The sequence below is a fragment of the Lissotriton helveticus genome, chromosome 12 (assembly GCF_964261635.1).
Source record: "Lissotriton helveticus chromosome 12, aLisHel1.1, whole genome shotgun sequence".
NCBI classification, from domain to species: domain Eukaryota; kingdom Metazoa; phylum Chordata; class Amphibia; order Caudata; family Salamandridae; genus Lissotriton; species Lissotriton helveticus.
The window spans coordinates 119,899,006-120,187,363 of record NC_136073.1 but is presented as its reverse complement, the minus strand read 5'-3'; the positions used below and the strand labels follow the sequence as shown (position 1 = coordinate 120,187,363).

Below are 288,358 nucleotides of genomic sequence, written 5' to 3'. Positions count from 1 at the left end.
CCGCCAGCATGGTTTCTCCGTCTATGTGTTATTTAGAATGCTTTTTTGTGGCTACGGAAGCCGGTTGAACCGCTTCCGCTGTGGCTCTGTTAGCCAATGAATTCCCTGCAACGTGAATGCCATCACGTTGATGACTCAGTGAATGTATCACGTGAGTCTTTTGTAGTTCTTTCTGCAAAAGAACTACCTGTTCCCAAAGCTTTTTATGCTTTATTGTGGCACCTGTGTCATCTTTGTAATCGTTTTGAACCCAGTTCTGCAAGTCATTATTGTAAGACCTGACGCAGAAATGCGAATCGCACACTATTTTACAGCTAGCTCCCTGATCCATTGTGGTCATAGGTACCCGTAACGGTGGATTGGTAAGTCGGGTACACTAGAAATAAATAGGAAGGAATCAGGGTTTCTGGTAGTAGAGAGTAAGGTCACCTGATTAATGTATATGATAAAGTGAAACTTATGGGCCCGATACGTATATGGTAAAATTGTTGGTCGGGTGACCTGCGATCTCTATCAGTAATTTTCTGGTAGCAGAGCTATGGTTAGGGACTAGTTAAAGTTAGGTAGGACTAGTTAAGCTAGATAAGTTGGATGCTGCTAAAATTTATTGCTGCTAATCAAGAAAATTATTGCTGCTAAAAAAGTAAACATTTTTGTGAATTGATCACTCACGTGAAATGCTTTGCTTTGAAAAATTATGAAATGTTTTAAACTGTTTTTCTTATTGATATACTGATATATGTATTAACCCACTCGTTAGTAAAGTGTTTTATGTTTGTTGGGAATCCCCGGGGAATTGAATAGCGAGTGGTGAAGAGAATCCACTGCGCTTTAAGGTCACTTACTTTAGGAAAATTAGTGCAGGTTAGGCAGAACTGGAAGCACTAATTAGGGTTTTCTGAATGAATAATTGAATAAATGATAGCAACGAGTTCGCTGGCAAAACTTCTATTGTGATATAAACCTAGTGAGGGTCACACCGGAAGGAGTAGCAGGTTCGTCGGAGCTTGGGTGATAGCAAAGGGGTTCGCTGGTGAAACTTTGGGCTCTGTATATATATCCCGAAAAGAAGTGGATGAGTCAAAGAAGTAGCAGGTTCCCTAATGCTTGAGTGAAGGGTAGGCAGAAGAGATCTATCCGTAGTGTGTGAAAGGTAAATGGAAGAAGTTTACTTGCAGTGAAACAAATCTTTACTGTCTAGACACTTGAGTACAGTGGCGAATGTGTTTATGTTGTTAAATAACCAAAGCACTTGCACTTTAAAAGAGAAATCAAGTTTCCGTTACCTTGTGAAGGAGGGAGTCAGTTGCGGAGCTGCTCTGACGTCACTCTGTGCCGCGCTGGGATTGGTCGAGACAGCGGGTGTGTAGCGGAGCTGAAATTGTAAAGGAGGGGTGAGTGCCGAAGCGTGAGAACCGTCTCGCGAAAAGGCCGCGCACCCATTGGTCGAGATTATTTGAAACCGTGCACTTTATTGGTTGCACGAAAATAAAAGACGCACTTAGATTGGAAGTGATTTTGTAAACAAAGTCGCTCGCAGTAATCGTATGTGGCACACGTATAGACCGCATACTAGACCTGATCCAAGACAGTTAGGGTTCGAGAAAGATCAGTTTAAAGGTCATAACACTAGCATAATGTACGGAAATAAGAGAAAATTGTCTCTTGTAAACAAAGTGAAGAATTATTTCAAGAAAGACAAGCCTATTAGAACTCGAGAAGGTGTTGTCATTCCGCCACCGAATACTCCCGCATCTTTCGTGATGTTTGATAAAGGGTACCACTCGTGTGTGTGGTTGGAAAACTGGGCGGAATACACAAAGGATGATGGAATTTTGGCTTTTCCGTTAGAAGGTACATTTAATGGCAGGATTCTATTTAATTTGAGATCCCGGATGAATGATTTACATCCAAGACCTAGATTAACGCAGTACGAAGCACTAGAGGAATGGGAGATTGAGGCTTTTGAGAGAGACAAGCCCCGCATGGATAAAGGTTTAACAAAATGGTATCCGAAACTGAAACAAGAGACCCGAGAAAAAAAAATGAAACAGTGGAGACAGAATATGATTGTAGAAGGACTGTTTCCAATGATGCCAATGGGTGGTCCTCCGGCAGGGGAGAAGAAGACAGAAAAGTGCAAACATTGGGTGCCCATTGGGGAGTCGGATGATGAATTATTAGATGACCTGTTTATGAGAAGTCCGCCTCCTTATAATGAAAGAAATAGACCCTCTAGTGTAGGGAATACTTCCCAACAACCTCCGTGTCAGGAAGGGAATAGATCTGTAAACCAAAGAGACAGTTGCCAAATGCCTGCTTATAATGAGGGCCTAGGACCCATAGGTGCTAGAGATACCTGTTCAAGACTACCATTTAGTGGGGAGTCAAGATACTCAGGTGAGAGAGATTTCAGTCCCAGACCACCCTATGAAGGTGAGGCAAGACCCTCAAATACAGGGAATCCGTTCTCAAGACCTCCATATACGGAAGAACCAAGATCCTTAAGCGCAGGAAGCTTGTTCCCGAAACCCAATTATGGTGAAGGGCCTAGTATGACGCACCCAACTGCCCCAACATTGACTCCGCAAATAGTACCTGAAATAAGCCTGGATAGACTACTGCAGGAAAGAGAGCGGGAAACTCTAGCTCAACAAAGAACTGAGATAATTCAGAAAATCTCCCAGTTGAATACAAGCCCTGAAGCATTGACAATCCCGGTAACCATTGGGACAGTGGTTCCGTTGTATGGGGACCGACAAGGGAGTCCAAAAACTCCAGTTATTACACCAGTTATAGCACAGCCGAGACCAGAGCCCTTGATAGTGGATGACCAGACAAGTGAATGCGAGTCTGAGGTCTCGCTAATGGATCTGCCCATTAGGGATGCAGGGAAAAGATTACAGAAAAGGCATAATCCTTTCAATACGAGAGAGATTCAAATGGAATCGACTTCGGGTACTAAGAGTGTCACGTTAGTGACTCCTGAAGAAATTGAAAGATGGAGTCGCAAATTAGAAAAACAAGCTCCTCAGACGAAACCTTTAGATATCTACAATCTGAGAGTAGAAATAGAAGAACTGATGGCAGGAAACGTAGGTTTGGATAGATTAAATACCTATTCTGAAGAAGAGCTGCTGTTTATCGTCAAGAGTCTTACCCGGAATGCCAGAGTGCTCCATGAGAAACTAACAGACACTGCAGCTAGTATGGGAATAGATATTTCAAAATCAAAACCATTGCAAAAACTGTACAGAGCAGATTTCTCAGACAAAGATTTGGAAAACCTGAATGTGTCAGGGAAAAAGGCACAGGTCAAAGAATTATTGACAGTATTGCAAAAATGGGGAGATGTAGAAAGATGGAAAGCCAGATGGGCCAAGAAGAAAGATGAGGCTAGATCCAAACAGGCGACTCCTGAATTCGTTCTAAAGGAAGCTGACAAACCAGAGCAGTTATACCCTATGCGCGAAGTGCCAGGTGGAAAATATGTGCACGTTCCCTGGTCCAGACAGGATATTGTGTCCTTTACCAATGACTTTCCAAAATTACGAGAAAAGCCTGTGGACTGGTACAGGCAGGTGGAAAGGTTTGTAAAGGTGCAAAAATGCCTATGGAAAGACCTGGATGGTTTTTTCGATATAGTGGTTCCTGTGGATTTATGGACCGAATGCAAGGTTGCCATTGGTTGGCCTAGTGAGGAATACCCGAGGGACTCTAAAACAGGAGCTCCTTCTGATGAGGTGATGAAAAAATATGAACAAGTAATGTTACACCTGAAGCAAAAGGTGCCTGCGAAGGAAACTGATTGGACCAAGATAGATAGAACCACGCAAGAAAGGGACGAAACTGTGCACTCCTTTTATGAGAGACTGTTACAAGTGTTTAAAACCTACAGTGGTATAGATAACATCGAGATGAAGGACATGACCCACTTCATTTACAGGTTTGTAAATGGTTTAAGACCCGAAATTTGTCAGTGGATAAAAGACAATAAAATTTGTTGGCAGTCTAAGAAAATGGATGAGGTCTTGCGATATGCAAAGTATTGCGAGGATGAGATGGCAGACCAGCGAAAGGCGCTAAAAGAGAAAGTTATTTGGGCACAGGTGAAGTTGGCAGAACAACAGGAAAAGCAATTGAATAAAATGAATGAGAATACCCAAAATCAAGGCTCTGGGGGTGGAGGGAAGCCCAAAGTAAAAATGAGCAGAGAAGAAGCTAAAAAGAAATTTCCCTGCCACCAGTGCGGAGAAATTGGGCACTGGAGAGACAAGTGTCCATATTTACAGCATGATAATACCCAAACCCCTGATTTAACTCCACAGACGCAGAATGAAAAACCAAGAAAGACCCAGCATCAGGTAAAGGCAAGTCAATTGCCCCGAGCGCCAAAACCAAATTATAAGGGAAAATCACCACAGGGTGATGACATAGAGATCTGGGGAGGCAATGAGAATAGAAATGCAGCAACTTCGCAGTTTCTGTTGAATGATACTTTTCTCTGTGACGACCAATACTGACGGGGCCTGAGAGGGGAGGACGAGGAGTGCGTGCTTGGCGCCTCCTTGCCGGTAGACCAGTCAGGGCCATACATTGAAGGAAAGGTTGACGGAAATGATGTCACCTTTCTATTGGACACTGGTGCTACCCGTTCTACTGTGAGAACAGCGGACGTTCCAAACCTACCCCTCTCGGGAGAAGCAATCCAAGTAGTGGGTGTGTCTAATCAATTGATTAGTACCCCAGTTACTGAGCCCATGGAGATCACCATAGGGAATTTCAAAGAAATGCATAGATTTGTAGTTTGTGATACCAGTCCAGTAAACTTACTGGGACGTGATTTGTTGTGCAAAATGAACTGTACCATCTTTTGCACACCAAAGGGCGTCGAAATTCAAACCCCAGACGAGGATGGCATATACAAATTAATGTTAATTAGACCAGACTCAGAAATTAAACAAATGACTATACAAGACTTACCCGAAGAACTCCAAAAGACAGTGAAACCAGAAGTATGGGACTTTACCGGAAAAGATGTAGGTTTAATGGCAAATGTAGACCCAATCAAAATAGCTATGAAAGAAAATGCAGTTTACCCCAATACCAAGCCTTACAAAATGAGTGCAGAAGTGAGAGCAGGAGTTGCCATTGAAATAAAAAGATTGCTTGAAGCAAACATCATATAAGAAGGGATGAGTAGCCCATGTAACTCACCCATAATTGGAATCTAGAAACCTAGTGGCAAGTACAGGGTAGTGCAGGACCTGAGAAAGGTAAACAAGATTGTAGTTCCTTGCTGTCCTATTGTCCCGAACCCAGCAGTAATCCTGTATCAGATCCCCTGGGAAGCTGAGTGGTTCACCGTGATTGACTTGTGTCACGCATTCTTTTCGATCCCATTGCATCCAGACAGCAAATTTCTTTTCTCATTTGCTTTCGACAGTCACGTGTTCGTTTGGAATTGCGTCCCTCAAGGGTATACAGAGAGCCCTTCTATCTTTAATCAGATTCTGAAAAAGTGCCTTGAATCTTTAGTCTTACCCGGAAAATCTGTTTTGGTGCAATATATAGACGACCTCTTGATAAAAGTCAGAGCGATTGTGTTGTTGACACCATTGCCTTACTGAATCACCTAGGTGAAAGAGGACATAAAGTATCCCCTGACAAATTGCAGTTCTGTACAAAGTCAGTGAACTATCTGGGGCACCAGATAGAGAAGGGCATCAGAAAGGTTACCTCAGAGAGAGTCAGAATAATTCGGAACATGCAATTACCCCGAACTCAGAAAGAAGTCAGAATGTTCCTTGGGGTGGTAGGTTACTGCAGGCAATGGATTGTGGGATTTGCAGTCCTGGCAAAGCCTTTAATAAAGATGACAAAGAAAGGGGCAAAGGACCCAGTGGAATGGGATGATGAAAGTTTGACCGCATTTACTAAATTACGAGAATGTCTGTGTACAGCCCCGGCTCTAGGAATGCCTGACTATTCCAAGGAGTTTGCATTATTCTGTGACACACGAGATAATTGTGCACTGTCAGTCTTAACTCAGGAGCATGGTTTGACTAGACGTCCAGTGGCATATTTTTCTGCCACTTTGGATCCAGTGGCTGCTGGATTACCTGGATGTCTGAAAGCAGTAGCTGCAACTTGCACGAGTCTAGAACAGAGTGAATCCATTGTTATGGGACATCCTGTAACTGTGTATGTTCCACATGCCGTTGTAATTTTACTGACCAGAACTAAAACCCAGTATCTCACCCCTAGTCGGCTGACTAAATACGAGAGGATTCTCGTGGGTGCTGCAAATGTAGTCATTACTCGGTGCAATATTCTGAATCCAGCTACCCTGCTCCCTGACTCAATGATTGCAGAAGCCAAGGGAGAGGACGAGCATGACTGCATTGACCTGACAGAGTTCAGTACTAAACCACGCCCAGACATTAAGGAAGTGCCTTTGCCTGTGGAAGATGAGGAGCTGTTCGTGGATGGCTCATGTATGAGACACGAACTTGTAGGCCTAAGTGCTGCTTATGCTGTAGTGTCACTAAACCGTATTGAAGAGGCATCCTGTCTATTTGGAGTAAAGTCTGCACAAGTAACCGAATTGATTGCATTGACAAGGGCCTGTAAAATTGGGAAGAACAAAAGAATAACCGTATATACTGACAGTCAATACTGTTATGGGGTTGTGCATGACTTCGGCCAATTGTGGCTACAGAGGGAGTTTCTTACTTCTTCAGGTACTCCCATTAGAAATGGAAAACTTGTACAAGATTTACTGGAGGCAATCCAATTACCAAAAGAATTGGCAGTGGTCAAATGTGCTGCTCACAAATCTGGCACTGATCCTGTGACCTTAGGAAATCGATTTGCTGATGAAGTGGCCCAACATTGTGCCAGAAATCGCATGTCTGTAAATATCAAATTGGGGGGACCTGGAAACAGCTGCCAACTTATGGTGTTTGAGGAAGTGCCTACCTGGGAAGAGTTGAGAGATTGGCAGCATGCTGTGCCATCAAAGGAAAAGGAAAAATGGAGGAAACTTGGTTGTCGACAGAGAAGTGAGGATGGTGTCATTGTGGGCCCAAATGGTATGCCTGTGTTGCCTAGACATCTGCTTGCTTCTACGGCCAGACTGATACATGGAGATTCACACACTGGTAGGGATGCCATGGTTCTGGTTTTCCAACAAACATGGTACAATCCGAAGTTCAGGAAGGTAGCAGAGTCACTCTGCCAGAGGTGCTTAACATGTCAGCAGTTCAACGCTGGGAAAAGAACAGTAGTCGAATTGGGAAAAATTGGAAAATCAGGAGGTCCCTTTGTAAGAGTACAGATTGACTTCATCACAATGCCTCGTTGTGAGGGAATGAGATATGTCCTTGTCATTGTCTGCCTGTTTTCAAAATGGGTGGAAGCCTACCCTGCCAAAAAGAATGACGCTATAACTGTAGCCAAATTGTTACTACGAGAATTAATACCTAGGTTCGGGGTCCCAGTCACAATTGAATCAGATAGAGGAAAACATTTTCAGAATGAAGTAATCGATCAGCTCTGTAAAGCATTCAAGATCACACAAAAACTGCACTGTGCGTATCGTCCAGAGGCTTCTGGAGTGGTGGAACAAATAAATGGCACTATAAAATCGAGATTAGGAAAGATGTGTGAATCTACCGGCATGAACTGGATAAATGCTTTACCTCTTCTGATGGGACTCAGAAGTATTCCAGACCGAAAAACAGGCCTGAGCCCTCATGAAATCCTGATGGGAAGAGTAATGAGACAGGCATGGGTACCAGGATACAAACTGTTCAGCATTTCTGATGATTTGGTACTTGAGTACTGCAAGCAACTGGGTGACCAAGTTCGTTCTATCTCTCGCCAGATTGGGAAAGACGCCGTCGCCAATCCAACAACCCCAGTCCACAAATTGGTTCCTGGCGACTGGGTTGTACTCAAGAAACATACTCGTTCAAGTTGCCTTGCACCGAGGGGGGAAAGCAACGCCAAGTGATACTGGTGACCACGACAGCGGTGAAGTGTGCCGGCGTTCCAAAGTGGATCCATGCCAGCCATACACAGAAGGTGATTCCAGACGAGAAAACTGACGCTGAAGGTTGTCCAGCTGAGGGGTCTCCAGATGATGGTCCTGAAGTAGCTGACGACGAACAACCGAGCACCAGTCGAGATGCGTGGATACCCATAATCGACCTGACTGATGACCCCATCAGAACAAGAAGTCGAACACAAGCAGATAGAGAGTGGGATAGAGAGGAAGAGACAGGCACAGGCGAAGACTATCAGATTATCGAAATCAATGTAAAATCTGAAGACGAAGAAGGTCAGACAGGGACAGAGCAAGTGATTGACACACCTCCACAAACTCCTGAAGTTGAAAAGGGACAGTCCAGAACTAGTGAAAGGGTTCAAGCAGAAGAAAAACAAGGGTCCGAAGTGCTTGAACAGGAACAGATAGAACTAGAAGAACGTGTTCAGGACACAGAAACTGAAACACCCAAAAGCCAAATCCAGTATACACCTAAACAAGGCCAGCTTAGCGACCAGGCAGAAGACACTGAAGTAAGACCTGGAACTAGTCAGACAGGAAGGGAAGAAACAGAAGCAGAAGTGCCACAAACAAGTGAAAATAAAAGAGCATTAGAAGAAAGCCCAATCGCAGTGCCAGCTAAAAGACTCAAGAAAAAGAAACATATCGAACCAAGATATATTAAGAGACTGAGACTGAGACTAAAAACAGTAGAAGAAAAACTTGAGGAAAGAAGGAAAAGTTCTCGTATAGCAGAGCAGGCTGGAGAAAGCTCCAAAAGAAGAAGTGATCGAATAAAAAGACTGAACGAAAAATACCAAGATCCTGAATGGACTTATCTGATATTGGAGGAGTTTGAGGATCTTGATATAACTGACCAAAGTGACGAAGAACAGATTGCTGATCAGTCTGCTGAAGAAGAAGAACCAACCTGAAGGTGCTCAGTGTAAGCTACCTGTGCAAAGTTACAAAGAGGGGTTGAAAACTTCTTCTGAGCGAAAATGTCTGATTCAAGTGTGAATGGAAGACCTAGACGTAGTTGTTGTAAAACATGCTGCCAAGTATGTTTATGTAGTGTAGCAATAGTACTGATCTTTTGGATAGGACTAACTGTAACCCTTCCTTCCCTGATGAGTAAAAACCCAAGTTTGTACCCGAATAATAACTTACCTGACGACACTGTAGAAACACATACTAAGAATGCACCACGAAGAATAGACACCTTGGACAAACCCCTGAGCCTGAAACGGAGACAGTTAAATTTAGAAGCACCAGATGAGGAAGCATTACACTTTAATAAGATTAAGAACAAGACTCATTTAAACGTTTTCGCAAACCTATTATTGCATTATGTAGAGACCATGGAAATAGACGACTGTTATGTCTGCATGAAGCTACCTACTTCTGTAGCTGAAGGCGTGACCTATCATCACTTGCCCTTAACATATGGAATTTCCTGTAGTATACTGACTAGCTTATTTTACAAAAATGGACCCCTACAGTATCTCTATTCAAATCATGACGTGACTTTTTCTGAACTTCCTGTTCAAAGAACTCTAAACCCTGTAAAGACAACCAGAAACGTAGCTAAGTTCATGAGTGATTATTTTATAATGGTAGGGAAGATTAACATAGATGATGCACATAAAAATAACCTGACCTGTTCTTTACATGAAAAGGAAAAGGAGTTTATGGACATGGTAGAGAAAAGAAGAGAGAGTTTCCAAAAGAAAGCCAAAGACAGGAACCATAAAGTTCCTAAATGGGCCGAAAATATAGGGAGTACCTCAAATGGTGGAGCTACTGCTGCTATGCTCCTTGACTTCGAGAAAAAGGGGAAACTCTGTCTTAAAAGGGAAATGACTAGTTATTATAACAATGTTTTGATCGGTTCCAGTGAATGCGAACATAATTACAAGGTAATTGGGGGGTGGGGTTTCAAAGATGGGACAGAGCCTGTGTTTCCTGGAATCTATTTTATTTGTGGGAACAAGGCTTACTTCAAATTGCCCGACCATTGGTACGGAAGTTGCTACTTTGGTATTGTCTTCCCAAAGATATACCATGTGGGAAAAATCACTGGAAGCAATGAAGAAACTAACCCATTAGTACGCAATAGAAGAGAAAGTGCTGGAGAGATTGTAGGAGATATTTTTAGCGCAATAATACCTGCAGTGGGAGTGGTTCTAAACTCGAACAAACTTTGCAAATTGTCTACAGTAGTAGATCGGTTATCTACCGACACTGCTGGGGGTTTCCTGATGGTCAATACCGAAATGGTTGCGATCAGTTCAATGGTTTTACAGAACAGACTTGCGCTTGACACCTTATTAGCAAAAGAGGGCGGAGTCTGCAGAATATTGAAAGCGCAACATTGTTGCACTTACATACCTGATAAAAGCGTAGGAATTCAAAGGTATGTGAGGAACATTACAAATTTGGAAAAATAACTTAAACCACTGGAGGTTGACAGTGCCTGGAAAAGGCTCACTGATGGTCTCTCTGCTGTAGGACATTGGTTTGCCCAATTAGGTAGAGGTTTGTTGTTTAAAGTACTGATGCCAATTGCCATAATAGGTTTCATCATATTCCTTATATTTGTCTGTTGCAAATGTCGCAAACACACCAAAAGATACATTGTAAATAAGAGAGGTGTGAAAAGGAGTGTGGATGAACTAGAATTGGAAGAACTGAATAATCAGATTTACAAAAGGGTGAAAAATTCTCACCCTAACAAAGATGTGAAGGAGAAATTGAATCGAATGCTGGAAGAGATTGAGATGAACAAAGTGTGAGAAAAAGTTGGCATCTGATTCCATTAGTTTGTGATGATAGTAAATATCATCAAAGAGGGGATTGATGAAGCAAGATTTCGCATATTACGCGACTTGCTTGAATTCATGAACCTCGAATAACATATAATAATGTAACTCAACCTGTACGTCTTACTAATTTCCCTTTTATTTTACACTTGGGGTGTCCTAGCGACACTTGCCTATGTGTTTTACTAACTCCATAACCCTTGTTCCTAAAAATGGCCGCTGCTTGGAGGGTTTTCTTCTGCGCATGCGTTAGTCACACTCACGTGACGTGATGTAGTTGCAGTTCTGGTGGGAATCCTTGCGCCTGCGTACTTGCTTCTAAGATGGCTGTCTGTGTCCTAACGTGGTGAAGCTTGCGCAGATGCTTTTGTGTTATTTTCTGTTTGCACTAATCATACACGCAATAGTATATTATAAAGTAAGGGGTATAGGGTAGCTAATCACGGTATACAGTGAATCATTTATTTCTATGTTTTAATTTGTTTTCGCTTACTTTTCATGTACCGCGATATTGGGGGTCTGAAGGAGACGTGAACCATCTTGAAAGTCCCTTCTGCGCATGTCCTCATGGCAGAGAGAAGGCAACCTTGAGCAATGGAACTCAGCCAGCTGGCAGCCACAGTCAAGATGCTCCTGTGAACGCGACCTGCGACCCAGCAGGATGGAGCTGCACTGTGCCTCAATCGATACAAATGTTATTTTTCCATTGTATTCAATAGAAGTTCTCATGAGAACCCCAAATTCAAATAGGCGGTTCCTAAGTATGTAAATAGGGGCTTGTAGACGTAAATTGTGATTGGTGTGTAGACCTAGCCTACTTGGGGACCAATCGAAATTGGGGATTCTGACACTTGCAACATTTGGGGGGTGGTACACTGACCCGAAAACAGTATAACTAGCCTAGGTTTAGCTAGAGAAATTGTCCGACTTGTCTGAATAGCTGACCTGTCACTGACCCAACGCACTCAATAGGTGACTGATACAGAGGTGCTGCGGAGCACTCTGTCCGAAATATACCATAGACTCTGGAGGTTTTACTAAACCTTAAGTGCTGGCGGAGCACTTTGCTGGGGAATTCGCTAACCCAATCGGGGTTCTGACTGATAGCTGCAGAGAGGGTGGAGCGCAGGCGTTGCTTCCAAACTGCGGGTGCTGGTCATTCCTTGGTGGTCCTGTCCTGATCCTAATCTGGTTTTCCTGTCCTGTCCTGGGGTGTCCATTGTGCACCTGCTGTCCCATTGATGACTGTCCTTCCTTGGGGTATTTCCTGTCCTTGACTGATCCGTGGCCAGGGTTGGTCTTCACACCCTTCTAGGTAAATATATATATAGTGCTGAGAACTCTATACTGCACCTTTCTATCTTCCTGTCTTTGCTTTAATAAAGACATACCTTTGCGCATAATTGATTTTCCATGCTTTCGCAAAGCTACTGCATGAAGGCTCACATTTCATTGCTATTATTCTAGCATGTTCCTATGTTACCCTTCCTTTATGCACCTTTCTCCATACTGTTCATGACATATAGATGTGGTTTATAATTTTCTCTTTTTCAAGCTGATTGAAGTAAAGTTGCTAGAACTTAGCGTGTTCCATTTTTTCCCCTACCTATAGATGCATAGGATTTTCCAAACTTTATTCAACCTTTGTAGTATTTCCCAGTAGTAAATTTCTAGTACATGCATTAATTTGCCCTTTATAGTTATCCATTCTCGAATTCCATTCCTGAAATCTGCTTTGCATATTTCTCATGTCCTTACCCTCCTTAGACTCATAAATGGTTGCCTTGATTTACTTTTTGTATGGTTATGTGATCTTCGTTATCTTGATTATTGATTGTCTCTTGGTCGTGAACTGTTTACTTTCTGAATCTGAAATCTAGATAAAACTTTTAAAACTTCCCAGTAGTCTGTGGTTATTTGATGAATACAGAAGAAATAAAGTCGGTATTGTATTTTGCCTGCCTTTCTTTTACAGCTAGCTCCCTGATCCATTGTGGACATAGGTACCCGTAACGGATTTTGGTAAGTCGGGTACACTAGAAATAAATAGGAAGGAATCAGGGTTACTGGTAGTAGAGAGTAAGGTCACCTGATTAATGTATATGATAAAGTGAAACTTATGGGCCCGATACGTATATGGTAAAATTGTTGGTCGGGTGACCTGCGATCTCTATCATTTCCACTACCGCATTTCCCTCAGGATGGAATGGAGAAGAGTACCGCAATGCAATGCCCATGCTGGCCATGGCCTCCTTGTAAGCCCGAGAGCTAAACGCAGGACCCTGGTCAGAATGTAGCATGCCAATTGCGTTTGTGCCGATAAAGACTTGCAAATCTTTGTATAACAGTTCTGGCGTCAGCCGAGCGCTGGTGTCTACATTTTAAGTGAATCTAGTCTTAAATATTATGGGGACGCATTTCTCCCACTGGATTTCTGCGTATAGATAGCCTAATGCTTTCTAATAAAGGTGTCTTGGCAGTGGTCTGGTCCGGTTCACGACTGCCATCTCTGTTGCAGTCCGTAAAATCCTTTGCAAATTTGTAATGTTGCTGGCTCATCCCCGGCCACCAGTATTCTGATTGTAATTCTTCTAGAGATTTCACGGTCTCTTGGTGCCTAAGACCCTCACCCATGTGTGCATTTGCTATCAATAAGACTCCCCGGTTTCGTGTTTGGAATTACTCTGTCCCCCACTCCAGGGATTTGAGCAAAAGGAACGGAGTTTGCATCAATTATGTATGTATTACTGAGTGGATAGTTCAGAGGTAATGCTGCATAGTCGCCTTTTAAAGACGCTTTTACCGCCAGCATGGTTTCTCCGTCTATGTGTTTTTTAGAATGCTTTTTTGTGGCTACGGAAGCCGGTTGAATCGCTTCCGCTGTGGCTCTGTTAGCCAATGAATTCCCTGCAACGTGAACGCCATCACGTTGATGACTCAGTGAATGTATCATGTGAGTCTTTTGTAGTTCTTTCTGCAAAAGAACTACCTGTTCCCAAAGCTTTTTATGCTTTATTGTGGCACCTGTGTCATCTTTGTAATCGTTTTGAACCCAGTTCTGCAAGTCATTATTGTAAGACCTGACGCAGAAATGCGAATCGCACACTATTAGTGTGGGGAATGCGCGATCGGTATTTTCAAGCGCCATCTTTAAAGATCCTATTTCAGCTCGCTGAGCTGAACAGTTTCTGAGTGATTCAGTTTTGGTGACTATTGGTCTGAATTTACCAAAGCGCCAGCGACCTTTAACAATCGCGCACGCTGCATTGTAGGATTTTTTCTCTACATCGTAATGTTGTGCAAATCTGTCCATGTAGATTACACATGTGTACTGTTCGAGAGGCAGAATTTTGATTGGCAGAGGATATTCTTCTTCATATTCTAGATTTTCTAGTTTTTTCATTTTCGGGTCAAAATAGTATTTCACGTCTTCTGTAGCAAGATCATTTTCCCATTGTATCCATTTTGGATCTAATGCCACAGCAGTCAAATTGCGTGGACTTGTTAATGCCTCAAGGGCTGATTCTGCTGTTAAAACAGTTATCTTCCTGCCTTGGGCTTGGGCTCTTTCTTTTGCTACAGCAGTTTGAACCGCAGTTAGAATTTTTTCAGTTGAACTGAATTTTATTTCAGCTTGTGTGTACAAGTGAGATTTGTAAGCTATTGGTACCGTTTCTCCCTCATTAGAGGTCAGGTACGTGAATCCGCATCTTCCTGGGATGACTCGGATTACAAGGTTGCGTATGTTTTCGCGTGTTTGCAATTTTGTTTTGGCTAACATGTCTGTTTGCAATGATCTTAAACTTTCTGTGTGTTTCTGAGTCCAATTAATTTGTTTGAAATCAGGTTTTATTAATTCATAGAGAGGTTTAACCCTCTATGCATAATTTAGAATGTATGTTCTTCCGAAATTCAGGAAACCTAGTATTGATTGTAAGTTCTTCAGCGTTTTAGGTGCTTGGAGTACAGCGCACTTCTCTAAGAAGTTGTCTGCTAGGCTCTTACCTTTACTTGATAATTCATATCCTAAAAACAGGACCGTTAGATGGGCAATTCGTGACTTTTTAAAGTTGAATTTGTAACCCTCAGCTGCGAACCCAAGTATTATGGTGTTCACTCTTTTCAAGTGAGTCTCCAGGTCATCATCTGTGAGATAGATGTCGTCGACATAAGATAATGCCTCATCATCATATATTTGTAGTAACTCTGTTACCCTTGCTGAGAATAATCCTGGGCTATTCTTGAATTCCTGTGGGAGTCGACAGAAGTGTTTTTGCGACCCCATTATTGAGAAAGCGGTCAAATACCTGCTTTAAGGTGCAATGTTTTGACAAAAGAATCCATTAGAGATATCTAATGTCGTGTTATATTTTTTGCGCACAATGTTATTCATTAGTGCTGCACTGTGTGAGTTTTGTACTGCAAATGTTTTGCAACAGGAGTTTAAGTGTCTGTAGTCCAAAACTAGACGATATGAATCGTCTAGCTTGGAGACAGGAAACAAAGGATTGTTCAGGACACAGAGGCACAGAGGCACTGTGTCCTGGCACAGAGGCACAGGGGGGACACAGAGGCACAGCTACTCGCACGCCGTGAGGGCAACGGCACCAAACTCTCCTACCTGACCGCCGTGAGGGCAACGGCACTGGCGACATCAACTCCTGCGCCGTGAGGGAAACGGCTGGGGCTTCCACACGCGAGTGGCGGGAGAACTACACCTTCCAGCTGCCCCGGCGCACCGGTGACATCACAGAGGCGCCCGGAGGCGCTTGAAAAGAGCGGAGCGCCGAGCGCGCAGTGGGGGACACAGAGGCACAGCTACTCCCACGCCGTGAGGGCAATGGCTCCAAACTCTCCTACCTGACCGCCGTGAGGGCAACGGCACTGGCGACATCAACTCCTGCGCCGTGAGGGAAACGGCTGGGACTTCCACACGCGAGCGGCGGGAGAACTACACCTCCCAGCTGCCCCGGCGCACGGGTGACATCACAGACGCGCCCGGAGGTGCTTGAAAAGAGCAGAGCGCCGAGCGCGCAGTGGGGGACACAGAGGCACAGCTACTCGCACGCCGTGAGGGCAACGGCTCCAAACTCTCCTACCTGACCGCCGTGAGGGCAACGGCACTGGCGACATCAACTCCTGCGCTGTGAGGGAAACGGCTGGGACTGCCACACGCGAGCGGCGGGAGAACTACACCTCCCAGCTGCCCCGGCGCACCGGTGACATCACAGACGCGCCCGGAGGCGCTTGAAAAGAGCGGAGCACCGAGCGCGCAGTGGGGGACACAGAGGCACAGCTACTCGCATGCCGTGAGGGCAACGGCTCCAAACTCTCCTATCTGACCGCCGTGAGGGCAACGGCACTGGTGACATCAACTCCTGCGCCATGAGGGAAATGGCTGGGGCTTCCACACATGAGCGGCGGGAGAACTACACCTCCCAGCTGCCCCGGCGCACCGGTGACATTACAGACGCGCCCGGAGGCGCTTGAAAAGAGCGGAACGCCTCCCGCCCTGCGGGACGCGCGCGGGCGCATCCGGGCTAAGCCCGGGCAAAGGGCGGGCCCTCTGAGGCCCTCAGAGGTCGAGGAGGCCGGGCCGGGTGCACCCCCCTAACATTGACATTGCATGTCTCCTCAAGGTACGTCTCTTTTACACCCCTTGCTTTATTTGGAGTGACTGCCGGACTGCCACATAATTAATCTACCATTCGAGGGGAAAAATACAGTTCCATATACACCATCTTATACCTTGCAAACTTGTAAACTCCACTGCACGGTATATTGCTTTCTGCCTCTTGCCATCTGAGTGTCTTCAACAACTGCATATATCGTATTGTACCTGTGCTCTATACTGCGCCTAGTCCGATATTGGGTTTGTCCCGACTCACCCGCTTCTGTGCAATAGTTTCCCTATAGGGGATTTGTTTGTCATCACTACCACTTAGCGGGGAAAGTGGGAAGGTCCAAGCCCAGTATAACATCTTATGTCTTTTGTTTGGAATTGAGTAACATACTATTTGTGATAACAAACGCATCCAAACCTACACTATGACTACTAGGGGCACTAGAAGCAAAACAGCAGCTGGGGGGGTTCCAGTGATAGGCCCAATATATAACTATATAACAAGGGCCAATGACGCCATAAATCAGGGCATTTCACTCCTGGAGCGTAGGGTTTCACAAGATCTAGCTCTAGCAAGGCGATCATCTCTTGGCCTCATCGCATCGGCTACAACACCAGTTCAGGCCAGAAATATCGACACTGGACCTACAATTGATTTCCGTGCTGATATTCACAGTATACCAAATGAGGTCAATTTATCAGCATCAAACCCCCTAATAGACTCAGATTTAGAATCTACCATGGACCTGGAAAAGACCCCGGACCTGCTCATCGACCCTACACCAGATGAAGCAGTTGTAGATAGTACAAGGCAATTAAGGGGTAGGCGGGAGGGTGCCATACGGAAACAAATAAAACACACAACACAGCTTAGCATGTCTAAGGTTAGAAAGTATAGCGCGCCAAAGCAAAAGGCTAGGAAAGGCGTTAACTCATACCCAAATGCAGATGGAACAAATGTAGTCACTGAGATAGAAAGCGAAGAACCTCAGGGGATGCCGCAGGGCACAGGGGACAAATCTGACGCAAATACTGCAAATGACCAACTGTTGGAAAGAATGGGTGAAGCTTTTAGCATCTATTTGTCCCCGATAGAATCTAGACTTGTACGCATTGAAAAGCAATTAGCTGAATTAAGCGCTCCCATTAAAAACACTCCTAGCAATGGGGCGCCAACTTGTGTGGGACCCAAACCCAAGAACACCTCAGCTCCCATTACGACTACAAAGCTCAAAATCCCACAAGCCCCATGTAAAGGAACTGCTGCCAATCAATTGGCAGCAAATACTATCATTAATTCTACCGCTAATCCCCACACGACCAAGGTAGCCACACAGTCAGGGAAGGGGCAAAATACTGCCCAGAGCAAGGGAATTCCAACCAGTCAAATTAATAACTCTGCTCAAAATCCCCCAAGGACTCAGCCCGTCCAAAATATGGCAACTAACATGAGGCAGATTCCTCCCTGCATCAGCCGGCCGCCTGAATGCGGGGCGTAGGTGTTGGTCCTAGTTAATATTTCCAAACTTAGGAAGGACCAAGAAGAAACCCCCACATCCCTTAAGAATAAGACCCTACACTGGTTAATTACAAACTGTAACTTCCCAATGGAAGGGGCAAGGGAGATCATTCACACTCAGAGAGTGGGTTGGGTGGGCCCTCTGAGGAAAAAATTCGAGGCGGACTGCATAATTGTAAATTTTAAGAACCCCCAATGGGCCGAAAAAACTTTGGCTAGTGCTCCACTACCCTCACCATGGGAATTTAACACCACTCTGCTCCCATTGGGTTACTTTTCTAGACATTTGATTCCCCCAAAGGCAAATATGGCGAATAACCCTGTTGTGCCCTACCAGGACCCAAATTTCTGCATTAGGATTAAGTCTCCACTTTTTCACCAGAACCAAGACCTCAATCCCCTGAAGGGCCCTGCACAGTGCCATCAGGCCGCAATGCCAACATATCCGCTGAACTACCCCCACTTTCCCACAATGCCCCAGCATGATCACAGGGGAAGGTTATATCCAACAATCACTCCAAATCAGTTTATGCATCAGTATGAAGCAAGGCCACTATTCAACATTCCAACCTATAATCGGTTTGAATATGCCTTTTCAAATTTAGATAAGCAGGATTGACTGGATAATAGGGTAGGTAACAACATTGGAAGCATAGACATAAGTAATTACAAAAAGGGATATCTATTATTAGAAGAAGAAAGCATAATTCAGGAAAGATTACCTGGTGATATGGATGGCAATAATGGTTCTCCAGTAGTTGGCAACATTAACGAGGAACATCTAATGGCAACATCAGCTAATGTCACCCAGGGAACACAAATACATGACCATAGTGCTATATCCATAGCCACACATGAATATAACATCTTTACATGTGAACTTAGTGAGGAGTTCTGGGAATAAGCCTACCAGACATCCCAGCTATCGTGGTTTGTCAATCCTTAGCTGAAATGTAGCTGGGCTAGAATCAATACTCTCAGATCCTCAATGGGCAAGATAATTGATGGTATAGACATTGTTATGTTTTAGGAGACTTGGGCTGTCGGAAACCTATACATAGAGGGCTGCCACTGTTTCAGTGTAACAGCGCCCAAACCTAGTTTTGGCCGAGCAGTGGGCGGTTTGTTTATTGGGATTAAAATATTGGCTGGTGGCACAATCAGAGATTTGTCTAGAGGGAATCCGAATATACAAATTCTTGAATACAAGTCAAAGACTCGAATTTATTTAATTCATTTTTATAATAATGATTTTTACTGTGTACCTAATAAAAACTTTGAGGCACTTTCAAAGACCCTACACAATCTGGAATTCAGTCCACAGACTGATGCTGGGTCAGGGATCTTAATTGGGGGTGACTTTAACGCTAAGATACTAAAGAATTATGGGGCTGAGGATAAGACCCACTTAGACCAAGCGGAACGAAGGGGCATTGAATTAGCAAGCATACTAACTGAGTTCACACTTGGTGATGCCATGGAAACAGGCCACACCTCTAGCGCTTTTCATGCTCCTACGTTCAGAGGCAGGGACAGTAGCTCCACTAATGATTATATCTTCATGTCTCCCGATTTAATAGAATGTGTAGTCAAGTCTACAGTGATGGAGACATCGTTTGGCGATCATAATCCACTTACAGTAGCTCTGGATTTAGCCCCGGTTGATGGCTTGCGATTAAAATGGAGGGGGGTTGACAGCGGGGTAATTTTGGATAGTGTACAAACTAAATACCCGCACCTGATTAACTCCTGCCTATCCATGGGCGGTAATTATCACAGAATAATTGCTGACTTTAGTAATTTGTGTTCAACTATAAAAACTCTCCTGTCAGTACCCTTACCAAAGGTAGGGAAAGAACCTAGGTGGTTCGATTCGGCATGTTCACTGGCAAATAGGAAATTACGAAGGACACTTATCACTAATCCCAGGTGTACAACGGCTGTTCAGACAGCTAGGAAACAGTACAAACTTACAATAACTGGAAGAAAGGCCGCACTACTCTCGGAACAGTGGGATTCGCTGGTCGCCAGTGCAAATCTGGGGGGCAGCGGGCCCTTCTGGTCTGCAGTTAGGAAAACAAGAGAAATGGGTAAAAAGCTAACACCAATTATCTGTAACATAACTAGTAGTGTATGGGAGGCCAACTTCTCTAAAATCGATGCTGCTCCACCTGAGGAGTCATTGACTTTCAGCCCAGGACAGTTGTGTGGCCTACAGATTGATGCCCACGAAGTAGAAATAGCCATAAAAGAGAGCCTTGGAAACAAGGCACCAGGCCCAGATGGTTTGCCCATCGATATTATTAAGCATAGTCCAGACTTATGGGCACCAATTCTTCTTAATGTCTTTAATAGTTTGCCAACAGTGCCTATGCCTACCACCTGGGCAACCAGCACCATCGGGTATGTAAGGTTTACAACGAAATTTTTACAACGCACTACCATTACAACGCAGGCATTACCACGCATACCATTACAACGCATTGCGCTGGGGGGCGCTCTAGGATAGGGGATAAGTTTAATTTTCTATCCAACACCTTCCCTAGTGTCCACAGGGACTGGAGTTGGAATAGAAAATTATACTTACCACTATCCAGCACCTCAAAGCGCTATGCGTTGTAACGGTATTCGTTGTAAATACCGCGTTGTAAAGGTATGCGTGGTAAAAGTATGCGTTGTAACGTCATACATCCCCCTCATCGTCCCAATCTTTAAAACGGGTGACAGGTCGGACCCAGTCAATTATCGTCCGATCTCCCTTTTGGATAACACCCTAAAAATTTTGGGACGAGTAATCTATAACAGGGTGCTTAAATGGACTGAAGACATTGAATTACTGGACCCGTGTCAGATGGGATTCAGGAGCGGGGTGGGGACAGTGGAGCAATGCTTGAACCTAAAATTGATAATTGATAAGTATAGCATTGCTCGATCATCTCCTATTTACCTTGCTTTTATGGATCTTTCATCCGCCTTCGATCTAGTAAATAGATCTAAACTCTGGACCACCTTACTGAACTACGGGCTAGACGAGGCTCTTGTTAACTTCCTGGCCTACCTCCATACTGATATAAAAGCACAGGTCAGGATTGGGATGGGTGGAGAGGTCTCCGGAGCTATTGACATCAGCAGGGGGGTGAGACAGGGGTGCCTTTTAGCACCCCTGTTGTTTATTATTTCAATTCAAAATTCTTTATTTCGGCTATGCTGCCATAAAAGAAACATGCATATACATTACAGTTAAGAAAACATCTCACATAGAATTTTAAAAATACATTCCATATTAAAAAACAGTCGAAGTACAAACGACATTAATTCTAGGAGGGACCACCCACTATTTACTAGAAACTAAGCCAATTCTGTCTCTAAGGATAGTCTCAATTACAGTTGTTGCCCCATTTTTTTCCTTAGGAAAAAAATAGAATGTAAAAATCTGCTGACACTAAATGTTATTGGTTGCGTTGTATTAGTTATGAGAATTCTCAGCGCCTGTGTGCATGACCTCACGCCTAACAGTAGGCATATTGGTTTAATCCATCTTTTTCTAGCCTGAACATACGCAGGGCAGAAAAAGAGGATATGGGCCTCGTTTTCTATCTGATGGCATTCGCACGTAGTGCAAATTTCATCTGTCGCTGTAGATGAAGTGTTTGAGCTCCTAATCCAACGTGCCAGGGTTGTCTTTATTAAAAGGTTCCCATATCTAAGTTTTAGAAATAAAGTTTTGGCAAGAGGGGGCTCTATTTCGTCCATAAAAGTCTCAAATGATGGCTCATCCTTAAAAGTAAGGAATTTTGTTACTAAAGTCCCACCAGTTGAGGCTCCTGTAGTCATATTAACGATAAAGGTCCAAAAAGCCCTTTTTAGAATTAATTTCGAGTTGGATGGAAGTTGGTCAGGATTCTCCCAAAAATGTTTCAAACCTATTTTACTGAGCCAATTTTTAACGTGCTTAAACCATGGGATAGTTTTTAGATTATCAAGCTCCATAATTTCTTTTAGCCCGTCTCTATAATCTTGCAGTATAGGGACCCGTCATAATCTAACCCACAGCATCAATGGGCGAATTATAATGTGGTGATCAGTTCTTTTAATGTTTAGGTCGAACTGGAGTGGCACTAAAGGAGTGCCTCTCGGGACCCTTACCAAACTTCTCATGAAATTATTGTCCAGGACGCTAAAAGTGTCCTTGGACCCAGGACCCCAGATCTCTGCGCCATATAGCACTGCTGGTTGGACCTTAAATTTATAAAGTTCAATCGCCGGTGACACAGCTTTGCTTGTGCTAAGACTTTGTTCCCTAAGGATAGGTTTAGCATTCTGGGAAAATGTCAACTTACTTTTTTCCATTTGAGCTCTCCATGAAAAATTGGAGTCTAACGTCACCCCTAAGTATGAAAAATGGGGGACCGATTCCAATTTTACTCCTTTCAAAGTTAGACAGCCTTTATTGGCTTTGGTGGGATTCAGGGCCATACATTTGGTCTTTTTCTCATTTATCTCCAGTCCCTTTTTACTGCAATATTCGCTAAAGGAATTCAATAATGCCTGGAGACCTTTTTTTGTTTGGGAAATCAGAATAGTGTCATCAGCAAATAATAGGGATGTTACCTTTTCACCGTTCAGTTTTGGGGAATCATTTTTACATCCCTCTAGATATGAGGGGATGTCGTTCACAAAAAGGGAAAAAAGCGTGGGGGCCAGTACGCAACCTTGGCGAACGCCACGCTCGATAGGGATTTTTTGGGTAAGTTCACCATTAGGGCCCCATCGAATTTTTGCAAAATTCCCTTCATGTAGCTCTTTAATCTGAACTAATAGATTTTTTGGCAGCCCTACTGCATTTAGCGTTTTCCATAAGAGATTGCGTGGCACTAAATCAAATGCTGCCCTTAAATCAACAAAGGCAACATATACAGACCCCCCAGGATATAGCGGCATGGATTAGCAAATTTAGCGGCACAAAAATGGAAATTTAGCGGCACAAAAATGGAAATTTAGCGGCAATTTTGCGGCATTTTATTTGGCCCTGGACCTTGATAAAGCGGCCTCCAGTGACCCCATGCGTCACCCGTCCTTCCCTACACTCTTTCTGCCTCCCAATTCTCCCTCTCTTAGTTGTGTTTTGCCGCTTTTAGCTCCTCTATCTTCCTTCCTGTTACACTCTTTCCACTGTCCCATTCAGCTTTCTGTTTCTCATGCCCCTTCCTTTCTGTGCCTCATTCACTCATCCTCTCACACACATATCTCTCTCATCAGCCCAGTCTCTTATCCCCTGTCCCTCTCTCTTTCCATCTTCGGATCTCTCTAGCACCCTGCCTCTCTAGTTCTCTCTTGTCTCCCTCTCTCCCTTCCTCGCCCTCTCTTCTCTCTCTAACTCTCATACTTTCGTTCTTCCAGACACTGTCTTTCTTCCCCTTCCTCTCTCGCCCTCTTTCTCGCGCATTCACCCTCCCTCTTTCTCTCCTGCTCACTCCTCTCTACTTTTCTCCACCTTTCAGTTTCATTCGCCCAGTTTCTCTCACCCCCTACTACCCTTTCCTTCTTTCCCACCTCTATGACTTCTTTGCTCACCCCCCCTCTCTTTCACCCCTTCTTTCTCGTCTCACCTGCCCCATACCCTCAGTTTTCATTCTTGCTCCCCCTCTTTACCTTTGCGCTCCACCTTTCACCTTTATCCTCCATGTAAAAGCTGTCAACCCTACTTACCTGTGGATACTATGCTACTTAGGCTTCCACAGTACGGAAGGCTGGGACACTATCGGAGGCGGTCTCTCACTGTCTTGGAGCACAGAACAGGTCTAACTCGCTGCAAATCATGCCTCAAAGCAGTTCACAGCTTGCTGGCCTTAGGCATTGCTGCTGGTGAGCTGCTACAGGCTGAGGGTCTCTGGGCCGAGGCAGAGCAGCCCGTGTGCTGTCAGAGTGGAGTCCAGTCACTGGCTCGGTGAACCTGGCAGGACCAGGCAAGTGTGCCTCGGCCCCTCGCACCCTTACAAGTGGGCAGATTGTTTTCTAGGTCAGGTGGGGGAGCTGAGAACTGCCCTCCCTCCAACAAGTGGAGAGCTGGGCATATGAAATTTGCTTCCATCCATTAGGTTCAGGCCTCCTACCGGACAGTGGCGATTGCCAGTACCTCAGCATGGGAGGCCGGGTTTCACTCAGCATTTAGGACATTTTACAATAAACATCCTCGTTATCGTGTCCAATGCTGGCGAGTCTGAGTCATAAAATTTGAGCGGCAGGCAGCTGATGGCGCTGTAAGCAATAATAAGCACATTTGTAGGTAACACGTGGCTGCAACTTTCTCACTGACATTTTTGTCATAAAGTCTGCGCATTATTTTGATTACTAAAAAGCCACACTATCTACAGACACGTGGCTGGAACTGGCATCAGACACAGGCGGTACTTTGAACAAAGGTTTTGTTTGACTTTCTAATTTACTCTCACTGCTACTACCTCCGCTCCTTTCATCATGCGCGGCAGGCAGAGAATACATAGTACAGATTATGCACATCCTGTACTGCCCGGAGAGTTCGACGGTGTTGACAGTCTGTGTAAGAATTAGTAGATAGTACAGCACTGCAGTCTGTACATATTAGGCTAAATGTGTACATCAAGTGGGGGTCGTGTGTCGTGCAGCCGAACTTTACACATTTGCTGCTTGTTCTGTATTTGTACTGTCTGATGAAAGCTTGCACCACCGCAAGCCCCTGACACCTGCCAGAGCCGAGGAAAACAGGCGGGGCGTGAAAAACTAAGCCTCATTAACAAGTGAAAGGTCTTTAAATGACCTGTGAAGTACTCGGGTGCGGCTGGCAGTTTTGAACTGCCAGCCGCACCCGAGTACTTCACAGGTCATTTAAAGACCTTTCACTTGTTAATGAGGCTTAGTCTGACTGTCTGTGTGTGTCCCGGGAAGCTGCTGACACACACGAGTGGGGGGGGGAGGGCGGCGCGCACAGCCAGGCATTGTTTGTTTTGAAATATCGCGGCCAATATCATTATTATCGCGGCCATCGCGGTAATCTGCCGATTTCGCGATTTTTTTCGTGAATCGCGAAATCGCGATAAACTGGAGGGTCTGCATATAGATGACCCCTTTTAATCTTTACGTATTTCCAGTAAAGGCAGCAAAATCTAAAGATCTGATCTATTGTACTAACTTTGGATCTGAACCCAGCTTGATATTTTGTTAAGATTGCATTGTCCTCCAACCAATCACTAACACGCAATAAAATGTGTCGTGAATAGATTTTCTGGAGTATATCCATCAGGCTAATTGGCCGATAATTAGAGGGGTCCATCCTATCCCCTTTTTTAAAAATTAAAACAATTTCGGCTCCCTTCCAACTTTCGGGGAAGTCTAATGTAAGTGAAAGCTTATTGCACAAATAATTAATATAAGGTGCCCATACTTATAAGTCGTGCTTGTATAAGTCCCCCGGAATCTTGTCTAAACCTGGGGCTTTGCCAGACTTTATTTGGCTAATTGCCAGCTCAGTTTCACCTAATGTGAAGTCCAGACAATCTGTTGAAAGTTCATCACTTGTGACATTCATATCCATATGGGGCTCATCATATTTTTTGTAGAGATTAGTAAAGTGGTTAATCCAGGTTTGTTCGTCCAGATAGACATCCTTAACCACTCTCCCTACGTGGTTCCCATTGGCTACTAGCCTCCAAAAAGCTGTGTTATCACATGATTTGGCAGCCAGCAGCATATCGGCCCATTTTTCTTCCTCCCAAGCAATTTTAGAAGCCTTTTGTACAGACTTGTAATTGTTCCTAGCTGTTTTAATGTCAAAGGGTGACTTGGATTTAATCGCTAATAAAAGTGCCCTTTTAGACTCTCTACAAGTTCTGCCATACCAAGGTTTGCTATGGGGGAGATTCTGTGTCTTTTTCTGGTTCTTCTTAGGCATTTTGGTGACTAACAATTTTAAATCAATAATTTTTTTTGATGTAATGACATAAAATGGGTTTTATTTTCCTCGCCTAACATTGGACCTGTATATGAGTCAAAAGTCCCTGCAAAGAGTGTATATATTTCTATGAGAATGTCGCCATGATCCAATATAAATGGCCATTTAAGTGATCTCCTGTTATTACTAATATGAATCTCAGTATTGCCTCCATTGCTTTCTTCTGCTGGGTGGAGAAGGATTGTTTCCTCAAACAGGGAAGCTTCCATTGCAAGATTTAGGGGAAAGTGGTCGCTTTCTAATCTCTCCTTTACCTCAAAATCAAAGAGATACGACCAAGTTGGTATGGAAGCAATCACAAAATCTATATTACTTTTACAGTTTCTTCTAGTAAAGGTTGGCTTTTTCATGCTGTCAGACGGTAACCGTCCATTGCAGGCCCTAAGACAGTATTCCGTACATATTTTGATCATTTGAAGAGCCAGTACTGAACATTTTACTGATTTGGCATTCTCCAAGGCGGGGATTTTATTAGCCTGATCTTCCTCTTCAAAAATATCACTAAGGCCCAAGACTGGCTCATAATTACAATTTAAATCGCCAGCCAGGATAATATAATCCTCCCTACCATCCAGTCTACTTAGGAAGCAATCTAGTTTGGACAATATTAGTGATTCACTTGATGAGTGTGATGGCCTATTGTAGATATTTATTAGGAAAAGGTTTTTCCCTTTACGTATATTGATTTTTAATGCTAATATATCTTGGGAATTTGTATCCACCACCTCAATTTGCGCCCTTAGATTTACTTTCACCCAGATTAGTAATCCACCCGAGGGCCTTCCACTTCTAGATGGAATCGCTCCAATTCCATAAGTCTTATACCCTAGTCTGTGAGGTGTTACAACTGCCCAAGTTTCCTGTAACATACAGAAGTCAAAGGAATCAATATAACTGGCCCATTCTGGGTCCCTCAAGTTTTTTGAGACTCCAGCTATATTCCAGGAGACTAATTTTACTAGCTCCCTAGATACAGCTGTAGTCTCAGGAACTACCCTTGGTGACTCCCTACATCTGGGGGAGACCTCAGATTGTACTACCAAGGGGGTTTCCTCAGATGTTGACATTCTGTTCGATTTATTTTGTGATACTACCACTGCATTTGGTGGATTACAACTCTCGCCAAGGGTAATTGTATCCCCAACTACCGATTTGACCAGAGGTGATAACCTGGAGTTCAACAACACTTCCATTTCATTAACAGCACCCTCAGCACTAGAAATTCTTATTCGTCTTTCCTCCTCCTCCCGTCTCAAAAAACATCAATCACAATCATCTAGGCCACTAAATATGTCAAATCTATTAGTGGTCTCTAGAGGTGTGAATGGTTTTAGATGGTCCATTCTTCTATTGTTAGCATTATAAGATCTGGCTGGCACATAATTCCATCCACAGGGTTCTGGCGCTGGCATAGGGTAAGGCACGTATTGTAGGTTCCTAACATTCTGTATGGTCGGCGGGTAGGGTGCATGTTGAGTATTCCCAACACTCTGTGTGGTCGGAGGATAGATGGTTGGGTGATTTTGTGTTAATATATGCTCTGATGGTTGATGCTGGGATGGAAACACCACTGATCTTGGATAGAAGTATGTCAGTGGTCTGGGGATTATGCAGTTGTTTGTGCTTCCTGGCGGCCAATTTAATATGAATTGGACGGCATTAGGATCCCTAAAGTTCACTACCACCACATCCCCCTTAGTGTCTTTAGGTCTACCCCCCAACCATTGCAGACGGCGGACGTGAATAATTTCGCCACTGATGTGATTTGCAATTGGCCTGAATAAACTTAGCCAGTGTGTAACCTTGTTCTTCAATTGGGCAAAACCCTCACGTTTAACCGGTTCTAGCACAGGCACCCCTGTTAGCACTACCACATAGGGTACTGCCTCTGGCGGGAGTTCGGGTAGTGGTGTCTGTTTGGTTCTCCCCCAGGTGTTCCTAGTGCCACCCACCTCCCTTGATGGTCTCTCCAATAAAGTATTTGCCATGCTATTAAAGGGTTTACTGGCTAAAATAGCCGGTGTCTGATCAAGTTTATCTTGTAACAATTTAGGGGGTGGGTTTTGTTGTGTGGTCGTTTTATTTCCCAGATGCTTTGAAGTTGATGGGGTTATAGTCGGAGTAGAAATTGGGACAGTTAAAGTAGGTTGAGTAGATTGCCTTGGCAGTGTAGTGGTTTGAATTGCATTGCTTGGAGCTAAGGTGATGGCAGCTTCCTTGCTTCCCAATGCCTACTCAATTTTCTCTAATCTACCTTCCACTTCGATCAGCCTCTCTAGAATTGCTGCCGAATAGTTTTTAATTAAGCTCTCTATGCTATGCAATGTGACAAGCGCCTGGGCTGCTTGGGGCATGTTATCAGCCACGCTAATGTCCGTGCTAACCTCTTTGTCTGTAGGCATATTGGATAAGGGTGATGATGTAATATTAGTTCCTTCTGAAGCTACTAATAAATTAATAGGGTTATTAACAATCATCTTCGCCTTTTTTCCAAAATCTGCATGGCTCAGTTTTGGTTGATGTGGATCCCTCCTTTTGCGCCGTTTTTTGGTAGGGGGTGGGCCATATATTCTAGGCGGAGGCATTGTTTTATTTACCCTATTTCGTGTTGTTTTAGCTGGCATAGGGCGGGTGCCTTCATTAAACTAGGAGTGCTCGTGAGGTTTATTAATGGAGGACCAATAGTATCCGACTTAGGGAAGTTCTAGATATAGGCATGGTATCACTCGATACCAGAGGCTGGCTGTCCAATATGTATACAATATCATCGGTTTTCTGGCTAATATCATTAATAGAAGTAACAGGTAAGGGTAATAGGGTCACTGACCTGTTTTTCATGCTTTCCACGGAACGGCGGCGTTCTGCTCGTCGCTCCGCCAAAGCAGTTTCCTTAGGGATGTCGGGAATAGATTTTGTAAAATAATTGTCAAGTGTTCTATTTAGCGGGCCCCCCTGCTTATCTGACATAATCGGGTCAGGGCTTAGCGATACCGAAGACATTTATGGCAAACAATCCAAAGGTTGTCAGTGAAAAACCTGCGTAGTCTAATTTACAATAACGATTAAAATAGCGATTAAATAGCCGGGGACCAAGGGGCTATGGCCAGTCCGGTCTCTTCGGTGCTCTGAGTGTCTCAGAGTGTCCACCCTTAGTCCAGGCTCTGTCCCAGGATTTGTCCCACACACGCGTCCCGCTTACGCGTTGCTAGACCAACCTATATACAGGAGGTAATTGGAAGGGGAGGGGACACGGGAAGAGGCGGCAGGTGTGCGGGATCTTCGAACGCACAGCCTGGTGGGCCTCGCAGTCCCGGTCCGGTGGCGGCAATCAATCTCCAGCACGGTTCTCCTCCTTCACGGCAACCTGGCAACAAAGTCCCAAAGCAAGGCAAGTCCTTATTCGACTGCGAGCGGCTCCCGCGGAGCGGGGGCCGCGAGTCGTTTTTAAAGGGCCAAGTGGTGGTTAGTTAAAGGGGAGGGGACACGGGAAGAGGCGGCAGGTGTGCGGGATCTTCGAACGCACAGCCTGGTGGGCCTCGCAGTCCCGGTCCGGTGGCGGCAATCAATCCCCAGCACGGTTCTCCTCCTTCACGGCAACCTGGCAACAAAGTCCCAAAACAAGGCTAGTCCTTATTCGACTGCGAGCGGCGCCCGCGGAGCGGGGGCCGCGAGTCGTTTTTAAAGGGCCAAGTGGTGGTTAGTTAAAGGGGAGGGGACACGGGAAGAGGCGGCAGGTGTGCGGGATCTTCGAACGCACAGCCTGGTGGGCCTCGCAGTCCCGGTCCGGTGGCGGCAATCAATCCCCAGCACGGTTCTCCTCCTTCACGGCAACCTGGCAACAAAGTCCCAAAGCAAGGCAAGTCCTTATTCGACTGCGAGCGGCACCATTAATGGCTTACCCGGAAGTCTCAAACAAGTTACCAGTGACGTACCAACAATCCTGGGGAAACCTCTTCCAGTGCTATTATACGCAGATGATGCGGTGCTTATGGCCCGCACACCAAATGCCCTCCGCTCACTCGTTCAAAGCTTTGTCCAATATATGGAGGGATTAGATCTGCGTACAAATTAAAAAAAATCTTTTATCATGTCTTGTGGCCCTGGGAAACGGAAGCTCAACACTATACACATAGGAACAGATAAACTCGAATCTGTTCCTATATTTCCTTACTTAGGGTTGGTTTTCGCTGCCAACGGCTCGTGGCGTGGGCACTTGGCCCACGCCACGAGCAAGTTCTCGAAAGCCACCAATTCTATTTTGAGCTTGCCCCGCCCGAAGAAAATAGGTGCCACAAGAGCTATCTTAAAATTTTTTAGATTACAGTGCCTACCAGTAGCCTCATATGGAGCTCAGGTTTGGGGGTCTGAAGGTAGCCCATGCATTCAGCGGGAAGAAAGCCGTTTGTGCAGAAAAATACTGGGCGCCCCAATCTCATCTTCTGATTTTATCTGTCATAATGAACTAAACCTCCCCTATGTTTGTGATTTTATCAGAGCCAGACCAGCCTTATTCTGGGTTAGGGTTTGGAGGAACAACTCAGCCACTCTTACACAAAATATTATAAAGGATTGTCTAAATTGTGACCGTGGCATGGAGATCCCATGGCTCTCAGGAGTATCTAAAACACTAAGTGCCGTGGACAGACTTTCACCGACCCCACCAAGATTGAGCTGAAGGACAATATTGAGGTCAAATACGCACTGTATGCACTTTACAAGTCTGAAAGGATGGGAAGAGAATTATCAAAATCAACTGTTGTAAAATATATGGGAAACGAACTGTGTAGGCAACCACTCCCGCCCTACCTTACTCTACCCATGACCAACTGGGAGAGATCACTTTTGTTTCGTCTAAGAGCGGGCTCAGTGAAATTTTTGTTGTCCTTCCCTTTGGGCTATCGACATAGCACTGACTATAATCCATGCCCGTGTGATGGTGTCAGTACACAGGATGATTTGCACTTCCTATTCTTTTATACATTTTATCTAAGATATATCAAATGGTTTTTAACCCCATATTTTAGGAAACACAGACCACTCTTGCTGGAGGAGTCTTATTTAATGTTGGTCTCCCTGGACTCAGATGAACTAATCTTTCGCACTAGCACTTTCCTGAGACTGATAATACGAGTGCGCAAAATGATGGAAAATCCTTGAAATTAGCCTAATCAGAACTGTATTACATTTTTAATCATGAATTTTCGTAATGATGTGTTATGCAAATGAATTGTTTTTATGTGGTACTTTTATGAATTTTATGAAATTCGAATAAAGGTCTTTTGAACTTGAACTTGGATTGTTCATTTGTGAGGTGCATGTTTCAATCACCCCCTGGTATTCAAGTTGATCTAAGATCTCCCTGACTTGCTTTTTAGCTTCTTGTTTAACTGGGTACTGCCTTTGTGCAGTGGGTTGACTTTTTAACTGGATTTTGTGGGGAGGAGAATCCTCATCCCATCCTACATGATTTTTATATAATGCAGGAGCTTGGGCTACTGCCCATTTTATTGCAAGTGTATATTTTTTATGAATTGGAATATGATTTGAGAAGGCAGGCATAATCATTTCTTCGCCATGAGGGCACTCCCTGACAAATTCTGGTGGCCAGTCTTTCTCAGCTAACAGGATGTCATAGCCTTTAGAAAGGTTATCCCAAAAGAGACCCCTTACTTTCCTAGTCTTGTCCCCCTCTATACGCAATGTTATTTCGTATAATTTATGGGGTTTGCTAACTCTGGTGTCTGCAGTTTCCACCTGAATGTATTCATTCGTGTCCACTGTCTCCAGAAGATTCATCAGGATCTTGCGAGCTATTGTCACTTCTGCTGCGCTGTCTAGCATTGTCTGGGCCCACTCTCCGTTTCTCAGTTGCGTCCTCAGTATCCTCTGCATGTTTTATTTTAATACTGGCTACCTTCTTTCTCGGAAATTGTAATTTTTTACTTTGATGAGCAGGTTCCTTGTCTTTGAACTTGACATGCTCTTCCTTGTGTTCTGACCGTCCTCTTCTTTCCGATTTCTGTGAGGAAGTCTGAAAAGATCGAGAGGGACGTGTATCAATATCTTGATATCTATCAGGTTTTCTCAATTTATCCCTATCTCTAAGGTTGTATCTTTTCTCAGAGGGCTCCCTCTGGGGAGACTTGTTTCCTTGGTCTGGAGATCTTTCTCTCTGTTGAGGAGACCTTCCTCTGGACTGGAATCGTTTTTCTCTGGGAGTGGATTGTTTATCACCATCCCAACTCTTTTTTGGAGTGTTTAGATTATTTTTAATAAATGTTTTTTCAGGTTTTTCAGTTAGTTGGGGTTTTACTGGTTTCCCACCTAAACTATCTCTACCTAGTTCTTCATAGGATTTTTCTATGATTCTGGCAAGTTCAAATGGTTGTTCTGCTATATCTGTTTCTTTCAATTTCTGGAGATATGCTATATCGTCCATTGCCAATTGAACTAATTCTCTATATGCCTTTGTTAATTCTTTTATTTTAACTAAGAGTTCTTCGCCTGACATTTTTTCAATGTCGGATTCTGGTGTGTCGCTGGCTAGAACCGGCCACGTGGCTCCTGGTCTACCTAGTGGACCGAGGCTGGTGATGTGATTTTGATGTTTTAGGGCGCCTTTAAACCAGAGCAGGTGCTCTTGGTATCTTAGTGGGATATCAACGTCCTCGAAAGGAGCGTATTCATCCGGAGGTTCCTCTATTTTGTAATAGTGGAATTCGTGTGTTACAGCGTTTGCTGCTGGAAAGTTTATCCATGAATAAAATACCTCTGTCTGCCGATATTCATGGGCCTCTACCACGAATATGACTGTACCACCTCGTGGTGATACATTCCATTTTCTATAAGTTTTTTAGTTATAGTTCTTCTTACATTTACCGGGATGATAATTGCACCCGGTTCATTTTCATTAAACCCTGTAACATCGAAACCCGGTTGATTCGCATCTACTGCAGCTTCACCGGTTTCGTTGCTGTCGCCGTTAGTTGACATTGTTTTAATGAGAGTTTGCAGAGCAGGTTTCCAAGGACACAAAGATTAGGTGCACAATATTTTGGAACACTGTATCCTTCAACGTTGACTAAACCAAAAACTATACATAGGAATCTCTTCCTACTAAGTTCCGGCGCATTTTAACCTTTTACCTACTCCAGACGTCTATTGGGGTTTTTACGGGAAAAGGGGTCTGTGTGAAAAAGCACGACTGAGTTACTCTAATGTCTTGCGTTAGATTATCGCCTTACCAAACGTTGGGCGCCATGTAGTGTAGTTCCTATATTCCCAATAGGCTCTGCGCATTGGAATAATATAAACATCAGTGTAGACGTAGGACTGAGGTCGACTAGGTCTCTACTGACTATATTAGACTTAATTAGTTTTGCCAGCTAGCTCAGAGGTCGCTAGAAACTTTCTCGAATGTTCAGGAAAGAGTTAACTCTCCTGATTTAGACAAGAAGGGATTAGCTTCTGACAACCGCATAAACATGACAACTTTGCTCCCTCAGAATAAAGAGTGTATCTCTAGAGTCGTGTGAAAACAATAGACGGTTATTTCACTCAGTCAATCGTGCATACTTAGTTTCACCAGAGTGCAGAGAAATAGAGAGACAGGCGTTTTCAATAAAAGGTGTTATTTATTGAGCAGTCTTCTTTCTCATGCAAGAGAAATGAATTGCCACTATTGCAATACTTATCATGAAGTAAAGTGCGTACAGTAAAAGGAGTATTATAAAATAATACTGTAAAAGCATTGATATGGTTTCTTAGCCATATGATACTTTAAAATAGATAAAATATATACATACATAAAAACATTGACTAACGTACTCAACTGGTGCTTCTAAATACGCCTACCCCGGTGTACCTGACCTAAGCCTAATACGTGGGAAGGAGTAAGTAAGTAGCAGTTTAAGTTAAGTTGGTTTTTGCCAAGGAATCTGAATCAAGAATTCTCTTAAGGATTTAGTCAGCTCCGTACCTTGGTAATAGAATGTGGGAGGTCTTGTATCTCTCTCTCAGGACTCGATCTCCCAGCAACCCGCAAGGGTGGCTGGAAACACCGGAGCTGGATTTTCCCGGCTGGAGAAAAAGACAGCGTCTTTCTCAGTGTGTCAAAAGGGAGGGGCGGCGTCCTTCGGCTCCTCGCATCAGCTGGGCTTCCGGGCAAGTAGATAGCCGCTCTGCTCCAAACCACTGTGTGTTTGCTTAAGGCAACTTTGGTTGTATTTATACCTGAAAGGTGCCGGGTTTGACGTAAGGTTGGACATAAGACGTCACTAAGAACTAACAGTTCTTTCTGGACTCTAGGAGTTCTTGTGCAAATCAAAACAAGAGCAGGGGGATTTCCCGGGCTGCTGGAGGCTTGGTTTGTTTAAAGAACGCGTTGTACTTTCTAGGAGTCTAGGGGAGTAGCCTTGCCGTATTTGGACTGCATGGGCTATTACTAAATATGGATATGATTCTTATGCCTTTATAAGGATATTATTTATTATAACCGTATAAGGGAATAAATCGGGAATATCGAATTAGGGTCCTAGATAGAAACACAACAAAAAGTTTTGCATAAGGGTCAATCACACAATTTTCATACAGTCGCGCAAGCAAAGGTTTGTCTAGAATCTTTGCAACTGTCTTAAAGGAGGGACACAAATGGGCGCTGTGGTGATGTAATGCTATAATGTGTCCGTTTTTTTTGTCAAAATCATATTAATTTTTTTAACGGTATTTGCACACGGCACAAAACAGACACCTATGCCTAAGCCACCGCTGTGGCTGTCTCTTGAGTGTAAAGTCAAGGCACTCCCACAGGGGGTTTGGGAAGGGTGGGTGATGGTGGTATGGAGGGGCATTTGGTCAGGGTAGTGTGTGGGTGCTCCACGTGGGAGCCCAATGCGGGAGGGGCTCTAAGGATGAGAGAGCAGAAGGAGGGCTGGTGGCTCAATCTAAAGGTCAACGGTCAAGAGCAAGTTCTAAAAATATTGTTCAAGAGAGGAGCAGTCAAGGCTTTTTGTGGATAATGAAAACATCACCAGAGCAACCCACTCTAGTTCAGCAGGGGGATCAAGGAAGTAGCTTGAAGGACTTAGTCCCCTCAGTATATGCACGAACTTTTAAAAGTTGTTACGTGTAACATCAATGATATTAATAATCACACAAAATTTAGAGCCATTTTAGCATGGTTAAATTCTTCCAAAGCTCAAATAATTTTATTTAAGGAGACTCACTTGAAATACCAGGCTGGGCCGCTGCAGATGCCTAATTGCATTTTGCACGCGTTTTATGCATCAGCTGATGTGTCAGTTGGAGGGGTTGCCATTTTGATAAATTGCAATTTGCTGGAAGATGTACTCCATGTTGTAAGTGATTTAAAGGCTCGATGGCTATTGGTTAGCTTTGCAATGTGCAGCATGCTCTTTCACTTCATTCGTTTTTACGGTCCTATAGAGGATATTTCCTCTAGAAGAGAAGCTTAATTTTTTGCATATATATATACATTTTTTTAATATAGCGCGAACTCGACCTGAAGGTATTGGAGCGCTTTACATGAGCACTATATTTACACTACACATTCAGGCACGGGGAGATTACGTGATTTGCGGCAGAATCACAGGATGTGGACACGACCCCGAGGCTTGAACCCTGGTTTCCAGCACCAAAGTCAGCAGTCTAGACGACGGACCCCATCCTCTCCAACCATATAACACACCACTCCCTCAGAAAAGCCTAGTGATCATTAGGAAGCCGGGCCGAAGACGCCTGAAATGGCAGAAACCGGTCCCCGGAAGCTTGTTTCCTTCCCAGTGTAAGAATTGGCTTTTGTAGTCTGGTCTGCCCTGTTCCCATGATGCACTGGGCCAGGGACAGACTAATTTGCATACAGCCAGGTTCTGAAACTGGGATGGTGCAATGAGCTAAAAAACGGTGTTGGATCTAGCCCTGATCTCTTGACTGGGTGAGAGTACTCTGCTTAATTCAGAGACTCTGTCCATCACCACCCCTTGTTGTAAATAATAGTGATCATTAGGGGCGAGTTTAACCTCATCGCTGCTTGAGAGTTTCCCCTGCTGTGCTGGACAGCAATAAAAACGGGTGTGGTCATGACGAGCTGAGCTCGTCATAAGCACACGAGCACTGTGCTGCATGACGAGCTGAGCTCGTCATGAGCATGGAAAGGGTTAATATTGCACCAAAGGTACAGCTAGACTGCTACAGGAAGAACAAGCTTTAAAATAAGCCTAAAGCCACCTTTTATTTAGCACAAATGTGTAAGGATTTTGCCTCAATTGGTCCTTAGTGCATGAACTTTCCAAACAGGCTGGAGTATACTTGCCATTCTAAGAGGTTCAACTCAGCATCATACATTGATTGTTTCTAATATCTCACAAATGCACGAGAGGCAGTTCTGGGATCTAGGCAAATCATTTTTCGGACAATCAGGCTTCATTCCTTGAGGTAATCGTGCACACCAAGAGGACATCAGATCCACGTTGGCAGCTTGATAAATTACTACTCACAGAAGAACGCTGGGTATTACGAATGTGCGTTGAGATAGTTAGAAGACTTTTTAAAGAGAAATTGAGGGACAGCTTCAACTTTCACTGTATGGTGAGTCTGTAAAGTATTTTTAGGGGTGAAGTGATTTCATTTAAGGCTCAGGTTAACAAGCTGCGGCTTGCTGTAACATCGTGTTTACAGTCTGAATTAGATCAGGCCCTTTGATCACATACAGTACACTACTCAGCCGAATTTAAAGTTAGGGTTTTACAAGCCACCCAACACTTAAAAGATCAATGTGTTTTTTTCAATTTTAGAAATACATTTTTTGAGTAGCGGGATGTTGTGTTTATAGGGGATAAGGGTGGGTCGATTGAAATAAAGTATTTATTAATATATTTATTTATAAGTAAGATAATGTTTTCGAATTTTTTTATTATTTGAAAATTTGTTAAATACCATGAAAAAAATCAAATAAATGTTTATTTTTCAAAAATGTACTGGTAAAAAGTATATTTTAATGTTCAACTTTTTAGAAAATGTTATTATTTTTATGTATAACTATGCAATAATTTTTTGGGCAAATGCAATATTTAAAACATTCAAAATATTTTGAAAATTTGTAGGGAATTGAAAACGTATACAAATAGCATTTTAAAATTATTTATGAAAATTATAGTTTCGATATTAACAAAACAATATATTTAAAAAAATAGAGTACTATTTAAAAAATACTTTTATTAGTGTATGAACATAAGTACCACAAACTAGGAAACTGAGTTTTGTTTAGAAATCTTTATTATTGTATTTCATAATAGGTTATTTAATAGTTTTAAACTATATAGATATATATCTTATAAAATAAAATAAATATTTTTTTAATTTATAATATGAAAGTGTAGTAAACATTTGTTTTAAATATAATGAGATAATACATAGTATACCATTAATATAATGTATTTGTAAAAAATATTCTTGTAGGTAAGGACATTTATATTAATTTAAAAATTTTATATGGGTTTTTAAAATGTTGCTATATGTTTCTTATGTTTGTTCATATTGCAGTGGGAATAGTAAATGTCACCCTTTAGTGTCCAACACCATCCCTGACTTAGTTTGTATTGGAGAGGAAATATTAAATGTCACCATTTTAGTGTCCAACACCTTCCTTAAGTTGCTTTGTAGTGGAGTGGGAATAGTAAATGCCACTCCTTTAGTGTCCAATAGCTTCCCTGGGTGGGAATATTAAATGTCACCCCTTTAGTGTCCAACTGCTTCCCTGAGTTGCTTTGTAGTGGATTGGGAATAGTACATTTTACCCCTTTAATGTCCAATATCCTCCCTGAGTTTGTTCAGTGATGGCAGCTTTGGAAGAGGGGTGGTGGGGCGGGGAAGAAAAATACATTAAATAACCATACCTTCGGCTGCCACCACCTCTCCTCTGTCCTCACTCAACACTGTAGCAGGAATGGAAGCACCTAGGCTCCCAGACTCTCCCTGCGAACCACACCGCTGCAGGAGCAGTGTTGTGATTGGTCTGAGTGCCTGTTTGGCCACTCAGGCAGTGCCTGGGAGGCTGGGCTGTGCAATGTAGCCAGGTAGATAACATGCTACGTGCTCATGGCTGTTTGGCCGGCCCAAAAGTCATACGCATTTAGGGAGTGCAAACCCCTCCTCACTCTGGCGAACTCAGGCCCGACCCGACCTGACTCTGAGTCCCACAAGGAAAAATAAACAATAATAATGTCTTGTTAATCTAATGTTATTTTTTGAACTGCTCAAAGAGCAGTGGGGTGACACCCCTATGCCTTAGTGGAGGAGCCGCCACTAAGATTGTTTGTAGTGTAGTGGGAATAGTAAATGTAACTCTTTTTGTGTCCAGCACCTTCTCTGACTTGGTTTGGGGCAGAATGTGAATAGTAAATATTACCCCTTTAGTGTTCAACACATTTCCCTTGTTTGTTTGTAGTGAAGTGGGAATAGTGTTATATTTCTAGTGTGAATTAGCCTGTAAGAGTTTCTTTGTATTGGTATGGGAATATAAACTTTTAATTTCGTGCTATTAATATTTCTATATCTTTAAAAAATCATGCATATATTTTAAACATTTTATTTAAAAAAACAGTTATTGATTTATTTTATTAGTTAACAAAACATTTATTAAAGAAAATAGTAGTAATTTTTCATGTAAATATATAACATAATATTTTTTAAAGTTCTAAAACAAATACAAAAAACATTGGTCTTATTATGAGTTTGGCGGTGCGGCTGCAGGCCCGCAAGCCAGCGACCCGCTGCCACAACCCCAAATCCGTACGAGACCGACTGCTGGATTCTGACTGGAATCCAGGTTGGGCGGTCCTGCTTTGGTGGTCCCACGGCGGTGTCGTGCTAAGGCATTGATATACCAAGTACTAGATCCTGCACCAGCACTCACGCTGAGGTTCTTGGTTGTACTTTACCATGCCAGGGTATACTGGAAAGTACTGGCTCATGGTTGCTTCGGTTTACCACTGAATTAACACTTAAACATACCTGCACAATGCCTGTCAAACCCACAGTCCTCAGGCAATGCACTCTGGATGAACTGGTCAGGGATATTTGCTCACGCTTTTCAGCCTCTCTTACTCCTTGTACTTGTGGTGCAGAAAATGTGTCAGATATCTCCAAATCGTAGCCCCTACCTGAGCCTTCCAGCTCTGGTATTCAGCACTCCTTGAAATGTTGATCAGTTCCTAGAAGCAGCTCAGGCCAGACCTAATCACCAAGAACCAAGGCCATATCAAACATCCAGACCTCAAGCAACTCCATTTAGCGATCTGGCACCCAAGGTCTTAGAGTCTGGTTGCCTATGTCTCCCCTAAGAAAGCCTGGTGTAGGAAAGTGCCTCTTTCGCTTTAAACCTTTTATTGGGGTTCATTATCTACTTTGCTAGAGACTTGCCCATAAAAAGCAAAATAGTTCAACTTAATCATGATGACGAGATTTTTGGTAATTGTTGATAGATTTGGATAAGATCTGGAAATAACTTTGTCAAAGCAGGTTGTAGGAAAGTGCCCCTTTTTGACATGGTCACCCCCACTTTTTGCCCACTGGTACTGATTGAAATTGCACTGGCTCCCTGCTAACCAGGAGCCAGTGCTCGTTCCCTAAAACAAGACAAATGTTAATTGTAACCCGATTGGCTGGTACTTTCGCACCCATGAATGAATGAATGACCATTATTTATATAGCGCACAGCTACTCCGTCTGGAGTGTCCCGGTGCTAGCAGTTCCAACACAGCTGATTACCCAGAACGTTTAGCTCTTAAAGCCATGTAAGACCCTGGTAAATGGTTTCCCTGGTACCCAGAGCAAGGGTCCCTAAGGCCTGCAGCATGTATTATGCCACCCTAAGAGAAACCATTCTGAAAACATGACATTGCCCACTCTCTGTGTGCAATACAAAAGTACACTGCATGTGCCATATGTAAGTCACCTCTTCATCAGGCCTTTAGAGTTCAAAGGCAGGGTGCACTATATTACACGTGAGGACAAATCTGCATGAGCAGATATGCTCCTGTGATGCCTTGTTCCATTGCTAGTCTTTGTAAGTGATCAAGAAGCCATTTTAAAGATATATACTGTGCTCTGGTCATTATGAGTTACCCAGCTACATAATAGATTTACTGAAAATAATGGTGCTTGGTATCAAACACCTTATCTTAATAAATCCATACTGTTTCCAGTATCGGATTTATGAAGACATGCATCCTGGTCACTTAGTGTGTTGGCTGAATGGTATCTGTCAGCCTGCCACCACAGATGAGTTTTTAATCCCCTGCCAGGGAGAGCCCGCACTATCAGAGGTCAGGAGCAATGCCTGCTCAGCAGAGGGTGTTTCCACCTCCTCCAGCAGGATGGCTAGTTAATTAGCATTTCAAAGCCAGAGGCTTCAGAGCCTTTGCTGCCTTTGCTATGCAACTCTGGCTTTCCCAGACCTGGGGATTGCCACTCCCTGCCCTTTTAAGTTATGTTATTTACATTTGTTCTCATTTGGCACCAGAGCAGACAGGACCGTAGATATTCAGGACTTATGTTTCAGTCACAGCTTACTCACGCCCCTAAGGTGGGCTACCCGAAGTGAACGGCCAAAGAAGAGTTTCACCATCTATGTTTTTGGTGAAATAGGGCTTCCTGGGTGAGGATTATGTCGAGTACCCACAGAAGCTGGTCCTACAGGGGGTGTAGTCACCCCTGTGGTAGGTAGATAGTTGGCTACTACCATATAATTCACTAAACTCCCCTAAATTGAGTATTTTGGGTCCCCCTGACATCAGGTCCTCAGATTTGATTACCTGGGAACAGAAGGACAAAGAAGAGCCGACACTGCGAGAGCCAAGGTTCTGCACTTTGGCACCAAACCCTGCCTGGCTGCTGGTACCTCAACAATTGCAAAGACTCGACTCGTGCTGCAGCTGTGCATCCTTCTCAACACTTGAAGGACTGTCCAGCACTTTGCCAACAATCTTGCATCTCCCTTAGGGTGGAGGAGCCGTCCCCCTGCATCTACAGGCACCAACCGCACTCGTCTGGTACCCCATGGTGTTTACCATTGGGCTCAAGAAGGGAGCAGCATAACGGGAGGAGATCTTCTTGGCTCTAGAAGGTCAGCCCCATCTCTCCACTGCGTTTCGAGATGCTAGAGCCTCCAGGAGCCCCCTGCACCAATACCCTGAGTCCTGCAGCACATGCATCAGCCAAGGCTTGTTCTCTGTTGAGCCGTACACCACCACTTTGGGAGCTTCCCTGCATGATGAGAAACTTTGGGACTGATGGAATCCATGACCAGAGTGGCCCTACTGTCTTGCTTTCCTTCCCTCTGCAGGACTGACTGACGACTGTGAGAGACTCAAATGCAAGTGGTCAGCCAGGCAAGCACCTCTGCACCCGATCCCCCGCCCCCATAGCCCGGGTTCATGGCTCTTGACTGCGTTCCCTTGGCCTAGGGGTGCTCACGACTTAAACCTCCCTTTCGGGTTCTTCTGGACTTGACCCCAAATCCCCCATTGCAGTCCCATTGTTTCAGATACCATTGTAGCCCTTGTCGCTTAACAAGATTGATTGTCTTGCAATGTTGCATTCCTGTGCAGCGCTCTGTCACCCTTGGGTGTGGACTGTGCTATCAGAAACCCCAAAACACACGTTATTTTTTAATATTTTGTTTTTAAAACAGAAAATGTGCATGAAAAGAATACTGTATATTATAGTATTGTATGTTATACAAATTATGGCAAATGCATAATACATGGATATGATCCTATGAAATATGGGATTTGAGTCCACTACCGTAAGTACATCTTGGATGCAATCCAAAACTGAAATATCTACTAATTGCAGGAGGTATGATTGCTATGCTTCTATAGCACCCTCTAACTCACCGTTTATGCACTTCAGACATGTTGTGTACCCAGTATGGTAATCTCCCTTTGCAAATCCATGCCTTGCAAGAACAGGGAAGGGGGGTGGGAGGAACGAGGCAAGCAACAGTGTGGGAGAAATGGAGCAAGCAATAACAACAGAGCAAGCAACAACAAGGGAGGGACAGGACAAGCAACAATAAAGGAGCGATGGTGTAGGCAACAACAATGTGGGAAGCAACAACACAAGAGGCGTGGGGGGGACGTGGCGCATGGGACGGGTGAAGAAAGAGTGGGGCAAGCAACAACACAAGAGGGGGTGGGAGGGACGGGGGCACAAGGGACGGGTGAAGAAAGAGTGGGGCAAGCAACAACACTGGAAGGGACAAGCAACAACATGGGAGGCCCTGAGCAAGCAACAACAGTGGGGCAAGCAAAGATGGGGCAAGCAGCAACGAGGGAGGATGGGGCAAACAACAACGCCAGAGGGGGGTGGGAGGGATGTGGCAGGCAAAAGCACTAGAGGGGGGCACAAGGGACGGGTGAAGAAACAATGGGGAAAGCAACAACACGGGAGGGCCTGAGCAAGCAACAACGTTGGGTCAAGCAAAGGTGGGTCAAGCAGCAACGAGGGCGGATGGGGCAAGCAACAACGCAAGAAAGGGGGACTTGGGACAGAGAAAGCAACAACTCGGGAGGGAATTTACGACTAATTCAGGTCACGAAAGTCAATGAACCATGTACACAGTGGGCTTCCTGTACCTCATTCTGGCAGTGGTGCTGGAATGATTTTCGGAGTGGGGTCGCTGCCATCAATGTTGCATCAGTGAAGTCCTGGGGTCATGATCAAATCAAAGTGTAAACAGATGCAAATGAGCCACTCCTCTAAGGCAGGAAAATGGGGGGCCAGTAGTGTGTGTCCTCCAGTGGTGCATTTTGGAGCACATTGTCCCAAGTGGATGACTAAAGCATGATGTGCTAGGGTGGGAAACATCCTTTACAACGCAACTTTTACTCCGCACTACCATTACGACGCAACTATTATAACGCAAGTCATTACAATGACTTGCGCTGGAGGGCGCTCTAGGATAGGGAATAGTTTAATTACTATCCAACACCTTCCCTACTATCCACGGGGACTGGAGTTGGAATAGTAAATTAAACTATTCCACTATCCAGCTCCCCCCAACGCAAGTCGTTGTAACGACTCGCGTTGTAAAAGTTGCGTCGTAATGGCATGCGGAGTGAAAGCATGCGTTGTAATGACATACATCCTGCTAGGGTACAGTCTTTTACAGAGAGCACATTTCCATTAAAACAGCTCCTAAATGTGAAGTAGTCATGCTAAACCTATGTGGCACACAAATGATAAAACATGGGAAAATCGAATTTCTGCGTATAATTACTATTTGTCAAGTAGTGCGTCTCGTTTGTAATGATCTTATTACAAGAAAAACAATGCGCCTCAGTTGACATTTTTTATACTACTGATATGTTTTGTGATATTTGTAAAATTCTTCACAAGTATTTAAAATGTTATTTTGTGTTAGAAAACATTTGACATGCTGCAGCCTTTCCTTTCGTACTTTCTACACCCTAGCAGGATTTTCACTTAGTTCACATTGAAAAAATTCCCTAGTTTTGTAATCAAGGAAAAGTAAAGTAAACTTCAATCTCCATGTTAAATAAAGACTTGTTAGAATACATTGCATGCCACCTCTGTCTTTAAACTCACAAATGGGTCAAAAATAAAAATGTTATTCCTTTCAATTGCGCATCCCTCACCCTCCACCCCATCAGGACGTCCCTGCATACATTTACCTCTGGATCACTGTAACAAAAAGCACCACTGTAATGTGTATTTTTAAAGTACACTATCACCCGCAAGGGTATCCTGGCACTAAGCAGGCGTGTGTACCTAGCCCGGCCTATGCTAGGTTGATTAATTGAGAAGCCAGGTCTTCAGCTTCTTGTGGAATTCAAGAAGAGAGGAGGAGGTTCTGATGTGGCGTGTGAGGTTATTCCATGGTTTAAGAGTGATGTAAGAATGCCCATCCTTCTGATCTAGCTCTGTATATGCTTGGAGTGTGTGTGAGCAGAGGTGCTTGGATGGTTGCTGGAAATAGATGTGACTGTTCAGGTAGGTGGGGCCCAAGTTGTCTGGTGCCTCGAATGTGTGTGTGAGGAGTTATAATTGAACACATTTGTGTATTGGGAGCTGGTGTAGTTATCTGAGGTATGGTGTGATGTGAGTACTGGATCACTGAAAGAATATCGACTACCAAAATATCGACTACCCAAAATATCGAGGAAAAAATATCTACAGCAAAAATATCGAGTTTGTATGTACAAACAGGTAAGTACAAAAATATCGAGTACAAAATATCGTTTACAAAAATATAGTTGTAAAAAATATCGTATTTACTAAAAACAGTGTTAAATTAAATTAATATTAATAATTAATTACTAAAATATACTTAAAATTACTTAAATTAACTTATAATAATTAAATAATTAATGAAAGTTAAATAAATATTTTTTTATTTCATATTTATTAAACATATATATATAGTAATAAAATATAATAAAATAATACCCAAAAACTGAAAACTGACCCTGAACCCTAAAAATACCCCTTTACCCAAAAACTGAAAACTGACCCTGAACCCTAAAAATACCCCTTTACCCAAAAACTGAAAACTGACCCTGAACCCTAAAAACACCCCTTTACCCAAAAACTGAAAACTGACCCTGAACCTTAAAACCACCCCTTTACCCAAAAACTGAAATCTGACCCTAAACCCTAAAAATACCCCTTTACCCAAAAACTGAAAACTGACCCTGAACCCTAAAAATACCCCTTTACCCAAAAACCCAAAACTGACCCTGAACCCTAAAAATACCCCTTTACCCAAAAACCCAAAACTGACCCTGAACCCTAAAAATAAAAACGATATTACTTCACTTACCTTAAAAACGATATTACTTCACTTACCTTAAAAACGATATTACTTCACTTACCTTAAAAACGATATTTTGGCTGTCGATATTCTGTCCTGTCGATATTTTCTCCAAACGATATTTTGGAGTTGATATTATGTCCAAACGATATTCTGGAGTCGATATTATGTCTGTGTACTGTGAGTACTGTGTGGGAGGTTGAGAACGAGTCTGATTGCCAAGTATTTAATGGTTTGTAGTTTTCTAGTGTGTTGTTTGATGATCCCGGTGTAGAGAGAGTTGCCTTAGTCCAACTTGTTTGTGACTAGGGCATGAGTGACAGATTTTCTAGTGGTGCGTGGGAGCTATTTGAAGATCTTTCTCGCATCTTCAGGGTGTGAAAGCAGGAAGCAGTGATGGCGTTGGCTTGTGCAGTTATGTCCAGTTTGCAGTCGATGATTATTCTGAGGTTCCTGGAATGGGTTTTGGGTTTGGTACGGGTCCAAGTTCAGCCGACCACCAGTTGGAGTCCCATAGTGAGGTGCTCTTGCCAAAGATTACTACTTCTGTTTTGTCAGTGTTAAGCTTCAGACAATTGGCTTTCATTGAGTTAGCGACTTCTGACATGCAGACAGTGAACTTGTTGCTTGTTTTGGGGGTCTTGTGTGAGAGGGAGAGTATGATTTGCATGTTGTCTGCGTAGGAGAGGATGCTGATGTAATGTATGCAGATGGTGTTGGTAAGAGGGCTTACGTATGCACTGATGAGGGTGGGAGCGATGAGCCTTGAGGCACTTTGCAGATGAGTTTGTGGGTTTCCGCGGAGTAAATTGCCAGGATGATAACTTGTGTTCTACCTGTTAATGAGGAGCAGAATCAGTGGAGAGGGGGTCCTTGGATGTCGATCTCATGCAGGTGCCTGATGAGAAAGGAGTGTGAGACCATGTCAAATGCTGCAGAGAGGTCCAGGTGAATGAGGGCTGCCATGTCTCCTCAGTCAAATATCATGCTGCGTGTGTCCTGTTTCTGTATGGTGGTTGGGCTTGAATCCAGACTGCTTGGCATCAAAGAGCTGGTGAGTGCTGAGGTGGTCAGTCAAGCAATCAATCAATCAATCCGAGTTTATAAAGCGCGGCTACTCACGCGTGAGGATCTCAAGGCACTGGGGTGGCGGGGCTGCTGATCCGTTTGAGCGCTGAGGCTCAATCGAAGAGCCAGGTCTTGAGATCCTCCTGAATTGGGTCAGCGACGGGGATTGCCTGAGGTGGAAAGGCAGGGTGTTCCAGGTCTTGGCGCTGAGGTAGAAGGATCTTTCTCCAGTTCTAGTCTTAGTCTTAATAGATCTGAGGGACTGTGGCCAGGGCCAGCTGGGCGAAGCGGAGGTGTCTGATGGGTACGTGGAATGAGAGGCAGCGGTTCAGGTATGCTGGTCCTGCGTCATGGAGGGCTTTGTAGGCGTGCGTGAGGATCTTGAAAGTGATTATTATGTTGACTGGGAGACAGTGGAGTTATTGGAGGTGTTCGGTGATGTGGCTGCTGCAGGGTATGTCGATGACCAGTGTGGCTGGGGCATTTTGAACGTTCAGTAGTTTCCTGAGGAGTTTCTGTGTTACGCCGGTGTAGAGTGCATTGCCTTAGTCAAATCTGCTGCTGATTTGCGTGGGTGACTGTTTTTCTGGATTATTTGGGGATTCATCTTGAATGTCTTTCAGAGAAGATGAAGCATGTGTAAACATGATGAAGATACACGTTGATCTGATGGTCTGTTGTGAGTGAGGAGTCCAGTATGATGCTGAGGTTTTGTGCATGGTCCATAAGGGTGGACGGGGTTCCCAATGTGGAGGGCCACCAGGAGTTGTCCCAACCTGAGAGGGTGGGTCCCAGGATGCGGACTTCGGTCTTGTCCGAGTTGAGTTTGAGGCAACTGTTTTTCATCCAGGTGGCAATGGGTTTCATCCCGCTGTGGAAGTTGATTCTGGTGGTTGTGGGTTAGTTGGTGAGGGAGAGGATCAGTTGGGTGTCGTCGGCGTAGGGGACGTTGTTGAGTCCGTAGTTAGTGATGATGGCCACAAGAGGAGCCATGTAGATGTGGAAGAGGGTGGGGCTCAGGGAGGAGCCTTGGGACACTCTGGAGTGTTTGACTGGTGAGGAATGAGTGGATCCAGTCCAGGGCTTGTCATGCATGCCGGTGTCGCGGAGTTTCATGAATAGGGTGCAGTGGGAGTTAGTGTCAAAGGCCGCTGAGAGGTCCAGAAGGATGAGGGCTGCAGTTGTGCCTCAGTCACAGAGGGAGCAATGTCATCTGTGGCAGCAAGAAGTGCGGTCTTGGAGCTTTGGTTGCTTCTGAAGCCAGATTGGGAGATGTCCTGAAAGTTGTTCGCTTTGATGAACTTGGGGAGATGGACATTGACGGCCTTCTCCATGACCTTGGCTGGGAAGGGGAGCAAGGAGATGGGTCTGAAATTCTTGAGGTCTGTCTGGTCGGCTTATTGTTTCTTCAGCAGAGGGTTGATTTCAGCGTGTTTCTAGTCATCGGGAAGGTGGCTGTCTTGATGGAGCAGTTGATGGTGCAGCGAGGCTTGGAGGCGATGGCGATGGCTGCTCTATGGAAGATATGATGCAGGCATGGGTCTGAGGGTGCTTTAGAGTGGATGCCCTTCATGGTCTTGAGTGTGTAGTCTGTGGTGAGCGTGGTCCAGTTGAGCAGGATCTGTTGGGGTGCAGCATGGCTGGGTGTGGTTGTGTCAGGCTTGGTGGGAGGGTCTTGGGTGTCAAAGCTGTCATACATCTGCCTGACCTTGCGGTGGAAGAAGGCGCCAAGTTTGTTGCAGAAGTCTTGGGAGGGTGGAACGTCTGTGGTCTGGCTGTTGGACCAGGCAAACTCCTTAATGATGGCGAAGAGTTTATTCTGTCCTGGAGGGCCTCCATCTCTGGGGTTTTGAATAGGAGGTGGTGTGCAGTGATTGCGTTTATGAAGGTGTGTGGGTTTTGTTGTTCCTCCATTTCTTCTCTGGTTGTCTGCAGGTGCATCTGGACTTGTGAAGGGCGAGAATTAACTAGCTGGCTTTCTCGGAGTGTTGCTTGCCGGGTGCCTTCTTGAGGGGTGCCAGAGTGTCGGAGTAGTGAGACGTTGGTTGATTAGTTTCTCTAAGACCATTGCCATTTTTAAACACCCTCTCCCCTCAATTTCTAAAAATAATTGGCTCACCCTTTCAGCGCAATTTAGAAGACGTGTTTGGGCCCCACCATATGAACATTTTACCAGCAGTGCTCTGTAAAAGTACTTAGTATAATATAATATTACAGATTTTACTACAGTCTCACCTAAGATGTATGCTTGAGCCTGTGTCGTGGGTTGACCATTATGCTGCAAAGGCCAGTAAAAATATACTCTATTTAACTGCTAGACCCATGTGAGATTGAACTGTTAGCTGTGTACCTGTGTAGTTTCTAACTGGTATTAATACAGTACACGCATCTACAGTGTACAGCGTCCTAACAAACTTTTTTTTTACCCAAAATAAAGATAACAGTGGATGGTTGTGTGCGATCTCGGCGAAAATCCATCAAATCATTGTTGACAACATTTTATTTTAGAATGGCTTTCACAATGGTGAGGAAACCAACCTACCGAAAGCCATTTTTGAAGAGGCTTTACATTCTTCATGTTTGATTGACTTTTTATGGCTTTTAAGTGGGTTTCGTCCCTACCCCCTTTCAAGACGCTTTTGCCTTCCTTCCATGCCTTTTGTAATACTCCCCTCTGATTTTACTCCGGTTTTTGTAAACTCCTTTCTCCCTCTCCAACTTAATTCATTTTTTCAAACCCCTTACTCCTCCCAATATAATCCCTTTTTACATACCCCTTACTCCTCTTCCTGCTTTGCTCTCTTTTTACAAGGTCCTTGCTCCCCTGCAGCTTGACTTTCTTTTTATAAACCTCTAGCTCCTGCTTTACCTCTTTTTATCAATCCCATTACTTCCCCTCCTGCTTTACTTCACTCTCTTTTTTAACCCCTCACCCCCCTGTCGTACTCCCATTTTTTACAAATCCCTTACTCTGCTCCATTTATTTTTCAGAACCCTTACTCTCTTCCCATTTTACTTCTCTTCCCACTTTATTCCCATTCTTTTTACAAACGCATTATTCAACTTTACTCTTTACTTCTTTTTAACAAACGCCTTACCCCCTCTCATTTTACTCCCCTTTATTATAAGACCACTTACTCCTGCGCCCCTTTACACACATTGTTTTACAAACCCCTTACTCCACCTCCTGATTTATTCCTTTTTTTACACACCTCTTAGTTCTCCTTCCACTGTACTCTTTTTTTTAGGTCTCACCTAGGCAGCGCACATGCGCTGTCTCTCCGAGACATCTAGTTATCTGTATAGCGAGGATAATCCCGCCTGCTGCTTGCTTCCTGCTTGCAATTGGCTTCACTGTGATTTCCGGCCTCCCTATTGGTTGCTGGTCCGATGCATCACTTCCGTTTTCATCAGAAGCAGCACCGACCAACTACAGTTATATTGCGCTGTAGGGCTTTGTCCGTTTCCTTTAGGGACTACTTGGGCTTTTTTTTTTAATCGCCATGGCGCCGGCTATATGGGCAGTGCCGATTTTAAAAAACAGATGCTTCATTTTTTTTTAAATTGCCACAGCTCCTGGGCCATGGCTATTTAAAAAAACTGATTAACACACGTCACTGTTGTACAGCCCCCTCTCCAAATGGGGCTGTCCCTGACGCTTCCTACCACCGTTGTATTTCTTGTAGCCGGTAACCCTCCTTCTGTGTGTACGTTGTTGGCTGCTCCCAAACGTGCACCGCAACATCTGCAGACTCCTCTGTGATGCATGAAGCACCCCTCCTCCTCGCCTCCCGTCTCACTCCATGTTTTACCTCGGCCTCCCGACTCTCTCCACATTTTATCCCTGCTCCCTCCTCCACACCTCCCATCTCTCTCCACATTTTAACTCTGCCCCCTCCCTCCACATTCTACTTCTATGTCTCTCCTCTTTTTTTCATTGTTTTCCTATCCTAGTTTCACTGCCTTCATCTCTTCTTCCAGTCTTATCCCCTCCCTCCTTTTTCCTCCCAGTTCATCCTATTCCGCCACTAATTACTTCTGCCCTACCCACCCTTGCTTCGTGCTTCCTACCATCCACCTTCTCTCCTGCTCTCCACACTCTTGCTCCACCGGCCTCTATGCCCTGATCACTCTTGCTCCTTACTTCATGTTCTCCGGGGAACTCTCGCTGTCTTCGACCCTCTCTCTCGGTTTCTCCAACCCTCTCTCGCTTGCTCAGGGCCTTTCTTGCTGTCTCCGACCATGTCTCGCTTGCACCGGGCCTCTCTCGGTTTCTCGGACTCTCTCGATTTCTCCGAACCTCTCTCGCTTACTCCGCCCTCTCTTGCTCAGGTCATCTCTCGCTTACTCCGACCCTCTATCGCTTGCTCTTTCTTGCTCCAGCGCTCTCTCACAGGCGCTAGCTGCACTCTCCTGTAAGCCTCTCATCTTTTGCGCCCTTCTTCCAGTTTATTGGAAGAGTTTTGTCACTAGTTACTCTTACCATGTAAAGCACCTTTATAACTCTCATCGCCCATGTGCTCTCCAATTAAATACATATTCAGACCCTCAGTTTCTCTTAATGCAACACGAAATATTGTTATTTCGGCTAAACCAATAACTCTACAGGTCTGATGTAAAGTAACTCCTATGTCTCTATACCTCCCCTGTTCTGTTTCTACCCTATTCTGGTTCCTGTGTACTTACATTCCCTCTCCCCCACCTTCCTAATTGCACCTTCCTGGTGCAAGCTCCTCTCTATTCCATCACTTCCCCTTTGCCCTCCCTCTTCCTCGTCTCCCCATTCTCACCACGTTTTACCACTGCCCCTTTCCTCATCGTCTCCCCATTCTCACTCCATGTTTTACCTCTGCCTCCCTCCTCCTTCACCCTCCCAGTCGTCCTATTCCTCCCCTATTCTCCTATCCCTCCCCTATTTCCTCTGACCCTCTCTCGCTGTCTCCGACCCTCTCTCGGTTGCTTCCACCCTCTCTCGGTTGCTTCGACCCTCTCTCGGTTGCTCCGACTCTCTCTCGCTGGCTCCGGCTCTTTCTTGCTCCAGCGCTCTCTCACTCGCCAGGCGCTGGCTGCACTCCCCTGCAAGCTTCTCATCTCTTGTGTGCTTCTTCTACTTTATTGTAAGAGTTTTGTCACTGTTACTCTTACCATGTAAAGCACATAATTCTCAGCACCCACGTGCTCTGTAAGTAAATACATATTCAGACCCTCAGTTTCTCTTCATGCCACATGAAACAAGCATTTGCAATGCAATAGGTCTCACATGTGCGCAAGTTTGACCTATTGGCATTGAAAATAACAATGCCTTTTATTTATGTTTTGGTTTTTAAAACATAAATAAAAGACTTTGGGGCATATTATCAAGGGTGTTTATCTTCGCTTTTTTGGCTTTAAAAGCCAAGAAAGCGGAGATAAAATTATCTCCCTATTACCAAGCTGTCGCTAACACCAGTTAGTGACAGCTAATAGGAGATAGCGACCATCTTGGGCCGCGCTTTGCATGTCAGTGATATTTATCACTAATGACATGCAAAGTGGGCGTGCCAAGATGTTAGCGACTGGAAACAGTCGCTAACATCGCTATCTCCTATTACCAACTTTTGGAGATATTCGCGCTAAGCGCGAATATCTCCAAAATCTAACACCTGCCCTGAGCAGTTCTTCACCATGTTATCCAATGGGAGGTGGATAACATGGCTAAGAGCATTTGCTCGATAATGCATGAATATCGCTGACTTTTCAGCGATATTCATGCATTGCGGCCGTTTTTTATCGCATTTGCGATAAACCTTGCTAATAGCAAGGTTTATCTGCGATAAAAATCGTCGATGTGCGGCGATAATTTTTGTCTCTAAACAAGTTAGAGACAAAAATTATCGCTAGTTGTTGGTAATATGCCCCTTTGTCATTTACAATGCCAATAGCTTAAACTCGCGTGGTAAAAAAATGCAATAATTTGCAAGTGTTTAAGCTATTGGCATTGTAAATGACAATGCCTTTGATTTATGCTTTAAAACAAACATTTAAATAAAACGCATTGTCATTTACAATGCCAATAGCTGAAACTCTTGCAAATGCGAGACCTATTGCATTGCAAATGCTTGTTTAATGTACTCCCCCTACAGCTTAACTACCATTTATTTTTACAATGCCCTTACTCCCACTCATGCTTTATTTTTTTTACAAACCCCGTAACCCCCTTTACGCTACCCTTGTTCAGTATACACACGCCTCCTCCCTTCTTACCTCTTTGACATGCTATCCTGTTCTTTCTCTACATTTACCTTTTCCACGAAAAACATCATATATTTGCAGAAAAGGAATTTTCACCATTTTACCGTTTTCTGAAAATAACATTTTGTCAGCATATTTTCGTAAGTCTGACTTTCTTCCTCTTAGGAATTCATCAAAATAACAGAATAACTAAAACGCACATTATATGTGCATATTTTATTATTGCATGGTTGAAGGGCAGGGACACATATTGTGTTTGAGTCTCTTTTGCAGGTGTGTGGTAGGGGAGCTATTATGGGCAGGGTGAGTGAGTGCAGGGTGGGACTCAATGACAATGCATTACTTGCCCACTATCCGCTCCAATGACAGCATTGAAGGGCTCTGCTCTTTTTCCCTATAGAAAGGTATGCTTTCAGGGAATAACGGACTATCAAGCCCCCTCTTCTGAGGTAATGAAAAGGTTAAATTACCTGTAAGAGTAGTTTTGCAGTTTGAAGACTTGTAGATTCACAAGCTTTTCCTTGATTGTTGTGCCATCTAGTGGTTGGATATAAAATTGTCCTTTTTTTGTCTTTCCATATTAAGATGTTGTTGACTATTTGGCCTTTTCTCCTTCCTCTCTGACCTCAGATGTATGCCCGTGAATTCGGTTTGTGAACTCAGTATCTCCCAATTCTATTTATTCCTTTCTTGGTGGCCATGCTTGTAGGGCTTGATGATGGGTACTTATTATTTCCTAACTCATGTTTGTTTTGCTGCGTCTCTTCTTGGGTGGTAGGGTCGCATGCGAATCCAGTAGTCTTCATGCTACAAAATACTCCTCCAGATAAAACAACCTTTTCATTTTGCAGCATAAATCTTTCCTGGATTCACAAGTTGTGCATTGATTAGCAAGCAGTATTTCCCACTTTGGGAGGTTTGGTTGGTTTTGGGTGTGGACTAGCAACCAGGTATTTGATGCCCTTCTGTTCCACTTGTGATTCTTTATTAGCCAATATGCCCGCTCAGTACTATTTGTTGAAGGTGTGGATTGACACGCATGTTGCTGCCACACAGTTGTAATTTATGGATGTGGTAGCTAGAAAAGCCAGTATTGCTGCACTTTTCCCATGTGGGTAATCCTTTGCTTTATCCTCCTAGCCCACCACCGCTTCCTTGCAGTGTGTTTGCATAGTTTGTACTATCTATTTAGCTATGTTAGCCTTCTTGACCTGAGCTCTCTTATTTGTGGGTGCCGGTGACAGACCGAGAACAACAACCAGTTCTTCCAGTTTTTCTCTCTTGTATGTAGTGCATGATTGCCCTTCTGATGTCTTGTGTGTGCAGGGCCATTTCTGCTCAGATCTTGGGGTGTTGGAAGAAGGTGAGTAGCTTCACTTCCTATTTAACATGGGAATGTAATTTGACCTAGGGTAGGAGCTGAGGGTTTATCTTCATTACTACTTGAAGTTTGTGTATTTGGTGGTAGGGTACCATCATTGTTAGCCCCTACAGTTCACCGACTCTTTGCAGTGATGTAATGGCAAACAAAACGGCTGGTTGTATTCTCAGGAACTATAAGCTTGCTTTGTCCAAAGATTGAAATAGAGCCTTGTGAGGAAATGCAGCGTATCATGTGGTGTGATTGTGCGACCTCACCGTATAATACATTTACTAACCCCTTTAGGACCTTTGGGTTTAGTCTGTCAAACCCTCAGCTCCATTCTGGGTAGCTGTGGCACTAAGCAGCAAGCCTTACATAGTGGCACATGTGTTAGGCATTTAAACAGCATCAAAACAACTGAAGAATAATACAACACGACACTTAAGAAATCCGACACCAATTTATAAAAATAGACTATATTTTTAATAAGATTTTAGACACTAGAATGAAAAAGATCCACCTGAGGGTTTTGGAGATATAGACTTTACAAGCAATAATACATCAATTCAAATTCACTTATACATGAACAAGCACTGGCAAAGTTAATGAATTGGACTTGGAAACTTGAAAGAAAAAACATAGGCAACTGTCAATGCAGTCGGTTAGAAGTAGCCACCAGGTGCAGTAGGTGCAGACCTCGTTGGTGCAGCCTCTCTTTGTTGCCTCCTCGGTGCAGTAGGGAAGTCCTTCATTGGGGCTTCTTTCAACTCAGTCGAGATCTGATTTCTGGGTGCCTCGGGTGCCCTATTTATCTATATAAAATGCCCTCAGGGTAGGATGTGGTTAGTAGCCAACACTCCCAGAGGTGTGGCTACCAAAGGGCTACACGCCCCTGGAAAAAACAGTTTGACAACTGGCTTTTCCTCTCCTGTCCCCAATATCAGCCTGTCTACCTAAACAATAGTGCAGCCCCTCTCCCAAGTGTTCCCCATTTTCATTTCAAATGCAGCTTCGTCTTTGAAGCTCACCGTTTGGGCTAACATATGTGTGGCTTTCTGCATGGGGGAAGTAACACCTCCTCCAGTGGCAGGCTTCTATTGTTAAACCAAAGGGAATGATGGAGGGAGTGTTGAACAATGCAAGCACTCACCCCCAGTCAACTGATCTGGGTTTAATCCATCATCATTCTTTAGCTCACTCCGCCACCCCTCTATTGTTATCTTTCCTGGGAGTCATTAGCACATCTTCCCAGGAGGACAGAAATGCAGAGCAAGCCCTGTGTACATCAATAAACTGGACTGGAAACCCTGGGAACTTAAGTGGCAACTTCTAAAGTTGCACTTTGCCAACCAGTGACATTACATTCGATTTAACCATTAAATTGGATTTAATGCACTGATTCTTTTGATACCAAACAGTACTAACCTTAGTTGTCACATTCAGAAGTTAGCAGGGCTGGGGAGATAGCCTGCAACTCTGTTCTGGTCAATGGGGCTACTAGCTTTTCCACAGTAAAAACGAAAATGTAGGGGTTTTATTGCTGAAAAATGTAAGAGTACATGTTCCACTTTTTAGTATACAGTACCCTTCCTTTAAATCTCAGGAGTGACTTACATACAATACAAAGGAAGGTTTGTGCTTTGCCATTACTTTAAAAGCTAAAGTCGAGTCAGCAATTTTAAACTGCACTTCTATTCTGCAGTGGCAGACTGGGAGCCAGGTCATGTCTTGTTACACTTAGAGTGGAACAACAAGTGCTGCAGACCTCGGAGAACACTCTAACTTACAGGCCCTGGGTACCCTAGTACCACATACTAGGGACTTACAAGTAAGTTAGGCTATGCCAACTGGGGAGAATCCAATTAAACATACTCTATTTTATGGGACAGAGCACATGCACTGAGTCCTGTTTAGTAGGGCTCAGGACATTTTGAAGCCATTACACCAATACCTAGTTCTCAAAATGGGGATAAAAAGTAGGGGTAAACCTGCAAAAATCCGGTTTTCATACAATCCTTCCTTGTGTGGGTTAATAATAGATTCAGGTTCCACATTGGGGGTGAGCGCTGACATAGGCTGACATAGGCTGTGCTTTTATCTTAACTCCTTCTAGGAATCTATTAGACCTGACATCCTTGGTGTGGTTTCCCCCCAAACATTTTGCCTCCACCCCTCTTGTTTTCTGAATTTCAATTTTGTTGTTAATAGGACTCTGTGCACTTTACCACCGCTAACAAATGCTAAAGTGCTTGTGCTCTCTCCCTAAATCCTGGTAAAATTGGCTTACATCTCATTGGCACATTTAATTTATTTAATTTATTTATACTTCCGTAGTAAATGATACTACATGTTCCCAGGACCTGGAAATGAAATCCTCCTACTGGGCCTGCACCAATCATTTTGTTACTTAAGTAGTCCTTTAAACATGCCTCAGGCCTGCCATTGCAGCCTGCAGTGCAGTTTTAAATTGCCAATTCAAACTAGCAAAATAAACCTTTTTGCCAGGACCAACCCTTTCTTTTTAATATGTATACTTCACCCTAAGGTAAGCCCTAAACAGATTATAGTGCATTGTATTTGATAAGTAGGACATGCATTTTTAAGTTTTACATGTCCTGGTAGTGAAAAACTCCTACATTTTATTTTCACTTCTGTAAGGCCTAACTTTCCCATTGGATAACATTGGGTTACATGATTACAGGCAACAAGTGCTAAACTTTGATTGGGAATATATAGAAATGGCATGTCTGGTCTCAAATGAATTGTAACTGTAAATCCTCTTTAATGGTAAGGTTAGATTTTAAGTCCCAAGTCTGAAAATGCTACTTTTAGAAGCTTGTAATTTTCTTGTCCTAACCATTTGGTGCCTGCTGCCTGTTTCCTGTTTCCTGGGCCACATGACTAGGAATAACCTGGCAGTTGGCCTTTCTGTATTCCACCCAGCGAGTGAGACAAAGGAGGACTAGGTGTAAGCAGGATGGATCAGCTTGCCAGGATGTGTAGGGTAGAGCTGTTCCCTGCCTTTACATTTTAAGGGCTACTTTCAGTAGACTCCTAAAGGATCCAGACACTAGTCTTTGTCACCCCCAACTTCTTGGAGCCTTGGCACGGTAAGGCAAGAACTTTCCAGAGCTAGATGTGGGGGGAGATAGGATGTCCCCCCTAACACAGCAGTGGATAAACCTATTCCATTTAGCAGAATAGAAATTAGGTGACTTTCCATTCCTAGCCTCCCTGAGGTTTCCATGCATTTCTGGGGACAGCCAAGCTATTCAAATTCTCAAATTCTAGGTACTCGGGATCCAGGCCTCTAAGCTAAGGTTAACTGGTTTCAGATGTCATAGTAGTTCCCTTTGTATTGTCAGTGTATGTCCTGTTTGGTGGGCAACTTTATTGAACTGCCCTTTGCCATCTCCAGCAGATCTGAGAATCAAGCTTGTCCAGCCCAGTGCAGCGGGGCTATTAGGATCATAGTCACCTGTTGGCTTTCTTTATCACTAAGGGAACTAGTGGGACTGAAGGGAACCATAAGCAAAGGTTCTTGACCAGTTTATCAAAAGAGGATTTCTAAGTTTTAGCTTTTGCATTTTCTTGCATTGTGCACAGGTCCATCTGTGGTGTTGCCTATTGCTAAAACAGTTTGTGTACTATTTCCTGCTTGAGTTACCCTTGTGCGAGCAACCCTCCTGTCCGTTCAGTCTGTTTGCTTCTGTATTTTGTATAGGTAGCATGTGCATGTGTGTTTGTCCCTTTCCAGTGTTCATTTCCAAATCTCCAGTGCTAATTGGATAGAGTGTAATATCTTATCACTCCCTGCTTGTTCAGGTAGAACTTGGCGGTTGTGTTGTCTATCTGGGTCAATACAGATTTCCCCTTAATTTACACGTGAAAACTCTTTAGTGCTAGGAAGACCGTCTTTAATTCCAGCACTTTTATTTGCTTGACTACATCATGCCAGTTTCACTGACCACTGATTTTCTGCTTTCCCATTGACCCCTCCAGCTCACTTGAGAGGCTTCCATTGTGCTTGTCAGACAGTGTGACAGTCGTTGGAAGAGCCTGCCTACTGTCACCTTTTGAACATTTCACGTTGCATCTCCTCCTGCATCTTCTTTGTAAAAACCAGTAGACCCTCTCTGTCTACTGTTGTCTGTGTCCATTTCCCTTGTAACCATTCTTGGACTGGTCTCATATGGAGTCTGGCGCATCGTATTAATTGTATGCATAATGCCATCATTCACAGTAATATCAACATTGTTCTCACTGTCAAAGACTGCCAGTTCTGGTAGAGCCAAGCCTGGTCTTATATTGCTAAGATTCTCTTCTGCACCAGGACACTCTTCCCCCACCTGAATTCCTTGCTGGGGTTGATGTTGATTTGTTAAACTTTAAGGAGAAACCCAAACTTTGCAATGTGGTTATTCCTGTCTGATTGTTGTCCTCACATTTCCTCAAAGAGCTCACCTTCACCACCCAGTCGTCTAGGTAGTGGTACACATGTATTCCCTGTCTTCTCAAGTGAGTTACCACTACTACAAGACAGTTTGTGAACACCCTCAGTGTGGATTTTATTCCGAAAGGGATGCATTGCTTATTACTAACCTGAGATAGTTTCTGTGCTTGTTGTTCATTTGGCTATGATAGCATATGTCCTTGATGTCTATTGGTCGCCATGTAGTCCAGTTCCTACAACAGTGGAATTACCTTCTGCAATGTGTGGTCTGTTTGAATTTTTGTGTTTTAATTAATTTGTTTAGGAATCTGAGGTCTAATGATTGTTAGGTCCTATTTGGGGGCTAGAAAGTATACTGAGTACACCCCTTGGTTGCACTCCTTTATTGAAACCTACTTGATGGCTAGTTTCTTCAGTAGTTAGTCTAATATGTGCTCCAAGAGCTTTCCTTCTTGTCCTTTTAAGAACCTCATTTTTGGTTTCACATTTAGTGTTTTTCCTTGAAGTTCTTTATGATAATCATGTCTTATCATATGTAGTACCAACTTGTTGGAGGTTACCTCTCCCCACTCCTTAAAGAACCCTCTTAGGTTTCCCCTTACTGGTATCTGGTGTTGGTAGTTTTCTTCACTGAGTTACTTGCTGGTCATGGCCGGCCCTCTTGTGGCCTACCTTTCGCTTTATGATATTGCTGCCATGATGTACTTGTTTTGTGAAAAGCAGTGGACTGATGCTTGTGTTGTTTGGGATGGGTTGGAAACTCCCTGTTCCCATTGGCTTCTACAAGGTGCCCATTCTCTCTTGCAAAACCCACAAAACTGAAGAGCCTCTATCACTTTGATCATGCCATTAACTTTCTTCGTCTACTGAAGACAGTCATTGACTGCAATACTGAACAGGCTCTCCAGAGGAAGGGCATGTTCATAATGGATTCTTGTACTTCCTGCTTGAAGTCTGAGACCCTCAGCCATAGTGTCAATCCTCAAGGTGGTGCCTGCACACATTTGCCTGCTGGCAGTGTTCACAGTATCAAATGCTAATTTCAGGCATGTGTATGTGACGATCTTGCCATCTTTGTTGATGCTTTTGATCCCCTTTTTAGGTCTCGACTATTCTATCCCGTTAGGTATTGAATAGGAGAGATTATAGTAAGCAGTTTGAAAAGTCTACCTAGCCTGTAGATCGCGTACAGTTCATGTGAGGCAGGCATGTGAGGCAGGCGCGTGCACATCAAACACCATCGGCCTCGGCATCAGACTTAAAAGGAAGCCGCTCGCACACCACCGTTTGTCTGAGCCTCGGCATCAGCCTTCAAAGGAATCCTCTCAAAAGCCGCTCCCCCGCCCCCCAATTCAGACTTCAAAGGAATGCGCTCCCGCTCCCCCGCCCCAGCAATGCAGAGAGCTTGTTTTTTTTGCATCCATTTTGCGGGTAAGCGGTGTTTTGTTCTGCGCTCTCTGCACCTTTCTCGTCTTTTTCTGGACAAAAGTGAAAGCCTACCGTGCTTGTTTACAGTAGCCTTGCTCCTCGACTTGCTAGCTGCAATGCTACATCAGCTATGCTTTGCCTCTAGACACGTTGATCCCTCGCAGACTGTGCTGACTCTGCCCCTCCTGATTCTGAAACTGACCAACGCAGTCACCACGCAGTCTCTTCTCTCTGTCTTATGATGTCTGCCCTGCCACCATTTTCTTCGGACCCTCACCCTCACCCCTCCTCACCCTCACACACCCTCACACACCCTCAATCACCCTCACCCACCCTCAATCACCCTCACCCTCACACCCTCACCCTCACAACCCTCACCCCCTCACCCCCCAAACTCCCTCACACCCCCTCACCCTCACACCCCCTCACCCTCACACACCTCCTCACCCTCACACCCCCTCACCCTCACACCCCCTCATCCTCACCCTCACTCACCCTCACCCCCTCACACCCCCACTCACCCTCACCCTTCACCCCCTCACCCTCACCCTCCCTCACCCTCACACACCTCCTCACCCTCACACCCCCTCACTCTCACACCCCCTCACCCTCACTCACCCTCTCACCCTCACACACCCTCTCACCCTCACACACCCTCTCACCCCCTCTCACCCTCACACCCCCTCTCACCCTACCTCTCACCCTCACACCCCCTCAGCCTCACATCCCCACACCCTCTCAACCTCACTCACCCTCTCACCCTCACACGCCCTCTCACCCTCACACACCCTCTCACCCTCACCCTCACACACCCCTCACCCACCCTCTCACCCCCTCACCCTCACACCCCCTCACCCTCACACCCTCACACACCCTCTCACCCTCACAAACCCTCTCACTCTCACACCCCCTCTCACCCTCACACCCCCTCTCACCCTCACACCCCCTCACCCTCACATCCCCACACCCTCTCACCCTCACTCACCCTCTCACCCTCACACGCCCTCTCACACTCACACACCCCCACACACCCTCTCACCCTCACCCTCACACACCCCTCACCCTCACACACCCTCTCACCCCCTCACTCTCACAACCCCTCACCCTCACTCACCCTCTCACCCTCACACACCCTCTCACCCTCACACACCCACTCACCCTCACACCCCCTCTCACCCTCACACCCCCTCTCACCCTCACACCCCCTCACCCTCACATCCCCACACCCTCTCACCCTCACTCACCCTCTCACCCTCACACACCCTCTCACCCTCACACACCCTCTCACCCTCACCCCCTCACATCCCTCTCCCTCACATCCCCTCACCCTCACCCTCACACCTCTCACCCTCACACCCCCTCACCCTCACACACCCTCACACACCCTCACCCTCTCACCCACCCTCACCCACCCTCTCACCCTCATACACCCTTTCACCCTCACACACCCTCTCACCCTCACACACCATCTCACCCACCCTCACACCCGCTCACATCCCCTCACCCTCACCCTCACATCCCTTCACCCTCACCCTCACACCCCCTCACCCTCACACCCCCTCACCCTCACCCTCTCATCCACCCTCACCTACCCTCTCACCCTCACACACCCTTTCACCCTCACACACCCTCTCACACCCTTTCACCCACCCTCACACCCCTCACTCTCACACCCCCTCACACACCCTCCCCCTCACACCTCCTCACCCTCACACCCTCTTGCACCCCCTCAAACCCCACCCCCCGCACCCTCACCCCCTCACACACCCCCTCACACCCCCTCACTCTCACACACCCTCACCCTCACACCCCCTCACACACCCTCACCGTCACCCCCCTCCCCCATACCCTCACACCCCCTCACCCTCACACACCCTCTCACCCTCACCCTCACACACCCCTCACCCTCACACACCCTCTCACCCCCTCACCCTCACACCCCCTCTCACCCTCACTCCCCCTCATCCTCACACCCCCTCACCCCTGTCATCCTCACCCCCATCACCCTCACCCTCACCCTCCCTCACCCTCACACACCCTCTCACCCTCACACCCCCTCACCCCCGTCATCCTCACCCCATCACACTCACTCCCCCTCACCCTCATACCCCCTCACCCCCGTCATCCTCACCCCATCACACTCACCCTCACCCTCACACACCCTCTCACCCTCACACACCCTCTTACCCTCTCACCCTCACACCCCCTCACCCTCACATCCCCTCACCCTCACATCCCATCACCCTCACATGCCCACACCCTCACATCCAATCACCCTCACATCCCCTCACCCGCCCTCACACCCTCACCCTCACACCCCCTCACACTCAAACCCCCTCACCCTCACACACACCCTCACTCACCCTCTCACCCACCCTCACCCACCCTCTCACCCACCCTCTCACCCTCACACACCCTCTCACCCCCTCTCACCCACTCTCACCCACCCTCATCCTCACACCCCCTCACCCTCACACACTCCCTCACACCCCTCACCCTCTCACCCTCACACCCCCTCACCCACACACCCCCACACCCCCCCACACCCCCGCACACCCCCACACACCCTCACCCCCCACACCCCCTCACCCTCACACACCCTCACTCTCACACCCCTCACCCTCACACCCCCTCACCCTTACCCTCACACCCCCTCACCTTCACACCCCCTCACCCTTACCCTCACACCCCCTCACACACCCTCACCCTCACCCTCACCCCCTCTCACCCTCACACACCCTCTCATCCTCACACACCCTCTCACCCTCACCTCCTCACCCTCACACCACCTCACCCTCACTCCCCCTCACCCTCACACCCCCTCACCCCCTCACACCCCCCCTCATACACCGTCTCACCCTCACCCCCCTCACCCCCCTCACCCCCCTCACCCCCATCACCCTCACCCTCCCTCACCCTCACCCTCACACCCCCTCACCCTCACACCCTCTTACCCTCACACCCCCTCACCCTCACACCCCCTCACACACCTTCACACACCCTCACTCACCCTCACACACCCTCACCCTCACACCCCCTCACCCTCTCACCCTCACACACCCTTACTCACCATCACACACCCTAACATCCCCTAACCCCCTTACAAACCCTCACTCATCCTCACCCCCTCACACCCCCTCACCCTCACACCCCCTCACACTCACCCTCACACCCCCTCACCCTCACACCCCCTCACCCTCATACACCCTCACTCACACACCCTCACCCTCACACCCACTGACCCTCACACCCCCTGACCCTCACCCCCTCTCACCCTCACACCCCTCACCCTCACACCCCCTCACCCTCACTCACCCTCACACACACACTCACACACCCTCACCAGCACAGCATAACAAAACATAGCATAGCATAACAAAACACAGCATAGCATAACAAACAAAAAAGCATAGGATAGCAAAACATAGCATAGCATAACAAAACAAAGCATAGGATAGCAAAACAAAAGATAGCATAACAAAACAAAACATAGCATAGCAAAACACAACAAAACATAGCATAGCATAACAAAACACAACAGACCATAGCATAACAAAACATAGCATAACAAAACAAACATAGCATAACATAACAAAGCATAGCAAAACAAAACATAGCATTGTATAACAAAACATAGCATAACATAACATAAAACATAGCATAGCATAACAAAACACAACAAAACATAGCAGAACAAAACATAGCATGACATAACAAAACGTAGCATAACATAACATAAAACAAAGCATAGCATAACAAAACATACCTACCAAAACACAACAAAACATAGGATAGCATAACAAAACACAACAAAAGAGCATACATAACAAAACATAGCATAGCATAACAAAACACAACAAAACATAGCATAGCATAACAAAACACAACATAGCATAGCATAACAAAACAAAGCTTAGCATAGCATAACAAAACATAGCATAACAAAACATAGCATAGCATAACAAAACACAACAAAACATAGCATAACATAACAAAACAAAGCATAGGATAGCAGAACTAAACATAGCATAACAAAACAAAGCATAGGATAGCAAAACAAAGGAAAACATAGCATAGCATAACAAAACATAGCATAACATAACAAAACATAGCAAAACATAGCATAACAAAACACAACACATAGCATAACAAAACATAGCAAAACACAACAAAGCATAGCTTAACAAAACATAGCATAACAAAACATATAATAGCATAGCAAAACATAGCATACCAAACACAACAAAACATAGCATAACATAGCATAACATAGCATAGCATAGCAAAACATAGCATAGCAAAACAAAGCATAGCATATTAAAACAACAAAACATAGCATAGCATAACAAAACATAGCATAGCATAACAAAGCATAGCATAGCAAAACATAGCATTGCATAACAAAACATATGATAGCATAGCAAAACATAGCATACCAAACACAACAAAACATAGCATAACATAGCATAACATAGCATAGCAAAACATAGCATAGCAAAACAAAGCATAGCATAATAAAACAACAAAACATAGCATAGCATAACAAAACATAGCATAGCATAACAAAGCATAGCATAGCAAAACATCGCATTGCATAACAAAACATAGCATAGCATAACAAAACACAGCATAGCATAACAATTCACATAGGATAGCAAAACATAGCATAACATAGCATAACAAAACAAAACATAGGATAGCAAAACAAAACATAGCATAGCATACAGCATCACTCCGCACCACCACAGCATCACTCAGGGGCACCACAACATCACTATGCGCTACCACAGCATCACTGAACGCCACAGCATCACTTGTTCGCCATCACAACATCACTCAACGCCACCACAACATCAATCTGTGCAACCATTCAACAACACCTGGTTCAAATATGTTCTCTCAATGTTTCAAGCTTTATTAGAAATGTAACAAATAGATGTTAATATTTCACTTCTATTCTTGGATTTTCGTCACAATAAAATACACTGAACATAATCTTCACAAAAGTTATTTACAAACTTTAAGCTATTGCCATTATAAATTACAAGAACTTTTATTTAAGTATTAATTATTGAAAAAAAATTAAAAGCCATTTTTATTTGTAATATCAATACATGTAAGTCACGTAAATACAACACATATTGTATTACAAATGCTATAGGTGTCACATTTCCGAAAGTTATAACTATTGGCATTGTAAATGACAAAGCTATTAATTTTGCTATTTTCAAAAACAAAACATAAATAAAAAAATTGTCATTTACAATACCAAAAGCTCAAACTTTCCTAATGCGAGACCTATTGCGCTGCAAATGCTTGTTATACTTGTATGGGGGTGTTGCATCAGTTCTTCGATCTCCTCCCATTGTTGGCGACTGTACATGTTGAGCGGGGCATTGAAGTTTACATCCCTCCACTTTGTGGCAGCAATTTTTTCCATCTTCCTTCCTATCATCTCAACCTCTTGTTTTCTTTGTCCTCCGGCAGACCATGGAATGAGGGGTGTATTGACTTTTTAAAATCAGTAGAAACTATGATTGAGTCTGCTGGTACATTGTTATTGATGTACACTGGGTCCTTGCTCAAAGGCATGTACTTCTTTTCTATTCTAAAGACTAATGCCTTCAACATTGCTGGTTCCTTGAAGGCCTCTCTCCCCTGGTCTAGAATCCTGGGCAGTGTGGGTAGGAACTGAGTTGTGCTCTACGGAGGAAGCAAGTTTGTGATTGTTCTTCTTCTAGCTGCACTTCATAAGAGTCTGCCACTCAATTGATCATGCTGTTATACCACAGGAGGTTGTCTGGTGGTGGTCTCGAGTGGTACGATTCAAAACCTTCCTCAGGGGAGTCTGCATTCAGATCTTTTTATACCTACTGGTCCTTCTGTGCTTTTGACGGCACCTGCTCATACTGCTTGTCCTCTCATTCTTCTTCTTGTGGTCCATGGGTGATTGGAGGTTCTAGCCCTGACTAGTGTTCTGCTTCGACTGCTTTGGCAGGCATCACAGGGATTCAAAAAGCCTTCCTTGAATCAATTAATCTTTTCTTTTGCAGGAGAGATGCCATTTTAGCTTCAAAGTGTCTGTTAGCAACTTGCATCCATGTGCACCAACTTCAGTTCCTTTTATTCTGTGCACCCAAACGCGAATCCAGAGCTACCCCTTGTCTCTTCACAAGACTATTTCCTCAAAATGTACTTAAATTAACCAGTCTGCAAGGGAAATGTTACCCCCTAAAACTACAGGGTTCAAACCTTGTAGGGGCTGTCACAAGCAAATGTCCGTGACATTTACCCACCAGATTTGTCTTTGGTGCTTGGGGTTGAAACATGACTCCAAGATCTGAAGCAACTACACCTTGATGAACCTGAACGCTATTCAAGACCATGAGGAAAAGCTGTATGTCACTAAGAATCAGAAGACTCCATGCCGGGACTGGCCGATGTAGAAGTTTAGGTCCGGCTGCCACTCCCAAAGCTGTTCCCGCTGTAGATCTCGAAGCATTTATGATGCTTGTCAAGACTGGCAGATGGCATATGCATGGTCTGCAGTGGGATCTTAAGTCCAAGTGGGCACAGCGCCAGGGAGATCTTTCGGACTTCATCCAAATTTCGGAGGAGACAGCAAAGAACCTGCAGTGGTGGCTGCTGGATTTCGATTGGGTCAGCAGCAGATACCTCTCCTTACTCCACCCGGAGCTAACGGTGGTGAATGATTTATCGCTTCAGGGCTGGAACTACCATCTGGGAGAGTTGGAGATCAGAGGTATCTGGTCCCCGGTGGAGGCCTGTTTCCACATCAATCACTTGGAGCTTTAGGGTGTCCACTTGGCGTTGAAAGTCTTGCTGCCATCTATCAAACAGAGGCTATTGCAGGTACTCATGAACACCACCACCTCCATGTGGGACTGCAACAAGCAGAAAGGGGTGGGGTTGTGGACCCTGCGGCATGAGTCGTTACACCTCTGTAAGTGGGTGAACCCCCAGAGGATTTCCCTAGTGGTACATCAACTGGGCAGAATCTCTAAATGCCAGGGCAGAGGGAAGACAAACTTAGCCATCGATGCCTAGTGGATCACACATGGCAGTTCCATCTAGAGGTGGCACAAGATCTCTTCTGCGAATAGGGAGAACCTTGGCTCGATTCTTTTTGCCACAGCTGAGATTGAGCAATGTGAACTCTTTTGTACACTGGAGTTTCCCAGACGTCTCTCTCTCTGAGATGCATTCCACATAGAGTGGCTCTCGGTCTTCTGTATGCTTTTCTGCCACTGCCTCACCTGCCTCGAGGTCTGAAGAAGAAGAGAATGATCAAGCTTGAGTCATTCTAGTAGCACAGGATTAGGCCAGGAGTGTATGGTACCTGGAACTCCTAGGGTTGAGCATCTGTCCTCTGGTCAGGCTGCATCTTCTTTTGCAACAGGAGGGAAGAGCCTTGCACCTGGGCCTGCGCAATTTTCACCTCTATGCTTGGAGAGTGAGCAAGAACGGTTGATTGTATTCAATTTTCTCCCAAGGCGGATCGGCATACTCCTGTCCTTGGGACAGATTTGTGGCGCGAGGAGAGACTGAAGATAGACTGACTTCAGGCCAAGTTTTCTGAAGTTTTACCTTTTGTGTTCCTAGCCCAGCAAATACTTACCCTGGATTCAGTTAAAGGTTATATGTATGTCTGCTCTTTCAGTCTTTTTTTTGTAGCCGTATCAGCCTTCTTTGTTCAAATCACCTGTTTGCAATATGTTTCAACCTACTACTTTACTTATGACACTCTGGAACCCAAACCTAGTCTTCCCATTCTTCTTGTGCACATCCTTTGAACCTCTAAACAACTGATTAATTCAGCTTCTCACCCTCAAGATAGTTTTCCTCATTGTCATAACACTGCACACTGTGTGAGTGAGCTGCAGGCCCTCTCAGCCAACCCGACCTACACAACTTTCATTCTAGACAAGCTGGTATTTAAGACCCAAGCCGCCATTCTCCCAAAATTTTGACACCTTTTCACATCAAACAAAACATCACCATTCCGACGTTCTTCGCTCCGCCATAGGTGGGGGAATGGCTTAATCAGTTACATTCAAGAAGAGCTCTCAACTTTTACATGGATCGTACTGAACCCCATCGAGTGAACGATCAGCTCTGTGTTGGATTCACAGGAGCGATAAAAGTCACGGCAGTGCAGAAGAGAGTAATCCCTTATTGGATCATGCTCTGTATCAAAATCTACTATGCCAAGACACACTCCCCATAAAAGACTTACAGGCTCATTCCACCAGAACCCAAGGCTGTTTCAACTGCATAGAGTGCTTGTTCTGGATAGTTGTCAGTCTGCTACGTGGGTGTCATTTCATACGTTCACGAAAAACTACTACTTGGAAAACCAGATATTCAAGAGGGGCACTTTGCCCACTTGGTTCTGCAAGACTTTTTGGACCGAGCGATTTCACAGACCCACCACCTGGGTAGTACGGCTTTGGTATCTGTTGTGAAATGAGGAATATGCGGTTAGAAATATCCACCAGAAGACAAGTCACAAGTACCTTACCTTCAGTGATGCTCTTTCTGATGGATGCTCTATCTAACCGTAGAATCTTAATCGACTTCTATCCTTTCTTCATCTAAAAAGGTCCCTTGTCTAGCAAACTGAACACTGGTCACAGCCAATATACTGATAGGCTCTGCGTCTGAGGGTGTAGATAGCCTAGAAAGCAGCTGACATCCGCACCCATGGTTGGTGATTATATGCGGCTCCACACATCACTTCCAGAGTGGTACGTAGTCAGTGCAGAGCCGCATAATGCACATGGGATACTGCTAAAGATTCTCCAGATCCAGTCTGCATTTAGCGGGTCCAAAAGTAATTTGGAACATATTTTACTGATATTTTCCCATCCTTAGTTAAAAAAAGGCTGTTTTCTGGAATGCTCTACAGTGCTTTTCCCCAGCAGCATCCTACCTATTTACTTGTGGAAATGTATCTCCCTCACCTACCTTTTCCTGTGGCCCTGCCTGGTTTGAGACTACAGCTGTTTCCCATTGTAGGGTTCTTTGTTCTTCATGTTCCCTGAGGCATCCCCATTTTGTGTGGTCTCATGCTAGTCCCTGGCCTTCGCCTGGACAGAGGAGTTAAGGAACAGGTAGAAAGATTGAATTGCTTTTGCTGGGATTCTACTGGGGTGTACAATTTGTTGCCTTTGTGGGATTAGGCATAGGAGTCATTTGATGTGGCAATGGCTATTAAGTGTTTTTGTACATCAGCTGTGAAGGGAGCATTGGTAACAGGCATGTCTTACAAGGCAACAGAAAGGGTGACAAGCTGCAGTCTTTGGGCCAAGGAACATTGTTAGCTTAGGACGACATTAAATCTGCTTGCAGGTTATTGCCGGTACACTGAGATGATTTCAATGTTTTGAGTTTCCAGTTTGAGAGGTTATATTAGTTTGACAAATGCATGCCAAAAGGCTGTTCGGTATAATGGTGTTATGTTGAGAACTTTAGCTCGTGTTTGGAGTGGGTTTTTCAGAAACTGACAAGCTCACAATGGGTCTTGATCTACCTTGAGTTTGTGGCACCCTGTGCGACAATATTTGTTGGCGCCCCCCCAACCAAGCATTTTTTGTGTTAAGTTGTATGGTTGTATGGTTTCTCAACCACATATCAATGATGCATTTTAGAGTATATAAAATTTATTCTCAAATATCATGTAAATGAAATAAAGACTAGATGGAGAACAGATATTATGACAACATCAGTCAATTATAACTTTTATTTTATAGCCTAAAACAGTATACATATCTTGTATATGTAATTATTAACATTTTCTAATTTTGAAGTTTAATTGTAAATATGCCCCTTAGTTTGGTGTATGTGCAAATCCTATTGCTGATACCTGGTGAGATTAACTTCTCTGGGGGAAACAAGGCCAATGGAGCTACTAATGGTGAGACAGACTGGCCTCAAGGGTCCTGTGACCTCAGTGACAGAGTCACTGTTGCTCTAGGGTGTACTGCTTCGTAGGCCTGCCTACAAGACTGGAGGTGAACGTCAGTATGGATTGTGGTGGATAGGCTTCAAGGTGCTAAGACACCAGGGCTTCGAAGGTCTAGCGGGGCCTTCTAAGGTCTAGCACGGAATGTGCTCCCTCATGAGAGTGGTCTGGTGGACTGTTCATTAAGGGTGAACCTAGTTCCCCAGTTCCAAATTTGGCAGCTCTGGCCATAGTACCACATTCTCTCCCTACTGAACACCATACTGTCCCACTGAGAGAAGCTTGCATTTCCTTCTGTTACATCCCAATTGTGCTCTGCCATAAACACCTGGATGCAGCTCAATTCAAATTATGCACTAGACAAGAGTAATATGCTGCCTAAAAAAGGGGGGGGGGGACATCCTGGAAAAAGCAAACTCTCACAGGGTATGCAAGATTAAGTAAAGCATGTCAAACATAATCAGAACACCATGGTTTACTTAACACTTTTACACTCCTTATTAAGAAATCAATGAGTGTTTTTACCAGAAAAGTTAAAGACGTTACTAAATGGCCCGGAAGGGATCCGTTTCAATGTCCATTGCGTCGGGCCCTGTTTCAATGTCCATTGCATATATCCTTACAAAACGTGAGCAGTATGGTTTCAAAAGACCACATCCCTGAACACAGAGCCGCTGTACACATTTTATAATCTAAAATAAGGAAAACAGCTGATAAGGATCACATTAAACTTGTACCACTCCAGTCATCTAGCAGGTAATGCTGTACCTCCAGGAATGGTGCACTTTCCCGCCCAGGGAAAACAATACTTTTCAAAGACAGATGGGAAAACCAAAATTAGCGCTTCACTGGCAAACATTGTAAAGTGGTGTTAATGTGTTTAGGGGTGAATAAAACTAATTTGGCCACTTTGTGACTGCTCCTTCATAATTTATTTAGTTATTTATTTCTTTATTTGTATTTTGAACCTTTTTTTGTCTTAGTCCTGAGGCTGCACTTTAGAACAGAAAAGTGTCCCAAAAAGACATTTCTTTTTTCGATCCATTTCACAGGAGAACAAAGGAAGGAAAGTAGAGGAAACAGAGGGTAAGAGATGTTTATTGAAGTCATGGTTGTTATACCTGTCAGCCCTTTGGGTGGTCCCTCCTATTTTTTTTTATCCTCTTTTTGCCTTCTGTTTTTTATGTGTCCCTACATATTTTTGGGTGTTGACCTTAGGTCTCTGGGCGCATTATTATTATTAATTAGTACTAAGGCGCAGATGCTCCTCTAAAATGGAGGGAGAGTAGGGAAACACAAAATGGTGGCTTGTCCAAATCACCTCATAACCTGGGGCCATAGGGTTGCATTGAGGGGTTCTAGAACCTTCTGGACTACTCTGGACTCTCTTGGCCTAGATTATATAAGGTGGAATGTTGGGCGGCCATTTTAGTTAGTGTTCTGAGAGAGGGTCCAGTCAGGAGTTAAGGCTGCCTGTGGGGAGGTTGGTGCACTGAGGGGGGGGTCTGATTGTCTCTGGACCTGCATTTCCCCCTTTGCTGACGCTACCCCCTGCTGGTTGATCAAGCCCTGGCACCGACATTTTCCTTGGTGCCACTTCCCCCCCTTATGCCCCCTCGTAGAGGATCCCTGGTTGGATCCAGGCAAGCTGAGGTCATCTGACCTGAGAATTGAGGTGTGCGTGTAGTTAACTCTGGGAAGGGTTCCGGACTTCTGCCCTAGCTTCCCACAACCTTGCTGCCACCGGGAGCCTAGGTGCGCAAAGACTTTCAACTGTCCCGCTAAAATAACCCACCTGTGACTCTGCCTCAAATTAGAGCGCAGGTTAAGTCACCGCCGTTGCCCCTGGGTACCTGGGCGCTTCCCACGCGAACTTCACCTCCTCGCTGCTGGCCCCGTTGAATTCCCTGCCGCTGGGCTGCCGCCGTGTGTAGGGCTGATGGTGTTTGCGGGCCCCTGTTGAGGAGTCCTCCGAGACGCTTCTGACGTTTCCTCTCAAGCTGCAAACTCCCAACTCCCTCAAGGATTAACCAACACACTCAGGACTTTGACACTGACTGAATTGACTTCTCCTTCAGGGAAAGGGGAAGTGGACAGAGAGACTCACAACAAATTATACAAGATAAAAATCTTCAGTTGTCTCTCTCTCTAGGAAGTGCTCCAGGCCGAGGACCTTCTGTTAGGTATGTTCTGCGCTGTCTTCACGCTACACTGCGGTGCAATATTAACAACAGTTACCTGGCTGATGACTTCTTAACTAACCTTAACAATTAACTAAACATAGTGGTTACTGACCATAAATCCGTCTGACCCTTGTCCGCACTTTACTGAAGTCTTAGCTCTGACTCTGAGTCTCGACACCTTTGAGTAAACATAACATGTCAAAATAGCTTAACACTTTTACTGAGGGAACAGACCAATTCTATTAGTTAGGTTAGTATTAACAGAACTCAAAGAACTTCATGCAAGGTCATACCTGAGTCTTTAAATGATTCTTCCGTAAAGAGATTCTGCAGTTGGAAGACAGGAAAAAATACAGCAGTCTATCTAAATTCACTCTACTACCTAAGATTATTATTCCTAACCAAACTTGTAAATATGCTAACCTTTCTTATGTCACTTGTTACACAGAATTGTACATATAGATTCAGGTTGCATATTTTACACTATTGACTTTACATAGGCTTGTTTATTTCATACTGTCCATCTTAAGAACGCTTAACACCTTTCTTAGGTTAAACTCATGCCAATTACAGGCTTAAGTCCCTTAAAGTCCTTGCTTAAGAATCTCTTCTCATAGCTTGCGCTAAACCTCTGAATTAGTCAAAGTTCACTATTCAGAATGACTTGCCTTTGTCAAGGCTTGTTTATTTCACACTGACCACCTTTAGAGCGCTTAATCCTTTTCTAGGTTTGACTCAATTCAGTTGCAGGCTTAAAATTCCTTAAAGTCCTTGCTTAAGAGTCTCTTCTCCTTGCTTGCGCTAACACACTGAATTAGTCACTGCTCTCTATTCAGGGATGGCTTGCCTTTGTCAAGGCTTGTTTAATGACTAGCTCTCCTCGACGCGTAGTGATTCTGAAAGCGTCTTGTGAGAGTCATGGAAAGTATAACCCTCGCCACATCTAAAGACAAATCAGGAAGTTCGTGGCTTGTTTTAAGAAAAGTTAAAACCTCTTACTGTTCTTCTCCTTTTTAAAACGGCACCGTAGAACAGTAGACTCGAACTGGCAGCCGGCAGAGGGAAGCGGGGAAACAAACCTCCCGGCTGCCGCAGAGAAATGCCGGTAGTCCTGTCACGTCGTCTTCAAGGTTTTATCTGCGACGCTGACAGGCAGGGCATCCGGAACTCGGGGAAAAGGTTAATAAACAGCAAGGAGTTACAGGACTTGATTTAACCAAACGGATTTACAAGATTTCAGTTACAGAGGAATTCCATCGCAGGGGCAGAAGCTCTCGGAAAGATCAACGAGAGACGAAGCATTTGACAGTTGGCTGAAGCTAGTATTTATAGCTTCAGCCACGAGACCTGCGCGAGGCTCTTACTTAATGACACCTAGAGCGAGGGAGCCCCGAGCCTGTCTCTCAGAGCGCACAATCTATGTAACTGCACAAAATAACAAACAAGCATTGCTAAAGGCAATTGCTACCGATTATTTTTCTAAACAGAATTTTAATTAAACTTAACATTAAAATAATACTTTAAATGAAATCACAAAACTAAATAAACCCTTTTGATTCTCAATATTTACACTGAATCAATTCTGGGCCAGAATCTATTTAAGACGACCTGTAACACCCCTAACAGCCCCCACTGAGGAGATCCTGAGAAAGGGGGGCCCGGTATTGGCAGCGAATAGTGATTCCAGGGAGGTGCAGGAAGCGTAGCTGCAGCATTTCAGAGACTCGCTCCAGCGCTGTTGAAGCGAGCGACAGGAAGTAGGGGGCGGGATCGAAGGAGGCTGGGCCCGGGAGGAGTTCCCTTCCTCTCTGGGCGGATCGCAGAGCCAGCTGGAACGTCGGAAGGGAGGCCCTGTGAGAACCCAGTTCAGGCCCAGTTCAGGCCCAGCCGCTGAGGGCCTGTCCCGCCTCGAATGCCGAAACTGACGAAAGGGAAAGGAAGAACCTGACAACGCATAGGCCTGTTCGACCGTTTGACAGGTAGCGGCTGAAAAGGCTGGCTGGGCCGAGGATCTGACAGAAGCCCGGTAAGATCGCCGGAGTGTTGAGTGGGACCTCAGGTGGTGAGAGGGCCCCACTGCTGCTTCCAAAACTTGACTGGGGTGCTGAAGATAGCGGAGCCGAGTGGAAAAGAACGGGGAGGGAACGCTTGGGACAGGACTAAATCTTTTATTCAGTTCTACATAAGAGGAGCTCAAAAGGAGAAGGAGAGCTAAACGGCAGGAGGTGGAAACTGATTTAATTTGCGGAGTTTCCAAGGGCACTGTTAATATCTTTAATACAATTGTCTGCTGGAATTTTATGCTTCAGAATGTTACTCATATGGAACAACCAATTACTTATTTGACTGGTAACACGACCTGATTCATACCTGAATCTAATTTAATTTAATGGATTCCAATGCTTGAGACCTTGATGTGGTGGCAGTATACAGCCAATCTGCCTTGAGCCTTTCACTTTTACTGTTAAATTGAAGGGAGTCATTAATTGAGATAATCTCTTTCAGCTAGTCTGCTCTCTAATACTTTGACTAAGTAAGTTTCGCCAAGGCCACGAAATCTTATGTCATGGTTTATGTTTACAAAAGCAGGTAACCCCAAATGAAATGTCTGAAATGTAAATTTATTATTGGTGATGCAACTGAAAAACAAACTTAAAGGAAATATAAAGATTTTCTGCCTTTTCTAAATACGATGTGGTGTCATTTTTGGTGGTGATTCGCTGTGTTACTGCATTGAGTGTGTCGCAAGTACAAAACAATAGTCTTGGAGTGAAGCCTACACCCCTTGAGCCAAGCTACCCTAAGTGGACCGGAGATCCGAGTCCAACAATGGCTTTCAGAAAGTGAGGAGCAGCAAGAGAGAGACAGAAATAGAGGGAAAAAAGTAAAAAGAAGAAAGAGAGGGGGCAGCTGACGGTGGCAGAGCAGGAGAAGTGGAATGGTTAGTGGTCTTCTGAGTGTCTTAGTCACACCAGCAAGTTTATTACGGTAAGATTAGTGGTCGAAGTGTCCACTAACCATTCCACAGATTAGTAATGTTTAATTCAATCTCATATTTTCAGAATCAAAACATTTTTAATTCTGATTATTCACATTGAAATTGTTACTAATCTGATACTACTAACAAGCACTAGCAAACCCATCAGGTCTGCCTTGTTTTAGATATATGTTCATTGTCGTATGATATGTTTGGATGCTGTAGCAGTTAAAGGCACTCAAATACTGACTGGTCAAATGGTACATCATGCGAAACGAAGGATTTAGGTTAATGTTTAAACCCACACCCTTAACTGCCTAGATCGCATCTCTCGGATATGAAGCAGGTGACGAATGGCAGTGGATGGCGAGAACATGAATCTGCTGAGCCTGCCGAGTAATAAGAAAAGCAGAACAAGTGTACCAGGATACAACCAGGGAGCCTCATTATTAGCACAAAGTTAAAAAAACGTACATTCTCCAATGCCCGGACCAGGACTCCACCAATGCTGTGATGTCGCTGCGAGCAGGTCGGGCAAAGTCCTTGTGAACTTTTAATGTTCATGTACAAGGTGCCTAGAAGGCAGAGCCAGTGATATTACGGTGGTTAAGCACACAAGGGTGTTTCACCTCGAGTTGCAAGAGTAAACAGTCTGCAAAACACTAAGCAAAAGTGTTTCTTTCTTTTTTGATCCATTTCTCAGGGGAACAAATGAAAGTAAGTAGAGGAAACAGAGGGTAAGAGACGTTTATTGATATCACGGTTTTCAGCAAGAGAGGAGCAGAGAGAGCGACAGAAAGAGAGAGAAAAAGAGTAGGAGGAAGAAAGAGAGGGCAGGTGACAGTGGCAGAGCCAGCGAAGTGGACACTTCTACCACTAATCTTACCTTACAAAACCTGCTTGGAACCTAGGGACCTCTTGTGCAACAGAAGCTGGCTGCAGGAATCACAACACCTGACTTAGCATGACTTTCACTGTCACGGGGCAGGATCGGGAGTGGGACAATAATATTTGCAGGGCCGTCATTGGTAGTGCTTTCACGCACTACCAGATTGACGGCCCTTGGACCCAAATAAGCTTGCTTGCATCCCCAGGTGCTGGCAACACTACACATGGGAGGGCATAGGCGTGCCTAGCTGCCTTGTGATCTATTTAACACTGTTATCTCTCTTCTATTTCTATGATGATTAACATTGTGGAAAAGAAAGAGGGACAACAGTGTTCAACAGTGCAGGCTTTTCGGAAATGTGACCGGCGGTGATTTCGGAGCATAAATAGTGCTGTCCTGACCTTGGCATTGGGTGTGGTGGCATCGCTCGCACCACGCAAATGCCAGTCCTCGACCCCCATAAATAAAACTTGAAATGCAGACTGCCCCAAGTGCTCATCAGAACCTCCCTCTCAATCACTGAATATTTCTTTTCCACACACTTTGGGGGTCTGGAAGCAAAAGTCACTACTCTCTCCTCTCCATTCACCACATAAGACAACACGCCATCCAGTCCTTTCCGATTGGCATTTGTGGTCAAAATAACTTTTTGTAAATCATCAAAATGCCCAAGATTAGGTAATGTACTGATACTCAGTTTGATCACTTCAAAAGCAAAAAGAGGTTGAGGCCTTCATCTACCTGGGCAGTGTCATAGGCAAGCAAGGCGGCACAGATGCCGACATCAAGACAAGAATCAGCAAAGCAAGGGATGCCTTTGTTCAGCTAAAGAAGATCGGGGCATATTATCAAGGGTGGTTATCTCCGCTTTTTTGGCTTTAAAAGCCAAGAAAGCGGAGATAAAATGATCTCCCTATTACCTAGCTGTCGCTAATACCAGTTAGCGACAGCTAGTAGGAGATAGCGACCATCTTGGGCCCCACTTTGCATGTCAGTGATATTTGTCACTAATGACATGAAAAGTGGGTGTGCCAAGATGTTAGCGACTGGAAACAGTCGCTAACATCGCTATCTCCTATTACCAACTTTTGGAGATATTCGCTCTAAGCGCGAATATCTCCAAGAGCTAACACCTGCCCTGAGCAGTTCTTAGCCATGTTATCCAATGGGAGGTGGATAACATGGCTAAGAGCATTAGCTCGGTAATGCATGAATATCGCTGACTTTTCATGCATTGCGGCCGTTTTTTATTGCATTTGCGATAAACCTTGGTAATACCAAGGTTTATCTGCGATAAAAATCGCCGCAGCTCAGCGGTACATTTTTGTCTCTAACCAACCAATAGCGATAATTATCGCTATTGCTTGGTAATATGCCCCATCTTTCTTCTTCTTGGTTTGGATTGTGTATGGATCATAAACCTGGAAGACAACAGTGACCGCCACCAACAAAGTCCAGACCTTCATCAACACCTGTCTGAGGAAAATCCGCTGCCCAAACACCGTCAGCAACAACGACCTATGGCAGCAGACTTCCCAACTCCATATTAATGAAGAAATTATGAAAAGATGCTGGGGTTGGATAGGTCACACCCTTCAAGCCCGTATCAAACACCACCAGGCAAGCCTGAACCTGGAACCCGGAACCCTCCAGGAAAAGGAAAAGAGGAAAGCCAAGAAACATCTGGCACCGAGGCCTCGGGCTGACTGCAAGGAGATGGGTTACACATGGAGTCGGATTGAAAGAAAAGCCCAGGACAGAGATGACTGGAGAGTCCTGGTTTACAGCCTATACCCCAGGAGGGGCAATAGGCATATGTAAGTCAGTATGTCAAGCAGATAGAAATAAGGTCTGTCTCACTCAAAGTCTAAGCAAAGGATCTCAATTCATCTACACCCCAGCCCTTGCTGCTCTGAAGCTAAAAGTAAAATGCATTAAATCTTGGCTTTTCCCCAAACAGCATGCCTTATATAATGTTTTAGACAAAGAAAGCACACAATTTTCATAGCATGATATTACGTAAATGGACAGTAGCCAAATTGTTACTTGGACATCAGCAATCGCATTATTGTTTTAAAGTAACACATACTTGCATTGATTAACAGAGCACATAATTTGTTTCAGATAAAATACTAATACAAAACATGAGAACTGCTTTTGCATAAATAACTTTGACATGTTAACAGGCGCTCACCTGAGTAGCCTTGTAATGTTGCAAAATCAGAACAAACTTTCCCTGGATAGCTGGTGAAACATTTTTTGAACATGCAAGTAGAGACAAAGGTTTGCAGCTGAAGTAAAATGATTTTCCGAAAAGAATGAAAACATGAACATGAAAGGCTCATGCACACAGATAAACAAACAAGCAATCTTTTTAATGCTGCAGCATAGTCATGCCAACCAAAATTAGGTACAACATTTTTAATATGAATAACTGCTCCCGTAGTTATCAGATCTGCAGAAGGATATCTTCAGTGGTCGTCCAGAGCAACCGTAATCCCCTTGCCCTGTGGTAAGTTACAGATGTGGGCTTTAAGTTGCGTCCACGGGTTGTCAGGGATTGGTGTCAGCATTATGGAAGCATAAGGAGATTGTTACGCAGTGGCCTGTTACACAACGCAACTTCCTACTACTACATCAACATTATCAATTCCAGGAAACTATACCTTCTAGCAGTGAAGTGCCTTAGTTTTGGTCATCCCATGGTGTATTTCATGTGCTAACAAGAATGGACGGGTCCACAAAGACTTTTAGGGCTATGAGTCAATCGACTTTTATGAAAATGCTTTTTATCGTTGACTGACAGTTCATGTCTTACCAACATGCTTGGTGTCTATCGACATGGGGTTTTCGTAACACGTCCCCTGTCTTCAGTGTGTTTCAAAGGCAAATTGCAAGCAGGTGTCCATGTTAGTTGCCTGAACCATCTCCTTAAGCATGATGTTTTGGCTAAGGCATGATTAATCATGACATTGATAAACGTTGTGCGTTGTACATGTAGTAAAATGAAGAAGGTCCAATCCAAGTTGTTCTCCAACTGACACTCACACACACGAACATTCCATTCACCCACATTATCTCTCCCAGGCCCTCAGGCTGAGAAGCAGCAGTATAACAGTACAGGATCCTGTCGGCTGCTGAATGAGCTCTTCCGGGTGGATACAAAGCCTGTCAGTCATGGAGTTGAGGTCGCGTTATCAAAGTTACAGTTCTGCTGGGTGGAGACAAACTTTTAGTGTTATACAGGAAGGTAAAGGGGCTTGTGGTCAGTTATAATCGATACATTCTGTCTAGTGCAGGTTGAAATGATGGCACGCCTAGATGACTGCTAGTGCTTCTCGCTCAGTTCAGGAGTAGCTTGGCTCCACTGGCTCCGCTAGTAAATGCGATGGTTTCACTTTCTATTTTGTCTGTTGTTTGTTACCTTTATTCAACTCAATGTTTTACAGACACTTAATAGGCTAGAGCTGTGTTCTGGGAATGCATTTTGTAAAATGCCAAAAGCTTGGCGTTCAGATGCCCAGTTTCACTGGATTGTTGTTCTGAGGCAGTCCCTGTGCTTTGCTAATGTTGCTATGTCTTTGATAACACTCCTACAGTACCCGTGTAAAGGTTGTTTGCAGTTTGACCCCATGACATTTAGCTGGGTCTGATGATATTGTCGGTCCTGAAAAATTGAAATTGCTTTTTCCTTATCTGCAGTTTCCACTTATTCTTTTTTAAAGTGAGACCTGTTTCCATGAGATGGTGTCTTAGGTCTCTCAGACTTTAATCGTGTTCTAATTTATTTCCTGTAAAATAACGTCTTCTTTGCTAATGTCATTTAAAAAGACTCAGGGGCATATTACCAAGGGCCTTATCGCCGCTTTAGCGGTTCCTGCTAAAGCGGCGATAATTTAATCGCCCTATTGCCTAGCTGTCGCTAACACCAGTTAGCGACGGGAAACATCCTTTACAACGCAACTTGTACCACGCAGTGCTAATACAACGCAGGTTTTACAACGAAAACCATTACAACGCATTGCGCTGGGGGGCGCTCTAGGATAGGGAATAGATTTAATTTACTATCCAACACCTTCCCTAGTGTCCATGGGGACTGGAGTTGGAATAGTAAATTAAACTATTCACTATCCAGCACCCCTAAGCGCTATGCGTTGTAAAGGTTTGCGTTGTAATACTTGCGTTGTAAAAGCATGCGTTGTAAAAGTATGTGTTGTTATGTCATACATCTGTTAGCGACAGCTAATAGGCGATAGCGGGCATTTAGGGGCCCACTTTGCATGTCAGCGATATCGCTAATGACATGCAAAGTGGGCGTGCCAAGATGTTAGCGACTGAAAACAGTCGCTAACATCGCTATCCCCTATTACCAACTTTTGGAAATAATCGCGCTAAGCGCGATTATCTCCAAAAGCTAACGCCTGCCCAGAGCAGTTCTTAGCCATGTTATCCAATGGTAGGTGGATAACATGGCTAAGAGCATTTGTTCGGTAATGCATGAATATCGCTGACTTTTCAGCGATATTCATGCATTTCGGCTGATTTTTATCGCTTAGGAGATAAACCTTGATAATATCAAGGCTCCTAAGCGATAAAAATAGCCGAAGCTCGGCGATATATTTTTGCCCGCTAACCAAGCTTAGCGATAATTATCGTTATAGCTTGGTAACATGCCCCTGAGTTATGGACAACCTTACACGAGCCAAAGTGGCATAAACCACTCTATCGGCTAACTGTCATATGCAGCATAGATTGTTTGTGTCACTAAGCCAACACAACCACTATGTCGACCAGCTTTGCGTCACAGAACGCAAAGGGGGTTAATGTGCGGAAAGACGCAAAAGCATCTAGGATTTTACCCAAAGCCAGATCGACTAAATTAACACAAACTGGCTCTTTAAGTGAAATCCTAGCTTAATTTAAACCAATTTAAAACACTACACAGGCAGAATGTGACATAATATTCCATGTGGAACTGTGTAATTTCTGCATTTCATGTGACTTGCCCTTGGGCAGTAGTCCTTGTGCCGAAATGTCCACTGGATGGTGTACCTTGAGTACAAATGTCATGCCAGACCACACTGCCTCGCCTTTGCACCTGGTGCAATACTTAAGGTTACACTAAAGTTTATTCCGCCCTTGCAGAACAGCACTGCAGATTTTCCATCTCTGGCTAAACTTCCCCTTGGGGCCTGTTTCCACAGGATCTAATAGTGGGAGAAAAACTGGTTGCTCCGTTGAACGGGAAGCTACTGCTTTGTGAGTTTCTTCAGGTTGTCTTTGCTGTTTGCTGCACAGGACTCGCTTCCTCAGTGTTGTAATTTCTTGTTGGTGTTGACTTGCTGCCCATCAACAGCAGAAAGATAATGCAGGACCCAGACATGTCCAAAAGCACATCATTAAATTACTGACACCCAGCTAGGGGTATGGCAAGAATGAGGTCCAATCACAGGGCCATCACCCTAGGAGAGTGCTTAGGGGCATATTCGCAACAACTTGCGATAATAATCGCAAACCGCGCTTAGCGGGATTTGTTTTATCACCTCCTATTGCTGGATTTTATTGTGGAGATAACGCAGTATTACCAACATTTATTTCCACGGCGATAAAAAATTCCAGCGACAGTGGCGAATCCCATGTTTAACGCGAGACTTCCAGCGATAAAAATCCTATCGCTAAGGAAAATCTCGCTAATAGGCAGGTGGGGACTTAGCCGTAGAATCCACCTGCCATTGACTAATATGGCTAAGTCAGGTTTTTACCAGGTGTAGAATCCTGGCGCTAATCGCGGTTAGTGCACTTTTTTTATCACGTCACGGTTATTGCTAATAGGCGATAGCTGTGTTAGCGACTTCTTTCAGCCGCTACCAGTTTGGGTACGCCCACTTTACATGTCATTAGTGATAAATATCGCTGACATGCAAAGCGGCCCCAAACTGGTCACTATCACCTGGAAGCTGTGGCTAACTGCTGTTAGCAACAGCTTGGTCATTGGGAGATAAAAAAATCGCCGCTTTATCAGCAAAAAGTCCCGCTAAAGCGGTGATAACCCCCTTGCTAATATGCCCCTGGGTTTTCTATAGCTAGAATAGAAAAAGGAACGCTATGATCAGCAGTCTGTAGGTTATATAAAGAAAGTGATTCAGATCCATTCCACTTCTCATTAAATACTTGTTTGCATTAAAACATTTTGCCCACTGTCCACAGGGACCGCTTTGCGGACTGAAAGCACATTCTACCAGAGGCATCTATAGATGTTTCATGAGGTAGCATGGCATTTGAGGATGCAAGCCTGTAGAAAGAGACAACATTCTGTGTATGTAAAGACAGTGCTATGTTAGGTATCTTTGATAGGTGCTAGAATCAGACAAACATGTCGGCCAGATCGAGGTGTATGACTTGGCGACCACAGTAGATGCAGTCAACCTCAATGAAATGTGACCTTTACCAAGTAGACGACATATCTCTGCTGCTGCTCTTCAGCCGCTTCCATGGCCTATGTGCCCCATCCATAGGCTGCTAGCCAACATCTCCAGGGGCTTTCTGGTCACCTTTACTGGCCACCTATTCTGCGTTGCCCCAGTACACAGGGGCAGTTGTTGCACCGAAGAACTGGCTGTGTATAGTACGGCTTTAACAACACACTCTCTGGATTAAAGGTGAAAAGAGTTTCAATGTATATTTTATAGTTTATTAGTTTTAGTCTAGGGTTTTATGGTACAGTAGGACCATAGATTCAAGAGGGCTTTGTCCATTGATAAACTAAAGAAGTACATTACCCTTTCACACTGAGACATTGCTTACCAGCATATCAGACCTAGGAGACCATCAAAGAAATTATATGTCCCCAATTTGGAGACCAACAGAAATGAACAATTCCTTCTTTAAAAGTTCTACATAACAAAGAAGAAGACCCTGTGGAAGCGCTAGAAGGAATTATGAATAATGTGTTAGCCAGGAATCCTTCTGAACAGATATGATTGAAGGTATTGCCAAAGGAGCCATCAATAAAACTGTGGACTATACATTGAAACTTCCACCTTTAATGCAGAGAGTGTATTAACACACATTGTCTCGTGGCTCACAACTCTTACACTTAATGACATTTTCTGTAACTCATACGACATGTCGCTATACACAGGAGGGTGTGCACCACCAGTAGCTGTTTTGCTCAGATGCTCACTTTGCTAGGGCTGTTCTGAAGGATATTCTGAAGTGAATAGTGTTTTTCTTCAGACATTCTTCCTGACTGCAGCTATTGCTGTGGCAGTCATTCAAAGATCAGCACTCTGCTTGAGGAAGTATCCGTCAGAATAAGAATGTACTTCCCTTCGGTAAAGTTCTTTCTGGTGTATACCCTGTCTTCTTACAGATTCCTTATCACCCTTCTGCCTTACAGTTCTGAGGGAATGTGAAGCAACTGGATTTCCAATCCCATATGCTTTCTAAGTTTGTTTTAGTACCTCTGTCTAATTTTACCCCAATTTAGCATCTGTGGCAGGTGGAAAACTAGACGCAGGCCTAGTCACGAGTGTAGGATTCACATGTATGGGTCCACCAACCATATTCAATGGAGCCAGGTGGGCAGACATCTTGGACTACACCCACATCACCTAGCATCAGATGAGAACTATTGCTATGAACAATATATTTCAGAAATCAGTTAAACACCAAGGGCCCTATTACACATAGGACGCACTTTCCCCGTTTGCGCCACCGTGCACCTTAAAACAGGTGATCCGGGTGCAAAGAGGGAAAGTGCGCCATATTACATTGAATGCGCTATCCTCCAGGGCATCCACAAAGTGGTGCTGCCCTCACGGCAGTGCACATCAAGGGGAAAAGGAGCGGCTTTGAAGCCGTCACTCTGTGTTTCACCTGCACTTTTAAGAGATGAGAGAACTCCCCATGCAGGTAGGTGCAGTGAGAGTGACTGCACTGGCCTGCAAAGGGAAGTCTGGGGGTGTCCATGGGACCCCCTTCAGCCCCTCCAGAGGGCTGCCACCAGGGGGTGCACTGTGGCGCACTGTCAGTGTGCATCCTCACAGCTTCTTTGCCTCTGTATCTAAGTCTATAATATGACGCAGGTGCAGAGGCAAAGGGATTCCCTCATTTGCATGGGGCCTCTCCCCCATGGTAATGAGGGAACGCCCTCTGATAATAGAGCAGGTGCTATATGTGCACAAGAGCTATCTGTATTACAGAAATGGCCGCACAAGCATCTGCAGCCCTTCATGTAATGCCAAAGTACGCTGGGGGCATGCAAAGCAGGCACACATGCCCGTTGCACTTTCCATAATACTACCCCTAGGGCACCATGCAAATGAGGGAATCCATTTGCCTCTGCGCCCGCGCAGTACAATAGATGCAGGTGCAGAGGAAAGAAGCTCAGGCCCCCCCCCGATGGCAGCCATCTGGCGTGGGTTAGGGGGTCCTATCAACGCCCCAGACATAGCCTGGCAGGCTGGTGCAGTCACTCACTGCACCCACCTGCATGGGTATCTCTCTCCCCTTTAAAAGTGCCGCCTGCACAGTGACCTACGGAGCTGCTTCTTCAAAGCTGCTCCTTTTTCACTTCAATGCGCTGCACCCAGGGCAGCACGACTTCATAGCTCCCCCATGGGCAGTGCATTCAATGCAATAGGGCTCACTTTCCCTATTCGCGCCTGGCGCTTCTGTTTTAAGGTGCATCATGGAACAAACATGGAAAGTGTGCCCGATGTGTAATAGGGCCCCTGCATTGAATTCAAAGATGAGGAGTCTATGGGAAACTATAGGATCCACCAGAAAAGGTTAACTGAAGGTAAGGATCTTTTTCTTCCTGAACATCAGAGTGATTGTCCTAATGGTGGAGGAGGAAAGGATACTTCCATATAATCCTAGCCATTACGGCCATTCTCCCAAAATTCATAAATATCCCACAGCTCTGACCATAGATGTGTCAGTGTGACCTCCAAAAATAAATGGCCTTACAGATCTTGGAATTCACTTTCTTATGGTCTGCGGCAGCTTCTATAGGGATCTACATTTCCCAATTTATTTTTTTCTGTGGCTTACAATTTTTATTTGCCAACTGTTTTGATTTTTACTACAACTTATTTAGTAAGTTGCCATGTTTTAAAAAAAAAAATACAAAAGCAGAAAAGTTTCCTCTTCAAGACTTTGCTTTATATTCCAAATTGTTTCTAATGTGCAAATATATATATTTTAACTGGTGGGCTTGTTTTGGGCAAATTCTGATGCAATCTGCCTCTTTCCCTCACGATGCACCAGTTTCACGTACCTGTATTTTGCAATTTTAAAGAGGCACTACAAATGTTGTAAGATTGTGGATCTGGTTGTAGCTAAGACACCAGGGCTGGAAGTGATATTTCCACCTCTGAAGAGATTTTTAGGTCTGACATCAGCCAAACTCTTTGATTTTACTATAATAAAATGTATGCAGGTCCCTTAAATGCCAGGGGCCTCATTTATGAGAAATGCGCATCACTGCGTGAAAGCAGCGATGCGTCACTTCTCAGTGCACACTCCTTGCGACATACCTGATGCGTCATATTTACAGTATGACGCATCATGTCGCAAGGAGTTACAGATACGTCTGTTTTTCTGATGTATCTGTATGGTGCAAAAGTGACGCATTCCTGGGGTGTGTCACAAAAGTGACGCAACTCCAGCAATGCGTCCTGGCCTGCGTCAGTCTTACACCTGCTGTGAGGCAGGCGCAAGATTTTGACGCAACAGCATCCTAGAAGTGACGCAGTGAAATCTCATAGATTTCACTGTGTCACTTCTACGAGGCATTTTGCGGGGGAACGCCCCCCCCCCTGCATACATTATACCTGACGCAGGTATAATGTAGCGCAGGGGTTTACAAAGTGACGCATCTGCTTAGATGCGTCACTTTGTAAATAGTGCGCAACAGAAGGCATGTTTTACGCCGCCGATGCGTCACAAAAAGTGACGAATCAGAAGCGCAAAACTGACGCACGGCCTCATAAATGAGGCCCCTGGGATTCTTTACTATGACAATTGTTTATTTTTAAGATTAACATATTTTTTTTGCTTCTAGCCGATGTTTTTTTTTCTTTAGATTGATTGGCAGCTTCTTCATCAATAAAGGTTTACTAAAACCATTGCAAAACAAGCATTGACAAAGCCAAAAGGTGGTAATCAACCCCATAGCTACTGACGTTGGCAGTTCTTGCCTCCGAATGCCCTCGTGCAAGTCCGATCACTTCGTAGCAGCAGTGCTCATTAATACCAGTGGAGGGCAGCAGCGCACCATATTTTGAGCTCAGTACCAGCGGCAGCTCCCTGTTTCACTTAAATACGGAAATTGAACTGAACAAGTTTACTGTTAAGTTATTTGAAGTATTTAGGAAAGGCAACTCAATCACCCTTGATAATTGAGGTATATATGGAGTTTTCTTTGTGGGAGCTGGATGTTTTGTTGATTTATATGCTAGCTTTGCACATACACTTTTGCACTAGCACTTTAGCTGCCATAGACTACGATTTGATACTGCAAGGATCGGAATTTGCATTTAATGTAACTCATTTCTATTAACATTGAGTTTTTTGGATTTGCATTTAATTAATAGTAAAACGTCTGGTTCCGTTATTTATTGGATTTTAGATAACCTGAAGTGTTATGATTACACAATAAAAGAATTTTCTGAAAAGTGTCTTCAAAAACAAAAACAATCAAGTGATTAAAAGATGTTCAATAGATATTTGTACTTTTTTTCATGTACTATACGTTTAGTACTTAATTTAATATAATGGTTTGTATTATACAAAAGCAATTTTACAAAGAGCAATTAAATGAGGTTTCAGTCGCAATATCTTGTACAAGCAGGAATGTCTTTTATGTCTATGCAGAAGTTTGCACATGTGATGTAATTTACGAGCACTTTCACTTTAAAAACACGGCAATGACGCATATTACATGTCATGTGATCAAGGCCTGTGGTGGGCTGAAACGCGTTGTGGCGAGACCTGCGCCCTGAAAATAAAGAATTGAGAAGGCACATTACCGTGGTCCGTTCCGTTTTTCCAATGTGGACGAGTGACATATATGTATATATATCTCACAAAATAAGAAGTGCAACCAATGTGATAATTTCACATTCAAATTATGAGTTTTTTTAAAACAAGGATATTTATATATTTGAACAGACATCCATGGTACAAGCACATGATTTATTTAAAGGCTTCAAACACAGAAAGGTGTAAATCACACTTTCATATTACAATTAATGCAGAGTTAATCTGTTAGAAGAAAAATACATGATCTAGGCGTACATGGAAAACCATTTAATTGGATGGAAAAATGTGAGTGCAATACTTCACAGGAAATAAGGGGTTCAGTTTTAACAACGAAATGTAACACAACGCAGCGCAAGCCACTGCGATAAGTTACATTTCTTTACAAAGGCTTTGCAAATAGCCTCTTGCGTGGTTTTGTAAATCGGATTTAAGCACTAGCATTGCCTTGCGACGATTCGCGACACGCAAGAACAAAGTAAGTCCATAATTAATCTATATCTACTTGTAGGTCACCTCAAGACGGTCATGAGAGGGTTCTCAAGCTGCTGGAATAATGCCTGACCCAGATTAGCCCCCTTTGGGGTGGTGAATTGCTGCTGGTGACAGGTGGACCCCAAAAGCATAAGCTTTTGAGTGGTCTGAAAGGACCATAATAAATACCACTTATCAGGGAGCTCTCTGATGTTGACTGGCAGATAGAACGGATGAATGATGGATGAAGGGTGGGGCTCCAAGAAGAATCCCAAGTAATCCCAGTACTATTACAGTGGAGGCCAGAGGCCAGTACAGTCTATAAAAATGTTGCCCTTCTATGCTTTATAATAATGTGCAACTTAATTTTAAAGCACCCTGTCGAATGATTATGGTTTTGTGTTCCTCCAGAGAAATGTTGACTCAGAAATAGCAGGGAGAGAGAACCCACAAAGGCTAATCGGAACTCTCACCCATTAGATTAGTATTTGTGAACCCCACCAAACCTGTGATAAGTAATTGTTCCCTTTCAGGGGGCTGAATTATGACAGGAGTTCATGAATTTATAAATGCCTGCTTACTGGACAAGTGCAATCTGCCAGTGGCCAAGTCTCTTAGTTGAACATAGAGGAAAGGATGATGAAACAGTGGGATATATTTACCAAAATGTATCGCGACACAGCACCGCAACCAAACTGGCTGTGTTGCCTTGCATAGGACGGAGAACGCAGGAAAGTGCCATATCTACAAAGATATGTCACCGGTGTGCTCTCTCCCCAGCGTTGACGCACAAACAGTATGCAAGCGAGCAAAAGTGTCTGTGTCAAGCCCAATATAGGAACCCATATATTAGCATAGTTAATTAAAACCATTGCAAAAATAGCACTACAAAATTCATAAAACATGATTAAGATCGTTTAAAAGCTGAAGTAGAGAATACATTGTAATAAAACACAATTGGATTAACCCCTTCCACGCTCATGACGAGCTGGGCTCGTCATGAAGTAGCCTCCTCGCACGCTCATGACGAGCCCAGCTCATCATGAGGAGTGGCATTTTCGATTTTCCAGCACAGCAGGGGAATATGCTGAGCAGCCATGGGGTTAAGCTATTTGGAACAGTCAATGGGTCACAAGTTACTGTAAATTTTGTTTGATTCAGAAATCTGGGCTGCGGCCATGCATGCTCGTTTATCCAAGCGAGATTGTCTCTGCTTGTTACAGTTAAATTCCCGCCCCTGCTCCTAACCCACATCCAGTAGCTTTTTCACGATGTTGCGCTTTGAGAGCAATCTTTAGCAGCATTTTTTTGTTCAGCCGTCCTCAGAAATTTTACCAGTCTGCAGTTTAGTTGAGTATTTGCCGGGTTTAGGCAGGCCAGCACTGCTTGCCTTCTGGTGAGGATACCTTTCTGTTTGAATGAATCTTCTAGAAATTGTGTTCGCCTTTGGTGCAGTTCTTCACATAGGCAGATTAAGTGCAGAATATCACCATTCTTGTTGTTACACAGCCTGCAAGTATCTTCGCCTTTTATCCTCTGCCATGGTGGTAGATGTTGAGTACATGGAAGGATCCCCAGTCTGTACCTTAGGAAATTCATTTGTATCACCCTAGGGTAGGCCTGATTGAAATATGGTTGTGGGGTGAGTGATTTATAGGAGCTGAGGGTCATCCAGGCGTGTGATCTTTTCGAGAAAGCTGCCTTGTCCACACTAGGGAGGACAGTTTTTTGTTTTTCCAGACCAGTTTTTTTAAATTGAGTTGGCCGAGTTGCGCCTCCCATAGTCCAGACAATTGGATGGAATCTAGGGCTAGTTTGAGATAGTTTCTTGCTTGGGAAAACTCCCTGTGTTGTATGCCATGCCACAACAGATAGTTAAGCGTGTTTGAATTGGCCTTGCTTATCTTATGCCAACATATGATATATGCACCATATCTAGCTAAGACTTGTTGTTGAAGGCCAAACTCCAGCCTTATTTGTGCTGCTGACGTGTAAGACGGGAGACAAAACATAGGGGCATATTATCAAGGGGGTTTATCTCCGCTTTTTTGGCTTTAAAAGCCAAGAAAGCGGAGATAAAATTATCTCCCTATTACCAAGCTGTCGCTAACACCAGTTAGTGACAGCTAATAGGAGATAGCGACCATCTTGGGCCCCGCTTTGCATGTCAGTGATATTTATCACTAATGACATGCAAAGTGGGCGTGCCAAGATGTTAGCGACTGGAAACAGTCGCTAACATCGCTATCTCCTATTACCAACTTTTGGAGATATTCGCGCTAAGCGCGAATATCTCCAAAAGCTAACACCTGCCCTGAGCAGTCCTTAGCCATGTTATCCAATGGGAGGTGGATAACATGGCTAAGAGCATTTGCTCGATAATGCATGAATATCGCTGACTTTTCAGCGATATTCATGCATTGCGGCCGTTTTTTATCGCATTTGCGATAAACCTTGCTAATAGCAAGGTTTATCTGCGATAAAAATCGCTGATTTGCGGCGATAATTTTTGTCTCTAAACAAGTTAGAGACAAAAATTATCGCTAGTTGTTGGTAATATGCCCCCTGGTTCTGTAAGCTTTAACCAACGTCCTGTCCAGCTCCTTAGCATCTCTTCCCCGCATTGCCTCGCTGCCATAAGTTATCGAGGGGAGAAGTTTAGCCTGAACTACCTTCAATAGGGGAGTTAATGTCGGTCCCATCAATTTATTTGCAAGATTTTTCATCGTTAAGGCAGATAACAGACCGTTCCATTTTAATTCCTCTTTTTGGCGCCACAAGGAACCTTCCTTGTCAAATACAACCCCTAGATACTTGTACTCCCTGGCATGGTCGATTTTAGTGCCGCCAAGGAACCAATGTTTCTGTGTGCTCTTTTTGCTGTTGATTGACATTGTCTTTGTTTTGGACAGGTTTATTTTTAAGCTATTTTCTGTTGCGTAATTCTGCATTTCAGTTAGTAGGTGTTGAAGGCCAACATAAGTATGACTTAGCAGAACTACATCATCTGCATACATGAGATTGGTTAGAGCTCTCCATCCCAACCTGGCAGCATGGGAGTTGCAGGCATCCAGCCGATTAGGAAGGCCAGCCATAAATAAATTAAACAGGGTTGGTGCAAGCACACAACCTTGCTTCAGTCCTTTTGTAGTTGGTACTTTTGAGGAAAGATGAGTCCCTCCACCTAGTTTCACCTGTACCCAGGTGTCCGTATGTAGGAGCATCAGCATGTTTAGGATAGTCTGAGGAATACCCCATCGTGCCAATTTCTCCCATAGTCTGCCTCTCTCGATATTGTCAAAAGCAGCACTAAAATCAATATAACATAGGTATAATGGTAAGTTGGAAGTTTTTGCTGCATCAATTAGAGAAATTGCAAGGATATTTGTAGCTGGTCTGGTCGCTTTACGGAAACCAGTCTGATTCAGTGGTCTCATCTGATTCGTCTCCGCCCAGAGTATGAGCTCCTCTAGAATAATCCCTGCAAAATACTTCGCTTCGTTGTCAATTAGCGCAACTAGGCGATAGTTATTGGGCTCAACCTTGTCACCTTTTTTGTGGATTGGGACTATTGTTGAGCCCTTCCAGGCTTCTGGTATTCTATTTTGCAGCCTAATTTCCAAAAACAGAGGTTGTAGAATATCTGCCCATACTTTGCTCTTCGCTTTGAACAAGGCTGGTGGTATACAGTTTGTTCCCGGTGCACCTTCTTTCCTCCCTTTAGCAATCTGTTTTTGTATTTGGAGTGACTGCAGATGGTTTGTTGCGCCCAGTGGTTTACTTCCTATGGCTGGACACTGCTGCCCCCTTAACTCCGGTATACTAGCTTCAGCTGTTCCCTTTAAGAGTCCTCTGTTGTCCGTTCGTTCTCCTGCGTCTTCCGTGCGGTTATTAAAGTGGCTAGTAAGATATTTTGACCAGGCTGCTTCTGAGATGTGAGACCCGATATCCTCGGATTTTGGACGCAATATCCCATTCGCAGTTTTCCAAAAACGGGCACTATTATTGCTGTTTATATCATATAAGAGTTTTGCCCAGATTTCGTTCTCACAGTCTCTCTTGATATTACATTTTAATCTTTTTAGGGCTGCCCTTTGTTGATAGAGGGATGCTCGTGCATTGACATTTCCTGGCAAACTTCTCAGCCTACGCAGGCTTGAATTTATTGATCTTTTCAATGTCTTGAGCTGTGCTCTCTGCTTTTTTTCTGTATTTGGTTTTTTCCCCCTTTTCCCTGAAAGTTAACTTTAGTGCGGTGAGTACCTGCAAGCTTTTGTGGCAATATAGCTGTGAAGTCCTCCCAGTGAGCTATTGAAACAGCTGTGCTCAGAGTTTGCAAGTTGAAGAGGTTTATTGCGGCTTCCGACAGCAAATTAGAGTTGTTCATTGTACATTTAATCCTTTTTTGATCTTGGGTGTAAATAGGCCCCAGGGATATATCTGGCCTGTTTGAAGTAGGTACAGTAGCTGTTAACTGAATTTCCTGGGGACGATGGTCACTATCACTATCAAGCCCAACATAGGTTTTGTACTGGAAGAGTCCCCTTCGAGGATGTACGACGTTAAAATGCGTACTTTTACAACGCGTGCCGTTACTACGCAACTTTTACAACGCAAGTCGTTACAACGACTTGCGTTGGGGGCGCTGGATAGTAAATATTTTAATTTACTATTCCAACTCCAGTCCCCGTGGATAGTAGGGAAGGAGTTGAATAGTAAATTAAACTATTTACTATCCTGGAGCGCCCCCCAGCGCAAGTCGTCGTAACGACTTGCGTTGTAAAAGTTGCGTGGTAACAGTACCGCGTTGTAAAACCTTTGTTGTAAAGGTTATTCCCCCCCTTCGAGTGCAAATTACTACGCTTAAACTAACTTTTAAACTTTTCCTACTTTGTGTGTCTGCTGTACAGTGCAGCACACATGTAAACCCGGAAACGATTGGATAAATAAAAAAGACAGTGTTATTATTTTATGCAAAACCTTGCCTGCCTTTTTTTCTAGCTAGGATTTAGTATCAAAGCCATGGGTGGTTGAATTGGAATGTGTACTAGGCACTGCTTTGCATTCCTTTCAAGTGACTCAAAGCACATTTAAAAATAACAATTTGCGCTGATTTGCATCACTTTTGTGACACAAAGTCAGCACAACATTTTACTAAATATACCCCAGTGTGTGTAACACCAGGATGTACATGCATTTTTTGCAGCACTTTACTAACTTGCACCAGGGCTTATGCCAGTTTGTGCAATGGCGCATCTTTCAAAAGGTGTAGGGAGAGAGTTTGTCAAACAGGAGGCTAGGTTGCCTGCATCAACTTTATGTCAGGCTCGAGTGACGATTGGGTTATGACTTTCTTGAAGTGAATAGGAAGGCAAACTACTAGGGTTATGAAATAGCATGCCACTATGATCCGACCAGGCTAATGGGAGGGCGCTTATAAAGCGAATGGAAGGGTTATTGGTAAAAATGCCATTCAGTGTATGCCCAGCTGCGTGAGTAGGACCTGTAATCAGTTGCGTCAGTTTCATGGTGGTCATCTTCTGAAGAAAAGCAAAGGTATCTGGATCATCTAGAGTCTCAAGGTGAAAATGAAAATCACCAAGTACTGTGCAATGGTTCCAGAGAATGTCGGCCTCTAAAAGGCTGGTAAAATTGTTTAAAAACATGGCACAGGGGCCAAGTGGTCTATAAACAAGCGTGCCATTAAAAGAATGTGATTTGGAGACCGTGATATTGTAACAGAGGGCCTCGCAGTAAGGAGTTGATGTGTGGTCACATCACAGTGCTAGATTGGATTTGTAGATTACTGCTAGGCCACCCTCTCTTCTGAGTGGTCAGTCTAGCCAAAATATGTAGTAGTTCTTTGGGACGGCTTCTAGAATATCCGAATCGGATATTGGGTCTGCCCATGTTTCTTTGATGAAAGCCATATAGAAAAGTTGTGCGTTTCCCTAAAGAGATGAAACTCTGGGTCAGATGTAGGAAGCCAATTTGCGATCGCAAACATTGAAATTTGCAGAATTTTAGCGTTTGCGATTAAATTAGCAGTGTGCAATGTAGCACACAAAACCCCCCTCGCAAAATAAGGAATCGCAAAATGTGCGATTCCCTATTTTGCGATTGCATGTAAGGAATGGCAAATTGCAATTCCTTAAATGCAATGTACGAAGCACAAGTGCGATTTGGCATTAAGGAATCGCAAATTACCACCAACTTCAAGTTGGTGGTAATTTGCCAATTCCTTTAAAAAATCACTTTTTTGCTTTTTTAAAAGTGCCATGTGGCACACATTCATGCCCTTAGGGCATGTATGTGTGCCACATGTGCACACATGCACATTTCAGGGGTGCAACAGGGTGTCCCTCTGGCACCCTTGAAATTGCACACGCAATTTGCGCGTACCTATTGGGTACTCAAAAATTGTGTGCGCAACTCCCATTCATTCCTATGGGCCTCTAGGCCATAGTAATGAATGGGAAGGTATTCCTTGATTGCGAATTGCAATTTGCAATTTGCAATTAAGGAATATTAAGGACTCGCCAAACTGTTTTTACCTACATCTGGCCCTCTATGCTGTGTTTAATCAGAGAGCTGGCATTTTAAAGCACGCAAGTCAGCTGAGTGCTATCATTAATGTGGGATTTATGAGAGGTTATAGGGTCCTTATTAGAATGACTGCTGGTATGAATTGGAGATGTTAGAAAGTACACATGTGGAACAGGTAACATTTGGTTTGAAGGAAGAGGTGTTCTATGTCTAGTTGCATTGGAGCTGAGCACTTACCCATGGAGCCAAGCGATAAGAGATACTTCCTGGAATACATAATAGGTAGCCTTGCATCTGGTTTCAAAAGACCAGGGGGACTGGCGCTCTGGGCGCGGTCTGGGCACAGATGGTCCTGCCTTTGGCGCAACAGTGGCGCGCCCACAGAGCGGATGCTCTACTGGTGCAATTAAATGGCCCATCATGTGCAGAGGCTTGTCCGCTGGTGTGGCTAATGCACCCTGCAGCAATTAAGATTTTATATATACTATATCTATATTATATTATATAATGTGATATATTATAATATATAATATTATATATGATATTAATATTACCCACTGGAGGTCGCCAATGGGTAGTGATAGTTAAGGTTGTGTTTTCATTGGAAATGCATTTTTGTGCTGCTAATAACTTTGGCCTTGTTTGACTAATCTCCACAAAACTTTCAGAAAAGGTTCCACATTTTAACTAGTTTGTGCATGTAAAGTTTTGGGGTGATGCCTCAAGCGGGGGCCCTCGCCTTGGACATATTACATCACTCATGACATCTTCTATGACATCATTGCTAATATCACTGCAACATTTGCAAGGAAATTATTAATGAGAAAACTGTGCATGGCGTGAGATATAGTTACCATAGGGCACCACTTATAGTTACTTACGATAATGATAATTGGTGAATTTTTGTGGTTTTTAGAGTTTAAAATATTGCATTGTTATGGAACATTTCACCTAATTATAATGTTACTTTAACTTTTGTTTTTCTCTGTAACTCTATCTATCTATCAGGGTGTGTGAAAAATTATACACCATGTTTCTTGTGAAGTAAAATGTAATGTAATAATGTGTGATTTAAAGGTATTCCTGATTTAATGACTACTAAGTAATGGCTCCTCATTTTTACACCTGCGAAGTAACAACTTAGATTAATGTCAAATTCTAAGACAGTAGTAACACTATCTCCAAGCAAGTGACTCATGAGGGTACCTGTGATGAAATTCTGCTCTTATTGCCAGATACTGGGCGAACCACAGCAAATACTTTTGTGACGTAGGAGAAGCAGTGCTTATATGATATAATATGTGGCAAGAACGAAAGAATAACCCATTCAATTATTTATGGGTAGAGAGGACTTCCATTATGGAAAAAAGAAATGGTACACAACATAATGATATCTTCAGCAAAGTTTTACCTCATAATCAAAGGTAGGACCTAGACATGAAAAGATGGATCAACAGAAAGATTAATGATTCCTGCCAATGCCTAAGCACTTTTTTGACAGTCCATTTTAATTAAATCTTCTAGATTAATTTCTCCTCTGCTATGAGTGTTTCAGTCACCATGTGCTGGGCACTGGGCCTTTCTGACACACCTAGTCTGAGATGCTAGAACCCTCCCGGAGGAGGAGGAGGACTTGCTTGGAGCACTTCGACCACATTCACACAAACCACAATCTGAAGACTGGTGTCCATACCTTCATTTTAAGTCAAGGATGGCAGCACTGACCTCACCATGCTGTTTGATATCTGATATTAGTTGTTTTACACATGTCAGGATTCAAGCTGAATAGGGCAGTCGGGCAAAGGTTGGGTTAGATTGGAATCTAGTGGTGATGGGTCTATGCTTGGGCGTTGAGATGCAGCACAGTAAAAGAGCACAGACATGCTGATGGTCTCTCCTCTGGGCCTGGCTCATCATCGCCTATGGCATGACCATCCGGGTGGGCCAAAGAATGTGTAGGGTAAGAAAAAGAAAATGGCAAGGAGGAAGAAATATCTATATCTACTCAATCCTAGAGAACTTCATATAACCCTATTAGCAGTTCACAGTCCTGTCTTTAATTCATATACCTTATTCAAGACAACAAATCAACAGGTACAGAAATAAACAGGATCTTTCACTCAACACGTTGTTTAAAGTCCCATTGCCACTCAAGGCACGTAAGATCCTTTTTAATAATACACTTTCAAGAGTGTCTGGCGTTCCTCTCTATATCTTCTTCACCACGGAGCTAAAGTCCGGTCTCCATTGAATCCGCCTGATTAATTTTCAATCGAGTGGGTAGAAGGAACTAATGAATTTTGGGACATATTATCAAGCAATAGCTATAATTATCGCTGTTGCTTGGTTAGAGACAAAATTTTACCGCTAAGCTGCGGCGATTTTTATCGCAGATAAACCTTGGTGTTACCAAGGTTTATCGCAAATGCGATAAAAAACGGCCGCAATGCATGAATATCGCTGAAAAGTCAGCGATATTCATGCATTACCGAGCTAATGCTCTTAGCCATGTTATCCACCTCCCATTGGATAACATGGCTCAGAACTGCTCTGGGCAGGTGTTAGCTTTTGGAGATATTCGCGCTTAGCGCGAATATCTCCAAAAGTTGGTAATAGGAGATAGCGATGTTAGCGACTGTTTCCAGTCGCTAACATCTTGGCACGCCCACTTTGCATATCATTAGTGATAAATATCACTGACATGCAAAGTGGGGCCCAAGATGGTCGCTATCTCCTACTACAGCTAGGTAATAGGGAGATAATTTTATCTCCGCTTTCTTGGCTTTTAAAGCCAAAAAAGCAGAGATAAACCCCCTTGATAATATGCCCCAAATGTTGTTTTCTTGCTGATTTCTGATGTATATGTTGATTGTATATATGCTTGTATGCTTTAAAAGAGAAACAAAGAATAATGATGATTATTTTCCCAAAAATGTGTTTGTGGTATGTGATTTGTTGTTTTGATTAAGGTATATGAATTAAAGACAGGACTGTGTACTGTTAATAGGGTAATTTGAAGTTCCCTAGGATTGAGTAGATATAGATATTTCTTCCTTCTTGCCATTTTCTTTTTCTTACTCTTGATAATATTGCTGCCCAGGTACAGGAGGGCAATTTGGTTAAACCCCTACATATTTTTGAATAAAGAATGTGTAGGGGGCAAGAGAAATGCTTCTTTCCTTTCTGGCAGCCCCAGAGTGAACACAGCACCACTGTAATAGTTGCCATATTTTAGAATGGCACGGTCAATTCAGGAGAGGCAGGGTGGTCATTGTGCCCATACCCTGAGAAGAACTACACATGGTTTTATGTTTGATGATCTCCACTATTCTCCCAAGCATGGTATATATTCCCGTGGGTCATGGGGGCCACACTTGTATCGGCCCCATTGGTGAAACAACTCCCTAGTGGTCAGGCCGGCCATGCTGGGAGAGTCATATGCTGCCTTCAAATACAGCGAGGTTGCTGGATTTCAGGACAATCTGCACTTGCAATAAAATACAATTCAGGCCTCGCCTGAGACAGCACATAGATTTACGCTTGCAAGACACTTTGTTAGCTTACAATGGGCTTGTTAAACCATCAAATAATGATTGTTTTTGATATAAATATTTTAAGATTCTGGGGCACTTCTGTGTTTTGTGGCACTATATCCTCCTATTCAAACAAATATTTTTTCATGTAATGCAAGGAGAAGTAATGTTCCCATGGTACATCATATCAGCATCATTACTAAAAAATAAGTTGACCTCCATATGTGTTGTGTGGTTATATGGTTATATTAATCATGCAATTTTTATGAAGCCTCACTGAAGTCATTTATTGTAATGTCAACAGGGCTAAGATCACTTGGCATGACGTTTTGATTAGAAATGTGTTCAAAGGTCATATGATATCTCTTTCTGTGTTGGCATTGAAGTAAAAAGATGTGTCACTTTTTGCTTCCCCTGGCATTTTGGCGAATCATCGGCCATGTGCATTATGTGACTCAAAAGCAATCCATGCCCATAAAAGAATCACCAGATGCAAAGTTGATTACCTTGTGGAGTGGCCACCCAATCCATGCTTTACTTTGGAAAACAATTCAAGAACAGAGCATGAAGCCCTGCCTAAGGTCACCCTCACTACATTATTCACAATGCCTACTTATTGAAGAACTGTTGGATCAAGGTTCATACTGTTTCCCTCAGCCACTGGTTGTGGCGAGCCTACTAGACAGCGTATGCGCGGTCTGTTGCGAAGCCTATTGTAGTTACCATGAACACAGAGTGTCATGGAGCCCACCCATTGTTTACCATTGGTTGGTTTTCCTTGTCAATCTCACTTGCTTACTTCTAATTTGCGTCCCAGCTTCTCAACCTTGTGTTTGTCCCTGCCATAGAACATGGCCTCTTTACAATGTGTGTGTTTGCCTGGGGTCTATGCTTGATGCTAGGGAGCTACTTTGTTCTTTTTATTTAACTATTCACATATAGGGCATGTTTAATTTCCCTTGTGTACTTCTCTCCCCTTTCGTGCTGCTGAACTTCACTATGTGCCTCTGCCCGCCTCCCTCCCTGTTGCGTTTGCCTGTATTCTTCACTGTGTTGCATCCTCCCCACCCTCCTGTGTTACTGCTGAGTCCTCCTGCTCTTCTCCCCTGCCCTCCCCTTTTTAGGTCGAGGCCTGCGTAGGCTGCACTTGCGTAGTCTCGCAGGGGAGATCTTATGTTTAGAGTGTGGGGGCTTGAACTCACCCCTATTCTCTGTTGGCTGGCTTCCTAAACGGAGGTCAGCCATTGGAGGAGAGGGGCTTCACTCCGTTCAAGCCGGATTCGGTGGGGGGGGGGGGTTCATTTCTTTCTCTCCTCCTCCCATTGGCTGGAATTTTACCTTCCAGCCAATGGGAAGAGGAGAGAATGAAAAACATGCCCCCGAATCCCAAAATGACTGTGTGTTTCTCCGAGGCATTTCTGCCTCGCTGAAACGTGGTCATGGCGGAGCTCGCTTGTTGCTACAGTGTCCAGTGGGAACCACGTTTCGATAGAAGTAGCTGACTTTTAGGAGTGGTTTTCGGGATGTTTGTAAACAGGGTGCCCTGCCTCGAGGCTAGATAAGAGTTCACGTCACAGGAATGTCTAGCAGACTAGTGTTGTCATGTAAACACATAGGTGATTTCGCAGAATAAGCACACTTGAGCCCTTTTCTGCAGCCTGACATTTAATACAGAGCAGCGTTGGTTCATCGAGGAATGTTTCTTCGGAATAACATTTCTTTTCATTGAAAGGAACTGAAGCTGCTTTTCAGTATATTTTCGGGTCAGTGTGTATCAGCAGCCGTTGGGTGTAAATTGCTCCCTTGACACAAGAATGAATCGGTGTAAACGCTTCCACCGAGCCCATCTCTGCCGCGTCGGTCTGGATACACTGTCTACTCGGATACTAATGATGCAGGGTATGCAGAATGGCCTTTGCATCCACACTCCGGAGTCTCTCATTCTCTTCCCACCTTTAATGTGTGCATCTCAAGATGCACTGCTCATATTTTAGGCCATGGCCATTAGCTTTGGAAATACGTGAATGTGAGCAACTTGGGCAGTTGGTTCGACTCTATTTAGCAGAGACTGAAGGCTGCTCGAGTGACGTGGCTCGTGCACAGACATCAATTTACGTTTAGATGTTATAACAAAAACACCATCTGGCAGCACAAAGAGATTGTGAACGTCTCCCAGAAGAGCAGCCGACCTGGCTATTTTGTGATATTACCTATTTTATAATATTTTGAGCTTACATTTTTAATATAAAAGTTATAGGGTAGAGCATGGTGTAATGTGTAATGGCCACCGAAAAAAAACAATGTAATATAAAAGTTATAGGGTAGAGCAGGGTGCAATATAGTCTCACCAAATACCATCAAAATATAAAAGTTATAGGTTATTGCATGGTGTACTATACAATGTCAACCAAATACCAATAGGGAATGTACCATGATCCACCACAATCCCGGGGGTCATTTAATAATTCAATGACGTCCACATGCACACTATACAGAGCCTATGCCACATACTAAGAGGTATATTAGCAGTTGTAAAAGTATCGACATGTAAAATGTTATTGGCAATATATAAAACATTTATCCTTAATGGAATGGGACGAGAATACATAACAGTGTATTGTTTCTATAATGCCATAGGTGCACCTGACATGATAATGAACTATAGTGCAGGGGTATGGTTGCGATAACTTACCAGAACCTGCGTTGTACTATGTCACGAAAGTGTACCACCTGTTTATGCATTTTTATATGTCCCGTGATTGCTAAGAGGACATAACTGGAGCTGCTGCGTAATTCACTGAAGAAAGGTTTGGAACCCTTGCTTTTGTACAATAACAAAAACAGATAGGCGGTGTACAACACTGTCTCTCACCCCCCTACCCCCATGACGGGATTTAAAACATGTTACATGTTCACTCTGATTGTGAGATTCATTAACATTCTGCCACGTTTCAGAGCCTCCTCGGATGCCCAGACGCAGACAGATGTTCAGAGAGCCTCAGCTCGCCCCAGAGCTAGTCCCACAGTTCGCCCTCGGTGTTGGCGGGCAGGTGTTTATATGGTCGGGTCGCCCACTTACACTATCCGTAGGTGCTGATGGCAGTCATTGTTTTGCTCTTGAAGTTCCTTACTGTTTTGGGCCTTATTTTATTTTTGACGCAGAAATATCTTTTGAAATGTAAAATGCATTTCATAAACAGATTGCAAAAGGCTGTACAATACCTCACAATGCGTTTCGTATTTTTAATATAAGGTTAAGTCTTGGAACAGCCCACCCCCTCTTTATGAAGCACTCAATTGGTCAGCACATGGCTGACACTAACAAAACAGGACGTGCACCAAGTACCAAGGATGCACCATATGAACGGAAGTGACGTGCTCTCTTTATACATACATTTCCATATAACCAGAAAAAGAATAGGACAGACACTTGATGGATTTTAGCATAGAGTGAGAGCCGTCGCATGCCGAGTTTGTTGGCCTAAGTGGTGTCAGTATAATAAAGCATAGTTTCGGTTTGTTAGGTCGGAGAAAAATGTAAACATCACAGCAGTCATAAATGACCTAAGTCGTTATTTGTGCTAGTACTAGCTTTATTTCTTTTAAGGGACGTTGAAGGCAGCTTGTCCTTTTTTTACCCGTTAGGCTCATACGATCCTATGTAAATTTGGACGCGCTCGGACTCTACAACAGTGGTTTGCATCACTTGGTAAAGCCGTTGAATACACGATGCCGTGTCTCAGTGGCACCCTTATACTGGCATATTGAAAAAAAGGCACCATCCACGACTAAAACAATGGAGGTCACTTGCCCGTGCTCACCAAAACCTTTACTTTGCATTTTTTCTGTATGTTTAAGATGTTCTGGATTTGTAACATTATATGCTGTAGCTTACAAACTACCCCACCACATCCACCACCACATCCACCACCACCACATCCAGGGCCGGACTGGGAACCAAAACCGGCCCTGGCAAAGTGCTCGGCCGGCACCCCCGCCCCCCGGGCGGGAGGGGGGTGAGCGCTTTGCCAGGGCCGCTTTTCAGCCGATTTTGTTACAGGGCCGATTTTGCAGCTATGCTGCAAAAACGGCTCTGCAACAAAAACGGCCCCCTGGGCCCAAAACCGGCCCCCACTCTTGCGGCCGACCGGGGGATTGCCCGGTGCCCACAACGGCCAGTCCGGGCCTGACCACATCCACCAACACCACCACATCCACCACATCCACAGCCACCACCACATCCACCACCACATCCACCACCACATCCGCCACCACCACATCCACCACCACATCCACCACATCCACCACATCCACCACCACATCCACCACCACCACATCCACCACCACATCCATCACATCCACCACCACAACCACCACCACAACATCCACCACCAACACATCCACCACCACCACATCCACCACCACCACATCCACCAGATCCACCACCCCCACATCCACCACATCTATGTGTGGGTGTGTGTGCGTGTGTGTGTGTGTGTGTGTGTGTGTGCGCGCGCATGTGGCTCTGTGTGTGTGGCTCTGTGTGTGCAAATTCAATAGGTCTCGCATTTGCGAGAGATTAAGCTATTGGCATTGTAAATGACAATGCCATTTATTTATCTGTTTTCAAAACCAACACATAAATAAAAAATGTGTCATTTACAATGCCAATAGCTCTAACTTTTGCAAAGGCGAGACCGTTGCATTGTAAATGCTTGTTTCTTCTCTGTCCCTTGCCCACCCTGTGTTTCTGCTGTGTTTCCCACCCTCCCCTGTTGTTCGAGTCTCCCCACCCTCTTGTGTTGCTTCCGATACCTCCCATTGAGGATGCTGTGCATCGTGGCTTAAAACCGCTTGCAAAGTCAACAGGTCACAATGAGAGGCCTGTTGGCTTTGCCTATGCTTGTTTCCCAACGAGGCGTGAAAACCCACTACCCATTCTTTTCTGTCCTTATGACGTGCCTGTGAAGCTTCCGGTGAAGACTCGGGTGCTGCAACACTCTTGGTGGGAATGGCCAACTTGAAAAACCACACACAGGCTCGATCAACCCCACCGGGGCCTGAGATCCCTTCAGATGCCAAGGTGCACAGAGAACTACACAAAAACACAACCCAGAAGACCATGAGGCAGAGGAGAAGAGACACGTCAGCCGGGGCCGCCTCTGAACCACCTTATAATCTGTGACAACTGATGCTGCTGGCTGCTGGGGGGGGGGTCAATGATGCAGAATTCAGTGAATGATAGTCAAAGTTTAGGGAAACAACTGGAGACCCACAGTGAGAAATGCAGAGCTATTGATTCCCACAGCAGGGGCGGCTCATGGTGGCCCTGGGTAGGGAGAGTGGGTAGGGAGAGTAGGTAGGGGGCCCAGGAAGAGGGGGTCCGGGCAGGGCGGAGCGCGGAGGCCAGTGAGGTCAGGGTGTTTGGAAATGGAACAGAGCCAGAGGCCGCCAAATCCCTGCCAGGGGCCGCCACACAAATATGTATCCATCCTCAGAGGATTCATATATTAAGGATATATATTGGTGTGGCGGCCCCTGGGGTTTAGTGGCCCTGTGCAGGTGCACAGCTTGCACATGCCTAAGGCCGTCCCTGCCCACAGGTTCATTTATATAAAGTAATAAATCACTCTCGCCCACCCCGTCCCTCATTGGTTTACACCGTATTCGAAAAAATCGCGGCTCCTCTGTTTAATTGTATTTAGCTTTTTGAAACATTCATTCTGATTTTTATATCCCAGTTAAAGCACAACAAACCCACGCAGACAAGCACGAGTGCTCATAATTCGGACGCCAAGCTTTTCCCCGGGTCACATTCATGTGCTCCGAGCCAGCAAATGAAAAGAACGAGCCGAGCCAGGGCTCTGGCCTGGCTCTAAGAGCCCCAGCACGAGCCGAGCCATAGAAAGATTTTGCAAGTAAACCATGCAATAATTGTCATGTAAAAATATGATATTCTTCACAATTAAAAGAGGCTATTCCGTTAAGTGTTTCGTTTTGAGGGCCTTGAATTGGCAGTAACTGTTTCTAAACATGAATTATGATATTTCTGTGAGTCAACAAAGACATATGTTTGTCACGTGGCCTGCACATAGCCAAAGTAACGATATTTGTAACGAAAGTATTACCCGATAAACCATATATAAATGGATCTGTTAGTTTGCATAGCGCACATCCTGAACTGAGTTACTCCAAGGGGCTTTCAGATTGGGCGCTCAAAGAAAAGAAAAGAAAGAAAATTAACTAGGATCACACAGTTTATTAAATTGAGGAAGCTGGAATTTGAGCCCATGTTTCTTTGTTATACATTGTGCAATTTAGCCTATGGGTTGATTTTGTCTTCATTTTCCCATTTACCTGCAAATGGAATTGTTTGTCTTCAGTTCCATCATGAGCATGATTAGTACACGTTGTTCAGTAAATACACATCTCATTGTAAATCAGTTTAATGCTAGACATGTGATTATTAATTCCCGATAAATACATAATGTGGGGGCATATTAACAAGGGCATTAGGGCATTATCTCCGCCCTCCGGGCATTATCTTTTCGCCCTATTTACAAGTGGGTTCTAACACGCATTAGCACATGTTAGCACCCTTTTACCCGACGTCTCCCTTTGCATCTCTAATGAAATGCAAAGTGGGCGTCAATGGGCAGTGCAACTTTGCAAATATCGCTGATGTGCACATTGCGATATTTACAAGGCTGCCCCAGCATTTAAGCAGACGTTAGTTTTTGGAGAAAACCGCTGTTTTCACCAAAAACTAAAGTCTGCTAAAATGCAGATGGTCCCATCCCTAACATTGGGGGTGGATTATGCTGATATGACCACAGGGTCGTATCAGCAAGGTTATTGCAGTTTTGCAGGGAACATCGCTGGAAAACCAGCGATGTTCCCTGCAAAACGGCGATTTCCCCGCTATTGCTGGAATTTTTATCGCCCTGGAGAAACGCGTTGTTAATAACGCTCTACCAAAGCGATAAGTTCCAGAGATAGACAGCGATAAATATGATGATATGCCCCGTGATGTTCAAGACAGCACACTTTATTTTATGTAACTAACATTAACTTGCTTTACAAAAACAAAAAAAACAATAACAGACCCTTATAAAGAGCTGCTTGCACGTAAGTGGCAGCAATTACAAAGATTAGCCACACAGAGTGTTTACATAGGTCACATGGAAGAGATTTATTTACATGGACTTCAATGGCTGCAAGCCACTTCCGCCTGCTCTGTACTCACAGAACCCAGGTCTGCACATTTTTAGTGTTTCAAAAAGTCCACGTCGCCACTGGGGCCATTGATGCTACAAATGTTGCTTGAGCCTGTATAACCTGTGCAACCTTCATTCGGTGCATGTGGCCTGTATCCCATCAGTTCACCCTGCAGAACTTGGCATCCACTACCTTGAGCTTTTTGAAAGATTTGTCCAGGGCCCTGGTGAACCAGCCCAGCTCCTTGTCGCTTATGATGGGTCCCAGCAGTTCCTTCCTTCCCAGTTGTGTCAGGTTGTTTTCCCCCAAATGCATGATGAGCAGGTCGGGACCGGCTGACTGACTCGTCTTTGTGCAGCTTCTCCAATGCATCCCCAGATGTTCCTGACGCATTCCAGGTGCCCCTATCCATACCACCCGGTCAGGCCTGGGATGTCTGAACCCCCCACCCCCCCATGGCGCCACCATGCGTGGGTCCTGTGAGTAAACAAATGCCTAACAACCCACACCACTGTGCTTGACTCCTGCTAAGACAAACAATGTCAGCTTGTTTCTCTGCACCCCTGCCCCTTGCGTATTTGGTGTTTCCAGGTGCCCTTGGGAGAGGCGTGCGTTAAAGCCCTCCTTCTCGTGGGATCCTTACGCAGCTCTTGTATCCCATGGAGTAACTCCTGCCTAAACCTTTGATGCTCTCTGCAGGGACACCCAGCTGTGCTGCTTTCATTGCTGCCCCAATGCGGAAGGAATGCGTGCCGAAACTTCCTGCCTTGCCAAGGGCCTTCTTCAGCACTGTCCGGAATTGCACTGCAGTGTTTTCCGGGTCCCCCTGGCCTGTTGGTCTGTCTTGGACCTCCTCAGTAGTATAAATTGTAAACCCATGCACACACTAAAATCATTGACACGTTGTGATACAATTATATCACTATGTTGTTCTACCTATTAGAGACAAGTTGAGAAATAAACAAATCACTGTTAGTGGAAATAGTAGTTGAATGTTCTTCTGTTCTTTATTATTTAATACGATTGCCCAGCCAACACGTTTCGTCTTGGATGGTATCCCAAACGACTTCTTCAGGGCTGATGAGCAGGTGGATGACCTCTATCGTGTCCTCCCCACCGGTTCTAATTGCGTCCCGGCTGTAGTTATGTTGACTCCCGGTCCCTTCTACTGGCAATTTTGATAGTAGCTGTAAGCCTAGATTCCTGTTCACAATAAAGATCCTTGCTACACTGTCCCAATGATGATTTATTCTTAAATTGCGGAAGACCAATCCAATCCTGTGGTTCCGAATCTTCAGCGTGTACGGATCACACGCATGGAGACGTATCGGTCTGAGGCGTCATTGCTCAGCCCTCTTCCCCTCAGGTGCCATTGCTCAGCCAAGCTCCTCTCAGGTATCATTACTCAGCAAAGCACCCCTCAGGTGTCATTGCCCAGCCCTGCCCCCCTCAGGTGTCATTGCTCAGCCCTGCCCCCCTCAGGTGTCATTGCTCAGCCTTGCCCCCCTCAGGTGTCATTGCCCAGCCCTCTCCCCTCAGGTGTCATTGCTCAGCCCTGCTCCCTCAGGTGTCATTGCTCAGCCCTGCCCCCCTTAGGTGTCATTGCCCAGCCATGCCCTCCTCATGGGTCATTGCTCAGCCCTCCTCCCCTCTGATGTCATTGGTCAGCCCTGCCCCCCTCAAGTGTCATTGCCCAGCCCTCCTCCCCTCAAGTGTCATTGCTCAGCCCTCCTCCCCTCTGATGTCATTGGTCAGCCCTGCCCCCCTCAGGTGTCATTGCTCAGCCCTGCCACCCTCAGGTGCCATTGCACAGCCCTCTCCCCTCAGGTGTCATTGCTCAGCCCTCCTCCCCTCTGATGTCATTGGTCAGCCCTGCCCCCCTCAAGTGTCATTGTCCAGCCCTGCCCTCCTCATGGGTCATTCCTCAGCCCTGCCCTCCTCATGGGTCATTGCTCAGCCCTGCCCCCCTCAGGTGTCATTGCTCAGCCCTCCTCCCCTCAGATGTCATTGCTCAGCCCTGCCCCCATCAGGTGTCATTGCTCAGCCCTCATCCCCTCTAATATCATTGTTCAGCCCTGCCCCCTCAGGTGTTATTGCTCAGCCCTCCTCCCCTCAGGTGTCATTGCTAACCCCTGCCCCCCTCAGGTGTCATTGCTTTGCCCTCCTTCCCTCAGGTGTCGTTGCTCAGTCCTGCCTCCCTCAGGTGTCATTGCTTTGCCCTCCTTCCCTCAGGTGTCGTTGCTCAGTCCTGCCTCCCTCAGGTGTCATTGCTCAGCCCTGCCCCCCTCAGGTGTTATTGCTCAGCCCTGCACACCTGAGGTGTCCTTGAGAAGCCATGCATCCTTCCGGTGTCCTTGAGGAGCCATGCATCCTTCCGGTGTCCTTGAGGAGCCATGCATCCTTCAGGTGTCATTGAGGAGCCATGCATCCGTCAGGTGTCATTGAGGAGCAATGCATCCTTCAAGTGTCATTGAGGAGCCATGCATCCTTCAAGTGTCATTGAGGAGCCATGCATCCTTCAGGTGTCATTGAGGAGCCATGCATCCTTCAGGTGTCATTGAGGAGCAATGCATCCTTCAGGTGTCATTGAGGAGCCATGCATCCTTCAGGTGTCATTGAGGAGCAATGCATCCTTCAGGTGTCATTGAGGAGCCATGCATCCTTCAGGTGTCATTGAGGAGCCATGCATCCTTCAAGTGTCACTGAGGAGCCATGCATCCTTCAGGTGTCATTGAGGAGCCATGCATCCTTCAGGTGTCACTGAGGAGCCATGCATCCTTCAGGTGTCATTGAGGAGCCATGCATCCTTCAGGTGTCATTGAGAAGCCATGCATCCTTCAGGTGTCATTGAGGAGCCATGCATCCTTCAAGTGTGATTGAGGAGCCATGCATCCTTCAGGTGTCATTGAGGAGCAATGAATCCTTCAGGTGTCATTTAGGAGCCATGCATCCTTCAGGTGTCATTGAGGAGCCATGCATCCTTCAAGTGTCACTGAGGAGCCAGGCATCCTTCAGGTGTCATTGAGGAGCCATGCATCCTTCCGGTTTCCTTGAGGAGCCATGCATCCTTCAGGTGTCATTGAGGAGCCATGCATCCTTCCGGTGTCCTTGAGAAGCCATGCATCCTTCAGGTGTTATTGAGGAGCCATGCATCCTTCAAGTGTCATTGAGGAGCCATGCATCCTTCAGGTGTCATTGAGGAGCCATGCATCCTTCAGGTGTCATTGAGGAGCCATGCATCCTTCAGGTGTCATTGAGGAGCCATGCATCCTTCAGGTGTCATTGAGGAGCCATGCATCCTTCAGGGATCATTGCCCAGCCCAGCTCCCCTCAGGTTCCATTGCAGACCCCTGAGGGGTCCTTGAGGACCCAAGCACCCTTCAGGGGTCATTGCCCAGTCCTGCTCCCCTCAGGTGCCATTTCAGATCCCTGCACCCCTAAGGTGTCCTTGAGGACCCATGCACTCTTCAGGGGTCATTGCCCAGTCCTGCTCCCCTCAGGTGCCATTGCAGATCCCTGCACCCCCAAGGTGTCCTTATGAAGTCATGCACTCCTCAGGTGTCCTTGAGGACCCATGCACCATTAGGGGTCATTGCCCTTTCCAGCTCCCCTCAGGTGCCATTGCAGATCCCTGCACCCCTAAGGTGTCCTTATGAAGTCATGCACTCCTCAGGTGTCCTTGAGGACCCATGCACCATTAGGGGTCATTGCCCTTTCCAGCTCCCCTCAGGTGCCATTGCAGATCCCTGCACCCCTAAGGTGTCCTTATGAAGTCATGCACTCCTCAGGTGTCCTTGAGGACCCATGCACCATTAGGTGTCATTGCCCTTTCCAGTTCCCCTCGGGTGCCATTGCAGATCCCTGCACCCCTAAGGTGTCCTTATGAAGTCATGCACTCGTCAGGTGTCCTTGAGGACCCATGCAGCATCAAGGGGTCATTGTCCTTTCCAGCTCCCCTCAGGTGCCATTGCAGATCCCTGCACCCCTAAGGTGTCCTTATGAAGTCATGCACTCGTCAGGTGTCCTTGAGGACCCATGCAGCATCAAGGGGTCATTGTCCTTTCCAGCTCCCCTCAGGTGCCATTGTAGATCCCTGCACCTCTGAGGTGTACTTAAGGAGCCATGCACCCTTCAGATGTCCTTGAGTAGCCATGCACCCTTCAGGGGTCATTGCTCAGTTTTGAACCCCTCATGTGTCATTATTCAGCTCTGACTCCTCTTGTGTCCTGCTCTACAGCTCTAAAATATAAATGTTCAGTTCTGAACCGTGAGACTTTGGTGCTTAACTCTGCCCCACTCGGATATCATTGCCAGCTCCACACTCCTAAGATATAGTGGAACAAGGCTCTACCCCATTGTGAAACCTGGGCCGATAATCGTGAACATTACCTGTGCCATCTTGCTCGATGGTCCCTTTTTGCGCGCACATAGGCCGCAGCCATTTTGATCGACCGCGACCATTTTGTGTTCTGTTGTACACCCCTGTTTCACCTGCACTTCCACAAGTATCTGTATAATCTTCTGACCGACTTGATATGTGTGCTAAGGGTCATAATCTAGCGCACATGCCCACGATTTGATGTTAGCTTAAAAGCGTCATTCTATTGCCGCCGCAAACCTCTGCATTCCTTGTTCCTCCCCATCCCTGTGCATGTAACCAAAGATTGTAGATACCAAAAGGTCCCGCACTAACCTGGTTTATTGCATCCCAAAGAATGCACCTCCCGATGGACAATGGAACTTGTTTTCCTATCAACAGTAAAGGACGTTAAAACCTGACCAGTCTCACATGTTCCCGACCCTGAGGCAAAGGCCAGCTGCCTGATAAACATCATATGTCCGACTGTTTATGATTGGGAGGGTACGAACCAACTTGTCCGAAATGTATGGTATCTTGTCCAGGGCCGGGTACCAAGCCTACATGACACGGCTCATAAAGATTGTATTGTCGAAACACTGTATAAAAGTAGCCTGTTGGAGAGTTGAAGTTAGAACACCTCCCTGAGAGACATCCCGGTGTCTGCGGTAGACGTGCTCTCCTCTAGAGTAAATAAACCTCGTTCTTGCCTTCCAGTTTCCAGCGCCTGCTTCGTTATTTTAATAGAATCGAAAGTGAATTAAAGGTGATAAGCCAAGCAGCTTCGTAGGTCTCAAAGGGGGCTGCTTTTCATCACCATGCAGTCTGTGAGGCACCAATACATGCCAGATAGGAGTGTTCAGTTATACAGCCTTCAGATCTGCACCCCTAAGATTCCATGAAACATGTCTACACCCCTTGGAGTTCAGCAGGACAGCTTTGCACTGCAAAATGTTACCGTTCCGCTGTGCAACTTACAGAGGTTGGTGAACCAGTTCTGGACCCTTCATATTTCAGAGGAACGGATCTGCAGAACCTCAGATTTCATGACGAGTTCTGCACTCCTAACATTTCAGCGAAACAGACCTGGACCCTTCAACTGTTCTGCATCCCAGAGAATTCAGTGAACCACCTCTGCACCCCCCAACAGTTCTGTACCCATAAGATTTGGCAGAAGAGGTCTGCATTCCTCAATAGTTCTGAACTCCTCATATAGTTCTGCACCCCAGTGGTAGAACAGTTTTGCACCACAAAACGTCAGTGTTCAGCTTGGCACCTCTTGGATGTTGGCGAAACAGTTCTACACCCCTAGGAGCTTGTGGAAACAGTAGGTACCCCTCGGCAGTTCTGTGCTCCTAAGATTTCAATGGGACGCGTCTTCACCCCATATGGATCTGCACCTCTAAGATCTCAGTGGAGCATGTCTGCATCCCTCAGATTTTGTAGTACATTTCAGCATCCCTGCGATTTCACTGGAACAGGTCAGTAAAACCCCAACAGTTCTGGACTCCTAAGATTTCAGTGATACAGTGCGGCTAGCGGTGGCTTACGGCTGACGTACGTACACGCCAAACGTGTGACGCTGAAGCCCGACAGTAAGACGGCGGCGGAGAGCAGAGAGCGGAGAGACAAGCGGAGACGCGGTGAAAAGACGCGTTGCGGTGAGCGGTGACCCGCTCCAGTGTAAAACATCCCCCCTCCCCACCCCTGTGTGGGAATCGCGGAGGAAAGCGACGGTTTGTGTGCGCCCGGGAGAGCAGAGAAAGGGCTTCGTAAAGGCCTCTTAATGAAATAACGCCACCGCTCCCGAGGGTTCCGACCCCCCCTGCCCTGGGTCCTTCGTCTGGTGCAGGTGGGCCAGGTGGGGGCGTTGAAGTGCATGAATTCCGAGCTGTGAACAAGAGAGCATCACAAACTTGCTCTCTCTTTAGAACTTTGATAAGGAAGCCTAAAAACACCGGGGAGACACCCGATATTGGGGCCCCCTGGGCAGGTTTAAGGCAGCATACAGAAGAAAATTTTGGTCAGCCACACAGCCAGCTAGTCAGCACACAGGGAAGGTAAGTGATAATAGATTTTATACGCTATATTACATTTTTAAACCATGTTTTAAACCATTTGGATTAGTGTGCAAGTAAATGTAAAGAAGCATAAGAAGAAGGGCGGGAGGAGAAAGCCCAAATTGTTTGGAGGCCCCCCAGTTGAATAGGGAAAAGGCTATTCTTCCTGGCAAAACCTAGACAATACCCACGGAATAAGCGAGAAGTTGGATATGGCCCCTAGAAAGGCAAAGCCAAAGGAAATATGCTTAGACCATCTGGAAAAAGCTGATGAGTTCGACGTAACAGCAGTCGCAGAAGGGCCTGATGAGGCCATATCAATTTCATCCGGGGTAGATGATAAAAAGGAGAGGAAAAAATTGCCAAGAAGGCGACTATTGAGAGTAAACTACAAGGTTGCGAGAAAGATGGCGGCCTAGTGTCCAAATCAATAAAAGACTTTGTGGGGAAGCACTTTAAGAGAAAACTCACACCGGGAAAAGGTCAAGTTCAAGCCCAAGTCCATGAAATTAATAAGGAGATAGCAAGCGTAGAAGACGTCGTGGAGACTGCGGATCCCTCCTTTATTCAGAGTGAGCTAAGTAGCAGGATACAGCCCATTGAACCAAGACTATCATCCTCCCCAAGGATCTTTTCTTCATTTAGGGCGGAGGAGGAAGGTTCGCTAGGGTTTGGGTCCAAAGAGGTGGGGGACTGCTCAAATATGTCGAACCCTGCAGCAAGAACTATTTTTGATAGAAGTATGACCCAAGTAGAAAACCAAAGTCCAAAACTCTTAGATTCCCTAAACGAAATATTACGGAATGGATCATTGGGCCTTGACATTACAACTTCATCCTCTGCCTCGATGATAGACATTATGTTGATGTTACCAAAAATGCTGCAAGGTCTGTTAGAGGTGTCCGTGCTAAATAATACCCTGTTAAACAATCATGAAATACAGTTTAAGAAAATGATAGAGGAATTACAGGGGATAAGGGGACTGATGCCCACAATGGTCAGATCTGTACACGACCCAGCAACAGAGGGCCACATCGAAGGGAACATAGAGCACATTGAAGGGAACTTAGTGCAAATAGGGGAGGGTGGTCCCCAGAATGACGTTTATATCTCCAGATGGCCTATGTTGGTAAGGAGGCGGGGAGACTTTTTTTAAACATCAGAACTTTAGGTACTCCCATAAAAAGCCACCTCATGTCCAGGAAAGACAGGAGGCACAAAATAAAGTGAAGAGTAAGGAAAGGCAAGCTAAGGTAATAAGCAAAGAAAACGTAGTGAAACGTAGTGAAGTTGAAAGGAAAAGGGCTCCATGAAAATCTACGAATAGACCCCCTAGGGATGTGGTGAACGCTAAATTTACCGGCAAAAAGATAGGTGGGAAAGAATCCCAAAGAATTGCAGCTGTTGGAGGTAGCTTAGCAGACACACCCCCTAGAACAAAGGTACAGGAGGGAAGAAATGTTTGGGATTTAAAAACCTCAAACAGAAGCAACAATAATACAATGTGGATCTATTTGAAACCCAAGGAGCGAGTGTATGGAAGGGAAAAACAAGGACAGCTAGTCCCACCAAATCGCTCCCAACTGTTATATTCATTTGCAAAATGTCCGTCCCTGAAAGAAATTGGTACAAAGGACCTGAGACAGGTAGGGTTTGGTAGGGATAAGAATGGTGCGGAATATACAAAGGTCCTAGTCTACTCAGGGCTTGTTAAAGCGGCAATACAGAAAGCTGAAAAAGAAATCCTAAAAGAAGGTCTAGGGTAATTCCGGAAGAAGAAGTAGATGGAGGGAAACAGCAAGATGGCGGCTTTCTGAGGTTCCATGCAGGTTTGGGGGAAAGACAGGTGAGGTTGGATACTAGGGGTCGGGGGTAGAAGGCTAACATCACCATAGCTGTAGAGAACCCGAAGTCTAGTAATGTCTGGGGTAGCTGGGGCATGGATAATAGTACCTGCTCATGGGGTTTGAACGAGTCAGGGTGCCTCAGTGAGATAGACTAGGTTACCGAGTTGCCGCATAGCCTGAAGCTGATCTCATGGAATATAAATGGCTTGGGAGGAACAACGAAGGCAGATGGCTTAAACCAGGTTGCAAAGTACGTTGATATTATCTGCCTACAGGAGACTTGGCTATGCGGCAACACCCAGGTAGTTGAAGGGTTTGTGCAATTTCACAAAGTAGCCAGTAAAAAGAAAAAATTTGGTCGGCCCTCAGGGGGTATTATGACTCTTGCCTCAACTAGGCTTGTGAAAGAGACCAAACTAATTAACTCTTTATGTAAATGGCTATTGGTTTGCAAGGTATGTCATCCGGGCATTGAAGGGAAGGACGCCCATTTGATTATTATCAATGTATATATTCAATGGGGGTCGCAAAAAGAATATGATATAGAATTAGGTCTCTTCAAGAAAGATATAATTTACCTAATAGAAAAGTATGGGAAGGACACTTTGGTGATAATGGGGGACTTTAACCATAAATTAAATTTTGGAAGGATAGACTGTTGGTTTAAAGGGATCACTGAAATAATATCGAGGGACAGAATATCGACCATCAAAAATATTGTTGACAAAATATCGAGAGACAAAATATCGAGTTTCTATCTACAAACAGGTAAGTACAAAAATATCGAGTTAAAAATATCGTTTACAAAAATATAGTTGTAAAAAATATCGTATTTACTAAAAACAGTGTTAAATTAAATTAATATTAATAATTAATTACTAAAATATACTTAAAATTACTTAAATTAACTTATAATAATTAAATAATTAATGAAAGTTAAATAAATATTTTTTTATTTCATATTTATTAAAACATATATATATAGTAACAAAATATAATAAAATAATACCCAAAAACTGAAAACTGACCCTGAACCCTAAAAATACCCCTTTACTCAAAAACCCAAAACTGACCCTGAACCCTAAAAATACCCCTTTACCCAAAAACTGAAAACTGACCCTGAACCCTAAAAATACCCCTTTACCCAAAAACTGAAAACTGACCCTGAACCCTAAAAATACCCCTTTACCCAAAAACTGAAAACTGACCCTGAACCCTAAAAATACCCCTTTACCCAAAAACCCAAAACTGACCCTGAACCCTAAAAATAAAAACGATTTTTTTTACTATCTATATTATATACTTACATATTTTCACTTTCTATATTATTTACAGTCGATATTACTTCACTTACCTTAAAAACGATATTTTGGCTGTCTATATTCTGTCCTGTCGATATTTTGTCCAAACGATATTTTAAACTCGATATTCTGTCCAAACGATATTTTGGAGTCGATATTATGTCTGTGCACCGGTTTAAAGATATGCTGAGTGCCTATAATATAGGGACAGCAGATTTTCCAATGTGTTTAACCTCCAGTCAGGATGAAGCCCTTGGGAAGTTCTTGGGTTCTAAAGGTTTAGTATGTTTAAATAGCAGGATGGATCCTGATCGCCCAGCCTCGCAGACCTTTAGAGTAGGAAATCAACAATGTCCTATAGACTATGGGCCTTATTTATGAAGGCCTTGCGCCGCCGGTGCGTCACTTTTTCCCATGTTAAAAGTGGCGCACCGGCGGCGCAAGGCCTTCATAAATAAGGCCCTATATCTTTATCCAGGCTTGGAACTATGTATTGGAAAAAAAGTTCCAAGTAATTAAACGCAGGGATAGTGATCATAATGCCTTGTACTGTGAAATTGAAGGGGGGGCTTTAAGGACTTGTGAAAGGGTGATCCCCCAAAATGTGGAATATCCCAAGCGTTTGACTACAAAACTGACAGATGAGTATGTTGAGAAACTGGCATGTTTTCAACAAAATTTATTGAAGGACAGGATTGAAGGTCAGCAAGTAGAGTGGTATGAGGATAAAATAGAACAAGCGGTGCAGTGTCTTAGAGTGTTCCTAAAAGATAATAAACAGGCAAAGGTAAAAACACAGCCCAGCAAAGGAAAGTCCAGGTGGTTTAATCAAGAATGTAAGAGTAAAAAAAGTGTGATTCGAAAACTGGAGAGACGGTTGAGGAAAAGCTATGACCCTGGGAATGTAGAGCTCCTACTCAATTTGAAGAAAGAATATAAATCTCTAGTAAGGAAGCAGAAAAGGATTTATAAAGAAGAATGTTGGAAAACCCTTCTAGAGACAATTGAAAATAAAAATATAAAAGGTTTCTGGAGGTTGATACAGGAAGCTGCAGGAAGGGTGCCGGGTGCTATGAGTTGTGTTGTGGAAGAGGCAGCATGGGTAAACTATTTAAGTGACCTATATAAAGCAAATAGGACCTCGGACATCGAGATGAATAGACCAACTTGGACAGGGGATGTAGGAGGGTTAAAATCTGGTTTCTCTGTAGAGAAAGTAAAAGAAACAATTAAGAAGTTGAATTTATCACGTGCAGCAGGTCCCGATAATCTTCCTGCCGTCTTAATTAAAAATCAGATAGATTGGTGGGCAGGATTTTTATCCCATATGTTTGTTGCAATTCTGGATTCAGGCCACTTCCCCAAATCCTGGAGAGGGGCCATAATTAGACCCTTGTATAAAAAAGGGGAAAAATGACCCCAAGAATTATAGGCTGATTAACTTATTGGACATTGGGGAAAAGGTCTTCTCAAAGATAGTCCATGGCAGTTTAAAAGAGTGGGCGGAGCGGCAGTCAATAGTTCCATTAGAGCAGGGAGGCTTTAAGGAAGGACATTCCACTATTGATCACTGCTTCGCACTATGGGCTGTAGCAAGGAAGTCCATGGAGCTGCAGGGCAAACTGTTTTGTTGCTTCGTGGACTTTCGTGCAGCTTTTGATTTGGTGGACAGGGACTGTTTGTGGGAGACATTGAGAAGGTATGAGGTCCCCGCTGATCTCCTGTGGGTAATCCAGGAGCTGCATAGCCAAAATTGGGCACAGGTAATTAAAGACACCTCTGGCGGCCTTACAACGGAAATAGGGATAAATAACGGGTTGAGGCAAGGCTGCGTCTTGGCCCCGCTGCTTTTTGCCATATTTTTAGCAGACTTGCCGCTTCTCTTGGGCACAGCCAGAGGTGCAAGCCCAAAAATAAATTGTAGGCACCTGTCATGTCTGATGTATGCCGATGACCTTGTAATAATGGATCAAACTGAGGTGGGGCTTCAAAAGAAGCTAAGTGTATTCAATGATTATTGTACCGCAAAACGACTTACAGTAAATATGGACAAAACAAAAAATGTGTGTTTTGGGAAGAAGAGGACGAAGTTTAGTTGGCACTTAGGCCAAACTAAACTGGATACTGTAAGCGAATACAAATACCTCGGAATATGGTTTACAAGAACACTGTAGTGAGGCATGCATTTGGATGCACAGAAATTAAAAGCTCACCTAGCGGTATGTGGACTGAAAAGATTTAACCATAGGTATTGGGATATGTCCCACAAACCTCTATTGACAGCCTTTAAGGCCATGATCCCCCACAATTCCAATATGGGGCGGAAGTATTTTGCATTGACAGTAAAAGCTCCTGGGACAAAGAGGAGGGGAAATGTTTAAAACCCCTACTGTCTCTACCTGGGTCGGTAATGATCCAGGCAGTCAGACTAGAATTAGGCCTAACCGCATGGAATGTGCAGGTGCAGCAGAACTTCCTCAGATTTTGGAATCAGTTGGGGCAGGGGGAAGTTACAAAGGTGTCGCAATGGTGCATGAAAGAAATTCAGACCAGTGAGTTAAAATGGGCCAAGGAAACGAGAAGAAAACTCCTGGCCATCTGCGATCACCTAAATGTGAACATTGACCCTAGGACACTCCAAATTAATGTAATAATGAGTGTACTTAAAGCGCAGGGTAAAGACACTTCAAGGGTAACAGACCAAGAGTATTTGAAAAAGAAAGACTCTGTAAAATGTATGTGCTCAGGCTGGGAGAAAGATGTAAGCTTTCCTTATATAGATTTGTTACCGAACCGTTGGCTAAGAATAGAAGTTTTTAAGCTAAGAATAGGTATTAACCCGATATTTGCAAATAGTGCAATAAAAGCCGCCTTAACGCACTCGGGTGGCAAATGTGTTTGTAAAATAGAAAAGAAATGTAATATTTTGCACATTTTATTGGATTGTTATATATTTTTAAATTTACGTAAACAGTTTCTGCGACCAATATTTTTAAAATATGATGTTAAGGAGTGTTCACAAGCACGGGAGCTATTAGTCGATATGGAAAATCTAGATATCGCGATAGCTATCGGGAAATACATGCAGGGTGTGTATAAGTTCCCTGAAAGATTGGAGGCTTAAAAGTACCCAGTAGCTCCATAATCCAAATGAACTCCTGATTTTAAAGTGTGATAAATGTAATTTTTAGGATAATATGACTTTTTTAACTGTTAAGAATATGAATTTGTAAAATGTAAATTTTATATGACGAACTGTGGTTTATAGATCAATGTTCTAAATAAACTTTGTTTTTGACTTGACTTGACAGTGATACAGGTCTACACTCCTTAGAGTTCATGGAGAGTTTTGCAACCCAAACATTTCAGTGGAACAAACCTGAACCTCTCAACAGTTGTGCACCACATGAATTTCAGTGGAGCATGTCTACACCCCTCAGACGTCTGTACCCCTTTGATTTACGTGGAACAGGTATGAACCCCCCCGATTTTCCGGGGAACAGGCTGCACCCCCCACAGTCTGCTGGCAGTTCTGAACCCCTCAGATTTCCAGGGAACAGGTCTGGACCCCTCAGTCTGCTGGCAGTTCTGAACCCCTCAAATTTCCAGGGAACAGGTCTGCACCCCTCACAGTCTGCTGGCAGTTCTGCACCCCTCAGATTTCCAGGGAACAGGTCTGCACCCCTCAGTCTGCTGGCAGTTCTGAACCCCTCAAATTTCCAGGGAACAGGTCTGCACCCCTCACAGTCTGCTGGCAGTTCTGAACCCCTCAGATTTCCAGGGTACAGGTCTGCACCCCTCACAGTCTGCTGGCAGTTCTGAACCCCTCAGATTTCCAGGGAACAGGTCTGCCCCCTCACAGTCTGTCGGCAGTTCTGAACCCCTCAGATTTCCATGGAACAGGTTCGCACCCCTCAAAGTTTTCTGACAGTTCTGCACCCCTCAGAGTTCCATAAATATGTCTGCACCCCTCACAGTCTGCTGGCAGTTCTGAACCCCTCAGATTTCCAGGGAACAGGTCTGCACCCCTCACCGTTTGCTGGCAGTTCTGAACCCCTCAATTTTACAGGGAACAGGTCTGCACCCCTCACCGTTTGCTGGCAGTTCTGCACCCCTCAAATTTCCATGGAACAGGTCTTCACCCCTCACAGTCTGCTGGCAGTTCTGCACCCCTCAAATTTCCATGGAACAGGTCTTCACCCCTCACAGTCTGCTGGCAGTTCTGAACCCTTCAGATTTTCAGGGAACAGGTCTGCACCCCTCACAGTCTGCTGGCAGTTCTGAACCCCTCAAATTTCCAGGGAACAGGTCTGCACACCTCACAGTCTGCTGGCAGTTCTGAACCCCTCAGATTTCCATGGTACAGGTCTGCACCCCTCACAGTCTGCTGGCAGTTCTGAACCCCTCAGATTTCCAGGGACCAGGTCTGCCCCCTCACAGTTTGCTGACAGTTCTGAACCCCTCAGAGTTCCATGAGATATGTCTGCACCCCTCACAGTCTGCTGGCAGTTCTGAACCCCTCAGATTTTCAGGGACCAGGTCTGCACCCCTCATAGTTTGCTGACAGTTCTGCACCCCTCAGAGTTCCATGGTCAGAGTCTGCACCCCTCACAGTTTGCTGACAGTACTGCACCCCTCAGAGTTTCTGGTACATTTCTGCAGCCCTCAGAGTTCAGTGGAACAGGTTTGCACCCATCATAGTTCCTGTACATTTCTGCACCCCTCGGATTTCAGTGGGACATGTCTGCAACCCTCAAAGTTTCTGGTACATTACTGCACCCCTCAGATTTTAGGGGAACAGGTTTACACCCCTCAGAGTTTTCGGTCCATTTCTGCACCCCTCAGATTTTAGTGGAACATGTTTGCATCTCTCAGAGTTTCAGGGACATTCCTGCACCCTTCAGAGTTTCGGGAACATTTCTGGATCCCTCAGAGTTCAGTGGAACAGGTTTGCACCCCTTCGAGTTCCTGGTACATCTCTGCACTTCGCAGGGTTTCAGGTACATGTCTGCAACCTTCAGATTTCCCAGTACATTTCTGCAGCCCTCAGATTTCAGTGGAACAGGTTTGCACCCCTCATAGTTCCTGTACATTTCTGCACCCCTCGGATTTCAGTGGGACATGTCTGCACCCCTCGAAGTTTCTGGTACATTACTGCACCCCTCAGATTTTAGTGGAACATGTTTGCATCTCTCAAAGTTTCTGGTACATTCCTGCACCCCTCAGAGTTCCCGGTACATTTCTGCACCCCTCAGATTTCAGTGGAACAGGTTCTTCACCCTCAGCTTTAAGTGGAACTGGGTTGTACCCCTCAGAGGTTCCAATACATTTCTGCACCCCTGAGATTTCACTCGAACATGTCAGCACCCCTCAGAGTTTCTGGTACATTTCTGCATCCCTCAGAGTTCAGTGGAACAGGTTTGCACCCCTCAGAGTTCCTGTACATTTCTGCACCCCTTATTTCAGTGGGACATGTCTGCAACCCTCAAAGTTTCTGGTACATTTCTGCACCCCTCAGATTTTAGGGGAACCGGTTTACACACCTCAGAGTTTTCGGTCCATTTCTGCACCCCTCAGATTTTAGTGGAACATGTTTGCACCTCTCAGAGTTTCTGGTACATTCCATCCTGCACCCTTCAGAGTTTCTGGTACATTTCTGCACCCCTCAGAATTCAGTGGAACAGGTTTGCACCCCATCAGAATTCCCAGTACATTTCTGCACCCCTCAGATTTCATTAGAACAGGTTTGCAGCCCTCAGACTCCCTGGTACATTTCTGCACCCCTCAGATTTCATTAGAACAGGTTTGCACCCCTCAGATTTCAATGAAACAGGTCCTGCACCCCTCAGAGTTCCCAGTACATTTCCGCACCCCTCAGAGTTCCCGGTACATTTCTGCACCCCTCAGATTTCAGTGGAACGGGTCCTGCACCCCTCAGAGTTCCCAGTACATTTCCGCACCCCTCGGATTTCAGTGCAACATGCCAGCGAGGGGCAGAGCTCGTGCCCCACCTACACGAAGGCTATGACTGCAGGGCTGGGAATGATGGGGTGAGACAGGTTATTAGGCAGAGGCCGGGCTGTCTGCCCCTGTTTACACTCACCCCTGCGTATATAAGGGCTCTGCACACACCTGCCGGCCTCGGGAGCCTGCGGACTGCAGGTAAGTGCTGGTTTCCCGGGAGAGACGATGACTGGGATGGTACCTTTATTAGAGGCCTCTCTCGCCCAGTGCGGCGTAAATGGTATGGATGCCAACTCACCCGTCCATTAGTCCCAGTCCTGTCTATGCTCAGTTGGAGAGTCTGACAATTTGACAAGAGTTGTCCAGAAACGACAAAGTTCGTGTCGGGCGCTTTCTGAATTAATTTACTGTTTTATAATTCGCACAACATGCGAGCCCACCGTGCGTCGGCTACCGCCGCCGCACCCGGGTGACGTCAGCAGGCCGCAGCCTCGTCTGTAGCGCCTTGGGTTTTGTTTTATTCTTTTCACTGTGCACCCCGTCCCCACACGCTATTGATTGCGCCTAAACTATCCCGAATTATTTGCAACACTGAACTCATTTTGTTGCCCCTGTTTTTCTAAAGTTATATGACACTGTCTAGGTCACAGTGTTAACCCCGAAGACATAAATGGTGCAAACCTGCACCTGAAGGGACCGCTGTTCATTTTACACATTACCGCCTATTATTACTCCGGTTCCCATGGTTACAGGGTCAGCCCATCCACTGCTCCAGGCTCTTTCTGTACTACAAGTTGGACAGATCTCCACCAAATGTGGGCGCCTCGTGGCTGGCTAAGGCTGGCGTGGGGGTGGGAAACTAATTTAAGCGTTACAGTTTCAGGCACTTGTAGGGTTCAGAGTCAGACATTCCGGATTCGCCAGGGCAGTCCCGGGCTTTCAAGGAATTTCCCGGTGTCCTGACACTTTTTGCTGAAACAAACACATTGTCCCGGTTGTTTTCTTGTAGTCCTTCTGTGGCCCTAATCCGGCCCTGGACCTAAAAAGCATAGTCCTAGTCATATTTCTATGGCTATGCCCAGTGCTTTAACTGGGCCGGTACTGTCCGGTACGGAGTACCAGCACTTTTTTTATTTTGAGGCGGATAGTACCGGCACTTCTCAAGAGAAATGCAATACCTTTAATGGGAGAGTACCGGCACTTCTCAGAAACAAGCAGGTACCTGCACCTTTATTTTTCCATTTCAAGTTCTGGCAATGTCCAGGTTTTTCATTCGAAAATCTGGTCGCCCAACCTATGGGCACCACACTTTTTCCTCACTCACCTATATTTTTATGTGAACACTAACCGCCCATTCGAGCTGTGAATCTGGTCGTGTTGTTTACTTCTTTTCCACGCACTTATCCAACTCTTCCCCCTAATGGGCCGCTAAGAGTGGATGAAAGGGGGTGGGCGTGCCCCTTTGACTTCTGACACCTGTCCCCACACAGGACAAAAGGCATGTGGGCCTTCTAAGTCATGTGGAGGCTATAAAATCCGGAGTGGGGCCGAGAAGAAGCCCCCCCATAAGAGTCCGCAATCACTAACATCTTTTCTCATTTATATCCTAGCTGGGTGTATGATAAAAGGGAAGGGACTCCACATATTCTTCAGAACCCCGCCCCACTTCTAACAATCACACTGTGGATACTTGTACGAGTAAGTAAGGCCTGCTGACCAGAACAGTATGGCAATCCTGTATTTGATTGCATTGTTAAAATGGTAACAGAACTGAACTGCAATGTTTAAATAAGGCTAGACACTCTGAAACAATGCCAATTTAATAGAATAATTGTGAAAAAATCTGTGGGGGTGCCTGATTATATTTTTTTCAGGGGGGGGGGGCGAGGGGAGAGGGGGGGCATTAAAAAGTTTGAAGATCACTGCTCCGAATGGAAGCCAGGTGGCCATCTTTCCAAGACACCACACTTCCGGTCCTGGGATTTTCTGCTACCAATCATTGTTAGCGGGTGCATAAATCAAATTGTTTCAGTGAAGTGCTCATGACTACAACTCTCACACCACGTTAGGGGCCATTTTGCGAATCCTGAGTTAATCCCATTGTGCACAGTAAGCTGATTTACCAGCCCCATCGGAATTTTGAGCTCTTAGGTAATTCTGCGATCTGGCGTTTTTCACACAGTCGTATTACGCCTTGTGGATTTAGGTCAACCCGTCTATATGCAAACACCTATTCACTTAATTTTTTTAGACCAGGACCCTCACTCACAACTTGTGGCATGCGTCATCAAAGACTACCGTCCACAGCCAGCGCAGGTTTACATCTGAATGGCCTCAGCCCGGAGTGGGAGCTCTTGTATGTGTTTGGCACATGGATGAGTCACTTAACATAGGATGCGGGGTGAATGACTCACTTTAGACATCCACGCAGTGTTTATACACCGATCAGGGGCGCCATCTTTTAATCCATTTTTCGGTGAAGTTCTGGGTAATTCTCTCTCACCCCCACAGCCCCATCCAAGGCACACACAGGAGCTCAAATGAAAGGCCAGACCAGGAAAATGCGCCCTGAAAAAAGGCAATAGGTAAGAATAACCCTGGGATTCTGTTACGGGGCGAAGTGAAAGCAGTGCTTAATTTGTAAAAACATAAGTGCCGGGATATTCTTCAGGAGGTATTGCAACTTTAAACCACACATTGACCCTGCCAGCAGTGACAATGACAATACCAGCACAACTACGCACCATCACCCTCCTACAAGTGTGACAATTCAGACCATCACAGGCCCCAAAAGCTATAAGAATGGCTCAGGCGGCAGATATTCATTGGATGTAATGTATACGGGATTATTATACAACTGATGTGTGATCATCTATACATTTGACAAAGAACGCCACCATTTGGCAGACTGTTATAGGTGCCAGTGTTGCCAACTAGGGGGCCTATCAGGATGGCGTCCGTCCGCCACCCCCGAGGTGGAGGGACCCCGCCGCAAGGTTAAAAATGCATGTTTAACATATACATGCACAAAGCGGCAGGCACCGCGCGGAGGCTGCCGCTTTGTGCATGTAAATGCTGGGGGGTACCATAGGTACCCCCCATGTGCACCCCCCACCCCCGACACCCTGGGAGCCCGCAACGGGCCCCCAAACACCAAAGACCACATGCTTTTCCACGGCGGAAAAGCCGCCGTGGAAAAGCATGTGTCAATGCACATCCTAATTTGGCTGACGGTGTCTTGCAGACACCGCCACCAAATAGCCCTCCACACCCCACAGATCAGCGGCGGACGGACCTGCCATCCGCCGCTGGTCCCACCGCAATCCCACCGCCATCCTAATCTGGCGGTGGGTGATGTCTGTGGCCGCGGCGGTGAATCCGCATCCTCCAGACCGGCGGTGTCTTCCGCCGGCCCGGAGGATGCGGATTCACCGCCATCCTAATCAGCCCCTAAGTGTCGGTGCCGAGCGCCGGAAACCAATGGCTCAAATTAAGCACTGGGTGAAGGGGATTTGTGCTGTTATGGGGGGGGGAGGGGGAAATTTGAGGGCAGAGAGTTATGCTGTTACTGCGGTAAAGGGGTATGCACTGTTAATTTGAGGGGATTCCCGCTGCTACCATGTGGGTTGAAGGTGGTTTCTTTTTTTACTGGGGGCTTGTAGCTGCTATTGGGGAGCAGTGAGAGATGTTCTGTTTTAAAGCATCTGATTAGGACCAGCGCGTCCTTGCTGCAGATTCCCTGTGGCAGGTTCTTCAGTTCATTGAGCCATTCAACCCTGGAGGTCCCGAGACGCCCATCCAGCCTCTAGAAATGACAGAAGGTCTGTCAATGTGTGAATCCTTTGAGCCATCTAGCCCTGGAAGTGACCTGCTCTGTGTCTGCAGTTCCTTGAGTTCAGCAGACCGTAAGGTTGACAGGTTTCCTAGGCCAGTCTGCTGGTCCCCTTCAGCACCAGAGTTGATGGACTTGTCTGTACCCCTGGCCCAATTGTCTGCTTCCATCAAGCCAGTTAGTGATAAGTTCTGCCTCTCTGTGCAGTGCCCATCCCTTGAACCCAGCTAACCACAGAGGTGACAGGTCAGTGTCCCCTTCTATTCCTCTGCTGTTCCTTAGAGCACATCCTGTACCGCCGGTGGCAGACTCTGTGTCACTCTGACACCCCTGGCCTATCCTGTTCTACAGGTGACAGACCCAATGTCACTCTGACAAACCCTGACCTATCCTGTTTCACGGGTGATGGGATCTGTAGCACTACACCAGTCCCAAAAGTGACCAAAAAGACTCTGCCCTCCTGTACAATTCCCATTTGCTCCTGGTCACTCTGGAGAAAATGTAGATATCAATAAGGACTAGCTAGGTAGTGAGATGAAGACTCAATTAGGTACGTGTGCTAGTAAACCATTTGGTTTGTTCATGAAGCCCTCACCCACCAACCTAGTTGGTGGCATGCTTCATCATCGGGCCCACCACAGTGACACCGAATGTGTCCCGGGTGTGCTTCAATGCCAGAATTACTGCGGAGCTGGTATGATTACTGAGTGTGCGGTGTGATGAGTGAGTAAGTGAAGGTTTAAAAGCTATACAGTGGGTCCCAGTACCCGAGGGTAAATAGATAAACTTTAATCACTGGGCCCCTGTTAGCAACTAAAAGGCAGTCGGACGTGCTGGAGTGCGGATTATGACCTCCTGCGTCCTGTGTGGTCTACATGTTTCAGCCAGGTCTTTGAAACTGGCTTTCCTCAGGACCATTGAGTATGTGAAAAAGGTGCAAGTAATTAATAAAATACTAAATAAAGTGATTGTGTTGTTTATTTACAAATGTGTCGCACTCCCTAAGTTGTGTTATATGTTAGAGGGGGATTCCCTCTTGCTTTAACAGGCTAGTGGTCTGTAAAGCCTCCTTGGGTCACTTGGCAGAGAAGAGACAGGCTCTGTATCTTAGTCCATCCTGCCCTATAAGGCGAGAGACTCCCTACCACTGTGTCAATCTCCTGTTGCCGTCTAGCCATTGAGGTGAAAGGCGCAGTATTCTTCTTCAAGTCCACCAAGTCTATCTGGTTTAGAGATGACAAGTCACATACCCTGCGACAACCCTCTCTTCTCTCTAGAGCTAGAGGCAATAGACTGAAGCTCAATGTGGAGCTTCTAAGTGACCGAGTCCAATAGGTGACAGCAGGGTACATCTGTGCCAAATGCCCACTCTCTTCAGCCGTAAAGGTGGCAGACTTTGTGTCTCTGTACTTTGTCTAATCTCCCCAGCCGTAAAGGTGACTGGCTTTGTCCCTCTGTACTTTGTCTAATCTCCCCAGCTGTAAAGGTGACTGGCTTTGTGTGTCTGTACTTTGTATAATCTCCCCAGCCGTAAAGGTGACTGGCTTTGTCCCTCTGTACTTTGTCTAATCTCCCCAGCTGTAAAGGTGACTGGCTTTGTGTCTCTGTATTCTGTCTAATCTCCCCAGCTGTAAAGTTGACAGGCTTTGTGTCTCTGTACTTTGTCTAATCTCCCCAGCTGTAAAGGTGACTGGCTTTGTGTCTCTGTACTTTGTTTAATCTCCACAGCTGTAAAAATGACTGCCTTTGTGACTCCGTACTTTGTCTAATCTCCCCAGCTGTAAAGGTGACTGGCTTTGTGTCTCTGTATTTTGTCTAATCTCCCCAGCTGTAAAGGTTACTGGCATTGAGTCTCTGTACTAACTGTCTAATCTCCCCAGCTGTAAAGGTGACAGGCTTTGGGTCTCTGTACTAATTGTCTAATCTCCCCAGCTGTAAATGTGACTGGCTTTGTGTCTCTGTACTTTGTCTAATCTCCCCAGCCGTAAAGGTGACTGGTTTTGTCCCTCTGTACTTTGTCTAATCTCCCCAGCTGTAAAGGTGACTGGCTTTGTGTGTCTGTACTTTGTATAATCTCCCCAGCTGTAAAGGTGACTGGCTTTGTGTGTCTGTACTTTGTCTAATCTCCCCAGCTGAAAAGGTGACTGGCTTTGTGTCTCTGTACTTTGTTTAATCTCCACAGCTGTAAAAGTGACTGCCTTTGTGACTCCGTACTTTGTCTAATCTCCCCAGCTGTAAAGGTGACTGGCTTTGTGTCTCTGTACTTTGTTTAATCTCCACAGCTGTAAAAGTGACTGCCTTTGTGACTCCGTACTTTGTCTAATCTCCCCAGCTGTAAAGGTGACTGGCTTTGTGTCTCTGTACTTTGTCTAATCTCCCTAGCTGTAAAGGTGACTGGCTTTGTGTCTCTGTACTTTGTATAATCTCCCCATCTGTAAAGGTGACTGGCTTTGTGTCTCTTTACTTTGTATAATCTCTCCAGCCGTAAAGGTGACTGGCTTTGTGTCTCTTTACTTTGTATAATCTCCCCAGCTGTAAAGGTGACTGGCTTTGTGCCTCTGTACTTTTTCTACTCTCTCCAGCCATAAAGGTGACTGGCTTTGTGTCTCTGTACTTTGTATAATCTCCCCATCTGTAAAGGTGACTGGCTTTGTGTCTCTTTACTTTGTATAATCTCCCCAGCCGTAAAGGTGACTGGCTTTGTGTCTCTTTACTTTGTATAATCTCCCCAGCTGTAAAGGTGACTGGCTTTGTGCCTCTGTACTTTTTCTACTCTCTCCAGCCATAAAGGTGACTGGCTTTGGGTCTCTATGCTAATTGTCTAATCTCCCCAGCTGTAAAGGTGACTGGCGTTGTGTCTCTGTACTTTTTAGAATCTCCCCAGCTGTAAAGGTGACTTACTTTGTGTCTCCGTACGTTTTATAATCTCCCCAGCTGTAAAGGTGACTGGCTTTGTGTCTTTGTACTTTGTATAATCTCCCCAGCCGTAAAGGTGACTGGCTTTGTGTCTCTGTACTTTGTCTAATCTCACCAACTGTAAAGGTGACTGGCTTTGCGTCTCTGTACTTTGTGTAATCTCCCCAGCTGTAAAGGTGACTGGCTTTATGTCTCTGTACTTTGTATAATCTCCCCAGCCGTAAAGGTGACTGGCTTTGGGTCTCTGTGCTAATTGTCCAATCTCCCCAGCTGTAAAGGTGACTGGCTTTGGGTCTCTGTGCTAATTGTCCAATCTCCCCAGCTGTAAAGGTGACTGGCTTTGTGTCTCTTGACTTTGTATAATCTCCCCAGCCGTAAAGGTGACTGGCTTTGGGTCTCTCTGCTAATTGTCTAATCTCCCCAGCTGTAAAGGTGACTGGCTTTGTGTCTCTGTACTTTGTATAATCTCCCTAGTCGTAAAAGGGACTGGCTTTGTGTCTTTGTACTTTGTATAATCTCCCCAGCTGTAAAGGTGACTGGCTTTGTGCCTCTGTGCTAATTGTCTAATCTCCCCAGCTGTAAAGGTGACTGGCTTTGGGTCTCCGTGCTAATTGTCTAATCTCCCCAGCTGTAAAGGTGACTGGCTTTGTGTCTCTGTACTTTGTATAATCTACCCAGCTGTAAAGGTGACTGGCTTTGTGTCCCTGTACTTTGTATAATCTCCCCAGCTGTAAATGTGACTGGTTTTGTGTATCTGTACTTTGTATAATCTCCCCAACTGTAAAGATGACTGGCTTTGTGTCTCTGTACTTTGTATAATCTCCCTAGCTGTAAAGGTGACTGGCTTTGTGTCTCTGTACTTTGTATAATCTACCCAGTTGGAAATGTGACTGGCTTTGTGTCTCTGTACTTTGTATAATCTACCCAGCTGTAAAGGTGACTGGCTTTGTGTTTCTGTACTTCGTCTAATCTCCCCAGCTGTAAAGGTGACTGGCTTTGGATCTCTGTGCTAATTGTCTAATCTCCCCAGCTGTAAAGGTGACTGGCTTTGTGTCTCTGTACTTTGTATAATCTTCCCAGCTGTAAAGGTGACTGGCTTTGTGTCTCTGTACTTTGTATAATCTCCCTAGCTGTAAAGGTGACTGGCTTTGTGTCTCTGTACTTTGTATAATCTACCCAGCTGTAAAGGTGACTGGCTTTGTGTCCCTGTACTTTGCATAATCTCCCCAGCTGTAAAGGTGACTGACTTTGATTCTCTCTGCTAATTGTGTAATCTCTCCAGACATGAAGGTAACAGGCTCTGTACTTGAGGTCCAATGAGGAAGCATCAGTCCTGCAGGGGGCAATCTTTGTATCTCTGTGTCAGTCCTCTTATCCCGTCACCCTGACCCAACAATCTATACCTACTCGTCATTGTTTCTTTAGTTGTGTTGACTTGACGTTTACGTGTAACACTGTGACCAGCCTTCTTTATCCTTTTCCTTGTTGCAGGGATTACCATGGATAATGCAGTCCTCCTGCTGGTGGCGCTATACTCTGTGTGTTTGGAGTCAGGTAAGATAGCGACTGGGTTGGTGCATAGTTCCTGCTTACACACTGTGCAGAGTTTCACTATTATATATGCACGACACGTTAGGTCAGAGGTTGTCTTCACCTAATAACTGCAGTGGTGGCAGGCTTGACTTGCTGGTGGCGGGGCAGGTGCAGGGGGGTGAGGGCAGGCATGGGGGGCAAGGTTGATCAATGTAAAACAAAAAAAACAATTATCACACACTTACCCTGCGTCTCTGCTCTTTGCTCATGCTCTCCTTGTGGGACAGGAAGCCAGGAAGAACAGCCAGGCTCCCCTGACCAATCACAGCGCTGCAATGCAGCGTTGTGATTGGTAAGCATCCAGGTTCCGCTGACCAATCACAACGCTGCACTGCACAACGCTGCACTGCAGTGTTGTGATTGAATGTAAGCGTCCTGGTTCGACTCTCAACCTGGGAATGCGGGCCTGTGCTTGTACTCCAGACAGGCTGTAATGAAGCCTGCATGGAGAAGGGATAAATTGCGCAAAACTGGTATGGGCGGCCCAAGAGGGCTGACCAAAGAGTCATTGCGCACTTAGGAGTTGGCAAACTGCTCCTCCCCTTGTCCTGCTGCGTGTACAGAGCAGCCCCGCCCACCAGCCCTCCTGCGAAGGAAATATAAAATGATAGTAACTCAAAGTCATTATCATTTTATATTTCCTTCCCTTTACACTGCTCAAAAGCAGTGGGCCTATGCTCCTCCGCCATAGCAGGGAGCCGCCACTGAATAACTGTGCCCTATCTCAACCCACAACCCCTGTTCGGCCCATCCTGTACAAACGGAGTACTCTGCTGAGCCTTCGCCCAAACCATACCTCTCATTGTACCAAACTTGACCTGACACATTCTCCTATGGGCACTAACTTAAAATGCTCTCATTGTGATATCGTCGTCCCTTTTAATAACGACATCCTCCACACTCAGGTCCCTAAACAGGCCAAGGAGAAATATATTACCATGGCCCTTATCAATGCGCGCTCCCTGGGTAAACACTGCCAAGAGATAGCCGATCTTATCATCGACTACAAATTAGATGCCCTGTATATTACGGAAACATGGATGGACGAGGCATCTGCTCCCGACTTGGTCACGGCAGTCCCACCAGGTTATAAGGTTTATAGGCAGGATAGAGAGAAAAATAGAGGAGGTGGCCTGGCTATCATAGTGAAAGACCAATTTAAGGTCCGCACATCCCCTATTCCCGCCATATCTTGCGAAGCTCTACATTTTAATATAAAATTCACACCGTCTTTTAGTTTTAACGGAGTGCTCCTCTATCGACCTCCTGGGGCCAGAGCAGCTTTCCTAACAAATTTAACCATCTTAATGGAATCATTAGCCACAGATGAGTCCACTACGGTAATGGGCGATTTTAATTTTTATCTTGAGCAAAATAATGATAGAGACACCTTCACTCTCACATCTGATTTAGAAATTATAGGACTCAAACAATTGGTTACGGCCCCAACCCATCAGGCAGGACATACGCTAGATGGCATGTTCACGAACGTGGAAGACCTTCAGGTGACCAAAATCCTTCCCATGACATGGACCGACCACTCGGCCATTTTCAGCAGGCTGACTATTAAAGATCCGTGTAGGAAGAATACTCCCCATCCCAAGCCAGGCACCTTCAAGGCGTGGAAGGACATGTAAATGTAAATGTAAATGTAGTTGAGCTTATATAGCGCACAGCTACCCGCAGTGGGTTTCCTGGCGCTTGCTTAGGGAACCCTTCCTGGTATTCCCCTGTGAGATAGCAGGGTATCCACAAGGTGAAAGTCAGGCATCCCGCCGCGAGGGGCCGTTGTGGAGATTAAGCAAGCTATTGCCCAGAGTCGCAGAGTGTGAACCCGTGAGTCGAGGAGGCACCGGGGCGAGAATTATCGAGTCCATGGAATTTTTAGCCCAAGACCCGCCGAGGCGGGGAATTGAACCCTGGTCCAGGACCGATCTCAGCTTCCGGGTCTGCTGCCTCTAACCCCTGAGCCACACTTCTCCATAAACAACAACAACCTAAATATACTTTTAAATAATACTAAGCCTGAACTATCTAATGATCCCTGTACGGCTACTTCCCAATTTCATGAATGGCTGAGTGATGCCACGTCTCAATTGGCACCCACTAAGTCCCACTCAAGGAACAGAAGTATGCCGACTGCTCAATGGTACACAGAAGAACTAAAATTACAGAAACAATTAACGAGAAACAGGGAAAGGTACTGGCGACGAACTTACGACAGTGAAAGTAAGAATAGATATAAAGAAGCGCTAGTCACTTATAAAACCATGATCACGACAGCAAAGAAGCACTTCTTTACTCTACATATAGAGCAAGCTAAAAATTCTACCAAACAGCTGTATAACTTAGCTAAAACCCTATCGGGTAACACACCAGACCTAAACCCTCCCCCATCACAATTACTATGTGATGCCTTGTCTGAGTTCTTCTTCACAAAGGTGAACAATATATATCAAGCGTTCACCTCGGAACCCAATACTACTGTTGTTCCATCTTTGCAGATAGTTCCGAGTAACACCATGACGAGTTTTAAACCTCTAACGACCGATCAAACTAAATCCATACTGAGGTCCATTAAATCAGGCTCTGCCCTGGACCCATGCCCCACTTCGGTGTTAGCCATGGTTTCAGACACAGTTAATCCCATTATCACCCACGTTTGCAATATAATATTGAGTTCTGGGACCTATCCGGACTCTTTAAAAAACACATTGATTAAGCCTTTGCTTAAAAAACCAAATCTTGACAGGAATGATTTGAAAAATTACCGGCCCATAGCAAATCTTCCACTTCTGGCCAAACTGACAGAGAAAGCCATGAACCAGCAGCTGTCAGAATATATTGAGAGAAATAATCTGCTTGATGATACCCAGTTTGGGTTCCGTAAATATCATGGAACCGAAACTGCCCTCATCAAGGCAGCGGATGATATTAGACTCATCCGGGACCAAGGAGGGACAGCTTTGCTGGTGCTCTTGGACCTCTCGGCAGCATTCGACACGGTTGACCATAAGACCTTGGTCGACCGTGTCGAAAAAATGGGGATCCACTCCGCAGCGAGAGACCTGCTTGCCTCCTTCCTGGCTAATAGAACTCAGGCGGTCACCCTTGGACCATTTCGATCTGCCAAATTGTCGCTGCCGTGTGGGGTTCCTCAAGGCTCATCCCTTAGTCCGACACTTTTTAACATCTATGTGTCGGACCTTGCCAGTGTCATCAAGGCACATGGGATGAGCCTAACCTCGTACGCAGATGACACACAGTTGGTGTTGGCCATTAAGGGTGACGGACAGGAGGTGGCAGAAAGGTTCCAAAGTGGCATGATAGCTATTGGTGAGTGGATGGCAGGAAACTGCCTGAAGCTCAACTCCGAGAAAACGGAGGTCGTAATCTTTGGCAGTCTCTTGCCATCGTGGCCCGATATTTGGTGGCCATCAACATCTGGCCCCCCACCTTGCCCGACCCCCAAGGTGAGGAATCTGGGAGTCACCTTTGACAATCAGCTGAACTTCATGGCTCATGCCAATAAGGTAGCGTCCACGGCCCATTTTAAACTTAGAATAATTAGGAAAATCTTGCCTTTTCTGCCTGACACAGCCGCCAAGACCCTGGTCACGTCATTGGTTTTAAGTTCACTAGACTACTGCAACGGACTCTTTCTGAATGCACAATCTAGAGTCACAAAGAAGTTGCAGATGGTACAAAATGCGGCAGCACCCTTACTGTCCAAAAAACCAAAATTCGCACCCATCTCAGATACTCTAAGGTCCTACCATTGGTTGTCCATTCAAAACAGGATAAAGTTTAAAGCGATGTGCATAGTTTACAAAGTAATGCAGGATCAGGGGCCTCGCTTCCTTAAAGATCACCTAATACCCTACAGTCCGGCTAGAAAGCTACGATCCTCAGCACTTAACCAATTAGTGGTCCCACGTACCAGAACTGTGACTTGGGGTGACCGCCGTTTCCTAGTTGCGGCCCCCAAGATCTGGAACACCTTACCATATCACATTAAAGCCAGTCCATCGCTCCTACAGTTTAGGAAAAAGCTGAAGACGTGGTTATTTAACCAATAAATGTAGCACACCAGCCGCATCCTTACCTCTAGGGAATGACATTACTGCAGTCTAGCGCCGAGACACCCAAGGGTAATTGTTCGCGCTCTATAAATGCCAGAAAATAAATAAATAAATAAATAAATAAATAAATAAATAAATAAATATTTGATGAATCTGCATGGAACATTAAGACAGGCTCATCCAGTTTAGGTTCAGCATGGCAGGTTTCCTGGTGTTTGAGATGGAATAGAGTTGGAGACAGAAGCATTTCTCATTTTAACTTCCATAGGAATCTTTGCCCTCTGCTACAGAAACATGGCCAGTGTGATCACACCAAGCTTGGCAAGAAAGTAGGACTCACTCAAGGAAGTGCCTTCCTCAGTTTCATTGAAATCACTTCACTAGTGTTTGAGAAAACAGGGTTACAAAACAGTTTTGGGTGTGCCGCAAATAGGCAAAAAGTTTGAACTAGCCGACTGTTGAACTTTAGGGACATTTGATGAATTTAGTCAAAACTATCCTGTTTTGATTAATTAATCTTAGTATTTTTAAATTTATTAAATCAGTCGAAGGGGGACAGGGGCACAGTTAAGAGGGGAGTCAGAAATGTGTTCGTTTGTTAATAACGGTGGCATCTTTTGATAATATCGCATGAAATTTGTCTGACTTTCGCATGTTTAGTCTGATCTGGGTTTGGCAAGTTTCCTGCAGCTCCATCAATTAAATTAAAGCAAATGGGATTGGGGAGATAAAAAGTTCTCATTTGCCAATAATTTCAGTACTGCTTAATGAATCTGCATGAAATTGTGCAGGCTCACAGCAAGTTAAGGGCAGTGCAAGGACTGCAGGTATCAGTGACATGCAATAGGAGGAGAGGATGTGGCCTAACGGCTAGGGCGGTCAACCTCAAAACTGGGGAACCGGCTTCGAGTCTCAGCAAGGACATGCAACATCCTATGAATCTTGGCAAATCACTTTATCTCCCTGTGCCTAACAAAAATGAATGTGTCCTCATGTAAGTGCTCTGATACCTGATACCTTCTAGTCAAGTTCGCTCTATATAAAACTCCGTAAAAATAAATAAATGAAAAAATAAAAAAATAAGGGACAAAGTTAAAGGAGGGGGTGGTAAAAAAGTCTATGATTTACTGCTACCCTTGGTGCCTTTCCATAGATCTGCATGATATTTGACAGACCCTTGGCAAGGGAAGCTTATCTCTGATACCTTGTCTTTCAAGCAGATTTATTAAGGGGGGTCATTAAAGGGGAGAGGTTCAGAAAGTTAATTTGCTAATACCTGTGTCACGACAAATCTGCACAGAAATAGAAATGTACATGTTCAATTTCCTTTTGGGAGGTCAAGTTAAGGCCAATGAAGGAGTCTCAGGTTTCATGCAGATCTGATTTGCTAATAACTTTAGCACCATTTGGTGGAGTTATGGATTTGCACAAAAACTGAGATATCCAAACTTGGGTTAATTTGCAAATTACTGGAAGAGGTGTGGCGCCGTGGCCAGGGCGACTGACTCTGGAATCTTGGGATCACAGTTCGTTCCCCGGCGCCGGCAGCAGGTTAGCCCAGCACCATGTGACTCTGGGGAAATAGCTTGCTTAATCTTCCCGCCTAGAGACCCCTACGGGTGATTGTTCGCGCTTTACAAATGTGCATTATATTATTTATAATTTCATGTTCAACTGGCATTTGGCCGCTTAAGAGGTTGGTTGTGTGCGGGAGACCAGTTACACACAGCCCAAGGCTTTGTGCAGTTGTTAGCTGCAAAGCGAGTTAGTGCAGGGCCTGTCCTGTGCCTAGGAAGTGCAGTTAATTCCCTCTTTACACAGCTGAAGGCCCTGTCAAACAGTGGGTGGGCTGCAACATGATACATAAGCATCCTCATTCACCGGCACACCCACCACACACTCATCACATACACCACACAATGACCAGTGAACCACATTTACCTTTACATCTAAAAAAAACAAGCACTGGCGTTGCCAATAGGTCTCTCAGTAGGAAAGTTGGAGCTATTGGTTTTGTAAATGACATTTTATATATATATCGTTATTGGCATTGTCAATAACAATATATAAATATAAAATGTCATTTACAAAACCAATAGCTCCAACTTTCCAAATGCGAAACCTATTGGCAACACCAGTGCTTGTTTTGAAGATGTAGTCCCCAAATTTGAGACTCCATGACAGAGAGCGGCTGTGAAGGACAGAGAGGCGACAGGCAGAGACCACACATGGAGGACATCAAAGGAAGGGTGGGAGGGGAAAAAACGCATTAGCGAGCGAGAAAAGCCATAAACACCAGGGGGGCGGGGAAGCAGATTGCCTTCAAGCCTTTGAAGACAAATGATGGTGGTGCCTCTGATGTAATCACCAACACCCTTAAAGTACAAAACCACAGAGAAAAGATAGAGGGAGAGGGGTAGGGAGGGGGGGGAGCGTTCATGAAGGCCATACATGTAATAAATAATCACAGATGTTTTAGTTTAACCAGCCTATGATGTCTGAAGGGACGTCCTGAACTAGATTCTGGCATGTAACTACGAAAGGATAAACATTGAACACATTATGTGGATTCAATCTTTGCCAACAATCGATATCAAAATAAACCAAACCATGAAGTGATGCGAACCATTGCAAAATTGTATTACATTAATCATCCCTATGTTTTAATTACAGCTGAACTCCGCATGCGCCACGAGACACGCTGTGTCTGATTTGCAATCATGATAAAGAACGAATGAGTTTGAAATCCGCTTCATACCTTTACTATTAAAAGTATTGCATTAGTGACGTTCAATTACAAGTCATGCAGTTGTATTACCTTGTAGCTTTGCATATGACATCATTCTCGAAAGGAAAATAATCCGCACAACAAACATGCTGTTGTTACACTACATGGTTTTCTTGTTGGTGTCCATACAGGTCCATGCGTGGATCGTTTGCAGGCATGGTGCAACAGACGGGGGCGAGGGAGGGGAGACGAGGGTGCTCTGCAGGGGTGATGGGACCTGGTGTAGAGAAGGCGAGCAGATGACCGTGGGGGCGGAGGGAAGAGAGGGCAGTGGAGACTGGGGTGGCGACAGGGAGATGCATGCACGTGCATTGGGTGATAAGTTGCTTTTAAAAATAATATACACGCAAGTGTTTATTGTCTAACGTTTTTATGTACATTAACACACAGTCAAACAAGTGCTGCCAGACACCGAGTCACACGCTGCGTGCGAGTTTCGGGCAGCTGGGTTTTTTTGTGGAGAGCTTCCGGTTAAACAAACAGTGCCGCTTTTGAGCAATTCTAAAGCATCGGATTCATCTGGCACACACAGCTGTTTGTTTTCCGTCTCCTCTCTCCCTTTTCCTGTCCCGTCCCCGTTTGTGTTTTTTAAGCGGACCGCGGCACCGTGTGGAAGTCAGGCATGTTTGAATGGATGGTCGAAGGAGCACTGACAACAATTGAGAGGAAGAACCTTATATTGTAAAAGCATCAGCACTGAGAGGTCCAGCCCTTTGCTTTAAAAAAAACAGAAGCAGCACCTGACGTTTTACCCATGCTTCTCTCGCGAAACATGTGAAAGAAAATATTTTTAGCACGTCAGTGGGAAGTTTGTGGTATTTAATTCACAGCTCTTCATGTTGGCTTCTAAGCACTCGACGGTGTGGAGATATCGAGAGTTATGGCACAGCCTTCATTCCGCTCGGACTATATCAACTCTATAATTCGGCCATGACCTTCGACTTGTTTATCATCGGGCTATGCGCTCAGAAGTGGCAGATAACAACATAGCGCTCTACAAAGCACCCATAGTAAAGAGACATCAATATAAACTTGCCTCTGGTTTATTACACCTCTGTAGTTGTATCGTGCTGGAGGACGCTGGGATCAAAACTGTTTTTAGTTTGATTGGATTGAACAGAGGAGAATGTGCTGCACACGTTGCGTCGTAATTAAAACCCACATCAAACTATATTTGAATCAGCAGGTTTAAGAAAGCTGATTTTTATGTTAAACAGTCCTGAGAAGAATAGCAAGCACTCTTTTCTCACATCCTCCCACAGTAACATTAATTGATGCATTGTAGGGATTGCTTGTTATGGGGATTTTTTCCCACGTGAGAAGCACATTTCCTCATAGTCTCGTGCTGTTGCCGTTTTCCTCTACTCATCAGACTCGCAACGAGCTACGTTTATTTGCTCCGTAAGGTGCAGTCTCACGGCCACCAGAAGATGTCGCTGTGGTCATGGCACGGAGGAGACGAGTGCAGGGAAATGAAACCCGCAAGATGTAAACCACAAGAGACCCTGTTGTTTGGGATGGTCACGAGCTGAGTGCAGGGAAATGAAACCCACAAGATGTAAACCACAAGAGACCCTGTTGTTTGGGATGGTCACGAGCTGAGTGCAGGGAAATGAAACCCGCAAGATGTAAACCACAAGAGACCCTGTTGTTTGGGATGGTCACGAGCTGAGTGCAGGGAAATGAAACCCGCAAGATCTAAACCACAAGAGACCCTGTTGTTTGGGATGGTCACGAGCTGAGTGCAGGGAAATGAAACCCGCAAGATGTAAACCACAAGAGACCCTGTTGTTTGGGATGGTCACGAGCTGTGGTTGGACTTGAACATGCAGTAAGCAAGAGCATGTTAGAGAGCATATTGCTTATAATGCAAATACCGCTTTTAATAATGCAAACCGTTACTCGGTGAACCTCATGTAGGATTACCACCTTCTTAGAACAAAATGTGTTTACCTTTTGATGTCAAGTAACGCATAATAAGAACTGTTATGTAGAAAAAAATCGAACAAAGAACAAGAGCGGCAGGGAAACTGAAAGTACGGCCGTCCACCGGCCAGCCATGAATAATTAGGGGAGGAGAAGCCGCAGAGCACACGCTGGGAGAAGCCCTTTGATGTGGTGGCGGCCGTGAACAAAATGCAATTAGGAGGGAGGGAGGGAGGCTGATGCGCGTGCTTGTTTGGTCACGTGATTCACGTGAACTCGAAGAAAACCGCACAAAAAAACCCGTGGTTTCACGAGTATTTTGAGCACTTGAATTCTCGCCATTTCCCATTCCTTCGGAATGGAAAAGGCGAGACCTAAAAAACACAGCTCACACATCAAATGCAATTCTTATGACCTCACAACACTTTAGCAACAAATACTAGAACAAAGAGCACATACTGTGTCAATAGGTGAGCCATTTGTAATGTTAATGGTGAGACAATCAATCACTTTACTGGTGAGTTAATGCATATGACTTCTGAAGTCAAATAGTACATCATGGGCGCAGCCCTGAGCACTGCATTTGGATTGTGAGTTATGGATGCATGGCAGGTGCGCAAACAACGTTTTAAAGAGCTAAGAACAACCGGGACATTTCAGGGAAATTTCAGTTTTATATCGTAAACCTAACCGCATTTTAATAGTGTTTTTTAAAACAGAAAAATATTGCTAAATGTAAATTATGCTTATCGTTACTTAAGTGAAATTAAGGTTTGGTGATAAAATCCTCAGATATTACATTAGCAAGCACACAGTTGCATTACCATTATGGTTACAATGCAGAATAGTGAAACCACTGAAATGTCACAGTTATGGGAAACCATAACTTGTGCTCCCACCATGCTCTGCCCATGTCCTTGTACGTGACATCACAGATGCCATATCAAATGACTTGCTGACATCACAGATGATATCGATAGCACTATATGAACAAGGGTTATGTGTGGCAAGAAGTGTGTGAACGCCTCTGTAAGGACATACCTGACTGAGCATGGCCCTTGCCTGTGCACACTGGGGGTTGAGCGAATGGGCTGGCTTTGGCTAGGACCAGCACCCAGTCCCCACAGGCCCATGACCCACTTTGCAGTGCCTTGGTCCATGTGTAGCAGGAGTCATACATAGGGCCTGGCCAAAATGCAGCCACTGTGTAGACATAACCACCTACTGAACACAGCCTTTGTTCCATGTGCAGCAGTAGCTGAGTCAGGGCCGGACTGGGAACCAAAACCGGCACTGGCAAAGTGCTCGGCCTGCCCCATCGGGGGGTTGGGGGTGCGGCCTAGCTCTTTGCCACGGAGGGTTCCAGGCAATTTCATTACAGCGGCCGATATTGCAGCTATGCTGCAAAAATGCCCCTGTAACAAAATTGCCCTCATGGGCCCAAAACCGTCCCCCAACCATGGCGGCCCACTGGGGAAATGCTCGGTGCTCCCTGCGGCCAGTCCGGCCCTGAGCTGAGTGCATGAGTCCTCTAACAGCCATCCTTTGGCCATAACCAACTATGCATGGCCTTTGATCCTGCACCAGAGCCGGGGACGGCTCCTCCATTTGAGTGAGGAGCATCGCCCCACAAACCCCAGAGATAAAAAACAAAATGGTAATAAAGTTTATTTATTACCGTTTTATTTTTCAGCAACCCATTCCGAACTAAGTGTCAGGACGAAGCGGGGCAAGTGCTGCCGAGTGGCAGCAGGAAGGTGTGCACTTTAAAATGCGCATGTCTCTTTGGCCGGCAGTCTTGGGACGGCCAGCCAGACATACGCATTTTAAAGTTCTCTAACCCAGCTGTTTTAGAAAGCTGGGTTAGAGAAAGCACAGGCATCCAGTGCTCTCAGGAGCGCTGAGAGAGCCCGCTCTATCCAATCCTGGTGCTGGGTAGTGCATTTCCTGCATCGGTTGCTTCCTGGAAGACACCCGAGAGAGGAGGATGTCGTGCAGCAGCGGTAGATGGATAATCTTTTTTTGTGTGTGCCCCCTCCTATCCCTCGCCCTCGGTAAAAGCCAGCCGTCATTGACTAGAACACAGATTTTCAGTCAGGCCCTGCACCCACCAGCCTGTCCTTGGATTTCAGTCCAATCCTGTGGGTCATGCACAGTGTAGGCTGAGAACAAGGTCTGCACAATACTCAGTGTGAACATAACTCAGTGCACATGGTCTTCAACAGTGTGAATAGATCTCACTTTCTTTCCAGCTAACCAACTAAGGGCCCGATGTAGGTCGGTCGGTAACGGCCGAAAATCGGTATTTTCGGCCGTTACCGACCGGTATTTGAGCTTTGGTATGTAGGGACACATATTTTACAGAATCGGTAAATTTACCGATCGGTAAATTTACCGATTCTGTAAAATACCGATTCGGTAGTTATACCTATTCGATATTTTTGATATGTAGGTGGGACTCTTCTGAGTCCCACAACCCTTACCGAATCTGTATTTTACCATCAAATATATTTGATGGTAAAATACCGATTCAGGTGTGCATGCACATGTGTGCATGCACACCTGTGCCATATGACAGGCAGACCTGCCCTTAGGGCAGGTATGCCTGCCACATGGCCCCCGAACCTTTTTTGGGGGTGCTAGAGGGTGTCAAAGTGACACCCCCTGCACCCTTGGCAATATCTGTATTTACCGAATCGGTAAATACCGACCGGTAATGCCCCATTCATTCCTATGGGCTGCAAAGCCCATAGGAATGAATGGAGCATTACCGGTCGGTATTTACCGAATCGGTAAATACAGATATTTTCCGATTCGGTAAATGGAACATCTGGATGTTCCTACATACCCCCCCTTCTTATTTACCGATTTTTAATTACCGAATCGGTATGATTCGGTAATTAAAAATCGGTAAATGATTCCTACCTACATCTGGCCCCAAATTGTGAATCCACAGAAGAGACCATGGGCCAGATGTAGGTCACCAAATACCGGCCGGTAACGGCCGATTTCGGCCGTTACCGACCGGTATTTGGTGATTGAGATGTAGGGGGCCTATATTTTACAAAATCCGTAAATTTACCGATTCTGTAAATTTACCGATTCGGTAAAATACCGATTCGGTAAATTTACCGAAACAGTAAATCTATATGTAGGTAGCACTGGAAACAGTGCCACAGTCCCCTAAGAATTCGTTATTTACCATGTAATACTATTGCATGGTAAATAACGAATTCCTGTATACTTGCACATCTGTGCATGTACACCTGTGCCATGTGACACACATACATGCTCTGAGGGCATGTATGTGTGTCACATGGCACACAAGCCTGAATCAGGGGTGCAACAGGGTGTCAAAGTGACACCCTGTCCCCCTTGTCAATTCGGTAATTGCCATAGGTTCCTATGGGCCTCAAGGCCCATAGGAATCAATGGCAATTACCGAATCGGTAAATACCGATTCGGTAATTACCGAATATTCCCGATTCGGTAAATGATTCGGTAAAAATACCTACATCCCGATTGCCAGTTCTTAAATACCGAATCGGTATGATTCGGCATTTAAGAATCGGTAATCTGGGATTACGTACTTTCTTAAACCATGCAGAGCTGGGGCTGGGCAGAAGGGGTGGTCTTTGGAAGCACCTCTGCCTAGGCCCCAGTCCTCCCACATGTTGGCCACAGCTGGTTTCATATATGATTCCGAGCTTCTTATTGTTTGGACATGTCTGGAGGTTTAACAAATCTTGTTTATTTAACAGGCAAGCGTGCATCCAGAGTCAGGCTGCCTTCTAGTCAGAACACACCCAGTTTGGGTGCCTGTTAGTATCATTGCAAGGTTTCCTTTCCAGGCTGCTTGAATGTGTGAGGATGGAAAGACATTATTGGCACAGAGTGTATTTTGAACTGATTTTTCAGGATTTGTATTGAGGCTCGTATGGAACACAGCTAAATAAGCTCATACAATTAGCAAAACTTGCTTCAACGGTAAGAGAAACATATCGAGGTCAGCTTCCAGGACTCTAACCACCTCACAACGAGTAGAATCAAATACATTGTTATAATAATTAATAATAACCACATTGCATTGCAGTCAACTGCACAAATTGATAATAAGGAGAGGACCTGACATATCTTATCTTATCATCATCATCATCAACAACATCTTTATTTCGGCTTCATTTGCCATAAAAGAAAACATAGTAGTAACAGGTAGTATTCTTATGTTTATTGTACTTGTCCTAACCTATTTTCAACATAATTTTTCTTGTTCTGATTTTGAGAACACACAGGCATATTTACAACGCCCCTGCGATACATTAACGCAGCCGGAGTGTCACTTTTATTGCGCTCCTGAGGCGCAGTATGCCTGCCCATATTTACAAGGCCACATAAAACCACCCTGCATGCCTTTTCATAGTCTTGTGAATATGGCCCCCTTTCACGCATTACTCTGTGTGCAAGGGGCATTCCATGGCTGTTCCTACGCAACACCCATGGTATCCCTACAATACAGGCACCCTTGCACCATGGATGCCTGCATTGGCGCTAGGCTGTCAATTGTGCACCAGCACAGAGGAAAACACAGGGATGCGTCATACTGCTGTAAGTAGGATGCATCTCTGCACATTCCTAATGACGCAGCTCCGCGCAGCAAGATGGCTGGCGGCGTCAAACCATTTTCTAATTAATATGCCCCCTAGTTTACCTTTTATTTTGGCTTGTGTTACACCTGCATGAATAGTGAATCTTAGGTTAAAAAGTTTTCATAAACCCTAATTGGTTATTCTGTAGAATGCTGACTGCTTCTACTTAGTTTTTAGATCTTGCCTACAGACAACATTACTTGTGTGGAGAAAGCCGTTGCTATCATAGAACATGCACATACACGCACAACATATACATTTGCGTACAGATACAGGTTTTTAGACAGCTTCTTAACTACTGTGGTTCAGCTGGTGTGATTAGACCTCTGCATATGTATTGATTCACAGAATTATGACAGGCAGTGTGACTAATTCTTTTATGTATCATGTAAGCAGTTCTTTGCATGACTTATCTGTAGATTGAAGGCAGTCATTCGTAGCTGCTGCCAACATACAGTGGCGGGGTGGCGGAGAGGGAGGTATTGATAAGAAATAAAAAAAAAAGACTTACTTGATGCTGCTGATCGCCTCCCGCCTCGGTGCTTACAACACGGTTGTTACAACGACCGCATTGTTACCACGCAAAGCCATTACTATGCAAGTCATTACATCGACTTGCAGTAGATAGCGCTGACATTAGAAATACATAATTTACTATTCCAACTCCAGCCTATGCAACAGTAGGGAAGGTGTTTGAACAGTAAACTATACTATTTCTAATGTTAGCGTGCCATCTACTGCAAGTCGATGTAATGACTTGCGTGGTAATGGCATTGCGTGCTACCAACGCGGTCATTGTAATGATCGCATTGTAATGACATCGCGGTGTAATCACCGTGATGTAAATGTCATTTCCCTCTAACCTACTGCTCCAGGCAGTCCCTGGGACACTATCACAACCTCCCTATTCAATCCAGATGCTGCTCTCCTGCTACTACCAAGCATGAGCACATCACTGTGATTGGCTTGAGCGGGCTGGGTTGATACTCTTTCAGGGAGTCTGTGCTGTTTCTCCAACAGGCTATGGAACACAGCTGGGTTGGAAAAACCTATGTGCGCATTCCAGTTTGTCCCTCCTAAGACGGCCAGCCAAACCGACAGGTGCACTTAGAGTCACTTATAAAATAAAATGCTAATAAAATTGTTTTACTATACAGTTTCTGAAGGCAGTGTTTAATATGTAAAAACATAAGTGCCAGGGCCCTCGTCAGGAGGCCACTGCAGCTTGCACCACCCATTGCCCCTACCAGCGCTGCCAATAGTCCTAAGAACCATCAAATTCCTACAAGTGTAACAATTCAATTTCTTTCAGGCCCTCCAACATTATAACAATGGCTTGGACAGCGCAAATTGGTATTTACTTTTTTTTTTTTTTTAAACAAATGTTATTCAACGATTGCATACATTTCGCACAGCTCTGTACCCCAGAGATATCTGCAGGTCGAATATGCCACAACAATTGGATTGCAATCCAGTTTTCTTACAGGAAACAAGCCAGTACAAGCAAAACAGAATTAGCCCCCCTCGTCCCCTCCTCCCCTGAAACTCCCCCCTCCCGGATCCCTCCCATCCCCATCGCATGGTCACCATTACCCTTCTCCAGTTCCTTATACACACTACCAACAGAATGCATGCACCTGCTATCATAACCCCTTCATACCTCCACCGGAAGGTCCTGTTCCACCCGAGGTTCGAGCCACAGGCCCCTACATTCAGCCCAGTGCTTCCAAATTTTAAAATGTTTTCATGGACATCCCCGGGCAACAAAGATCGGCTATTCCATACCCATACAGAAGTCAACCCCTCTCTTCCATGCCACCACCGGGGCGTGTATCCTTTCATGCTCTGGCCACATCCCTTTTGGCCAATGTGAGACCCAGCAGTAGCAGATGTCTCTTATAGATGTTACCCCCCACCCCGTCTATGACATGCAGTAGACCTAGCTGCGGCGTGCGGGGGAGCTCCCACCCCAGGACCTCAGACAGGCAATCCCACACCCCCCTCCGGAACCTATCCCATGAGCTGCAGCTCCACACCGTGTGCATAAATGTCCCAATTTCCTGACCACATCGAAGACAATCTGGAGAGGCAATCAATCCCGCCCGCCACAAAAGATGTCTAGTAAAATACACCCTATGGAGGTATTTAAATTGAATGAGCCTCAGGCGTATTGCTATGGTAGCACCCCTGGGGGCCGCCAACGCCTCCCTCCAATCCTCCTCTTCTAGTTCACCAACATCCCTTTCCCAGGACTCTCGTAACTTCTGCAGCGAGGGAGAGCTATGTGTACCAGGGACTGGTATATGCGCGATATCTTTTTGTCCCCAGGTCCCCCATGAACACCTTTGCTTCCAGAGGGCTAAAGTCGGGAAGAGATTCCAACCCTTCCAGATATGGGGTGAGGGCGTGGCGGAATTGGAGGTATCGAAAAAATTGGGACCGGGGCATACCATACTCCTGACTCAGATCCTGAAAAGACTTAAGTGTTACTCCTGTCAGTACATCCCCCAGTGTTGATATCCCAATGTTATCCCATCCCCCAAAGCCCCGCAGAGTCACTAGTTCGGGCAGACGTCCATTACCCCAGAGGGGGGTTTGACCTGTCAATGTGTTCCACCATCTCATACGCCGTAGAGCCTGTCTCCAAATCCGGAATACTATCTTTGTGACGGGTGGTAGTGTCTTCTGCACCTGCGCAGCATATAGTATCATGTGTAGCGTGTGTGATCCCACCAGGGAGCACTCCAGGGCATATGCCGGGTCCCCCCTGTCGCCATACCACCACTCATTTAAAACAAGGAGATGAGAAGCCTGGTAATAGGAGAGGATATCCGAGGTCGCCAATCCACCACAGTAAGTTGAGACAGGAAGCAGGTGCGCAGTGCCACCCGCACCGTACCCCCCACCCAAAGGAACTGCCCCGAGACCGAGTCCACCTGTCGGAACCAGTGGGGTGGAATAGGATAGGGATGATTTTGCAATTGGTAGAGCAGCCTGGGAAGGGCTACCATCTTAAAGATGGCCGACCTACCATAGATCGTCAGCGGCATGCGGGCCCATGTCTTGATATCTGCCCTAACCCGCTCCCATACCGGCGCCACCTTCCGCTCCCACGAAACCGTGGGGGGCTCTGTTAAAAACACCCCCAGATACTTAAGATCCCCTACTGCCACCTGAAGAGCCGACGCCCAGACCCCAACCCTCAGGCACTCCTCTAGCACCCACAGGGTTGACTTGCGGGGGTTCATGTACAGACCCGAGGTCTCGCCAAAGATCTGCATGATTCGCATGCGACGTGGCCCCGACCTGTTGATGTCAGTAAGAAAGAAAAGGACATCGTCCGCATACAGCGCAATTCTATCGGACGGTCCCCGCTCCCATTCAAACCCCCGCAGCTGTGCATCTATGCGTACCCATGCAGCCAGCGGCTCCATGGCTAGAGCAAATAGATATGGCGAGAGGGGACAGCCCTGTCTGGTGCCCCGCCTGATAGAAAATCTGGGTGATATGGCCCCTGCAACCCGAACCGAGGCTGTCAAATCTGTGTATAGGAGTCGAATATATGACAAGAAGTGGGGACCGAGGTTGAGTCGAGGCAGAAGCGCAAACAAGTAGACTCAGCTCAGCGAGTCAAACGCCCTGTCCATATCGGCCAAGAGAAAGGCCGCCGGCGCACCCACTTTCTGAGCCGCCGCAATAGCCACATGCGCCCTCCGAATATTGTGTCTGGTCGCTCTCTGGGGCATAAAGCCAGCCTGGTCTGGGTGGATAAGTTCTGCTATATGGGGTAGTAGCCGGTTGGCCAGAGCCTTGGCCAAAATCTTGGCCTCAACATTGAGTAAGGAGATTGGGCGGTATGATGCGTGTTGCTCCGGGGGCCGGCCTGGCTTATGAAACACCACTACTTCTGCGTGCCTCCAATCTGGAGGGAGGCTGCCCTGCTCTCTAGCTTCCTTGACAACCGCTCTATAATGAGCACCAAGCTGCAGATGGTATTTCTTATAGAATTCGCTGGGAAACCCATTGGGCCCATGGGCCTTTCCCGTGGAGAGGTGTGGCTCACTGGTTAGAGGTGGCAGACCTGTAAGCAGAGAACGGCCCGGGACCAGGGTTCAATTCCCGACGCGGCAGGGTCTTGGACCAGGGTCAACGGACTGGATAATTCTCGCCTCCGTGCCTTCTCTAACCAGGGAACACACTCGGTAACTCTGGGCATTAAGCTTGCCTCATCTCTACAACGGCCCCCCACAGATGCAGGGGATGCCTGGTTTCACCCTGGAGATACCCAGAAAGGGACCATCTCACAGGGAAAACCAGGACGGGTTCCCCAGCGGTCTACAGCGCCAGGACACTGGGGTAGAGTAACAGTGCGCTTTACAAGTATCCCACATCTACATTTACATTTACATTAAGTTCACCCTGGGCCGTGCCCAGCTCCTTCGCCGTCCGGGGGAGCTTCAGGCGCTCCCGCACCTTGTCTGAGACCGTGCGTGGCGGTAGATCTGCCAGGAATTTGTCTACCACATCTGCGGGAAGGCACTCACTCGGGGCATATAGATCTGCGTAGTACGCGGCAAAGCCTTCCGTCAACACTGCAGGGTCTGTGACTGGGGATCCCACGCCGTCCAGAATCCCTGGTAATGTCTGTGCCTGGAACGTGCCCTGACACAGCCGGTGTAGCATCGTTCCCGACTTGTCCCCCCACTGGTAGACCCTACTACGCGTCGCAAGCCATATCTATTTCGCCTCGTCCATCAACATAGAGGCATAGGACTGTTGCGCTAGAAGGAGCTGCCCTACCGCTTGAACCCCGCCGTCTACACTTCCCTGATGCTCCAGTGCCTCAATCTCAGCCTCGGCCTGTATCAAATCCTCCCTGCGCTTCCTCTGAGCCGCTGCGCACCAGGCTATATCCACTCCCCGCAGTGTCGGTTTCATGGCCTCCCATACCGTTCCGGCACCCGCCACTGACCCCACATTCTCAACCAAAAAATGAGCAATGGCCTCGCTCATATGCTTCCGATAGTTCCGCTGCTGTAGGTGCCAAACGAAGAGGCGCCATCTGAATGGCTGCCGCCCCCTATCCAAACATACATCCACTGTAGTGGGGGAGTGGTCCGAAAGCCAACGTGGCAATATGTCTGCTGACACCACTCTGTTGATTACTGCCCTGGAAACAAATATATAATCCAGCCTGAAAAAAGATTTATGTACAGCTGAAAGGAACGAATATCCCCGCATGTTACCGTGTAGGTGTCGCCATGTATCAATCCAGTTCAAACCTCTTGCCATATCTTTCAGTTTGGTGGAATGACCCACTACCTGTCCACCCCAGGTCGATACCTATCATGGGTACTGTCCATAATATCATTCCAGTCTCCCCCAATAATTGCTAAAGCGTCGGGGATATCCACCCACACCGCAAATAGCTTTTCGACCAGGGACCACTGCAGCGGAGGCGGGGCATAGACACTCCCAAGGACCAAAGGCTCCTCACCTACCATACCCTTAATAATGACATAACGGCCCTGTGTATCAATCCAATGAGTTGAGTGAACGTAGGGGATTCTTCGGTGCACTAAGATGGCCACCCCCCTAGATCCCTTAGTGAAGCCTGCATGGAATACCTGATTATAGCCATAGCGTTGTAGACACAGTGTTTTCGTACCCTGTAGGTGGGTTTCCTGCAACATCAATATATCCGCACCAATCCTCTTCGCCTGCCGCAATACCGCTCCCCTCTTGACCTTATCCAGGACTCCCTGCACATTCCAGCTAAGGACTCAAAGAGAGCCCCTGGGCCCACCCGCCCCAGCCTCAGAGCCTGCCATCAGGGAACGTCTGGAGCGAGCCCCCAGGTGCTGGGCCATTCAGGTTTATACTCACCAACTATCGAGACCCCCATGGGACCATGCAACTCACACCCCACCCCAACTAAACCCCCCCAACACACACAACCCCCCCTTCCCCCTGCCCCCCACCCCATACCTCAAGAACCTTGAAGTACCTGTCACGGTATAGCGAACTCTCGGACCCCAACTTGGAGCCTGAGGCCGTCTACGCCAATGGATCCCCATCTAACAACCCCCAGACCCCCAAACCCCCTTCAACCAACCCGCAACTAGGGGGATAGTCCGTCCATATCGCCCCTCCCCTCACCCCTCCGCAACCCATCATTCACAAGGCCATATGCATGGCCACGCATCCAGTATCATTTGCCTGCAAATCAGTAAAAGTTATGTTCAATTATATTGCATCTTAAGCCCTTGGGTTTTGTCCATCCAGAACATCAATGAACCTCCGCTTGGCTTCCCGAGGCCCCCTTTCCCCTCTCCGAGACACTGCCAGACGTAGAGCGCTGTCTAGATCTGGACCTCCAGCTGCCCTTCTGCCGTGTCGCCCGAGAGGCCTGTGACTGCTTCTCACTCTGGGATGAGTCTGACTCCAGCCCCGGCGGTGTATGTGCTCTCACCGCCACCCTCTCATCCGTCCATTTGAACACCTCCTCGGGGGTATCAAAGAAGTGGGTGGGGGACTGAAACACGACCCGCAAGCGGGCCGGGTAGAGCAGGGCATAGGGGAGTTTGAGGTCTCTCAGGCGAGCCTTAGCCGCTGTGAACAATTGTCGCTGCTGTTGCACCATGCGCGTGCAATCTGGGAAGATCAGGATACGGTGGTTCTCATAAAGCGGCGGTTCCTTTGCCCTGGCTAGTCGCAGAATAGTGTCCCGATCATGATAGTTCAGCAGCTTGGCTATCCCCGGCCGTGGACGAGCCCCAACCGGCGGTTTTTGCATGAGAGCCCTGTGTGCCCGCTCAATCACGAAACATCTGGAGAGGGAGTCGTGGGGGAGCCAGCCCTCCAGCCACTGTGTCAAGAAGCCCTCCATGTTGCCTTTCTCGCATCCCTCTGGAAGCCCAACAAAGCGTAGGTTATTCCGCCTGGCCCGTCCTTCCGCGTCTTCAGCCCGGAGTGCCAACCCCTTCTGAATGTTCTCCATACTAGCCACATTACGCTTCAGGGCTGCGACGTCATCCTCTACCCCCGAGATGCGTGTTTCAGCCTCAGTTATGTGGGATACAGCATTTCACAGGTCTTGACGCAATAGTGTGACATCCGACTCCACAGCCCCTATCTTCGCATTCAACATATCCCGGCACTGTGTAATGGCAGCCATCAGGGGCGCGTTATCCGGCCCAGCGTCTTGGTGGCCGCCCGCCGCCCCTGCGCTACCACTTGGTCCTGTGAACTTGTCGATGGGACCCTGCTTGGGAGGCCCGCCACCGCTACCACCTCGTGTCATGGCTACCAATCGCTGGAGTGTGCCCCCCGGGAGGTCGGTCGTCATGTCCACCAGCCAGTCTACTCCAGCACTACTGGGGCCGCGTGCATGTGTCCAGCAGCTCTCCGCCAACTAGCAGGCACCTTTGGATCTGTACCCACTCTCTAGGCCCGTGTCCCAATTCTCCTCCACTAGGCCTACTGCTGAGGGGCCATCAATTTCTTCCCTGGGCCGTAGGACACAGACCAGTCTTCCGTACTGCCCTCGCGACCGCCGCAGCCCGAACTGGCCGCCGATCAGTAGTGTGACTGGCCCCCTTCTTTCCTTTACATCAGCCTTGGGTCAGGTCCGCGTTCCTCCCGGGGGAGGCGCTCGCCTTATGCTTCGGCTCCGGAGCGCAGCACAGAGACCAGGTCCCAGTTAGTCAGTCGGGGGGCACCCCTAGGTCCCAGTACACAGCCAGGGCAGGTCCAGCGTCAGACAGCCCTGCTCCTATCCAGATCCCCTCAGTTACAAGCTCCTGGGCCGAGGTGTGCACTACACGCATCTCCACCGCGGCCCGATCCGGCCGCCGCACCACGGGCTACCGCCCCCCCCAGCCTCTTGTGCCAGTGAAGCCCCAGGAGACAGCCCCCGTGATGCATCGCTCACCCCCTTACTGTTGTCCTTCTGGGGGCCGATGTGTTCCCCGAGCGCTGCCTTGGTGTCAATATTCGGGGTCCGCTTCCGGGGGTACTCCAAACTCCAAACTCTGCCGCCCGAGATGGGCCTCTCTGCACTGCTGCTGAAGGCTGGCAAGGATCAGGCCACCTCCCCTCTGGGCCCCCGGTACCTGGAACCCCGGGGGGGGCAGGCCCGCACTGCCGGACACCACTGAAGGTTCCACAGGTCACCACAGGGCCCGCCCAGTCCGGGGCTCGCCCCGTGCGCTGATCTTCCTCAGCGCTGCCGCCGTTCCAAGCCCCGGGGCCCACGAAAATCGAGAACCCCGGATCCACAGCGTTACACAGGCCCCAAACTGCACTGCCGCGATCTCCCCCCCCCCCCCGGCGCACCAAATTGTCCAAAGTTTCCCCAGGTGCTCGCCGCTAGGGTCCGATGCAGGATTCTCCCCACTAGGTTGCACTAGAGCGAGGGGAGGCAGGATAAAGTGAAGGAATTAATGTCGGGAGCTTAGTTAAGCTGAGTCTGCCATGATGGCTCTCTTGGCCACGCCCCCCAAATTGGTAGTTTTTAATGGATATCGAATTAATGAACAGCTGCTGTTGTGCTCATCTCTAAATTAGACACACAGCACCACCATGTGAAAGCCTGTCTTAAGTGCTGATGTGGACAATTAGGTGCTAGTGCAGAGCACCAGAAACCACTGGTTCAAGTTATCTCTGATTGAAAGGCACAAGGTAGGTTAGGCACTGGACAATATGCAATGTTTGCTGATAAGCAAGCAACAAAGCTAGAATCTGGCCAGTCAGCATAAATGTATACATGTTTGTATGCCTCTTCTTCAGTAAATGTATCACGGAAAGGATAGTTTCCTTGATTTGTTCAACATGCAATTTTAGCTTCCAGGCACTTTGCCTACTACGTAAGACATTCAGATTGATCCCCACCGAATCCAGAAAGACGGTCACCTACACTCTCATCAGCAGCAGACTCAACTACCGCAACACACTCTACCCGGCCGTCACCAAGAAACTCATCAGAAAACTATAGAACATTCAAAATCCAGCAGCTAGACTGGTCCTCAGCCTCCCCCATTGCAGTCACATCACCAACACCTTGGAGAACTCAACAAAAGAATCAATTTCAAGTTCCTCTCACACACACACATATAAAGCCCTCCACAACGCAGGACCAGCATATCTGAACCACCGCCTCTCATTCCACATACCCACAAGACACCTCCGCTCCACCCAACTGGCCCTGGCCACTGTGTCATGGATCCACAAGACTAGAACTGGAGGAAGATCCTTCTTCTACCTCGCCGCCAAGTCCTCTCCACCTCAGCCAATACCCGCCGCTAACCCAATTCAGGAAGGCTCTCAAGACCTGACTCTTCCACTGCACCCCTGTGCCCAGATGGATCAGCAACCCCTCCCCCGCCCCCCAGCAACAACATTACTGGTTTGCAATGTTTTAACTGGGTAAACATTCTGTCACAGTCTAAGATCCCGTAGCTCAGCTGTGAAAGTATTCTATTTCAAGAATTTGTGTTTCATAATGCTCATTTGTACCAGATCTTGTAGCATAATGAGACAGTTTCAGTTTGTGCTGCTGCTATTAAAGTTCGGAACCAATGTTTTAAATGTTTACAAATAAAAAGAAGCAAAAAAATGATATTGGATATTATGCCAGTTTTGGAAGACCTGTTCAGGGTTTAGAGTAGCGGCTCTACACATATATTATTGAGCATGAATTCATGCAAATTTTGCAGTGTGGTGGATTTTTTATGAAGTTACTTACTCCCATACTTTGTGTTACTCTGCAACATGGCTCGTGTTTAGATTATAGATGGGACCGATGTTAATCCTCGAATAAGGACTAGCAGAAGCACTTCTGAGCTTGTGTTTAGTAAGAAACCCATTGCTACCTGTAAGAAATTGGGGGTTTGATAGAGGGGGGCGAGAAACCTTCTCAAGAAGAAACCACAATTCCTTTCAGGGTGAACCACAAAAGTCACTAATTTATCTGCTTGGTACAAAAGAAGTCAGGGTTAATTTGGAGGCAATGTGTTAAGAATGTATGCAGCATTCAAACAGTAATGAAGTGAAGACACAACACATGAAAACTTCCATACAAATTTAGAAAAATAGAAAATATGTTAATAAATAATTTGATACAAGAATGACAAAAATCCAAAGGAATTATGAATTTGTAAATTTTTGAGTAAAAAGTAGTGCCTAAAAGATCAAAGTGCCCACCATGGACATCTTCTAGTCCATGATGAAGTGTGGTTCGGATACACAAGGTAGATTGGACCTGGTCTCCAATTCCCTTCAGACTTAGAAGAATTTTGGAAAAATAATATCTGAGAAGGTAAAGATCAGCGGGGCAAGAGAGCCGGCGGTGTCTGAGGAAGAGGCGTCATTGTCAGGGAACCGCCAAGCAAAGTCGCAGAGAAGATTTCTATGTTGGGACATAGGGCCTTATTATGAGTACGGTGGTCCTGGGACTGCCGTACGCATTGTGGCGGTCCGACCACCGCGGCCCATCTGCCATATTATGAGTGTGGTGGTCTGACCGGTAGCAGCCCGCTACAACACCGCTGGCACCACCAGGATCCTGGATCCTGCAGTGCTGGCGGTGTTGGAAATGAGGAGGAATGAAGGCGGTGCCGATCCCGGCACCGCCATTCATATTACGACTTGCTCTTCCGCAAGCCTTTTCATGGTGGTGCTCCTGCCATAAAAAAAGAGGGTAGAAGTGCAAGGAGAGGGCCCCCAACAGGCCCCCGGGCAAATCTGCCCATGGAGGTGGGTGCAGGGGGCACAGGATGTGCCCCACACAAGTGCATGGTGGTGCGTACACTGTGTGGCATGCATGACATGGTGCATGCCACACCTTGCACGGACGAGCGTTGGGAGCTGTCATGGAGGCGGTATGCTGTATAGGCTCTCCTATGAGCCTAACATGCCTCCACCGTGAGACTGCAGCAGCACTGTCCTACCCGCCCATGATTATACTCGTGATCCGGCGGGCGGGCTCACCAAAGCCACGGTGGTCTTCCTGGGACCGCAGTGGTGGCAGTCTCAGCCGAAGACAGCCAGAGTCGTAAGGAGGCCCTTAGTTTCTTTTTTTGGAAGTTGAAAATCTCCAGCCGGACGAACCTGCCAGCTGTAGCTAATGAGGGCTCCAGGAGGCTGGATACCCTTCTGAAGAGAAGCCGCTGAACAGGAGTTACTGCTGTGGAGAAGAATGTAGCAGGAGCTACCTTGAAGTCAGGCTGACCAGCAATGCACCTTAGGTAGATGGGCGAGCAAGTAGGTCCAGTCTTTTGTCTGTTCTCAGAGGACTTTTTAACTAAAATATCTCCAGGTCCTTATTTGTTTTGTTTGCCTGTTTGAGCCCTTTTAGCACCACTTCCGCAGGTTCAGGACATGGAGGGCACCACTTGGAGGGCATTACTCACTTCCAGCAAGTCCAGCTGCAGGTTCAAGGTTAATGGAGCTTTTTTATGTTCCTGTAGCCCAGAACAGGAAGCCAGCTAACTAGCCCTTGGGGTAACTCTGATAGTCCTGGGATTAGGAAGTCAGGCCTCAAGCAGCAGGACAGTCTTCTGAGGATACAAGGCAGGTTTCAAGCAGCATAGCAGTCTTCTGGTAGCAGCAGGACAGTCAACTGAAGTACAAAGCAGGCCTCAAGCAGCTGGGCATTCCTGTTAAGTACAAGGGACTCCTTCTGGGGCCATTACAGATCCAGGAGTGAACTGAAGAGTGGGTCTGAGGGTCTTATTAGGTCTCGCATAGAGCAGCGCATGCACTGCCTCCATGAGGCATCAAGTAATTAGTATTAAGGGTGAAAATCCACCCATTGTGTTTTATTTTGTTTTGTCCCTTGCCATTGGTATAAAATCTGGCATTGCTCTTTTTATCTCGCTCATTATTGGCTGGTGGGCCGATGCGTCACTTCCGTTTTCTTCAGTTTTAGGAGGAAGCAGCATCGACCAACTACAGTTACCTTATGCTGCAGGGCAGTATCTTACAATGCAGGGACTACTTTGTTGTTGCCTGGTGCCTCCTCTCACACCCGGACAGGACCAGGGCGCACTTGGGCCTGCAGTACTTCTCTCTGGAGTCTGGAGTGTTCTTCGTTCCACGGACCGGGTCGAGCTGGCCTCAGTCTCACTCCTGCAAGCAGTGCGCCGGCCCGCCTCTGCTGTTTCCCGGGCGTTAGCGCTTCCAGCTCAGAATTGCTCCCTTTTAAGCCAACTTTGGGGCAGTTTGCGGCGCGGCGCCGAGAGGCCAAAGCAAGAGCTAGCTGCAGTTTCGGGGCTTCTGCTTTGAACCCATAGTTGGGCGTGTTGTGCAGTCTTGCACTGAGTGCCGGGGTTAGGATCCCTCCCGCTGCTCACACTGGTGCTGTTGGGAAGTTTGGGACTGAGTGCTGGGGACCGGAAGCACTCAGGTGCAACAAACCTAGTTGCAAAGCAACCGAGCATATAACAACTCCCTCCCGCTCTTCCCGTTTTCGAGGCTGAGGTACGTGCTCTTGGCACCGGGTCACACTGCCCAAAAGCCGGCCCTGGCTGTGCAAACGGCCCATGGCAGTTCTGCCACTTGTGCAGCTTCGTGATGACATAATAGAAAGTGCCTCACGTCAGTTCAGATCGTGGTTTGAATTGCCCCTCGACCTAAAATCTAACCTTGAGCATTAAAAAAATAATTATAAAATACGGTGCGTAACCGGTGTTGACTACAGGAAGCTAGGATGCTGTTGTGCTCCTCCGAAATTGGAAAATCCACTGTTATTGTGCTGTTTTTAGTGGGAAATAGTTCAATTCCGTAAGAAAAGAAATATGACTGGTAAGAAAGCTCCGGAGTGCAAGTTCAGGGTGTCACAAGTAAGACCAGTGCGGCGTGGGAAACATCCTTTACAACGCAACTTTTACCACGCAGTGCCATTACGACGCAACCATTACAACGCATGTCATTACAACGCATTGCGCTGGGGGGCGCTCTAGGATAGGGAATAGATTCAATTTACTATCCAACACCTTCCCTAGTATCCACAGGGACTGGAGTTGGAATAGTAAATTAAACTATTCACTATCCAGCACCCCAAAGCGCTATGCGTTGTAACAGCATGCGTTGTAAAAACTGCATGGTAACAGCATGCGTGGTAAAAGCATGCGTTGTAATGTCATACATCAGTGCGGCGTGGTTCTCGCTAGGAAAAGCACCGGTCGATGGCTGTGGGTATTTGTTCCATAAAGCCTGATGCCTTGAAATGTCATCCTCAGAAAGGTCGTGCAGACTTGGTGCTCCGTGCCTATCAGAATGAGAGTAAGAAATTGCTTTTATACAGCACTTAATAGTACAGTTTTTTGTCCTTGCTAAGCGCTGAACATACCATGTGTTATGCTGAAGCTCGGTGTTGCAGGGCTGTTTGACATGAAATAACACAATGCACAGGAACTGTTTCAGTGTGACAAAGCATGGCGCCAAGGGTTGCTTTTGATGACAAAACAGAGTTTCAGGACTGCACAGAAGAAACAATGTCACAGGGCTACTGGTCATCTAATTGGGCCATTAACGAAGATTGTCTGTTGGGTCACTGTAGAGTGGGAGGAAGATGCAGCACACTTCTTCAGTGCTGTAATTAAGAATGCAGAGGATTTTTATCGCCTTTCTTCACATGCAGTGTGTGCCTGAGAGTTTGCTGCCCTTATTCCATCCCACCTCCGAATAGTTTCCATCGGTTTCCATCACCCGCTATGCAGTGCACCGAGGAAAATGCATTTTGCAGTGACTGACACATTTTTCTATACTTTAAAATAGCACCCTCTAATTCACAGGGAAAGTTTAAAACCTTCCTCCAAAAATCACAGTGGCTTAATAGAAAAGCAGAAAGCTTAGCGTTTGTGATCCGAATCTGACATATGTGACAAATGGTGTGATTTTAGACGCATTAGGACATCAGTCTTGGCAGTGGAGCGGGAGCGATGTTGCACGTGGTCATGAAAAGTACAATGGATTGGGACTGTTCCAGATTGGTAAGACTGTGGCGCTTTACTAGGACACGACTCAGGAAACAGCGTTGGAATCGTCATTGAAGCATTTACAATGCAACAGATCTCGCATTTATGCAAGTTTGAGCTATTGGCATTGTAAATGACAATGCCTTTTATTTATGTTTTAGTTTTTGAAACATAAATAAAATGCATTGTCATTTACAATACTAATTTAAACATGCATAAATGCGAGACCTATTGCATTGCAAATGCTTGTTTTTATACCTAGTTGCAGTAACCGAGTTTTCCCGCCACATTTGGTTCTGAAATTTCCTTCCTCCCTGCCCAGGCTCCAGGAGGTCTAGGGTGGCAAAAGATGAGTGTGAACTTCTATGTGAGTGTGCTGAGGTAGCTCCTTTGAAATGTAAATGGGCAGGGAACATCTCTGCCCCACACTTCCTGGCAGGATGGCCCATCCTCCCAATACTTAGTCCCCTTTTCTTTCAGCTCTCTGGGAAGAATGTAGAAGGACCAACTGCCATTCTAATCACAGTCATGTGGCCCAGGACACAGGGTGCAGGCACCAAATGGCTAGGACAAGAAAATGCCAACTTACTAAAAGTGGTATTTTCAGAATTGTAACTTAAATCTGACTTTACCATTAAAGAGGATTTTAAATTACAATTTGTTTAAGACCAAACATGTTATTCCTACCTGTTTCCAGTTAAAGGTTAGCACATATTAAATGTTATAATGTAACTCAATGTTATCATGTGGTAGAAGTAGGCCTCACAATAGTAAAACACTAAATTAGTAGTTTTTTTTACTACCGGGATATGTAAAACTTAAAGTACATGTCCAATGTTTTAAATGCAAGGCACGCTGTGCTATAAACTGTTTAGTATATAACAGTAACGGGTGTGACTCTAATCAGTAAGGCTGAGTACTCTAAACCAAAACAACAACTAAGATGCCAATACTGATAAAGATTCAAAACACTTTAATGATTGGCGCAAGGATTGTCAAACAATGCAACCATAAGCTCATCAATAGCTTTTATTTCAATAATACAAATTAATCTTTTGTTTACATATATCAAAAAAGGGGACATACTAATACATACAATACACCAATATAATATATCAAAACTGTATGGAAATGTAATAACCCATCATACTTCAATCCACTTTCACACCACTTGCAATCAAACTCTCTCATTCAATCCAGCACCCTCATTCAATCACCACATTCACCACACACCACAATAGTCCTACGGGCCAATATAATTCAATTCCACAACCTGTAGAATGACCCAACCAACGACCAAACAAAGGAATAGTTAATCCCAATATAGGTAGTGCGCATTATGAAATATTCACAACAATTTACATTTTAATGAAAGTTTATATTAAATGTGCACAACAAAACCAAAACTATTTTGATGACAATTGTTTGGCCCTAAACAATAAACAAGGTCTACGCGTTTCAAACCCTCTTGATGACGGGGTTCTCATCAGGACCAGACACCACTGTGGAGAAAAAAGAAAAAAGAACAATGTTTTTGACTTATAGCCGATTTAAATTGCCTTGCACTCACACTCGTTGGACCCCTCAACCTCTGCTTACCTATTCGAATGAAACCACAAGATTGAGATTCCAAAGAACTGGTAGTGTGAAAGTGGATTGAAGTATGATGGGTTATTACATTTTCATACAGTTTTGATATATTATTTTGGTGTATTGTATGTATTCGTATGTTCCCTTTATTGATATATGTAAACAAAAGATTAATTTGTATTATTGAAATAAAAGCTATTGGTGAGCTTATGGTTGCATTGTTTGATGATCCTTGCGCCAATCATTAAAGTGTTTTGAAACTTTATCAGTATTGGTATCTTGGTTGTTGTTTTGATAAACTGTTTAGGGCCTAAATTAGGGGTGACTTATGTGCATTAAAAAGGGAAGCTTAGGCTTGGCGAAAGGTTTAATTTACAAGGTCGAATTGGCAGTTTAAAACTGCATACAGACTGCAATAGCAGTCCTGAGACATGTTTTAAAGGGCTACTTAAGTGGGTGGCATAGTAAGCACTGCAGGCCCACTAGTAGCATTACATTTAAAGGCTCTGGGTACATGTTGTACTACTTTACTAGGGACTTGCAAGTACATTAAATGGGCCAATTGGGTGTAAGCCATGTTTACCATGTTTAGAGGAGTGAGCACAATAACCTTAACACTGATTAGCAGTGGTAAAGTACACAGAGTCCTAAGGACAACGAAAACAAATTTCAGCAAGCAGGAGGAGAGAAAGCAAAAGGTTTGGCTGAAGACCACTCTAAGGGCAGTCAAGTCAAGTCAATTTTATTGTATAAAATTATTAAAAATTATTACAAAGTACATTTTGATCATCATCGTAGAGCATTAAAACACACGTGTAAATATTTACTATTAAAATCCGTTGGCAGTATGAAAAATCAATGACATATAGTTCAATTTGGGGCTGTAATTCCCTGTTCTGCTTGCTGTAGGAGAGATTGTGCTTTAATCATATATTTAACCCCCCTGCAAGCCAACATGGGAGATGATCCATCTAGCCATCGAATTACAGCTTGCCTACATGTTTGTTCAATTTGTTCAATTTGTTGAAAATGTTCTTTAAAAGCCGTCTCCTCAAATCCTTAAGCGCCGGGCAGACACAAAGTAAGTGAGTTAATGTTTCATTTAGGTATCCACATAGACGACACTGAGGGTCAATGTGACAGTTTTTCCAGGATGGTAACAAATCCTTTGAAAACTGTTGGCCTAATCGATGATTTATATACCTTTGTTTCAGGAACGTATTGAAATGACTTTCCAGGGTGAACAGCCTTTAAAACGAAACATTTACAACGCATTACCTTTACAACGCAACTTTTACAACGCAAACTATTACAACACATTGCTCTGGGGGGCGCTCTAGGATAGGGAATAGGTTAATTTACTATCCAATAACCTTCCCTAGTGTCCACGGGGACTGGAGTTGGAATAGTAAAATAAACTATTCACTATCCAGCACCCCAAAGCACTATGCGTTGTAATGGACTGCGTTGTAATACTTACGTTGTAAAGGCATGCGATGTAAATGCATGCGTTGTAATGTCATACATCCACTTTCCAGATAAGTCTGTAGCTATATCCCGGAATATGTGTTTATCACGGTCCACCCGTGACGTCGTTTTGCGGTACTTGTTTTATCTTCCAGATAGGATTCCCATTGTTTGCAATTTTGTCAAAGGTATGTCTATCTGGCCTCAAATCCCAAGTCTCTTCAATTCCTATACAGTTCAAGGATTGGGACAAGAATTCTCCCCAACTATTTGGCACGTGCTGTTTCTGCTGGGTATCGATTTCTTTCCAGCACAGGTTGTCCAGTGAGCCTTCTTCTGACATGCGTATTTTATGGCAGAGTTTCACAAAGGTTCCCATACTTTGGAACTTCTGATTCAGAAGTCCAAATTCTAGACGAATCTGCGCCGGTGCTGATGATTTTGGGAGGTTTAGGGCTGCCTTGTATATCTTTGTTTGTAAGCTGTTTAACTGCCCCGCTTCTTTGCCACACCAGGTGACCAGTGCGTAAGACAAAGTGGGTAGGGTTTGTGCTTGCATCACTTTCAGCAGGTGTGTATAATTCGGGCAGCTTAGTTTTTTTTGTAATTGCCGGTATGCATAGATCAGGGACTGTGCTTTGGCTTTTAGGTCTGTTTTGCGTTCTTTGTTCGTTTGGCCTCGCCCCAATTTCAGACCTAGGTACTTGTATGATGCTTCTTCTTTTATTGGGGTGCTATTTGCGTACCATTTGAATGTTGGCTTTTTCGGATCCACGATGCGGACTACTTTGGTTTTGTCTTTATTCAGTTCCAAGCATTCGTGTTCCAAATAAGTCACAAATTGTTAATCGTCCTCTGCAGGCCTATTGGCGTTTGACTCAAAACGACAATGTCGTCCGCGTACTGCAAGAAGTGGATTGGATTTTTTGACAGGTAAGGTGGATGGCCTTCTCCGACCTCCATGTGACTGATGATGTCTGCCATATATAGGTTACATAAGCTAGGGGCCAATACACAGCCTTGTTTTAGGCCCTGTTGAGTTCTAATTTCGGCCGTTACGCTGCTACCATCTCCCAATTTAACTCGAGCAAGGTGTTATTATACAAGCCTATAATCGAATCCATTAGCTTGTTCGGGAGGCCCCATGATCTTAGTTTTTCCCAGAGTCGGGTTCTGTTCACCCTGTCAAAAGCTGCTCGCAGGTCTATAAAACAAGCGTACAGTCTTGTCTTCCTTTTTTCTGCTTTTTCCTTCAGGAGAGCTAGGGTTGTAAAGCTTGTTAGTGTGCCGGTCCTTGACCGGAAACCCGTTTGGAACATTGGTATTATATTCTTCTCTTCCATCCAGTCCTGAAGGTGTGATAATAAGCATGACCCGTATAATTTTGCCTCCACGTCCATCAGCGAAATCAGCCTATAATTCCCCGGCTCATTGTGGTCACCTTGTTTGAAAATGGGGGGAATTATGCTCCTGTTCCAGGATCTTGGCAGTTTATTCTGGTTGTAAATTGAATTAAAGAGTGGTGTTAAATATTCTGCCCAGAATTCAGGCGAAAGTTTGAATAAGGAGTTAGGAAGCCCATTAGGACCTGCTGCACCCTCTTTTTTCAGGCGATTTATTATAGCTTTGAGCTGGTCTGTTGTTACTAGAGTTTCAGGCACTATATCTACTGTTTTTTCTGCTTTACTTGTGAGTGGGTTTTCAGATTTCCCTACGTTTTCACAACCCCAAGTTAACTTCGGAGTTTCTGCTGGACGAATGTTTCCTGTTCCTAGGATGTTTCCCGCAAGTTCGCTGTTTCTAGTGCATAATTTGCACTCTGATGTGCAGTGCCAGGTTTATCCATCCACCCTGTCGATAAACATGTTTTTGACATGCTCGATCCACTTACTTTCTCCAATGCCTGCCTCCTGTCTTAGGGTATTACCCTTTGTCAGTTTGTTAATGATACCCCAAACTGCTCGGGCGTTTTTGTGTTTCCCGGCAATTAATAATTTTGTCCACATTCCATCTTGGTACGATGTTTTTGCGCTACTCAGCATGATCTTGTATCATTTCCGCATGACTTTCAATTTTGACTTATCTGGTTTTAACCCACTTTTTATCATTTGTACCTGCTTCCGGACTTCTCGAGCGATTTTCCTTTTTTCCTCTCTCAAGGTAATGTTATACCATGGCTTTTTCCCAGTATTAATTCCTCTCGCATTCTGATTTGTTGTTGGGGGTTTCTTGTTACGTCTGACGAGGCTTATCAGGTGACCGTAGATAGGGTCATCACCGTAGGGACAAAGGCCAGACAAGACGGAGCACCAGGGCCTAATGGCATGCCACAAAAACTTTTTAAATCGGACATAATTTTATGGTCTGGATTGTTTTTTAATTGTTTTTTATTGAAATTAAAACATCACAGACAACAAGTACACTTCACAAGGCAAGAATCATTGTCGGGTCGCAGGTAGGAGCGGGGAGCAATCACAGTCATTATGCATAAAGGATTACAGACATCAATTCCAGAATTAGGCGGGGGGCAGCAAGGAAACCAATGAATACATACATTTAAAGTGCGAGAACCAGGAATGTCACTTAGGGAGACAATGGGATATTAAGGGCAAAATCAAGAGGGGGAGTACATATATTCCCACGATAGGCATTCCATTGAGACCAAATTCTGTTCCACTTCTTAGGCCTGCCCCGGGACATGTACACCGTCTTTTCTCTGAACATGCACCAGTCCATATTTTCCATCCATGCAGATACAGTGGGCAGCCTGTGGGAACCCCATAATTGTGCAATGTCCCTTTTAGCAAACATGTTACCGAGGGTTGCCCAACAGATCTGTGCAGTATTATAATCATTCGGTTCCCATACATTGAGGAGACAGCGTCTGGCTTCAGGCAGGAGTGTGACCCCCGTAACCCTCTCCATGGTGGTATGCACTCGGGACCAGAACCTTGCGACCTCAGGGCATTCCCACAGTATATGAAGGAAGGTGCCACTCATACCACATCCATGTTTACACAGACCATCCACCGAGTGCCCCATACGTACCAGACTCGGACCAGTGACATACACTCGATGTAGGATCTTGAGATGGACGAACCGAAGGCGAGCAGGGATAGCCACCTCCTTAGGGGAAGACACGGCCATTTGCCAGTCCTCATCGTCCAGCTCCAACCCATCAGCAGTCCACAATGCCCTAAGGCGCACAAGCAAGTCGATTCTGTTGTTAATGAGCTTTTTATAAATCAGCGAAATTGTGCTGTCAGGTACGTAGCCATCAAGGATACGGTCATCCAGAGGCGAGGACTCGGGGATCTCCGCCCCCTTGGGGAAGACAGACAACACCTGGACCTGGACATACCGAAAAAATTCCCGATCGTCAAGCTCCTATTCAATCTTAAGCGCCTCAAAAGTCTTAACATTCCCTTTGGACCAAAGATCATCAACCTTGCTTATACCTATCATGTCCCATTGAACAAAACCTTTCGACCTCCACAAATTGCCCAAACCATCCGAGTCATACAGCGGAGTAGCACGAGTCAATCTATCCTTCCAACCCAGAGCAGCATTCGCATCACGCCACACCCGCACAGCAATTTTAGTGGGACCGGCCAGAGTCTTATAGGGCTCTGTAGAGTACAGCGCCCTGGTGAAATTTCCACCAGGCAGAAGACACTTATCCATTGCAAAGGCTGGCGCCAAACCGGGGGAATAGGTGGCGTGATTAATAGCACTCAGTTGAGAGGCCCAGTAATAGCGTCTAATGTCCGGGAGAGCAATACCCCCATCGTACCATGGAAGAGTGAGTTTGGAGAGGGCAATGCGCGCACGCCCATCCCAAATCAGCCGTCTATGAAGGCCTTCCACTTCTCGAAAATAGCCAGGGGGAATAGGATCGTAGGAATTCTGGAGGGCATATAAAAATCGAGGTAGCGACATCATCTTAAAGAGAGCCACACGTCCCAAGGGTGACAGAGGGAGCCGGCGGCATCGAACAACATCAAGCTTAAGCCGCTGAAGGGGGGCTCGAAGGTTACGGTCGTATCGCACGGCGGGATCCAAGGAAATGTAAATACCCAAATATTTAAAGCCGGATGTAGCTAACTGGATCGGGAATCTACTGGGTAACGGAGGAAGCTCTCTGGCCAAAACATAAATACAAGACTTGTTCCCGTTGATGACAAGGCCCGAGTTCTTCCCGAAGGAGGTAAGGACATTGAAGAGCACATTAAGGGACTTGCGAGGGGACGTGAGGTAGAGGAGGATATCATACGCATATAGCGAAATTCGGTCCTCAAAGTCAGGAGTCCATCAGATGCCCTTCAACGAGGGCTCCCAGCGAAGCCATTCAGCTAACGGTTCCATAGCAAGGGCAAAAAGCAATGGGGACAATGGGCAGCCCTGCCTGGTACCTCGGCCGAGCGTGAAAGTGCCAGAGACCCTCCCGTTAACAACCACCTGGGCCAGCGGCCTCTCGTACAAAAGCTTGACCCAGGCGATGAATGTTGGACCGAACCCAAACTTAGTGAGAGTAGCCCAAAGGTAAGGCCATTCGATGGTGTCGAAAGCCATAGTGGCATCAAGGGACGCCAAAATGGCCGGCTCAGTCAGAGTCCCAGCTCTCGCGAGGACTCCATGGAGCCTCCGGAGGTTAAGGGCGGTGTTCCGGTGCGGAATAAAACCGGATTGGTCCGGATGAATCAGATCACCAATCACCCTTATCAAACGAGTGGCCAACAATTTAGCAAGTATTTTGGGCTCGGCCTTAAGCAACGAAATAGGCCTATATGAGGCACAACGATCACGTGGTTTACCCTCCTTGTGGATCACAACTATAGTGGCCAGACGCTGATAGACGGGGAGGACACCAGACTCAAGGGCCTCAAGGAACATGTTCCTTAAGTGAGGCGCCATGTTGTCCGGCCGCAGCTTATAGAGCTCAATGGGCAAGCCGTTGGGGCCCATGGCCTTACCCGACCGGAGGGCTCGGATGGAGACAGCGACCTCGTCCACCGTGATAGGAGCATCCATTAAGGCCCTATCCTCATCAGAGAGGCAGGGTAAGGCAATATCGCGCAGCAATAACTGAGAGTCACGTTCATCCCTGTCACTGACCGAGGCATGCACCATCTGGAAGTGGTCAACAAAACATCCAACAATACCCACCGGGTCGGTAACGCACTCACCAGTGAACTTCTCAATCACAGGCACGACCCGATTCATCCTCTCCTTCTTATCCAACCATGCGATCAACTTACCCGCTTTGTCACCCACATCATAAATCCTACCCTGTTGCTCCCTATACATGACTTTCGCAGCGTCAGTCACAAGGGCTCTATAGTTCGCCTGTTTCAAGCTAAGGGAGTGCAATATAGCAGGGGAGACATCACCATCGAGATCGTTCTCAAGCACAGTGATTTCAGATTCGATGCGCGCAAGTTCTTCACATTTAGCCTTTTTAACAGCAGCAATCAATGACAATGAATGCCCACGAACCAAAGTCTTGAACGCCTCCCACAATGAAATAGAGGAAGAAAGAGACCCCACATTTTCAGTAAAGTAACAGTCAATAGCCTTCACCAAGGCGGAGCGGGTCGCGGGATTCCGAAGATACCACGGATTAATAGGAGCAACTCTACCTGCAGTACCCACCCCAGCCTCAACACTACACCAAAGGGGGGAATGATCAGAGATGCCCCTGGGAAGATGGCGGATCTCCCTAATGGAGGACGCTTGCGAAGCAGGCATAAGGAAATAATCAAGCCTGGAAAGGCTACCATGAGCCCCGGAATGGAACGTATATTGTAACTGCGTAGGGTGACGGAGTCTCCAACCATCCGTTAATCCAAAGGTTTCAATCAGTTCAGTGAGCCACATTTGGGACCTAGGCAAGTCCCAGGGGGGGGTAACGATCAGAAGTGCCGGAGACCACAGAGTTAAAGTCCCCGCCAAGGATCAGAAAACCCTCAGGCAGCCCCAAAAGAAGCCGCCCTAAGTCAGCGAAGGTAGTGGCCTGTAGGCCTGGAGGTACATATACTGAGACTACAGAAAGCGTCTTACCCTCCCATCTCCCAGAAAGCGCAGCATAGCGACCCTTATCATCAAGCATTACATCGTCGATTTCGAGGGGAAGAGAGGACCTTATCAGAACCCCCACCCCTCTGGAGCCAGAGGTAAATCTGGCATGTGCGACCAATCGATACCCACGTCTATTCAACGCTTGGCAAGCATTCCCAATTAAGTGCGTTTCCTGCAGTAGGACAATATCAGGGGAGTGTCGTCGGAGGAACTGCAGCACTACCCCTCGTTTTATCCTGTCTCCCAAACCATTGACATTCCAGGATAGTAGTCTCAACTCACTACCCCCATCCCAAGAAGGAACCAACGCCCCACCCCCACTAAGTCCCGCAGGAGTAGAAGCTAGGCAGATAACACGGTGCCTTGTGAAGGAAACAGAGAAACAAACACACCCATCCCCCACCCCCCAACAAAAGCCGGTTACAACACCCCCCACCCTGCACCCCTGCATACGAACTGGAAACCAACCCAACTTGCAGTGTGCCTGTCGCCCAATCATTAAACTAGTCTACACAAAGAACCCCAGGAGGAGGAAAAGTCCCCTACACCTCCGCCACCCCTGGGCCCATTAGAACAATAATAAAGGAGCACTTAGCAAAACTCAGGCGAAAAACAATAAAGAACAGACGTCGGGAATCATAATGTCACTCCTGATCCAACGCGCCCCCCTCGGCTCCACCGGGGTGCTCAGATCGGTCATCCCTTTTCGGCAAAGAATCAAGCCAGTCACTGACACTGTCCGGACTGTCAAAGAAGAAGGTGCGTTCCCCATGTTCGATCCGGAGTCGAGCCGGAAACAGCATAGCATACTTGAGGCCCAGGTCTCGTAGGCGTTTCTTCACCCCCTGAAACCCCTGTCGCTGTCGCTGGACCTGAGGAGTAAAGTCCGGATAAAAGTTCACGGTGTTATTGTCAAACTTCAAGGGGCCATGTTCCCGAGATGCTTGGAGAATAGCGTCTCTATCCCGAAAATGGAAAATCCTAGCAACAATCGATCTCGAGGGGACACCAAGCTTCACCTTCCCGCCCGGGATACGGTATGCCCGCTCAACCGCAAAGAACTTGCTAAGTCCAGCGGGAGCTAGATGATTCAGGACCAGGTCCTCCACCAGGAGATCGACCGCAGAGTTATCGGGATTTTCCGGCACGCCAATGATGCGCACATTATTGCGCCTGGCCCTGTTGTCATGCTCCTCGAGTCGACGGCCCATCGAGTCGTGCGATGATCTCAGGTTGCCGATCTCAGTCTGTACATCCGTGACATCAGCGATTAGGCTGGAGGTCTTTAAGTCCAACTCCTTCACTCTATCATTAGTTTTGGCCATGTCTGCTCTAATCAACGTGACATCCACCGCCACAGTGTCGATTTTAGATGAAAGAGCCTCATATTGCTGTCCCATAGAGGCCTGCATGCTGGTAATGGCAGCCATGACTTCTCGAAGAGAGACATCCGCAGGCACGGGCGGGTCAGCCCTGGGGTCGTCAAGAATACGACCGGTACCACCTGGGGTTCCCATCGGTTGGGTGTATCTATCCATGACGTTAGTCTGGATATGTCCCCCGCAGACCGGCGTCTTTGCCTTGCGCTTCTCCAGCTCTGGTTTGGTGGCCATATTGGAAGCAGTACCCCGAAGGGGCCCCCTAGACCTGGTGAAAATGGCCGAACCTGGTGGGGCTAGTAAAGACAGGAAATGAGCCAAAAGTTGATTAAGCGGCAGCAGAGCAGGGGGGCCTAAACCCTAAGGAGAGGTAGAGGCCGACAACAAGGCAAAGCGGCGCCAAGTCCGGAATAGGTCTGAGAGAGTGCCAGCAACTCGGAGCTCTTCATGTAAAGCGAAACCGAAAGTGGGGATGAGGCCGACCGGGGAGGATCCCTCCAACCGTTGTTGTTCAACTACTCCCCGGCCAGTGAAACAACACAGCACCCCGGCTCCATCCGGGGCAGGCCGGAAAAATGGAAGTCGATATAAAAACAGCTCCCAACGTCCAAATTCAATTTTGAAAAGGATGTTGAGGTCCACGAGAGTTCGTCTTCAAAGGCCCATGGTCAAAAGAAGGATATGATAAGGATATTTGCGGAGGGGCGGCACGGGTCCCGGGAGCCCTCTGCTCACACGACCATCTTGGATGCCCGCGAAGCTCCTCCCCTCCTGGATTGTTAACAAACTTTTTTAACTATGCATTGAGAACTGCAACAATCCCAGACTCATGGCGGGGTGCAATAATTCACCCTATTTACAAATCCGGTTCGCATGCTGTTCCCAATAATTACAGGCTTATAGCCCTCCTGTAAATTGAGGCAAAACACTACGCAGGGCTCCTTCTGGAGGACCTGAGGCTCTGGGCAAAAGATCATAACCGGGTGCCAATGAACCAAACCGGTTTCACTGCCAACTCGGGGACCATGACCAACTTATTAACGGTGTCCTCCATTGTCGACAAAGCCCTCTCCACATCTAGGTTTGTGTTTTGTTGCTTTGTCGACTTCAAAGCCGCCTTTGATAGGGTCCCCAGGGAGGCCCTTTGGGAAAAGCTGAGGAAGTGGGGAATCCCAGACAAATTATTGAATGCAATCATTGAACTGCACTCACGTACTTGGGTTCGAGTAAAGTTAGGGAACGGCACGCATCTCTTGCGAAAAATTCCAACAACGAGAGGCGTTAAGCAGGTATGCGTGCTGGCCCCTCTCCTTTTCAACCTATTTCTGGCCTACCTATCCAGCACTGTGGATGAGGTCAATAGCCACCCACCAAAGATAGGGAGCACGGCATTAAGTATTCTCTTATATGCCGACGATCTGGTGCTGTTCAGCCTCACAAGGGTGGGGTTGCAAAGGCTCCTTGACACACTGCTGCAATATACGATCAAGAACAAACTAGAAGTAAACATGAAGAAAACCCAGGTAGTGCCGTTTGGGAAGAAGCGACATGTCGGTGGCGGATGGTCATTCAATAACAATGGCCTCGCCACAGGCAAGTCGTATAAATATCTTGGGGTTCACTTAGATTCTAGGGGTAACCTCAAAAAGCAGCGTGACGAGATTGCAGTCAAAGCAATGACGCTTGCGGTGTCATTGACTAAGCTCTCGAAAAATCTGTCGGCCCCACTCTGTCACCCCTTTTGGAAGTCTTGAAAGCGAAAACAGGCCCCACTCTGTCGTATGGCATAGGGATATTCAAGGACAAACTGAACACCACTCTAAATCAGTATACGACCAAAATTTACAAAAAGGTCCTTCATTTGCCTACTCTGCTTCTCCCCCACAGATTAGACTAGAGATGGGGCTACTGAATTACGACGCCTCCAGTATTGGGGTATTCCTTAACCTGTGCCATAAACTGAGACAATCTAACCCAGGCACACTAGAGTCCCTAGTCTGGCAAGAAATAAGTGTGAAAAATCCAGGAGGAACATTTGGCCGTCTTTTTAAGGACTACATTCAACAAATGTCAGCAGACGGCCTCTGGGCCCTTAACCCCAGTCAGTCAGCATTCAAGCTCGCAATTAAAAAAAGTGTAAGAACGCTATCACTTATCAGTGACAAAGCACTGTTTGCAAAACGTAGCCATCAATGGGCAGTTATTAATTCTTATAATCGCCTAACCCCTGCCTCCTACTTCTCCAGCCCTTACTCACTGTACTTAAAACGCAGTTTCACAGCAATTAGAATGGGCAACTGGCGATTCTTGCAAAATTTACCCGCCTGGCGTCGCACTGAGGAGGATACATTATGTAGAGGGTGCGGCGAAGCAGCAGAAACGCTACTGCACGTGGTCTGCATCTGCCCAGCCTTTGGTCTCCAACGTAGGTTTAAGCTGAGGGGGGAATATAATCGGCTGGGTGTTCGGTCCTGTAGGAAATCTATCATTGCTGCTTTGAGCCCAGACAACACAGATCTAAACATAAGACTGACAAACCTGATCCAGCAGGCATATCGCAATTTTAAACAAAAGTGACCAGTTACAGCTTTCCCCTAACCTTTTTAAAAATAATTAACACTTTTAAAACAAATAACCCCAAAACCATTAGGGTTAGAGACAAGGAAAGCTAAACAGCATTTTAGGACCATGGTTTGTTTTATGCATGTATCATAGAATAGGGGAGCAGTCTTAATGATATTTGTAACTAAGAGAGCAAGGAAGATGATTATCCATATCTCTGCTGTGTATTTGATTGTCTGTACTGTTTTAATATTTGTAATCAATATGAATTGGAAATTTTGCTTTTAAAGATATTTGTTTTATATCTACATAAAGATCATTATTATTGTTACGGCTTCACATAGATATTCCCATGCTTTTATCGGGTTTTTTGTCGGGTTTTCTTTTTCTTCCGGTGTTAGTCTGAATAGTTCATTTTTTAATTTATCCATTGTTGGTTTCATATACTTCCCTCCCCATTTCAGTTTACGTAGATTGAATTTTTCGGTATACTGAATGACGGTGTTTTGTTTTTCCGTCTTACTGACCAACATTTTTATTTTGGTGATTAGTGGAAGATGATCGCTTTCCACGCGTTGTCCCACCGAAAATGAGCTCACCATCGATATCAATTTGTTGCTCATTATTGTGAAGTCTATTGTTGACTTCCGATTGCCGCTTACAAATGTTATAGGTATGCCGCTGTCCCCATTGTCTTTCTTGTTCAGGATAAAAAGGCCCAGTTCTCCGAGAGCTTGAGTTATTTTGTCATCTTTTATTAGATTGCTATTAAAATCCCCTGAAATAATCATAGCATACGACTCATGAGTGCTTTGCAAAACCCTGATCAAAGTTATTAGTGTTATCATTTTTTCATTTTTCTCTTTCTTTTCCGGGTGTATATAAACATTAAGCACTAATAGGTTGCGAATACATGAGCCTGAGTCCAACTTCTCCGTAAGTTTTATTGCGTGGGTCCAGTTTACCCCGGTGTCTACTTCTTCCGCTTGCCATCTGATTTGTTGGGCGATATACGTTGATAAACCTCCTCTCGGATGTCCAAATTTTGAGGGTTTTTCTACGAGGACGTGAAATTCGATAAAGCACGGGATGGAAATTTGGCACAGGTTTCAAGTTTCTTGTAGCAATATTAAATCGTGTTGTTTCAAGAATTTTGCGGTTTCATGGTCGTGCCCCATACTATTAAAACCATGAACATTCCAGGAACAGAGGCTGATCATATGTGGGTTTGCAGCAGTGGATTCCTTCTGGTTACCAACTGTTATCTGTAGATGTCATTTTCTATCTTCTTTTAGATACCAGCACTTGCTAGGAACATTTGTTGCTCAAGGCCGATGCCACCCAGGACCAGTCAGTAATCTGTTCCTGCACGCCTCCTTGCACCACTGCCTTTTCATGTCTCCTTATATTTTGTAATATTTTTTGCGGCGTTACTGAACAAGCTCCCTTTAAGCATGACTTTTGGGTATTCCCCTCTTCCATTTTCTTTTTACCTATGGTTATGCTTTTCAAAAGTGGAAATGGATATTTTTTCCTTTCTTCCCGCCTTAATTCTATGCCCCAAGCTTCAAAAGACATGCTTGTCGCAAGTATTCTATCAACTATGTCCTTAGACGACCAGGTGGTTAAAGACTCTTCTACCTCTAATTTAGTTTTTGAACGTTTAAATTCTACCGACAGAAGATCTTGGGATGCTATGTCATCCAGTTCTGGGATTTCTCTTAGCAGCCGCATTATATTACCTCTATTCAAGAAGTCTTGTCCCCCTGTTATCTGGTATTGGGGAATGAATGCCAGTTTGTTATTTGTTTCTGCTTCTGTTTGTAAACTCAATTTAGCCTTTTTTTTTCTTCCGATGTTGTATCTTTTATTGTTTACCCATTTAAGTTTGTTCTTCTCCCTTGGTTCAGAGTTTTTAGGTCTCGGACCTAAAGGCTGCGCTTGCGCAGTCTGGGGTCGGAGATTTAATGACCCTTAGTAGTGCTTTGGAACCCGCCTCCCTGCCCTGTCTCTCCTCCATTGGCTGGCTTCCTAAACGGAGGCCAGCCATTGGAGGAGAGAGCCGTCCCTCCAAAGACGCTCCGTCTTTTTCGGATTTGGGGGCGTAAGTTTTGCTGTTCTTTAGACAGTGACGTTGTCCGTCACTCAGGATAGCAAAACCACGCCCCCGAATCCGAAATTTTTCAGAAGCTTTTGGCCGCCATTGTTGCCTGTCCACCGCCGAGTCTTCAAGTGAAGAGAGCCTCCTCCTCGAGTCGCCCGCGAGCCTGAAGGCAGCACCGCAGTGAAGGTGAGCCGTTTTCCTGCAGAGCTGTTGCCGCCCCCCTCCCGCTGTGTCTGCAGCCCGCCCGCACAGGATCTCAGCGTCGGGGAGGGGAGGGTGGGGCGTTAGTTTTGTCACCGACTTGGAACTGGCTTTGAAAGGCACTGGCGGAGAGCCACAGAGGGAAGGGCGTGGGGCAAGGAAGCGAGGTATTGAAACCGAAAGGATGTGACCATGCGGTGGCAACGAGCGTGTTTGTGTAGAGCCAGCCCGCCTCGCACATTTATTACTGTTATCTGGCCTCAGCCGAGGTGACGATGATGAGGAGAGCTGCGGGATAGGTGTCACCCGAGGCGGGTGAGAGCTCAAGTCCCTGACAGACTGCAGAGCGCGCGCCTTGTTTACATCTGCCCAGGCAGCCTCACGTGAAGGTGGAACACAAACGGCTCCTCTTCCTGAATCTGCTCAACTTAGAAACTCTTCACAGCGCGTGTATGCACGGTGGCAGGTAAGAAACGTACACTTTATTCTAGTTTTGGTTCTTAATGAGACGTGACCGAGTTCACGGATTTGAGTGATTCTCCATATGCATTTATTTTAACAAGGTCAAATAAATGTCCTGACCACGCATGATTTATACTTCCTATTGGAGAGGTTCCTTCCAGAAGCATTGTAAATCTCTACAGAGTATTTGCTATAATACTCTGTAGAGGTTTACAATGGTGTGTGGATTAATATTGCATTTACCCCGAGAGACTTGCTAGTAGACAACCTCTTCAGCCAACTGTACAGGGCAAGAACCACTGATTATATAGCATTCTCGGCAAAGGACAGCCCCTAGGGATGAGGGTAACCTGTGGGGGCAGGTCGGACTAGTGGAGTCACGTAAAACGTAAAGCACTTTGGTGCACAATTAATTAACTATTTACCACAAAAAAACATCCCCGGGAGCTCTCGCTCGGAGGGTGTCTTTCATTTTATACTTATGTTTGGTCAGGAGTAGCAATAACGTTAGTTTAAGTGGTACTTACTCGCGCATGTCTGTGATTTTTTGCTCCTTCTTTAGAAGGCGATGGGGTTTGTTGTTTGGCAGTTTTAATCTAGCGCGAACTCGACCCGAAGGTATTGGAGCGCTTTATTTATTTATAACGTTTATGCGCACCAGTTACATGACACAAGGTCACGTTCATGTTTGTTATGTAAGGCACAGGTGACCCCAGAATCATGTGGTATTGATCCGACGCCCAGACAGATCCTTGTCAAAAAATGTACTATGTCCTTGCTATGGCCGTGCACAATATGCTTCCAGCCCAAGGCGCTTCAGTGGAAAGTAAAGTGACATTAGCGGGCGCCATACACAGCACTGACTAATTCTACTTGTTGCTTCTGTGGTTGCTGCCTCTCTCGAGCTGCCTGCGAGCGGTGCATGTGCTGGGAGAGCGTTGGGTGGGTTAAAGGGATTGGTAATATTTGAGAAATTCGTGGGAAACTAAATTCGAAATCTTGCCTAGCCCAAGGCTGAATCGGGGACTGGGCAAAGTGTACATTAGTGACGGCGCAAGCACGCTATAAATATATATTTCTACGCGTGCGCCTCTCCTCTGGGGCTATTAGTAGGTTAATTTATAGGCAGCAGATGTAGCCAATGGCCACACGGATATTTGTTGTATCAGGAGACATTACCTCTAATACCTCCGCCCCTAAAAACGTGATTCTGCTCAAATTGCTTAATCTGTTGTTTCAGATTCATTATTGACAACAAATGGGAGCGCTTAGAAACGGGTTTATTGCCAATTGAAAGGCGAACATTTGCCGATGTATCACAAATTCGTTGGGAATAGCTGGATTTGTCCCCCACGAGGTCTTTCACTTTCAAACAATTACAGGTCTCACATTTTATTTTCTAGAACCGTGGATGTCATTTAGGGGTCGCCCATAGCTTGCCCCTTGCTACCCCTGACACTGCCTTTGTGACCCTGGCCACAGAGGTAGCAAAATCAGTGCCAAGAACACAGGGGTGTCTGTGTCTCGCATTATCAGAGTCAGTTTCAAACCTCATTTTCTGCTCATTTTTATTATATTAATAGTGAATAATAGTTTATTATTCACTATTAATGTAATAGAAAATGAAGGAACAACATCTTGACCTTCACTGGCATCTTAGATAAGATTTGTTTTTTGTTTAATGCATGCAGGGCCGGACTGGGAACCAAAACCGGCCCTGGGAAAGTGCTCGACCGTGCCACCTGCTGGGGTGAGGAGGGACTGCTATTCTGAGCTACCAAAGGAGAATCAGGAGCCCGGTTTGATAACTTGCCTAACCCATTGAAGGGTAATAGTATTGGGCCAATGCACCAGAGGTAAATAAGAGTGCATACTGTGAATACTCTTGCGTCACTGTGATATGTTTCCTGGGTCAATATTTCAGAACATGGCCCGGGATTGACTTTCTAGATCCCTTGGCACTAACAACTTTGTCAATGTGCCAATCCTAGAAAGAGAGCCAATTGCACTGACCCCTCCCTCCCCACCCCCATGCCCACTGAGCAATACCTGAATGAGATGCCTTTCCAGTAACAATCAATTCTGTGAGAAATCACAAGGAAGATTAGTGGAACCCAGACCATCTTTTATAATTGAAAGGCATACTCAAGAACACTAGGAAACAATGGATATTTTAAATATGTATTTTAAAATTGAAATCCTATCCTAATGCCCGGTATATGAATAATTCATTGATGAACCCTTTAAAGTAAACAATGAGCAGAAGAAGGCCTGATTAAACCATTACTTGTTTCAATTCTGTGAAATGGTCTCCTTTATTATTAGAAAAACATTCAAGAAATGAGATTATGAGCTTCCATGATGCCTTGTCCATAACAATTAAAAAAATATATTTCTAACAGAGAACGAGGTTCAGACTAAATACTGTAATATTCAAGCAGACTTGTTTATCACATTGCAGTGAAAAATGAGACATTTGACACGCATATCTAAATAATCAACACATGCAGCTCTGAAAAGGGTCTATCAAGAATGTGGAAAAGATTATAGTTATAATAACTGCTGCTGCTCTAGAATCTGGAGGAATGGCCATACAGCCCCCATTGATTACTCAGGTATAAAGAGTTAATTTTGATGTCAGTTAGACCGTGGGCATGTGAGCACGAGATATCGACGAGCACAGTAGCTTACCCAACTAAAACGCAATAGCGGCTAGTATGAGGTGTATTGGACGAATAGAGAAGGTTAGAAGGTAGGTGGGGGTCTTTTGAGGCAGAAAGTTTGTATTTTGGAATGTAATAACATTTTTAAAACCCTTAAATCGATCCCAGCACTGAGGTATCTGTGTGTTGCACAAGAAGAACTTCAGAACCGTTCCAACCAGGAGTAAATGTAGGCCATTGTCACTTGCAATGTACAAGCTCCAGTCCCAGAAAGATAGCTCAAGAGCTGGGTGCCTGACAGTGCTATGTGGGTACCTGCTCGTCACCGATTCCTGTGACACGAAGATGGCTTGCCGGGTTAATACATGCAAGTGTGTGTGTTTAGCTCTTTAAAGAGAACATATTTCTGTTAGCAGGAGTATCTGCACATCTGTAATGTGTGTGTGGGACTCTGCTGAAATGAGGTCTTAAAAAACAATGTGGCTGGGGGTAGGGGATAGCCTCATTTTGGGAGGGTATAAGCTACCAGGTCTAAATTTGCATGATTTTATTCCATTTATTTTCCATGCCCTGGTGTGTGTGTGTGTATGGGGGAGGGGGGAGGTTCTGGGAGGGAGGTAAGAAGTGAGCAGGGCTTGGTATACAGTAACACCTGAAAGATTTGGATGTGTGTGTCTGTGTCTCCAACGCTGCTGTAACCAAGGAATCTCGACACAGCTGACCAGGAACCTCCGACCCAACCAGCTAATAAAAACATTTCTTAGTGGATTTAGCACCTCCAATGCCCCACCTTCAATAAGGCTGCACCCTGAGCATACATCTATAAAGCTCGCATTTGTATCCACCTCTTTCCACAAAAGCTTTGTTCAGTTACAGGTTTTTCATGTTTTGAGCTGTGGGTTTCCCCTTTGGATGCAGGAAACAGTCTCTAGGAATTTAGTTACAAAGGTTGCTTAATTCCGCTCCCCCTCTCCCCCACCGGTGCTCTTCGTTTGTCTTTTGGTCTTTTGTCCTAGGTAGAGTAATTCCTGTAGTGTTACGTTCTGCTTGTAGGAAGCCTGTTTCACGTGCTCCTACAGTCAAATGGCGACCACCAGCTCCGAGCAGCGGAACAAAGGAAACACCCTGGGCATCCCGAAGCACTCCTGAAGTGAAGCGGACCCAGCGCGATAGCCGGCCAATGTTTATACAGCCGGCAAGAGGGGTCGGGCACGGCGCCCCCCTCACAGGTATCAGACACAAGACTCTGTTCGGTGCTGGGCGAGGCAGCGGAACTCTGACTCTCTGTGCCGTGGAGGCTTTTAAAGATGGTGAGAGACCGGCGGGCTGCTTCATCTGGTGGGGGTTGCTGAGTGCACAACAAAGCTGTGGCGAACGAGCTGCAGCTTCTCTGTGACTGCCCTACGCCTGTGTATCCTCCCAGCTGTAAGATCCAGGCACACTTTGAGTGATTACGATCGTGTCCTCCCACCAGGACCGATCGTGGGTTTGAAAACAGCGTTTCAGCTGGGCTATTCTGGGCATGCTGATGCGAGCTCTTCTTTTCCGGTTGTGCTTGCTCCCCTGCCCCCTGGCTGTGCTTGCTTCCCTGCCCCCTGGCTGTGCTTGCTCTCCTGCCCCCTGGCTGTGCTTGCTCCCCTGCCCCCTGGCTGTGCTTGCTCCCCTGCCCCCTGGCTGTGCTTGCTCTCTGCCCCCTGGCTTTGTTTGCTTCCCTGCACCCTGGCTGTGCTTGCTTCCCTGCCCCCTCGCTGTGCTTGCTTCTCTGCCCCCTCGCTGTTCTTGCTTCCCTGCCCCCTCGCTGTGCTTGCTCTCCTGGGTGTGTGGCTCTGGGTGTGTGGGGGGCTCTGGGTGTGTGGGGGGCTCTGGGTGTGTGGGGGGCTCTGGGTGTGTGGGGGGCTCTGGGTGTGTGGGGCTCGCTGTGTGGGGCTCGCTGTGTGTGGGGCTCGCTGTGTGTGGGGCTCGCTGTGTGTGGGGCTCGCTGTGTGTGGGGCTCGCTGTGTGTGTGTGTGGTTTGCTGTGTGTGTGTGGCTCTGTGTGTGGCTCTGTGTGTGTGTGTGTGGCTCTGTGTGTGTGGGTGGCTTTGTGTGTGTGGCTCTGTGTGGGTGTAAATGCAATAGGTCATGCATTTGCGAGCTATTAAGCTATTGGCATTGTAAATGACAATGCCATTTATTTAACAATTAAGCTATTGGCAATGTAAATGACAGTGCCATTTATTTATGATTTTAAAAAAAATAGAAAAATGTCATGAGCAATGCCAATAGCTCTATCTTTAATAATGCCGAGACCATTGCATTGTAAATGCTTGTTATTGTTATTTCTTCATTTGAATCATCTGTTCTTTTAAGGTGGGTAATGGGTTCATTAATCCTGTCCATGTTCAGCTTGTAATCCTTATCATTTATTTTTTCCGTGTTTTTGTCAATGTTTGTATTTTGGAATATCTGAGTACACACTGTTTGTTTATTTGCTTGATGAATACTGCAAGTTCGTCCATCTTCATTTGAATTAATTTTTATTGGTGTTCTTATGTTTCCCTTTTCGTCTACTCTTTTTATGGATTGCCGTTGATTAGTTTTGTCTATTATATTTTGTTTAGTATCCGTGTTGATCGGTGCATTTTGGGATATCATGTCTTGATTTGCTGGTTTGACCTCAGATATTTGCGTTTCGTCTGTCTGGTGAATCGTTACTATCCGATTTGCACAGGCCTCCTGGACTAGAACCCTTTCGTCTACCTCGTCTTGTATATTGTCTTTATCCTGAGCTCGTAGGGTTTTTTTTGTTTTTTTTCCTGAATATTCAAATGTTTATTCCCTTGTGTGTGTTTTGATTTTGTGGAGATAGGGTGGGTTGGTGATTCTGTAATCAGGCTGTTCCCATTCCCTGCACTTGGCAGGGCTGATTGGGTCGGGGACTTGTATAAATGCTTTAAAGTGGTTACTTCAGAAGCTGGTTTCTCTTTTTTTGAGGTGGTATGATGAAAGATGGGATACGTATGAATGTCTGTTGAAGGTTGGAATTTGAGTTGTGCCCTCCCTTTCCTAGCGCGCTTTCTTTGTCTTTTTGTTAACTTGACTTTACTATGGATTATTGCGCATTGTACCTCCTCTGTTTGGCCTGTTTCGTTGTCGGATTTTTCTTCATTTAACTTACTTGTCTCTTCCTCTACATAGCTGTTTTGGGTAGGATCTCCTACTATGTGTTGACTCCCGATTTCCACATCAGATTTTATTACCCCAGGATGGCTCGTGGTTTTGATGTTGTATTTTGTATCCGCTGATGATTGAACCGCCCTTAGTATGTCATTTAATATAACTGGTAAATTTGGCATATTGTCCACTAATTTGCCGCATACACAGCTTGGCTGGATGGTCTCTGAGTGGATTCCCTTACCAACCCTCCCTAGAAGCAAGGTTGCCATGTGGTCCAACCTGGTGTTTATACCTGAAATGTGACCCGCAATAAGATTAATTAGGTCGATTTTAATGTCCATTTTATCTGACTGGAAATTCAATGCTTTAATTGCCTGGTCTAAGGTATTTAATAATGATTTACTCCATGGGGCCTTGTGTTCTTCTCTGGACGGTGTTCCCAGTACATCTTACTCATAGATGATATCATGATTGGAGATTCTAGGTTTAGATTGTTTTTTGACCATCCTTTAGTTTTATTTTGGCCTTTGTCCCATTCATGGGGGTTTACGTTTGGATGCATTGGTGTAGATTCCAGCCTTCTATTACCACTTGATCTGTTTTCCTGATCTTCTTGTGGTCTATAATTGGCTTGCTGACCTTGGTCGGTCTTTGGGTCTACTTCTAGCTGGGATTGGGTGTTTTTTTCTTTTTCCTATTAGGCCGTCCAAGCTTATGCCGTCATGTAGGGAGAGGGAGATTGGCCATGAGTCGTCCTGGGCACTGTGCCCAGCCACCAATATATTCCCCATTATTGTGTCTTTCAACTTGCCCTTCTCCTTGATCTTTATTTCCTTATCTCTTCCATGAGATTGGGAGTCATTCTTGTTTATTTGGGCTGTTACCACATGGGACTTGCCAAGGCCAATGTTGCTATTTTGCTTAGCAAAAGTCCAAGAGGTTTCTGGCTGGTCTATTGGATTGTTTGTTGGATTGCTCTCACTATGAGTATCTTGTAAATCTTTTTTTTTCACCTCCTTACTTTTTGATTGCAGCTGCACTTTCTCCTTTGCACTTGGTGCCGGTGTGATTGGGCTAGGTTGGAGGGCTTGTTCCTTCGTTTGCTCGTAGATTACCGCCATAGGGTCCTTTAGGTAAAAGAATTTTTGAATACCAATATTACTTTGTTTTGGACTTGGAACTGTTAGCTCAGGTGCCGACACTAGTCTCTCTCTTTGTTGTGCCATCCTCTTCCTTTTTCTACTTGACTTTTGTGTGCCCTGGTGCCGGTGTGATTGGGCTAGGTTGGAGGGCTTGTTCCTTCGTTTGCCCATAGATTACCGCCAAGGGGTCCTTTAGGTAAAAGAATTTTTGAATACCATTATTACTTTGTTTTGGACTTGGAACTGTTAGCTCAGGTGCCGACACTAGTCTCTCTCTTTGTTGTGCCATCCTCTTCCTTTTTCTACTTGACTTTTGTGTGCCCTGTTTTCTATCTTCTTCATTTTTTTTTTACGTTTCACTTATGTGTTGCCACACTTTTCCAGATCTCATTTTTCCGGTTTGTTTAATAAGGACCGTCTATTTGCGTGTTCCTGAAACTCCGGCTTCAAAGTTTTTTTTTTAATATATATATTTTTTTTTTCTCTCTCTATCTAGCTTCCTTCTGATTTATAAGCTTTTCGTATATTGATATATTTGCCAGGCCTTCCCAAGCTCTCCACAGCATTGGTATGGCCGAGGTCAAAGACCTGTGCATCCACTTATGTGCCCAGCTTTTCCTGCTTTTCCTGTCTATAGTCTCTGGTACTCCTGGTATCCTGGTGTCTGTGCCACCTGTACCACCTCTGCTCTAGTTCCCGCTCCACTCCACTCCACCTCCTAAGCCTGTCTGCCCCCACTGAATAGGATCAGCTGCCGTCAGGGAGGATAGCGAGGTGTGGTTGCGTGTGTAGCGTATGAGGTGGGGTGACAACTGGCATTAAACAAGCATTTGCAATGCAATAGGCCTCGCATTTATGAGAGTTTGAGCTCTTGACATTGTAAATTACAATGCCTTTTATTTATGTGCTGTTTTTAAAGCAGATAAATAAATGGCATTGTCATTTACAATACCAATAGCGTAAACTTCAGCGAATACAAGACATATTGCATTGCAAATGTGTGCTATAACAATTCAAAAAAAGCTGTTAGAAGAGCGTGTGTTCTGCCTGAAACAGCAGGCATGACAACGCTATTGGAGTAAATAGTGCTCGGAGGCTGTAATTAAAGCCTACCGAGGTTGCAAAATGAGACAAGGCGATACTAAGGAGGGACTACTAAGCCTTTTGACAAATGAACAGCCACAGTTTACAGTGGACAATGACACAAGTCAATGAAAAATGAGTGCGGAGAGTGGGCGGAGCGTCAAGTCCCTACCTCAATACAATATGCCTCGCAGAGCAGTGCATGCACTGCCCAGGCTTGACCTAAAAAGGTACATATGGTAACCAACAGATTCATAGATTTGGCCCTTCTGATAACCGGAGGTCCATAGCAATGCATTGGAAGACGCACACTCTCTAAAACATGAAACATTGGTGCGCGGCAACCATCAATTTGAGCAGGGCCGAGGCAACGACTTTGCGGCATGAGGAAGTGCGAGGATTGAGGTGTACTCCCATTGCAGCACTCTGGGAGAGAGTATTGCATGAACTCTAGTTGTTCAAAGACTCCCTAGCGGCCTAGTTGGGAAGCCTCCCGCTACTGATCAATGATACTACTGGTGTCTGGTACACAAGGTGTGTCTGGTGTCCTTCACATAGTGCTCCTGAGACTCTCTGCTCAAAGGGATGGAGGGGGGTCAGTCTACCTTACTCTCAGAATGTAACTGTGAATTGTGCTGCAAGGTGAGAGGGGCTGTGGGTCTGCACACTGCCTGCTGCTCCACATAGGGAAAATAATGTGGAGGTATGACTACTGATATTATTATGTAGATAAGTGACCAGCTGACTGGTGCAGACAACGTATGGAACTCCCTGATGTGATATGATGGTTGTTAATGTTCTAAATATCTTATACTGAACCGACTGCTCCTTACCAAATACTGTCAGTACCAGATAATGTCAAATACATGACTGTACTTCAAACACCCCTATGATGTAACACTAATGAAGATGGGTCCAAAAAAAGTCACAAGTTCAAATGGTGGCGGAGTCATTCATCCTTCTGAGGTGAGTTAATTGAGCATGACTGAGTTGGGTACCAATAAAGATTTGTTATTTGTCAATAGCGCCAAGAGAGCCCCTCCGGGTGTACACCATGCCTGCTATGTTAGGTTGGGTATTAACTGTCCCAAACACCATGGTCTTATTAGGCATCAAATATAGTGGTATTACAATCTTCCTCCTCATCCTGACACAAGTATCTTTGGGACAACGGAAGTAATCTCTGACTGGGTCTTTGTGTTTCCATATAAGCTCCTGTTTACTAGTTTCCTGCAACAGCTCGCTGCGCCTCGGCCCTGTACATCATAAAAGACCATTATCTTACAGTCATTATCACACGCCAGCTTCATTATAATCAATATCATTTTTATCACCTTATTTTCTCGCTTAGCAATCATTTGGGCATCATGTGCTCGCTTAAGAATCGATACAACAGGCAACATACAGTCGTCAAAGTCACACGCGTTCTTCGAGTTCATTTCTCTAAGCATTGGTCTAGGTAGGCGAGCCAAAAATTAAATGCATTGCAAACAGAGCGACTAGCGAACATAAGGAACACATTCCACCATGGGCATTTCAATTTTCCTTTCACAGGATTATTCCAGGACTGGTAACAAGCACTCTTGAACAAATAAATCGCCTGTAGAGTAACTGGGAGGGAACTAGGGTGCCTCCCTACATCATCATCATCAGGATACCAGGTTTCTAGAATTTGGCATTCATTTCATGTGCTGGTCAAGGTGCATTATGGGAATTGTAGTCACCAGTTGCTTCGACTAAACCAATTGGGCTGACTCACCTAATGACGATGATTTGAAGAGAATGGACTGGCCTGGAAACATGGTGCCCTGACTTCATGGAGTTAGGGGGTAGGTAACACACCTAAAAAATAAAATCTCGTCCCATGGAAATCAGGGGAGTGGCACACTGCTCTCCATCCTGCTCGGGAACGGTCAACGTCTGCTGCTCATCGTTGACCTGAGTTTTTGTGTGTTTTTAGCTTTAGTAAAAGAGCCACATTTTCACTTTTAAGTAAACATCTTGAGCAACCCAGATATTATCATCAAGGGTCTTCAGCATGACACTCCGAGGGAAAGGGTTAAAGTTCGCCAAATGTGCTGCGGTTCAGAGGAGCAACAAGAAGAGAGAAACCAGAGGGGAGAAACCAGAGGGGAGGGCGGGGCGTGGGAGGGAAGAAATACTGAGCAATGGCTGTTGAGGAGGAAAGAAAAAGGAATATGAATGGAGAGACGGGATTCCAGGACTAATCCCTTAATCTCCCATACCTGAAAAGTGAATAAACAGAGAGCGGATAGCATTGTTTGTTTATGCAGTGTCCCGGGGTCTCATATGCATGCTCCTGGGCCAGCTCTGTGATATCCTTCTGGTCTTTAAGCAGAGTCGCGATTGCAGCACTTGAATGAACACCATCAGGGCTGCCAGCACGAGCGATGCCCGCAGAGGCGGGGAGCTAAACCAAGCCATGCTGCAGCCGAAGAGGACTTGGGGTGTACAGTGCACCACCTGCAGCACGCGCCGCTGACTCCCTGCTCCTGGCATGAGACGCAAGGAGTGGCAGAGAAGGGGCACTCCACACGCATTTGCTCCCAATAACACAGGCAGACTGGAGGGGAGACTAACGTTTAAAATGCTCAAGTTACCAGCAACCTCCTCCTGCCTGTCGTAGAGGCGCGGTGAGACACTGTAGCTGCAGATGGCGCCATGTTGGAAGGGTGAGGCTACCAGTTAATGTCCTTAAATCCCAGGATATTAGCAATTATTGCCTCTCCCTAGCCTCCGTAATTTTTGTTGCCTACCGGCGGGAAGATCAAACAAGTTTGTACTATATAAAATTGCCCCAATAAAAGCAGTGCACCAGCGAGTCAAGTTTGCACTATATAAAATTGCACCAACAAAAAAAATGCATAAATACATAAATAAATAAATACCGCCTTCGGGTAAAGTCCGCGCTATATAAAAATGCATAAATAAATAAATAAATAAATACCGCAAATCACCGCCGTCACTCTGCCGGCCTGCGACCAGGAAGTCAGGCAGGCCGGCGCGACAACCGGAAACAGGCAGTAGGAGGGCGGGAGCCTACCCCGCCTCCCACGGAAGAGCCGCGATTGGTTGCAGCACCGGAGCAGGCAGGAGCCTACCCTGCGCCCCGGTGCCGAAGAATGGAGGAAGAGTCCTGCTGCCGGTGAGTGGGGCTTCGCTTTGTGGCTGGCCTGCGAGGGCGGGGGGGGGGCATGTGTGGGCGCGCGCGTGGCGGCGGGCTGTGTATGTGTGTGAGCGTGCGTGTGTCTTGGAGTCTGTGTGTATGCGTGTGTGACTGTGGGGGAGGAGGAGGGGGTTGCCTGTCTGGGTGCCTGCGTGTCTGTGTAAGTGTAAGTGCGTGTGCGCGTGTGTGTGTGTATGCAGTGTGTGTATGTGCGCATGCGTGAGTGAGTGTTTGCGCAAGGGAATGAGGCAGGAGAGGGGCACGGCGCCGTGCGCGCTCACGAGGTCAAAACTGAGCAGCTCTGCGCTCGTGCACCCTCTCCTGTCCACATTCCCGAAAACGGGCGACATAAGGTCTTCGCTGCGCGAGACCTAAAAAGCACTTGGAAAGACAGTTTTACCAGGTATATGAAGGAGCCCGATGTAGCACAGTTCCACTTGCGTGAGCTGTTTAACACGCTGTTAGACCGCTATTAGGCTGCCGCTGCTGTTAAGTAGCTTGTCAGGTAGACACTTCCTTAGTTACATATTTATCAAGATGGGCAGCTTAATGACGTTTACGAGGTACATAAAAGTACTTAAAAGTGCTTGTTAACGCGTTTAAAATGCTGCCAATAATACAGCTGGTGTTAAAACATCTCACCCGTGGGGACCTGATGTAGTCCCGGAATGCTGTAGCTGTATCTATAGTCCATAGCCTGGCCTGCTGGGCTGTCGTTTTTGCGGCTGTTGTCTCTGCCACTGTCGCTCTTTCACTTTGCTGCGGCTCACTGCGGCTCACTGCTACACTCTACTGTCCACTGGCAGCAAACATTCATCCCTGGTCAGTAGATTAAATAGAACGGCCGCCAGCAGTCAAGGTGCCAGTGGGTGATTACTTTTAAACAAATGTGGGGTGAAAGTTGACTCGTCGGTACTCGCCGCAAAGACAGTCAGTCAGTATTTCAATCAATATTCAATCAATAGTAATCTGCAGATATCCGTGCAGTTTGTCCGTTTGTCCGTTACTAACCTCAGTCTGTAATGGCCGTCCGCCGTCAGCCAAAGTGCTCTCTTCCCCCCCTAACTCACTCGCAGCGGGGGGGAGGGGACGGGGGGGGGGTTGTGTCCGCGTACCGGGGAGGGGCTGGCAGGAGGCTAGTGGCAGAGCATTCCGATACGCTAGTTCAACCTCGCCTCACCGCCTTACTGCACAAACCGCTGCTGGCCGGTTGTCTCGTACCCCCTGGCTTAGCGTCAGAAGCTCGCTCCAGGGGCTCTGTTTGGACCGGCGGTTGTTTTAGGCAGCTTAGCAGGACCTCAAGCTCCGCTGCTGAAGATGGCGACGGCGTTCTGCCCGCTGCTGCTGCTTCTGCTCTCCGCTCTCCGATCTGCGATCTCCGCTCTCACTCCCTGCTTGCTCGCTAGCGCCCCTCAGTAGCCAATGAATGTCAGAAAATCTAAGCGAGGCTGGAACTCAACAAAATGCAGCTAAAAACGATGATTTTATCCCATTTCGTAAGTCAAATATGAGGTATACCCATGTACAAACATGGATTTTTTTTTGTTTATTTAAGTTCCCAGACGTTACCCGTTGATTCACGACAGAAGAGGGCGTTTGGGATATGGATGTAGCAGGGTCACATCTATGGCTCAGTCACATACACCAAGGGCCGTCAGATCTAACACTACACTTATTGATCCCTAATTGATGTTGGTACCTGATATTGGTGCATCTATTTCTCCATTTTGGACAGCTCTGCAACACCCTAGTGTTATGGTTCTTGCCATACTGTTTTTCAATTTTGACTTTTGTCTGAAATGTGTTCTAGCATCAGTCACGCTGTAAACAAGCAATGGCAAAGTCAATAGGTCTTGGTCATGAAACTCACTGATTTTGCCAGTGATTGTTGTCACCCTAGAAACCCTACCAGAAAGTGCAAATCTGTGAGAAGGAGGCAAATATTTCACCAATACAGAGGAGGTTGAACGATTGGGACTGTGCGATGCACAGTATAAATACACAATAACACCGTCACCGTCCACACCTCGTTAGACATGGAGTCAATGCGCACTGAGAAGAAGCGCAGAGGGTAGTTAGGGAGCACAGCTTATCAGTGATCAGCCCTCCTTATGAAGAAGGGAAGTCACCAACAAAAAATACATTTCTTCGCACATGATACACGGGAGAGACGCACTCTTACAAGAGAGAAGAGAAGGAGTCAGTTTCTGCGACATGAGCCAATAATATGCCTGATTTCTTGGCAGATGTGAGGGCTTGAGTTATTAGCATTTTGTTAAATACTAATATAATTAATAACAACAATAAAGGCTGCAGTTGCCTACAGTCCAGCTCATGCTCACAGGGCAGGGCTGGGTATTTCTGACAATATGTTCTTTTTAGATCGAGCCTGTTTTTGATATGTAAAACAGTAAAACACAATAGAAAGTATTTCATATAGTGTTGTGTGAGGCCGCCAGTGAGACGAATGAGTTAGCAGAAGCAGGGATAAGGCCATATATTAGGACTATTTAAAAGCAGACATCCCTGCCCACCCTTTGGTCCTTGCTACAAATCATTTGAGTAATTTTAAAGTGTTTAAAACTTACAAAGAAGGCCAACTTCATACAAGTGGTGTCAAAGAGCCCAACGTATTTGCTTATGGAGGGCACAGGGCACGTGAGGTCTAACCTTGGCTTCCCCACCTTATTATGTAGTGTAGTCGGCAGCGGTCCCTCCACAATGGCGGTGGAGCGTCGCCTCACCTTCTAGCAGCTGCAAAAATGAAAAATGAAACGATAAGAAACTCTTGTTTATTATCATTTTATTTTTCTGCCGGAGCTGAGGCTTCGGGCAGGACCAGGGTGGTGACAGGCTGGAGGGGGAGTGTTGGGCACTTTATGTGCGGGAGTGCAAATCATTGGCGCTCAGGCCAATCCTGACGCTGCTTTCAGCGGCATGAAAGCAGTGACAGGATTGGCCACAGTGCACTCTGGGAGCCTATGCCTGGAGAAGAGAGGTGCGTGATGCGGTGAGCAGGTGTTTTGATTTTTTTTTTTATTTGTCTCCCCCATTTCCCTGTCCCCATTCCCCCTCCCCTGTTCCCCACGCCCCCGCCACTCTGTCAACTCGCCGGCTGCTACTGAGTGTAGTCCTAAATCAGTCTCTATGTACCCCTGCCACGTTCTCTACCTCCTCTAAAACAGACTAACCTCTCCCATTGCTAGTTTCTGTATAAAAAAAGAGGACATTTATATACTAGGAAAGTTTGCAGTTCCCTCCTCCCGGCTACTCTTGTTTTGTGGCACACAGACCAATGCGGAAGTACGTTTTCAAAATAGCTGCACGTAAGAAGAAGAAAGCTCTTATTTTGAAGGCATCTGTTTTGAACTTTGCTATGCATACCCTAATGTTCCAACACCCAGTCAAGATATCCATCCTATTAAAAAAGGTAAATGGTTTCCATCATTTTAACTGTCTTTTGCTGCTATAAGCAATCTAAATTTTGACTGACACAAGTATTACCCCCTTTACTGTCTGCAGATGAATAGAAAGCTAATGGTAGCTTGCAGGAGCTCGAACCCATGACTGTTAAAACTCTGTCTTCCTAAGTATCCAACAATCAGCTCGCTGAGTCACTGTTTCTGTGATTATCGCCTTCGTAATTTTAAAAAGCTTGTTTTACATTTCTTGTTTCTTTGCGCCTGTTAGTTTGAGAATGTGGCAATTTTAAATTTAGAAACCTTATCTGGTACTCACCTTCCCTGATTTGAACCGGACTGGAATCGCTACCGCAGGGCTCGGCTTCTTTCACCGACCCACCTGAAGAGTAGCGTTCCAGTTTTACTTGGCAGCTCCTCCCCCAGCCTGCATATAAGCAGACAGCTTGTTTCAGCGTGGCCGTAAGGTAACGGGGCTGTTGCTGTGATTATCGCCTTCGTAATTTTAAAAAGCTTGTTTTATATTTCTTGTTTCTTTGCGCCTGTTAGTTTGAGAATGTGGCAATTTTAAATTTAGAATCCTCATCTGGTACTCACCTTCCCTGACTTGAACCGGACTGGAATCGCTACCGCGGGGCTCGGCTTCTTTCACCGACCCGCCTGAAGAGTAGTGTTCCAGTTCCGGTTTTGCTTGGCAGCTCCTCCCCCAGCCTGCATATTAACAGGGATGCACCGACCGCGCAGGGGCGCGCTGGCGGCGCGCCGAAGGCGCGCCAAAGGCAAGCTCGACTACGCCCGTCAGCGTCCAGATGGCGCCTGGTGCCAGACCCGCTGGTCCGGTCATGAGAACAACTTACACGAAAGAAAGCCTTGTTGAACTCAGGTCAGAGATTGGGACGTGCCAAGACCAATCCAGGGACAAGCCGTTAGGGCCTGACAGCGGCACTGCCTGGAGGGTGGCTTGCTCGCAGGGTTGGAATACAGTGCACCGGGTTTGCACGGGCTCTCCCTCTCACTGCGATCATAGGGCTGTTGTCAAGTTTGCAAATGAGAATAACAGGGCAATTAGCTGCCTGCTACTGAATGTAAGGTTGATGGCTAGACACAAGTACCAACTTGAGTGTCTCATACAGACTGAAGATCCTGATGTATTGTTTCTTACCGAGACCTGGGCCAATGACAGCAGCGATCCTGATTGGAATATTGCTGTGCCACTGGACTACGTAGTTTTTAATGTCAATAGAGTGGAAGGAAGGGGGGGTGGCTTAGCCATTATTTACAAAACCTTTCTCAAGTTGCAGGTCACGCCCCAGAGACTGGAGGGTGCAGAAGCTATGAGCTTCTCATTGAAATTCAATAACACCTCTGCGTTCTCTGGCTTGCTCATTTGTAGGCCCCCTGGCCCGAGAGCCCGGTTCCTAGCGGCCATTCAAGCCTATTTAGAAAATTCCCTCGAGCACGATTACTACACCATTCTGGGAGATTTGAACTTTTACCTGGAGGACACTGATAACATAGAGACGATCAATCTCCTTGATATACTCGCCTGCCACAATATCGAACAGATTGTTAATTAACCTACACATAAGGCTGGTCATATCCTGGATGGCATTTGTACCAGTATGCCTCACGTTGTCATAAAAAATATAACTCCAATGGCATGGTCTGACCACTCTGCCGTATTTTTTACTACTCTGCTCCCCAACGCCCCCCACAGAAGGCGAATCAGGCCTTCCACCAGGAAATACTGGGCTTGGAAGTCCGTTACAAGGTCTGACTTACTAGGCTCCCTTGAGGAAAGAGTATTGGCCTGCCCAGATGCTAACCAGGGGGCCATGGCTCTCCAAGCTAGCCTTATGAAGACTGCCAACTTGGTAGCACCGGAGAAAACACTAAGAGTGCGGCAAAAACGGGTATTTGCCCCTTGGTACTCACCAGAGTTGAAAACCGCTAAAATCAAATGTAGGCAGAAAGAACTGATCTGGAGGATGAACTATGATTCAGCACAGAGGATAAACTACTGTGCTGCACTAGAGAAGTACAAGAATTTAATTATTCAGGCGAAATCCTCGTACTATTCTAGGAAGATCCAGGATGCCGCCCATTCTATCAGAGAATTATTCTCCACAGTTAACACCTTACTGAGTTGTCCTCGGAACAACAGCTTCCAACCAGATAAGGCATTCACTGATAAAATGGCGACCTACTTCCAGAATAAGGTGCTAGCTGTTTACAATGATCTGTCCACAACAGCAGACAGGACACCCATAGTGCAAAGCGGGGGCGACGGTGTATGTAATGCACAATGTGCTGTCTCATCGTTTTCCTTGCTGGATGTGAACAGGTTGGCTGACTTATTGCTGAAGACCAAGCCAGGTTCTCCAATAGATCCCTGCCCACCTTTTATGCTTCACTTGGCACCGGCAGAAATCAGTGCCCTACTACTGCCAGTTTTGAATCAGGTGCTGAGCTCGGGAGTTTTTCCATTAATATGGAAGAAGGCCTGCATTCGGCCCCTGTTAAAGAAGCCCAAGCTAGACCCTTCTGACGAGAAGAGCTACCGTCCTATCTCCTGCCTGCCGCTGCCAGCTAAGCTAGTGGAAAAAGCCATGAATGTGGAACTATCCTCTTATCTTGAGACATGGCACATTCTAGACAGCACTCAGCACGGCTTCCAGGCTAATCATTCAACTGAAACTGCCCTGTTGATGGCAGCAGAGGAAATCCGGAAGGGGATGGATGAGGGAGGAAGGTTACGCTGATTCTACTAGATCTCACGGCGGCCTTTGACACCGTAAACCACGAGGTACTTATCCAACGGTTGCAGGATATCGGTGTCAAGGGCCTAGCGTTAGATCTCCTCTCCTCCTTTCTGTCAGATAGGGAACAAGCCATCTCTTGGAATGGCCATCAGTCAGATAATTTTACCCTTCCTGGAGGAGTTCCCCAGGGCTCGGCGTTATCGCCTACCCTGTTTAATATCTATGTCTCCCCTTTGGCTAAGATAATAAAGAACCTGGGTTTTAAGCTGGTGTCATACACTGATGACACTCAGCTGATCGTCTCTATGCCCCATTCTGCAGACTCGAAGTCAGCTGATTTCGCACTGTATGTCGGCAGTTATGCAGTGGATGAAATCGAACTTTCTGAAATTGAACACCGAAAAGACAGAAGTTCTTGAGTTTGGACAGAAAGCATCCCTCTGGAACCACACCTGGTGGCCTACATCTGCGGGGGCTTGTTCGCTTCCAGTGGTGAAAGCAAGGAACCGTGGGTTCATTTTTGATAAAGATCTGGCTTGGAAGCCACAGGTGAACCAGGTAGTGTCTGCATGCTTCTTTGTGCCTAAGGTGCTGAGAAAGATCTTGCCGTTTATTCCTTACCACCTCAGGAAAATGCTCATAATTGCCACTATCTTCTCTAGAATAGACTATGGCAATGCCCTTTATCTGGGAGCGGGGTGTGCACAACTGACTAAACTGCAGTCTATTCAGAACGCATCTGCCAGATTGCTACTCGGTTTGCCTAAATACACTCCACCTCACAGGCCATCAGGAAGCTGCACTGGCTCCCAGTCCAGAGGCGTATTGATTTCAAGGCGTTGTGCCTAGCTCATAAAGCACTGGCGGGAATGGGGGCCTTCGATCTTCAACATCTATTCTCCAGGTACATGCCAACCCGCCCGCTGAGGTCTGCCTCTCGCGGGCTGGCTTTGGTGTCTAAGATCAATAGACAACGTTGGGGAGGGAAGAGCTTCTCCCATTTGGCTTCAAGGCTTTGGAACGTTTTACCCCAACAGCTTAGACAAATCTCCAACCACTTGCAGTTTAGGAAGGAAATCAAAACGTGGCTTTTCACTAGATAGGATTGTGGTCATCACTCTCAGCTTGTTGCCTTGCATAGCGCCAAGACGCCTCGGCATTAGTGCACTTTATAAATACCATCACTCACTCATACCCCTTTTACTGTACTTTTTTGTGCTCTATCCTTAGGCAATAATGTAATCGGATGCTGCACACGCCCAAAGTAAAAAAAGGAAATATCACAGCATTTACAAAAATAACCCTTACAGTCTGATGAAATGAGAAAATTCTGAGGGCCATAGTTGCGACGGCCACCATTAGCACACATGAAATTATAGGCTAACCACCATAGGCTAACCACTGGGCATGCAGACTAATTACTCAGCATACAATTACGAGACACACACTCTCTGCTCACTGTGCCGGCCGGAAGTCCCGAGCGACCCCGGCTCATTTATTTATGCTCTCTGGCCACGCCTGGCCAGAGAGTGATACATAATGTGTTATAGCTTCCGGGGTATTTGATGTTCGTCAGACGACTAGACCGCTACACCCCATCTCAATTTAGTACTTCTTTTTCCTCGCTCTCACTTACAGGCCACAGTCTCATTCAGCATACAAAGTCGTCTAGCATTCTGTTGGGTTGTGGGTTTCCCCTGAGGTTGTAGCGATGTTGTCGGTGCTCTCGTTTGTGCCGGGGACCCCTCGGGCTGTGACCACACTCCCCACTTGGCATGCTGATTTGACTTGAACATTCAGGCTCTGTTGCCTCTTGAATTGACTCATTGTTGGCGCCACCTTCTTCTGTGACTGGGCTTCTTTCGGGGTTCACAGGTGAGGATCCTCTCTGGGCTGGCTCGACCGGAGATGGAACTTCTTTGAACCAAGAGATGTTCCTGGTGACTATTTCCCCGTCACGTTCTGCGGTGACAGCTGTTCCTTGGGTTGACCTGATGGTCCACAGACCCGGCTCATAGGGCGTTTGGAGTTTTCCTCCACTCCATCGATTCCGCAGTATCACCTTACAACCAGGGATTATCGCCCGGACTCTCGCTCTCTGTCGGCGGCTGACACTTTCGTTAGATTGCTGTCGCCTTGCTTGGGCATATGCTGGGTCATAGGGCTCCTGCATCCAGTTCGTTGTTGTCTGTAGTAGATCCCTTCGAATGCCATTGAACATAAGTGACAACGGGGACTGCTGTGTCGTGCAATGAGGCATACTGCGGTATTCCTGTTGTAGTACCGTTTCTGGATTGGTGCCTTCCGCCACCGCTATGCGCAGTATTTTGTTGATGGTGCGCATGAACCGTTCAACTTCCCCATTTGCTTGGGGCCACTGGGGCGTTATCCGGTGATGCTTGATGCCTAGCCTTGTCATGAAATCCTTGAATTCGCTGCCTTGAAAAGGTGGCCCGTTATCTGTCTTGATGATGTGGGGTAATCCAAACATAGCAAACGATTTCTCCAGAATTGGCTGCAAGTTGGCGAATGAGGTTGACGGCATGATTTCGACAATCGGGTATTTGGTGTAGCTGTCAATGAGGACAGCGGTGATCTCCCACCCGGAAAACTCCCGAAGTCGAGGCTCACCCATGACCATGGTGACGGAGCAGGATCTTCAGTGATTATCGGTGCCGAGGTTTCCGCACTGCTGGTGATTTGGCAAGCACTGCAGTTGCGCACGACCGCTTCCACGCTGCTCTCAAGATCAGGGAACCATACCTTCTCTCTCATTCTCGACTTCATCCTCCCGTAGCCTTGGTGCCCTTCGTGGGCAAGTGTTGTTGCCCGTTCCTGCAAGTTGTGTGGTATGACGATGCGTCTACCTCTCAGCACTATGCCGTCCTCCCCTGAGCTGAGTTCGTTTCGAACTCTCCATAGCTTTCCTAGGCGGTTCCTGTCGGGCTCACTCCACTCTGATGTGTTTTTGAGGAATCCTTCCCACGAACCACTTGTGAGAGCGTTGATCACACTTTGGAGCACAGCATCTTGTTCCGTTTGTTCTTGTATTTCTTTCAACGAAAGTGCGCGTGGGCATGACCACTGCGGGACCATGTGGACGAACTCTTCTGTCTTCACTTCTTGCTCGTCTGCTTCGCTGATTGATGGTGCTGGGTGTCTGGATAGAAAATCGGCCGGATTCTTGGCCCCGGCTGGTATGATAACTCCATTTGATAATGTTGTAACTGTATCTCCCATCGTTCAATTCTGGGCGGTGGGTTTGGTGCGGTAACCCTGAACAATGGGACTAACAGCTGATGATCTTTTATGACTCGGAACGGGTGACCGCTTACATATAGGTGAAAATGCTTGTACGCCCACTTAATGGAAAGAGCTTCGCGTTCGATTTGCGAATATCTGGCTTCTGTGGCTGTGAGCGCTTTGCTGGCGAAGGTTAGTGGGACCCAGGTCCCTGGGTCTGTCTCTTGGGTCAACAGTGCCCCAAGGCCTACTGGGCTGGCGTCCACCAGTAACTCTGTGGTTCGTGATGTGTCAAAGTAGGCCATGGTTGTGCTGTCTAGTAAGGCCGACTTCACCTGCTTGAAGGCTTTGTCCTCTTCGGCGGACCAGGTCCACGGAACATCTTTCTTCGTAAGGTTTCTGAGTTGCTCTGCGATGGTTGCCAGATTTGGTTTGAACCTCCCACCGTATGTCGCCATCCCTAAGAAGCTTCGCACTTTTGATGCATTGGTTGGGGCTGGAGCGAGTTGTATTGCTTGAGATTTTTGGGGATCTACCTTGACGCCTTCTGAGCTGAATACATAGCCAAAAAAATCAATTGTCTTACAGAAGAACTTGCACTTTTCTTTGAGAAGTGTCACCCCGTGTGTGGCCAGTCACTGCAGTGTGGCTCGAAGTCGCCTATGATGTTCCTCAAGGGTTTTGGAGTGAATGAGGTTATCATCACTTACGTTTATTACACCTTGGAGACCTGACAGGAGTTCTCTCACTGTATTTTGAAAGATCTCTGCTGCGGAGGATATCCCGAAGATTAACCTATTGTATCTGCATAACCCTAGGTGAGTCGAAAATGTTGTGATGTACCTGCTTTCCTCCGCCAGCATTATTGATGATATCCGGCATTGAGATCAAGCTTCGATAATCACTGCGATCCATTTAAGTCAGCTAGGATATTGTCGACTGTCGGCATCAGGTGTCTCTCCCGTTTTATTGCCCTGTTGGGCATTCTCATGTCAATGCATATCCGGATCTTCCCTGGTTGCCTTGGTTTCTCGGCAATTACCATTGGAGACACCCACAGGGTAGGCCCATGCACTTTCTCGATAACTCCCTGCTGCTCCAGTTTTACGAGTTCCTGTTCCACTAGTGATCGGAGGTGGAACGGGATCCGATGGTGTCTCAATGCTACGGGTTGCACTGCTCGATCTATATGTAGCTTCACTGGTGGCCTCTTAATCTGTCCTAGCCCTTTAAACAGCTGAGGGAACATGTCCAGAATGTCGTCGTCTTGAAGGAGCTTGACTGCGTTGGCAAACGCGATTAGATTGAGATCTTCGGCAGTGTGGCTGCCTAGAAGTATGTCGGCCTCCCTATCCACCACGTGAAACGTGGTCATTATCTCTTGTGTTTCGGACTTCACATGAACGGACATCTTTCCCTTCAGCGGAAGTGGCGTTTGGCTCCCTTGGACGGCGTCAATATAGGTTTTGGTTTCAGTGGCTTGTAATGTTGTGCCCCATGACGTTGACGGTTGCCCCGGTGTCAATCAGGCCAGTGACAGGGGATCCATCTATTTCAATGTTACATTTGGGTTGTGGCCGTCTTCTCTTCTTTAGATCTTCAGCGAATGATACGAAATAACATCCTCGTCATCCTCTGTGGAGGAGTCCTCTAGGCATTGGGCGTGGCGAGCTGAGGTTTTGAGTGACCGCTGCGCCTCTCACCAGGCCGGGTCACCCCCTTGCTCCTCCTGCCGCCTCCTGCTCCTGACAAGCCAGCCTTTTTGCCGCATTTTCCGCCACCGACGCCCACCTGCCCCCCCGAGCGGCCCAGCCACAGCAGAGCCGCCCGCTCGCCAGTTTTTCCCGCCGCAGCTCCACACAGGCCCCGCCCACCACCGGCCCATTGGCCGAACCGCGACCGACGCCCAGCTGACCCGCCCTCCCGTCCCCCTTCTTATGATGCCCCCAGAGCGACCGCGCAGCGGACGCGCGCAGCGGACGCGCGCAGCGGGAGCACCGATTGAGCGCGGAAGGTGCGCCAAAGGTAAGCCCGTCTGCGCCCGTCCGCGCCTGGACCGCGCCCAGTGCCAGACCCCCTGGCCCCCGCAGAAACCAGCCCACCCGCCGGACCTACGACGCCACCGAACTCTACGCACTCAACGCCGGTAGATTCCCGGGCTGCTACCGAGCCACCCCGAGGCGCACCCACGGACCCTTCTGCTGCCACTCCTGCAAGTTCACCTGCATCCGGACCTGCACCTCTCCAGCACCGACCAAGACGAGCAACAGCAGCAGCCACCTGAAATGCATCCTGCTCAACACCCGCTCCGTCCACAGACACGCCGTCGAGCTCTGGAACCTGCTCGACACAACTTCATCAGACGTCGCCTTCCTCACGGAAACCTGGATGAACGCCTCTTCAGCGCCCGCCATCGCCATCGCCATCCCAGACGGCTACAAGATCATCCGTAGGGACCGTATCAACCAGACCGGAGGAGGCATCGCCATCATCCACAAGAACACGATCCGCATCACGACCAACACCGACGACTCCCTCGCACCCGCCTCGCACCTGCACTTCCAGGTCCACATCAACCCCAAGACCACCCTCAGAGGCACCCTCATCTACAGACCCCCGGGACCACGCACACAATTCAGCGAGGACATCGCCGACTTCATCAGCCCACACGCCCTCCTCTCCACTGACTACATCCTCCTCGGGGACCTCAACTTCCACCTGGAGAACAACAACGACCGCAACACCACCACCCTGCTGGACAACCTCGCCAACCTGGGACTCAAGCATCTGGTGACCACCCCAACCCACTACGCCGGACACACACTCGACCCCCGTCTTCTCATCCAACAAGGACATCACCTTCAGCCACGCCACCGGACTCCACTGGACGGACCACAGCTGCGTCCACTTCAGCTTCAGAAGGACCACGATCCACCACCACCAGCAACAGGTTACATGCAGAAACTGGAACAGGATCTCAGCCGACCAGCTCGCGACTTCCCTGAGCAAGAACCCACCCACCAGCGCAACGAACCCCAGCCAAGCGGCCAACAACCTCATGCAGTGGATCAGCGACTGCGCAGACGACCTCGCCCCCTTGAGGACCCCGCCCAGCAGACCCGGCAGCAAGAAAGCCCCATGGTTCACCGACAAACTCAAGAGCTCCAAGAAGAACTGCCGAGCCCTCGAGAGAACCTGGCGCAGAGACCCAACACCGGACAACATGACTGCCCTCAAGCTCGCCACCCGAAAGCACCACCAACTCATCCGCGCCACCAAGAAAACTGCTTTCAAGGAACGACTGGACTACAACGCACACAGCAGCAAGGAACTCTTCAACATCGTTAAAGAGCTCTCCAACCCCAACGCCGGAAACAACGACATCACCCCTTCGCAAGACCTCTGCAACTCCCTCGCCTCCTACTTCCACAACAAGATCGCGGACATACACAACAGCTTCAGCACTGAACTGACGCACGCCACGTCCGAACCACCGCCCACCACCACCACCCTCCGCGCCTGGACCCCGATCAGCACCGAAGACACTGTCAGCACGATGAACTCCATCCACTCCGGATCTCCGACCGACCCCTGCCCCCACCACGTCTTCAACAAGGCCGACGCTGTCATCGCACCCCACCTGCGGGACATCATCAACACCTCCTTCGACACCGCTACCTTCCCGGAGAGCTGGAAGCACGCCGAACTCAGCGCTCTTCTCAAGAAGCCATCAGCCGACCCCACCGACCTCAAGAACTACCGCCCCATCTCGCTCCTCCCGTTCCCTGCAAAAGTCATCGAGAAGACCGTCAACAAGCAGCTGGCCGCCTTCCTCGAGACGAACGGATCCCTCGACCTCTCACAGTCTGGATTCCGGGCCAACCACAGCACCGAGACCGCCCTGATCGCAGCCACCGATGACATCCGAGCACTGCTTGACAAGGGAGAAACAGCAGCCCTCATCCTCCTAGACCTCTCCGCGGCCTTCGACACTGTCTGCCACCGTACACTAGTACAGCATCTCAGCAACGTCGGAATCCAGGAGAAGGCACTGGAGTGGATCACCTCCTTCCTCGCCGGAAGGACACAGAGAGTCCGCCTCCCCCCGTTCAGATCTGAAGCCACCGAAGTCATCTGCGGCGTTCCCCAAGGCTCCTCGCTCAGCCCAACCCTCTTCAACGTCTACATGAGCCCCCTCGCAGCCATCGCACGCCAGCACAACCTCAACATCATCTCCTACGCCGATGACACCCAGCTGATCCTCTCCCTCACCAACGACCCCGCCACCACCAGAGCCAACCTTCACGAAGGGATGAAAGAGGTAGCCGAATGGATGAAGAACAGCCGCCTGAAACTGAACTCGGACAAGACGGAAGTCCTCATCCTAGGATCCTCACCCTCCGCCTGGGACGACTCCTGGTGGCCCCCCGCCCTAGGCAGCGCACCCAAACCAACAGACCACGCACACGCAACCTGGGATTCATCCTGGACTCCTCCCTCTCCATGACCAGACAAGTCAACGCCGTCTCCTCGTCGTGCTTCAACATCCTGCGCATGCTACGTAAGATCTTCCGGTGGATCCCCACCGAGACCAGGAAGACGGTCACCCAGGCCCTCGTCACCAGCCGCCTGGACTACGGCAACTCCCTCTACGCCGGAACCACCGCCAAACTACAGAAGAGACTCCAGCGGATACAGAACGCCTCAGCACGACTCATCCTGGACATCCCCCGTCGCAGCCACATCTCCGGACACCTGAGAGACCTGCACTGGCTCCCGGTCAACAAGAGAATCACCTTCCGTCTCCTCACCCACGCACACAAAGCCCTACACAACCAAGGCCCAGGGTACCTCAACAGTCGCCTCAACTTCTACGCTCCCAAACGCCAGCTCCGATCGACTGGCCACGCCCTCGCCGCCGTCCCCCGCATCCGATGAGCCACCACAGGGGGACGGTTCTTCTCCTACCTCGCCGACAAGACATGGAACTCCCTCCCGACCCACCTCCACCTGACCCAGGACCACCTCACCTTCAGGAAGCAACTCAAGAACTGGCTGTTCGAGCAGTAGCGGACCCCCCTCCCCATGCGCCTTGAGACCCTCTGGTCGAGTAGTGCGCTATATAAATGCTCTGATTGATTGATTGATTGATGTCCTTGGTTCTTCCAGCGTTAGATGTCTCACGGCTCCCGTCAGAGGTTTCCTTCCCGAGTTGTTCTACCACGTGAGCCTCCGCGACATACGCTCGCGAAGTGGTTGGGGGTCCCACATTTGGAGCATGTCTTTCCTCTTGCTGGACAAATTTCCGGCGGGTGTTCTTCTTTCCCACAGTATCCACACTGTGACCTCCGTGACGTTCGAGTGGGCCACCTCCCTCCTCTGCTTCGGGACGATGTGCTTATTGCGCCTGCCTGCTCCGTCTTGACTGTTACCGCTTGCTCCGGCTGCTGGTTGAGGGCTGCTTCCATCGCTGTTTCCCTTATGTCTGAAAGCTCATTGGATCTGGCCAAAATCAGAATCTCCTCCAGGGTTATTTGGGGTTTGCTGCAGGATAAGTGTTCACAATGTTTTGTTGCGACAGCTCTGGATGAGTTGCGCTGTTACCTCCTTTGCCTGGTCATCTTCGGTGCAGATACTCGCTAGTTCCCTGAGGCACGCATGAAATGCATCCATTGTCTCGCCCTCACGTTGTCTGGCTTGGCGAATCTTGAATCTTTCATAATGGGGGTTGAGCTGAGGGTCAAAGTGGGCATCTAGTGCTTCTCCTCTTTTCCCTTTGTTTTTGGGATACTGGTTCACCGTTGGTTTTGCCAATGTTTGTTCGTTTTGTTGTCTGATCTAGCAATTAGGCTGGCTTTTGCTCCCGGGGGTTTTGCCGGCCTTTTCGCGCGTTGCTCGCGCTCGGGGCAGCTCACCTAGGCTTCGATGCTGATTCTTCTTGAGAAGGACTCACGGGGCCTTCACGTGCCTCTCCTCGTGTTGGCTCTCACCCGCTGTCTTCCGCGCATGCACGCGGGTGTCTCCTCGCTCGCGGGCTTCTGCTTCGGGCCATTGTGTTGCTGTCGGCGTGCGCAGCGCTCTGCTCACCGCGCTGGGCTCCAGGACACCTTGCTGAGTTGCACGCTGCTCAGCTTGCCGACCGCCGACCGCATAGCACCTCACTATTTTGGTTAGTTGCAGGTCCACAGCTGCGATGTCCTCCTTCTCTCAGGTGAGGCGTGAGTCTTGACTATCCCACCCTCGTCGCCAGTGTGACGGCCACCATTAGTACACATGAAATTATAGGCTAACCACTGGGAATGCAGACTTATTACTCAGCATATAATTACGAGACACCACACTCTCTTCTCACTGTGCCGGCCGGAAGTCCCGAGCGACCCCGGCCTGGCCAGAGAGTGATACATAATGTGTTCTAGCTTCCGGGGTATTTGGTGTTTGTCACACGACTAGACCGCTACACCAGTCACAAAGAATTAATGTAAAGTTGCTGCACTGCATGGCCTGAAAGGGAAAGAGCAGAAATGCATAATCTCTTTTTTAAATAAAATGCCACAGCGCTGCTCTATCTACGTTATGCTGCCTACCACCAAACCAGGCACCCTTGCGCCATAGCGCAACCGTCCTGTGTTTAGTTCAGAATAGTTTTTGTGCCGGGAGATGTACAGGGCCGGACTGAGAGCCAAAACCGGCCCTGGCAAAGTGCTCGGCCGGCCCCCTGGGGGTGCGACCGAGCTATTTGCCGGGGTCGGTTTTCTGCCGATTTTGTTACAGGGCCGATTTTACAGCTATGCTGCAAAAACGGCCCTGTAACAAAACCGGCCCCCAGGGCCCAAAACCGGCCCCCACCCTTGTGGCGCACCGGGGGATTGCCCGGTGCCTGCAACGGCCAGTTCGGGCCTGGAGATGTACCTTCCTGCACAATATCTATCTTTGGAGGGATTTTCCTCTTTGTATGTGTGCTGCAGAATGCCCAATACCTGCTAATGTTTGCCTTCCCTCCCCCAAATTTCGGACAGAGCTGTCAGAGTTTTGGAAGAAAACTATGTTTATTTAAACAACCTACATATGCACCTTTGTATGCATATCATTTTGTACACCAAAAAAGCAGACCTTCTTTTCTTCCGAATGTTTGTTCATTTATTATCATTTCCTCCAAGAAGCAGAGATAATTCTAAGAGATCTACTAATGTCTGGTTTAGATTCTACTCCTTGGGAATGAAAAGAGCTCAGGGAAAAAATTGTCTCTAGTTAAAATAAAAAGTATTAGCACAACAAGAGATCTGCGTTTTTTTTTTTATTAACCCATAGTTTCAATTACCCTCCTATTGTTTTTCCCCCAACAATTTTTTTCCCAGTAGAGAAACCCCTCCTCCTATTTCCCACCCCCAAATTGGAGGTATCCAGGCCTATTCACCCCTTGAAAAGTTTTTTTTCTACTGACCCTTATAGGAGAACTTCGCTGGCTGCTGCTCAGAAGAGAATGGTTTGGAAAAACATTAGAAAATATTCACAAACCTTTGAGTTAAAACCATTCCAGAGCAACCATAGCACTCAAAACCACATTCCCTGCTCCAATTATAGGGTTCACCCATGCACAATTACACGCCACCATGGTAGGTTGTTCCCCAGAAAAAAATGAATACCTTGAACATGTACATCAAGCCATTTCCACATGTGAGTTGAACTTACATGTGCAAAGATGACAGAGTCCCTAAAAAAGGTTGGCCTGTTATGAAATAAAGCAAGTGGAGTAATGTACCTGCCCCACAGATCTTTAGTTTGTGTAAAGAAGCTGTGTTCCATTCATGGGACAGATGCTGCCGATGTCTGCAAATACCCTAAACATTTGTGGCATGAATCTGACTTGACATGACGGTCTTCTATTTAACTGAAGAGAAACTATACAGGATTATCAATCTTTCGAAAATCTTTTAATATCAAGATAACTCTTTGAAGGCTAACAATTCATCTCCTTCGACTGACCATTGTGGAATCCCTTAGGAGGGCTGCTGAGCGTAGCTACCAAGGTTTCAGACTACTTATTACCCCCTGGTCCCTTATCACCTCGTCCCATTCATTAACAAAGTGGAGATAATTATCTCCCGACAGAAAAAAAGAAAAGAGGAAAGCTGGGATCCTCACCCTAGCCCCTCCCACTGGGAGTACATAGGGAGCACTTTTCCAGCATTCCGCCTGTTCTTTTTTTTCTGTCCGTCAACAGAATTGAGTTGTGGATGCTGGTGCTGCTCCTGCTGGGCTTGAGTGGCTTTCTTCATTGGCTATAACCCGTCCGGCTGCCTGGTTGTGCGGTTGGGGTGTCTGGTGCTTTGCCTCCCGGTCTGACAGGCTTGCTTCGAGGCTTGGTTTTCCCAAACTGGCTCCTGCATGGAAAGGCTAGCCCTTTGTGGCTGGTGCGCTGGGATTTCTTTCGGGTTGCTGGGCAAGTCTTCCTGGGGCTTAACTGGGTGGGAGACGAGTCGTTTTGCCTGGTTCTCCTACCTTCCTCCTGCCCTGGTGTAGGTGTGTTTGGTCGCCTAGGGCTGGCTGTGGCTGGAGGAGGGGGGGCTTGCGTCTGTCTCCGCCCCCCAACCGGTGAGTACCGCATAGCGGTTTTTACTTTTGACTCTTTTGTCCTTAAGCCTCGATCTGCCTACCGAGGTCACGGACAGTTGCTTCCCTGTTGTTCCCTGCGAGGAGTAATGTGCGCTGCGACTTGGTTCACAGGTCCTGCTGCCTAGGGGTGCTGCTCCCCAGCGGTCGGGGTCAAGCTCTGTGGAGTCCGGCAGCCCGTCCGCGTTCTATTGGTGGTTCGCGCTGCGGGGGTCTTTCCTGCCCTGGGTGGAGTCGTTGGCTAGTGCGGGTGCAGCTCCTGTGTCCGCGATGGACCTGGTTCTGCTTTCGTGGTCCTTGATCTTCTCTGGGGCTCAGTGGGGTGATGTGCAGATCTTCCTGCAATTCGTCTGCAAAGTCCGTATGAGGTGGGGCGGATGTCCCTGGCCCGGCTCCTCAAAATCCGTCACGCTTACAATCAGCACATAAAGCAGTACTAAAACCGCCATGTTACCTTCCTTCTGCTTGATGGCGGGCTGCATGATGGCTGGTGAGAGACCTTGTGGCGCAAGCGCTCTGCCTTTGAGCTACATCCCCGTTTCTGCCTCTTATCCTTGCTGCTCCTCTGGCTCTGGCTGCCTGCTGCTCTGGCTTTGGGGGGGGGGACTGGCTGTGGCCTTGTGGTTGAGGTTGCTCTCTGTTGTAATCACCACCTCTTGGAGCACACTGTGACTTGCGTCATGTCTTTTCACCTCAAAGGAGTATTTCAGACCGCAGTTGATGTTCTGTCTCTACCTGTGGTTTCTTTGCTTTGGGTCCTGAGGCCTGGTGGTGAAAGTCCCTGACTCTTACACCATTGGTTGCGAGTGCCGCTCCTGGTGTTGCTAGGGGTTGTGGGTTCTCGGTCACGGATGTTGGAGATGTTCCTTTCATTGTTGATTGCTTTGGGAGCTCTCCTTTGGCTCTGTGTTTTTGTGCGTTGCTTGTTTGGGTGCTGTGGGTCTGGTCGGTTTTTTACCCTGCTGCCCTCTTTGCTCGCCTACCGGGTGTGGAGGGTTCCTGCTCTTGCCGTATTTAGGCTCTGCTTGGGGACTCTCGTGCCCGCCCTGTCCCTGTTGCTCCATGTGATGGCTGCTGCCTTCTGCGCGCTGTCATTATTTCTGGACCTGGTCTTTTGTGCTGTTTCTTTGTTCTGGCATTCTGGGTCCTCGGCCCTGGTCCCTGGCTTAGTCCTGGGGGGTGGGGCCTTGTTCCTGTTTCTGCCCCCCACTGGTGTTTCCGCGTGGCTGGGGCTGTTTCCTCTGTGTGCTGTTGCTGGCTAGCTGCTTTCGCTCTGGTTGCCTTGTGCTCCTCCTGTGGTTACCGTTTTTGGGTTCCTTCTTTTTTCTCTCTTGCGGGCGTCATCTCTTTGTGGGAGGAGGGGCCTTGTTCTGTGTCTCCTGGGCCCACCTCCTCCTGGTGCGGGCCGCGTGGCGTGTTGGCATCCTGGGTCGACCACGTGCGGTGGCATCTGCCTCTTCTGTTTTACCTTGGTGCTGGCTCTGCGGGTTCCAGGTTTGTCCTCCTGGGCCTCCCATTTCTGGCTGTTCTGGTCTTCTGCCTGGCCGGCTGTTCCTGTCTTTCCTGCCTGCCCCCATGCTTTTCAGGGCCCCGCTCTCGTTGGCGGTGTCTGTCTCTGTGCCCCACTGCCTCCGTTTGGGTGGGGCAGTCACTGTGTATTTCTCTTGCCCCCTGGGTTGCCTGCCTGCTTAGCTGCTGGTTTCCCGGGGCTGGCTGCTGTGGTTTGGGGCTGTGGTTGGGGGCCTGGTGCTCCTCTGGCCCTTCCTGGCGTTTGTTTTCGCCTGTGCCCTGCTGGGGCCTTCCCTGTTTGGGGCCTTCCCCTGTTGTGGGTTGAGCTGCTGGGTTCTTCTGTTCGGGCTGGATGCTTGGCTTCGGTCCTGGCTTCCCTTCTGCATAGCGTTCTGTTGTCTGGATTCTGCCCTGGGGTTTTGTTTCCCCTGCTCCGGCCCTCCCTTGGTGGTTGCTGGGCCGTGGTGTTTGGGGGCCTGGGCAGTCTGTTTGGCGTCTGTACTGGTTGCTGTTGCCTCTCTGGTTTGGCTGGTTTTAGGGGTTGGTTTCCCTCCCCTTGGGGGTTTTGGGCCTTGACTCTGTCCTTCCACTTTCGGGCCTGTGCGGGTTCCGAGTTGTTGGTCCCCGGTCTTTGCTGGCCTGTCTGTGGTTGTTGGGCCGTCTGCTTGGTCTCTTTGGGGGCGTTTTCTGGCTGGCTTGTTCTTCTGCCCTGGTCTTTGTAGCCTTCGGGGTTGGCCTCGCCTGCCCCTGCTGCTCTGTTGTTTGTTGTCGGTCCCTCGTTTGGTTGGGGCCTTGTTCCTTGTGGGGCATTTGGCCTTCTGAGGTTCTGTTCTCTGGCTCTTACCCAGTCCTTTTTGGTTTGGTTGGGCTCTGGCTGACTGGTCCTCTTGGAATTCTGTCAGAGACTGGTTTTGTTGGGTTCTCTGGCCTGCTCCCTTCTGGGTCTGTGGGCCTTGTGGGGCGGTGTTCCTGTTTCCCCTTTCTTGTGTGTGCCTTGGCCTTTGCTCTTTCTTGGCCATTTTCCGGGCTGTCGCTGTGGCTCCGCCTCCCCCTCGGGGTGCTTGGTGGTTGTTGTTTGGCTGCTCTGGTGGTTGTTGCTGGCCGTTCTCTGGGGTCTTCCCGGTTCGTCCCTTCTTGGTTTGGTCTGGCCCGTTTTTCACCCTTCGTGCTTGGTTGCGTCTGTGGAGCCTTGCCTTCTTTCCCTTTTGGTGTTGCTTGTGTGTCCCTTGGTCTGTAGGGGTTTCCCTTCTTTCTTGTTCGGGTTGGCTCTGTTGGCGGCTGCTGTGGGGTCCTGTGTGCCTGCCTGGTGGGGCTGGGTTTGTCGGCCTTTTTGTCCGGTGCACTCCTTGGTCGTGTCCTGTTGGGGCCTCTTCTTCCCTGGTCCGCTGCGGTCTGGGGTGTTGGTTTCTTTGGCGCCTGTTTCCCTTCTGGGGTGCCTCCTTTCGGCTTCCTTTTTGGCCTGGTCGCCCTTTTTGAGTGCTCTCCTCTGTTTCCTTGCTGTTGCCTTCGGTTTTCGTTGGTTCCGGTTTCCGGTCCTTGTTTTTTTTCTCCTGCTGGCCTTTTCTGGCTTGCTGGTTGGTTTGGTCACGGGGGATCTTCTTCTTTGTGTGACCTCCAGGTTGTCGTTTTGTTGTGGGCGGCCTCCGTGGGGGTTTTTGTTTGGTGTGTCGTCCCCCCTTCTTTGTTCTCGGGGGGGGGGGGGGTCTCCTGGTTTGTGCTCGCTTCCCACTGTGGGTTGTCCTTTTCTTCATCTTGGTCGTCTCCCGTTTGTTTTGTTGGGTGCAACCCTGCTTTGGTGGGGCGCTTTCCTGACCTGGTGCTTTGCCTGTTTCCAGTGGTTCTCCCTTTTGCTGCGCTTGAGTTGCTGCCTTTGGGGTGGTTTCCTGAGTGTGGTTGGGGGTTTGGAAGGCCGGGTTTTCTGCCTTGGTATTCTCCACTTTGTTAATAAGTGGGAGGAGGGCATAAGGGACCAGGGGTTTTTGCTCTATTACTTACCGGTAAACTTCATTACTCCGGGTACCGTTGTCCTCTGCCCATTCATACGCCCCTCCCTCCCTCCCGGATGTCCGGCCTTCCTATGGGGGCTTGGTGGTTCAGGAGGAATTCTGGGTCAGTGCTGCCTATGTACTCCCAGTGGGAGGGGCTAGGGTTAGGATCCCAGCGATCCTCTTTTCTTTTTTTCTGTCAGGAGATGATTATCTCCACTTTGTTATTGAATGGAACGAGGACAACGGGACACGGAGTAATGAAGATTACCGGTAAGTAATAGAGCATTTGTGACATTTTCATAATTTCAGTGTAATTATGAGTGACATTCAACGACTGTGAGAGACACTTTCTCACTAGCAAAATCAAGCAATGAAGACGAGGGAAATACATAAATATCAGAAATGACACTTGTTTTCACAAGGAGAAAGTCTAAGAAGCTCTTAAAAGTGCTGCAAAGCATCAGAAATGGAAGGGCATTAACATAGTAAAAAGCAGTAAATCCTCATAAAATACAGTTTTGTGAATATGCGTGGTTCATGCTCTTTTGTGTAAGCTGTCATTAGACAAAACGCTGATCTTGCAGCATTCCATTATTCACCAAAGTTATCGTGACATTTTTATCGTTGCATGAAAACTCCTGGGCCCATAAAGAATTTGGCCTCACTGCTAGTTGGTTTTAACCCCATGTTATTTAAACAAAGCAGTCACCACCCCTCAGGTCAGCGCCAGGTGCAGTGTGCGACAGAAGTTCCACAAGTAAACAAAACGGATCTCATTTGTGTGAGAAAAGCAGTATCTCACAGCTGTCCAAAAACGCACAGCTGAGCAAATATGTGTGGTTCATGTTCATTGAAGCAGGGATATTAACCCATGGCGCCTGCCACTTTCAGAGCTCCACTTGTAGAAGGGATCATTCAAAGAACGCACTGTCCATGGAGGTCTGGCTATAAGTTTGTATGTTTTTTTCTGAGCTATTAAATATAATATTTTAGTGACGGACAGTGTTATTCTTAAACACAGATATTTCTTTCACTATCCTAAACAGTTATTGTATATGAAATAAAGTAGACAGTACAATTGTACACAATATGTAAAATAATTAATAAATCACCCAATCCTATTAAAGGGCTACAGCATCTGATAATGTGCTAAAGGATAAACTGCAGTACTCGGGCAGTGCACAAACAGTTGGGATCTGAGCTCCTAAAGTGGGGTCACGGCCCCCCCTTGATGCATTGGAAGCCACAGAAGAGGGGGACTCACATAAAACAGGGTAAACACTTTTTTTAATGTTTTCCTTGTAATGCCTTCTAACCACTGCACTACAGATTGTTGGATAGAATATTTATTACCCCCTGTAGGAGAGTAGGATCTGCTTACTATGGTTACCCCCACTTTCTGATGATGTTACACTGTTTTTCGACTTTAGACTGGCTGGGGCCCTGCTATCCAGGACCCCAGCCTAGCTGCTTCCTCTCGAAATTGATTGCATGTACTTTAGGTACATTCCAGTTTGGTTACTGGGGTACCCTTGTGAGTCCCTAGTATATGGTACACTAGGTACTAAGGGCATGGGTACCCCAGAGGCCTACCAGGGGCTGAAGCATGTATTATGCCACCCCTGGGAAGCCTTCCAAAATGATACCACAGGACTGCTACTGCAGCCTGGGTAAGGTGGTGCGTGCACCTCTTACTAAGATATAGGTTACCTTTATCTACCTTTAATCACTGCACATATAAACCTATCAGTCACTCCTATGGCAGGCCTTATCAATCCTGAAGGTAGAGTGCTTGATTTTGTGTGAGAGGGTGCCCATGCATGAACAGGGCCCCTCTGCAGCTTTCGGAGCCTATTCTCTGAGGCTGTTCTGTGATGCAGCCTGACCATATACTATTAAGTGCATTATAACCTTGCGGTAAATGCAAACTTTGGAATGGCTGCATGGAAACATGTTGTGTTTGGTGTCAAACACTCTGGGATCCAACCCCCCCCGCCAGTCCTGGCGGCGGGGGCAGAATTCCACCCTTCTAGAGGGAGAGACATGTACACATTGGTCTAACCGGTACTAGTTTAAAAGAGCCCTGGCATCACAAAATGCATGCTGCAGCCACAGGCACGAGTCTGGCCTCCTGCTGCTGACTGAAACTGCGGCAGGGGAGGCCTGGCCCATAGGTGTCCTGTCACAGGGAGGTGTAACCACCTCCCAGACAGGCTTTATTGTATTGGGGGCTGGGTGGGTGCACTCCATGAGTGCTTTGAAAGTCTGCACTGGGGGTACATTTGATGTCCCTGTGCATAGCCCAGTTCAAATCGGGAGCAGGGGCTACCAGCCCCTGCTCTGGCACGAAACTGGACAAAGGAAATGGGTGTAACCACCCCTCTTTCCAGACCATCCCATAGGTGGGTCACCAGTGTTTGTCCAACCCCTTTCTTCAGTATAAGTAAGGGACCCCTGGCAACAGGACTTTAGATTACACCTGGATGAAACTCTGAAACTGAATCCTGGAACTTCAACGCTCTACTAAAGACTAGAGGATGGAAGAATCTCCTTGGGGTCAAGGAGTGACTCCCCTGCCCAAGCAGGCACCAACAAAGCATTTGCTGGTCTGCATCTCTGAAGCTCCTGCCTGACTCAGAAGTATTTGCAGCCCAGGAAGAGGATTTCCAGACTTCTGAGAGGCCGACCCGAGTCCACAGCAAAGCTAAGACCCCTAGCCCTCACAAGTGACGTGAAACCGGAACCCCTGGACACCGTGCACATTTGCTAGTGCATTAACATTCTGATGTTTCCTGAATTTGTGCTTTGGGTTACTTGTCGCCCAAGCCCCAAGCACCAAATGCACTGAAGATTGTGGGCCTACACTCCATGAGAATTCCGTGAGCCCGCTTCTTGCATTTCAGCTTGAAGCTTCTTCGCGATCCCTTGTCCGTCGGCTGGTAGGTCCCCAGGAAGGCAACTCTGAATTTCCTTGGGCTTCCCTGATTTCTCCAGAAATGCCCTCACTCTCCACTGCGTGGTGATTCCCTTGGACCTTGCTGGTCCACACCAAAGCATTTCTTTGATTTCCTGCGTGGTTTGCTGTTGCCAAGGCTTGTTGGGTCCAATCCGGGCACTGAATACCGCAGCACTCAACATCCTTTGTGGGATAGATCGATTCCAGATCCTGGTTGTCATCGACAGCTCCTGGTCCTCGTGGCTGAAGAGTTAAGCTTCACCTTCTTCACCTGAAATCACCCAACATCGGTGGGCATTCGACTATCGTGCCCCTGGTCACTGGCAAGTGACCCAGACTCTGTCCCCTGTGCTTTCAGGTTCTTCTCATCCTTGATCTATGCTTGGATCACCCGGATACTTTCCACTTGGACGGCAGCAGCACTTTGCAGCAGATCACCATTGAAAACGACGACGAAACCCGACACCAAAAGACACCTATGCACCCAGCTTCCCTGGATGAGGTAACTTGAGTACTCTCATGCTCCTGTGGGTGCTGGCTCTAAAACCCCTTAAGTCTAAGGGGGTTTGCTCCAAGTCCTCTCCTAAGTGCCCTTTATCTTTAAATTTCCAACCCCGACTTTCCCCATAGAAGTTAATGGTGATTCGCGGCTGTGTTCACACATTGCACGCGTACCCCGTGGGTCCCCTGTGTCACTACCTTGGGTGGTTCCTGGTGGCCCCAGCGGTTCTACAGGCTCTAGGCCTTGTGTCTATGCAAGTTGTGGTTCTTATACCACTTTTTTAATATATGGTTTGGTACGCCCCTAGGGCTCAACGTATATTGTGCTAATTTACTGTGTGATATTAAGTATACTGAAATTACTTTTGCTTCTAGCCTCATAAAGAGACTAGAGGGATGTGTTTGGAATAAATACATATATTTTATATATATATACCTGGTGTGGTTCTCCTTTCATTTGGTCATTTACGAGATTATAGACTGGTAAAACAAGCTGCTTTACATTCCTCCAGGACATAGCCTGAAGACTGCTCTCCACAGCTACCATTAGGACAGCTTTCTTTAAAGGTTGTCTTTAACCTACCATCAATAGGGGTCGTTTGGCCTGGTGCAAGGTACCCACAAGAATAAGGGACAGCATATGTCATGCCAACTTCTCACATCCCCGTGACACTCCTCAGAGTTGGAAATGCTGAGGAACCATGCCACCTCGCCAGTGCATTTCACCCATGTAACGCCTTATCCTGGTGATTTGGTGACCTGCTCAGACAGCCCCTTCCCCCAGGCTTCTTTCTGACCCAAGTTAATCAATGGATTGGAAGGGTTAGAGAAACCTCAAGAGCCCGTATGTGCTTTGGTGAAATTCACAGCCTCGTCCAGCATGTCACTGAAGGGCTCTACTGCCTACCCCATCCCTAAGGCACCCTTGGATCTCTCTTGGGTGACCCAGCCTGCCCCGGGGAGCCGAGGATTGGAGAACAGCAATACGTACCTGGGCAAAAATAGGAGAACTTTGGATAAAAAACCGTTGTCAGAAAGCTGGCTGCAGCGCACGGTCCGCGCTGCTTGGGGCAGGATTGGGAGCGGCTGGCTCAGCTTATTCCTGGCTGATTTAGGCAGACAGGCAGAGGCTACAATGTAACAAGATTAGTTCCTTCACCCACCCATGCCCCGGCATGCAGATTCACTGCGACGTCACGTGATGGAGGGATCAATCTGCAAAATGACCAATGGCTACTGCCGAGACAGCCAGGAGAGGACTGACTCTTTCTGTGTCACTCACACATTGGCGGGCCCCATTGACAGCTGACAAAGCTCTTTAAATGTGTGACTTTGTATTTTAGTGCGCTCGTGCAGACCACCATACTCAAATGCATTAGTCTAACATCTGATGCATGGTACTTGGCAGAGCTGCCTCTGAAGCTGTACGCAATGGTATTATAATTAACCACTCATGTTGTCTTCACTCAGCACTGATGAACTTTAGGTGATTTGAAGGACTGGCTTGACGGCAAAGCTATCTGCAAGATCTATTGTTACCTGTTCTTTAAAATATACATAGATATCCTCATTTATACTAGGCCTGCTGTTACGCTTTCGCTTTGCACATTATCAACTCATGTGGTTTTTCTGTTTCTGCATGAGTAGATAATGTCTGGAGGGCAGTACAACTCAATTTGTACGAAAAGATGTGATTATATGGCATGGAGGAAGTCACACCTTGATGCGTTAACTTGATAGATCGATTCCCCAGCTAGCGCTAAAAGCCGGTGGCATGTGTTTGCCAATGCTCCTTCCTGTGGTTTGCATGCGTGGAAGCAAGAACTGAAGCTTTGCATCCCGCTCCCTGAAGCACGCTCCAAACATTTTTTGATAATTGTAATTGCATTTATATAACACTTGCTACCAGTGACGAGGCATCAAAGCGCTTTTCAGCTAGTAGCATGCTGTTATGTTATGTTAAGCGATTTGTAGAGCGCAAGGCTGTCGCAGTAAAGGAACGTCCCAGTGCTAAGATATGGAGGAAGGGTGCATACAAGACTCCTGCTACTGGAACAGCTAGGTTTTTACTGCCTTTCTGAAGGTCAGGTGATTGGGGATGTTCCTGATGGAGAGAGGCAGCGAGTTCCAGAGAGTAGGTGCTCGTACCTTAAATGAATGGCTACCGGTAATGTACGACATTACAACGCATGCTTTTACCACGCATGCTTTTACATCGCAAGTTTTACAACGCATGCCTTTACAACGCATAGCGCTTTGGGGTGCTGGATAGTGAATAGTTTAATTTACTATTCCAACTCCAGTCCCCGTGGATAGTAGGGAAGGTGTTGGATAGTAAATTAAATCTATTCCCTATCTTAGAGCGCCCCCCAGCACAATGCGTTGTATATGGTTTGCGTTGTAAAAGTTGCGATGTAAAAGCATTGCGTGGTAAAAGTTGCGTTGTAAGTGATGTTTCCCGGAAGACATGGATCACTAAGAATTGCTGGGCCGACTCTGGCCAGTGTTGTGTGTTTAACAGAGTGCTTTTAACCGGATTCTCTGCTCGATAGGCAACCAATTGAGATGGCTCAGCACACTAGAGGCAGAGCAGTGCTTCGGTATAGAGAGTAAAGTACGAGCTGCCGCATTCATGGTGCACTGGAGCCTATTGGTTTCAGATTTATTAGCGCCAAGCAGCAGACAGTTACAGTAATCCAGCCTGGCCAAAATAATGGCTTGAACTACCAGCTGGCAAGTATGGGGGTGAAAGAAGCCCAAAATAGGTTTGAGGCCACGCAGAATGATGAAACAGGTCGGTGCCGCAGACTTGTCGTGCTCCTCAAAATATAGAGCACTGTCCATGCAAATGCCAAGGCTCTTTACAGTGGTTTTAGGCACAAGAGGGAAACCCAACTCCTGAGGCCACCACCTGTTTATCTATAAATGGGAGTCTCTGCCTAATAGGAGGATCTCAGTTTTTGACGCATTAAGCTGGAGACAGTTCGCCCCCATCCAGCTTGATATAGCGGACAGGTCCTCCTGGAATTTGCCGGTATCCTGGCTGGGGTCCTTAGTGCAAGAAAGGACTAGCTGCGTATCATCTGCATATGATACCAAAGACATGTTCCGTTTTTTAGCCAGCATGGCTAATGGCCGAACATGGATAAGTGGAGAAGCGTGGCTCAGTGGTTAGAGGCGGCAGACCCGGAAGCAGAGATCGCCCGTAGACCAGGGTTCGATTCCCCGCCTCGGCGGGACTCGGGCTAAAAAATTCCACGGACTCGACAATTCTCGCTCTGGTGCCTACTCGACTCACAGGGTCACACTCTGCGACTCTGGGCAATAGCTTGCTTAATCTCCACTACGGCCCCTCGCGGTGGGATGCCTGGCTTTCGCCTTGTGGATACCCTGCCGGGGTATCTCACAGGGGAATACCAGGACGGGTTCCCTAAGCAAGCGCCTTGATGCCTTCGCGTGATACGTGCGCTATATAAGTCGCAATACAAACAGGGTCGGACTCAGTGCTGACCCCTGGGGCACCCCACAGCACAGAAGGTGAATCTGAGAGTGGTAAGAGGGAGAGATAACCTGAAAAGACCTATTCCGCAGGAAGGATACAAACCAATCAAGAGCACTACCCTTGATTCTACTCCAGAATCCAAAAAGGATTTGTGGTGAATTAGCATAGGGAGATATGAAATTAATTTTAGTGGTTGACATGTGAGTTTGTTATTTAGATTAAAAAAGGATAGTGGAGGGATCGAAAAGGGAAGGGTTGGCACTTAAATTGCGCTTGGTACCCCTGATAGGGTGTCTAAGTGCTTTTCGGCGGGTAGCACGCTACTCTGGAACCCAAACAGGATTAACGGGAATTACTATAGGGAAATAGGCAATTTGTTTGAGCGGTGGACCTGTGAGTCTGTAAGTTGGATTTAAAAGGATAGTGGAGGGATAAAACAGGGAAGGGTGTTTTTTTGGAGATCACAGCAGTAGAAGGAGGTTTGGGATGAGTTAAGGGGAAATGGTGCGGGGAAGAGTCAGAAGGAAGGGTTTAGACAGTTTTTTGGGGAGATTTGAATACTAAAAGAGGTTTGAGATGATCCAAGGAGGGGTAGAGGAGGGAAGAGTCTAGAAAGGGCTATTGTGGGGATCATAGTAGTAGAATGGGATTTGGGGTGAGTCAGAGAGTGGATGTAGAAGATATATTGAGAGAGGTATAGGGTGAGAAATAGGGTAGTGCTTTGGAGGGAGCAGTAGAATGAGGTTTGGGAGGAGTCAGAGAGTGAAGGTAGAGGATATATTGAGCGAGGTATAGGGTGAGATATAGGGTAGTGCATCGGAGATGCTGAAGTAAAGTAATACAAATATGCAATACTTGGAAGGTCTCAGAATATTTTTTTGTAATTCAATAGTGAAGCAATTGTAGATAAATAGTTATGATAAAAATGTACTTATTAATGCAGTGACTTTTATACATGTTAAACTTAGAATAATATGGCTATGTTTCCCAATCGTTTAAAGATGTCGTTGTAATCCCACTGCAACAAAACCTGGAGAGGACCCACAGTCACTAAAACATTACAGACCTATTTCCCCCCTCTCCTACCCATCTAAAATCTTAGAAGCATATGTAGCAAAACACCGCTGCTCTTTTTCAGAAAAGACAAATGATCTTGACCTCCACTCCAGGCAGGTTTTACCCCCTCTCATTCAACTGAATCAGTCATCCTGTCAGTGGTGGACGAAATGAGAAATAGGGCAGATAAAGGCAGCCCTCAAGCACTGGTCCTACTGGATCTATCCACGTCATTTGGTATCATGTATCACAGCATTCTGACTGATTGAATTGCAGAAGAAGGCTTAAAAAGGCCCGCCCTACAATGGATTAAATCTTTTCTGAAGGACTGCACACAGTCAGTTCAGCTCTTCCCCTACTGCACATCCAAAGTTCGTGTGAACTGTAGAGTACCTCAAGGTTCCTACCTATTCCCTCACCTCTTCAACCTCTATATTGGACCCTTGATAAACACTCTTCAGCAGAAGAATGTGAAAATATATAATTATGCTGATGACATGCAACTGATCTTCACTAATGATGAGACATTAGACTTGAGGGAGTTCTTTCAAAATACTATGCTATACATCAGAGACTGGATGAATGGCAGCCAGCTAAAACTCACTCTGATAAAACATAGATTGTTATAACCAACAACAAAGTAAAACACTGGAACCCCGCTTACTGGCCAACAGAGAGGGGCCCCTCCCCAGCCCCTAGGACTACAGTAAAAAGCATAGGCATTTAGATTGACAATCATTTGTCCGTGAAACCTCAGATAGGCACTGTAATGTCTTCCTGTTTCCTCCAACTTAGGAAAATTAGGAGATTCTTCTTAAAGGAGGCAAGCATTCAAATCGTTCTTGCTTTATCTTATCTAGAATTGACTACACAAATGCTCTATATTTGGGACTCCCAAAAATCCTAACTTATAGACTCCAAATGGCGCAAAACCAAGCAGCAAGAACGATCTTCTAACAACACACCACAGCCACATTAAACCATTGATGAGGAAGTTACATTGGCTGCCAGTGACCCAACGTACCATATTTTAAACAGGATGTATCATCTTCAAATCTTTCCACAACAAACTTTCCAAGTTCATATTTGCTAAAATTGAATAATATTCACAGAAACGCAACCTTAGGTCAGCCCAAATGAGCCTTCTAATGACCCCGAGATTTAAACGAAAGAGATTGGGAGGGCTATGCTTCCTACTGCAATCAAACTAGAGGATAACTACTCGTGCTTTCAGAAGAATGGTGAAAACTTGCCTATTTTCTCAGGCATATAGCAGCTAAGTACTGGATCTGGCGATGGCTCCTAACCCGCTGCCAAGAGACCTTTTGGCGAATGTGCCCTAATCAAATGCCCTATAACATAACATAACAATATAACCATAAGTAATATGTACATTTGTTAAGCAGAATTAACGTATATCTATATATTTATAAACATAATTATTTTACACATTTATACAAAGGAATACACAAATCTAGGTACACATATATAGTCCAAATAAATGCTTATATACACAGACCATACAGAAAGCGTCTTGTCAAATTATCGCTGGCATGCTTGCGTCTTAAAATGAAGTTATCTTTTGTACACTTGCATTTAACTATTACAAATAATTGCTGAAATCACAGCATTTAGCGGAAAAGGTCACTATTTAAAGCACGTTATAGTAGTAGCTCAAAGTGCTGACCAACAAATGGGTTGTAGTGTTCACCCCTCAAGGTTTCAGATCCTTGAAACATCCACTCTTCCAACAGTCAAGAGAAGGCTTGTTTAATTTTTGGAAATTACATTACGTCACTGCATAGACATCTGTTAAAAGTGAATAGTTTTAGCAGTGCTACAGGGATAGTTCAATAGGCATCACAACATTTTTTCCTTCTAAATAACCAGCTAAAAGCAGTAGTTTATAAATGCATTCTCTGCCCCCCTGGAAGACATTCTAGTTTTCATGCATAAGCGAGGAACAGATAATGTGCGCTTCCAAGACCCGATGTTTCAATGCACATTATACCCATTTTTTTCTCAATTGTACCTCATTTTTAAGTTAAAAAGTAACACACTTTTAGTGCAATAGTGGACATGGTATAAATATGAGGAACAATTGTGATTCCATACCACATTTTTCCTTACAGTATCTGCGTGTTTTGTTAAAAAACTTCAAGTATAAATGAGGCTGAAAGTGGGCTCTGTCTCGTCCCAGAGGAATATTCCTCTTTCCCTTCATGTTACTGGCTGTTTGTTGTATCATTCCACCTCCTACTGAGTGATTGCATAGCTATGCAGGAAATGCTATCTTACATCTCAAATATACATCGAATTATCGCTCATTAAATCGTATATCTATGAGATGCATTTTTTTCAGTAAGAACTCAAATTTTGTTTTTCCTTTATTGAGACAGGGATTTTTTTATGTTTTACTTAGGAAAACATAATTCAAGCTGGGCCTCGTGGCTTTGTCAATGTTTGTTATGTACTTTAAGATCTATGAACTATAAAAGCACAACACAGTGCTTTCTGAATTGTATTCATTGACTTTTGAAATTCTACTGTTTAAAAATATACATATATGCTTAATATTTATAACAACTACATGGCTGATATAAGCTTCTTTATCATTTAATTACTAAATGCTTAATCTTTTGTGAACATTTATATACACATGAATGCTAGATATAACCTAACACATTTGTAAAAAAGAAACTTCTGTTATGCACACATAAACACCGACCTGCCTTCCAAGTACCCTTAGAACGTTGAATATAGATTTAATTTACCAAAAGAGGACATGGGCACTAAATTAGACTGATAGCTGGTCATTAACTGCCATTTTACCTAGAGCTGGACTACATTTTAATCATGCCTTCTTTGTTGGGCCAAATCAGGGAGTTTCCACTTTTGCTCATTAAGTTTTCTGAGTGTGTCCCTCGAACTGGTGGAATTAAAACACACCAAATCCCTGCAGTCTGATGTCCCATCCAGCAAGAACGGTCATCAAGCTGGGTGGGGATTTAGCAGATGTGCTGCACTAACCTCCTTGTTTCCCGCCTTTGGAGGACTTCCAAACCAATCCTGGATGTCCCCTAGGGTGAGGGGTCTTTTTGGACCAGGAACCAGAAAAAAGCACAGCGAGCAGACAAAGTTAGGAGCACAGCCGAGAGAAAGATTCTGCTGTCACCCAGTCCCCCCTTTTTACATACAGAACCGCTCTTTTGATTTTAATTTTTTTTACCAGCTATGCACTTAGTTTTCCAGGCAAATAAAAAAAACTGTGACTTTGCGGCTGCTGCCTACAAAAGACAGAAAACAGGAAATCTGGAGTTGAATATAGCCTTTTACATCGCATGCGTTTACAACGCATGTGATTACAACGCGGTCGTTACAACGACCACGTTGTTACATTGCAGTACCATTACAATGCAAGTCGTTACAACAACTTGCTCTAGGGGGCTTGCTGGACTTAGGAATAGTATAATTTACTACTCTAACTTCAGTGTGTGCAACAGTAGGGAAGGGGTTGGAATAGTAAATTACACTATTCCTTAGTTTAGAGCGCCTTCTAGAGCAAGTCGTAATGACGTGCGTTGTAATGGTACTGCGATGTAACAATGCAGTCATTGTAACAAGTGCAACCGTGTTGTAATCGCATGCATTATAACGCATGCTATCTGATGGCTGTTTCCCTCTGTAGTTGTTACCAATGGATAAATGAGAATCCAACAATATATTATTTTGGAGAACAGATGTACTTCTGAAAATAGCAGCAAGTAGAATGAATAGTTAGCCTCAACACTTCTCAGCACTATATGTTTAAATGTCATTACCAAGACCGCGTAGAAGGGTTACTATATTTTTGATGGGCAGTACAAATACACCCCAGACGATATTTATTTGTAAGGAAGACACACTGCCGAGGGAAAGTCTATTACTTGTCTGACACTGACATTTCTCAGCAGGACTGTTCTGTCTTTAATGGGAAGGGGCCACAGACCACTGTGACATTGAATGACCTCTAGTATTGCCACTTCCCAGTACAGTGGCTCTTTTTCTCAGGACTTCTGTCAGATGAAGGTAACCGACTTGTTTGGTGGTAAAGTCACTGCACTGGGCATTTCCTGCGTACAATATTGGCCCTAGATGTTTTATGTTTGTTTATTGTCCAAACCGAACCCACCTCCAGATTAATGAGATGCTGCAGGGTTGAATCTAGCTCTGTGGTGAGCTCCACAGCTGCATCAGCTGGAGTTGCAGAGCTGGATCTGTGCTCACTCTGATCACACCTCCTGGAGAAAGAAGCATGTCTTAGTTAAGGGTGGCCCTGCCATGTGATTATCAATTTAGGAAAGTTCCTAGGAAAGGAGGTGCAATAACATAGCAATTCAATTCAATTCAATTCAATAAACTTTATTCGGCTATATTTCATAGCCATAAAAGTACATGAAATCACAAAGAAAAAAATGTACAGAAGTCAAACATTAATAAAATAAGTAAGAGGTGAACAGGCTTCATAAATTTGTAAATACATAAACAAGGAATAAAAATCATATTATCATAGTTTTACGCAAATAGAATACACTTTTGAGATATGTCACGACTGAAGAGACAGTAAAAATATCCTCCAAGGTCTGTATAGCCAAAAAGGCAGGGTGACAGAATCTCAAATTCATATATTTTAAAATAGGCACTATCCATCTCTTTCTAGATATCAAATAAAATCTGCAAAAAAATAAAATATGTATATCCGATTGCTCTGAAATATTATCGCAGGAACATTTAGGCAAAACCTTTACCCAGTCATTCATGGCTGGGAGACTTACTAGTCTAAATAAAATTCCAAACCTAAATCTAATTAATAGAAACCTTTCATGCTCTTTCATGTGTAAATTTAGATAGGGCTGGATAGACTTTACGTTGGTAACCAACTGATGGGAAATCACGGTTTTTCTTGTCATTTCGCCTGTTTGTCTTAGGCTAAGGAAGAAATTTAAACACAAAGACTTTAGAGTCTTTCTGGTGATCCTAGACATAGTTTCAGGCTCGTCGAAAAACTCAGGATGTTTAATGTTCCTGCAAACAGATTTAATGTAGCAAAACCATTTTATCCTTTTTGCCCCATCTAATTTTAACGCATCTCCCAATATGAGTCTGTTTAAATGACATTTCTCGTTGGTCCATACACGATGCCATAATAGAATCGGTTGAGTTCTAATTTAATCTTCCAAAAATGGAATTCCCAGTTCAATATGGCAATTATAGTTGGACATGCTCCTAGGGAGAGACAATAAATAGCGTAGAAAACCATTTTCAGTCACCTGTAGTTTATTGACATCTAAGTTTCCCCATATGCCTGCCCCATATAGTGCTACTGAGACACAGCTGGTCTTGTAAATATAAATAAGTTCTTTAACCGGCTTTTTGCCCATTTTTTTGCTAAAAGATTTAACAGCCATAATCGCTTTGGAGAATAATAAATTTCTAGCCTGTATTGCATTGGTCCACTTTCCAGTTTGATCAAACAAAATGCCTAAGTATGGAAAAGTAGGGGTATGCTGTAAAGGAGTACATTTGATCAACATGTTTTTTTTTCTTTAGACGGACATTGCCACCACAATTCATTGCAAATGTCTTTGTGCAATTTATTTGTAATTCCAATTTCTCCATAAAGGCACTAAAAGATGAGATCATGGTCTGCATGGCTAAGGGAGTTCTTGCCATAAGCACGGTATCATCTGCATAAATAAGTGCAGGTAACCGGCGGGCTGAGGCAATTGGCATATCAATACATTCCTGTAGGAGTGTGTTCTCAAGATTATTGATATAAATAGAAAATAAAAAAAGGAGCAAGGACACATCCCTGCCTCATGCCTCTACCAATTCTAAATTCCCTTGTACATTCGCCCCTCAGACCAAATCTGACCATTGCACTGGCCTCACTATATAGTTGTCAGTTGTCACATAGCAATTCATCTTTGATTGCTACTGCTGAACATAACACCTCTTTTGGATATGAAAAGGCACAGAGCTGGACTCGTCCTTATCAGCAACAACTTTGCTGTTTGTTGTGCCTGTATTTAGAAAACTGGGAAATACGTGTTCCTCCTGCCTCAATGGATAAACAGGCTGGTTGTCCTGTAGGTATCATGCTTGCTTACTATTGAAATATAGACATATTGCAATTTACAAGTGGACTGCTTCTGTAGCAGAATACATTTGCATCCCACTCCCACATTGTATATCTATTACAAAGTTAGTTTAGAGGAATGGTGTTTACCACCTATTGTGCCTATTATATTCTACCTTTTATCAGACTCTGAACTCTTTCTCCATGTCGCCTCCTCTACCTGGATCTTCAAAGCTGAACTCAAATCTCTTCTCTTCCAAAGACACTCTCAGAACTAATGCTTTAATTCTCAGGCCCCTCTAGGAAGTTCGCTCCTTATTGTAAATTTGTAAAAAAAACAAATCTGTACATTCCTCACCCTTGCTTGCTGTGTTGATATTGTGTTTGTGTACCTTACCTTTTTGAGTCTCCTGTTTATTTGTATAAAGTGCTATTGTGTAACACTTTTCTCATGTAATGTAACTGGTCCTATTGTACAGCGCTCTGACACCTTCGGGTAATGTCCGCGCTATATAAAAATGCACTAAATAAAAAACTCTGTAGCTAAAGCTCTCCTCAGCTGTACATAAGAGGAATGGTGACAGGACTACAAGTAGAATTTGTTCAGAGGACAAGCCAATGGGGAAAGGTGACTAGACAGAGAAGTAAGGGAAATAGCGAGAAATGGGTTATGGTAGGGGGAAGAGGTTTTAGAAAAGAAGACAGCAGGAGGTAGAAAGAAGAAAACAGAGTGGGTACCAGGAAATAATAAGCCGAAGATAATATTTACAAAATGAGAGCACCAGGCAAAGAGATGATAAAGAGGGTAAAAAGTGAAGAATGAGGGAGGTAGTGCGCAAAAGTAAGGAGGAGAAAGAAAGGAGTATTTAGAACAGTGAAGAGAGAACAAGACAGAGGAAAGGCAAGGGAGTTAGATATAGAGGAAAACACAAAGGTTAGTGGGACAAAGGGACTGAGATTATAAAACAGAGAAGGAAACAGAGCTTAAATTAGAAATGCAAATATTCAGAACTATCTTCTAAGAAGGACCCTAGTTTAATGCTCAGAAATCAATCTGCATTGTTGTGCTCAAAGTTTTATAAAGGTCTGACCAACATTATTTGTCCCGCATTGCTTTGTACAACTTTTTTATCAGTGCTTCTCGACCCCTTGCCATGTGCTAACATTGCTCTTGGTGAGGCATGCTGATACGTTCTCTCTCATTGCATGCCATTTGTGTATAGAATTTCTTGAATGGTCATTGAAAGGTACACTTGTGGACACCTTTTCAAAAAACGTTTTTAAGGCAATCTGAACAGTTTACACAAAGCAAACATTGCCTACAGTACAATAAAATAAGGGATAGGTGTAGTAGTCACCTATTCCTTATTTTATTGTCCACAATTGTAACTATGAAGGATATTTAATTTTATGTAACCGTTACTTCTGGCTACATTGTGTTGTTTTTTATGTACCCTTTATAAACGAATATTTTTCAATTAATACAAAATAGTTTTTTAATATTCACACCCGTGTCTCCTTTAACTTTATTTGACTGATCTATTCATTGGTAAATTAATTGAATTGTTTCTTGAGTAATCCAATTGTGAGTTACTTCAATAGAGTTTATCTAAATTGAATTGATCAAATATTGCAAATACATATTTGAACAAATCCCTTGTAGACACACTTACCTGCTTATACTAAACTCCCCAAGCCGTCAAGGGTTTATTGGGTTACCCATTTTTTCGAGATATTTTATTATTATGCAGCATACCTGCAACTTACAGCCAGGTGGCTCTACAAGGGTGATAATTGGGAAAATCAGTTATTATCAGGACTTGTAACAGTGGAACGCCTGCCTGTGGCATTGATGAAGGGAATGGGAGTTGCCAGTGACCAGCCTTACATAGTGCACCATACTGCACATATATGGCAGCAGTACTATGTGGAAGAGCTGAGAAATGCCCCTTTTCATCTGGAAATCCCCATATGGATATTGGCACCAGTTCGGCAAATGATAGACCTATGTCCTTCCAAGTGTGGCAGGAGGATGTGTGTGCATTGCTGGGGGAACTCTTTCAGGGCAAATTCTTTATTACATATGAAAAAGCCTGTGAGGACTTTACACGGGTTAATAGCCAATACTTACATTATGCAGGTTTGACCGATATAGCCAGCATGACTTGGTCAGAATACCCTGCTGCCCCACAGACCATGCATACGCTAGAAATACTACTGTCATGCGGTGCAGGTAAGCATTTGATTACTCACCTGTATAGGGATTTTAAGCGGAACTCATCTGACCCACCCCCCAGGGCTCATGCAGTATGGGGCGTGGACCTCGGAACCCCATTAGAGGACAGTGCATGGACTGTCATTGGTGAGTTTACACGCCCAGTGTCTTGCAATTCCCGTTTTAAACTGGTGCATTATAACTTTCTACATTTGACATATGCTCCACTGAATAAACCCCTATAAGATCTGATAATTGTCCACTGTGTGGAGCCAGTGATGCTGACTTGGTGGTGCATCGTGATATGGGGCTACTAGACACAGGTGGTGTCTGAACTGCGTATAATCACACATATCCATATAAACAACACACCACTAGACGGTTTAGTAGGCCACATCAAAAAACAAAGAAACGTAAGAAGTTGTATAAATAAATACAGCTGTCCTTGGTGTTAGCTCGTCGTACAGTAGCCTGGATGGGTCTGTAAGCTCCCACAGTAGAACATTGGCACCAAATGGACGCTGGCCGACGAGACCCACATGAAATAAAATAATAGGAGGGATGAAAGATTGGTCGATGATCTTAGAGGGGGGAGGGAGCTATGTGATTATATCTTGAATCGGGGTGAGGAAACGCCCTCCACAGATTTTACAGTCACGGATGTGAGTGAGATGGAAGATGATGGTGCATGTGAAGCGTTGCCCTCCTCAAGAGAAATATCAAATGCATAAAGTATTGGGTAGATGGGAAAGTGTGTTATGGTGCCTGATAAAAAGACAGAAATCTTCTTCAGGTAAGAACTCTTCTTTATTCCCAACTCCTCTCTCCACCAGTGATCAGCAACTGCCAAAGTCAGCAACTGCCTCACTTAACATTCTAAGGTAGCCTTCAGGGAAACAAAGGAGTGTACCAAAGGGGAAAACAGGGGAGGACAAGGAGGAACATTCGATATATGTAACTTACAAAATATAAGTGGAAAATTTACCAATGATTGTGAAAATACACGTTGTAACACATCTTCCCCCTAATGCGAAATGTAAACACAAAATTATTTGTACATAACAAAGTCCTTATGCCAACCCCGAGTCTTGCGGGTTCTTTGAGTAGTAGGTAAGTTGTTTGGGTATTGACCACGGGACTCTATGCTGATTCTGTGATCAGATGATTGACTGTGTGCGTGTTGTGTGATTTAGTTACTCTGTCCATACTCCACCTTTGGTCATTGTCCAAAATAGCTATGTTGCTACTCACTGCTGTTATACGTATAGGTTTGGAAAATTTAGTTTCAGGATTGCTTCCTCTTGGATTCTTTACACATACCCAGTCTCCCACTTTCCATTGTGAGATTTTGGTTCCATGTTTGGTGTCATAGTGAGTTTAATATTTGGACTGGTGAGTATTTATTTTGTCTTTAAAAGCTTGCATGTCATTAGTGATGTGGGATCCCCCTCCCAACCAGTTCGGAAAGAATTTGGTACAAGGTTTCCTTCCTCTTAAAGCAGAGAAAGGGGAGATGCCAGTGATTAGATTTGGAGTGGTGTGATAAGCCCACAACATCTCTTGTAGTGCTTGTTCTGTTGGAAGTCTGTTGACAATTGCTAACTGTATACAACCTTTGACCATACAGTTCATTCTTTCTACTAGACCATTGGCCCTGGGACAATAGAGGGGTGTTCTCAAATGGGATATATTAAGTTTACTGAGGAATTCTGTCATAGCATGAGAAGTAAATTGGACTCCGTTATCTATGATTATGGAGGAAGGTATGCCTTCTATAACAAAGGCATCTTTAAGAAATTGAATGACAGACACAGTTGTTATTTGGTTGACCATCTTGACTACTGTCCAGTATGAATGGTAGTCTACTAAGATCAGTGCAACTGTTTTACTATCCCCCTGAAGTTGAAGGGACCCATTATGTCTAATGCAATCTTTTTCCATGGTTTATCTGGTAGAGATATCGGGGAGATGGGTGTTTTCCTGGTTATTTTAGATTTGTCACTGTTGGCACATGTTACGCAATTCTTCACTTTTGCTTCCACCATCGAATCCATTTTGGGGAACAAGTACCGTTCACGTAGTCTAGCTTTGGTTAAGCTCCTGCCTAAGTGACCCTCATGAACAAGGTCAATTATCTTGTTTCTAAGAGCTTCGGGTGGGATTATTTTGTTGTTCCTAAACAAAATGCCTTGATCTATGTAAAGTTCATGACGTACCTCCCAGAATTTCTTTGTCTGCACCTATATGATCAGGAGAGTTGGGCCAACCATGTATAGTGTAAGAAGTGAGTTGTGTCATGGTGTTATCCGTGTCCATACAATCTAACCACTCTTGAGAAGTGATAGTAGTGAGATTGAGTTGGAAGATGGGGTACTCAGGGGTTTCAAATTGTTCTTCTTTATGAATGGGACTTCTGGAAAGAAAATCTGCTGCAGAGTTTTGTATACCTGGAACATATTCAAAACAGAAACCCTCCAACCCCAGTATCCATTTAGCTATACGAGGAGTGTTGCAAGAGTTATTTTTAGGGTTAAACATAAAAATCTGAGGTTTGTGGTCCGTACGTATACAAAATTGAATGCCCCAAAGAAAGAATTTAAAATGTTTCACCTCCCAAAAGCAAGCTAAGGCTTCTCTTTCCACCACTGAATAGTTCATTTCTGCTTTATTGAGGGATTGTGAGGCAAACGCAACAATTCTTTCTTTGCCATCAATAACTTGTGAGAGGGTAGCCCCTAAACCTTTTCCGCTGGCGTCCGTAGTAAGAATAGTCTTACGGTTGTGTTCAAAGTTACACAAGTACGGAGCTGAGAGTATGCCCTCTTTTACTTTTGAAAACGACATCTGATGCTCATCTGACCATTGGAAATTAGTGTTCTTTTTCGTGAGTTCTCTGAGGTTGGCAGTCAAGTCAGCAAAATTATTGACATATTTCGCCATATACTCTGCCAATCCTAAGAATGACTTTAGTTCACCTTTGTTTGTAGGTGCTGGAGCATCTCTCACTGCTTCGATTAGACAATGTTTTGGTTTAAATCCTTCCCTAGAAATGCAATTTCCTAAGTATTCTACAGACTCCACACCTAATTGGCATTTCTCTTTTTTAAGCGTGAGTCCTGCATCTTTGAATTTAGAAAGAACTTGTCTTAGGATGCTGTTATGTTCATTAATGTTGGTACCGTAGATTAGAACATCGTCTTGAAAGCATAATGTCTTGAGTACATTTTCTAAGACATGTTGCAAAATTTTCTGAAATACCGCCGCCGCAGAGGCCAACCCGAAAGGCATGCAATAGAACATATAAGCTCCCATAGGCGTAGTGAATGCAGTGAGTCTCCTGGAGTCTGGATGCAACTCCACCTGATGGTACGCCATGGAGAGATCCAGAACACTGACATGACTGGCCTCTCCCATAGTGCTCAGCATCTCATGGATGCGGGGTAAAGAGTGCCTTTTCACTAATATGCTGTTGTTTAAGTCACGTAAGTCAATGCACATTCTGATGTCTTGGCTATGATATTTTTTAGCGATGACAATGGGGGCCACCCACTCAGAGCAATCGATGGGTTGTATGATGTTCAATTTTTTAAAGGTTCTCACATAAGATGGGGAATAGTCTGGCTTTGTGAATTACTGGTTTCGTATTCTGTTTTAACTGGATTTTGTGTTGAAAGTCTTTAAGTAATCCTAAATTCTCTGAAAATACTCCTGGGAACTCACTAGCGATGTGCTCACTGTTGTTTGAAGGATTTACAGTCAAAACCTGTTCTGGATTGTTGGGGTCTAGCTTAATCCCCAGTTCTCTTTGATGTCACCATCCCAATAAGTTGGATCCATTCTCTACAACATAAACTTTACCTACAGTGGAACGGTCTTTAAAAGAAATGAGAGACTTGATCATTCCCTTCATAGGTATGGGGCATCTATTGTAACCACTGGGAGCTATGTCTGCCTTACAAAGTTTGTCTTGTTCTTTGCCTTAGATGGATTTGAAATCTGAGAAGTTCACAAGGGTGAAGGGAGAACAAGACTCTGCAAACATTTTGACATTTTTCCCATCGATGGAAACATCACATTCAGGATACTTCTGTTGGTCCTTAACTCCAACTTATCCAGTATTTGGGTGTCTTTCATAGATTCACATGCCTGAATCATTCCCCGTCGTCGAGACGGGAGCCTCCGGTAAATAAAAAAGTAATGTCCTATAGACATACATAGAGAAAATAGGCCCAAGGGTCTCCCCTTAGTGGCCTTTCCTTGTCCTTATGTAAAAAGGACCAAACTCTTACAGTCAGCCAATCAGCTCCGACCTCCCTCTAGGACCTCCCTGGGAGGAGCCCCAGTCCCTCAGATTTTCTACCGCACGTTGTGCTAAGGGAGTCTCCTCTGAGCTCTGCTCAGATTCTGTGTTTTTTTCACTTAATTTGGCTTTTCTACTATGGATTATCTTCAAATACATCTTTATCTTCAAATACTTTCTTTAAAGAAGGTTTTAACAAGGGAAAGAACGGAAGAATTCTGTTTGGAGCCTGCACTTCTTGTTCCAAGAGGTGGCTCTGCTCGGTTCCTCGCACTCAGACCAAAGGCTACAAGGTATGTTGCTTTTTCAAGTGACTTTTGAGGGGTCGTGACAGAGCTGTTAATATGCTTAAGGCCAGAAAGGAGGTATTATTTTCTCCAGTTACTGCGATGAGGTGTTGCCCTCGAAGTCCAGGAGACCTCAATAGAGAATCTCCTCAGACTCAGCCCTCAAAGTCCAGGAGACCTCAATAGAGAATCTCCTCAGACTCATTCCTCAGAGTATCATCCTGAGAAGGCCCTAAACAAGACCGCTCAGGGGTCTTCCGTGCGCAGTCCTTCAAGGGTCTCCCCACTCTGTGGGAAAGGAGAGTAAAGGACTTGCTTTGGAGAAATATCGGACAAAATAGATGACGTATGAGCCGTCTATATCCCCTCCTCTGGTCATAGGTTCGTTCAGAAAGGCGTCGTCTATACCTCCTAGAGGTACAGCCTAAGAAGCCATCGATGTCAAAACCATCATCATTACAATGAGAGCGTCGATGACAGCTTCGACGATGACGTCGACGACGAGACCATAGACGTCGACGGCGACACCGTCGACGATTGGAGCGTCGAGAGCGTCGACGACTAGGACATCGACGTCAACGACGAGACCGTCGACGACGCCATGGAAGTCGACTTCGACACCGTCGGCGTCGACGACGGCGAGGACCGTCGACGACGGCGAGGACCGTCGACGACGACTAGGACCGTCGACGACGAGGACCGTCGACGACGGCGAAGACCGTCGACGACTGTGAGGACCGTCGACGGCAAAGACCGTCGACGGCAAAGACCGTCGACGACGACGAAACCGTCGACGAAGAGACCGTCGACGTCGAGACCGTCGACGTCAAGACCGTCGCCGTCGACGAGGACCGCCGACGACGGCGAAACCGTCGACGACGAGACCGTCGACGTCGAGACCGTCGACGTCAAGACCGTCGCCGTCGACGAGGACCGCCGACGACGGCGAAACCGTCGACGACGAGACCGTCGACGTCGAGACCGTCGACGTCAAGACCGTCGCCGTCGACGACGAGTCAGTCGACGACGAGACCATCGACCTCGGCGACGCAACCTTGACGTCGGCGACGCAACCATCGACGACAGCCTCTCGGAACGAAGGCCTGTCTACAGTATCAAGGATGGTTTCATCTACGAAGACTACTCGGCATGTCTACGGCCTGTCTACGGTTCGATGATGGCCTCACCTACGATGATGGCCTCATCTACAAAGGCGCATTTTTGTGGGCGCATCTGACAGCCTGTCTACGGCGGCCTATCTATAGCGTCTACAGGGCCTAGTCTACGAGGACCTAGTCTACAATGGCCTAATCTATAGTCTACGATGGCCTAGTCTACTGGCCTACTCCATGGAGGCCTAATGATCGATGGCCTAGTCGTCTACGAAGGCCTAGTGCTCGATGGCCTAGTCTACAATTTTAGTCTATCTATAGCGTCTACAGGGCCTAGTCTACGAGGACCTAGTCTACAATGGCCTAATCTATAGTCTACGATGGCCTAGTCTACTGGCCTACTCCATGGAGGCCTAATGATCGATGGCCTAGTCGTCTACGAGGGCCTAGTGCTCGATGGCCTAGTCTACAATTTCCTAGTCTACGACGGCCTAGTCTATGACGGCCTCGTCTACGAGGGCTAGTCTAAGGAGTCGACTGCTCGCCTGCGACGCCCTGTCTACGGTATCGAGCTAGCCTCATCTACGTAGGCTCATCTTCGAGGACTCGTCTACGGCGGCATAGTCATCGACGACATCGTCTAGGACAGCCTGTCTGGTCGACCAGGGCCTTCTCTAAGATGGCCTAGCCTAAGCTGGCCTCATCTACGCGGGCCTCGTCTACGTGGGCCTCGTCTACGATGGCCTAGTCTACGAGGGACTCGTCTACGATGGCCTCGTCTAGGATGGTCTAGTCTATGATGACCTCATCTACGACAGACTCAGCTACGAAGGCTAGTCTACGACGGCGTCGACGGCCTTGTCTACGAGTAGTCTACGACGACGAACTCGTCAACGAAGGAGGAAATCCACCAAGTCTGTAATCTCTTTTACGAGGGTATGGTCATCTATGACTGCGCGTCTACGATGGCATAGTCTACGACGGCAACCTCGTCGACGAATTCATCGACGAAGAAGGAACTCCACCACTTCTGGAATCTCTTCTAAGGTGGTACGGAGAGCTGCTCAACGTTTTACGATCTCCATGACCTCTCAAGAACAGGCCTGCTTCTGGTACGTCTTCAAAGAACCCTACAAGAAGGCAGTAAGGTCAATACGGGTTATCCATTACCTATAGTCAGAAGTGGTATGGGTCCGGTAGTGCCCCTCCTCTGTATCACGGGTGATCCCTCCGTTGGAGAAGAAGTATAAGGCGCCAGATACAGCACCGGCGTGCTTGACAGGAACTTTCTAAGCCGGACTACGTAGTGCCACAGGCGCCCTAGAAAAACTCCGGGGATCCTTCGGCCCCGTTGTCACCTCCTCCTGATAAGGAGAGTCTAAGAGTGGACAACCTGACGTACAGGTTTTCCTCTGTGAACGTTCTAGCGCTCTTGGTACGCTAGCATGGAAAAATTGTGGGCACACTGGCCCCATACCAGCCGGAATTCCGAATACCAGCCGGAATTACCAGACTCATCCGAAGAGGAAGTTAGGTGGATCCCGCTAGAGGCGGTGCATTGGCGTTAAACCATACACTACACGAGGAATATCGCTATGACAGGGTTCCGCAAGTGGCTGGACCAGCAGTCTTGCGGATCCAAGGAGGACCCTTTCCGTCCTGAGGTGCAAACAATGTTGTGGACAGGCCAGATGAGGGCCAGTCACTATTGGCGCGAAAAGTTAACGAAACAGACAATGCGAGAGCTTTGGACACTCCTCAGTATATGGACCTGTCCTTTAGTACAAATGGAGGAAGAAGAAGGTCTTCCCTCAAAGGAATTATCAATTCCAATCTTCCTGCTCTTCAGGCCAGAGTAGACCACAATGCCTTCAGTCGCCGACAATAGCAAAACAAGCTCCCATCCTCTGAGAAATTGTCTTCTCATGGAACGGGCAGCAGAGATATCAAGATATACAGCTGCGTCTACGTCTGGATTATGCTGTAGAATGGAGCTTTAGCCAGAGTTCCTCCTCCTCAAAGGAGCTATAGCGAGAGTACCTCCTCCTCATAAGGGAAAAGGTTTTTTTGTTCCCGCTTCCTTTTTATATCCAGAAAAAAGATAAGAGGAGGAAACCAACATTGGGCTTCAGAGACTTCTACACCCTCCTAAATGAGGCAGTTGTTTCGCATAGTAACCCATGAGGTCCAGCAAACAAGACGTTTACTTCCATATCCCACTTCACAGGAATCGCTCAAAGTATTTACGATTTGCAGTAGTGGGCAGACATTTACGGTTTCACGTTCTGTCTTTCGAGCTCAAGTCTGCACCACACATATTCACGAAATACAGTTCCCTGGGAGCGACATAACTAGGACACCAAGTCTTTCGGTTCTGAAGGACTGCCTGCTCATGGCTTCATCCTTAATAGACGTGTCCAGGTCTCCCAACGCCTGCTTTCAGTTTTCGATGCTTGGATCTCATCCTCAATCAGGAAAAATCGGTCCTGAGACCTTCTCACTACATCAGTTTCCTAGGTACATCGGTTTCCTAGGTATAACCCTGGCCACACGGTCAACAAAGGTTTTCATATCAGAGAGTGATAGTGTATCCTCCTGATTCCTCGCTCTCAACTACGAACAAGACCTCTACAGGAGGCGCTATTGAGGCAGTGGTTAAAATCTACAGGGTCATCTTGCCACATAAAAGGGAATCCTCACATGGCCGGAGTCCTACAATGAGGAATATCCTCTCAAAAACTATCTCAAGGCTTGTCACTCCTACTTCCGGCGGTTCCTCACGTCGTCACAAAATGCGGTAGGTAGTCTCCTATGGAGAAGACACTATATATCAGTCTGCCTGAACTGCTGACGGTCTTCCTGGGCCTTTAAGCTTGCCTACCAAGAATAAGACGAACAATGGGCTCACCGATGCGTTCAGCAGGCAGAAACCATTGTAACGGGGAGCTGGACCAACAACTCATTGGCCACATCTTCTCCAGATAAAACACGCCACAAATGGATCTACTTGCGACATGAATGAAAGCCGAATACCCACACTTCGGTAACTGGCTAGGGAATGCATCTCCAACCGCAGGGCGCAATATCTTTGCGTAGGCCTTTCCGCCATTCCCGATGCTCCCATTGTCCTCAAGACAAGGTTGGTGGAGCCTGGTATTCTGATTTTAATAGCCCCAATTGGGCAGAGGCGACATTGGTTCACAGAACTCCACCACCTATCCCTGTAGCCGCCGATCCACCGGCGGCAGTATCTATCTCTGCTTACTATGATCGATAATGCAGTTCGACATCAGGGTCTGAAGTCTCTCTGGTTGGTAGCCTGACCCCTGAGTTCAGGGTTCCACAATCGAAATAATCCACAAGACTGTAGACATTCTTGCCAGAGCAAGTGCGGATAGCACGTGAACATATTCCCGGAAAGGGAAGCGCTTTGTGTCTGCGGTGTAGACCGCAGAAATATGCTTTTCTCCACATCACTGGTGCAAATATTGCCTTATCTATCCATTACAACACACTTGACAGTGCTATCTCGTTATAAAAGAATTCAAACGAGCCCATCGCTCTGGTCAAGCGGGTTGATTAAGCAAGTTCTGAAACGTTTATATAGATCTTTCCCGCCAGTAAGGATGTTGCCACCTCCTGGCGTCTCAATGTGGTTCTTACCAAGCTCATGAAACATCCGTTCAACCAGTACACGGAGCTGACCCAAAGTATGTCTCGTGAAAAATCCCCACTAAGAGTCAGTGGGCTACAGGCGGTTTTCTATCCAGAAGAGTGAGCGAGCTCCAAGCTCTGTCCATTCAGGAACCATACATGCAGTTCAGGAATGCTAGCATGGTGCTGAGACCGAATCCAAAATTCATTCCAAAGGTGCCTTCAGACTTTCGTCTCAATGAGCCAACAATCCTTCAAACTCTCTTTGCGAACCCTTCAACCGCAGCAGGAATGGCTCTACATTCTTTAGATCTCAAAGATGTCTCAGGTTCTACCTTGATAAGTCTAAGACTTTCAGAAACTCTTCACAACTGTTCGTGACATACAGCAGACCAAGAATGGGCCTGTCCCTCACGAAACAAAGCGTCTCAATATGGATCTCATCAACGATTGCATTCTGCCATGACCAGGCCGGACGGCCTTTAACTGAGCAGGTTACTGCTCACTCCACCAGGGCGATGTCCACGTCCGCAGCACTGTTCGCTGGGGTACCAATCTTGGACATTTGCAGAGCGGCGACTTGGAAGTCACCGCACACTTTCTCCAGACATTACTGCCTGGATATCGAACTTCAGAAGGATGCGGCAGTGGGCCAGGCAGTGCTTCGCCATCTCTTTCAGTGATGTGGCCCTTCCTACATCCCGCCATCCAGGTATGCACGTTCCTTGCTATTGTGATGTTACTGTTATGCTGTCCACATGTTGTATGACGACACATACATTGTCTACTGTGACTACAGAGCATTTCCATCACGCGGGTGCATATCTGATTGCTAGCTATTCTGATTCAGGCATGTGAATCTATGAAAGACACCCAAATACTGGATAAGAAATGCGTTACTTACCTGTAACAGCAGTTATCCAGTATTGGTGTCTTTCATAGATTCACATGCAACCCTCCCGCCTCCCCTGGAAGGTCTCACATCCCTCTCTAACAATATTACGCCAACCTAGTTGGGTGCGTACGAAAATCTGAGGGACTGGGGCTCCTCCCAGGGAGGTCCTAGAGGGAGGTCGGAGCTGATTGGCTGACTGTAAGAGTTTGGTCCTTTTTACATAAGGACAAGGAAAGGCCACTAAGGGGAGACCCTTGGGCCTATTTTCTCTATGTATGTCTATAGGACATTACTTTTTTATTTACCGGAGGCTCCCGTCTCGACGACGGGGAATGATTCAGGCATGTGAATCTATGAAAGACACCAATACTGGATAACTGCTGTTACAGGTAAGTAACGCATTTCTTCATTAATTTGTAGAATAATTTTCTTGACTTGAGCTTCATCATCAATGAACCTATTACCCCCAGTTTTCCTTGGAAAGCATCCACAAACTCTTGCTAGGTGCCCTTTTTTGTTACATTTCCTGCACCAAGCGGATTTGGCTTGACAATTAGGATTGTTGGCCAAATGATTGTTGCTTCCGCAGCGATAACATTTTAATTTGGAATTCTCCGAATCTTCTGTCTGGTTGCGCCAATTATCATTCTTAGATTTGGGTGGGTCATTCTTGATTTTGCAGACTTCTGACTCTTCTTCTAGGTTGGTTATTTCTGCCACTTTATCATTGGAGTCTGAAGAATGTATTTCTTTTATGCAAATTGCTGTGTGTTCAATGGACTTTGCAATTTTAATTGCCTCTTGAAGATCGGGTTGTTTTTCCAATAATTTTCTCTGAAGTTATTTGTACAACGTACTAATTGGTCTCTGATTAATGAAACATTAAGATCCTGGAAATCACATAGTTTGCTGAGACCCCTAAGAACTGCGATGTAAGTAGAAACACTTTCTTCCTTGCCTTGAGAACGACTGAAGAACTTGTGTCTTTCTAACACTATATTTACTTTGTCCCCAAAATGAATTTGTAGCTTTATCAAGGTGATATTGTAAATATCCTCATCATCTTCCTCAACTTCCGATTCTGGAAGTGATTCAAATATCTTTCTTCCATTAGGACCCAAGTTGTGTGGTAGTATGTGCTGCTGTTTGAAGGCACTGAAATTTTCTCCTCCTATGGCTACAAGATATGATTAGAAGATTTTCTCCCAATCTTCCCATGGGATGCTGGGTTCTCCAAATTCATTCAAAAATGGTGCTCGTTGGGACATGCTTGAAGCCGCCATGATATTAGATAGCACCAACGGAAGGATAGAAAATATGAAAAGTCAGTGTCTCAATAGTGTGCGTATTACCGATGGTTTGAAAAGTGATACACAGAAGTTGTCTTAACTCTCAGAGCAGTGTGCACATAAAGAGATTCTTAAAGAGGATGCATACAATTAAGAGTACCATGTATCACCACAATGCACAAGGTGCAGAAAGAACAGATGCCTTAAGGTGTGTGAGTCACCATGAATGAGAATGACACACCATGAAGAAGGAAACTGCAGGAAGGAAACTGTGAAACAATGGTGTTCCAATATGAGGTGATTACCGGAGAAGTACACGAAAATTGAACCGAAAAGGGGTGTATTCAAATAGTAAAGGGAGTGCGTGCCTCCGTGAGGTTACCCACCAAATGGTGTTGACTGTAACAAATTATGATGACACACACACAATTATTAGTGTGCGTGTCACCGTAATGCTTATTGTCGATTTAATAGGAGTGCGTGCCTCTGTGGAAGCACACATCAATAGTGGTAAATGAGAGCAAATGTGATGAAACCAATTTGGTGTGCGTGTCACCGTTAAGCATTAATGATATGCAATAATTAATAGACACCTGTTGATGTTCGAGATGAGCTAGAGAGGCACTTTGCTGGGGCCAATAGCCTCTCAGCGCTCCTGTATGGCACTGTGTACCCCAGAAGATGATATGGGTGTGCGTGTCACCGTAGAATAGTACCTCAATTAAAATACATTGACACGCTGTGGAGTGCGTGTCTCCGAAGAATGCTCAATAATTAAGGAATGCCATCCGTAATGGCAATTGACAGACAGCCCGGCCTGAGGTTGCTGGAGCACCGAGATCGTCTCTGGTAAACTGACTATTGAGCCGGCTGTGAGGATGCTGGGGCGCCGGGAGGGTTCCTCTGACAGGAACTGAAGCGAAGATTGATGCGTCAGGCTCGTAGGGAGACGGAAGCGCAGGCAACCGACACGTTCCCCTGCAGATCACGAAGAAGGCCAAGGAAGGTCCTTTGCCCTCTCAAAGACACCGCTGAGGCACCAAAAGACGACAGGGTTGGAGCGCCGCAGGAGTCGGGTGCGGCAGATGGCGAAGTGAGGCCGGGGAATGGGGACGAAAGACAAAGTCCCCGGTCACTACAAGAAATCGGCCACAGTCTCACCCACCCATTCAAAAAATCGCCGAGGCACAACAAGAAGTCAAGATGCAACGCTGCAATTGGGGCGGGAGCCGGCAAGTGAAGACAAAGGCACGAATTTCTTGGGCAAAAGGATATTCAGCAACAAGGGACAGAGCACTGCCGGTTCTAGGCACCCCGAAGGCAAGAAGTGCACTTGCTGAGTAGAAATAGGACAGACAGCAGAGGCAACACCATCTGAGGTGCGCAGACCCACCACAATGAAAGCTCACAGTAACTGCCGCAGGCACAGGATTGACATAAGGAAAGGTTCTGGCAGTCAAAGAACAAAGCAGCCCAAAGCGATAAGGCGAAAGGTAGTCACCCCCAGTAGCGTTATAGGCGCCCAAGAAAATAGTTCCAAAAGAAGAAAGCGCCAACAGTCCCCCAAAAATATCAGAGACACCTCACCAGGGAGATAAAACTGGAAAGTAGAGGTGGTTGAAACGTCACAGGATGTTGGCCAGGTGAACAGAACCTGGTGGGACTGTCACCTACAGGCCGTTGGTGGCATGTCCCACCGACATCCAAGCCATCACGATGCGGATGGTCGGACCGCAGCTGTTGGGGGGGAAAGACTGCTGCCTCCAACAGGCTCCGTCAGGGCATTGGTTGGACACTAATCCCTACAATGGGGGTGGTGCTTGCCCAGGCACCACCTAGGGGATTTGGATGTCTTTTTCCCACAGCCTTTTCATGACAGTTCCACCGCCATGAAAAGGCTTTCAGAATGGGACTTTAGGGGCACCAAGCAGGGCCACCGTCCCCCATAGGCCACTACTAAGTGGCCGGGGGGGCACATGTGAGGCCCCCCCAAACACCATTGCACCGTGTTTCAGGCACCACATGATGACTGGCACACAATGCATGTGATTATTTAAAGCATGCCTTTTACTACTGCCGTGTTGTGCTGCAGCCCTTTTCCGTACCACAGCACAAGCCGCAGTAAAAAAAATGCATGTTTCTGACCGCCTACACAGCGGTCGTATCAAAATATGGTGGGTGGGACCGTCAACTACTTCGCTCCTGCTGCGATGGCGGTTGGATGCTCGTCTGACTGCCATTGTAATGAGGGCCTTAATTAGAACTATAGTACTGTGCAATACTGGTGGGGCCGATTTCTATGTACTTTTGATTAGGAAGACAGTGCAGAACTCCAAAGACAAACCCCACGGCCACAGCAAGAGGAACCAACAGAGTTCATTATTCTGCCTGTGCATCAAGTAAGTCTTGAAACTGCGCTGAAATGATGCCTGGGCCGATTGTGCTCTCTACAAGGATTGTTTCCTCCTACTATTAGCCTGAGCCAGCAGCCACCACAGAGGACGGGCTCCCTGAGTCCCCATGGCATCATGTGCAGGGACTTCACGCTCCAAAGCTCAACTTCACAGTAAGTTTGGCCTCTGTCTTCTGTTCCATGCTGGCTGCACATGCATAAACGAACAATTACTCCTGCTAATTGCTAGGTAAATACCCATTTTCTGATTGATTTGTACGAAGCAAAACTGGAACACATGGGATTAATCAAATCTGAGGCAAATATTTATTTTACTCCATTCTCCTTCAAATACTTAACTTCAGAATATGTTGTGTTTAAATTAGCAGTCTGTATGTTATTCTATGCATAATAACCTGTGACACATACAGGGTGCACATGACAACTAAATCACTTCTTAGTCCACCAATGGCAATGGGGCAAAAATCGTTCTAAGACATTGCTTATAACTATTTCTTCTAATAAATATCTCTCAGTGCACTGTTAAAATGTGCTATAATCATGGCAAGTCTTCGGAATGTTAAAGAAACACAGGGGCTTATTTACAAGCTCCTATTGCCACCACAACATCACCTTCAGTGACGTTATAATGGCGATAGGGGCCTCACTTTATTCACAAGGTATCTTAACATGGCTTAACGCTGCCTCGTAAATAAGACACCCTTTAACACTGTGTTTAGTGTGAAAGGGGTGGGCAGTGGGTGTTGTGGTGGGCGTTCCACTGTATCGCCCACTGATTTTGACACTGCCCCCTATTTACAAGGTCAGTGTAAATAGAAGGCAGCAACAAAATTAAGACCAGGGAATATCTGGTTTTAAACAGGCAAAACGAGAAGAAATTCTTTATTTCTCCTCATTTCTGCGGGTTTCCATGTGTGCTGCCTTGTGCAGTACACAGAGAAACAGCAATTCTCCTATAATAGCTTATGTGCAGAAAGGTCCCCCTTCCTGTGCATAAACAATCATTTAAAAAAAATGCCGCTTTGCAACTTCCATGTGTGCTGCATTAAGCAGCACAAATAGAAGTTACAAAACAGCATTTAACCTCTTCAGTGCTGCGCGAATTTCGCTGCAGTGCTGAAGGGTTTAAAATCGCATTGGCTCATGACGGAAATGTTCCGTCATCAGCACCGGAGCACCGACGCTGATGACGGAACCGTTCCGTCATGAGCATGGAAGGGGCTCATTATTGTTTATGTGTAGGAAGGGTTACCTTCCTGCACATAAATAATCTTCTCCCCAACGCAGAAACCTTTGCACTATGTTGCAAGGGTGCCTGCCTTGGCGCTAGGCTGCTGAACTCACCACCAGCACTAGGGGAAACGTGGGGTGCGCCACATTCTTGTGAATACGGCACATCCCTGCGTTTTTAAAATGGAGAAGCATGATGTCAGCAATGTTTGCTTAATGCCACTCTTCCCTACTTTGCAGTTAATATGCCCCACAGTTTTTAGACTTTTGAAGAGTCTTTATCATATTTTAACTGAGATTCTATGTTTTACTTGGAAACATTTTCAGGGCTGAGCTATTAGAGCCAAGCCAGGCTCTTGCCTCAACTCTCTTGATTAGTTTGTTGGCTCGCTCACCTCTAAACCACATCACATCGCTAAATATCAAGTGCAATTAGGGCATGTCTAGAAGATCAGAGTTTTACAATGTGCTCGGTGCCCGCAGGTGTGCCTGGATGTCTACATAATTGATGTGCACACGGATGGGTATATATAAATCAACATGAGGGTTCTCTGCATGGGTACTCCTATTTTATTTTTAGTGTGCTATTGGCTCAGTACATTTGGATTTATACGCATATGCACATATTGAATCCATGTACAGACTTTGTATGCAAGTCCTACTGGGGTCTAAGATTTCTGCCTCACCATTTTAAAATCCACCAGCCGCCACTGCACACTTGGCTTCTGCCCTCCACAGTGTACAGGATTGGACAAGGAATCCGTCCTGTGTAATCTTTAACTCAGTTCATTTTGAGTGACTGAACAAAGAGAAAGTTCCTTTCTCTTAAGTTACAAAGCTGGTTCAAAGTGTTCTTATTTTTTGATTTACTTTATAGTAGCTTTAGGTACAGCCTATTTATTTTGCCTGCGTTCCTTATAAATCGTAAATTATAAAGTATTTAAATGACATTGTAATATTGTAGCTTCCTGCGATTTGAGTGCTTGTTTAGCTGGTTCATTTTTCTCTCTTGCACAAAATGTTGTTTAATGGAAAGTATTGTGGTTTACAAAAGATTCCTAGTAAAACAGCAGTATCAGTAAATGTTTTTAAAGTTTCCATATTTATTGCTATCTTAAGGTGGCTATGTTTAGGTCACAGTATATTTTCTTTTTTATTTTGTGTCATATGGATGCAAAAAAATAATATAAAGTAACAATTGCACTAGATTGCTTAGGCAAGCCCCAATGTCTTTATCAGTGCTTGTTTTTTCCTGTAAGCACCTGGCAATTGCAAAGTTCACTTTCCTATCCATTACTCCCTGACGTTCTCTGTGCCTTTTAAATATTCTTTTTCTCTGAGTAGCTGCACCCTCCTGGTGAGCTACTTGCTTTCCCGTATGATACTCATATTCCTTAAATCATGTACAAATGTGCAATCAAGCAATATGTGCAACATATCATTTCCTAGGCCAAGCCCACAGTTACAATTACCTTCTGGGCCAATCAGTACGGACTTTAGTTTCCCGTCTATCTTCCAGGGGTTAATCCCAACACGGAACCTTAGTATTTCATGTCTTAACCCTTGGTTATGCAATATATTCAGATACGGGAACCAACCTTCATTTACCCAGGAGTTCTTTAACCACTGGACCGATTTTTTTCTCCAGCATGTCATCTAGGTCCTGTGCCCTTGAGAAAGACTGGCCTTGTTCCCTAAGTGTTCTCTTTGTAAAGTCGCCTATCAGGGCGTTCTGGGTAAATCTCACATTAAGACGCCCTGATACTTTCTGGAGAGTTTTTCTCACATCCTTTGCCCAGCCGAGATTACTTATTTGGATTTCCTCTCCACACCATTGTGAGACCTTAGGTCTCACTCCTGGGTCTTGGCGCTTCCAAAATCTTACCAGGGCCATTTGGGATTGTACACTCCAAGAAATTAACCCTAGTTCCATTCTAATCACTTGGACCATTGTACAAATAAAGACAATAACATTTTAAAAATTCTTCCCTCTACCTGATCCCACTCATGTTTACCGCTCAAGTATAACACTTCTGCCCCATACAATACTTGGGAGGGGGGGGTCATTGCTTCAAATGCCTTTATCATTGGTTTGTGTGTCAGGTCTCCATATTCTTTATTAAACTTTTTTAGCCCACATGTGGATGAAAAAGCTTTTGCTTTTTGAGCCTCCAAATGGGTGCGCCATTTTAGCGCACTATCAAACCAGAGGCCTACGTATCTATATTCCTTAACTGCCTCTAGTTTGTCATCACCCAAAAACCAATTGAAATTCTTCTTACTCTTCCCAAAACATAAAATCTTAGTTTTTTCCATATTTACAGTCAGTATTTTCCTAACACAACAGTGTTTAAAAACAGTTAGTTACCTTTGGAGTCCTATTTCAGTTTGGTCCAGGATCACTAGGTCATCAGCATATAAAAGGCAAGGCACTTTATGCCCATTCATTCTTGGACTTGCGCTTCTTTCCACTTCAAGTGCCGCGGAAAGATCTGCCAAAAAGATTGAAAATAACAGGGGTGCCAAGACGCACCCCTGTCTAAGACCATTCCTTACTAATATCTTATGAGTTAGTGCCCCATGCGTATCTCTAATGACCTGGGCCCAATTCCCACTATGAAGCTCTTTTAGGATCATCAACAAGCCATCCGGTAATCCATATTTTAACATATCTTCCCAAAGTTTATTACGATCCACAGAGTCGAATGCTGCCCGAAAATCAACAAAACAACAATGTAGCTTCCCATTTTGTTCTATCGATTTCCGGGCCAGGGCCCATAGGACGAAGCAGTGATCTATTGTGGAGTGGCCTTCTTTGAAGCCACCTTGTTCCACTGGGATAATTGCTCTCTCTCCTGCCAAAATCTTTAACCTACCTAATATTATCTTGGCAATTTTTTTTTCTCCAATATCGAGTAGATTAATTAATCTATAATTCCTTGCTGCGTAGACGTCCCCTTTTTTATGGATGGGTCTAATTATCGCACCCTTCCAATTACTAGGTATTATCCCTAATTCTAGGATTACTGCAAACTCTCCATTGGCTTGCACTGGCGGCCATTTTGTATGTATTTCAGGCCAAAAAAAAAACAAGCATTGGATAATTGCTTGCAGTTTTAAAGGTGAGACCTACTAGCTTTGTCAATGCTTGTTTGAACATAAAATGTACGTTTTTGAACTAAGCTTATTAACATTTCAGTTATTTCTGGTGACTGCCAGGAGAGTAGTTCATTAAAAAAATATAAGTTATAGTGTATATTTTAGGGTACACTTTCCTTGAGGAGGTCTGCAACCTGAACCCCTCAATCCCTTCAAATTCGAGTAGGTTTTCCATACGACCTGTGTTTATGATAGCTGGGCCGGTGCCTGTGGGAAGGATCAATGTATTACCTAGAAATGGATGTTTATAACCAAGGCACGATAATGTGTCCACCCACGATAGCTTACTACCAAAAGTCAATCACCTCTGTTGACCCACAAAAAATTTGAAGCTAAATACTAAAAGAAAATGTTATTACATTTTTATTGTATTGTTACTTATTGCAGAGGGCTTGTGATGTAAAAGGATGTTCACAGCCCTTATTGTGTCCCTGCAGGTAAAGGTGATGTTGGGGTGAAGATTTCAGCTACAGAAGCAAACAGCTTCCTGAATGTGCCAGCGGGGCACATCCGGGTCAAACGGAATACAAAGTGGTACCACACAATGCCTGATTTTCCTGCCTATTACCAGTACTACAACAGCATTGGGCACTATGAAGGGGTGAGTAGTGTACCCAGGGCTGTGCACCCCTCACGATACTACTTCACAAACTCCGAACATGTGACGTATCATTATGATGATATGATTCTTAATACAAGGCTTTTGTTTGTTTCCAGAGCTGGGCCATGTGAGATCCCAGGCACACTCAGAATAAGCACCTGATTCACATACCTTTGCTCTGGGAGTAAGTGTGACCCACTTCTGGAAATGGACGAGTCTTTCTTGAGTTGGCATGAAGCTAACTTGCAGAAATCAATGTGAATGGGTTCAAAAGAAATGTATCAAAAGAGGGAAGGTTTTGAAATCCTTTAATAAAGAGCAAGGGAAGTATGTTTTGTATGTATGGGGACTAACTTCTGAAAGTTCCCCAAATTCTCTAGTGTGGGTGCTTCATGAGGAGTTATAAACAATGAATGTTTCCCATGGACCATCTTTGAGCAGAAAGGAATACATCCCCCAAATATTAGAAAACAATACATATGCAATGGCAGCATTTTCTTTCCTTTGTTTTCATCTTTTGGTGTAACATATGAAACCAACAGGAAAATGAAAATGGTGTTAACAATAAAAAGAGTGGGATTACTGGCAAAATACTTTATTTTCCTCCCTTTTAAAAGAGAAAAATCGAAGTGAACTATCTTATTTCACGTGCAAACTCTTGGAGAGAAAAAACACTGCTATCGCTTCAAGGCAGCTATAGAGCGATTGCGGCTTTAGCATCAATGCAGCATAGTGGACGTTCATTTTTCCCATAGCTTCCCATCATTTTTCTCAATATGACCATTTGATATGTGTGAATAAGGGGGTTCTCCAAAGGCTTGACGACTCTGACGAGTAATGCAAACAGCCATGGCTGGAGGGTGCCTAACTTCCAAAGCTCAGTGCAGCAAAGGGGTTATTGAGAATCCGCTCTCTAACCTATGTCCTTCTGCCCTCCTCCCGGATACCTCATAAATGTTCTTCACATTCTTACCACATATTTCACATCACTTCCAATGTAAGAAGAGGCCCATGGCAAGGTCCAAGGCCACCATCTAACTAGGTATTTGAGATTAGCTGAAAACTCTTGTGTGTAAAGAAGAATCTTCATCTTAAGAGGGAAGTCAACATTGAGAAGGTCATAAAGCCCTCAACGTACCAAGACCCTTCGCAATTATGATCAACGCAGTGGCGTAACGAAACTTGAGGGGGCCCCCCTGCAAACTACATGGAGGGGGCCCCCCCATTCTCCGTGCCAGTCTAGTGCTCTCAGGCCAGCGACCCGCCATACTTCAGGGGATGCGGGCTATTGTTACGCCACTGTCACCAATGCAGCCGTTATAAGTAACTCTGGATGGTGGAGTTAAAGGTTGGGTTTAGTCTGCCAGCAGGCTATCATAGGTGGTGGTCCATTCCTTACAGGGTCCTTGCCATCAGTAGACCGGGGAAGTTTGCCCAATGTTAGGTGGGTTTCCTGATGCAGACTCCTGTCATGATATACAACACCGGGGCCCACTCATCGCTCAGTTTTGAAAAAAGTACATCCACTGCTCCTTCTCGTTTCTGTTTTAAATCATTAGATAAAGCGACAATGCAGTATTTCAAAAGCAGATGTAACTACAAAGAGCACATTTTGATAATAAATTTTTATTAGTAGACAATAGCAATCTTAAGAGGCATTGCATAGCTACATACACACTTTGACCCCAATTCCATCACAGTCTCTCTCTCTCTCTATCTCGCTCAGTCAGTCAGTCTCTCTCTTTTAGTCAGTCAGTCTCTCTCTCTCAGTCAGTCAGTCTATCTCTCTCTGTTATTCAGTCTCTGTCAGTCTGTCCGTCAGTCGGTCTCTCTCTCTCTCTCTCTCTGTCAGTCTCTCTATCTCTCTCTTTCTGTCAGTCTGTCAGTCAGTCAGTCTCTCTCTGTCAGTCTGTCAGTATCTCTCTCTGTCAGTCAGTCTATCTATCTATGTCATTCAGTCTCTCTCAGTCAGTCAGTCTCTGTCAGTCAGTCAGTCTGTCAGTCAGTCGGTCTCTATCTCTCCTTGTCAGTCTGTCAGTCAGTCGGTCTCTCTCTCTCAGTCTCTCTTAGTCAGTCCCGCTCTCTGTCAAGTCTCTCTCTAAGTCTCTCTCTCTTAGTCTCTCTCCCTGTCAGTCCCTCTGTCAGTCTCTCTCGCAGTCTCTCTCTCTCTCTCTGTCAGTCTCTCTATCTCTCTCTTTCTGTCAGTCTCTCTCAGTGAGTCAGTCTCTCTCTCAGTCAGTCTCTCTGTCAGTCTCTCTCTTAGTCTCTCTCTCTCAGTCAGTCAGTCTTCCAGACAGTCTATCTCTCCCTCTGCCAGTCTCTCTCAGTTAGGCATTCTCTCTCTCGCAGTCAGCCAGTCTCACTCAGTCAGCCACTCTCTCCCTTAGTCAGTGACTCTCTCTGTCAGTTTCCCTCTGTGTCAGTCAGTCTCTCTGTCGGTCAGTCTCTCTCTGTGAATCTCTCTCAGTCAGTCTCTCTCTGTCAGTCAGTCTCGCTTTCTCTGTCAGTCTCTGTTTCTCTCTCTGTCAGTCTCTGTCAGTCAATCTCTCTATCAATCAGTCTCTCTCTCTCTGCCAGTCTCTCTCTGAGCCAGTAAGTCTTGCTCTCTCCCAGTCAGTCTCTCTCTCTCCCAGTCAGTCAGTCTCTCTTAGTCAGTCATTCTCTCTCTATCTCAGTCAGTCTCTCTCCCACTCCCTCTCAGTCCCCCTCTCAGTCATTCTCTCTCTCTGTCAGTCCCTCTCAGTCAGTCTCTCTCGCAGTCAATCAGTCTACCTCTCTCAGTCAGTCAGTCTTTGCCTCTCTCTCTGTCCCTCTCTCTGTCAGTCTGTATCTCTCTACCTCAGTCAGTCTCTCTCTCTGCCAGTCAGTCACACTCTCAATCAGTCTCTCTCTCTCTCTGTTAGTCAGTCAGTAACTCTCTTAGTCAGCCAGTCTCGCTCTCTCTCTCTGTCAGTTTCTCAGCCAGTCAGTCAGTATTCAGTCTCTGAGTCAGTCAGTCAGTCTCTACTCTCTCTCCACTCTCTCTCTCTCCATTCTCTCTCAACTCTGTCCACTCCATCTCCACTGTCTCTCCACTCTCTCTCCACTGTCTCTCTCTCCACTTTCTCTCTCTCTACTCTCTCTCCACTCTCTCACTCTCTCTCCACTGTCTCCCTCCACTCTCTCTACTCTCTCTCCGCTATCTATCCACTCTCTCCACCCTCTCTCCCTTCACATTCTCTCTACTTTCTCTCCACTCTCTCTTTCTCTCCACTCTCTCACTCTCTCTCTCCACTCTCTCACTTCACTCTCTCACTCTCTCACTCTCTCTCTCACTTCACTCTCTCACTCTCTCTCCACCCTCTATCTACTCTCTCTCCACCCTCTTTCTACTCTCTCTCCACCCCCTCTCCACTCTCTCTCCACTCTCTCTCCACTCTCTCTCTGCACTGTCTCCTCCACTGTCTCCCTCCACTCTCCCTCCACTCTCTCTCCACTCTCTATCTCCTCTCTCTCTCCACTCTCTCTCTCTACTCTCTCTCTTCTCACTCTCTTCTCACTCTCTCTCCACTGTCTCCTCCACTGTCTCCCTCCACTCTCCTCTCTCTCTCTCCACTCTCTCTCTCTCTCTCTCCACTCTCTCTCTCCACTCTCTCTCTCCACTCTCTCTCTCCACTCTCTCTCTCTCCACTCTCTCTCTCCACTCTCTCTCTCTCCACTTTCTCTCTCTCTCTCCTCTCTCTCTCTCTCTCTCTCTCCACTCTCTCTCTCCACTCTCTCTCTCCACTCTCTCTCCACTGTCTCTCGCCACTTTCTCTCTCTCTCTCCACTCTCTATCCACTGTCTAGCTCCACTCTCTCTCCACTCTCTCTCTACTCTCTCTGTCTCTCCACTCTCTCTCCACTCTCTCTCTCCACTATCTCTCTCCACTCTCTCTCCCTCTACTCTCTCTCCCTCCACTCTCTCTCTCCACTCTCTCTCTCTCTACTCTCTCTCCACTCTCTCTCTACTCTCTCTCCACTGTCTTTCTCTCCACTCTCTCTCCACTGTCTCCCTCCACTCTCTCTACTCTCTCTCCACTCTCTCGCTCACTCTCTCCACTGTCTCCATGCTCTCTCCACTCTCTCTCTCTCCACTGTCTAGCTCCACTCTCTCTCCACTCTCTCTTTCTATTCTCTCTCCACTCTCTCTCTCTACTCTCTCTCCATGCTCTCTCCACTCTCTCTCTCCACCCTCTCTCCCTCCACTCTCTCTCTCTCTCCACTCTCTCTCTCTACTCTCTCCACTTTCTCTCTCTCTCCACTCTCTCTCTCTACTCTCTCCACTTTCTCTCCACTCTCTCTCTACTCTCTCTCCACTGTCTTTCTCTCCACTATCTCTCCACTGTCTCTCTCTATACTCTCTCGCTACTCTCTCTCTCCACTCTCCCTCCACTCTCTCTCCACTGCCTCACTCCACTCTCTCTCTGCTCTCTCTCTCCACCCTCTCTCTCCACCCTCACTCTCTCTCCACTCTCTCTCTCTACTCTCTCTCTCTACTCTCTCTCTCTCCACTCTCTCTCTCCACTCTTTTTCTCTCCACTCTCTCCCACTCTCTCTCACAAAGTAGTATGCGTTCCATGGGCATCCGCAGAAATGTTTCCGGGGGGGCACATTTTTAACTTCATCTCCAACCCCCTTGCACCCTTCTCCCCTCTGCCTTGCAGTACCCTTCTCGCCCTCCCCCTTGCACCCTTCTCCCCCTCCCCCTTGCACCCTTCTCCACCTCCGCCTTGCACCCTTATCTACCTTGCACCATTCTCCCCTCTGCCTTGCACCCTTCTCGCCTCTGCCTTGCACCCTTCTCCCCTCTGCCTTGCACCCTTCTCCCCTCTGCCTTGCTCCCTTCTCCTCTCTGCCTTGCTCCCTTCTCCTCTCTGCCTTGAACCCTTCTCCTCTCCACCTTGCACCCTTCTCCCCTACGCCTTGCACCCTTCTCCTCTCTGCCTTGCATCCTACTCCCCTCTGTCTTGCACCCTTCTCCTCTCTGCCTTGCACCCTTCTCAACCTTGCACCCTTCTCCTCTCTGCCGTGCACCCTTCTCCTCTCTGCCTTGCGCCCTTCTCCTCTCTGCCTTGAACCATTCTCCCCTCTGCCTTGCACCCTTCTCCCGTCTGCCTTGCACCCGTCTCCCATCTGCCTTGCACCCTTCTCCCCTCCTCCTTGCACCCTTCTCCTCTCTGACTTGCACCCTTCTCCTCTCTGCCTTGCACCCTTCTCCTCTCTGCCTTGCACCTTTCTCCCCTCTGCATTGCACCCTTCTCCCCTCTGCCTTGCACCCTTCTCCCCTCTGCCTTGCACCCTTCTCCCCTCTGCCTTGCACCCTTCTCCCCTCTGCCTTGCACCCTTCTCCCCTCTGCCTTGCACCCTTCTCGCCCTCCGCCTTGCGCCCTTCTCCTGTCTGCCTTGCGCCCTTCTCCTCTCTGCCTTGCGCCCTTCTCCCCTCCGCCTTGCGCCCTTCTCCCCTCCGCTTTGCACCCTTCTCCCCTCCGCTTTGCGCCCTTCTCCTCTCTGCCGTGCACCCTTCTCCTCTCTGCCTTGCACCCTTCTCTTCTCTGCCTTGAACCCTTCTCCCCTCTGCCTTGCGCCCTTCTCCCCTCCGCCTTACACCCGTCTCCCCTCTGCCTTGCACCCTTCTCCCCTCCGCTTTGCGCCCTTCTCCTCTCTGCCGTGCACCCTTCTCCTCTCTGCCTTGCACCCTTCTCCTCTCTGCCTTGCACCCTTCTCCCCTCTGCCTTGCACCCTTCTCCCCTCTGCCTTGCACACTTCTCGCCCTCCGCCTTGCGCCCTTCTCCTGTCTGCCTTGCGCCCTTCCTCTGTGCCTTGCGCCCTTCTCCCCTCTGCCTTGCGCCCTTCTCCCCTCTGCCTTGCGCCCTTCTCCCCTCCGCCTTGCGCCCTTCTCCCCTCCGCTTTGCACTCTTCTCCCCTCCGCTTTGCGCCCTTCTCTTCTCTGCCTTGCACCCGTCTCCCCTCTGCCTTGCACCCTTCACCCCTCCGCCTTGCACCCTTCTCTTCTCTGCCTTGCACCCTTCTCCCCTCTGCCTTGCACCCTTCTCGCCCTCCGCCTTGCGCCCTTCTCCTGTCTGCCTTGTGCCCTTCTCCTCTCTGCCTTCAGCCCTTCTCCTCTCTGCCTTGCACCCTTCTCCTCTCTGCCTTGCACCCTTCTCCACTCTGCCTTGCACCCTTCTCCACTCTGCCTTGCACCCTTCTCCCCTCTGCTTTGCACCCTTCTCCCCTCTGCCTTGCACACTTCTCGCCCTCCGCCTTGCGCCCTTCTCCTGTCTGCCTTGCGCCCTTCCTCTGTGCCTTGCGCCCTTCTCCCCTCTGCCTTGCGCCCTTCTCCCCTCTGCCTTGCGCCCTTCTCCCCTCTGCCTTGCGCCCTTCTCCCCTCCGCCTTGCGCCCTTCTCTCCTCCGCCTTGTGCCCTTCTCCCCTCCGCTTTGCACTCTTCTCCCCTCCGCTTTGCGCCCTTCTCCTCTCTGCCTTGCACCCGTCTCCCCTCTGCCTTGCACCCTTCACCCCGCCGCCTTGCACCCTTCTCTTCTCTGCCTTGCACCCTTCTCCCCTCTGCCTTGCACCCTTCTCGCCCTCCGCCTTGCGCCCTTCTCCTGTCTGCCTTGTGCCCTTCTCCTCTCTGCCTTCAGCCCTTCTCTCTGCCTTGCACCCTTCTCCTCTCTGCCTTCAGCCCTTCTCTCTGCCTTGCACCCTTCTCCTCTCTGCCTTGCACTCTTCTCCTCTCTGCCTTGCACCCTTGTCCCCCTCCGCTTGGACTCGAAAACGTAAGCTGATCACTTTCTTCAAACAAAATAATTTTGACCTAATAGACAAGCTTTTTATTTTTAGTAAATGTATGGCAGTTGCTCTACTATCAGTTTGCAGTTTTCATCCAGTATCCACATGTAATCTGGCCATACAAGGAAAGTGCCACCATCCCAAGCCAAGGATACACACTAAATACTAAGCACTACCAACAATATATCGCCCAAACAAGGGTGGGCAGAGAGCACATCACCCTCACATGCATTCATGTTTTAATGAGGATGCTTTTCTCTCACAATAAAATTAATGTTTTTACAAATGCCATTTTGACACCTCTATGTGATGTACATAACTTTTGTCACTGTAACTCAGCTTACCAAACTCAGAGGGAAGGTTGACTTGGTACACCGAGAGAATATCAAATGACTTGGCGGACTTAAACAGATGTCAGGGTGAGCGTGAAACTGACTATGATAAAGCAAGCAATTAAAATTGTATTTTCTTTAAAAGAACCACGACTTGTCGGAAAACACAATTTCTATTATGTATAAAAGTTCTCAGTGATTACAAACTATATTACACAGGCACGTATGTTGGAGAAAGGACCTACAGGCTGTCTGAAAAGAGATAATCTTCCCTTGTTATCCCATTCCACCGAGACCTCTGTTTCACCTTTCAACAATAAAAAGAAACTTACTCACTGTCTCGTTCCTTGTCCCAAACTTGGTGGCTGAGGAAGTGCTTCTGCATCTGGAGTTCTTTCTAATAATTACAATTCACCATGGGCCAACCTGTGCACAAGCACATAGCAGAGCACTGCGTCTTCGCCACATGCCAGCATGCCAGCTCTCCACATTTACCGAGGCCCACTCAAGAGGGGTGTGCAAATCGCTTTCACTTTCGCATGTTAGACATGCGCAGTCGAGCCGGCTGAAATCATCCAGAAAAGGTAAGCATGCTTTTAGAATGCTGATGTGAAAACACAGAGCCAGCTTCAACCATTGTAATTGTGCCTTTAGATAACTTGTAGGGGGGAGGCAGGGATTGAAGCAGTTTTTTTAAGGGTGCCACAATAGTTTTTTACGGGTGCCACAATCACATTAAGAGGTCCCCAGCCCATGTAGGCCCTCAAACCCTGACAACCCCCCACTCCCCCACCCCTCACCCCTCACAGCCCTGGCCTCCTCCCTTCTCGAACTCAACGTCGACGTTCAAGGCTTCTCATCCAAGTAGCTTACCCTTTCACTGGTAGCGGGACAGTAAATCCCAAAGTATTCCATGACATTTTTTATGGAGGTATTGTAGTGTTCCTGTAGTCAAGGGTAACACCTCAGGCAGTTCGAATAATGCACTTAAAAGTGCTATTACAGGGCTTCAGATGGATTATGTTTGAGGAAAATTATTTTCCCTTCTTCCAGGAAAGCATGTTTTGTTTGTTATTGTCATTATTATTCTTCATTAAAGCTTTATTTGATTTACATACGTAAAATCACAAAAGCGAGAAAACAAGATAAAATAAATTATGCAAACTTGATCATGCACAATTAAAATGATTGAAGTTAAAAAGATTCAAAACTAAAATCAGCTGGTAATAAAATCATAATTACATAGAAAAATTCTTCCTGTAGAAAATCACTGAGCGTTTGAAACTAGAAATCATTAAACAAACAAAGAAATAAGATGTTGTAAAAACAAACGTTGTTATGTTCACGTACAATTGGCAATATAAAATGTTTAAGCGGAACCTTATCTACAGGATAAAAGAACATAACGTGCAAAGTGCATTGGGTAGACACATCATCACATGGACAATTAATCAGAATATTTCACCAGTCATTAATCCTACGAAAAGAAACTAAGGGGCATATTACCAAGCAATAGCGATAATTATCGCTATTGCTTGGTTAGAGACAAAAATTTACCGCTGAGCTGCGGCGATTTTTATCGCAGATAAACCTTGGTATTACCAAGGTTTATCGCAAATGCGGTAAAAATCGGCCGCAATGCATGAATATCGCTGAAAAGTCAGCGATATTCATGCATTACTGAGCTAATGCTCTTAGCCATGTTATCCACCTCCCATTGGATAACATGGCTAAGAACTGCTCAGGATAGGTGTTAGCTTTTGGAGATATTCGCGCTTAGCGCGAATATCTCCAAAAGTTGGTAATAGGAGATAGCGATGTTAGCGACTGTTTCCAGTCGCTAACATCTTGGCACGCCCACTTTGCATGTCATTAGTGATAAATATCACTGACATGCAAAGTGGGGCCCAAGATGGTCGCTATCTCCTACTAGCTGTCGCTAACTGGTGTTAGCGACAGCTAGGTAATAGGGAGATAATTTTATCTCCGCTTTCTTGGCTTTTAAAGCCAAAAAAGCGGAGATAAAACCCCTTGATAATATGCCCCTAAATGATGAAAAATATCTAATCTAAAATGTCTCAGGACGAACCTCTTTACAAAATTAAGATAAGGCTGAAGACCATCGGCAACAAGAATCATCTGGTTTTTATGACGCTAAGTTTCACCAATCCCATAGATAATCTTTGGTCATTCAGCAAACACAGACACTGAGCCTTGGGCTCCTTCCTGGTGATTGAGTGAAGCACAGCAGGATTCTTAAAGTATCCAATGTGGCCGAAGTCTGAATAAAACTGTTTAAAGGAATTGAACCAAGGTAATGAATGTGCCTGAGCCAATCTTAAACAATCATTAATACATTTCTGGTTTATCACAGTGTATTCGCAGGTTCAGACTTTATGCCAAAGTAATACTGCTTGAACTCTAATCAAGTTGGACAAAAAAGGAACCTTCAGTTTGGCATGACATACAGGTGAAGAGCAAGCCTGAGGAACCGACAAAAGGTTCCTGAGAAAAACATTCCTTACAATCTGGAGCTGATTGATATTACTAAAGCCCCAGATTCCCGTCCCATATAATGCTGTCAACCCACATTTTGCATTACATATGTTGAACATCTCTTGAACTGGCTTTCGGCCAAGTTTAGTGTCGAATTTATGAAGGGCTGAAAAGATTTGTTAAAAGATAACTTCATAGTGTAAACTGCCAGATTCCAGGAACCCTGAGACTTGAATAAAATACCTAAGTAAGAAAAGGTTGGGGTAAAACTTAATTTTGCATTATCAATCATAAAATCTCGACACTTCTTAACTGTACTCACGCATTTCATAATTAATATCTTACCAATATTAATATCAGGGGTAGCTCCTCCACTAGGGCGGAGGAGCGTCGCCCCACTGCTTTTCGGAGTGCAAGAAGCAGAAACATAAAATGGTAATAACTTTCTGTTATTACCATTTTAAGTTTGGTTGTGGGCGGGTGGTGGGCGGGGCTGCTCTGAGAGCAGGGCAGGGAAGGAGTGGTGTGCCTGCCCACTCCAGAGTGCGCATAAACTGTTTGGTCGGCCCCCTGGGGCCGCCCAAAACCAGTCATGCACACTCTGGCTTTTCTCCATGTAGGCTGCAATGCAGCCCACCTGGAGAAAATGGCCCCCCCATAAGCCGCTAGCTGGGAGGCGCCCCGACCAATCACAATACTGCTTGCAGCATTGTGATTGGATATGAGTAGGGAGGGAGCCTGGCTGCCTGCTTCTGCTTCCTGGAGAGCAGAAGAGCAGAGAAGACGTGGTACCCGGCCGGCGGCAGAAAGGTAAGTAATTTTTTTATTTTATTGTTTTAACCCTCACTGAGCAACCCTCACTGCCCGCACGAATCATGCCGGCCACGACTGATGAACATTCAGGCCCAAGTTGTTCATATAGTTGACAGAGCAGGTAAATAGTTGCTGCAGACTCAACGGAGTGCAGAACATAAGAACGGCATTGTCAGCATACAGTAGACAGGGGACAGGTCTATGGCCAATCTGGAGAAGATCCTTACAGGAATTAGGTAAAACAGAACCCAGACTATTGCTGTACAAAGTGAATAGAAGGAGTGCAAGAACCCACTCCTGTCTGACCCCTCTCTCGAGATCGAAAGTACGAGTTCAGTCACCCCTAATTCCAGATCTCACTCTAGCCCCGCCCCTGCACACATGTCTTTGAGAAGGGATATTAATGGTCGCTCCACCCCAAGGACAGAAAGGGTCTTCCACAATTATTCATGGAGGACACAGTCAAAGACACTTGATAAATCAACAAAGGTTAGAAACAACTGGCCCTTTTTTTTTTTTTTTTTACAACTGGCCCTTTTTCAATGAAGTATATTTGCCAATTACCAGATTAAGATTTCCTTGTTCTATTGTGCCCATTCCGCTACAGAACTCGTATTGCAGGTCAGAAAATACATCATTATCCTCGGCCCACGTGTCTAATCTATTCAGCAATACTCTCCCGGGCACTTTTCCCAAGGAGTCAAGTAAAGAAATAGGACGGTAACACCCGTGGTTCGATCTATCCCCTTTCTTAAAGATGGCACTGTTACAGATTCCGACCATGTCTTCAAAATGTACGAACGACAGTAAGCCCCCAACACTCTGGTCAAAATAGGGTAGCACGTGGGGGCCCCCCCAAGGGTACGTTGGCTTTAAAAAGATCAACCAGAATACCGTCTGGACCTGGGACTTTACCACCCTTGCTGCCCACAAGTGCCAGGATAATTTAATCTATAGTGAAGTATAAATTGCAAGTACACGAGGTCGAGCCACCCGTCCCCTGACTCGGAGTGAGAGAAAAAGAATACATTTTAGAAAAATGGGCCACCCAATCGGACTCGCAGATGGCAGCCTCAAGTCTAATGATCGCTCGTCGAGGTGGTATGAGTAGTGAAGTCAGATAAAAAAGTACCAAATCTAAGGGAGGAAAAATATAATCAGTGGTACTGCGGACATATTCGATGATGATCAATCCCATTTCCTTTATAATAAATATGACGTGAATCTGAAAGAACTAATGCCAAAGTATGATCTTACCTTTTCAAGTGAAGTATGTACTTCCCCGGTTTCTTTCAGCCCTACTTTCCATGGTTGTGGGCATAACACTGTTATTGATTATATTGTTTGTCATTTCTTCCCGACTGAGAAGCTTTTTATCGATTTTCCTTTTTTTTAAAACACAAACTTTATTAAGGTTTGCAGGTGTTCCATGCATAGTATACATTTCAAGATGTTATTTTTTCAGTTTTTATAACACAGTGTACATATCTTCTCAAGGTTCTAGTCCTTGATATCCACTACACATTTTTCATTAATATGTTGCAGTTTACATCCATGGTAGTTATGTATACTCCAAAACGTTGGCATGTCACTATTTCATAGCAATGCATTACACTATTAATTTTATAACCTCCCAGCACCCCCCTCACAATAGACAACCCACCCCCAAAACAGGTAAAAAAAAAACGAAAAATCCATCCGCTGTGGTTTAAGCACCCCTTTGCAGGTGTGTAGTATTACAAGGTGATCATGTCTGATATCCTAGGGAAGGGCAAGACGAGAGAGGGCGGGGGGGGGGGCGAGAGGGAGGGGAAAGAAAGAAAAAAAGGGGGGGCAGAGACATACCCCAAAAACAGAGGTACTGCGTTCGTGGGAGTCAGGCATTATCGATATGTACACCCAATGTATCCCGGGGGTTCTCCTCCTTCCCTGCTGTTTCTGTTTTGAATTCTGCTACCAGCTGTGCCCAGTCTAGGGAGATTGGTCTTTGTCTCAACCCTCTATAGCTATGCAGGATTTCCAGCGCTGTGTGCTCAATCTCTTAGCTAATATCAGGGCTAATCCTGCAAAGCGGCGTAGTGACTTTGCCTTCTTGGGGAGAGGGAATTGGCCTAGTAGGCAGGCCTCTATAGTATCCCAAGGTGAGCGCTCCATTAGTAATTATAAACTCTGGGTAACCTCCGACCAAAACCTCCCAATATGGGACAGGACCATTACATGTGAATAAAATCAGCATTATGATTAGAGCATCATGGGCAGGCAGGAGAGGCGGTGGGGTACTTTTTAGGTCTCGCGACCTATCGATGTGCGCAAGCGCATCGAGCGGAGCGAGAATTCAAGTCGGCAAAATCCTCATCAAACCAAAGGGCTTTCAGCCGCGGTTTTCTTGCAGTTCACTTGAATCACGTGAGCAAACATGCACGAGCATTCACGGCCAGGGCTTCTCCTCCCCTAGCAGCACTCCTCCCACACCAGCAACTCCCCCCTCCCACACCAGCACCTCCCCTCTCTCTCCCCGCAAACACAGCCTTGCCGTAGCAGCACACCTCCCACACCAGCACCTCCCCCCTCCCACACCAGCACCTCCCCTCTCTCTCCCCGCAAACACAGCCTTGCCGTAGCAGCACTCCTCCCACACCAGCACCTCCCCTCTCTCTCCCCGCAAACACAGCCTTTCCTTTCATTTCTCCTCCCCCTCCCCAGCCCGTAGCAGCACTCCTCCTTTTGCCTTTTCCCATCACCTCACCTATTTTATTAAAACGCTTCCACCTCAGTCTCGTGCTTTCTATGACGTTGTATGTTTATCTGTCTCTTGCCATGTTCCTCCTCAGCGTCTGTCTGTCTTTCACTGTCTCTGTTGCTTTGTCTCTGTCTATATGTCCACCTCTCACTGTCTCTGTTCGCTTATCTGTATAGCCTGTCTCGCTGCCCTTGTCTCGCTCTGTCTCTGTCTATCCCTGTCTATGCTTGCATACCTATCTATGCCTGTCCCTGTCTTACTGTCCGTGGCTCGCTCTCTCTGTCACTATACATGACTTTCTATGTCAATCACCCTCCCACAGGAAACATAATATCTACTTAGAGTTTGATGAAGAAATCTACGCCCACTGTATTGCTAGTCAGATCTCATTTTTAAATTAAATAGTGCTGGATCTTTTGTCTTCTATTTTATACACAACAAAAAGATGTTTTTTAAGAGTGGGACTTGATAAATCTTTAGTGCATTTAAAATGCTTTTTTAGACTCTACTTAACAAAAGGTGCACCAGGCAGCATTTCTCCAGCACAAGGCTCGCAAAAGGCTCTCCTCCCACTCCCACTCCACATCAAATGCATCAATCACCCTCCCACAGGCTTCCCCAGCGCTGCCCCGCCCTCTGCTTCACGGCCAGGCCATCTGTTCCCTGCCAGACCTCTCACACCTCCGTCACATCATGTCACCTTCTGTGGAGAAGTGTGGCTCACTGGTTAGAGGAGGCAGACCTGGAAGCAGAGGTCAGCCCGGGACCAGGGTTCAATTCCCGGCTCGCCGGGGTCTTGAGTCCTAAAATGTCCATGGACTCGATAATTCTCGCTCCGGTGCCTACTCGATTCATGGGTTCACACTCTGCGACTCTGGGCAATAGCTTCCTTAATCTCCACAACGGCCCCTCGCGGTGGGATGCTTGGCTTTCACCTTGCGGATACCCTGCCGGGGTTATCTCACAGGGGAATACCAGGACGGGTTCCCTAAGCAAGCGCTTAGAAACCGCTTGGTGATTTGCGCTATATAAATTCCTGTACATTTACATTTACCTTCTCTTCTCTCTGCTCTCCCCTCAGGCGCCGTGACATACTTCAAAGTCTTATCACTTCACACGGCCGCAGGCCGTGCAACCAGAGCACTTCAGTTGGTGCGCAGCCCCCCTCCCAGCACGGCCTTGTTACTCTCGGCAGCCGTGACTCCCTAAACACTTTTTATTTATATTTAATTAGCAGCAGTAGCATTTCATATAATGTGTTTCCAGCATGAGATATTCGTCGCTTTTTGATCCTCGCGCCTTTTCCCTTTCAGTTTGAAGGCTCGAGGTCTCCTTCACGCTTCACTACTCACAGTGTATATATTTTACATTAGAGACTCGTGCTGCTCTTCGTGCTGCCCTTCGCGCTCCACTGCACGCAGAATATTTACGTTTGGTTGGCTTAGCTGATGCACACACACGCAACACCACACACACGCAACACCACTCACCCACTCAACGCCACTCACCCAAGCAACACCACTCACACACGCAACGCAACTCACTCACGCAACGCCACTCATCCACGCAACGCCACTCATCCACGCAACGCCACTCATCCACGCAACGCCACTCACACATGCAACGCCACTCACCCACGCAACACCACTCACACATGCAACGCCACTCACCCACGCAACGCCACTCACTCACTCACGCAAAGCCACTCACACCCACGCAGTGCCACTTTCACCCACACAGCACCACTTTCAGACACGCAACGCCACTCACACCCACGCAAGCCCACTATCACCCACGCAATGCCACACTCACCCACGCAACGCCACACTCACCCACGCAACGCCACTCACCCAAGCAACACCACTCACACACGCAACACCACTCATCCACGCAACGCCACTCATCCACGCAACGCCACTCATCCACGCAACGCCACTCACCCACGCAACGCCACTCACCCACGCAACGCCACTCACCCATGCAACGCCACTCACCCACGCAACAACACTCACACATGCAATGCCACTCACCCACGCAACGCCACTCACTCAAAGCAACACCACTCACACACGCAATGCAACTCACTCACGCAACGCCACTCACCCACGCAACGCCACTCACACACGCAACCCCACTCATCCACGCAACGCCACTCACACATGCAACGCCACTCACACATGCAACGCCACTCACACATGCAACGCCACTCACCCACGCAACGCCACTCACCCACGCAACGCCACTCACCCACGCAACAACACTCACACATGCAACGCCACTCACCCACGCAACGCCACTCACTCAAAGCCACTCACACCCACGCAGTGCCACTTTCACCCACACTGTGCAGTGCACAATAGGTCTCGCAGTAGGAAAGTTGGAGCTATTGGTTTTGTAAATGACAAAGCCCTTTATGTTTTTAAAATGAAAACAAAAATAAAAGGCATTGTTATTTGCAATTGTAATAGCTCCAACTTTCCTACTGCGAGACCTATTGGCAACGCCAGTGCTTGTTCTGTTTTGCCCTCATCGATTTTCCTTTTGCCAAAGTTGGAATTGTTTTAAAAAGTAGTTCTTATGTACGTTGATACATTTTACCTTGCCATGTGCAAATTCTTTTCACTGTACAGTTAACCGCAGTTGTTTTCAAAATCATAGGGTTTTCTCTTCATCCCCAGGCATTTATCTTATCCGTGTCTATTGTCCTGCGAGGTGTCAGTGCCACTGCACTTCACTTTGGTTTCTGACATTTAAGCTTGTTGTTGTAATACTTTATTCGATAACAGAGTATCATAAAAGTAAATACAATTTCATCACGAAAGGTAAAATTAGATAAGAACAAATTTCGAAATACAAAAGCGAAGAAGCAAGTTAAAAAACGAATTAAAATACACATCAGTAATAAAAACAAGTCCAGTCTGGTTTGTTCCAGGGCTAGAAAGTGCTAATTAATAAAGTGCTAGTTGATATAATAACACAGTTATACCGCTTGGTGTCCTACCCCATTCTCAGTTGAGCAAGCTTTGTTTGTATTTGCCATGCTTTTCCCAGGAATTTTGCAAGTCCGCAAATTACCATCATGGATGTAGTATCTGTTGTTAGAATGTGGAGAGCCACTGAATATTGCCTTGTTCCCAGTTCTCTACAAACTGGTCTTAACCATCTTCTCCTGGGCCCCCTGTACGCCCTGCAGGCAAACAAGAAGTGAGCTAGGGACTCAGTGGGATTAGCACACCCCGGGCAGGTAGCTTGATGGTGAGAGAAGTCTCTCCAGCTTCTAGTAAAGGCATTCAGGGGTAGGATTCTATACCTCAATTTCAAAAACAATGTTCTGTCTCTCGGGTTTTTAATGAAATCAAGAAAGGGTTCTAGCTTCCTCTCTGGCTTGTGGTCCAAGAACTCGTCGGTTAAGAGGCCCCCCTTTAGATTTTTCAAGTCTCTTGCTTGAATCCACTCCCAATAGAGTTTCTTGATGGTTTCTTTCGGGGGTGGTGACTGTGATATCCACTCTTCACTTAGCCCCAAATTGATCGCAAGGTCCCTCAATTTTTTCAGCCAGCCAATCTTCATTGGAGAGTTCAGGGTAATAAGATCATCAAGGACAGCAGCATAGTTGGCAAGCTCCGGCGTCCTTCTAAGGCTTACCCAATAAAGTAAAGGCCGAAGGCCAGCTATGTCTTTAAAAGAGCGGCGATCCATGTCGTGGAGTAATGGTTTTAAGGGAGTGGAAATAGGGAGACCCACTAGCTCTCTCAGAAACTTATTCTCTGCTTTAACTAGATCTGGGACTCTGTCGAAGTCCCACAGTTCTGACCCATAAGTTGCAGCAGCCAAGGCCTTACCATCGTAGACTGCTAAAGCAGGGCTAATGGGTCTGCTAGAGGTCGCACGATGATCTCTAGAGAAAGCTCCCGCCACTCTTTTGAGGCTTAAAAGCATTTTAGCTACGTGGAAGTCCCACTTCATTTTACGGTTTATCCTGACTCCCAAGTAGTCAAAGGCATCCACTTCCTCTAGTAAAATGCCATTGAGGGAAACATTAATCCTCCTAACTTTCTTGCTGCTAGACAGCACCATCAATTTAGTTTTGGTGGTGTTAATTGTGAGCCCACGTTCCTCACAAAAGGCACTGAACCTATTTAAAAGTTTCTGGAGACCAGAGGGGGTTTTGGACATTAGGAGGGTGTCATCTGCAAAGAGGAGGGTCGGTATCTTTTCACCCTGCAGGGTGGGGGCATCCACTGGGTCCTCCCTCAAATGGTCTGCCACCCCATTTATAAAGAGGGAGAACAGGGTGGGAGCCATCACACATCCCTGGCGGACCCCCCTCTGTACTGGTATTCTCTCAGTCAATTCTCCTGCACTCCCCCATCTGATTCTCGCATAGGTACCATCGTGCAATCTTTTGATTAACTCTAGGAGATATCGCGGTAGGCCCATGTCATGCAGCACCTGTCACAATTTGGCATGCGGTACAAGGTCGAAAGCAGTTTTAAGGTCAAAAAAGGCCAAATACAATGACCCCTTACCAATGGACACAGTCTTCCAATATGTAGCTATAAATCTGAATACTTGGTCCATTGTGCCTATTTTCTGCCTAAATCCTGCTTGTAGGTGCATTAATATGTCCCCCTCCTCTAACCAAGCCACCATTCTGGAGATCAGAACCCTGCCAACCACCTTTTAGATTACATCAATTAAACTTATTGGTCTGTAGTTGACAGGATCCTCTCTCGCCCCCTTCTTGTGTATTGCGACCACTTCCGCTCCTTTCCAGGAATCTGGGACTGAATGGCCCTGTAACAGGAGATTCATCAAGTGTAAAATAAGATTGGCCCAAACAATGGGGTCATGGAGAATTAAATCGCCAGGCAAACCATCCGGGCCAGCAGCCTTTCCAGGGGCTATGCTATTAATGGCTGCCTGAACCTCAGAGAGTGTAATGGGGTCAACTAATTCAAGATCCGTGCTCTCTGGCTCGGGGTCTAGTTGGACAGCCGGTATTTTCTCCGCACCATCCTCACAACTGTAAAGATTTAAAAAATGGGAAAACCATTGTTGTTCGGTTATATTATTTGGGACGGAGTCAGTTCCCCTTCTAGTTAGTTTATTTATTAGATCCCAGAAGAGAGTTGGGTCTTTTAAAAAGGCCGCCTTCCTGAGTTTCTGCCAGTGATACTCCTCCCATGCCCGTTTTGCAGATACCATGATGTTTCTATATTCCCGTCTCGCTAACCTTACGGCCACAGGATCTTTTTTCCGAAGAGCTATAGAGATGGCTTTTCTCCTTTCTCTGCATTCTGCAGTGAACCAGGGATTGCCACTTTTATATACAAGATTTTTCCTACCTCTGGTCCCCTCAATTTTAAAATGGGAGCCTATGATATCTATAAAGACCTAGTAAGATTCACTGAGATCAACCCCAGGCATATGATTAAGCATGGAATTAAAAATGGAGAGTTCCACTGTCTTAGATGACACCTGGAAAGCTATACTAGACAGTGTTTCCTCTTGACATGCCACCTTGTGCCATTTTAACCTGCGATTGCAGTTAGATGGAACTACTGCTTTTGAGGAGAGGTGAGGGTTTATGAGCTTCCCTTTATCTTCCCATCTGATGCCAGCGCAAAGTGGATTGTGGTCACTATCGGCCATCTGTATGACCTCCATATTTACCACGTTCCCCCATAATCTTAAATCTAAGATGATATAATCAATGTGTGAGGGGCCATTCAACCTGTTAAATGTCATAGCCCCATTGGGGTCCGAAGTTGTTCTCCCGTTAAGTGCCCGCAGGTTATATTCCAGTGTCAGGGCATTGATCTGTAGGGCCCTGACCGTCCATCTCTTAATGGGACTCAGGTTTAATACAGGGATAGAGTATTTCGTGTCTTCCTCACTAGTCCCCAAGTAGATCTTCCTTACTTAGGGGTTCGTACGTACAATTTAAATCACCTCCTAAGATGATATTGGATCGTGGGGGGATACCTGCTAAAGCCGTTTCCAGGGATAAAACTGTGGCCGAGTTTTGATTGCTTGGGCTTCCTCTGGCGTATATATTGAAAAGGTCAACTCTATTGCCATTCAGGGGTCCTTTAAAGGATAAGTGTAAGATATCCTCTGAATTTGCATTATGGACAGAAATATCCAAATTCATTGTTACCTTAACCCATATATGTAGGCCCCCCGATGGGCGACCCAAGCCTTGAGTTACGGCAGGGACAAAGACAAAGAAGGTGGAATAACCAGACTTATACAAGGGTACCTAGCTCCACGTCTCCTGGAACATGCAAATCTCATATTTATCAATGAATTCATGCCAATCTGGAATATCCAGTTTCTTTTTAAGGTCTGCAATGTTCCAGGAGAGGATACGAATTATACCTGGTTTACCCTCCCCAGCCCCATTTCGTTCGGGAAACATCCTTTACAATGCAACTTTTATCACGCAGTGCCTTTACGACGCAACTTTTACAACGCAAACCATTACAACGCATTGCGCTGGGGGGCGCTCTAGGATATGGAATAGATTTAATTTACTATCCAACACCTTCCCTACTATCCACGGGGACTGGAGTTGGAATAGTACATTAAACTATTCACTATCCAGCACCCCAAAGCGCTATCCGTTGTAATGGCATGCGTTGTAAAAACCGCGTTGTAAAGGCATGCGTGGTAAAAGCATGCGTTGTAATGTCATACATCCTTTGGTTCAGTATCAATTGAAGAGGGCTGAACGATAGTTTCCTCTTCTGGAATGCCCTTCCACTCGGTAAGGGTCCTGCTGTTAGGTGTGAACTAGATAATAGTGAGCTCATAGGAACGTTCAGTGTATTCGCTACTCTTATTCCACTTAGGGCCGTAGGTGATGCGTTGGTGAGTCAATCAACCTCATCCAAGCCTGCAAAGGGGGTAAATCTGTTTGAGGTTTGGATGTTAAAAACTGTCCCTCCCAAGGTGTTGTAATAATGTGGCTTGCTTATCCTTGGTTGCCGAGGTATTAGTGACCTAGGATAAAAATAGCTCAAGTCGTGTATCCTTATCCCCTCTCCACCGGTCTCAGACTCCTGGTACCAGTCATTTAGGTACGAAATTACCCTTCGGTCCCTTAAATTAATGATTATTGCATCTCCCTGAGTGTCTTTAGGCCTCTGACCTACCCACCCAAGCCTTCTCACGTTTATGATTTCCCCTTTGATATTGGGAGGTAGTGGTCTATTATTCACTAACCAGTAAATCACTTTTTGTTTTTTAGGTCAGTGTATCCTTCCTTTATCCCTGGTTTCAATTCTGGGACCCTTGTCAATATTGCCATGTATGGGGCGGCTTCTGGGGGCAAGTCAATCTGTACATTCGAGCCTTTGGAATTCCTGGGATCTAACATCCCCCTACTACTTTCTCCACACATGTCTGCTGTTTTACCTGGGGGTACTTCGGATTCCTTCGCCCTGGGTGTTTTAGATGTTTGTAGGTTGGTGTTAGTCTTAGAGGGGGCCTGTGTTTTTTTCGATACCTGGGATGTTGGTTTTGCAATTTTATTCCCTTTACTTAAAGGTGTCAATTTAGGGATATTATCCACTTTACTTAGGTTGTCTATTCCAGATTTCTTACTATTATCTGCCAGCAAACCTTTTAATAGAGTTGTATTTGAGGTGATAGCTACTTCTAAGGACTCCAGCTGAGTTGCTAGCCTTTTAGTTCTTTCCACAAGGGGTAATAATAAGGATATTACCAGGAGCTCTATGTTTCCTATTAGGTCTTGATGTAGGGAGGGGTGAGCCGGTGTCTGAGCTGGAATTGTGTTCTCAGTTCCTATCTTCCTCGTCATTGGGGGATTCCGGGCGATATTGGGTAATTTTGCCCGCCTACCCTTGTGGGTATTTCCCCCCCTCTTTCTCTTTAATGTGGGCTTATTGGTTGGTGGTGGGGGTATAGGTTGCAGATTATTCTTTGGATTAGACATTAAGGGATGAAGTAGCAAGGATTCCTCAGGGATAATTTCTAGTGAGGGGTCTATGCTGGAATTACTATTACTATAAGGTGTACTAGTCTACGATAGTGTGGTAGCGTCACAAAAAATAGAGGGGATACTGATGTCACTGTTAGCAGGTGTTGTCTTCCTACTATTCAAGTTAGGGGTTGTGGCTAATTGGATTGGCCCTAGCGAAGAGCATCTATTCTGGTGCTCTGTAGATAAACGGCGCTCCGCCATTTCAATCTCCTGCCCAAGCTCCGAAGCAGCTTTTGTGAGATACTGCTCAATCGTACCCCTTAACGACCCTCCCTCTACGGATATCCTACCCTTATCTGCCTTTGCGCCCTTTGGAGACATTGTTCATGGACGCTGATGAGCTAATGTGCTAGGTTGCTTATACTACGAAATTGCACAGTGATATGGTAATCAAGGCAAACAGGGAAATATATGATGTTAAAACATACGGATGGTTGCAGCCCAGTTCGGAGTTGTAGTTTGTAGGGGCGCTGATTTTCCCGGGGCGTAGATGTCAATAATATGGCCCGACCCGGCCTCCTCCGGCCTCCTCCGGCCACAGAGGGCCCGCCCTTTGCCCGGGCTTAGCCCGGCGCGTCCCTCGTGCCTCCTCGCGGGACGAGGGACCGAGCGCGTCTTTATGCGCTTTCTGGCGCGTGGAGATTCTGCGTCCTGCCCCTAAGAATCCTGGGGCTTGTAGGCGGCCAACAAGCCGACCGGCGGAGCCAAGCCCGGCCGGTCGACGGTGGGAGCAAACAGCAGGAACAGGGGGGCGGAGCCAAGCCCGGCCGCGGAAGAGGGAGCAACGAGTCCCGAAGGTCAGCCCCAGTAGAAATTACAGCGTCTTGCAGGCACCGGGGAACTCGGCCCGAGCGCGTCTTTATGCGCCTCCTGGCGCGTGGAGATTTGGCGTCCTGCCCCTAAGGATCCTGGGGCTTGTAGGCAGCCAGCAAGTCGACCGGCGGAGCCAAGCCCGGTCGGTCGACGGTGGGAGCAAACAGCAGGAACAGGGGGGCGGAGCCAAGCCCAGCCGCGGAAGAGGGAGCAACGAGTCCAGAGGGTCAGCCCCAGTAGAAATTACAGCGTCTTGCAGGCACTGGGGAACTCGGGCCCGAGCGCGTCTTTATGCACCTCCTGGCGCGTGGAGATTCGGCGTCCTGCCCCTAAGGATCCTGGGGCTTGTAGGCGGCCAGCAAGCCGACCGGCGGAGCCAAGCCCGGCCGGTCGACGATGGGAGCAAACAGCAGGAACAGGGGGGCGGAGCCAAGCCCGGCCGCGGAAGAGGGAGCAACGAGTCCCGAAGGTCAGCCCCAGTAGAAATTACAGCGTCTTGCAGGCACCGGGGAACTCGGCCCGAGCGCGTCTTTATGCGCCTCCTGGCGCGTGGAGATTTGGCGTCCTGCCCCTAAGGATCCTGGGGCTTGTAGGCAGCCAGCAAGTCGACCGGCGGAGCCAAGCCCGGTCGGTCGACAGTGGGAGCAAACAGCAGGAACAGGGGGGCGGAGCCAAGCCCAGCCGCGGAAGAGGGAGCAACGAGTCCAGAGGGTCAGCCCCAGTAGAAATTACAGCGTCTTGCAGGCACTGGGGAACTCGGGCCCGAGCGCGTCTTTATGCACCTCCTGGCGCGTGGAGATTCGGCGTCCTGCCCCTAAGGATCCTGGGGCTTGTAGGCGGCCAGCAAGCCGACCGGCGGAGCAAAGCCCGGCCGGTCGACGATGGGAGCAAACAGCAGGAACAGGGGGGCGGAGCCAAGCCCGGCCGCGGAAGAGGGAGCAACGAGTCCAGAAGGTCAGCCCCAGTGAAATTACAGCGTCTTAAAACCTAACAGAGCATAAACCTAGGGTTAGATCTGGACTGGGATGCAGTTGTTCCTCTTTGCCTTCTTAGGGTTAGGCCTTATCTGGACATGTTTCTCCCTGCTTCTCTGTCAATATTCCTCTCTATACTCCTGACTCACAGGGCATGTGTGTTTTCTCATTTACAGCATTTACGGTAGGAAGTTAATTCTCACTGCACACTAAAGGGTACACAGGCCTTCAGAATGGTCAGAGGGTACAAATACCACTGCTTTATTATGGGCTTCTGAATCCCTTTGCTTGCCTAAATTGACAGTATGTTTGTTTCTTCCTCTCTGTGAGGCTGTATGCTTAGGAAAATAGTCTATTCATGTTTATACTGTGTTAAAGGGAGAATATAAAAACAACTGAGTAATACTGGTAAGGCCCTTTTTCGTGTATAATGGATTATCAAGCCCCTGTTGGTTTACTAGCATGTTTCTTGTGCTATACAGATATATCATTTTAACAAAAGATGCAAATACAGATGAAAGTTTTGCTTTTAAAAGGTCACTGTTTATTCGGTTTTAATAAATTAAGATATGTATTTCTCACTGTGAAAATGGTCTTATGTGGCTGTTAGTCCTTCGATGCTTAATCCTTATGAGAAGTGATCAAAATCATAGGAAATCTGTGCAGTTGGCAGTGAAATATCTCTGCCACTGAGGCTTAAACTGAACCTTTAGTAATTGCATTGTCTGGGAATAGTTTTGTTGTCTGCAACTCCAGCCTGTAAAATAGATGTGTAGCCTGATTAGCTGTCTTGTCTGAGTCCTGTGCCTGTAAAATCTGTGTAGCCAATGGACAGCTGTCTTATTTGAGGACTAAGGGCCTGAGTTACAGTTTAATGTAGGAGTACAGTCTGTGAGGGTGGAAAAGAACATTACCTTCGCCACACTGACGCACAACCGCTCGCTAAATTAAGAGATAAACACCACCCCTGCGGTCAACTCTGAACATTCGAAGGAACAGCTGTGACAGTGGTTCCTTTCAATGTGCAAAACATTTGGCGGCAGGCTGCCGTACATTTTGACATCCATTCACCAATCTGGTACAAAGTTTTTATTTTTCAGAAACAAACTCCCAAGGCAAGTTTTTCTTTGAAACATAAAAAAATGAATGACTCCCACCCCATCAGAGTTTTCTCCCAGAGTGTGGGAGTTATTTTTAGGTCTCGCCTACGGCATTGCTTTAGCAATGCTTGTTTGCGAGATTATATTAAGGCTTTCAAAAGTGTACCCAAACTGCGGATTAGGTACAGTGCATGTGAGCCAGGCGCGTGCACATCGCCAGCCACATCGCACATAGCACACCATTTGTCTGAGCCTCGGCATCAGACTTCAAAGGAATCCGCTCCACCGCCCCCGCATCAGACTTTAAAGGAATGCGCTCCCAGGCCCCCGCCACAGCAATGCCGAGAGCTTGTTAAATAAACATTCTCCTAAATGCATTGCAGCTTTCTTCAAAAAACGTTCGCTCAAATGTATTGCAGCGTTCTTAAATAAACTTTCACAGGTATTGCAACTTTTTTAATTAAATGTTTTCTCAAATCTATTGCAGAGTTCTTAAATAAACTTTCTCTCAAATGAATTGCAGCGATTGCAGCGTTTTAAAATAAACTTTCTCTTTACCTCTCTTGTTTCATTCTTCACTCCTTTTTTTCTCCTTTCATCCTTCCTGTTCTCCACTCACCTCATTTCCTCCCTCTTCTCTGTATCTTAGTCTCTGTCAGTCTCCCTTTCTCACCGTCTATAATTTTCCTTCCTCAGATCTTTCTCTGGCCCTTCTACATCCCTTAACACATATCATAATGTTTCTTCTTTCCTTTCGTTGTATCTCCCACTCCCTCCTCTTTCTCCTCGCCATAGCTACGTAGCGCGCTTTTCATTCACTTTCCTTTCGCAGCTTTCTCGTCACTCCTCGTTTTATTCTCTTTCATAGCTCTCACTCACCCACCTCTTTCCGTTCTCCCCGTCTCTCCACCCTTCCATGTTTCATTCTTTCTTCTTTCCCACCTCGTCGCACTCTTCTCTTTCCTCGCATATCTCTCTGACTCTCTTTTACGTTTCCCTCTCACACATCGCTTCGTCAGTGGTAGTACGCGCTTTGTAAATACAATTACTATCTTCAGCCACTCTTCCCTTTGTATCAAATCACTTTGCTCGCTTTCTTCTCTCCCATTCTTCATCTCCACTATCATATTTCTTGCAAGCTTCATGTACGCCCTTCCTCTTTATTATTATTTGTGTTCCTATTTCTTGTTCTCCCCTTTCTCCACCCTTGTGCTCACACGTTTTGTCCCTCCACTGTCCCTTCTCTACCGCAGAAAAAAACGCTTGTGCGGTTGGGAGATTACACGTGCCCCGTAGTTAAATTACCCAAAGCAGGATGCCTTGTAATGCAAAATCCTTATACGTTGCTTACATGTGGGTCCGGACTAAACCAATGCGGGGTAGCCGATAGACGTGGCAGCTCAGAGTACATTGAAGTGGCGCTTTTTAAATTAAAGCCGCCAGCCTCCGTGCCCGTTTAGCCTTTTCTATTTTAAATGCACAGGATGACTTGCGATATCTACACAAAGCAGGCGCAGCTTTTTACCGCTAATATGAATACACGCTGCCTGCTTACTGTGCGTCATTTATACATGCAGCAACATCGCTGAGGCCCTCCACGCCTGCTCCCTTCCCAACTCATAAGCCCCAGCCAGCAGCGCAGATGGCTTCTAGCAGCCCTCTTTTCCTGCCCCTCCCCCTGTCTACACATCCTCATCTGCTTCTGCGGGGCGCACCCTCCACAACTCGGTATAGAACTGCCCTTTCAAATTGCAAGATCTTGCTGCAGTGTCAGCCCTGCCCCTGGAGGCATTTAATACTTATTGTTCCCGATTCTTCCCTTGTGATCACGACCATTCTTCCCTGAAAGCCTCCTACAAAAACCCCTGTGCACCAAGAACTTCCACTGTAATTATTCCAGCATGTGGCTGATATGTTATTTTATCCACAGAACGCAAGCCTCCCAGGACCGGCGGAGTTTTCATCTGCTATGTGCCCTTATTCGGAGTGGTTTTTTTTGTTTTTTTTTAAACCTTTATTAGCATCAAAAGGATATACAAGTCTAGGCCTACAACCAAATCGGCCGGCATCAATATGTAAAGCGGTCAAAGGTTCCAAGGCAAACAGTACAGATTCAATCAACAAAAAGCAGCGGCAAAACAATCATAAAAAAGGGAGAAAAACACCTAGGAACCAGACGGCCAAAAAACAGGAGTAAAAAAGGTTAATTTTATAATATGGGGATAAGGAGTACGATAGGCTCACTTTCAATATAGAGGTGTCCGAATTCCCAAAACCATCCTCAGCGACAATAAGGGGGGATGGGGCCGTAATACAGGAGAGGCAACACAATACACACCGGGAAACAGGGACATTTTAGACCTAATCTACACGTGTTCATTATCATCTCCACATGCCACCACCCAAACCACAGCCAAGCCAGGACAGAGGGATCGGACAAACATTACATCAAAACTAACCCGTCATAGTGACCTCTAGGAAAAAGGGGGGGGGCCGAGGAAAAGGGGAGAGAGGGGGAAAGAGGGGGATGGGAGGAGGGCAAAGCGGAAACACAAGAAAAGGAAATGAAACACAAAAACGAAAGAAAAAAGACCACGCCGAAACAGGCGTCCCGTGGCGAGAGTACAGGAGAGAACAGGAGCATCCGTAACAGGGAGGGTACAGCAATCGAGACTAAAAGTAACCAACCCAGAAGAAGGGGATCGACGAAGCCACACACCCCACCCCAAACATACCACGGGATGCAAGGACAAACGCGGCCTTACTATAAAGAGATACAAAAGGGCCATAGAACCATAAAACAAACAACAAATAGAACCCAGCCCACCCATCCCACCCTGCACCCCTGTAGAAGGCTATGGCCTACCCTTCAGACAGCGTGCCTGTCGCCCTAAACCAGAACCCGAAATATAGCAAGAAAGAAAGAGAGAAGAACAAGACAAAAAGAAACAGAAACATAAAGAAAGAAAACAGGAGGGAGGAGCATGAGAACAAAAATCAATACGGTCGGCCGCAGCCCTCCGCCCAACCAGATAATCGCAGCAAAATCAGACCAGGACGACACCATTTCAAGCGCCATAAAACTTACAGAGGAGAGGACCTCACACCTCGCAATGGGTACAAACAATCGCGCCACGAAGTCGTACCGCAATAATCCCCAGGAGTCGCGCATATCACCCCCAGCCCTTCCGAACAACAAATCCCACCCACCACATGACAATGTAAAGTGAGCTACTCAATACAAAACCAGCACACAATCGAAAAAAAAAAATTCTGCCATGTAGACAAGGGGGGTCAATCGATACGCAAGTGAGCAAAAGTCCGAGTAGAGAGTTTATAAGCATCAGCAATCGCAGCACGGGTGATGAAGAGCAGGAGATCAGTTCCGCCGGTTGGGAAATTGAGGGGTTCTCTGTAATAGACAAATGCGAAGCCATCGGTGCAGGCGAAGGCGGCAGTCCACCAATATTTCCGGGCATCCCAGCCGAACAGGGCCGCGGCACAATATCCAAGTCCCCAGGGTCAGAACCTCGAAAAGCAGGGAGTTCCAAAGTCACCGGTACACAAAATGATCGGCGATCAGCGGCGGCAACACCTGCAGCAGTCGAGGGGGGCGAGGCAATGGAGTCTCTGACACAAGAGGGAGGCAAGAAGAAACGGCTGCTCAAAATGGCGGCAGATCGTGGCGGCCTCCCGGGGACATCGGGGGCCAGGAATGCGCGCAGGGATCGCAGAGCTTCCAGGATATCTCGGAGTGTAAGCTCCCGCTCACCAGACCAGACCCCTGCGCAATCAGGCAACTCAAGCCCACCGCCACGAGACGATGCAAGGTCCAGATGGTCGGCTGCCATTTCGCAAAGGCAGCCCAGTCGCCACCCTCCGCGACTCTCAAAAAACAGTTCCAAAATGTAGGACTTTACAGAGCTCCGGGGGGCTCCCCGCAATGGCAGCCTTGGTGCAGAAAGGATGTCTGCCCAATGTGGGTCTCCGCCTACACCAGCACCCCAAACAAGCAGAGTCCGGGCGAAGAGGTCCAGGGCCGCCGGACACAGTAGCGGCGGGGGGGACCCCCTCACAGAATCAGTCCCCGGAGCATCTCCCCCACATCAGCCTCGCGGCCACCAGGGCAGGCCCGGATCAGGATCGCCGGGATGTTCGCACAACGGCTCTCATCATTGGTTCACTCTCTCGACCGGGGCCGACAGTCGTCGGATCCCACAGGCTAGGTCCCGGTCTAGGTTCCACGGAGGCCCCGGTCTTGCGGAGGGCACAACTTCGGAACCGCTGCACGTCGAGACCTCCGGGCCAAACGGTAAGTACAAGTGAGGTGTTCCGTCTCCAATTCTCCGATAATGTGTCGTCTCCGGACAGGATATGATACAGGATATACGATCAGGCCGGAGGGCTGCGGGAGCCGAGCTAAAAGGCGACCATTACGCTCGCGAGCTAGGCTCCTCCCCCTTATTCAGAGTGTTATGTACAGTCTGTGCGCACTTTAAGAGACTGCATCTCACCTCGCCACTCTTCTTGCCAGGTGTAGGTTTATAGGCCTATGTAAGAACCCGCAGCTCATTTGTCATGTGACCCACTTCAGCCTCTCCTCACTTTTTAAATCATGAAGCATAATGGGACTTGAAGGCCCTTTGCTTGAAATATCATAGTAGGCCATAAAACCAAATTACAATCGGCTAGTACACTTCTGTTGGTACAATGAATTTTGTAGTGATGTGCATCTAATAACATTTTTCACGCTCAATTAAAAATATTGTTTTTTAAACTCTGGTGTCTTTTTTGGGGGAACAATTTTCGCGCAAAACACGATGCACTGGAAAAACATAGCTAGGGGAGAAGTTGCAAAAAAAGTGTGGACTTGTTGCTTTTCCATTCTCCTCCTCTTGCTGTACTTTCACTCCTACCACCCTCATCTTTTTTGTTCTCTCTTGTCTTCAGTTCTTCCTTTCATTCCGCCCCATATTTTACACACTGTCCCTCCTTTTTTATCTCTCGTTTCTCTTCCTCCACACAACCCCACACACACACAACCCCCACACACAACCCTTCCACACACACAACCCACACACACACAACCCCACACACACAAACTCACTCACACTACCACCCACACACACCCACCCACACACACACAACCCCACACACACACAACCCAACACACACACACAACCCCACACACATACAACCCCACACACAACCTAACACACACAACCACCCACACACACACACAACCACCCCCACACACACACCACACACACAACCACACTCAACCACACAACCACACACACAACCCCCCACACACCCAACCCCCCACACTCACACACCCACACCACACACAAAACCCACCACACACACAACCCCACACACAACCCCACACACAACCCCATACACACACACAACTCACATACACACAACCCCCCACACACACCCCCCACACACACACAACCCCCCCACACACACAACCCCCCGCACACAACCCCCACACACACAACCCCACACCCACACACACAACCTCCCCACCCACACACACACACAACCTCCCCACCCACACACCCCCCCACACAAACCCCCCACGCACACAATACCACACACAACCCCACACACACACACACACACACACTATCTATCTATCTATCTATCTATCTATCTATCTATCGGCCTCACTCTATCTATCTATCGGCCTCACTCTATCTATCACCCTCACTCTATCTATTGCCCTCACTCTATCTATCTATCTATCTATCTATCTATCTATCTATCTATCTATCGCCCTCACTCTATCTATCGCCCTCACTCTATCTATCGCCCTCCTTCTATCTAACTATCGCCCTCCCTCTGTTAATCTATCGCCTTCCCTCTATCAATCTATCGCCCTCCTTCTATCTAACTATCGCCCTCCCTCTGTTAATCTATCGCCCTCCCTCTATCAATCTGGGCAATCACTCAGGGGCACCACAACATCACTCAGGGGCACCACAACATCACTATGCGCTACCACAGCATCAATCTGTGCAACCATTCAACAACAACTGGTTCAAATATGTTCTCTCAATGTTTCAAGCTTTATTACAAATGTCACAAAAATATGTTAATATTTCACTTCTGTTCTTGTATTTTCCTCACAATAAAATACACTGAACATAATCTTCCCAAAAGTTATTTACAAAAGTTAAAGCTATTGCCATTATAAATTACAATAGCTTTTATTTAAGTATTAATTATTTAAAAAAATTAAAATCCATTGTTATTTGTAATATCAATTCATCTAAGTCACGTAAATACAACACATATTGCTTTACAAATGCTATAGATGTCACATTTGCGAAAGTTAAAACTATTGGCATTGTAAATGACAAAGCTATTAATTTCGCTATTTTCAAAACCAACACATAAATAAAATATTTGTCATTTACAATACCAATAGCTCAAACTTTCCTAATGCGAGACCTATTGCATTACAAATGCTTGTTATTTCTTGTCCCCATCCGCTACGGTTTTCCTAGCAGTGACAGACCAGAAAAAAAGGCATTACACAGTCCACCCTAGATAGAACAGGCAGGGTAATATGCTTCCTACAAAGGCGCTTAGTCCCTCAGGCTGTCTCAGGAAGTATTCCATCAGTGGAGCCAACAGGGGTTTCATTGAAGGAATACTTAAGGTCCGCCTGGCCTTAAATAAGGCTGTGGACCATGGGTTTGGCAGACAGGGTCCTCTGTTGCATTTGGAATGGAATAACCTGTCCGCCAAACTCTAAATCGGGCCCTTAACCTGTTATATCTGTGTTACCTAAGTGATGGTCCTGATGTGGGAAGAGGTGTGGTGCAGGGGCCAGGGCGGCTTACTCTCTAACATGGGGGTTCATGGTTCGATCCCCGGCATCAGGTTAGCCCAGCACATTGTGACTCTGGGCAATAGCTCGCTTAATCTTCCTGACGACCCCCAGGGCATGGACACCTCACCTGAGGTAGCTGTGTGCTTTACAAATGCTGGTATTATTATGTCCTAGTCCTGCTCCTGTTATGGTCTGTGTAGCCTGAAGGATAGCTCTACTGTCTGAGGCTTGAGCTTGGGAGGTCTGTGGAACCTAAAAGATAGCTCTGCTCTATAATGCTTGAGTTGTGCCTGTAGCCTGTGTAACAAGAAGCAGAGCTTTGCTGCCTGCAGCCTGATTTTATAAAATGGGGGTAACCTGAGGGGTGAATGCATGAGCCTGTTTGATCTGTTTCCCCGAAATGATAGTTCTTCTATATGAGGTCCAAGGAAGGCCTGTGACATTGGTGTTATCTGACTGATATCTCTGCTATGTAAGACCTTAACCTTTCTGATGTCACTTAGCTCTAATGTCCCAGACCTGAGCGACCATAATGTGAAGTATAGATAAGGTCTCTATTGAATTATGGGTAAAATATTGCATGGCTTTAGGAATAGAGCTGCAGCCAGTGGTCTGTAAGACGTTAAGCATTTAATGAAACCGTCTGCTATACTTTGGTGTTCAATGGTTATTGATAGAATCCTTTTGGTTGTTTGGTTCCTGTGCTGTTGATTGTATATGTAGAGGGCCTTTTTGGAGCTGACAATCTTGGAATGATCGGTTTGGTATTTTTGTGTCTCTTGCAGGTGCTCGAGATTGAAAGGATCCAGCAGACCTACCTTCACATGCGTCACCTTGAGCAGGTCTATGGCAAGGATGCACCCTACTACCAAAACGCAATAGGTGTAAGAACACCCACGCAGGATGAGAAAGGCCCCACCAAAACTGCAGCTCCCTGTGACCCCAACAATGACAAAAGCTGCACAATCACCGGTTCCCCGCCAAGGGCCGAGAAGGGACCTCCACACTCCCACAAGCGCCCGGATTGTGACTCCCGAGATCCCCGTTGCAGGAACTTACCTTGGAACAAGGGTCGCGGTCGTCTGTGTGACCCCTACCAGGAGCCCAGCTGCAGGCCAGTGCCACGCAGTCGGGGGCCTGAGCGGAAACGCCCTGGGCGTCCACCTTTCAAGGTCATGGAGTATAACTGTGACCCCATGTATGATGTCAAATGCCCACGATCCATGAAGGGTATCCGTCGCCGGCTTCAGCCTAACAGGCACCGTGCTAAAGACTCTATCGGCTCAGCCCCTTACCGCCAAGGACCAAGAAAGGGGCGGCGGAGAGACAAGTTTAAGGGTAACTCCAAACCTAACCTGCGGCAGATCTGACAAGGATGGGTGGGCAAGGGAAGAGCAGTCACGCCCTTTGGGTAATCATGACATTTACAGTTAACTTTCTCAGACCTGGTGCTTTTTACAATCCACTGCCAGGAGACAATGGAGCAGAGAATTTGAGAAATTCTTTTTTGCTGAGGACTTTATTTAGATTTTGGTGGAATGGTTCAGGATGCTTCCTTTCTGGTGGGATGGTGGTAGAGGTTGGGATGTGCATATTTATCCTGGAGGCACTGCTTGCTCAAGAGAAAGATACATCTTTGATTCCTAAGAACACTGTTTAACCCCTTCGGGGCGGATGACGAGCTCAGCTCGTCATGGGCGTAACCTGTGCTACGCGGATGACGAGCTGAGCTCGTCACGTAACGCGTTTTTTTTAAAATCGCAGCGCGCAGCGGGAAAACCGCTAGCGCGCATGCGGTTAACCTGTAAACAGCAATCCCTTTGCACAGTCCACACTTGTGCCATGGAGGTGGGCGGCTTCGAGGCCAAGGCCGGTCTGTATTTATTTTTTGCCCCCTCTAAACTAGCATGCAGGCTGGAAGGAACAATACATTTTGGAGATCCCAATGACATCTCTCACAGTTAACTTTTTTACTTCTTTCCAGCATTTATGAAGACTATTGGCATAAAGTGCTTTAAAACCCATGATTTGCCACAAAGTCCCCAAAAAACTCATGAGGGGAACCGCTGTGGGGGGCGTTCCTTCTCCTACCTTGCCGCCAAATCCTGGAAGCACCTCCCCCTTCACCTATGCACCTGTCCTTCACTTGAATTCAGAAAGAGCTCAAAGCATGGCTCTTCGATCACGGACGTTAGGACCTAGCGCCTACCACCCACCCCGGCGAGACAAGTCATGCGTTATAAGAACTCTTTGATTGATTGATTGATTTTGCAAAATGAAGTCCTCTTTCGATCATTGTTCATAGTACAATGTGCTCTAAATTACACAATATTGTAAAATGGTGTGCAAATATTTGAATTATAGTCTAATACGAATAATAAATATAAAATGCAATGAAATTGAAAGTTTTATCAAACTTCCTCAGGAAAATCCATTTCACCAATATCCTACCCGCCTGCGCTCAGTTGCATATCCTCGTTGCAACTGCGAGTCACCTTTGCCTTGAAATCGACATGAGGTGACCATGTTGCAAACGTGAATATCGAATTGCTATGTTGTGTGCATTAGGTGCATTAATGCAACAAGGCTTGTTGCTGGTGCATTTTGGTGCATTAGGTACAGTGACCATCCCGGAGCTCTGGTGATTGGCCATGCATTTGTGCAACATGCTCAGAAGGCATTTCATGGTGCAGGTTTTGAGGTTTGGGGCCCAGAATGCGTCTTTATGATGAGACGCAAAAGTGTGGAATTTGATAACATATCTAAGTGCCACGGGATGAGATACTTCCGAAATATACTTGTCTGTAGAAGAATCCACTTGTCCCTTTTCGTGCCATCCAGGGAGGTGACACAATAAAGCAGTTTTCTTATTTTGTTACATTATGCTCATATTATATGACATTCTTATAATGTTATGTCAGGGTATAAGCCTCTTTTGCAGAGGAAACAGACACAAGGGTGCATGGATGCCCGGAACAGATGGAAAAGGATGAGGGAAGTGGCTGACAAATATTCTTCAGAACATGTGAGAAAGACATGGGACAAATAACGTAAAAATGTTTCATTCAAGCGATTGTGAGAGCCGCAGAGGAAGCTGGTCTGCGTTATCATCAGCATGCTTGTTTTTCTAAGACACCTGTCAGCATGACTGAATGGCAGCCATTGTGAAGCTTTGTAATTGCTCTCTTTGAACACTGACAGGACACAAGGGCCTGTCCGACATTCTGCATAAGAAGGCTCTGGCGAGGTGTCAGACACAGTATGAAGTTATGTTAATTGTTGTATTTAAGTATATCTTCCACTGAAAGGTCATAACAGCATAATCTAGGATTTGACATGGTCCATGACACTATTTTTGCAAGTCCTTATTATTGATATGCACTAAGGAAGTGCTATTTATATACAATTAATAACAAGCATTTGCATTGTAATAGTTCTCGCATTTGCCAGGGTTTGAGCTATTGGTATTGTAAATAACAATGCATTTTATTTAAGTGTTGGTTTTTAAAACAATATGGGTGGCCAAGGGAAGAGCAGCCATGCCCTTTGGGTAATCATGACATTTGTAGTTGACTATCTCAGACCTAGTGCTTTTTTACAATCCACTGCCAGGGGACCCTGTGGCAGAGAATTTGAGAAATTCTTTTTTGCTGAGCACTTTGTTTAGATTTTGGTGGGAATGGCTCAGGATGCTTGCTTTCTGGTGGGATGGTGGTATAGATTGAGATGTGCATTATTATCCTGGAGGCACTGCTTGCTCAAGAGGAAGATACATCTTTGATTCCATAGAACACTGTTTAACCTGGAAACAGCAATCCCTTTGCACAGTCCACACTTGTGCCATGGAGGTGGAGGGCTAGGAGGCCCAGGCCAGTCTGTATTTATCTTTCGCCCCCTCTAAACTCTCTTCATAGCTTGCAGGCTGGAAGGAATACATCATTATGGAGATCCCCATGACTCCTCTTACAAATCTATTTTTTTCTTTTTCCCAGCATTAACAAAGACTACTGGCCTGAAGTACTTTAAAACCCATGATTTGCAACAAAGTCCCAGAAACTCATTAGGGGAACCGCTGCAGGGGTCGTTTCTTCTCCTACCTTGTCGCAAAGTCCTGAAATGACCTCCCCCTTCAACTACGTACCTGTCCTTCACTTGAAGAATTCAGACAGTAGCCCAAGGCATGACTCTTCGATCACGGATGTTAGGACCCTGCGCCTGGCTCCCTCCAAAGTGACAAGACGAGTGTTATAGAACTCTTTGATTGAGTGATTGATTGATTTTGCACAATGAAGTCCTCTTTTGATCATTGTTTATAATACTATGTGCTTTAACTTGGGGAGAGGAGTTGGCTTAATGGCTAGGGCGTTCGATCTTGGACCTGGGGAACTGGGTTTGAGTCTCGGTAATGACGCTGAGCATCCTGGGATTCTGGGCAAATCACTTAATCTCCCCGTGCCTAAAAAAAATGAATGTGTGTCCTTATTGTGTGGCGTTTTAAGCTCCGAGTGACTTTTCCTGATTCATACCCTTATATACATACAATTCAATTTCCCCTTATATAGGAAATCAAGCCCTTATTTACTGCTACCCAAATACAGGCATGGCTACTTCCACCCGTACCAAACGTCACAACGACTTCTTGGAAAACCAGCTTAAGCAGTCAGGGACTTCCCCTTGCTTGAATATTGATTTCTCCATGAACTCAGTTACTTTACAATGAACAACTATTCCCCAGTGGTTCATTCATGACGTTCATATGCCTGACTTTACGTCAAACTATGGCATTCCTAAACACCTTCAAGGTATAAATATAACTTCACTTGTTATGGCAAACTATGGTGGTTCGGAGCAGTTCGAATACCTACTTGCCAGACGCAGCTCACTACAGCAAGTGAAGAAGGAAGCCGACTCTCCAGCTGATGCACTGATCAGGAAGCTGCCTTTCTCCTGCCGAGAATCCAGCTCCAGTGTTTCCGGCTCCCCTTGCGGGTTGTTGGGAAATTGAGTCCTGAGACAGAGATACCAGACCTCTTTCATTCTAAACCAAGGTATGGAGCTGATTAGAACCTAGAGAAACCTTTGGTAGATTCTTGGCAAAAGAACTAAAACCTATGCTACACAATACTTACTTCTTCCCTCATACTAGACTTAGGTTGGGGTCATCGGGGTAGGCGTATTTTAGAAGCAGCAGTTTAGTATTTTAGTCTGGTATTTATGTATGTATTTTTATATGGCTTAGAAACCATACAATGCGCTTACAGTATTATTTCATATTACTGTTTACGCTGTACGCATTATACTTTGCAGTCTGCATAACAATTGTAGCGGTTCACCTCTCTTGCATGAGAAAGAAGACTGTTCAATAAACCTTTTATTGAAATCACCCGTCTCACTATTTCTCTGCAACTCTGTAGAAATGAAGCATTCACAATTGACTGAGTGAAATACTTATCTATTGTTTCCGTGACTCTGGGAGATATATTCTTATTCTTGGGAAACAAAGTTGTCATGTTTATGCAGTTTTCAGAAACTAATCCCTTCTTGTGTATTCGAGAAAGTTTGCGGGTCAAGTTCGCCCTATATATAACTCTGCAAAAATAAAAAAAACTTCCACAGTATTGTTGTAAATTGGCAGCGATCGGGTTAGCGTTAGCAGAAGCCATCCTGTATCTAGAGGCTATCTTGCCCGTTTTGTGTAATCCATTTTCTATTTCTGTCAGCCATTTTGTATGCCATGTGCTACCTCGTGTTCACCATATGCTCTGTCCTACCTTTCTCTTAACTGCTCCTGAAATCTGCCTAGAGACGAGATATATTTAGCATCTTCCACCTTCGCACATGCTCAGTTGATCTTGCAGCTGTCTTTGCAGCTGCCACTAGAATGTTACTGTCAGGATGTGTTTGCCAAAAACAACCACTGTTAGCTCCTCCCACTTGTTGACTGTGCATTTGCTGTATGACCATATATGTACCTAAAACCAGCATTTTGTACTTGTACCACCTTCATTTGAGCCCCTGTGTGGGTATAAAAGGACCAAGCTCCTTCCATTCAGTGTGCTACTTCATACATTACCGAAGGGTGTTGTGTGAATGTAGTTCCACCTCATGAGGTTTAATAAAACTTGTATTTTCTATTCCAGTTTCTGTGCCAACTTCTATTCTATGGTCTGAGGACTCTGTGCAGAGAAGGGAGAACCCCTAGCACTGGTAGGCATTGCTGAGGCCCACTACTACAGTATTGTAAAATGACGTGCAAATATTTGAAGCATAGTCTAATAATAATATTAATTATAAAATAGAATGAAATCGAAAGTGTCCTATACAGTGAGAAAACACTCTTAAAAGTTTTATCAAACTTACTCAGGAAAATCCACTTCACCAATATCCTACACGCCTGCGCTCAGTTGCATCTCTTCCTTACAACTGTGAGTCGCGAGTCACCTTTGTCTTGAACTCGACATGGGGTGACCACGTTGCAAACGTTAATATCGAATTGCTATTTCGTCGATCGTTCTATAAGAAAGTTGATTGTGGACATTCAGGAAGGCACAGAGCAGGAGACAGAATGCAAACTGCTTACAAAGCAGTGCCATTGTCCCTCCAGCAGGCTCAGGGCTTTGGTGGAGAAATGTGACCAAAGTGCTCTTTGGTAACTCTGTAGTTAAGGTGGCATAGAGCATTGCAAGAAGGATGTGGAAAAGGATCTGGTCCAAAGTGAATGTCTTGGGGGGTGGGAGGGAGGGAAGGACATGTCGCGAAACCACTGAACCCCACAAAGACTGGTATGACTTGAAATGGGCAGTCAGTGCATCGGACATTCATTATATGACACACACACACACACCTGCATGTTGGCATGCGGCTGGGTGAAGACAAATAAGTTCAACGTACTTTTTACTCAGGAGAGAAAATGAAGACCACTAAATAGGAGGAAATGACTCGAAGAAATTTATTGAAGATAAAACTAATGTCTATGTATGTAACCTAAAGAAAAACTGCATGAGTAGAAAGGGCCTCATGTACACAGGTGTTTGGTGGCTGCAAAAGCTGTGATTTGCAGCAATATAGGGTTTGCGACTTTAAAACACCTCAATGTGCGTCAAAGCCCTTTCATGAGTCCGAAAATTATTTCTGGCTCGTAAAAGTGCTTTTGTGATCCTTTATGAATCACACATTGGAGAGGGGCCTGAAGGAGGTGTCCCACCCACCCCATTTGTAATTTTCAATGGTATGGATCAGGGGTTTATGACCACAATTGCAGTTGGATACCATTTATCAGGTACTAGCCCCTATATTGCCCTGAAATCGATTTGCAAAGGGAATTTTGTTTCTATGGAACGGATTCCTGGGTCAGCTTCCACTTTGGGGATCTCGACGGTGGCCCTTTTATCCTTGAATTTTTCCCAAACGAAACATTTTTTTAAAAGCAGCATCTGTGGCTTTATTAGTTATGGGTTGCTTTTTAAAAAAGGGTTCCTGTATGAGAATGCAAATGCTGTCCTTTGCAGTCCTCTATTCCCGCATTGGTAGGAAATCAAAGGAGGTTGCTAATTGCGACTCCCTAAACATTATTCAATAGACAGATCATTCCGTGACCCCCCTGGATTGTTCTATGTGTAATGTGATCGTTTAGTACACAGGGTGCATCACAAACCGCATTATCATTCACAAACCAGCTTGACGACAAATTGTGCATGCCTGGTCATCACATCAGGCCATACATGTGACTGCACTACTACTCCATTTACTACGAGGAAGTAAGAGTAAAAGAAAGCGAAACGAAAGCTATAGGAAAACAGATTCTTTCTTGTGAATTCTATCCCTTCATTCACATACGCGGATGTCCTCGTAGAGCCCAGCCCTCAGAGTTACTCAAGTCCCATTTTGCACTATTAGATCTAAGAGAGAGAATGTGAAGTCACAATTTCACAACAAGCATTCGCAATGCAATAGGTCTCGCATTAGGAAAGTTTGAGCTATGGGTATTGTAAATGACACATTTTTAGGTCGAAGCACGACCTGCATTCAATGCGTAAGCATTGATTGCAGTCAGCTTCGACAACTATTGTGACCCATATTTGGGAATGTGGACAGCAGTGTGCCACGCGCTTTCCCATTGTCAGTTTTCACCACGGGAGCGAGCGCGCTTGCGCAGACGCACACACAGCCCCTGCTTTCGCCTGGCTTGCATGCAAACACGGCGCGCACACAGCCAGGCCCCATCCTCTGCACACAAAGGCACGCGCGCACACACACACACACACACACACACACACACACGCGCATGCACACGCAGGCACACACATGCAGGCACACAGCCCCCCCCTTACCTCACCGGAGTCGGACTTGGGCTCGCACCATCTGCCAAGGGAGCCCCGCAGAGCACTCGAGCTCCTCTGCCACTCTACCAAGAAGCGGAGCTCTCCCCATAGGCATGGGGGACCCGCAGTCTCCCCGCTGGTCTTCACCCGGGCCCCCTCCTGGGACCCGGGACTTCATGTGGCACTTCTCTTCTCCGGGCTCGCGCTCGTCCAAACGAAACGAAACTGAAGAGTGGCGCGCATGCGCAGGTAGCCCCCACCCTCCCACTGCTCACAGGCCGGCAAAGAGCTGATGGCAGCGCAGGACTGGTTTTTAGGTCGAGTAGTGTCTTTCCACTGTTATGGAGCCCGATTAATTGAGATAAAGCCGTTATACAGTCACTGTGGCCGTTACCAGTAAGTTGGGCATTTTGAGGATCTTCATTTAAAAAAATGATGCATTTGTGCGGTCATGGCGGTTTCATGCGTCAAAATGTGTTACTGTAAGGGTAAAGGTGTTATGTAATCTGAAAAGAATACGCAATTATACGGGCATCGAAGACTTTATACCCTGGCTAACAAAGTTGCGTGCCCATAGTAATGATAGTGTGACGCTATGCAAATTTCTTTTAACATGTAACACAATCAAGTGTGTGTGAATAGATGTGATAGAGCGCGCGGGTCACCCGACCAATAATTTCGCCACTTCTGGCTTCGGGCCCATATATTTCAAATCACCATATACATTGATCAGATGACCTCACGCTCTGCTATCAGATATTTGTGAGTTCCCTTCGTTATTCTTCAGCGTACCCGACTTACCATCCACCGACACGGGTACCTATGACCACCATGGATCAGGGTGCTAGCTGTAAAAGGAAAGGCAGCAAAATACAAACCCAACCAAAATACTATTCAGTACCTATGTAAAATGACCACGGACAACTGGAAGTTTTAAAATCTTTATCTAATTTAGTAAATTTCAGAAATAATCAAATTCACAGTAATTAAGCAATCAATAATCAGAATAACAGAAAGTACATAGCTGAATAGGAAATAAGTCAGTGCAACCATTTATAGACTAATGGAATCCGGACACACTTAAATGAAGGATCAGGAATTAGAACGTTTCAGATGAATTACTAAAGATGGGATAAGCTTTGATTAGGACTAGTATTCTAGAATTATTTCAAGGGAATAAGACATGAGTTCGGGACATTTATCTCTATAGGAGAGTCTGTAGAGAGTGACACGCTATGCTTTAAGGCAAAAGTTCTTTAGACAGTTTAAGTAAGGAGGTTCTAGACCATATCAGGAAATGACAAACTGCAATGCAAAATATAATTTCTAACAGGTAGGGCAACATAGGAACACGTTATGAACGAAATGCAAATGACTTTATGATTCAATGGTTGCGGAAAGGCATGGAAAATAAACATATGCAAAAGGTATGTCTTTATTAAAGCAAAAGACAGAAATATAGGAAGGTGCAAGGTTTCAGAGTTTCAGAGAAATATTTACCTAGACTGGTGTGGAAACCAAACCCTGGCCACGGGTCAGTTAAGGACAGGAAACCCTCAAGGAAGGATACCCCTCAATGGACAGCAGGTGCAGAAGGGACACCCAGGACAGGACAGGAAACCCTCAGATTAGGAATCAGGACAGGACCTCTCGGACAGGACCCTCAGGACAGGACCAGCACCCGCAGTTCGGAAGCAACGCCTGCGCTCCACCCTCTCTGCAGCTATCGATCAAGACCCCGATTGGGTCAGCGAACTCCCAGCAACATGCTCCGCCAGCACTTTAAGGTTTAGTAAAACCTTAGTCTATGGTCAATTTCGGACAGAGTGCTCCGCAGTACTCTGTATCTTCAGTCACCTATTGAGTGCGTTGGGTCAGTGACAGGTCAGCTAAACCAGACAAGTCGGACAATTTCCCTAGGTAAACCCAGGGTAGTTATACTGTTCTGGGACGGTGTACCACCCCCCAATGTTGCAAAGTGTCAGAATCCCTCAATTTGGATTGGTCCTAAGGTAGGCTTTGGGTAACACACCAATCAGAGTAGACTATTTGGAGGCCTACTTTGCATTTCTGGGTACCGCCTAGCGAGATTGGGGTTCCCATGAGAAAGTCGCACAGAATACAATGAAAACTTATACATTTGTAACAACATAGGGACATTTGCTCCATCCTCCTGGGTCAGAGGTAGCGCTCTCAGGAGCCTCTTGACTGTGGTTGCCAGCTGGCTGTATTCCACGGTCCATGATTGACTCTGGCCTTGTATCTGGAGCATGCGCAGAAAGGACCTTCAAAATGGCTCGCAACCCATTTGGACCCACATATCCCGTGATACATGAAAAGTAAGCGAAAACAAATTAATACATAGAAATAAATGTATGTAAACACATCATTGGTCTTGTACTTCAAACTTATCATTATAAAAATATACTATGCAATTGAAATGTTAGCAACATATACACACTCACAAGAGCATTACCACATTATTCACGAAAGCTGTGTATTACGCATGCGCACCCTTTCCCTCCAAAACTTATTACTACGTCAGGTCACGTGAGTGTGACTGACGCATGCGCAGAAGCACTTTTCAAGCGGCGGCCATATTTTAGAGACATTGTTTAGTTGTATTAGGAATACACGTAAGCAAGCTTCCTCTACCTCATAAAAATATAAAAATAAAGATTAGTAAGACGTACAATTTATTAATTTATTACACACGGGCGAGGTTCTTGACTCGAGCAAGTCGCGATGCGAAGCTTGCTCTATCAATCCCCTCTTTGATGATATTTACTATCATCACAAAAATAATGGAACCAGATGCCAACTTCTTCACACTTTATACAGCTCTATCTCTTCCAACAAACGATCCAGCTTCTCTTTTTCATTTTTAGTAGGGTGAGAATTTTTCACCTTTTTGTATATCTGATTATTCATTTCCTCTAATTCAACCTCATCCACACTTCGTTTCACTCCTCTGGCATTCACTTGATGCTTTCCGGTGTGTTTACGACACTTGCAACAGACAAATATGAAAAATAGGATAAGACCTATAATTCCAATTGGCATCAGTACCTTAAACAATAAGCTTTTACCTAAGCTAGCAAACCAATGACCTACATTTGAGAGACCATCTACCAGTCTCTTCCAGGCACTGTCAACCTCGAGTGGTTTGAGTTCCTTTTCCAAATTAGTAATGTTTTTCACATATCTTTTGAGCTGCACACTTTTGTCCGGAATATAAGTGCAACAATGTTGCGCCTTCAACATCCGGCAGACTCCGCCCTCTTTTGCTAATAAGGTATCAAGAGCAAGTCTGTTCTGCAAAACCATTGATCTGATCGCAACCATTTCGGTATTGACCAGCAGAAATCCATGAGCTGTGTCAGTAGACAACACATCCACTATAGTGGACAATTTGCAAATTCTGTGAGTGTTCAGAACCACTCCCACTCCAGGTATCAGTGCACTGAAAATACTACCCATTATTTCACCTATGCTTTCTCTTTTACTACGCACTAAGCCATTAGTATTTTCACTGCTTCCAGCAACTTTGTTCACATGGTATATTTTCGGGAAGACAATGCCAAAATAGCAGCTTCCATACCAGTGATCCGGCAATTTGAAATAAGCCTTGTCCCCACATATATAATAAATTCCAGGAAACACAGGCTCTGACCCATTTTTGAAACCCCAACCTCCAATTACCTTGTAATTATGTTCACATTCACTGGAACCAATGAAAAGTTATTATAGTAGCTAGTCTTCTCGCGGTGAAGACATAGCTTTCCTTTCTTTTCAAAATCCAGCAACAGAGCAGGACCCGCCCCACCATTTGAGGTGCCTTCCATGTTCTCAGCCCATTTTGGCCTTTTCTGTGTTTTGTCATCTGCCTTTCTTTTTATTTTTATTCTCCTCTTCTCTGCCATGTTCAGGAACATCTTTTCCTGCTCACGCAAAGAACAGGTCAAGTTATCTCTGTGTGCGTCACCTATGTCTATATTACCTATAGTCAGGAAGTATTCGCCCATATAGCGAGTAACGTCACTTTTAGTATGTACAGGATTCAAGTTCCCAGGTATAGGAAGTTCAGAAAAGATCACGTCATTGTTAGAGTAATAGTACTGTAACGGTCCTCTTTTGTAAAATAAGCTTGCTAAAATGCTACAGGATATTCCATATGTCAGGGGCAGGTGATGGTATGTCACGCCTTCAGCCACCGAGGTAGGTAGCTTCATGCAGACATAGCAATCTTCAATTTCCATAGTCTCTACATAGTGTATTAACAAGTTTGCGAAAACATTTAAATGCGTTCTATTCTTTACTCCATGATAATGTAGTCCTCCCTCATCTGATGTTTCTAGGTCTCGTTTTGTTTGTCTGAGTGCTCTCTCATGTATTGCTACACTTTGTGTTGTTAGTTCTTCAGTCTCAGTATTTACAATCTCAGTAGGGTCAATATTAGTATTTTTGCTCACCGCAAAAGGAATGAAAACTGTTAGTCCTATCCAAAGTAATACCACTACAACTATACTACATACACATACCTTGCAGCACGTCTTGCAACGACTGCAGCTAGGTCTACCATTCACGTTTGAATCAGACATTTTGGCTCAGAAGAAGTTTCTCGACCCCTCTTTGTGTCTTTACACCAGTAGCTTACTTTGTGCAAATTCACGGTGGCTCGTCTTCTTCTTCGGCAGAGTACTCAGCGACTGGTTCTCCGTCGCTTTCGTCAGTTATATCAAGATCTTCAAATTCTTCCAAAACGAGCGTCCATTCAGGAGACTTGTACTTTTTGTTTTGTCTTTTTATTCGATCACTCCTTCTCTTGGAAGTATCTTCTGGTTGTTCTGCTATGCGAGCACTTCTTCTTTCTTCTGCACGTTTTTCTTCTACTGTTTTTATTCTCAGTCTCAATTTCTTTATGTATCCAGGCTCAATGTGCTTTCTTTTCTTAAGTCTTTTAGTTGGTACCGAGACCTCGTTCTCTTCTCTTGCCCTTTTATTTTCATTAGTTTGTGGCAATTCTGCTTCTTCTATTTCCCTTCCTGTCTCACTAGTTCCAGGACTTGCATCTATTTCTTCTGCCTGGTTACTAATCTGGCCTTGTTCAGGAGAATTTTGTTTTTGCTTTTCGAATGTCTCTGTTTCTGTTTCCTGAACACTTTCTCCTAATCCTATCTGATCCTGTTCGAGCACTTCGTTCTCTTGAGTTTCTTCCGCTCAAATCTCTTTACTAGGTCTGATCTGTCCCTTTTCGAAATCAGGAGTTAGTGGAGGAGTATCGATCACTTGTTCTGTCCCTGTCTGACCTTCTCCTTCCTCAGTTTTGATGTGAATCTCAATACCCTGAGGTTCTTCGCCTGTGCCTTGCTTTTCCTCTCTATTCCACTCTCTACCTTTCAAAATTCGTTCGCTTGTTCTGATAGGGTCTTCGGTAAGGTCAATCAATGGTATCCACTCGTCCGGCCATATGCTTTGCAGCTCGTCATCAGCTACTTCTGGACCAACCTTTGGGAACCCTTCAGCAGTCTGGACTCTTGGTAGCTCGTCATCAACTACTCCTGGACCAACGCCTGCGGACCCCTCAGCTTGACTGGTACTGGGCTGTACGTCGTCAGTTACTTCTGGTCTTGCTTCTGCAGGCCCCTCTGCTGGACCGTCTTCTTCTCCAGGCGCTTTGTCGGGTTGTACCTTCTGAGTGTGGCTGGCGTGGATCCAATGGGGAACACCGGCACACTTTACTGCTGTGGTCGTTACCAGGATCACTTGTCGCTTCTCTCCCCACCTCGGTTCCAGGCAGCTCGACCGAGTATGCTTCTTTATTTTGACCCAGTCTCCGGGAACCAGTTTATGGAGAGGAGTCGTTGGATTGGCGACGGCGTCTACTCCGATCTGGCGAGAGATATAACGCACTTGGTCACCTAATCTCTTGCAGTATTCAAGCACCAAATCATCAGTAATACTCAACAGTTTGCTTCCTGGTACCCATGCTTGTCTCATCACTCTTCCCATCAAGATTTCATGAGGGCTCAGGCCTGTCTTTCGGTCTGGAATACTTCGGAGTCCCATCAGAACCAGAGGCAGGGCCTTTACCCAGGTCATGCCAGATGCATCACACAATTTCGCTAGTCTTGTTTTGATAGTCCCGTTTATTTGTTCCACCACTCCAGAAGCCTCTGGATGATATGCACAGTGGAGTTTTTGCGAGATCCCAAATGCCTGACAGAGTTGGTCGATCACCTCATTCTGAAAATGTCGGCCTCTATCTGATTCAATAGTGACTGGAACCCCGAACCTAGGTATCAGTTCTTTCAGTAAACACTTTGCTACTGTCAGTGCGTCACTTTGGGGAGTAGGGTAAGCTTCCACCCACTTTGAAAATAGGCAGACAATGACAAGGACATAACGCTTCCCTTCACAACGTGGCATGGTGATGAAATCAACTTGTACTTTCACAAAGGGACCCGCTGACCTCCCAATTTTCCCTAGTTCCACCATTGTTCTCTTGCCTGGGTTCATCTTTTGACATGACAGGCACCTCTGGCAGAGGGACTCCGCTACTTTCCTGAACTTCCTGCTATACCAAGTCTGTTGGAATACCAGAATCATGGCATCCCTACCAATGTGTGATCCCTCATGTATCAATCTCGCCATTGTGCCAAGCAAGTGTCTGGGTAACACAGGCATACCATTTGGGCCCAAGATGACACCATCCTCTCGTCTTGGTCTACACCCTTCTTCCTTCCACTTCTCTCTCTCTTGCCAGGGTGCCGCCTGCTGCCATTCTCTCACTTCATCCCATGTAGGCACTTCTTCAAACACTCGAAGTTGGCAGCTGGTTCCAGGCCCCCCCCGTTTTGGATTTATGATATATCGATCTCTGGCGCATAATTTTGCCACTCGATCCGCGAAATCATTTCCCAAAGATACAGGGTCAAAGTCCTGCTTATGGGCAGCGCACTTGACCACTGCCAGTTCCTTTGGTAACTGGATTGCCTCTAAAAGGTCTTGAACAACTTTTCCATTTCGAATAGGGGTACCTGATGAGGTCAGGAACTCCCTCTGTAGCCATAATTGGCCAAAGTCATGCACAACCCCAAAACAGTACTGACTGTCAGTATACACTGTTAGGCGTACGTTTTTCCCCAATTTGCAAGCTTTTATCATCGCGATCAATTCGGCTACTTGTGCAGACTTTACTTCAAATAAATAACCTGCTTCTTCAATTTTGGTTAAGGAGACTACCGCATAGGCAGCACTCAGGCCTCCTTGTTCATGTCTTAGGCATGAACCATCCACAAAAAATTCCAAGTCATGTTTAGGCAAAGGTGTTTCTTTAATGTCTGGGCGTGGCTTTGTGCTAAATTCTGTTAAATCAATGCAGTTATGCTCATTTTCCTCCCCATCTTCCATATCCATTGAATTGGGAAGCAGAGTGGCGGGGTTCAGAATGTTGCACCTGACAATTGTTATATTTGCAGCACCCACGAGAATCCTCTCGTATTTAGTCAGCCGACTAGGGGTGAGATACTGAGTTTTTGTTCTTGTTAACAAAATTACCACTCCATGTGGGACATACACAGTTACAGGATGTCCCATGACAATGGATTCACTCTGCTCTAAACTTGTGCAAGTAGCAGCTACTGCTTTCAGACATCCTGGTAATCCAGCAGCCACTGGATCCAGGGTGGCAGAGAAATATGCCACAGGCCTTCTGGTTGTGCCATGTTCTTGTGTTAGGACTGACAACGCGCAATTATCGCGAGTGTCACAGAACAGGGCAAATTCCTTGGAATAGTCTGGCATTCCCAACGCAGGGGCTGTACACAGACAATCTCGCAATTTGGTGAAGGCTGTTAAGCTTTCCTCATCCCATTCTACGACATCCGGTGTTCCTCTCTTGGTCATTTTTATCAAGGGCCTAGCTAGGACTGCAAATCCCAGAATCCATTGCCTGCAGTATCCTATCACTCCAAGGAACATTCTGATTTCTTTCTGAGTACGGGGTAACTGCATCTTTTGAATTATTCTCACTCTTTCTGACGTTACTTTCCTGATGCCTTTCTCTATCTGGTGCCCCAGATATTTCACTGATTTTGCACAGAACTGTAATTTTTCAGGGGCCACTTTATGTCCCTTTTCACTCAGGTGATTCAGTAGGGCAATGGTGTCAATCACACAGTCCCTATGACTTTTGGACGCCACCAAGAGGTCGTCAATGTATTGCACCAAGACAGAATTTTCAGGTAAGACCAAAGTTTCCAAGCATTTTTTCAAGATCTGATTAAAGATAGAGGGGCTCTCTGTGTACCCTTGGGGGACCCTGTTCCAGACATACACGTGACTGTTGAAGGCAAATGAGAAAAGAAATTTTCTGTCTGGATGCAAGGGAATGGAAAAGAATGCATGACATAGGTCTATCACAGTGAACCACTCAGCATCCCAGGGAATCTGGTACAGAATCACTGCTGGGTTCGGGACAATTGGGCAGCAAGGAATCACTATCTTGTTTACCTTTCTCAGGTCCTGCACTACTCTGTACTTGCCACTAGGCTTTTTGATGCCCATAATCGGTGAGTTGCATGGGCTACTCATTACTTCCTGTATGATGTTTCCTTCTAATAATTTCTGTATTTCCAGGGCAACCCCTGCTCTCACTTCTGCATTCATTCTGTAGGGTTTAGTATTAGGATATACTGCATTGTCCTTGATGGCTATTTGTATGGGGTCTACGTTTTTCATTAATCCTACATCTTTTCCGGTAAAGTCCCATACCTCTGGCTTCACTGTTTCTTGGAGTTCTTTGGGCAAATCCTGCATAGTCATTCGTTTAATTTCTGAGTCCGGTCTGATTAACATTAATTTATAAATGCCATCTTCATCTGGGGTCTGAATTTCGACGCCCTTTGGTGTGCAAAAGATGGTACAATTCATTTTGCACAGCAAATCACGTCCCAGTAAGTTTACTGGACTGGTGTCACAAACGACAAATCTATGCATTTCCTTAAAGTTTCCAATTGAGATCTCCATGGGCTCGGTAACAGGAGTACTAATCAATTGATTAGATACACCCACTACTTGGATGGCTTCTTCCGAGAGGGGTAGGTTTGGAACGTCCACTGTTCTCACAGTAGAACGGGTAGCGCCAGTGTCCAACAGAAAAGTGACATCATTTCCGTCAACCTTTCCTTCAATGTATGGTCCGGACTGGTCTACCGGCAAGGAGGCGCCAAGTACGCACTCCTCGTCCTCCCCTCTCAGGCCCCGTCAGTACTGGTCATCACAAAGGAAGGTATCGTTTAGTAAATACTGCGAAGTTGCTGTATTTCTGTTCTCATTGCTTTCCCAGACCTCTACGTCATCACCCTGCGTGGACTTTCCCTTAAATACTTGCTTTGGTGCTCGGGGCAACTGAATCGTTTTTACCTGTGGTTGGGTCTTTCTTGGTCTTTCTTTCTGCGTCTGTGGAATTAAATCAGGTGTTTGGGCGTTATCATCCTGCAAATAGGGACACTCGTTTCGCCAGTGTCCAATTTCCCCGCACTGGTGGCAGGGAAATTTCTTCATTGCCTCCTCCCTGCTCATTTTGGGCCGGGGCTTGCCTCCTCCCCCACCCCCAGGACCTTGGTTCTGAGTAGTTTTGGCCATTTTACTCAATTGTTTTTCCTGCTGTTC

The 288,358-nt window shown here is 46.1% G+C and overlaps 1 protein-coding gene across 1 annotated transcript; it reads left to right on the top strand.

Moving 5' to 3' along the window:
* The first annotated feature begins 128,019 nt into the window (after positions 1-128,019).
* Positions 128,020-275,742, top strand: LOC144799734 (uncharacterized). The gene is made up of 3 exons (XM_078671252.1): positions 128,020-128,079; positions 239,268-239,431; positions 271,148-275,742. Exons 1-3 carry the CDS (start codon positions 128,025-128,027, stop codon positions 271,730-271,732), a joined length of 804 nt encoding a protein of 267 aa, XP_078527378.1. The 5' UTR covers positions 128,020-128,024; the 3' UTR covers positions 271,733-275,742.
* Positions 275,743-288,358: the final 12,616 nt, after the last annotated feature.

What these genes read in the sequence shown, in the direction of transcription:
- LOC144799734 (XM_078671252.1), top strand. Translation starts at nt 128,025, where the DNA reads ATGGATAATGCAGTCCTCCTGCTGGTGGCGCTATACTCTGTGTGTTTG. An exon ending in CTCTGTGTGTTTGGAGTCAG is followed by an intron (nt 128,080 to 239,267) that starts GTAAGATAGCGA and finishes GTGTCCCTGCAG; the next exon opens with GTAAAGGTGATGTTGGGGTG. An exon ending in GCATTGGGCACTATGAAGGG is followed by an intron (nt 239,432 to 271,147) that starts GTGAGTAGTGTA and finishes TGTCTCTTGCAG; the next exon opens with GTGCTCGAGATTGAAAGGAT.